General features: G+C 37.7%; 7 protein-coding genes and 1 long non-coding RNA gene across 18 annotated transcripts; 6 read left to right on the plus strand and 2 right to left on the minus strand.

The window, feature by feature from the left end:
* Window positions 1–1,473: 1,473 nt before the first annotated feature.
* Window positions 1,474–27,196, minus strand: bcl11ab (BAF chromatin remodeling complex subunit BCL11A b). Its single transcript, XM_048200249.1, has 3 exons — window positions 26,781–27,196; window positions 24,124–24,459; window positions 1,474–5,889 (listed from the first exon to the last, which is right to left on the minus strand). The coding sequence occupies exons 1-3, from the start codon at window positions 26,833–26,835 to the stop codon at window positions 3,938–3,940; spliced, it is 2,343 nt and encodes a 780-aa protein (XP_048056206.1). The 5' UTR covers window positions 26,836–27,196; the 3' UTR covers window positions 1,474–3,937.
* A 3,230-nt stretch (window positions 27,197–30,426) lies between these two features.
* On the plus strand, window positions 30,427–49,203 carry cep170ab (centrosomal protein 170Ab). Of its 3 annotated transcripts, none has more exons than XM_048200250.1 (19): window positions 30,427–30,532; window positions 36,470–36,625; window positions 37,250–37,339; window positions 37,437–37,515; window positions 37,713–37,771; window positions 38,020–38,173; window positions 38,253–38,393; window positions 38,473–38,949; window positions 40,481–40,866; window positions 41,008–41,136; window positions 41,339–41,474; window positions 41,575–42,960; window positions 43,054–43,297; window positions 44,474–44,579; window positions 44,914–45,051; window positions 45,263–45,351; window positions 45,680–45,773; window positions 47,191–47,242; window positions 48,773–49,203. In XM_048200250.1, the coding sequence occupies exons 2-19, from the start codon at window positions 36,521–36,523 to the stop codon at window positions 49,009–49,011; spliced, it is 4,104 nt and encodes a 1,367-aa protein (XP_048056207.1). In that variant the 5' UTR covers window positions 30,427–30,532; window positions 36,470–36,520; the 3' UTR covers window positions 49,012–49,203. The 3 variants fall into 3 exon arrangements, with proteins under 3 accessions (XP_048056207.1, XP_048056209.1, XP_048056208.1); XM_048200252.1 differs by having other exon boundaries at window positions 44,474–44,549; XM_048200251.1 differs by having other exon boundaries at window positions 38,256–38,393.
* A 160-nt stretch (window positions 49,204–49,363) lies between these two features.
* Window positions 49,364–52,053, plus strand: LOC125274128. The gene is made up of 2 exons (XR_007186186.1): window positions 49,364–50,307; window positions 51,925–52,053. It is a non-coding gene; the product is annotated as an uncharacterized LOC125274128 (long non-coding RNA).
* An 8,318-nt stretch (window positions 52,054–60,371) lies between these two features.
* Window positions 60,372–102,053, plus strand: pld5 (phospholipase D family, member 5). Of its 3 annotated transcripts, none has more exons than XM_048200253.1 (10): window positions 60,372–61,077; window positions 84,258–84,394; window positions 88,065–88,242; window positions 88,737–88,845; window positions 89,157–89,284; window positions 89,469–89,666; window positions 93,023–93,174; window positions 98,961–99,126; window positions 99,245–99,335; window positions 101,329–102,053. In XM_048200253.1, the coding sequence occupies exons 1-10, from the start codon at window positions 60,910–60,912 to the stop codon at window positions 101,577–101,579; spliced, it is 1,578 nt and encodes a 525-aa protein (XP_048056210.1). In that variant the 5' UTR covers window positions 60,372–60,909; the 3' UTR covers window positions 101,580–102,053. The 3 variants fall into 3 exon arrangements, with proteins under 3 accessions (XP_048056210.1, XP_048056211.1, XP_048056212.1); XM_048200254.1 differs by lacking the exon at window positions 60,372–61,077 and adding an exon at window positions 75,818–76,186; XM_048200255.1 differs by lacking the exon at window positions 60,372–61,077 and adding an exon at window positions 83,838–83,894.
* Window positions 102,054–109,620: 7,567 nt separating this feature from the next.
* Window positions 109,621–149,768, plus strand: ccdc88aa (coiled-coil domain containing 88Aa). 5 transcript variants are annotated; one of them, XM_048200256.1, is made up of 27 exons: window positions 109,621–110,257; window positions 112,436–112,536; window positions 115,744–115,849; window positions 118,467–118,536; window positions 122,085–122,143; window positions 122,322–122,405; window positions 122,762–122,902; window positions 123,114–123,280; window positions 126,798–126,879; window positions 130,561–130,719; window positions 131,060–131,206; window positions 131,335–131,482; window positions 131,724–132,301; window positions 132,388–132,515; window positions 132,643–132,784; window positions 133,996–134,148; window positions 135,608–135,769; window positions 136,300–136,577; window positions 138,140–138,283; window positions 139,000–139,186; window positions 140,412–140,557; window positions 143,453–143,545; window positions 143,657–143,874; window positions 145,027–145,110; window positions 145,381–145,560; window positions 147,469–147,534; window positions 147,622–149,768. In XM_048200256.1, exons 1-27 carry the CDS (start codon window positions 110,198–110,200, stop codon window positions 148,311–148,313), a joined length of 4,575 nt encoding a protein of 1,524 aa, XP_048056213.1. In that variant the 5' UTR covers window positions 109,621–110,197; the 3' UTR covers window positions 148,314–149,768. The 5 variants fall into 5 exon arrangements, with proteins under 5 accessions (XP_048056213.1, XP_048056215.1, XP_048056216.1 ...); XM_048200258.1 differs by lacking the exon at window positions 145,027–145,110; XM_048200259.1 differs by lacking the exon at window positions 145,381–145,560 and having other exon boundaries at window positions 109,622–110,257.
* Window positions 149,769–150,585: 817 nt separating this feature from the next.
* mtif2 (mitochondrial translational initiation factor 2) lies at window positions 150,586–166,119 on the plus strand. The gene is made up of 14 exons (XM_048200262.1): window positions 150,586–150,746; window positions 153,080–153,230; window positions 153,400–153,532; window positions 154,873–155,044; window positions 155,148–155,308; window positions 155,641–155,817; window positions 156,040–156,179; window positions 158,306–158,430; window positions 159,254–159,458; window positions 160,468–160,720; window positions 160,877–161,017; window positions 162,956–163,120; window positions 165,466–165,606; window positions 165,727–166,119. Exons 2-14 carry the CDS (start codon window positions 153,090–153,092, stop codon window positions 165,897–165,899), a joined length of 2,127 nt encoding a protein of 708 aa, XP_048056219.1. The 5' UTR covers window positions 150,586–150,746; window positions 153,080–153,089; the 3' UTR covers window positions 165,900–166,119.
* Window positions 166,120–167,166: 1,047 nt separating this feature from the next.
* On the minus strand, window positions 167,167–170,444 carry rps27a (ribosomal protein S27a). The gene is made up of 6 exons (XM_048200266.1): window positions 170,365–170,444; window positions 170,199–170,263; window positions 167,934–167,988; window positions 167,758–167,843; window positions 167,493–167,624; window positions 167,167–167,408 (listed from the first exon to the last, which is right to left on the minus strand). Exons 2-6 carry the CDS (start codon window positions 170,244–170,246, stop codon window positions 167,259–167,261), a joined length of 471 nt encoding a protein of 156 aa, XP_048056223.1. The 5' UTR covers window positions 170,247–170,263; window positions 170,365–170,444; the 3' UTR covers window positions 167,167–167,258.
* A 6,663-nt stretch (window positions 170,445–177,107) lies between these two features.
* On the plus strand, window positions 177,108–194,331 carry rtn4a (reticulon 4a). Of its 3 annotated transcripts, none has more exons than XM_048200263.1 (7): window positions 177,108–177,712; window positions 185,361–185,568; window positions 187,591–187,729; window positions 191,323–191,392; window positions 191,504–191,550; window positions 191,711–191,769; window positions 193,323–194,331. In XM_048200263.1, the coding sequence occupies exons 1-7, from the start codon at window positions 177,307–177,309 to the stop codon at window positions 193,363–193,365; spliced, it is 972 nt and encodes a 323-aa protein (XP_048056220.1). In that variant the 5' UTR covers window positions 177,108–177,306; the 3' UTR covers window positions 193,366–194,331. The 3 variants fall into 3 exon arrangements, with proteins under 3 accessions (XP_048056220.1, XP_048056221.1, XP_048056222.1); XM_048200264.1 differs by lacking the exon at window positions 177,108–177,712 and adding an exon at window positions 180,087–180,259; XM_048200265.1 differs by lacking the exon at window positions 177,108–177,712 and adding an exon at window positions 182,238–182,389.
* The last annotated feature ends 94,027 nt before the right edge of the window (window positions 194,332–288,358 follow it).

The raw sequence follows: 288,358 nt of genomic DNA on the forward strand, positions 1-288,358 counted from the left end.
AGCAATTCTTTTATGAGACAGATCTTCCCTGAGAGCCTGAAAATATATTCTTTAGGGAGGGAAAGAGGCAGAGAGCAGAGGTCAGGACCTGCTATGGGAAAAGTATGCAGGCTATGCACGCTCTGTTTGGGTCCAGGATCCCTGTGACCTGCCATTGTTCACCCTTTGACATTGAACTTGGGAGAGGGGAGCAGAAAGCAGACTCGGCTCTTAAGCCCCGTAAAACACATACACACAAACATGCCACAACCCATACTGCCCATCCCCAAGTCTTAAGGGCTTTTATCTCAACTGTCAACAGTTTAAAAAGCTGGATCCTTTTCTAAGGCTGGACTTTAATCACCCTTAGGTCAGTAAACATAAAGAGCTGAAGCAAGGGCAGAGAGATAGATAAAGAGACAGAGAGAGAGAGAGAGATTACTTTGTCACGTTGGTGTCAGTCCACAAAGGAAAAGCAAAGAGTGCAAAAAATGAAAGAAAAAAAGATGCTGTTAAAGTTATAAAACAGACACCCAAATGACCACACAAAGCCTGAGACAAAAGATAAAGCAGCCAACTTCCGTCTTTTCGTCTGGGTTTTCCAAAGCAAACACACCTGGTGTTAATACTCATGTGTACACATCCACACACATGTGGGCAGCGGCGTAGAATAAAGGCACTAGCGATTCTCAATTAAATACAAAAAGCAGTTTGTATAGTAACTGGAAGTAACTTGAAGAATGTTTCCTTTTATGTGTTTATTCACACTTTTAAAAGTTAATCTAGATCAGTGTTATGTGAATGTCTTAATGGTTGATAGTGTTGTTATTGTTAACTAAAACTATTAAAATAATTTCAGCAATTGAAATAAAATGATCTAAAATATTAGAACAATAAACTCTTTTTTTTTTCAAGAAAAAAAAAACCTATTAGAAATGTTGGCTTAAGTTCTGAAGTTGAAGTTCCAAAATACATATGACAAAACACATAACAAAATTATTAAAACCTAAACTAAAAATATAAAAAATAAAAGCTGATTATCAAAATATCCAAATATGAATAAATACTATAATCGTATATAAATAATACTAAAATAACACTGACGGTCAATAACCACTTAAATAAAAAATGATAAGAAAATGAATCAAATTAGACATTTATGTAGCTGAACGTAAGCTGAACCATAGTTAAAAGGAAAAGAATAACTAATAACTGATTTTTTTTTTTTAATTTTCTGCACTGATTTTTTGGGGAAGATTTTGCAAAATTGATTTAAATTTGGTCAAATGTGTTAAACGGAGCTGAGGGAACTACACACTTATATTGGTAGCAAAAAGCATAATCAAATTAGGTGAAATATTTAATAAAGAAACGTGCATTGGGAAGGTGTAGAACATTACATATGACAGACAATCCAACTTTGTGGAAGTTCTGTGGCCGTAGATTCTAGGTGGGTCTGGACATTAATAAAACAAACCAAGACAAACTGTACAGTTGTATTTTCAAAATGCATTTTAAATGTATTTATTGACTCTTGATTCATTGCATAAGACATCCATTCTTTCAAAGATGACTGGAATGTTTCAGGTTGTGGGGGAGACAGGGACAGTTCAAAATAAAGAGGAAAACCCACTAACAATGAAACTTTACTGCATATCCAAAGGCCAGAGATCATAAAAGCACCTGTTCCTCATCAGTGTGTTATTTCAAAGAGGATTGCGTCAACAGACCATTGTATAGCCTTTTATCTGTGTAACCCCCACATAGCTTTTTTTTCTTAGAAACTCATTTTCAAGATCCATACATTAAAACGATTCACACTATATTATCCTGCCAAGTTAAGGAGAAAAGAAAAATGGTGGCAGCATGCTGAGCTCAACTACAGGTATTTTTGTACCTTTAAAGTGAACACGGAACAGTCTGGAATTCTAGTCTCTATATAAATACTATCTTGACTACTCTTGATGAACAATTAAATCCAGATCCTCTATACACATTGACATGGCAAACTGAAGTGTGTCACAATAGCTTTTGACAGACCATAAGTCAGCCCTATAAAATGTCAAACATACTCCTACAATCTCATTATAATGCATCCTGAAGAACTGTGTATGCCAAAGCGAAAAAAAGAAAAGAAAAAAAGAAAAAGAAATTCACATAACATTTAGTATTTACATAGTACATTGTAACCCACCAAGAAATGAAGATGAGCGGCAAAAAAATGAAACACTTTAAATTAATTTCCTGTTAAAAACACCAAAGTATTATAAAAAGAAACCCCCGAAACATTTAATCATTAATTCATTTTAAAACATATGATAAAAAATGGCTGTTGAAGCAGCGGGTTTGGAGTATATTCACTGAGATAAACATACTTACACTGTTCCAGTTTAAAGTCTAGCTTCTAAATGAACAGTCTTCTTTTTAATTGTTTCCTTTTTAAGCTTCTTTTAAGTCCTTTTCGCTGACCAAGATTTCTAATCTAACTCTATTTCACATAATATGTTGACACCTCATTAAGTTGTTCATATGAGAGGAAATATCTCTTGAGTGTCTCTTGTAAACAGGAAAAAAAATTGAACAGTGCAGGTTTTTGTGCCATTGGAGAGCAGTTTTGTTTTATACTCAACCACCTGCCCGTAGATTAGCAGGACAGATACAGAGTTTTAGGCTGAGTGGCAAGTGCTATTCATAAAATTCACTATGGGATAATGTAGAGAATAAAAAGTCTGAATGTCAACTCGACGGGCACAAAATATGTGAACGTGGCTAAGTGCTTTACTAATAAACAGGGGTATATACAGTACATAGCTTTAGAAACTGAAGAGTGTTGGATAAACGAAAACATCGTGGAAGTACTGGCAAGCAAGTTAACTAAAGTATTCAGACTTTCATCCAATAATGTGTAAATGTCCTGAAATACGCTCCTGCATTGCTCCATCATAGCTGGTCTTGGTAAACTACTTCTATTTCTAGCCAATCTGAGCTTAATTCAAAATTCAAAGGATTTTCAATCCCGCCAACTCTTTAACAGCTTATTCAGGGACTGTACGTTAAGTTTTCATGAATGACCCTGTCAAGAAATTAATTTTTATAAAAATGGACATATTTACATAATAACTTTTTGTTCCATGCACCAAATAGAAATGTATCAGTATAGTCCAATAAACTGGCTATCTACTGAGTAAAACACATTTTCAGGGCTACTTTCTAAAAAACCTTCATAGAAACCCCAAAGAAACATTGAGACCCTATGTTAAAAGAAAACTTACTATTATACCTGTCTGTTTGATACCAAAACACAAGATAAAATCTCACCAAGCCAAAAGGCATAAAGATGCCAACAAAAAAATCATACTTAAAGGAACACAACATGTTATACTAGTAAATGATATACACAAGAACATATGCTGGATTCCTGCATTTAGCAAATTCACAATAGGTACTTGATGCAAGACCTAATTTTGCATTGAACAATATCCCCAGGCTTATGGCAAATGGCAGAAACCACAGATGCTTAAAACACCCAAGGCACTCTTTTTTCACAAGCAACAATAAAAATTCTAACTTTTTTAGTATTTTAGTAAAATGTTACCGCTCAGACTTTCGTTGGTAACCCTACAGTTTGTCTATACCCCTAGTGAACAGTGTAAACCCCAGTGTGAATGTAGGTAGTCAAAAGATTACAGGCTTAAATGACAAAATACAGCTAGGTATGATATGTAAAAATTAATTGTTTGCAGCATGAAATGTCCTGTTTGATAAAAGACAGTAACAACAGCAACACAGCTAATCCTTATCAATCAAGCTAACACACGAAACATGCCAACCAGTAAGAAAAGAAGTACAAAACATTAAGTTATTGCACATTAGAGAGGCTCAGAGTCTTGCGTCATTTTAACAAATTCTCAGCTGTGCTTTAAATATTTTTCTAGGACTGCGAAAGACATCATAAAATTTACTCTGTTTTAATTTCAATGCTTAAGGGCTGATCGTTGTGCCATTTTTTCATGTGCTTCTCCAGAGTGCTGTAGACGCTAAAAGGCATGTGGCATATCTCACATTTGTAAACGTCCTTGCCTGTCTGTCCATGCGTCTTCATGTGCCGTGTTAGCTTGCTGCTCTGAGCACAGGCATAGCTACAAAGCTCACACTTGTATGGCCTCTCGCCAGTGTGGCTGCGGCGATGCACTGTCAAGTTGCTGCAGTTTTTGAAGACCTTGCCACAAAACTCACATGTGTCACTACGCCGACCATCCTTGGAGCTGGGTCGACCAGTTTGAAGGTGGGGTGTACTGGCCCTACTTCCAGTGCCACTGCGCCCAGAGGCCGTCCCTCCATCCAACTCTCCAGGGGGAGTGGAGAACCTGAGACTTCCATTCTCCGAGGAGTGCTCTGAAGAGGTGGCGAAAGGTGATTGTCTTGAGTCCCCAAAGTTGAGGAGAGGATCCTTGAGCTGGCGTGATGCAGCATATCCAGCCAGCCACTGTGAGTACACGTTTTCTGAGTTGGGTATTGTAGGAGTTGGAAGATCAAGGTCTTTTTCCACTTTGATGCGTTTGTAGAGAGGGCTGTCAGATCCTGGACTTCTGGCAAGAAGTTTTCTCGAGAGGTCATCGTTTGGGTAGGCTGTTCCATTTACAATGGGTCCAAATCCCTCGTTGACTTGATCAGACTCTTTTGGGGAATCGTCACAACCTGTCTCACTAGCTGATCTGTGGTCCCCTCGTTTGTAAAGTTTTAGGGCATCTCGATAGTCCTGAATTCCCTCCACACTTTTGTTGTGTCGCTGTCTATTGTTCTCATGGTGACGTGCACCTTCTAGGCTCAAGCTAAATTTTATATCATTCCTCTCACCGATCTCACTCTCATTCTCCTCCTCCTCCTCCTCCTCTTCCTCCTCCTCCTCCTCTTCCTCCCCTTCTTCATCCTCCTCCTCCTCCTCCTCCTCCTCTTCCTCTTCATCTTCGTCATCTTCCTCCTGTCCATTTTCTGGGATTATACCATTGTTCTCACTTTTAAACTTTGCCACCACAGATTTGAGAGCATTGGTGGCACTGCTTAGCAAATCACTTGTGCCTGGCTCAGGTGAACTGGCAGTTGAAAGGCCATCATCAGATTTGGAGGTAGTGGAGGAGGATTTGTGCCGATGAGTCTTCATGTGGCGTTTCAACTTGCTGGCCTGAGTGCAGGCATGGTTGCAGAGGTGGCACTTGTAAGGTTTCTCTCCAGTATGACTGCGCCTATGGACAATTAAGTTGCTCTGGAACTTAAAAGACTTTCCACAAAACTCACAAGACTTTGCCTTCACAGTTGGCATGGTTGGTGTTTGTTGAGTGGGTGTTGAATGAGGTCCAGAAGGAGAATGAGATGCCCCTGGCTGGAATGGCTGCAGCAGCCTTTGCATAGGGCTAGGCCTGTTGGGCGACATGGGTGGAGAGGAGCCAGCAGAGTTGCCTGCAAGTTCCCGTAGTCGTCTCGAGAAGTCCATAGATGGGGAGTCCAAGGGTACTGAATTAAGACGCAGTACCCTGTCAAAGGCGCTTGGGTGGTGGGGGGCCAAAGCCAGATCATCTGGGCTCATGTGATGCCGTGGTGGGGGACTAAAGAGTGGAGGTGTCCTGGGATATCGGCCTTCCCTAGGAACCGAGGACCCATCTCTGTTGGCTATCCTCATCAGGCTATAGGGACTGCTGTCTGCAAGGTGGGCTGCATGCAGCGGTGGCTGTGAGGCACAGTCACCACCCATGCCTGGAGCAGAGGCCACTCGTGGAGTTAACGGACTTCCAGGTTCGCTCTCCAGATATATTCGGAAACCATGAGTATTCTGGGCATGCTGTAGTAGGAACCAAGCAGTGCTGAAGGGCTGCTTACAAGTTGTGCAAGTGTAGCTGCTGGGCTCATCTTTTTCTGCAAGACAAAAGCAGATGGAAAAAGTCAGTTGTCCATTTAGGAAATGTTCCTCTTCCATAACAAAGGCTCAGTAAGAATTCACCATAGAAAGGCAGCAAGAAAGTACAAATTGATCAGACACATTTACCAGCACACTTATTTCAAGGACAATCCCTTTGAAGCAATCAGTGTCTAGGTACCTTTCTCAGGGGCACAATAGTGACAGCTCATGGCTTGTTTCTTGTGGAGCTCAAACCAGTGAACTTTCACTTTATAACCTAGAGCTTTAGCCACTACCTCCATCATCCAAATGCATGCTGCTTAACAGGTCATAATATGATTAATGTTTTCAGAAATGTTTTACATTGTTATTATTTATACAATTATGTTCTTGCCTTAACATTTTGACATGATAAATCACAACTGTAAAACTCAACCTGCTGAAAATGGAAGGGAGTTCAGTTTATGCTCGAACATCATTTCAAATATCAACTGCCTCGCCTGTCTCTGAGATATCTGACACAAAGGCCAGAGAGAACAAAAAACCTGTACCCAATCAAAACACTTTTTATTGCATAAGAGATGCAAGAAGAGGCTGGTAAATTATGGATCATTACAATCTGCAAAAATTGCAGTTAATTGCTGCCACCTGTGTGGGGTTTGACCTCCTCTGGATATTTTCCATCATAAAAAGGATACTACTTGCCTGCTTATTCTCATGCTTACTCCACTTAAATCAAATATCATTATCACATGAATCATATGAGAAGGCCAATGCTTATTTGAATATTTAAAAATACATATGTTTCACATCATCAGCACTGTAGATTTCTTACAAAATTACACAATATCTATATGCTAATTCCTGTCTTTTAACAGCTTGCTCAAGGGAACTTTTGGCAGAGATCCAAGCTCATTCCATCTTAGATGTAAGTTAGTTTGGTTTGTTGATGTAAAAAAAAAAAAAGGTTTCAACTCAGGTGTGTACCACCCAAATCCACTTCAAAAGATGATCTGTGGAACAATGAACTACTAATCTTGCAATGCATTTTCAGCAGATGAAAATAAAAAGCCTTTTCATTCTGTGTAAGGTTAGTGGTAAATCCAACAAGACAAATACAGTGGTGCCCCAAAATACAATGTGAAAGAAGTGCAGGGCAGGGGGGAAGGTAGCGGAAATCAAGTTCTCAAGTTCGGACCAAGCAATCAAACCAAGTGTGAAAACAGCCTAAAATAAGGGAAGTGTTCTCCTTAGACATATAATCATCCTGCGTCGCTGACATTTAAAACACCCACCTCACCAAGAGCAGCTATTACTTGGTGGCCTTGTCTGAGAGGGCGACTTATTGATTACTTTCAACCTTGTTCCTCTCAGCACATAGCCGACAATCCCATTTTCTTAGTGATATGCTAAAAGGTGAGGGGAGGTATGACAGAACGGTTTTGTAGGCATTTGAGATTTTAAGAAAAGGATAGAAAATAACTGTCTGCTTGAAACATCTTCTAGGACAAATCAAAGATGTCTAGGCATTTTTATGTTATTTTTAGTATTATATAATTCCATTCATATCAAACAACAAGCTTGGAGCAACTTTGTCTCTTGGTTATTCTCTCTTTGTCCTGGTCAGACTCATTGTGTTGCACTGAGCGCCTGACCACAGACAAAAACCTATTTGACCAATACAAACACTTCAAGGACAGAGTGGCGTGCAGGACATTTTTATTACTCTACAAGTCTTATTTGGAGAGCAATCATACTTCTAACTTTTTTTTCCTTTTGAGTAACATAAGACTTTGACAAACGCCTATCGGTTTGAATTTTGTAGTCTTTTTAAGTTTTTAATCTTTTTAGTTGTTTACACATTTTTTGTACAAGGCTTATTTTCTATATGATACCTATGAGCTGTGTTTGAACTGATCAGAGCAAATGACCAACATTCAATATATTATCCAATATCTGTTTGAAGATCTGACATGTGTAATGAGTTGCACTTTAGGTTACATCAGATATGCCTGAATCCCAGAGTACCACATGCAAGTAATAGCCCATATACTCAGACCCTTTAATATACAGTCCTTTTCCTGAATACACACAGATAAGCATCAATGTGAAACCAAAGACTTGAACTTTGTACTTAAAGGGCCCAGATCAGAACATCTGACATCGTGAAAACACATTCAAGATTTACTATTTAAGGATCACAGAGGCGATGAGGCTACAATTACGCATAATTTGCCAGAAAATAATTACACTTCACTCAAGCATCTGTGCCCTCACACCTGACCCTAGTTTAATCTAGACATGATTATTCTCATATTCAAATCAATGTAATGAAATGCTCCAAACACCATATGGATACTCCAGGGACAAGGTGAGAAAACCATATTTGGCCACAAGAAAGAATGCGCTCATCAGACAGCTGGTATATTCTTGTCAGTGCCCATAAACATGTGTTGGCCCAAGTGTTTAATTTCCAGTGTTCTCAATACCAGCACTGGTCACACACCCTACCCCCCACTGCAGCGTCTGAGAGGGTTGAGGAGGGTAGCCATCTTGGAATGGGGCCTCTCTTAGAGCGACAAGCAATGGGTCAGCAGTCACCTTAGCAACGCACATTAAAGAGGCAGACAGACAAAAAGGAGTTGACCAGACGGAGAGGTGAAGGGGATAGCGGTTTAAAGCCCACAGAGGGGTGGAGGGTTCGACTGGGGGAGGTGAAAGTCTGAGAAAAAGAAAGAGGATGCCATTGGGAAAGATGAACTGGACTAGTCTGCACAGGGCAGAGGTGGAAGGTTTGTTAGCACAAAAGACTGTCCCACAGACAGAGCAAACACTGAAGATAGAAGACCAGAGAAGAAAGGAAAGTGAGGTTGAGACAGTTTGACTCTGACTCCAGCAACCATCTACAAGCAATAATCTAGTGGAAAATGGTTAGCTCTGACTTTAAAATCTGACTGATTGAGCCACGTTCAAAGCTGCTGTAAAATAGTAAATGAAATTTCCTGTTTTAAGAACCATGAAAGTTTTTTTATTGTGCCATTATTCCCATGACTTTCACATTTTTCTTTCAGTTGAAAGAAAAGTATTTATACATCAACATAATAGTAAAATTTGCTGTAACGCCCTTAAATTTATGCTTTACATTTTAAAAATTATTGTATTACAGATTATTTTCAATCACCACTGAGAAATAGTTTTGCTAAAACTGTAACCAGCAAGTGCATCCCAACCAGGCATAGCATGATAAAGCAGTGAAGAAGTTCTGAGTTTTTGTCTAATCAGGACGACCATAGGACCTTTTTGTCGATTGCATTGTGCTGAGTATCTCTGTCCATTATGAAATGTCATTGGTCCAAAATCCTGTTCCACACAACTGTATACATTAAGAATTAAATATCTGCTGTTGTCGTTGACACTAACTTTGAGTGGGTTTATTTAGAACTGTTGCTGTAAAGAGTTCCAGAAATTCCATTAACACAGCTGGCCTTCTGCACTGATGAATAGTGTACAATGAGGGGTCCAGTATAGCTCCAAACCTTACCACCATGCCAACATTTCCACACTGCTCAACAAAGATTATTTCAAGTCATCCTGTCTCTTCTCTGTTCCTTTCTTTGCATTCTCCTGATCCATGAGAGGACTACAAGCTTAAATGGGCATGTGATAGTCAGGCCTAGTCAGAGGGCTCATTCAGGAAGCACCCCTCAGGCAGAGCTCTGGTACTGGGACCAGTACAAAAAGACCAGTGTTCCCAATTCACATTACAGCCACGGGGTCAATATTTAAGGCTTCCCATCTGGCGCATCTTGGGCACAAGTGATGTAGTAAGTCAAGCTAGAATTAAATAGTTTGATTTCTGTTATTCCGACTTAATTTACAAAAACAACTATGGAAGTCACTTATAGTTTGATTCCTCCAAATTGCTATTGCATTTTGCTATCTCAACCACTAGTGTGAGTTTGAGATTGTTAGTCTACCTATTTGTCCACCCAATGGGTGACGGATGAAGTTTTATTCTTGCAGTGCCATTTGCTGATGCTAGCGGCACACCTCATTTATAAGCTAAAGGTTAAGCTGAAGCTGAAGTTAACAGGTTAAGCCAAAAAGCCATGTTAATGTAACTGATTTTGACATTAGCTACAGGAGGTGACGTTTGAGAAAGAGGGGCTATGAAAGCCAAAAGCAGCTGTTGCACTCAAGCAGACATGGTATTACTACCTTTCCAAACATCAACTCAAATACAATGGTGCTAACACATGCTGAACAACCTGAAACATAACATTTACCATTAATAAGCGTACATAAGATGGATGCACCGATCACTTGGCTAAGACAGGCCACACTCACCCCAATTCTTCATCTGTCTGACATCAAGCTGGATTCCAGCTCTCTGCTTTGCTACTTAATTGGATACATATGTTCTGATCTGCATCGCGGTATGATAGCAGATGGGAGAGTTCTGCAAAACGCCACTGCTTTCTGAGCATCAATGAGGAGCCTGGTAAAAAATAGCCAGTAAATTCTGAAACAAATGCCTTGTCCCAACCAGGTGCAACATGGGGTTTCCTACGACAAGTAATTCAACTGTCCTCACTTTTTCAAAAAGAGAACTGCAGAGCAATATGAAACAATTATAGCTTAATGTGGTCATGGCTGGTTATGACCAACCTGATCTCATGAGAAAACTATTTTATGAGATGGCGATTCTGTATAAATTCGTACAATGTAATTTGTACGGAAACTTGCATTTTTTACCAAAAAGCATGCATGAAAGTCCACCCTAACTGGAGCGTAAGAAGATCATACGAAAATGTACGAATGAGATTGTACAAATTCATTTGAATTAGCCACCGAAAATACAAGGGTTACAAGTTAATCAAAATGCTTTGTGGATGGACGTTGTTTGAGCGAAACTGCTTATAAGAATGATTTTTAATCATCTACAATGTTGCAGCTTGGTGTTGTCATGAAAGACTGAGGCAGATGGCAGAAGAATCGTATCTGTCAGGGCTATCACATTTCAATCGCAACGACAGAAAATTAATTAACCTAGCAACAGATAAATCACCTTTTTAACAACCTACAGCTCAGGAATTTCGAACGGAGTTGGAATGTTACCTGTGTGCTCTTGCCAGAAACCTGTCTGGAGCCTTGTAGATCACAGCTCTTATACAGTACATACTTTCGAGAGACTGTAGCAGGTCAGAGGTTGCAGAGAGGGGGCTGTTTTCACCAGGTCTTCTAGCTGATGTAAACGGATGTCAACAACATTTTTTTAACCTCATGAAGTACAGGGTGAACCAGTTGTCTGCTTTTTCCAGTTTAAGAGTAGGAGTGTTTCATCTGTGTGTGTGGTCACGTACAACGCTTTCGGCGGCCGTGAATGAGCTCTGAAGACGTTAAATCAAAGGCACAAAAGCTTCCTTATTCACCACAGAGCAGGAGGCACAGATTTCTGTTTTGAGACACTTGTGCGGTTAACTAAAGTAGTGTGACTGAGTGAAAAGTGGAAGAGAGTGATAGAAACAACAAGCAAAAGAAGGGGAGAGCTTTGGCCTTCTGGTGACAGCAGGATTTATACTCAGGCAGCTGTAGGACAGCACACCATCTCTAGCTACGCACTAGAAGAGTCCTTAAATTCAGACATTCCAGGGAGGCGCTGGCAAGACCGTACACATACACGGCCCCGCTGAGGTCAAGGGTCACAACTCAGTGAGTGGTGGAGCCAAGCGGAAGAGTATTTGACAGAGCGGCACAACAGACATTCATCAGCTTGTTGGCTAGCACGTATTTTAAGGGAAAATACATACAGCGCTTAAAGACCTCATGAAATCATAATTGGAATTTTGTTGTATTAAGTCCATGTGTGTTAGCTTTGAAGTCATTATTATGCGAACGTGCTCCAAAAAGTTGACAAACTAAGGAGTTATATGCATTTAAAATCTCTCTTGTCTTTTGGACCACAAATATTGATGACTCATCTTGCTAAAAATGCAAAATTTTTGTCATATCAAAGGTACTCTAGAATGAGAATATCCTTTCTGCTACATTTTAGATTTTAGCATTTAGCAGATGCTTTTATTCAAAGCGACTTACATTGCCTTTAAGGTTTATTGGTTCATGCATTCCCTTGGAGTCGAACCCATGTCCTTGAAGTCGCTAGCGGCATGCTGTTTGAGTTATATGACTAGCAATAACAAGGAGCAAATCATAATTCACAGATGTAAGCCCCGTTTCCACCGCAGGAACTTTCCCCAGGAACTAGGGACTCTGGGGTGGTACTCGGTGTGTTTCGACCGCAGGGACCGTGGTCTAAATGAAGTTCCCGGTAAAAATGTATCCCTCAGAAAGTCCCTGCACGCTTTTCAAAGTTCAGGATCTTTCGGGGGTGGGACTTGGGCGCTGAACATGCTGATTGATTGAGTTCACGCAGCATTTTGATTGGTTGACTCCACGCAGCATTTTATTTATGCAGTGCGTCCATTAAGAGATGTTTGCTATTTGAATCAACAATGGAGTTTAAAAAAATATGACAGATGGACTGACGACGAGATTCAGGATTTATTAAGCTTATATGCGGAGGACGAAATCCAGCGGGAACTGGAAAGTCGCGCGCAGTCCTACGACTAATTTGCAGAATCTTCATGGTACTTTAGACCATGATGGAAACACAGACAGCAACAGGTCTAGGGGGAAAAAGTTCCTGGAACAATTGTTCAGGGTAATTTCGGTGGAAATGCGGCTTTAATGTAAACTAAAAGCCACTGGAGTATTATTTTAAAAGTGGGACTTCTGTGTTTTGTCCCAACTTTCTGTTTCAATAGGAAATGTCAACACATGTGCTTGTAAAGACATTTCAAGGGCTCTTTAAACATGGTGCACATGGATTTAGATATATAGATGTTAATTTCAGCTTCTAATATGGCATTTATAGCTTAATTTACCTTAGATACAGTAGATTATGGTATTACCGTGGTTCTGTGGGCATGGTATTCTTGGAAGTCCCTTGAAGCAGTGGTTTTCAACCTTTTTGACTCAAAAGCCCCCAGTTGTCCAACACAAGATTTGAAGGCTCCCCAATATAAGCTATTTCCAGTATTTCTGCTGTAATTATGACAAAGCTGACTGTTTTCAAACTTTTTTATTATAAGTATTACTATTATATTTACCACAGTTCATTTTGTGTCTTCAGAAGTTTCAAGAATTGTCAATTAAATGTTATGTTCAATTAAAAACAACAGTTATTGGGGGGTTGTATTTTTATATATAGACTATGCTTGTATTATTTTATTATAATTATTATATTATAATGTTATATAATACATTTCATCAAGTTTTTTTAAATTTTAAGTTTGATTCTTTTCATATATTCATGATAATTTCAAATTTAAATACTTTTTTAGTTTGAGGTTCCTTTGGAAGAGGCCAAATATCAAAGCACTATGGCCTAACCATCTGAAACTATCAGTATACTAACATAGTTTTGTTGGGGAGATTGTTCCAGGACAAAGTAAAATAGACAAAAAAAAAAAAAAAAAAAAAAGAATTGCCAAAACGAGGCCCTCAAAATTTTAGTTGCTAGAATTTTCTTTTACAATTGATTTTCTTTGCAAAGCGTCTTTTCCACATGTGTACTCACATGAAGTCTTCTGCCTCTTAATACATGACAGGAAAATCCTGAGAAGGCTCAACACCACAACGAGGGCATCTGTCCTCTCAGTGTGATGGGCCTCTGGGTTTATATGTGTCTTTGTGCATGTGACAGTGTCTCTGTGTGTGTCTGTCTGCGATAGTTCACTCTGACAGGCTTGGAGGGCAGGGGTTCACGGAGCAGGGCAGGGGACAGAGGAGATGATCCATTCTCATCCATGATAATGACATGACAGGACCAATGGGCGCACGGGGGATCAGAGTTTAGATTTGGACAGATTTTGGATTTTTAAATGCACCAACCCTTCTGAATGGCTCTTAAGACATTGTCTGGTTACTGCACTGAAAGGTTCTTTCCCAGATGATAGGCACAAGCACAGCTACAAGAGACTACATGTAGGCACACAAACATCGCATGCCAAATAAAGTGAACCGATATACGAATGACAACAACACATTTATACTATACCGTTAAATGATTTGACAGATTTTCCCCATGATGAAAGCGTGTAACACTGTCCGTCTGTTTTTCACACACATGCATTGTTTCAACCTTCTCATCAAAACCGCTTTCTTGCCATAAACTTCAGTAGACATGCTTTCACATGCAAACTGAACACGCCACTTAAACTGTCATGGGCCTTTATGTTCAGTCAGTAAGACGCTGAATGGAAGCTTTGTGACTGTTTCATGCCTGCATTCTACAAGTGCTCAATTTGTTACAGCCGTAATGTCACCACGGTGTGTTGTTCAAATGCAAGAGAGGCAAACAAACAACAGAAAGAGGGACGAGAAGACAGTGAAAAGAAAGAGACTATAAGACAAGGGGTCTAAGATGGGATAGTATGAGAGGTATAATGAAAGAAAGGGAGAGAAGAGCAAACAGTCAAAAGAATGAAAGACTGGTGTGAGAAGAGTAGAAGAGGCTGATATAGAGAGAAATACATCGATGGACAGATAAGTGCTAAAGCAAATTAACCTCTTTAATTGGACCGGCGCTCTCTCTCAGCTCAAAGATTGTTTCAGGCCGCTGACAGCTGACGGGGTGAGACGCTTCAGGCCCACGATGGGACATCTGCTCCCTGGCTAGACAGATAGCTCTTCTGGACACTGTATTTCATGTTTGTCAGAGCTAACGAATGAAAGGAAGGGATGTCAAAGGCAAATAAGAAAGAAGGGCATTAAACCATGGACTAAACGTAAGTAAAGAATTATAAAACGCAAAATGAGATGTTTTAATGAATGTTCATGCTGCTATTTTCTATATAGTGAAAGGTACAGTTAGTGAGCAGCCGATATAGATTTTTTGATGGCCGATGCTGATATCATGCTTTTTAAAGATAGTAAATAACACAAGCACACCAATTGTTGCAATTGATATAATATTTGAAAAACAACATTAACTAAAATAATTAGACAATAATTTGAAAATGAATTAATTTGAAAACAAAAAAAAAGAACTGTAAAATAAACTGTCAAGTATATTTAGACAGCAACTTCTTGATTCAATAATCCAATTTAATAATCAATAATTCAATTTATTTATTAACAATAATTTAATAATAAACTAAGATAGGCATTTTCAAAAAAGCTCTCTGTGCTGCCAAAAATGAAAATCCCGCTTATGACATTTAATGGCCAAGCATAAAAATGTGTCTGCCGATAATTAAAAAAAAGAAAAAATTAAACTTAAATTAATGTCATTGTTTCATTTTTTCTTAAAAAAAAATATATATATATGTATATATATATATATATATATATATATATATATAATTATAGTGTCCAAAAAATCGACCGTTAAGTCCATTCATGCATTATTCCAAGTCTTCTGAAGTAAATGATAATTTAGTGCGATAGACCAAAATTTAAGTCTGTTCACTGATAACATTTCCTTCTGATAACTCTGAAATCTCATTTGACCTGCATATATATATATGCAGAATTGTTCAGTTGAACACAGTAATTATTCTGTTTTTATGATGCTTGCTTTTTGGATTTGGTCACTGTACTGTATGCTTTTGTTGTAGAGAAAGAGTGTGAACTCTCAGTGTGAACATTCTTCCTAACTTCTAACTTAGTGTTTAATAAAGAAAAAGTCATTTGACTTTGGAACAACATGACAGTGACAAGATTTTGTGAACTGTTCCTTTAACATAAGGCCATGACATCTCAGCTGAATGCCAAGATTGTATGTATGTGCTTCAACAGGAAAACTCAAGGAACTTTTTCAATTTTTGTCTCAATGATTTCAGAAAAGTAATTCCATAGTTGCAGTTCTGTCAGGGATCAGCAGTAACAGTGAAAGGTCAAACTATTTCCCCAGCATAGTGGCTGTTTCCTGAGCTCTTTAGAATTGAGGAAGAAGTCAATGGACAAGGAGAACACATCTGAGTGACCTCCATCTTGATATGGATGGCCTTGGCTAGTTTAACCCACACTTTTGCAAAAATATATCACGTCTGAAAGAAACAGAGATGTGGAAAAACTAAAACTATGCATAAATGGCTGTAAAAAGAGAACATTGTGAATATAGCCAGTCTCTCCACATTCAGAGGGGATATTGATAGGCCGTCCACAGCTCAAGTATTCACTTACCAAACAAAGCTACAGAACACCATCTGGAAGTTGCGGCCCACTTTGAGAAGTCAAAAATGCAGTATGGCACACATATACACACACATAATGAAATAGAGAACGTGTAAAAAGAGACATCAACAGAAAGATCGAGAAAACAGATAGATTGAGAAAACAGACCGACATACTCTAGCGCATTTACACACACACACATAGACATACCCAACAGAACCAAACACAAAGACGCACAAATTCACACTGAGAAACCGTGACACTTGGAGACCCCTGCTGTGTGTGAGAGCCCCCTCAAAAATCTGCATAAATACATATGCAAATGTGCGGGTCAACTGATAGACAAGTGAAGAGCATGCAAAGAAACATATTTATCCATCTCTATGCGAAACAGATATTTTCACAAATGTGTGATTTTCACACTTCAAATGAACTTGTCCGTGTTGCATTTATCATGTTTCGCCTCCATACACAAATGAGCGGTTTCATGACACCCATCATATTCAATTCACAATGTATATCTCTCAACTATCCTGCTTTTCATTGTCCTGCACTCTCAAAAGAGCTTCATTCAGGTATTCTTTCTTCTGTGTACGCATGTGTTTTGTGAATTGTCTTGAACACAGGCACGCAAGTGAAGACAAGGCCAGCCAACCGGTTTGAACCAGTCTAAAAGTCAGCACCTCTTTTTGCTGTCGGCCCAGAAAAAAAACAAAAACAAACCAATGGCATTTGATATACAGACAGCAGGTATGAGGGCTGCATATGTGTGTGCGCATGACGTCTTGTCAGATTTAAAAGACCTGGAGCTCAGCCAAGTTGATCTAGAAATGGACAGCCACCATCAGGGTGAGAGGACGGCCCTTCCCCCTCCAGCAGTTCTCGACTTGACCCTGCGTTAACCTAAAGAACACATGCTCAGCTAGCAGTGCTCTCCTTCAGCCACTTTCTTTTCCTTTATCTCATTCCTTCTCTCTATCTGTCACTTTTTTAGAGCAATAGTTCATCTAAAGATACAAACAAAACCTCCATGACTTTAGTTTTTCATAGAACATAAAAGGAGATATTTATTGCAGATTGTTCAAGCTGTAATAAACAACGAACATGCGATAGAATAGTGAATGGTGACCGTGGTTGTGAGGACAACATTTTTAGTAGCCTAAATAACTTCAATTTTGGTCTGTTCCTCATCATATTAATGATTCATATGGACTATTTTTATGATACTTGTATTGTGCTTTTTTATTTTGAGTATAGGTCACCATTAACTTTCAAAGTATGGAAGAGAGCAGCGTGAACGAATTCATCAGAACGTCTATATTTGTGTTTCATGGAAGAAATTCAGTCAGACGGGTTTGGTACATGCAGAAAGTTATCATATGGATTATTCGTATGGACAATTTTTATGCTTTTTTGTTTTGGTCACCATCCACTGTACGTATGGAAGAGAGTAGCATAAATATTCATCTATAAAAACGTCTATATTTTAGTTTCATGGAAGAAAATCAGTCGGACTTGCAGGTGAGTAAATGACTGAATTTCTCTTTCTGTCTCTCTGGTTTCCTGAGTTCTTTTGGTCACTTATTTGTGGATGTTTCTCTTCGTTCCTGTCTCCTTCCCTCTAAAGCTCTTCAGCTAGTGAGACATAGATCATTCCGGCATCTTCCCCCCTGCTCTATTCAGGATAAACAAAGTGCCTCAAGTTCAGGCCCCACCCCGGGACCCTTAAACAAAGCCATCTATCATGCTGTCTGGCCGGACCTGTTTGGCCACAGCCAGGGCTGCCTCAGCCTCCGAGCCCCCGCCCTGAGCACAATCCCCCCATTGTGTCCACGTCGGCCTCCCTGCCGGCCTCTTCTCACACCCCATGACATAGACACAGGGTTAAGTCAGGCTCAGGAGGAGAGCCAGCACCTGTGATGGGGCAGATAAAGGTAGCGCCAGCTGCAGTGAAAATACATGAAAATTAAACACAGGTGCTGATTTCTTAAATGTACTGTGAGTGCCAAAATAACCCTTACACTGGGGTAACAGTGAAGGAATGAACTTAAAGGTATATTCCTGAAATACTTCACGCAAGTATACGAATTCAAGTGTTTCGGCAGCATAATTAATGTATACTTAATGTCTCCTTGCATTACTGTGACCTCCACAACTCAAGGGGGCGATAGAGTTAACTTCAAATGTCTGTGGCATTCAGACATGTTATTCTTCATGTAGCTAGCTACAAATTTTAATATTTTGAATATTTTTTCAGCGGTCAGAACAGAAGTTGATCCAAAAGAATCGTAAATTGCGCTATTGACATATTTCGCAGTGCAACATGGAATTGAAGTAGCATAGTTAAAGGGTTAGTTCACCCAAAAACTAAAATTCTGTCATTAATTACTCACCCTCATGTCGTTCCAAACCCTTAAGTCCTTCGTTCATCTTCGGAACACAAATTTACTTTTTATGCGCAAAAACAAAACAAAAATAATGACTTCATTCAACAATTTCATCTCTCCCCTGTCAGTCTCCTATGCTGTTTACATTATATAGACAGTGCAGGCTTCCGTGTACTACGTCAGAACGCTGACTCAGTATTGGCCAACGCTGTTCACGTGAGCAGGCAGGAGCCTGCCAATACTGAGTCGGCGTTCTGACGTATAACCGGGAAGCCTGCACTGTCTATACAACGTAAACAGCATAGGAGACTGACGGAGGAGAGATGAAATTGTTGAATAAAGTCGTTATTTTTGTTTTGTTTTTGCGCACAAAAAGTATTCTTGTCATTTTATAACATTAAGGTTGAACCACTGTAGTCACGTTGGCTATTTTAAAGACGTCTTTACTACTTTTCTGGACCTTGAATGTGGTAATTACATTGCTTTCTATGGGGGATAAAAAAAACCCCTCTCAGATTTCATCAAAAATATATTAATTTGTGTTTCAAAGATGAACGAAGGTCTTACAGATGTGGAACAACATGAGGGTGACTAATTAATGACAGAAATTTCATTTTTTTGGGTGAACTAACCCTGTAAGAGCATTTACGCTCAAATTCCAATTCAAATATTGTAGTTGTGCATTCAACTCAAATTAATTTATCATGGTGAACTTGGAATCATGACCAAATGTATAAATGAAAGATTCATCATAGCACACATTGAATTAAATTACATCAACAAGCTACCTCAATCTCCTTTCGGTTGCTAATGTTTTAGAAACACTAAATAATCCATTATGAGGCATCATGTAGCACTAATCCAACTACATTCTGTTTGGAGTGATCAATCATTTATGACTTTGGCTCATGACTGCTACATGGGAATCCAGTAGATGTTTGTTTACATTTTATGCAATGTTCATTGTTATATAAAAATACTGTTTTAAACCGTGAGACTTGGAATAAAAGACTCTAAAAGTCATTTAATGGTGCACAGCTCTGTTCTGATCTGTTTATTTCTCTAGCGACTCAGTCCGTCTTCGCCTGACGCATATCAACTGAATGAACTCATAATGGGCTAATCAAATATGCAAAATAATTGGCAATTACCTAGAGGGACTAATGGTCATTAGAATTTACAACAAGGTAATGAACTAAAGTCTGCATGTACCATGCATATTCATAAAGCAATCAAGGCTTTGAAGATTAAAGAAGTGCTTCAAATTCAAATGAGCCACAGAATATTATCAGTGAGATTCAGAGAGAGAGAGAGAGAAAGAGGGAGAGAGAGAATGTTTCCCAAGATAAAAGACTAAACATTTTGTTACATTCCACTTCAGTGCTTCTATTGCAATAAAAGAGCAAAATTAAATACTCAAGAATTAAAAGAATTAATCGGCCTCTTTACAGAACTACTTGCATTGTGCTTTACACAGCTGATGTCTTTACATATAAATGATTAAATGATTACTTTCCCTCCTATTCATTGTCTGTATCCATTTCCAAAGTCCAACGCTCAAAGACAGAAGAGCAGAGTCTTAAGTGTCTTTACAGATGTGTATAAATGTTGATTTCCCTCATGCATCGAAATTTGTTTCATTTCAGTGTAGCAAAACTAGATGTCGTTCAACTCCAATGCAACCAAGTGACCCGAAAGAAATTGAGTTTGCATGCAAAAGCATGAATAAAGAAGTAAAAATAAAATGTAGATGGAGAAAGACACCAAGAGAGAGAGCGAGAGACTTTCAGGGAACCATGACCCTAGACACAGACAGTGAGGGGCCTCTTGGGTCTTTATCTCATTCTATAGAACACAGATAAGACACACCAGCTGCAGACCACACACACACACACACACACACACACACACACACACACACACACACACACACACACGCATATACATATATAAATCTACTCCATAAGTAAAAAATCTTTTCCTAAAGAGGATATAATTGTCAAATAGATGATTAGAAGAACTCATTTACCCATTTCTTATAACTAGTTTACAAATTTGTACTGCTTTATACCCATGTTTGATGAGTTTTGTGAAAAATAAAGCTTGTACAGTACAAAACCTGTACTATATATTTTATATTACCAATAATATTTCAACACAGAGCTGCAGGCAGTTTTGTATTCCCCAGGTAAACACTAAATAGAAGTGTCTACAGCTCAGCTGGCTGGCCACACTCACACACAAACGCATCTGTACGCACACACACACACACACACACACACACAGGTGAGTCAAAATACCACATGATTCTGACAGATCTGATGATTGCATAGCTTCATGCTGAAAGGGGTTTGTGTCACAACACAGTCAGTACACATCATGGAGATATGTGTATGTGTGTCCACAATAAATGTGTTTTCATGTGCTCTGCAAGCTCTGCTATGCAAACAAAATTTGTATCAATGCACTGTATATTTTTATTAATATAACGCAAAGTATTTTACATGCTTTAACCATCTCCATTCCATCAATTGGAGGAAATAAATGGGAAGCAAATTGTCATCTAGTGGAAACGTTTGGTACTGCACCCAAACAAAATCTTACTGAAAGCAAATTTTTTGAGATATCAACCTCAAATTTGGAACTCAACTTGTTTAGATCTGTGGCTTTGATTTTCTCGCAGTTTTAGAGTAAAACAAACTTTTTTAAGTTCACTTTTAATTTTTTTTTCCCACTTGCAATAATCTGCCAAGTGAACAAAAAAAGTGAACAAATGGATTATAACTACTGCATAAATATAATTTAGTACCATATAATCCCCTAAAAATACAAAATATTAAATAAAAAAAAACATTATCGAATTAAAATATACTACATTCATTTCATTGAAATAAAAAACAAATTGGCCATTTTTGACCACCACGCAAGGAGCACCAGAGGGTTAAATAGTCGTGTGTTGTGAATTTTTAAAAGTACTAATTTTCCATGTATATTCCATGTAGTCCCTCAATTAATGAGGTCATAAACCTGCAAGCAAAATAATAATAATGTAAAATAGTATGCATGTCACACTGCAGGACACTGCTGTTATTGCTTGAAATGCCATGTCAGCAAACAAATATATAAACTTCACCACAATACACATTCCCGTCTGCTCTGTGCCAATGTCCTGCCATATGCCCACTGAAAGGGAACCCTTGGCAGCGTTTGCCAAGTCAAACGCGCTGTCATGTTGTGTCGAGACAGACTCAGCCAACCACACACAAACACACATGCTTTTGCTCAGATCAGCCACTTTTTCTACGACATTAATATAAGAAATATCACCTCTCCTCTGTGTAGCATCAAACTACTTTATTGCTCAAAAAGATCATTTTTGACAAACAAAGAGTACACAGCTATGAGTGCAGTTTGAGACATTGTCAAAATCTTGTCTAAAACAGTAATGTTGACAAATGTGCATGAGATTACTAGGGTCTTTTTCTCAGGAGAAAAGTAGAAGCCTTCAATATAAGTTTTTATATCTTCTCCATTTATTCTCTTTGCTGTCTAGGAGAAAAAAAAAACTGAGATTTTAAAATCTTTTCTGAGAAGCCTGTAAAGTTCCTCAGTGATGGTGCCCTATTGGAGGATCCCCAAACTTCCTGTCTCCCGTTCCACTTGCTCTGTTCCAGCTAATGATCCATAACTCTCCCCGGTAAGAGAATAGTGGATCAGTGCCAATGACATCAAGACACCAAGGCCAAGAACACCAGCAGACACCAGATAACATAACAGAAAGAGTCCATTTCATCGCAATTTAGTAGTTACACGCAGTTAACGTGCAATGTAAATATGATCTGCGCAATAAAATATTGGAGTTAAATCATCATCAAAGTTCTTCTCCTTGTGTTTACATTATGAAGAGCGGCTTCTAGAGTCTGTGGGGACCAGGAGACGGTACAGCGCTTATTAAACAACAATACGAGACGGGATCACCTATATCAGCCTCAGAGAAAATGACTTCACATGGATGTACTTACGAAAATAACCCCAGAGAGATAGCAGATAAGGGGGCTGGGGGAGGGAGGTCTGCAGAAAGGGGTTATTGCCTGAACTCATCGTCTGGCCGCTCGGGGGCATTCAGACTTGAATAAAATGGGGGTGTGATGGGGTGTTGTTAAGGGGGGTATTAAAAGCTGGTGTGTCCACATGCATATCTTAAATTGTTTATCATGCAAATTTCTCCAAGCGTGAACCTTTAACGGATTCACCATTTACAGCCGATACAGAATTCCATCTGTTGTGACGGACATCTGCTTGCACGACGCGACGGATCACGCATGTGCTTTACATGTAACGGCGAAAGCGTGTGACCTGTCTGGACCGGGACGGGCTAACACTGAACGTCCTGAGAGATAGTACAAGGCATACATTGAAAAAATACTTTTTTTTTAGATTGTCCTTGTTACAGTGTTACCATACAATTAAGTAAATAACAGTAATATTAATGAACATGTTCTTACTATAGGGTTAGGGTTTGGTTTAGGGTTAGTTGTATGTAATTATGCATAATTTACTGTTATTACTATACATATAACATGTAACAAGGACACTGTAAAATATTTTCTAATGCAATCAAATGTAGAAAGATGGGTACACAGTAAAATCCCCAGAGTTAAATCAACTCTGCTCAGAGTACATATGGTCCCTCTCTAAATAGTGTTAAAATAACACTGAAGCAGAGTTAAACTTAATGAGATAATTAATCAATTAATAAGGCTGTGGCTGGAAGTCAGTTTCTCTTTTCTTCAGTGATTCTGCTTGTTAACAGCAGGTGTTCATCACTAATGCACAATCATCACATAATTAACTGTTTAATTATCTCATAAACTTTAACTCTGATTCAGTGTTATTTTAACACTATTTAGAGAGGGACCATATGTACTCTGAGCAGAATTGATTTAACTCTGGAGATTTTGCTGTGTAGATGTTTTAATAAACCTCTTAATCGCAATGTGACCTCATAATTTAAACAGAAAAGTTTGTCTGGCACAAGCCGAGCTGATAGCAGCGTTCTATTTTAAAGTGGAAGCCTTAAAAATGAATTTGTATTTGCAATTTGCGTACTTTCAATGTATCACTGCAACATAATATCAAGATATATGCTGCATGTTTTTCTTCTTTCTGGATATGCTGTGGCTAACACAAAGGGAAACGCTCTCTCGTAAGTATGAAAATTACTAGAATCAGTAACAATCTGTGTCAGATCTCCTCTCGGACAGCTGAAAATGATTTTCTTTTCTTTTTTATCAGTATGAATGTACCACTCTGCAGCTATACATTTACTGGAGTAGGATATGACCTTATGAAAACCACACTAAACACAGTAACATCTGCGAAAGCCACATCAGAGAACTGAGAGAATGTCCATTCATACTGACAGCAAGGACACTATTTTCGTCCACTACACAGTCAAGTTCCTTTTTTTCTGAAAATAAAAGGACCAATCATAAACGGAAAGTGGAAGGCTGTAAAACCACAAGCTATTAGAAACATGGTATTCATCAAGGCCTTCCGATTAGAAGTTTCGACTTTGCGAACGCTCTCATAGGTTCGCTTCAACGCAAACATCTGTTACTCTACCTGTTAAATTCTCCTGCTTGGGCCGTAATCCATGCGGTGTGGAGGCTAAATGCTCCTCTCCATGGGGTGAAACTTGAACTGCCACCTCCACAGGGACGCAGGCTCGCCGCAGGCCTGCGGGTGGAGGCGACGGTGGAAGGTCTGAACATTTGTCCATGCATAGGCGTCCTTGACACTGCCTGCGTTTGTGTTCGATGAACACCAGGATGTCAGCCAAAGGAAACCTGGAGCGGCACTGACCACAGGTGAGGAGGTCCTGATCCCCTTTAGGGGTGGATGGTTCCGATCTGGGGTGGCTTTCCCCGTCCTCTGGGATATCTGCCGTCACAGGCTCGGCTACGGTAGGAGAAACGCAGAAAGGGAGGTGTGAGAGATGGCGGAATAACGTCCTGTAATATCCAAAGCGAAACTTGATAATGACTTGATAAGTGCTAATTATATATATACCGTAAGTGATAATTATATTCATTTCCTTATAAATGGAAGAGGTGTTGAAATCTGCAGTAGTGTTAGAGGTGTTATATGTCATATGTAGTCAGGTGTCATAGGGATGTAGAATAAATAAATGCTGATTTAGACACAATGATATTCATACTCGTGAAGTTTTCCAATGCTACAATGCATCAGTATAGTATTTGCACCAGGAGACATTAATATCTATCCATTATTGAAATGCTGACACTTCTATCAGAGGAATACTGACAGTCAATGAAAGGCAGATGCAGAGAAGATGAGAAACCAAAGACGGAGAGAAAAACAGTGGTTGCCCAGTAAAGAGGAGGGGGTTGTTCACTTTAGTTGCATGACCCTGTTCATTATCCTGCCAATCTCACGTCTTAATGAACCCAACACCTCAGAGAATCAAAAAATAGATTCTAATTTGACTGCAAGATGATTGGAACCCATTTAGTTAAAAGTGCTGGAATCCTCTGAACTGAGGTTAGCTATTGAGGGGAGTATGTGGGGTAGTTCCCAGAAGGACAGCCAGAACATATGAAAGAGCAATCAAAACCACATCATGCGTCTGAACTGGGCTGAGGGAGATTGTTGCCATCGGTGGTAGGTTAACCCTAATTCTGTGTCAGGTCACGTGGGACAAAAGGTGGGGGCGACAATATATGAGTTTCTGACGAAGACTAAAAACATGCTCCAATATTTTAATCGATCCTCTTTTTTTTTTTTCTTCCAAAGCACGCTTAAGATACTCAAAGCCTCAGATCGGATCATGCGTTGGACAAACAGGTGTAATTCAAACCTCTTGTGAAACATCAGGAGAGTTTCCAAACAACACAATGCACTAACACTTTTAAACCATCCTCCATTTTTTGAGAATATTTCATCTGATTTAACATTGTATACATTGTATATACATGATAAATGCAATGACTTAAATGAAAACACATGGGTCAATAACGTGGTGTTTTTTTGTTTTGTTTTTTGGTCGGGATATATTAAATTACTCCAAAATTCTATACCCTTGAGTATTCAAGGTGCAAGGAATATTTTAGTAGCATTTTATAGCAATGAAAACCAATTTTTTTTGAGAAATTGATTTTTAACTAGAACTTTAAAAAAAAAAAAAAAAAAAGTACTAAATCATCATGAATAAAAAGATAATATTTCTACGGCACATGTAGATCTTTAACAGATTTCCTTTTTATCATTTTGGACATCCTTTGCCATTGACCCGCAAGAACTTAAAGTAATGTTTATATAATAAAAAACTGTAAATGTATAGAACAGTAGGACCGATTGAAGGATGGGCTGAATAAGACCAAGTTCAAGTTCACCTAGTACTGTCTCATCTTGAATGGACCTTCATTTGTTCATTTTCTGCCCCCTAGCGGCAACTCGTTTCACACGATGCAGTATCAGACAACACGTTCAAACGCAAATTAAATACAGGTAAAAAAATCAAGCCTTACTAGATCATGGGTAAAATTCACTTTCACATGGAGTTCATGTACATTTTATAATTTATAATGGTATGTGTTTGTAAGGTTTTGACACGCAACACTTGAGGTGCTTTGATCGCCTCGCCGGGGGGTTTTAACAGGTTTGACATGATAGATACATAAAAACAGGTTTGTATACCATTCAATGTTTAACGAACCTTCTTTCTCTAAATAATAATAATAAAATAAAACGTAGTTATCTATATTCCCGTTTCAATTCTCTAAAATCGTTTTTCAAGAACCGAAGGAGGAAGTTGAGGGGAAAAACACTTTCTGAGACGTAGATGCTCTTGTTTAGTTTTTGTAAACAAACGTTACACGGTTTCTATAATAAGTGTATACACATCACAAATGTATTAATTTAAAGCCTAAAATTAGTAAAAATTAGTTTGGGCTTTTAAAAGATCCAAAGGGAATGTGAACTCAGAGGTGAATTTTCCTAACTGATTTTTTTAAATTATTAAAAAGCTACGTTTAATTTACTTATATACACTCATATACACACATACATAGGCTATATGCACATAAATATGTAGCCTAACCTTAACGTTACTTTCACCTTCAAGCGTTGACAATCATAGCGAAGCGCAACACATCAACACGCGCTTCGTTCCATCATCTTCATGAACTCAGTTTAAAACTTAGCCTATATGAAACATATTTGAGCTATCAAGAAAGAAAAAGAACTCCCTGTAAACTTACGCGAAAACTCCCGTTTGCTTAAGTGCTGGGGTTTGCCCTGCTTGCGGCGAGACATGTTGGACACGGTCTCAGCTGGGCTCACATTGGGAAGAGCCAGAGTCTTCAGAGAGTCCAGAGCAAAAATCTTCTTCAGCGATGCATCGGGTATCCCACATGAATTATAGAGAATAGTACAGAAGAGACGCGTGTAGTGGCAAGACGCTTGCGTTGGGCTTCATGGCTTCTCGGAGAAGAACACAAGACAGGAATGGAAAAGTAAGCGAAGCCCCCTGAGCTGCTGCAAGTTCAAGTGCGGACGTGACGTGCCAGCGAACTTGACCGTCCAGAGGTAGATGATGGACATGGATCTGCTAAACACAGAGGAGGACGGCTGAGAGTGGGAGGGGGTGAGACTCGTAAAAACCAATGATGGGCTGCATGTGAACCATAGACCTCAACAGCCAATGGGCAGTGAGTGAGTGAGAGAGAGAGAGAGAGAGAGAGAGAGAGAGAGAGAGGGAGGTCTGAATGCGGGAACCAAAAAAAAAAAAAAAAACATGCATAAAATTACCCTTTCTGTATTCATTAGCTTTCTTCAAATAAAATGTCACATGTTTTTTTATTTTTATTTATGGCATAATGAAATATAATATAATAATAAATAGTATACATTAAAGCGTTAGTTCACCCAAAAATGAAAATAATGTCATTTATTACTCACCCTCATGTCGTTCTACAGCCGTAAGACCTTTGTTCATCTTCGGAACACAAATTAAGATATTGTTGATGAAATCCGATGGCTCAGTGAGGCCTCTTTTGAGAGCAAAGCCATTCAAACTCTCACAGTCCATAAAGGTACTAAAACATATTTATAAAGCGACAAGAATACTTTTTTGCACCAAAAAAAACGAAATAAAGACTTTTCAAAAAATATTTATATGGGCTGATTTTAAAACACTGCTTCGGAGCTTTACGAATCGAATCAGTGAATCGGAGCACCAAAGTCACATGATTTCAGCAGTTTAGCCGTTTGATAGTAGATCCGAATCACTTTAAATCACTCGAAACAAAACATTCAGTGTTTTGAAATCAACCATCACTAAATATTGTTGAAAAGTCATTATTTCATTTTTTTGGTGCACAAAAAACTTTCTCGTCGCTTTATAATATTAAGATAGAAGCACTGAACTCACATGAACTGTTTCAAATATGTTTTTAGCAGCTTTATGGATCTTGAGAGTTTGAATGGTATTGCTGTCTATGGAGGCCTCACTGAGCCATTGGATTTCATCAACAGTATCTCAATTTGTGTTCCGAAGGTGAATGAAAGTCTTACAGGTGTAGACTTGAGGGTGAGTACGACATGAGGGTGAGTAATTAATTACATTATTTTCATTTTTGGGTGAACTAACCCTTTAATAATAGTCTACATCACAGGTGTTTGAAAAATATAAGCACATCTCTAAAAAGTGTCCATCTTTCTGTTCATTTTTTTTTATAATGAGAACAGTACCATTCGTTTTTAAATATTTCTATGTTCAACTTTTAGATTAATAATCCTAAACAAAAGTTTAGCTTTCCACGCTGCTTTCCACGCCATTTCGCAAGTTCTTGGCATTATCTTAATCAGTGTCATGACATGCATCTGTCTGGAAGAGGAAGAGGATTTTCATTTACTCTTCACTCCATATGCACTTCTATTCTAATTCTAATTGTAAGAGACCTGATGAAGTAATTGAATTACTTTTTATAAAATAAAAAATAAATAAAATAAATAAATAAAAAACAGTAAATCATAAGTTTAGGACAAAATGTTGTAGCAAATAAATTAACCTCAATTATCAAAATTTACAAAAATCATAAAGTTTACATCCATGAAATTAAAATAAATAAATTAGCCTAAATTAAAGGTGCAATATGTAATATTTTCTGTCCGCTAAAAGTCGTTTGAGGCCTATTTAAAACAAAGGTGTAGCTTGATGACGCCAAGTTTGAGCGTGGAGTCTTGGGACATGTGGTCTTCACCTCAATGGCCAGTGGAAAATAATTGGGATAGGACTCGGGTTGAAACCATGTTCATGGATGCGATTATTAACGTTACTGTATGAAGCAGAGCAGGGCCGAGTGTTGTGGGAGCTGAATGAGGCCGCTGGAGCGATTGCACAACACATGCCTCACGAGCAGCGGAACTTTTATTATGCCACAGTCGCCGGCGCCGCTTCCGCTATTCCAGTCATGAGTATGAGGTAACGCAGCTCTGTTTAACATATTAGATACATTTGAGTGTGTTGAAAATGTTATAACATTACTCTGAGCGTTCGCTTGGCGGCTGCTGTATGACATTTGTTGCACATTGCAGTAAGCTACATCGATTTTAGAATATCATATTAAATGCTGGATGGCTTGTGTTGATAAATGGCATGCAATTAATTTTAAAATGTATTAAATGATGAAGAAAATGCTGTGTTACTGTTACTAAAAATAAAGCTGCATCTGATTATGCTATGCTATGTTATATACTTGACAAAATAGTGTTTTGGTAAAGCAAATAGTGCATGATAAAGCATCGTACTCACAAAAAAAAAAAAAAAGACTAAATGTGTTGAGCTATATAACAATATTTAGTTTTCTGTCTATAAATATGTCAAAACAGTTGTTCCCTTGTCTATTAAAACATGAAATATATTAAAGCGTCATTGGTGTTTCCATGGTTTCTACAAATTAAATTGCAATTTTCTCACGATTTACAAATAGTTGCAAACATTTGGGATGTTGTAAGTATTCAAGTGAACAAAATATATAACACTGACCTAGTGGTTTTTGGATATTTTACTGCAAAATTCTTACATATTGCACCTTTAAATGTTTTTGATGACAAAAAGTATATACTGCTAATTTTTTATTCATTTCATATGACTTAAAATTTATTTTAAAAGTTTTTTTCTGAACATATATTCAAGAACACAGACACACACACACACACACACACACACACACACACACACACACACACACACACACACACACACACACACATGTTGGGTTTCCATGTTTCTAGGGGACATTCCATATTGTACAAACTATTTATTCTAATCTATCCCCTAACCCTACCCATCACAGAAAACTTTCTGCAGTTTTACTTTTCCAACAACCATCACCTGTTTTTCCTGATAGGGACCAAAAATGTCTCCACTAAGGAAAACTAAGGAAAATCATCCCGACTGTCATGTACAATTTCGCCATCTAGTGTTCGGTGACTGAACAAACGATAGCCTATTAATTTCTTATCTATTTTGTCTATCAGTGGCGAATATTTGAAGTTGACAGGAATCAGAATGAACTATTAATACATATTTAAAGCTTAAAAACCAATAAACATAGCCACTACTCTTCTGTTTTATTCTGTAGGCTATTTGTTTAATTTTAAATATTTTCTTTTGGTGTCATTTTTATTCAAGTCTCCATAGCCTGTTTGTTATATATTGTTATATATTATTATTATTATATATTGGGATTTTTTTAAAATAAAAAAGTTGCTTATATTTCAGCCCATAATTCCACATTAATTTCTCATGTCTGAAAATATACGCAAAAGCACAAATATATGCTGACCACAGGGAGCGCTTGTCGTCTTGTTCTTTCTTGACACCGCAGCGCCATCGTGCGTCAAGACGAGCAACTGCACCTCAGACTGGGATGGGCAGAGCAGCGCTTCTCCGCGCACAAGAGCAGACGGATGTCATTTATGGAATAAATATATTGGGATGTACTAGGTAAGTGTTGCGCTGTGTTTTATATACTAATCACATTTTTTATGAACATATCCGTTTTAAATTTTAAGAGCAAATATTTCGCTTTATGGAAAGGAGTAATTGGCTGCCATGAGCTCTAGAGGCGACAGATCTGGCCTATTACCGACTGGAGGTCTCTAACGGCGTCTGATACGTGATGAAAACAGTAGCACACTTATTTAAAAATATTTAGGCCTATGCATGCGTCGATTTGTATGCTACTTCTCCTCACGAGCGTCATATCTGCGCAACATTACGTATTTAATAACTATGTATTAAAATATGCGCTGGGTGTATATAGTGAGCGACTGTCTCTTAGAATAAACATCATATCTGTCATTACCGGTGCAGAACAAGGCCAATGCTTGAAGGCAGAGGCGGAGACTGATGCTCCGCACACGATGCTCTGCTTCTCAAGATGAGGATGCATGTATGCATATTAGCTGATTTCATCTAAATATTTCCGCTCAAAATCTAAAAACACACGCTGCAGTACATTCTTCATGATAATGAAAGTTCTTTTTATCGCATTATAGAAATGAGGCATTTTTTGCATTACAGAAATGAGAATGGAACTTATCCCATGACAGCAACGGGAACTGGCCAGATGGAACTGGCATGATGAACACGTATTGCTAATTGGTCTCATTTTTCTGATGCATCATGTTCTTGACAGGATCCCTTATAGTTTCTATACAGACCATATCACTTTCCACTGTCCCAGGACTGAAGAACTGGCCCCCTTTGGAATCATGAATTGGAATGTGAATTGAATTGACTTCATCCAACAGGAAGTAGAATTCAAATTCTGTTGCAAGTACAGATCCCATCCCCCAAAATTAAATGTTCCTCCACCCTGATTTACAAAAGTTAATAATTACATAGGCTATAATGAAATAATTATCTTATAGTTTTTTTTTTTTTTTAACAAACATTCAACATGGTATCAGTCAGATGGCAATACAATGGCATTAAATGATTACCATAGGCTACTTAGGGTACAATAAATAAATAACATGATGATGCCATATTATGTTTCATGTAGGCCTACTGTTAGTGTTTTGATACTAAAATGTCTTTATCTGCAGTATAAAGTATTTCACAAGCTGCAAAGATCTTCTTCATTACTGGAAACCGATATAGCTTTAGCAGTCTGTTTTTATTGATTGTAGGAAGCCTAAATATCCACTTAATCCATTGCTCTTTTGTTCTAAAAGTAGCCTGTCGTGTTTGAAACAGCAATCAGAAAGCGATTCAAATGATTCAGTGTTTGAGTAAACTGTCCAAATAATTCAATTCATCCAAATTTGCTCAACCGTTTGATCAATCCATGGAAAATAACCCATTCAAAATAGAGCTGGAAAGTCTGATTCCTTTCAAACCAGTTATTTCCCAGTCTATCAGTTATTTTTACATCATTATGTAATTCCGACATCTTGGTTGTTGTGTGCTCAAATATTAAAACCAGTTAACTGCTGCAATCAGATCTGATTTGCAAAGTGGTTTGAGCGGTTAATGGCAAAGAAGATATAGCAAAAACAGATATCATGGGTTTTAGTACCATATTATTTCCTTTCAAATTGGAGAGTCGGACACATTTGATTATACTGATTGAGTGGCTTGTGAATCATTGTTGACTCAAGGCACAAAATGTCAAAAGATTCAGTTCAATTTGATAAAATGGTTCAAATGATACACTGAAATGATCTAGATCAAAAGAACTCATTCATAAACAGGACATCACGAATCGGGCCTTTTGATTCTGAACAAACAAAACGCGATTGCTTAAAGGGTTAGTTCACCCAAAAATGACATTTCTGTCATTAAGTATTCACCTTCATGTCATCCCAAACCCTTAAGACCTTCGTTCATCTTCGGAACACAAATTAAGATATTTTTGATGAAATCCGATGGCTCAGTAAGGCCTGCATTGCCAGCAATAACACTTCCTTTTTCAATGCCCAGAAAGCTACTAAAAACATATTTAAAGCAGTTCATGTGACTACAGTGGTTCAACCTAATATTATAAAGCGACTAGAATACAGGTGCTGGTCATATAATTAGAATATCATCAAAAAGTTGATTTATTTCACCAATTCCATTCAAAAAGTGAAACTTGTATATTATATTCATTCATTACACACAGCCTGATATATTTCAAATGTTTATTTCTTTAGGTTAATTTTGATGATTATAACTGACAACTAAGGAAAATCCCAAATTCAGTATCTCAGAAAATTAGAATATTACTTAAGACCAATACAAAGAAAGGATTTTTAGAAATCTTGGCCAACTGAAAAGTATGAACATGAAAAGTATGAGCATATACAGCACTCAATACTTAGTTGGGGCTCCTTTTGCCTGAATTACTTGTGGCTTGGCATGGAGTCAATCAGTCTGTGGCACTGCTCAGGTGTTATGAGAGCCCAGGTTGCTCTGATAGTGGTCTTCAGCTCTTCTGCATTGTTGGGTCTGGCATATCACATCTTCCTCTTCACAATACCCCATAGATTTTCTATGGGGTTAAGGTCAGGCGAGTTTGCTGGCCAATTAAGAACAGGGATACCATGGTCTTTAAACCAGGTACTGGTAGCTTTGGCACTGTGTGCAGGTGCCAAGTCCTGTTGGAAAATGAAATCTGCTTCTCCATAAAGTTGGTCAACAGCAGGAAGCATGAAGTGCTCTAAAACTTCCTGGTATACGGCTGTGTTGACCTTGGACCTCAGAAAACACAGTGGACCAACATCAGCAGATGACATGGCACCCCTAACCATCACTGACTGTGGAAACTTTACACTGGACCTCAAGCAACGTGGATTGTGTGCCTTTCCTCTCTTCCTCCAGACTCTGGGACCCTGATTTCCAAAGGAAATGCAAAATTTACTTTCATCAGAGAACATAACTTTGGACCACTCAGCAGCAGTCCAGTCCTTTTTGTCTTTAGACGCTTCTGACGCTGTCTGTTGTTCAAGAGTGGCTTGACACAAGGAATGTGACAGCTGAAACCCATGTCTTGCATACGTCTGTGCGTAGTGGTTCTTGAAGCACTGACTCCAGCTGCAGTCCACTCTTTGTGAATCTCCCCCACATTTTTGAATGGGTTTTGTTTCACAATCCTCTCCAGGGTGCGGTTATCCCTATTGCTTGTACACTTTTTTCTACCACATCTTTTCCTTCCCTTCGCCTCTCTATTAATGTGCTTGGACACAGAGCTCTATGAACAGCCAACCTCTTTTGCAATGACCTTTTATGTCTTGCCCTCCTTGTGCAAGGTGTCAATGGTCGTCTTTTGGACAACTGTCAAGTCAGCAGTTTTCCCCATGATTGTGTAGCCTACAGAACTAGACTGAGAGACCATTTAAAGGCCTTTGCAGGTGTTTTGAGTTAATTAGCTGATTAGAGTGTGGCACCAGGTGTCTTCAATATTGAACCATTTCACAATATTCTCATTTTCTGAGATACTGAATTTGGGATTTTCCTTAGTTGTCAGTTATAATCATCAAAATGAAAAGAAATAAACATTTGAAATATATCAGTCTGTGTGTAATGAATGAATTTAATATACAAGTTTCACTTTTTGAATGGAATTAGTGAAATAAATCAACTTTTTGATATTCTAATTATATGACCAGCACCTGTACTTTTTGTGCACCAAAAATAACAAAATAGCAAATTTATTCCACAATATCTAGTGATGCACGATTTCAAAACACTGCTTCATGAAGCGTTGAATCTTAATGAATCATTTGTTTCGAATCAGTGGTTCAGAGCGTTTATCAAACTGCCAGAGTCACGCGAACTATTGAAGTTTCAAAACACTTTGTCAGGCTTTTGGAAGGAGCGAGGACTCAATATGCAGGGAAGAGGGCTTTTATTAATAATAAAATGAAACAAAACAACAAAAACTACCCCGAGGGGGAAAACAGACTAGACAAAAAAAACTTGACTTGGACTTGACTTAACTGACTTGACTTGGAGGAAAAACATGAGGGAATAAACGATGACGAACCAGCACAGGACTGCAAACACAATGAGAATAAATAGGAGAGCAAACAAGGCAGGTAACAAGGGAGGACAGGTGGGGCAAATCAACCAATAATCAGGTAACAAGATGGGCGGGGTCAAGACAATAGACATGAGAGCACATGGCACAAAGAAACACATGACAAGCCATGTGCTCACACCAAACAAAACAAAGACACAAGCACATGGCCAATGAAGACAAATCACAAGCCATGTGCTTACACAAGACGAGACACGAACACGTGACTATGAAAACTCATAAGCCACGTGTTCACACAAAACAAGACAACATGAGAGCACGCAGCCCGTGAAACACAGACTGCGTGCTACACAACACAAGACAAAAACACAACATGAAAGCACGCGGCAGGTGGAAATAACTGCGTGCTACACAAAACATGAGACGAGTGCACGGCAAGTGAAAGTACACACAAACCGTGCGCTCACAATAAAGACAGGACTGGGAGCGCGAGTGTCCGAATCCCGACACGAACCGAAACCAAACTAGACACGAGTGCCGGGATCCGAACGCCACGCTCCCAACATGAAACAAGGCACGCAGACAAGAGAGCGCACAGCCCCGAGAACACTCGAGACTGTACGCTCACACAAAAACACAACAAGAACGGGAGTGTCAGAGCTCTGTCACAAAACCAAGAAATAAACTAGACCGAAGTGACAGAACCCTGACACACTTATGACATAACGAAGCCTCGTTTACTGAAATCATGGGATTTTGGCGCTCTGAACCACTGATTCGAAACAAAAGATTTGTAAAGCTTCAAAGCTTCATGAATCAGTGTTTTGAAATCGCCCATCACTAGATATTGTGGAATAAAGTCACTATTTTTTTATTTTTGGCACATAAAAAGTATTCTCTTCGCTTTATAATATTAAGGTTGAACCACTGTAGTCACATGAACTGTTTTAAATATGTTTTTAGTAGCTTTATGGGCATTGAAAAAGGGAGTGTTATTGCTGGCGATGCAGGCCTTACTGAGCCAATGGATTTTATCAAAAATATCTTAATTTATGCTCCGAAGATGAATGAAGGTCATACGGGTGTGGAACGACACGAGGGTGAGTAATTAATGACATAATTATCATTTTTGGGTGAACTAACTCTTTAAATTGACAAAATGCTTCGTAATTTTTTATTTTTATTATTATTTTTACTTTTTTGTTTTTAATACTATCAAAAGTAGTGCCATAATGTTTGTTTAATTTCTTGTATAAAAAGTTCACAATTTGTCTTAGCTTTAGCCCATTTCTTCACATTAATGTGATATTTTCCAAGTAAAATAAAAAGTTGTATGAAAAACTTTTGAAATCAATGGTATATATATATATATATATATATATATATATATATATATATATATATATATATATATATATATATATATAAAGAGAGAGAGAGAGAGAGACTTGACTGTTTTTTGTTGGTATAGGTCAGCATAGCTTATTTTAGTTTAGTTTAAAGTCTTAAAGAAGAGACTCTGATTTCACCCTTTTTAGAAGAGAAAGAGTTTAAGTTGTTAGAGAAGTCAGCTGCTTGTCTGGTGCTTAGCAATAAATTATCCAATTTCATTAGGAATGGAGGAATTTGCTTCCACCGGGTATATTTAGCCTCATGGGCTGCACTTTAAATAATACAAACCTATATTATGGAAAGTATTGCTCAAGCTGTATAGCTCCATTGTCATATTGTGAGACTAGGCTCTATCAACATACTGTATATATTTGTTTGTTGATAGTGAATAATGTTTGTCAATCAGTATACAGTAGATACATTACTTTATTTCCTCCATATTCACATAATACAAGTTGAGTTGAGCTTATCTAATTCATTTACCAGTCACTGCTGGTAATAGCTCTTCTCTGACCTTTCAACAGAATGTCCTAGAGAGAGCTCAGGAGGAAAAGAGGAGGCCTGGTTAAGTCAAGATGAGTTTGACATCCTGGTTCTTAGTGAGCGGTGGGGGAATAAGACACCGCCTTCCCCGGGAAATGATCTTCGTGGGACGGGATGACTGTGAGCTTATGCTACAGGTAACTCGATCACTGTTACTCATACACAAGCAGGAGAACGCCATTGTCCCTTCAAGTGTACAGTCCGCTCTCCCTGGATCCATAACTGTGCATATTGTAGGCCTATATAGTACTTTACACAACTTTGTTTCATTTAGTGTGTTGTGTTAAGAGCTTTTAGATATGTAAGATTATCTAACATTAAAATTAACATACCATGAAAGCAGACAAACTAATTAAATATCTGTCGTCATGCTCGCCCCATTCAACCTTGTTAACAAAATATTTTTTCTTTAATTTATGGGAAAGTTGGTGCCAAATGAGCCTAGTGATTGCTTGTATTTTTATTGTATCCTGTATTTTAGATGTATTATTTATTTTTGACAATCTTTATTGCTAGAATGTAAAAAAAAGCTAATTTTGAAGTATATTTCATAATTTTAGTAACTCCTTTTAATCACCATATACTGCATTTAAGAGTTTCTGGCCATATTTTGTACTCTATTTGTGTGAAGTGCGATGCAGAATATTTCAAAGAATTCAAAGATAATTTCCTCCAGCCCACCTTCACTTAGAACCAAGCATCCACTAATCTATAGCATATTCTTTATTCCCATAATCCATTCACTTCTCTTTATATTCCAGTCTCGTAGTGTTGACAAACAGCACGCTGTCATCAATTACGAAGTAGCTACAGATGAACATAAAGTTAAAGACCTGGGCAGCCTGAATGGGGTGAGGAATGTGCCTGTTTGTAATAGATATTAATTTTGTCTTCACTGATATGATGAAAAGCATATGGTGACAGCTAACCTCCTTTTCTCTCCTGTAGACCTTTGTCAATGATGTTCGTATACAGGAACAGCAATATATTACTTTGAAAATGGGTGACAAGCTACGGTTTGGCTATGATATCCTTTTAGCACAAAATAAATTTCAATTTGATGGTTTGGTTTGATTTGTTCCACTGTAGTTAGTTTGTACAATCACAATTTAACAAATTGTCTACATTTAAAATTCTAAGTATATACTATGTAATTACAATTGGTCCAAGTATGCTATGCATTTACATTTCTATATATATTGTTTTCTCCTTAACCCATCTTACATACCAACCTATTTACCGTAGTACGTGGAGAGTTACATGTTCCAGAGGAAGCGCTGAAGGTAATACAAATGCTGTAATACACAATCATTCAAAGATTTGTTTTATGAAAGAAATCAATACTTTTATTCAGCAAGGATGCATTATATTGATCAAATGTGACAGTAAAGACATTTATAATGTTACGTAGATTTCTATTTCAGATAAATGCTTCTGAATGTCCTATTATCAAATCAAATATCAATCAGATTTACAGCACAACATATCTAGTATTGTGTCATGACTTTCTTACATTCACCTTTATTGACAGCATGAAAAGTTCACCAGTCAGCTTCAGCTAAACAAGAAGCCTTCACCATCAGGGGAAACCACTGAAAGTCCAGAGGTCAAAGGGGCAGAGGGAGGAAAAGATGCTGAGGTTAGACCTTCAGAATCAGCATCAAAGACAGAAGAGAAAATGTCAGGTGAGTAGAAGATGGGTGGTTTGTGAGTTTACAAGAGTTACATTTAGCTTACCAAACTCAAAGTATCTCAAACTTTCAGCAGGAGACATAGCTGTGCTCCACAGAGGAACCCCTCTTTATGGACAGCCATCTTGGTGGGGTGACGGGGACGCAGATGATGAAAATTCTGCAACGCACGATGCAAAGGCCTCTGAGCAAAAACAAGTTAGATGTGAAACAGGTACGATTGTTGTCATTGTTGTCGTGTTCAATTAACTGACTTCATGAATGCCACCCGCTCATGTTATGTGTTCATGCAGGCCATAAAGACACTGCAGCAAAGCAGGAGATGGGGCCAGTAGTCACAACACAGAATTTGGGGACCCAGGAACCAAGCTACTTTGAGATCCCCTGTAAGGAGACTCCTTTAGTCGGAGGTGACACAGGAGAAAGCATCCCTACCAGCAGCTTAGAGGCAGTTGCGTCAGCTTCCACAATCCCTGCGTCGGAGGGTGGAGCACATGGACATGCCTCCTTCACTATTGAGTTTGACACAGTGGCTTCAGGGAAGGGCAAAGAGCGAGCCTCAAAGGGTACCCAAGATCATCGACAGCGGCCGAAAAGAGGGGCAGGAGAGGAACTGAGTGCCTTGCAGGCTGCTATGGTGGCAGCGGAGGTAAAGGTGGCGGACTGGCTGGCACAGAATGAGCTGCCACTGGCCCGCTCTGAATCTGTTGCTGAGGATGATGGAGACAGCGTGAAGAGTGATGTGCCAGTTCAGCTGAGGAGCCTAAGAGGTAAGGTGAAGAAAGTTACTGATGGCTCTATTTGTGTAATGGTGCTCAAAGAGACACATATAAGGGTCAAAGATATATGAATGTCCATGCAAAATATCAGTATTCAGAAAGATAATATTTGTATTCATGCAGATATGTTAAAGGGGACATATCATGAAAATCTGACTTTTTCCATGTTTAAGTGCTATAATCGGGTCCCTGGTGCATTTATCAACTCAGAAAACGTTAAAAAGGACAACCCAGTAACTTTGTTTTGGCAAGCCTTTCTCTGCAATCATGTGAAAAAACAAACTGCTCAGATTTTGCTCCCCTAGTGACGTAGGAAGGGGATCTTATTATAATATTACCGCCCCTTAATCTGCACGTTTCCACCCACAGCTCTGTCATTTTGTTTTCGCAAGTGAAAACGGTGTACCAGTTCTAAGGCCATGGCAAAAGTTCAAGCAAAGCATGCTAACTGTTCTGCTGTTGGCTGCACAGACACAGACACTTTTTAGAGTCTCGTTAGATTGGATAGCCTGCAACTTGACCCTGGCAAGCTCGATTGCAAAAAAAGAAGCGTTTCTGTCCAAGGGATATTTTGGAAAAAATATTAGACCATTCACAGCATTTGATAGCAATCATAAACATTAGCCTGGTGTATATGGCTCTGTTTGGCAAACAGGTACATTATGTATAGTGGGCATCCATACAGGTTTTGCACAAAGGATTAACATGATGGCACATGCTAGTCGAGGAGTTGAATCAACTCCACAGCAACTACATAAATTTATCCACTTAACCATTCAGAAATGTCCAGTTGCATTCTAAAAGTTGTAACTTCTTCGTGAGTCTCGCCATCAGTGTCCGACTCCGATTTGAACAATGTAAGACTGAATACCTTTACTGACAATCATCATTTTGGCTGCGTGGGATTCTCCAGCTTTGTTGTTGTTGAGCAACCGAAGCGCGAGCTGTTAAAGCTCCGCCTTCTTTTGAAATTTCATGTGGTGTAACAATCAAGTAAAAAGTGAAATTTTTTAAGTAAAATCTTTTGAATACATGTACTCACCTTATTATTTTTAAAATAAATTTTTCAAGGTAAATTGTTTTTTTGTTGTTGTTGTTTTACAGATATGACAAATTACTTTTTGCAACCTGAACTAACCTTGTCTTGTCATGAAGTCATATAATCTGATACTTTAAGAGACTTACCGACCTTAACACACAGTCATGAGGGTCTGGAGGGGTCTTCTGTACAGTAGTAAGTGGTCTAGGGGGTTGCAAAGAGGTAGCATGGGGTTTCGTGTGATTTTTTTTATTTTTCAACATGTGTATAAAATACTCGCACCACATAAGAACTGTTGGTCTAGGAGTTTGGTAAAAAAAAAAAAAAAAACATTTAAATAAATAGATGCAGACAAAAAATTGAGTGGCAATTCTTTGACCCATAAATGACGAAATGCCTTCTGGTTGCCATTGGCTGCAGTCACAAGCGATTGGTCATGTGTTTTGCTCCATACTTCTTTATGTTTCGCCCCTTCTTTTTCAGGCAGTAAACATGAAGATGGCACACAGAGTGACTCAGAGAATGCACTGGGAGAGCAGCTCAGTAACCGGAGGGCATTCCTGCAGGAGCGTTATAGAGGAAGGCAGGGTGTGCAGAAGACAGAAGGCCTTTTCTGTGGGAGGGAAGATCTCTTCCAGCACAAACCATCATCTGTAGCTAAAAAGATGGAACCAGTAGGAGGTGAAGTTGGCAAAAGAACTAACCGTTCTTCCCCACAGAAAACCAACGTGCCCAGAGAGCAAAGCACTGGGTCTCAAGAGACTCCAAGTAGGGGACATATAGATGACCAAAGCGACAGAGGGACCTACACCATTGAACTGGAAAATGGCAATGCTGAGGAGGAAGAGGCCAGGCGTATGATTGATAAGGTAGACCTGCAGAAGCATAGAAGTTATGTTTTCTTGTATGGTTGAAGATGTCAAAACCAATAGACTTGGAGTCCTTTTTAAAATCGCAACAGGTCTCAGATACTGATACGCAATGATGGTGCAGAATGTGTTACGTTTTAGGTTTTTGGGGTGGAGGACAACCAAGCCCTGACTAAACTGCGTTTTCCAAAACACCAGAAAGATAGAGGAACTATCTGTCCAAGATCTGGATCCATGGAAAACAGACAAACTGGTTATGTGGGTGCAGAGGTATATCAATAATATTTGCCACACTTTTTTGAAGACATTTTAGTATCCTTGAAGATATTCAGTAAAGAACATTGATATCAGTTTCAAAAGAAACTATATAGATTTCTTGGAACCACAAAGTTCCTTTTCTAATTTTTCCTAATCATTTATTTTTCAAATAAGTAAAACACCTAAATTTACTGTCCATTTTCCTCTTTAAAAGGTGCTACCAGATGACTTGGTTGTAGTAGGTGGTCCAAGGTGGGTCTCACAGTGGGCTAGCCTAGCTGCAAGTCATATACGGACCGATCCTGAGGGATCTGGGGCTGAACCCACCATGTTTTCCACAGATGAAAAAGGTTCAAGGCTGTCAAACATATATATATATATAAAAAACTTTTTTGTAAAACGTTTTGTATTACGATTCAATTTTGACAGATTTTCTTTTTGTTTCAACAGCTGATATCAATGCGTCTGAACGTAAGAGAAGAACCCTCCCGCACCTCCCTTCTGAAGACTCTGCTATGGATCCACTGGCTCCTGAGGGCACACAGTGCCAATTCAGACGACCAGTCCCTTCATCAGAGAAACAAGATCTAGAACTTCAGGAGAAAGTAGATAAGCTCAATAGAATCTCTAAAACTGGACAAAGAGTTTCAGGAATGGCCACAGCTGTCATGGATGTAGATCGGTCCAAAGTGAACAAGCCAACTCCACCCAGAATCCAGAATAAAGTTGGGCAACAGGGAACTCATGCTAGACAAATCGAGAAGAAACAAGAAGATGGGAGACGAAAGAAGAGTGATGAGGACCGAGAGAAGACAGGGAAGCCGTTACTGAGGCAAGAGAGCTTTACAGTGGAACGGCCAAGTGCTAATGTTCCCCTAGAGCTTATACCTTGCATCGATGGGCCGGGTGCCTCAACCCAGCACAAGGAAATGGCTGTCATCAATGAGGGCATTGATGCTGCCACCATGCTAAAAGACTCAGAGGCTGTGGCTGCTTTTCTGGAAACCACTTTATCAGACCTTGCAGATCCACCGAGCTACTCCCTGGAGGGGTCTGTCTCACCTGAATCTGACATTGATACAACAAGCACAGTCAGCCAGGCTGGGGGAGAAGGAGGGCGTAAAACAGCCCAAAGGAAACGTTCAGCTGGAGGTCCAGGCCGTGAAACAGCCACTAAGAACACCAGCGGCATAGAAAGGAAAGGCAAAACTCAGCCCTCTGGCTCAGCTGGCTCCAGGGCTTGGACATCTCTCGATCTGACAGATGATGACTTAAGCTCTTCACTTGCCCAGGACGCTACTTTGGTAAAACGACCTCAGGGCCGGGGTCAAAATATCAGCTCTAAGACAGAGCTGACAAGTGGCAAGACCAAAGGAGCAAAGACGACTGTAGCTCCTGCACCAGCCACCTCTAAACCATCAACCCTTCCCCGGCCCAGACCCACACGATCTTCCCTTCTTCGCCGTGCACGACTGGGTGAAGCTTCTGACACAGACCTCGCTGATGTCGATCGTATGTCTGTTGCTTCAGAGGCCTCTACCGCCAGTTCTGCATCGAGACCTTCGGCTGGACGCAGGACCCTCTCTCGGATTGAAGCACTTGCTCAGCCACGAAGGCCAAGAGTGTGCTCTCCTTCAGCTCGAAGTGACTCGGAAGCTACATCAGGCAAGATCAGGGGCTTTGCCCCACGCCCTGCCCCAGAGAGTGCTCTACGACTCGGTCTCCGCTCTACAGCAGCCTCATCCTCTGTGGTCGTCCCCAGAGCGAGAGCTAACAGCGCTTCCAAACTGCCTGATAAGTGTCCTGGTGCTCCCAATGTTCAAAATACACCTGCAGGTCAGACCTTTGGGGAAAATATACTAGAATGGATAATTGGCCAAAATTGTTCCAACTAAAACACTCTTCTTCTGTTATATGTCTTCCTTATAGCTGGTGGAAGGTGGCGCCGGGTACCTATCGAATATGCTTCTACCTCAGAGGATGAGTATGGCTCCAACCGTCACTCCACTCAGCACGGTCGTCTGCGTCCAATGGCTCCACGGGTAACCCAGCTAGGGGGTTCAGCCCCTGCAACACCCAGCCCTGGAGGCATCCCCATGCTACGACACCAGTCTAGCAGAGAGCAGGATGATTACATGAGAGACTGGACTGCCCACAGTGAGGAGATTGCCAGGTAATAAATAGCGGCCTGTGTTGGGCAAGCTACTCAAAGGTTTAATGAAGCTACACAAATTTGCTAAGCTAAGGTGAAACTAGCTTTTAAAGCTAGTTACTACACAAGCATAGAAAAAGTAGTGTGCTACATTGAAGCAACATTATAATATTTAAAAATGTGATTTGTTCAATTGACTGTTAAAAACACATCCCCAAAAGAGGTATAAAATATTATATTGGCATTTGTTGTTCATGGCTGTTTGTTGAGGTAATAATTAATAATAATGTGTAATAATTACATCACATCCTACTATCAGGCCAAAACACTTTAATAGACACAAAGCATAAAATTCTATTTTAAAGAGTATTTATAGGATGTCTGTGTGTATTGTATTCACACAAGTCACATTAAGAAATTTACAATACTGTTCAAAAGTTTTGGGTAGGTACGATTTTTTAAAATGTTTAAATGAAAGAATGCTTATGCTCACCAAGGCTGCCTTTATTTGGTCAGTAATACAGTAAAACAGAAGTACTGTGAATATAAAATATTATACAATACATTGTTTTCTGTTTGAATTTACTTTAAAATGTATATTTTGCGATGGCAAAGCTGAATTTTCAGCATCATTACTCCAGTCTTTAGTGTCGCATGATTCTTCAGAAATCATATTAATATGCTGATTTGGTGCTCAAATAAGATTTCTTATTATTAACAATAATGAAAATGGTTGTGCTGCTTAATATTTTTGTGTTAACAGCGAGTGATCCATTTTTTGATGAATAAAAATTTCTAAAGAACCGCATTTATTTGAAATAGATATCGTTTTTAACATTTTAAATGTTTTTACTGTCACTTTTTTGATCAATGTTATGCATCCTTGCTATTAATTTCAAAAAGATATTACTGCACATTAGTGTATGTTGGAAAAACTCAAATCAAACACAAACTAATAACTGTTGTCAGACCTATATCCTTGTGGCCAGCGCTGCGACATGTGGTATAGCAGCATTGCAGGTCCTTTTTTCGATCCTGTTCTCTCGATTGCTACTGCCCACTGCTTACGCCTTAAAACGTCTCATCAGCTACCTTTGTATGATAAATAAAATGTACTTTTACTCATAATACAAATAATTGTTGACCTAGTAAATGGTTGACTTATACTTCATCATACTTTGCATTCCTTTGTTCCAGAATCAGTCAAGACCTGGCTAAGGATCTGGCCATGTTAGCACGTGAGATTCATGACGTTGCCGGAGAGATTGACTCTGTTAGTCCTTCCTCTGCTCCCTCAGCTTCAGTGAGAAGACAACTACATCATTACCAGAACCATGGGCATCTTTTATATTTATATGGATCATTTAATTCTTTGGTGCCTGCAGAGATGAATATCAATACATCTCGACAAGTCTGTTAAGGACTTTGGTTTTGCATACTGTGCATTGTTAACAAAATTAATTCAGTATTTAATTAAATGCGTACTGGCATATTGATTGTTTAAGAGATTATGGTTCAAAACATTTTTAAACACTGCATTTTTAGATATATATTGGAAGATTTTTAATATAGAAAATAACAATACTGCTGCATTGTGTAATCAGTGATGTAAGCACTTATCTTTCTACTTCTCTCAGGTTGAGGATCGTGTGTTTGAGGATGTTCTAGGCAGTGCTCCAGAGATCAGTGGCAGAGGTGTGGAACTAAGACCTCGCGGTGCAATCAGCAGTCAAGATTCTCGCGCCATCCGCCGTAGGACCTGGAGCAGAGATGAGGTGAATCTGCTGAATCTCAAAAATCTTACAGCCTGAACTCTGTTAGTCAGCGTATAAACATACATACATACTACATATTACTAGAAGTTCCGATTTAGACGGTGCTGGAGTTTTTTTTTTTTTGTCATAACAGAAAGCAGGATCTTGACACGTGTCTCTGAATCCATCTTATTTCTTACAGTGACAGCTTATGCTTATTCTGCATTCACAGGGTGTGCTGGACAGTTTGCTGTTGGCATCAGTCTCTCAGCTCTCAGCAAAAATCAAACAGGCCATGGAGAAAACAGCCAACAAAATCAGGTACACTGCTACTAAAAAAAAAAGTACATAGCTTTAATTTTTAATAAAGCCTGTGATTTTAACGTTAATTTAGTAACATTAATCATTCAAATTAGTTATTGTGTAAAGAATGTATTCAAAATTTTTAAACTATTTTTATTTAATTCTTTACATTTTATGTCATGTTTGTTAAAATTGTCTTCACAGAATATTTGTTATGAGAATGATCCTTGTGCACCTCTGACCATGATTTGATAGCCTTGAATTATTAAAAATTATTAAAACATGCAGTTTTAGTTCTGAACGGTCTTTTGGAAGGCCACATTTTGAATTATTACTGTTCATACAGGATTTTATTCAAAGACAAGGACCGAAAGTGGGAAGAGATTGAAAGCAGACTGCAGGCAGAGAATGAGGTGCCTCTCCTCAAGACCTCTAATCAGGTGAGAGGGGAGTATTTTTTGATCAGAACACACTGATCATCAATCTCAGGATTATATTATATTATATTATATTATATTATATTATATTATATTATATTATATTATATTATATTATATTATATATATATTATATTATATTATATTATATTATATTATATTATATTATATTATATATATATTATATTATATTATATTATATTATATTATATTATATAGGGTAGAGTGGGGGAAAACGCCCCCTTGGGGTAAAATGCTCCCTTACTGTTTTTTCCCAAAATAACCAGTAGATATATTTTTGTTGTTGCTATGGACTAAGTTAACAAGAGTGATGTAGAAGTATTCACTTTGAAGCTTACATTGGTGACATAACTGAGAGAAAATGGTTTTCATAGAAAATTATCTAATTTTCAGCAGTAAGAAAAATAGTGTTTAAAGCTTGTTGTTTTGTAGAACATAACATGATATAAGAGTAGTAAGGCCTGTAGTTAGGGAGTACATGGTATGTATGGAAAATATAATTATATTTTCAGAATGACAATTTTTTTCAAACTTCCAGCCACTTGGGGTAAAACGCCCCCAGGGGGCATCACTTCCCACTATCATAAATTCTGAACATCACATCCTTTGTTTTTCCATCAAATGTAATCTCACTAGGTAGTTGAATAAAAATATTTGGACTTTATATTTAAAAATTACCTCAAGTTAGCATCATCTAGCTATTTAGCTAGCCAGTTAGCATCAGCTAACAATGTTTTTAAAATAGGCTGATTTTCAGCATGGTTCTTTAATAAATATTCTTATTAATCTACTGTTATTTTTTAATTTTAAGCTAAAACTGTTTGTACTCTGATTTTGCTGTAAATGTATAAAGCAAATTGCTTTGTCAGAGTGGGGACATTTTTTGTTTTTTAACGGGGATTATTCATCCAATGATGCTGAAGTTGTCGTGATGTTTTGGTAGATTTCAGAGTTCATACATCACAGGCACCTCAGCTGAAGATCTCTCAGTTTAATTGGACTGAGTTTTTGACTCATGGTTTGTCACCGCTCAGATTAGGCCCGAGGCGTACCAACTCTGCTCAATGACAGGGCAGTAAATCTAACTCTGTAATGCAGGCTGACCTAAACTGAACTCTTAGAACTTCTGAAATGAAGAAGCTGTTGAGCAGTGGAGGAGCACAAACGACCGAGCGCTGACAGAAAATAAACTGCTATAATATTTACATAATGTGTTTACCCACAACCATATCAGTGTTACGAATCTGAAATTTCAGCTTCATTATTTTAAAAAAGTCATTGCAGTTTACTCAAAGCATCAGAATTCTCTGTTCAGTTTGCTGTAAAGTTTTGATTATATCTAAGATCTGGCAGCTTATGAGGGTTTTCTATTTAGTCTTTTTTATTTTTTCATCCTCAGGAGATTTCTTCCATACTCCAGAATCTGAAAAGAGTGGAACGACAGTTGCTAGGTAAGCAGTACTGAGGTGTTCTTGTACATACTTTTAATGTCTGCCTTGCAATATCCTCCTGAGACCCACAAAACGTTTTTGGTATTTAGTGTTTTTTTTTCTGTCATTATATTGTGTGTACATACAGGCCTACACTCAAAAAAATAACTCTTTGAACGAACATAAAAAAATCATGGAAAGGATTTCCACATGATTAAGTTGCTTTATTTCAGCATTACGCAATTCTGTTATTCCAATTTAATGTACTTACATTGGGTCAACTTAATTTATTAAGGTTGATTCAACTTATTTACTATGGTTGGGCACAGCTTAATTTAATAGCGTCAGCCCAACTAATTTGCAATGTTTTGGAAAATACATAAAAAGCAATAAATAAAAAATAAATTGTTTTCATATACATTGATTTTTACAATTAATTCTTCTTGTTTAATTTTGTGATTTATATAACTTTTGTGATGTTCTGTGTTAGAAATCTAGATGTGATACTGGATTCATCCTAAATTGCCTTAACCAAAAACATTGTAAAGCTTAAATTGGTCAGAAGTCCATGGCAATGGTTTTACAATCAACATAGGCTTACAATGCTTTTGGGAAATGCAACCCAGAGCACTATCACAGTGATTACTGTCTCATTAAAATAATTTGAAAGTTTGTTAGCAGGTCCTCAACCCAAACACAAGTGCAACAATTCACCACAATGGTAACCCTAAAACTATTAATTAACAGAAACTTTTAAATACCAAAATAATAGAACAGTAAACATTAAAAAGTCTTTCCATTTTCTCATCTTCCTAAAAACTGCTTAAAATAACACTTTATTTCAACATTTACACTCCTAATTCAGCCCCTTTGCAAAGCATGATGGGTTTACTTGATTTAAACATGTTATTCCAATACGAAAACATCAAGTTAAGTCAAAGAGTAATCGTTTCAAGTCAATTTAACATGAATCAATCACATTTAAACCAGAAACCTGATACAATGGTGTTGAATCAAAATAAATTGTTTAAATAAACTGAACAGCATCAAAAAATCTTTTTTTTTTTTTTGAGTGTATAGTATGTAACTTTGTATACTAGTATGGTGTGAAAATGTGTATTTGTTAATTTATTAAAATGTCATTTTTATTTTTAGACTGTTTACTTAGAAGTCTGGTAGTGTGTGATCCTCAGTTCTTTTTTTAATGTACGATGCCCAGTTTTTCTCTGTAATCATTTACAAAGTCTGCAAGATGCCTAGTGTTTTAAAATCTGTTCAGATTTTATGCAGTCATGCAGTTTATTCCAGCCTTTAGAGCAGCTTTATTAGGCATCATTACCAAACCACTACGTTTTTGACCATTTTAAAACATTTTATAGTGTTGTTTTGTTTCATTTTATACACTAGCATTCAAAAGTTTTGGGTGGTACGATTATTCAATGTGTCATATGTTAACTGACTGAATGATTTATTGTCCTTAGTTGCATTGGTGAAAGACTATATAACAGAATAACTCAATAAATGTATTTTTCTCGAACTTTAAATCACTAGTAATTGATATCATGGTGGACCCTGATGGTACGTTGGATGCTCTGAGCAGTCTGGGTCTGACCAGTCCACTTATGGCTGAGAACAGAGTTAGTCCTGGCTCACAAGATCCACCTGGCAACCAGGCTGCGGAAATATCAGCCAGTTCGACCGCACTGCCCTCTGCCTATTCAGAGGTTGCAGAACGAGATCTCGGCCTGCAGGAGAGGAGCAAAGAGCAGAACATTGCCAAACAAAACTGAATTACTCTGAACGGTTTACACAGAGATCCTGCGCTGGTTTTCAAAGGCCAGGTCATCAGGACTTTTATGTGAATAATGTGAGGTATGCTGTAAAACTTCCTATATGGCATTGCATTTAAAAGTTTGCTTCATGAATTCTATATATCCATGGACGTATTTTCAAAAATTAAAGAAAATATTTTGAAATATCAATCAACTGTAACACCCTGTAGTTAGTGTACACAAGCATTAAAGTTGCCCCTATTATGCTTTTTCAAAAGTTCCTAATTTTGTTTTGGAGGTCTCCTACTGTAATTTTACATGCATCCAAGGTCAAAAAACACTTTCATTTTCTCATAATATACGTTGCACATCACCTCTTTTCTCACAGTGTCTGAAACGGTTTGATCAAGGATTCGGTCTCTCTAAACCCCTCCTTTCTGACAGCCTACTTGATTGGTCAGATGGCCCAGTCTGTTGTGATTGGTCTACCGCTTACAGCGTGTGCCAAAAACCAAATGCCTATTACCATATCTGAATTTCAGCTTGATACAGAGTGATACAAACAGTAACAATGGAATTGATTCTTTCTTTTGTTAGACAGTAACTCCATTTATTGTGCACTTTTAGCTTTTACATTCACAAACAGCCATATTACACACTGCATGAAAGGGAATATGCGAAAAAGCATAATAGGGGCATTTTAATTATATTGTCAATGTTTGTCTTTATAATCGGCAGTACTGTAGATGTGTCCAGGAAGATATTGAGCACATGACTGGAAGTGAAATGTGAAAGACATAAGATGCGATTTACGCAAAACTGACTTCATGTTGTGTATTGTCAAGTGTTTAGCCACACAGGGTTCAAAATTAACACTCTCTGAGACCAAATTGCCCAAGACAACGTAATAAGTGATTCAAATCAAACCATGTACTGAAGAAAACATATGTCTGACAACTTTTACCTCAGTAGAGAATTTTCCATCATAGGTTTATCTAGGATGCATCGAGTTTTTTCCCCCATAACTTCATGTGGAGACAAGTATGTGGAATATTTCTCATATTAAAGGGATAGTTCACCCAAAAATGAAAATTCTGTTAAAACAGTTATTATGAGTTTCTGTCTTCTGTTGAACACAAAAGAAGATATTTTGAAGAATGTTAATAACCAGACATTTGACAGTATTGACTTGCATACTATTTCTTTTTTCCTACTATGGAAGTATATGGCTGTTTGATTACCAACATTCTTCAAAATATCTTCTTTTGTGTTCAACAGAAGAAGAAACTCATACTGGTTTGGAACAACTTGAGGGTGAGTAAATGATGACAGAACTTTATTTTTTTGGTGAACTATCCCTTTAAGGCACCAAAACTAATATGAGGAGCAAAATGACACAATGACATACAATGTTTTTTCACAAATATGCAAGGAAGAAATAGCTAAATAATCCCATTGTCATGAGGTCAATATATGTATGTATCTGTGACCCTGGACCATAAAACCAGTTATAAGGGTCATTTTTTTTTTAAATTGAGATTTATACATCATCTGAAAGATTTATACATCATTTATACATAATCTAAATAAGCTTTCCATTTATGTATGATTTGTTGGGATAGGACAATATTTGGCTGAGATACAACTATTTGAAAATCTGGAATCTAAGGGTGCAAAATATCAAAATATTGAGAAAATCACTTTTAAAGTTGTCCAAATGAAATCTTTAGCAGTGCATATCCACTCACAATTTTTTTTATATATATATTTACGGTAGAAAATTTACAAAATATCTTCATGGAACATGATCTTTACTTAATATCCTAATGATTTTTGGCATAAAATCAATACAATGTATTGTTGGCTATTGCTACAAATATACCTGTGCGACTTATACCCGTCTCTTATGCTCTCTTTTTCATTAAATTTATCAAAAATACAGTGAAAACAGTAATACTGTGAAATGTTATTACAATTTAAAATAACTTTTCTATTTTAATATATTTTAAAATTTAATTCTTGCTAAATAAAAGTATTAATTTCTTTAAAAAAACTCTAACTGACCCCAAAGTTTTGAACAGTGTAGTCTATATTTGAATAAAAATAATGCAAACAGTTTAATGGCTGGTAATATTACAGTTTACATTTTTTATTTTTTTTTATCATTGGTGTGATCAAAATTTTATTTTGGACCCTGTTTACACAGCAGTGAACATATTTTAGTAAAGCCAGTATCTGCCAAATATTGAATTTGCCTACTGTGTAACTAAATCTTTAGACATTAGGGTTTACTAACTGAAAATGATTATCTAAAAAAACAATATCACAGTAGTTTTGCTGCAGTGAATTTGTGATTTATGAGAAGTCTTATATGTCAAGACAAAGCTAAACTGTGTATTGCACTGACCTTTATATTAAACAAACATTTGTTTAATGTTCCTTCTTTGGCTCTTAGAAATAACCCAGTAGAATATGTGAAGTGTAAGAATCAAGCATTGTTTTTTGACCCAGTCCTTCAATTTGATCTGTAGCACTTTGATCATATTTTGTAAATTTATTGTAAAACATTCCTCTGCAAGTACCTTACATTACCTAAGATTATAATATTGCTGTGTACCTGTAGTTCTATAGCAGTTGCCATGTTCCAACAATACCCTTTTCATATATGGGATTATATAATAACAAATTTGAAATATTCAAGTTGTCTCTGCCATGTGATAGCCAATAGAAGGGCCAGGATTTACCAAAATGTTTATCAAGCTTGTTCTGTCACAAAGTGCCCATTATCAAGGTCATTATCTGATGATGTAGACATTAAGCATCATGTTATTTTGCACATGCCAATGTATCAAGCTGTTCGAATGAGTGTTGTGAACTAGGTACATATGACAGATTGAAAAATGGCTCATTTTATGTAAATTGTCTTTGCAGGCCATCTGGTTAGGTAGGTAGCATGGTCAATTTTCTCTCCTCTTATCTTCCGTCTGCCTCATACCAGTGGTGTTTACACATGAATGTAAAACTAATACTGATTTAATAAAGAACTTTCATATCCCTGGACGCTTGATGTCATAATCAATTTATGTAATACGTAATAATAAATCATCATGCACACTCACACTGTTATTTGTCATGGGGTCTGACATATTGACATATTGAGCTCTTAACATTACTATTCACTGCTATTGGACAATTTCACATATTTGAATCATGGCGAGATACAAATAGAGCATTTCAGCAATGGCTTTGGGGACTGAAAACATTTATTTTTGTGTGATGCTGAATCCATGTGTCTATATTATAAAAAATATATATTGCATCATATTTTGATATATATATATTTTTTTTACAAAAAACTGTAAGAGACATAACCATTTAAACTAAATTGTTACACCTTTTGCGTTTGGGTCCATTTTGACCCAAAAGTGAACAGTAGGGGTGTGACGAGACATGAGAATGAGACAAGATTTTTTACACAGTATTTTTAAGAAATCCTCAGTGATGAAATACATGACTAGAAAAATAGTCTGCAGGAACATCTGAAATGCTTTAACTAATCACCTTGTAATGATGTAATTTCAGTTCTACTTTCTGAGTATGAATTATATGCAGTAAAAGACAACAATACTCAAGCACTGCAAAAGGTTTTGCCACAAACTAAACTCACTGGCTTCTCTCCTGTATGATTTCACATGAGTCTCTTCAGACCTTAGAACTGTACATGATTTATGAGCTTCTACACTGTCAGAAATAGGGGTACAGTAGGAGTCCATTTCTGTCCCCCAAGGTAAATCTACACTAACGTACCCCATAGGGCTTATTATTGGACCTCAAGGTACATGTTTGTATCTTTTTGAGGGTCAAAAAGGTACATATATGTTCCCAAGCATTAAAAGGTACATATATGTACTGTTTCATTTAAAGGTTAAGGTACAATATCAAGAGACAGCCTACAGCCATTGTTTTTTTTTTTTTTTTTTTTTTTTTTGTAAAAGTCGTTGTTTAAAGATTTTAATGATATATAAATGATATATATCATTAAAGATTTTAATGATATATAAAGTTGTTGTTTAAAGATTTTAATGATATATCATTAAAATCTTTAAACAACAACTTTTACAAAAAAAAAAAAAAAAAAAAGGCTTAGCAGAGGCTGTCCATCTTGCCGGGTGTTAAAAAAATAACACTGAAGCAGTGTTAAAGTTAATTGATTGATGATTGAGTGATGATTGACAATTAGTGGTGACACCTGATGTTAATAAGCAGAATCATTGAAAGAAAGAGAGAAAAAAGGTGTTAATTAATGTTTTATGGAATGTTTCATTTCAAGTTACCATGAAAGAGGTCAGCGTTTGCTTTAGTTGGGCTCTTGACTCTTTACCTTTTATTGTTAATTTTTTTCTGGCTGCTCCAACTTTGTGTTTGTAAAGCACTTTTGTAATGGTAAAAGATGATATGATCAGGTCACAATATAATTTGATGATGATTCTATCAGCATGACAGATTTTTTTTTTTTTTTAAATAATACATTATGCACTGAAGCTTCAGAGTTTAAACACACACAGACATCAAGAATCAGCATATGATTCTCAAGAACGGTGATGATAAATAAATACAAAATACTGACAAACAGATCAACTCTGAACATCACAAAACAAGCCACTGTCACAACAAAACAACAGAAAAATAAAAGCAAACATGAACAATCTATGAAAATTACAGGACAATTCAGCTGCATAATTTATTCATGCAGCAATGCATTATGGGAGCCATGGATGAGTTTTCATTGGTGGCTCCCATCATGCATTGCAACATGAAGCACTTTGTTTGATTGTTACCATTGTTGAGGGTCATATGCTGATTCTTGATGTCTGTGTGTGTTTCAAAAAAAAAAAAAAAAAAAAACCTTCAGATTATAAAAGCTCTGCTGGATCTCAAGCGGTAACAGAGATTTACTATAAAGAAATAATATAACATCTATATCACCAGTTAATACTAGATATCACCAATGAATCTGACCATTTCACAATGATAAAACACAACCATTATGCCTGTACTTCCCAAAGCATTGTAAACCTAAATTGATTAACTCTGGCTCACAGCACTTTTGGGAAACACAGTTCAGATCATAGTTTCTCTAATCATAACAAATGTGCTCTACAAACACAAAGTTGGAGCAGCCAGAGATAAATTAATGTTAACAAATAGAGTCAAGAGCCCAACTGAAGGAAATGCTTTTCACCATCATGGTGACTTCAAACTAAACTTTCATTAAAACATTAACATCTAAACATCTGTTAATTCTCAATAAGAACTTTTGTTGATGTATGACAGAAATAAAATCAAACTGGTTAATAATAAGTGTAATAATGTTTAATGGCTGGAAGTCAGTTGTAGTTGTTGTGTCTCTCTCTTTTTCTCTTGTTGTTGCCTCAGCGATTCTGCTTATTAACATCAGGTGTCACTACTAATTGTCAATCATCACTCAATCATCAATCAATTATCTCATTAACTTTAACACTGCTTCAGTGTTAATTTTTAAAGGGATAGTTCACCCAAAAATGAAAATTTGATGTTTATCTGCTTACCCCCAGCGCATCCAAGATGTAGGTGACTTTGTTTCTTCAGTAGAACACAAATGATGATTTTTAACTCCAACCGCTGCCGTCTGTCAGTCAAATAATGCAAGTGAATGGGTACTCTATCAATAAGAGTCGAAAAAACGTGCATAGACAAATCCAAATTAAACCCTGCGGCTCGTGACATCACTTTGATGTCCTAAGACACGAAACGATTGGTTTGTGCGAGAAACCGAACAGTATTTATATTAATTTTTACCTCTAAAACACCACTATGTCCAACTGCCCTGCACATCCGGTTAGTGAGGATCGCGCTCTGTCAACGGAAGTGATGTCTCGCGCGTATACTTCAATGAGAGCTAGACATCACTTCCGCTGTCAGAGCGCAATCAGACCTCACTAAGCGAGTGCTGAACGCAGTTGGACATAGTGGTGTTTTAGAGGTAAAAAATGATATAAATACTGTTCGGTTTCTCGCACAAACTGATCGTTTCGTGTCTTAGGACATCAATGTGTCGTCACGAGCCGCAGGGTTTAATTTGGATTTGTCTATGCAAGGTTTTTCGACTCTTATTGATCTAAGTTCCTATTCACTTCCATTATTTGACTGACAGACGGCAGCGGTTGGAGTTAAAAATCATCATTTGTGTTCTACTGAAGAAACAAAGTCATCTACATCTTGGATGCGCTGGGGGTAAGCAGATAAACATCAAATTTTCATTTTTGGGTGAACTATCCCTTTAACACCCGGCAAGATGGACTCATATGGAATGTTTAAAAATGTGTTTAAAATGAAATTGTAAAATGTGAAAATGAAAAGGATTTAATAAATTCTGATTTTAATTCAGCGCGTGTGTGTGTAAAATATATATATATCTCATTATAGTCAACGATTGTACGCTGTCAAAGCCAATTTTGTACCCTTTTTGAAGGGTTAATTTTTGTACTGTTAAATAAAGGTACAAAATTGTCACCAAAGGTACAAAACTGGTCTTTTAAGTTACAAATCACAAGGGTACAAATTTGTACCCTTGAGGGTACAGCCCCAGTGACAAGCCACTGTACCCCTAAAGGTACAATTATGTACTTTATTTTCTGAGAGTGTACAACTTTTGGCCTTCTAACTGAACTCCTTTCCACGATTTGATCATAGAAAGAAAAATGGTATAAATAAAAATGAATAACAATTTTCTCTTAGTCTCTCAGTATTCAAAGTACAAATAGACCAAATTTTTCTTCAAGCATGATAGATGAGAGCTGAGAGATGGTTACAACTACACAGCCCAGCCTAATGCCGAGTTCACACTGCACGATTTTCAAAGTCGTCCAATCATTGTTCTTTTCACACTGCACGATTATCGCGGGTCACATTCAGTCGCTGCTGTCTGCACATTGCACGAAGTATCAGCAACGGGGGTTTCACATTGCATGACTTTACAAGAATCGCCGACACCTCTGTCTGGTCTGCAAACTACGTTTCACAAAAAAAAAAAAAAAAAAAAACACACACGAGAAGTGATAAGGAAGTAACGCAAGATCATGCGTGAAACCGGAGATCTCAAAATACAGGGTATTTAAAATCGCGTTTGAATGTGTGCTCGCATTTTACTTTCGCTTTCGCGATCGTGCGCACTCTGTGAATAGGGAGTGGCGGTGCTGAGCATGTATTCTATAAGATAAGACATTTGTCAGATGCTTAGGCTCTGTTGTGCAACAAATCCTCCGCCATGGTCTTGTCAGTCATCTCGTCACTTACTCTTGTCACGTGATCAGTGAACTCTGATTCCTGCTGCACAACGTATAAAAAACATTTATTCAGTTGGATAATGGTCCATCCAACACGAGCTGCAGACACTGCAGCTCGTGTTGGATGGACCATTATCCAACTGAATAAATGTTTTTTATTTCTATAAAAGAAATCTCATCGCATTTTAATCTCGTGAAATCTCGTGGCACAAGATCTTTTCACACCCTTATAGCGAACAGTGAAAATCTAGGAGAAGAAAAATCCAGATTTTACTTTGCTGCCATCTATTGATCAACCATTGCAGCATGAAAAGGAGATTCAGGCTATTTATCATCATAATTTTTTTTATATGAAAGTAAAAGTTTATGCAATTAAAATTAATATATTTAGTTTGAAAACATTTCTGAGTAATATTTATGTTGTTTTGTTTTTCATAATTTTCATAAATTCATTAAAGGTTTCATGAATTTAGACTGATTTGAGCAGCCATGAGTTAAAGGTGCCATAGAACGTCTTTTTAAAAGATGTAATATAAGTCTAAGGTGTCCCCTGAATGTGTCTGTGAAGTTTCAGCTCAAAATACCCCATAGATTTTTTTTTATTCAGTTTTTTAACTGCCTATTTTGGAGCATCATTAAATATGCGCCAATTCAGGCTGCGGCCCCTTTAAATCTCGTGCTCCCCGCCCACGGAGTTCGCGCTTGCCTTAAACAGCATAAACAAAGTTCACACAGCTAATATAACCCTCAAAATGGATCTTTACAAAGTGTTCGTCATGCAGCATGTCTAATCGGGTAAGTATGGTATTTATTTGGATGTTTACATTTGATTCTGAATGAGTTTGATAGTGCTCTGTGGCTAAAGCTAACATTACACACTATTGGAGAGATTTATAAAGTATGAAGTTGTGTTTATGCATTATACAGACTGCAAGTGTTTAAAAAATAAAAATGACGACTGTCTCTGTAAATACAGTAAGAAACGATGGTAACTTTAACCACATTTAACAGTACATTAGCAACATGTTAACGAAACATTTAGAAAGACAATTTACAAATATCACTAAAAATATCATGTATCATGGATCATGTCAGTTATTATTGCTCCATCTGCCATTTTTCGCTATTGTTCTTGCTTGCTTACCTAGTCTGATGATTCAGCTGTGCACATCCAGACGTCCTGCCCTTGTCTAATGCTTTGAACATGGGCTGGCATATGCAAATATTGGGGTCATACATATTAATGATCCCGACTGTTACATAACAGTCGGTGTTATGTTGAGATTCGCCTGTTTTTCGGAGGTCTTTTAAACAAATGAGATTTATATAAGAAGGAGGAAACAATGGTATTTGAGACTCACTGTATGTCATTTCCATGTACTGAACTCTTGTTATTTAACTATGCCGAGGTAAATTCAATTTTTTAATTCTAGGGCACCTTTAAATGAATTTCATTAAATCAATTGAAGTCAATGGACTGGTAATTCTCATTTTATATGTTCTGATAAACTTCATCTAATATTATATCCAAATAAAATTTCTAATAAATATTGATAAAAATATATCTTTTCTTGCATCCCACTGGCTCTTGCTGTAGTGCTTGAAAAACTAAATAACATTTGAATAAGATAAGTAACCACAAATAAAGCTGTTCTTTATTCCTATACACTTTAACACACGTACACTTCAAGGATGTGGCAAGACTGATTTGCAAATCATGCTCTATGAAGGCTATTAAAATAAATTAAGTTTAAAATCCCATGAGGCTTTAGTTCAGGTAAAGCATTCCTGATATTTAGCACTCCTTAATCCTCTCTTTTGTTCTATACTAGCCCTGCATTAAAGAGGAAAGTGCTGGAGCAAAAAAATACTTTTTTTTTGACTAATTTCACAGCAAATCATTATTCTTTATATTGTAGCTCCTAGCCTTACTGTATATAAAGAGAGAGGAATGTGTGTGGAAATGGACTGTGCAGAGTATGTTTTTTTGTTTGTTACATAACAGCTTTTCCGCAGTGTTTGATAATCGCAACCAATCAATCAGTCAAACGGCTGCTCAGGAAGACACATGTCTTCCCGGAGGATTTTGGTAACACAGGGGACAGCACATTTACATATTCTGTACATGTGGTCGATGTGCAGTTATTGCTGAGGGTCTGATTGTGTTTCAGGAGAACAGAGTGTGGAAAAAACTGCTGAGTCATTGGTTTAATTATGCTAACAGACCGATGGAGGAGGAATTAGTATTCGTGGTAGAGCATGTGGGAAAGACCACAGTCTGGAGAAATTAAAGTATAAAGCCTAGATCACAGAAAACATACTCCAGAATAAGCTCTGATCTTTTCTTTTAAGTAAACGTGAAATGAAAATTGGACTGCTATTTATTTGATAACATTTTACAATTTTGCTGCAAACCTTAACATGAACTAACAACGAAAAATACCGTACTTCTAAAGCATTTATGAAACTTAGTTAATGTTAATTGCATTATTAAAATCAAAAGTTGGACTTGAGCTAACATTAACAATGAATAGTAATATTTTTATTCATTATAGTCAACAAAGATGAACAAATAAAGTAACAAATGTATTTCTCATAGTTAGTTAATGTTAATGCATCATCTGATGAGACCTTATTATAAAGTATTACCATTTATTTTCTAATAAACATCTTATTCTGCCACCATACTTATTTTCTTGTTGAATTTCCCATTTTACACAGAAATTCACCACCTTACAGAAGTAAAATAGGTTGCAAATACAGCTTAAAGGGTTAGTTCACACAAAAATGAAAATTATGTCATTAATGACTCACCCTCATGTCGTTCCAAACCCGTAAGACCTTCGTTCATCTTCGGAACACAGTTTAAGATATTTTAGATTTAGTCCGAGAGCTTTCTGTCCCTCCATTGAAAATGTATGTACGGTATACTGTCCATGTCCAGAAAGGTAATAAAAACATCATCAAAGTAGTCCATGTGACATCAGTGGGTTAGTTAGAAGTTTTTGAAGCATCAAAAATACATTTTGGTCCAAAAATAACAAAAACTATGACTTTATTCAGCATTGTATTCTCTTCCGGAATCCTTTCCATTGAATTGATTCCATTGAATTGATTCCATTGAATTGATTCCATTGAATTGATTCCATTGAATTGATTCCATTGAATCCTTTCATCTGTCGGCGTTGATAAAGCACTTTTACGTCGTTGTTTTTGGCAATTAGGACATCCGCGACATGCACACTTACGCACCATTTTAAAAAATATAGCAATTTCCCATATACAAACAATGTAGAATAGTTTGAATTCTGTGTGCGTCTCCCTCAGCCTGTAAACGAAGCTCGGGCGCACCGGATAACACGTCAGCAGCGTCTTACATCAGCAGCGTCACTGCGGAGTCGTGAACCCGGATTGACAACAGACCTGGAAGAGAATACAATGCTGAATAAAGTCGTAGTTTTTGTTATTTTTGGACCAAAATGTATTTTCGATGCTTCAAAAACTTCTAACTATGTCACATGGACTACTTTGATGATGTTTTTATTACCTTTCTGGACATGGACAGTATACCGTACATACATTTTCAATGGAGGGACAGAAAGCTCTCGGACTAAATCTAAAATATCTTAATTTGTGATCCGAAGATGAACGGAGGTCTTACGGGTTTGGAACGACATGAGGGTGAGTCATTAATGACATAATTTTCATTTTTTGGGTGAACTAACCCTTTAATGTTGACTTTAAAGTGTGAAATGAGAAGTCTCATGTTTTTATGTTATGCTTCAAGGGACAAGAAATCTTGGTTGTTTCTGAGTCTTCCAACAGACTGGTGATCTAGTTCATCTGTTTATATTGAAAGACTTATGGTTTATGACAACATGTCTCCTGCTTATGTTATGAGATTCATCAGTATTGCATTGACATATTGCTTATCTCCAGGATCATAATAGATTGAAGTACTTCAGAACGGCACGATGCGGCACGATGCGGCACGATGCAAACGAGGAAATGTGAGGCAATCAAAAGCAATCACAACTGCTTCCTCTGATGTAGAGTTTTATTACAAAATCATTTCCTCTCATCGCCCAATAATACAGATGGGTATTTGTTTTTGAAAGAGTGTGCTGCGTGCAGGCAGACGGCTGTGAACTTCTGGGTGATGTCAAATGAATACTTTATTGAGTTTGCCTGCAGCACTTCTGAGTTAATATGCACTGATGCCTATGTGTGTGTGAGTGTGTTGGCAGTCATGCATCAGAACACCACGAACACACTCAGCGGAGGGGAGGGTACCAGGTGCAGGATGTGGGGTCTATGCATCCACTCCCACACACTTTCTTAGTCACTGTGCCCACTCAGACTTTGCCAGCCCCTCCCAGCAGAGCAGGGAGACCCCTTTCTGCCAGTGTGTGGATGAAATCCAAAGAAATCAGGCACTCTGCAAGACACGGCTCAGTCTAGCACAGACTCAAACAGTGCTTGCTGCTGGGACTGGCTTAGAGGCTTTCCCTCGGGGACTGAACTGTGACGAGCTACCTGTGGGTGAACATCTCTTGGAGATAGAGTATTGGATACTGGATGCGTTGGAAAAATGCAAGATAGGAGGTTTGTTTCTGAGGGTCCAGGGCTGAAGCCTCCGCCCGAATCTGGGTTCTTCTCTGCACCTCTCGCCAGGCCGGGTAGCAACATCTTCAGCGCCGTCCAGCAGCAGGACTACTCCGCCATGATCTGGCTCAAAAGAAGGGATAGAATGGAACGGGTAAGGCTGACCTTTAACGACTGACCGCTAATATTGACAGTAACTGCTGACCGCTGCCCTTTTCCCCTCAGCACAGATACCATCCACCTGTAACCATGAAGGCACAGCACACACTGTCCTGAATAGGGTGGAGTGGGCAGGTCTGTGTGTCTGTGTGCTGACTGTAATTTATTTATTTATTTATTTATTTTGATTAACAGAAGCAGTTTTAAGTTTCTAATTGAAGATGAGCTGAGAGAACATGTTCATGTTCAGACTGTAGTGATGCAGCCTGTAACATGAGTGATCAATCTCACTAAACTCTCTAGAATCTGAAGAACACACACACGGTGAACTCAGGTTTATATTACATTGTGGGTCCCCACAATGTAATATAAACAAGTACACACACACACACACACACACACACACACACACACACACACACACATATATATATATATATATATATATATATATATATATATATATATATATATATATATATACTTTTCTAAATGTGTAATAATTGTAAATTTATTGTAAATTATTGTAAAAAAAAAAAAAAAAATATATTTTGACCGTTTAGTCAGTTTAGTTTGACAAATCAAACAAGAAAAAAAAACTTTCAAAAGAAACAGATCTGAAAAATAAAATCATGAAAGATCTGAAAGATGATCATGGCAATTCAGAATGAATGATTCCACTCATTTGACAGGTAATGAAGAATAATGAAAATGTCTGAAGTATAATCTAACTCATGGCAATTATGAACTGTGTTAATTATAAAATTATTAATACTTATACCTGCAAACATGCAAAACAATATGCCAATGATGATTTCTTTTAAATGAAAACAATATTTTTTGTGCTAAAATTTAATGAATAGAAAACTTTATACACTAACATACAAACGTTTGGGGTCAGTAAGAATTTTTTATTTATTTATTTATTTATTGGAAAGAAATTAAAGAAATGAATACTTTTATTTGCTTTGAGTTGATCAAAAATAACAGGAAAGACATTTATAATGTTACAAAAGCTGGAAAAAAATGTACACAACTGTTTTCAACAAATAATAATAAATGTTTCATAAGCATCAAATCAGCATATTAGAATGATTTCTGAAGGATCATGTGACACTGAAGACTGGAGTAATGATGCTGAAAATTCAGCTTTGCATCACAGAAATAAATTACATTTTAAATATATATTCAAAGAGAAAACAGTTATTTTAAATTGTTAAAAATATTTCACAATATTACTGTTTTTGCTGTATTTTGGATCAAATAAATGCAGCCCTGGTAAGCAGAAAAGAAAAATATTACTGATCTAAAACATACATTTGCAAGAAAAAGTATGTGAACCACTTGCAGAATCTATGAAAATGTGCAAAATTTTAACAAAATAAGAGAGATCAAACAAAATGCATGTTATTTTTTTATTTAGTACTGTGAGTAAGATATTTTACATAAAAGATGTTTACATATAATTTATAAGACAAAAGAAATAGCTGAATTTATTAAAATGACCCAGTTCAAAAGTTTGTGAACCATTGATTCTTAATACTGTGTGTGGTTACCTTGATGATCTACGACTGTTTGTTTGTTTTGTGATGGTTGTTCATGAGTCCGTTGTTTGTTCTGAGCAGTTAAACTGAGCTCTGTTCTTCAGAAAAATCCTCCAGGTCTTGTAGATTCTTCAGTTTTCAAGCATTTTTTTGCATATTTGAACCCTTTCCAAGCAGTTACTGAATGATTTTGAGATCTGTCTTTTCACACTGAGGACAACTGAGGGACTCAAACACAAGGTTCAAACATTCACCGATGCTCCAAAAGGAAACATGATGCACTAGGAGTTGGGGGGTGAAAACTTTTGAACAGGATGAAGATGTCCAAATTGTTCTTATTTTACTGAAATATCATTGCTTTTCATTTAGTACTGCCCTCCGGAAGCAACAGAAGATACTTGCATGTTTCCCGGAAGAAAAAATAAGTACAATTTACCTTGATATGCAAATTCAAAAGTTTTCACCCCCCAACTCTTAATGCATCGTGTTTCCTTTTGGAGCATTGGTGAATGTTTGAACCTTGTGTTTGAGTCCCTCAGTTGTCCTCAGTGTGAAAAGACAGATCTCAAAATCATACAGTCACTGCTGGAAAGGGTTCAAATATGCAAAAAAATGCTTGAAAACTGAAGAATCTGCAGGACCTGGAGGATTTTTCTGAAGAACAGAGCTCAGTTTAACTGCTCAGAACAAACAAGGGACTCATGAACCACATCACACAACAGAAAAACAGTAGATCATCCAGGTAACCACATACAGTATTAAGAATCAATGGTTCACATACTTTTGAATGGGGCCATTTAAATAAATTCAGCTTTTTTTTTCTTGTGGACTTTTATGTAAAATATCTTACTCAGGACAGTACTAAACAAAAAATAACATGCATTTTGTATGATCTTTCTTATTTTGTTAAAATTTTTCACATTTTCACAGATTCTTGCAACTGTATATATACAGTATAACAATTTGTATTAATTATTTATTAATTCTGACCATTTAACATCAATACTGTTCAGTTAGAACAAATGTCATACATTTTGATGTATAGATGAAACAGCTATTCAATCAATGTGCTGAAATGAGATTTAGTGCCATCTGTGGTCAAAATGAAAATGGTTTGGGTACATCTGTGCCATTTTGGTATCGTCATTTTACTCAGATTTATCTCAAATTTAAAATGTCAAAACATTATACTATTTTCTGATCTTCTAAACAAAGTAATTACATATATTTTATTTAAATTGTAAAATATGCAGAAAAAAGGGAAAAAATAAAACATTAATTAGGATACTGAGAATTAGCTGAGAATTAAAAAAAAAAAAAAAAAATCTGAATGGTCCTAAAAATAGACTCTTTTTTTTTTACTTTTGAATTTGGGGTGAAATTTGGCCTGTACACATTTTTGTGAATTTGACATATATTTAGATGATGCTCCCAGCCTGCAGAAAGCCAGTATTTCTTCTTTGTTCTCTGTTAACTGTGTACTGTAGCAGCTAGTCTCATTTGGCTTGCTGGGTCTCTCTCTAACACTCTATGTCTTTCTCTTTCTTGTTGAAATGAGCCACTCGGGAGTTTTGGGGAGGGAGGTGTGCTGTGCTCTGCCTTACCCGATAAGAATTGATTACCTTCTCTGTTCTGCCACTGTCCCTGTGTTTCTCTCATATAAATATAAATCATGCTCTATTTGCCAAATCTTTAACTTCTCCTTCAACCTTAAAATCCAATTACATAACCAGGCCACTATACCTGTGAATTAAGCACTTATGCCTGTTGTAAAAGTGTAGTGCTTGATCAAAGCAGTGGTTTCATTCCTGGCTCTAGATCTTCCTGTTTAAATGAGCTCTGTTTAGCCTTTGGGTTCAGACTGAAATCTTTGAGATAAAGCTTTGGATGTTTTAAGTATTCTGCTCAGGAGGGACATCTTGTCCTTACACAGCCTGATCGCTCTCTCTCTCTCTCTCTCTCTCTCTCTCTCTCTCACACACACACACACACACACACATACACACACACAGGTTTGTTTTGCTATTAAAGTGAGGACATTCCTTAGGCGTAATGGTTTTTATACTGTACAAACTGTCCATTCTATCCCCCTACACTACCCCTACTCCTAAACCTACCCATCACGGAAAACATTCAGCATTTTTACATTTTTAATAAAACATTGTTTAGTATGTTTTTAAAGCTATTTTAACTCATGAAATGTCCTCATATTTCATGTTTACGTCGTAATACCAGTGTAATACCCATGTCATTATACAAATTTATGTCCTCATAAATCACAAAAATGTGCACACACACACACACACACACATACACGCACACACAAACACTTTGAACATAGTGGCTATAATCTAAGATAAATCTCTTATAATGTAGTAGTATAATGTCTTATAAAGAATTCATTACTTTTGGTTTTCCGCATCGGACATTGCAAACAAAGTAGAAACTATATCTATAGAATCTGTATCTATAGAAATCTATAGGTGTACCAAATGATTAATTGATTAACCATTGCGTTTAGTTGGATTAAATAATAGACAAATGTATTAAACTGAAAGAAAAGATATGCAAATGAAAAGTTTGATAGTAATAGCATTATGAAATGTAGTTACTGTGAATGAAACATTTTGTGTAGTGAAAAGGATACTTTGTGATTTTGTGTATTGTACTAACACAATTGAAAATATGCTGAAATGTCTGAAAAAGTGCACTTTTGATGATCTGTTGTGATATTAGTACTAAGAATGTAGCAATTGCTTGTGAAAATTGTGCCAAAGCAATTAAAAACACTATAAAATGCTCCGATACCAATAACTGATACACAGCGTGTACAGTATAGTGCTTGCGACAAAAAAAGTTTTCTGTGATATGTAGGATTAGGGGTAGGGTTAGTGAAGTGGGGTAGAATATACAGTTTGTACTGTATGAAAACCATTATGCCTATGGAGAGTCCCCATAAACCACAAATTCAAGCGTGCGTGCGTGTGTGTGTGTGTGTGTGTATATGTGTGTGGTCATGGTATTCCCCACGTTATGGGGACTAAATGTCCTCATTTAAAATATAAGAAAGTTTTCTGAGTTTTGAAAATGTAACACTTGCTTGTGCAATTTGCTCTAACAAACTGTAATAGTGCTGGGTAGATTACTTACAAATTGTAGTCAGTTACTGATTGCAAATTACATGATGAAACTTTTATTTAGATAGATAATATATGCCAAATATATTCCTTTGTAAGGTTCTTAAAAAAGCAAAATCATGATCCAGTAAAAAAGAAAAAGAAAATAATAGATCTTTCAGCCTGAGATGCAATAAATGTACTTGCTTCCCCTCTCCAAATAACCCAAGAAAAGGTTCCAGCTGTTTTTTTTTTTTTTATATATATATATATATATATATATATAAAAATAATGAGACCTTGTTCAGCTGGGCCTTTTTCGTCAATACAGGCACAGTAATTTTATGAGTCTCTCATGTGGAACCCCCCATTTATATCAATTTTTGCTCATTCTAGATCTTCCTGTGCAACTTACTGGGTGAATTCTGCCCTTTCATCAAAGTCAGCCTGACTGTGTGCTGTTCGCCAGGGTTTAAAGTGCGATATCCTGCAGACAGAAGCACAGCATACACACTAAACACTGATGTGGCCCTCAGTATGTGTGACGCCCACACACATTCACTGACCTTAAAGCACACAGATGCACAGCGGGAGTGAATGAGTCAGGAATATGAACAGGAGTGTTTCTGACACCCAAAAATGGCCCTTATGAAAATCACAGCCAATGTACATATCGATTAATAATGCATGGAAACATGTGTTGTTGTAGTTTCTGAACACTGAGTAGCCTATCATGCAGTGGGAGCTCTCATCTCACAGTGGACAGAGAGGTCAGTCACTGGAGCAGGTAAAATCCTAATGAGTCTTAAGGGAGAAAGATTGTCTCAGTTCGGTCCCCTAATGATGCTCTTTTGCCAGAGGTGTTGCTGTGGATTATATACTTCAGTTTCAAGATTTTGTCCTGGATAAATTCTAAGGATGCTGAGGATGTGAGAGCTGTTTTCATTGGGAAAGGTGGTGTTATCTTAGAAATGGTCTCTGTTGAGGAAACTAGATAATGGTGCGATAGTGGTTACAGCTCAGGGCTGCTAATTGGATTGTTGCTTAATGCAAGGTTACTTCAGGTGGACTATCCCTGTAATCAGGCACAGACAGACTCTTGTCACAGTTTCAGTTCAGTTTGGACTTTAGGGGCTTTGCACCAAATAGTTCTATGAACTCAATTATAGGAACTAGCCACTAGTAGTTCCTCGAGAACTAATTTCTCCCCCGGGCCATGTTCCTGGTTCCATTCGCACAGGCAATATGAAGTCTTTCGGAAGTCTGAAGAGACAGACAGCGGTGTCTTTAAGCGCGAAATTTACAAATTCTAAAAACTGATGGATGGAGGATGTTTGTGTTCGCGGCATTCCCGTCTGTGTTAGTCACTATGATTACTGATTTGATTTGCCATCACGTTCAGCTGTGTCACCTTGTTTGCCTGTGTATTTAAGTTCCTGTGATTTCAGTTCAAGTTGTCCAGTCTCATCTGTTACACTGAAGCTACCCTGTGTTTGAATCGCTTGTGTGTTGAATTAAAGACTTTTGGATCCTCCTCTTTGTTTGTTTATATATAGCGAATTGTGAAAATGCTGTAGAAACATATACAAAGTTTTGTCATGAAACTCTAGAAGGCACAGGCTGATAGGTCCTTAACTTAATCATTCTGTATAGGGCACAGCTGATTGCTTCCTGCCGTATCAGTAGCCAATGAGCTCGCTTGCTAAACCTTCAAATACTTAGTTAGCATTTGCCTTAGCAGTGCAGCCAACTTTCAGAAACCTTTCACCTTCCACAGCTCCAACTGTATAGATCTGCTACGGGTAATTCATGTGTGCTGTATTGTAAAGCGGCAGCATGTCTAGCTCACCGCAGTGTATTGTGTATGTATTGGCTGTAGTAAGTCCTGTTCTGCAGCAGCAGCAATAACCAACAGATCTATTCTGCCAAGACCAAACATATCAACATTGTCATATTGCCATGACAATTTTTCCAGTAACTCTTTATGCAAGTTTCACCAGTAGGTGGCACCAAGTGATTGGACCCTATTTTAACAACCTAAGCACATGGTCTAAAGCGCACGGCGCAAGTGCACTTAGGGTGTGTCCGAATCCACTTTTGCTAAAGCCGAGTTCAGTTCAGTTTTGAGAAATCGCCGACAAATGCCTGAAATCACAGGCAAATCGGTGCTCGTTCACGCGAGTGACAATCACGCAGTGTGAATGAGCAAAGACGCGATCTGACAGAATCGCCGACGAGTTGCCGACGCTCGTGAGATATTTGGCATGCTAAATATCTGGACCTGTCGGCGATTCAAAATCCTGCTGTGTGAAAAGTGTTCTGACTGAAAACTACATCGGCGATGACTGACAGCCAATGAGAGAGCAAGATACAGAGCAGCGGGGAGTTCGGGCAGGAGTTATAGACCACTCTCTTTGCAGAACACACAATCCTTATTCCTCGCTTCTCCCCAACCATTTCCTCCTCCATATTCTTCTCCTCTTGTTTTCGCTGCAAATCAGCGCACAGGCAATTCGTATTGCAAGCTTCTTGCGGGCTACCATTTTTAATAATAATCCAGTCTCACGTGAGAACTCGCGTTGTTTCCTTGTCACATCTCGCGTGTGTTTGGTTGTGAAAAGTAGTTTGCGTGCCAGACAGAGTTGTCGGCGATTCTTCCTATTGTAAAGTCATGCAGTGTGAAACCTTCTGTCGCCGATTCATCATGCAGTTTGAACACAGCAGCGACTGAATGCTGGCCAAGATAGTCATGCAGTGTGAAGAGAACAGTGACCCGACTACTTTGAAAATCGTGCAGTCTGAACTCGGCATAAGTTTTTAACGACGGAAAAAAGGTCTTAAAGGGTTGTCCCTATTCTCTTAATGAGTAATGGGTGTGTTTTTGGCGTAACGTGCAATAAACCAATCAGAGTCTCATCTCCCATTCCCTTCCCTTCCCGGTTGCGCTCGCGCCATGGCGGATTCACTATTTACAAAAACTGAATGCTTCTCTAGCGAGAAAACGGATCTGCTCGTGCACAAGGTTAAAGCGTGTGAGCAGAACATTTACTGGACAAGCCAGATTCCACCAAAGCATTTTTATCTTTATGCACACAATAATAATCTTTTACATTGTAATCCTTTTATTTTTTAATAATTTGCATGTTTGTGTGCTGCTGCGCATCCCTGTGTGTGTAATAAGCAGAGTGTATGCACGTTGTGCACCCGCCTATACACTCTAAAAAAAGCTGGGTTAAAAACAACCTAAGTTGGGTTAAATATGGACAAACCCAGCAGGTTGGGTTAAAGGTCACCTATTATGCCCTCTTTCACAAGATGTAATATAAGTCTCTGGTCTGGTCAAATTTCAGCTTAAAATACCCCACAAATTTGCCCCTATTTGGGGGTGAGCAAAAACATGCCTTTTACTATATTACTATATTGCTGGCTAAAAAAATAGATCCAAAATTGGTTGAAAAAAATGGCTGGGTGAAAACAACCCAATCCCTGGGTTTGTCCATATTTAACCCAGCATTTTTAGAGTGTAGGCGCATATTACTAACACGCTTTTTAAATAACAACAAAAATATTGCGCCAATGAATTTAGACCAGATTTCAGTTGGTCAATGGCGCAGTCTATTTCAGTTCCTCCTCGTTTTCAGACCAGCACAGATGGGCGCAAATGCATTTGCTATTTAAACAACGTGGTGCTGGATGTGAAAATGATAACAGTGTTGGGCTGAAACTAGCAAAAAACACTTCTGTCAAGCCTGGCACCACATTGTGCTGGGTGTATGATAGGGCCCATTGTCTTGATGAGTGAGACTGAATCATCCATTCAAACGATTCATTCAAAAGAGCTGATTCTTTCAGGAACTGAACAAGTGAAATTGAATCATTCACTCAACACTGAGTGTGTTATTTTAAGATGCGCAACGGTTCTGCTACAACTTTGTTGTAGTATTTGTGTTTTGCATGAATTACCACCTTCTTCTTCTTGCGAGTAAGTATCAGATTCATGTTTTGAATTCAGAGCAGACACAGCTGCTACTACAGGCAAAACATCTCTCCAAAACACACTTACCTCACTTATTGGAATTTATAAGCCAGAAACAACTACATAGAATGCAAGGCGTTGCGTAACTGTGTTAAAGTGAATTTAGTTTTTTACTCATCTTCCACAATGTTGGAATGCCTTCAAATTATCTCTAGACTATTTGGGGGCTTTTCTCAGAAAATATCGATAAATTTGATTCATTGCATTTAATTAAATTAATTTGATTACAATTTTGACAGATCTTCAGAAATGTGTGGGTCTTTCTGCTAGGTTAAAAAACTATTAGAGAAAGAGTAGATTGTTTTTGTGTAGTATATCATACAATGCCAAGTCCTAAAATAAGTTTTCCTCCTGGCCATAAGGGTCCTCTGTCAGAGAAGGACAGTCAAGTTTCTCTTATATATTACATCCTGTCTGCGCCACCACTCCCTGGAGAAATGACTCACCTAGCATTGTCTGGGCCATCAGCCTCCTTTTTTTTCTCTCTCACTTTTCAATTCAGTACATTTTATTTAAGTATTTACAGGACTCAAAAAAGTTATAAAATATATTTTTACATTTTCTTAAGACATTGAGTGCTATTAGCCTGTGTAAAACGCTTCACCACAATACAAAAGTGTTGGTGCTGGTTGCCAGGCTTGTGCTATGCAGTTGCTAAGGTGTTCTGGGTGGTTGTTGTGGAGTTGTTAAGTGGTTGCTTAATGTTCCAAGTCAAAAAGGTCCTAATGTCTATGAATTTCAGGTCCTTAGATGGGCCTTGGCCATCAGTATATGAGTTTTTTTTTTTTTTTTTTATCATTTGTGTCCATTTCATAAATGGTGCAGGACGTGAATGTAATTTTAATATTTAGGGTAGAAGGTTTATTGAAATCTGTAACACTAAGTACACTCTTAAAAATAAAGGTTCCAAAAGGGGTTTTCTCAGCAATGCCATAGGAGAACCATTTTCAGTTCCTCAAAGAACGTTTTGCAGTGAGTAAGAACCTTTTTTCTTAGTAAGAACATTTTGATAACCTAAAGAACCTTTTTTGAACCTTTTTGTGGAATGGAAAGGTTCCACTGATTAAAAGGTTCTTTATGGAGCCACAGATGCCAATAAAGAACCTTTATTTTTAATAGTGTATAAGCTATAGTAATAGAGATGCAAACACTTTCCCTTTCTTTTCCCCTCTCCTTTCCATTTGACCTTCTTTTGCACCCCATCAGCAGCACTTAACACTTCTACAAAATGCCTAACTCTCCCCTTTTAATATTAATTAATAATTCATCATCCATATCATCTTATTGTATAATAATTAAAACTCACTTTTACATAACAAAAACATAACAAACTCTGTACTTCTGTGCTCTACTGTATGTAAGTTCAGCTGCTGTGCAGTGATGGAGTGCTTGGGGTTTTGAGGTGAGGGGCTCAGCTGTAACTAATGGACGTCATGCTGACAGTGACCTCTATTCCAACTTATATGGGCAGGTTCACTCCCATTTCGTTTCGCTCTCTTTTTCCTTCACTGAAAAGTTATGCAACGGATGTCCCAAAACACAGTTACATATATCTCATGTCCAACTTCCTGCCAGTTCTCCTCAATGTATCAACTGCTGTAAGTGCGATCAAGTCTTGTGGTCTGTCAATATCGCGCTTATTCAGAAGGCTTTTGCTGACTCTAAAGTGGTCAAGAAGGGGAATTTGTTGCTTTTAAATACGCTTACTCCACAAACTCCACTCTGTAATCACAGAACTGAGAAGAATCTCATTAAGCAATGATACAAATCCCAGTGAAGGAGGTCGTCTGTATCTCATGAGTATAGACAGTAATTAACAGAGCATAAGTGAGGTGAGATTCAGCAGGAGTCTCCCGCTGTATGCAGCATATGCTCCATTCCATGGCTATAGTGTGCCAGGAACATCTACTGAGTGATTCCAGAGAAAACTTGAAGTACTTATTACTTCAAGCACTTGCCCTTTTTGCATCCCACATCACGTGAGACAACCAGCTAATTACCCTATTGAAAAATCCAGCAAAACCTAGTATGAATACCATGTTGGTCCAGAATACCATGTTGCTGGTTTATGCTAGTTAAAACTGGTACTGGTATATGCCGTTTTGTCGCTCTTTGATGTGGCATGACACCACTATACAGGCACCTCATTGCAAGTGGCAGCGCGGAGAGCGAGTGAACGAGATCATCTCTTCCTCTTTAATACTAATTACAGACTAAACTTAAATGAACATCTGAAGGTATGTTGAAAGATACAGTACAACTTACTGAAACATATCTTGTGTAATCGTTCAATGAATGTTTCAACCACGGAAAGACATCAGTGAAACAGCTTGTAAACAATTATGTCACGTAGCATTATTTACTCAGAAATGCCATTCAGCACAGCTTGTTAGTTCGCTAGAGAAATTAACTCTTTCGCTACATATATGCACTATATTAGCCTATTTATTCATTATATTTTACTTAACCTTTCTTTATTATTTAATGTATATGTTAAATGTATGTTTAAATACAAACCCGATTCCAAAAAAGTTGGGACACTGTACAAATTGTGAATAAAAAAGGAATGCAATAATTTACAAATCTCATCAACTTATATTTTATTCACAATAGAATATAGATAACATATCAAATGTTGAAAGTGAGACATTTTGAAATGTCATGCCAAATATTGGCTTATTTTGGATTTCATGAGAGCTACACATTCCAAAAAAGTTGGGACAGGTAGCAATAAGAGGCCGGAAAAGTTAAATGTACATATAAGGAACAGCTGGAGGACCAATTTGCAACTTATTAGGTCAATTGGCAACATGATTGGGTATAAAAAGAGCCTCTCAGAATGGCAGTGTCTCTTAGAAGTCAAGATGGGCAGAGCATCAACAATTCCCCCAATGCTGCGATGAAAAATAGTGGAGCAATATCAGAAAGGAGTTTCTCAGAGAAAAATTGCAAAGAGTTTGAAGTTATCATCATCTACAGTGCATAGTATCATGCAAAGATTCAGAGAATCTGGAACAATCTCTGTGCGTAAGGGTCAAGGCCGGAAAAACATACTGGATGCCCGTGATCTTCGGGCTCTTATATGGCACTGTATCACATACTACTGTAATGGAAATCACAACATGGGCTCAGGAATACTTCCATAAAACATTGTCGGTGAACACAATCCGCCGTGCCATTCGCCGTTGCCAGCTAAAACTCTATACGTCAAAAAAGAAGCCTATCTAACCTGTGGCAAAGTGGAAAACTGTTCTGTGGTCAGACGAATCAAAATTTTAAGTTCTTTTTGGAAAACTGGGACGCCATGTCATCCAGACTAAAGAGGACAAGGACAACCCAAGTTGTTATCAGCACTCAGTTCAGAAGCCTGCATCTCTGATGGTATGGGGTTGCATGAGTGCATGTGACATGGGCAGCTTACACATCTGGAAAGGCACCATCAATGCTGAAAGGTATATCCAAGTTCTAGAACAACATATGCTCCCATCCAGACGTCGTCTCTTTCAGGGAAGACCTTGCATTTTCCAACATGACAATGCCAGACCACATACTGCATCAATTACAACATCATGGCTGCGTAAAAGAAGGATCCGGGTACTGAAATGGCCAGCCTGCAGTCCAGATCTTTCACCCATAGAAAACATTTGGCACATCACAAAGAGGAAGATGCGACAAAGAAGACCTAAGACAGTTGAGCAACTAGAATCCTGTATTAGACAAGAATGGGACAACATTCCTATTCCTAAACTTGAGCAACTTGTCTCCTCAGTCCCCAGACATTTGCACACTGTTATAAAAAGAAGAGGGGATGCCACACAGTGGTAAACAAGGCCTTGTCCCAACTTTTTTGAGATGTGTTGAAATTTTAAATCAACTTATTTTTCCCTTAAAATGATACATTTTCTCAGTTTAAACATTTGATATGTCATCTATGTTGTATTCTGAATAAAATATTGAAATTTGAAACTTCCACATCATTGCATTTGTTTTTATTCACAATTTGTACAGTGTCCCAACTTTTTTGGAATCGGGTTTGTAAATCTGTCATGAAAACAAGTTATGACAGCCACTGTGTAGGCCTAAATTAATATATTTTAACATTGAATTGGACTGGAGTAGTAACAGATTTAGAAGTTAATGCAAAAACTGCCTTATATGCAATTTAAATGTTTGCATACCATTTTTATGTGTGTTGATTATTATATCTAAAAATAAATAGCAACTTAATTTAAGAATTTGGGCTCTGTTATTAATTGTAACCTTTAATATTATAATAATATGCAAGAAAGTGCTCCCTATATGTAGTTCACAGCATTAGCAGAGATAGATTTTTTATCCTCAAGAAAATTTTAATTATAATTAAATTTATTTAAAGACAAGACACAATTGGTCCCACTTTATATTAAGTGGCCTTAACTACTATGTACTTACATAAAAAATAAGTACAATGTACTTATTGGGATCATATTGAATTGCAAATTGAATTGAATTGCACTATTGCCGCTATTGAGGTGGGACACGGGTAAGGTTAGGGAAAGCTTTGGTGGTATGGGTAAGTTTAAGGGTAGGGGTGAGGTGTAAGGGAAAGAAAGAAAAAAGCAATTTTATGTTTGTTTTCTCCCTCCTGCTGTACCGAATCCATACTGAATCGTGACTAAAATACCGGTATGTACTGAACCGTAATTTTTTGTGTACCGTTACACCCCTAATAGTAATAGTAAAATAACACTTTCTCAAACATTTTCTACTAAATGAGACAATTTTTGAAATAGAGTAAGAGTACTTTGAAGTAGAGTAAGAGTAGAGATACAATTATTGTGAATAACATAGTTCAGATAATATGGTCTGACTTTTGGGGCAGTTGTGGCCTAATGGTTAGAGAGTCGGACTTGTAACCCAAAGGTCATGGGTTCGCATCTCAGTACCAGCAAGAAAATGTATGTGGGGGGAGTGAATGAACAGCACTTCCTTCCACTCTCATTACCCACAACTGAGGTGTCCTTGAACAAAACACCTAACCCCCAATCACTCCTCAGACGCAGCAGCGAAAAATGGCTGCCTACTGCTCTGGAGTGTGTGTGTTCAATACTCACTGCTGTGTGTGTGTGTGTGCACACTTGTATGGGTAAAAAAAGAGCACAAATTCCAAGTATGGGATACAAAACTTGGCTACACGTCATGTCATCTTCACTTGATCTCAGTAAATCTGAACACAGTTTGAGACATTCTTGAGATCTCTTCTGAAAGTAAAGCAGAGTCTTTTCAGATCAGTAGAAAACATACTCAAATTGTTCTAATTTTCTGTTTCTAAGATTTTCTGTTTCTATTTTCTGTTGCATTCCGGTGAATCTCATATAGCCTAGTTTCATTTGATTGATTAGTTCAAAAGCTTGCCAGGCATTAGACACAAATGAGACATTACAGCATGAGTATAGAGCTATAAAATGAAAGCAGACTCTGGATAGTTGGTCTTTAATGAGAAATATGTGAGTTCAAATGTGCTTTGGCAAATCTAAGCACAGTTTGAGGACAATTCTGGAGACTTGTGAGATCACTGGGATCTTTTTCCCATGAGAACAATCTGAGAAGCAGGAGACTTAAGCAAAAGTCTCCATTTGCTTTCCATTTAATGTAATTTGCTGTCTGAGAGAAGACAGATATTAAAGAGATCTCCTATGGGGTTTTTCTTTCCTAAGGGAAGGTTATTCAGATTCTCAGATTGCCTGAGTCGCATACCGGTGACTCTAATAAACAACTTACTTGATAGATTAGTTTACGATCCGACCAGCCAGTTGCAACGATGCTGAATTATTTATAGGGAACGTGTCAAGCTCGTTTATGCTTGCGCTGAACTTCCCCTCTGCCGTGCTGGAAGGAAAGGAGATAATACCTTAGAGATACTTGGAGTCAGAAGGTTGTGTTTTATAACATGTCTTTTTTTCCCCGTGGTCTTTCTTCTGCTGATGCCAAATCCATTTGCACTCTGCCAGGAGAGTTTTGCTTCACAGGGCAGGTGAGAAAGATGCAGAGGGGAGGGGGATTGTTCTGTGTTAGCCCAGCATTGGATGTTTCGAGAGAGGGAGTGGACCATGTCTTTCTCTCTCCTCCTCTCTCTTTTCTCTGTCTCCATCACTATGGAGTTTAGGCGAGGAAACCACATAGCCAGTGGAAGCATGCATGAGCTCAGGGTGCTAAAACAAAAGGCACAATCTATCACCCACTATATCATTCCGGGGACCTGCACTTCCATTACAGTGATGAGCGTAAGAGAGAGGCTGAGCGGGACACGTTACCAAGGAGACTACAATGATGAAATGCACTAGCGTCTCGTTTTCCATGTTTCCTGAAGTCTGAAGGAACTTAAATGCTGTTATGCCAGGCTCTGCCACTCAGGAGAACATCATGAAGGTGAGGGTTAACTTTCTCTTCAGTCTCTTAACACCCCATCAGAATTTTCCCATAGAAAGTGTCTGCGTTTTAAATTGAAATTAAATGATATTTTATATAGATCTATATATATATATAAATATATATCAATTGCCAAACAAAATAATGCCGAAAAAAATTCTTATTATAATCTGCTAATCTTACTACGTATCTGGTAATTATGAGTAATAACAATTCTCACTAATAAATGTCCAGTATATATATATATATATATATATATATATATATATATATATATATATATACACAGTGCATATATGTACAAGAACACACACACACACACACACACACATACACAATGACATATTTGTGTTAATGGCAATGGCAATTTTTTGGGATAATATGCTTAATTTTATGAAAATAATTTCAAAATGCAGAACTGTAAAACTGCTAATATAATATAATATAATATAATATAATATAATATAATATAATATAATATAATATAATATAATATAATATAATATAATATAATATAATAATATATTTGTGAGAATTACCCAATAACTCATAATTACCAGATACATAGAAAGATTAGCAGATAATTATATATATATATATATATATATATAAAATATATATATTCAAAAGATAGCTGAAAACTCATCTCTTCCGTGAGCACTTAACCTTATCATAAAAAAAAAATCCTGTGCTTTCACTTTCCCTTAATCCCTCTATATTCCAGCTTATGCTACTCTAAACAATGTCTGAAACTTTGTATCATGAGCACTTCTTGTGTTTATTTGCCTCTTTATGAAATACTTTTGCTTACAATACAAATTGCTTGCTGTATTTGGATAAAAGCATCTACAAAATAAATAAATGTAAATACATATTTTTACCACCATCAGTGATGGCAATTGATTGCATGCATTTTTTAAAAAAACATGCAAATGCATTGTGTTGAATTTTGTGAGAAAATGTTTTGTAAAAATTAATTTTCCTCTCACACATTGATTCGCAACAGCATGGTTTACAGTAGTCTGACTAAGCTGCATGTCAGGCATTTTTGATTGTATGTCAGAACGCTTAACTCGGCAAGACTGAACTCTGAAAAGTAGTAGATAAGGTTGGAAGGAGCAGCAGTACACCGTCATGTCAATCAAATCGTCAGCACAGACAGCTCAGTGCAAACACAGCAGTAATTTGACAGGATTTCCCTTCAAGCAGAGAAAGACTGTTTACAGACAACTTTAATCCTTCCATTGCCACTGGTAAGACACAGATTTCATTTTTATTACAGTGGCAGAAATCTTACATATCTTTTGATTACTGCAGCATATGCTCTTAGCCATCTAAATACTGTAACACTAATTGACTCCTGATTGATTTAATTTCAAAATATCACGTTCTCTTGTGGTCTGAGAGACCCCAAGACCTTTTGAATGGCTCAAGAAAACATTAACATATTAAACACTTTAGTGTAGGTGAATGTGATTTCACCAAGTACAACATTCCAGTCAACCAATCAGATCTGAGGAACAAGTTTACAGTTTATGTCAAGTTTACGCTTTGTTATTCAATCATTTCATTGTGGTTAGGCTTAGGTTTAGGCGTAGGGATATGGTTAGGACTAAATTTTCGGAGAGGAATTTTGGCATGTCTTACCTGGAAAAATCATGTTACATGTTTTTCCCAGTGTTTCTGATCTGATTTTAAACCACTTGATATTCAAACTTGATATTCAAACTCTTGAGAAAAAAGGATACAACTTCAATAACATCTTAAATGTCAGTTTTATTTATTTATTTCCTCCAACATTTGGTCTGTGGGAATCCAAACATACAGTAAAGTCAATCGTGGCTGTACATGAGTGTGTAAGGGTAAAAAAGGGACACTAATTGACTAAATCCACTTTGAGGGCAAGAAGGCAAATATTTGCGGCGTACTCTCTGCTCTTTAATTAAACTTCACTTTGCATGTCTCTTTCAGAGGAAAATGATATGTATATGTCACTCAGCAGATAGCTGTAAAACCGGTACTCTGATGGAGGCCAACAGATGGGAAGGGAGACAATCTCTCTCAGGGAAGAAATGTTCAGGGAAGTGCTGCGCTAAGCAAAAATCTAGTGTGCACTAGTGTGGAGGGAAAATGAAAAGTTCTGTGTTCATTACAGCAGTTGTTCTCAAATAGTATTTCATCAGGATCCATATTTTACAACATAGTTACAACAAAAATGTCCTTAATATACAATATTGAGATGTAATTATATTTCTGAATATAAAATGTCCATATAACTAATTATGACTTAGAATAGTCAACCTGTTTTTATAGGTTCTGTATTTGTGTAGTGTAGGTCATATTTTCTATTAAGTTGCATTGTTTCTGAGTATGAGGATAAGCTCAAGAATAATTTCTTATTATCAATGTTGTGAACAGTTGTGCTGCTTAAAGGGGTCATGACATGAGAAATTAAAAAAAAAAATACCTTGATATTAAACAATATAAGAGGCCTTTGTTAAAACAACCTGCAAGTTTCATAGCTTAAAGGTCCCGTTTTTCGTGTTTTTTTGAAGCTTTGATTGTGTTTATAGTGTGCAATTTAACATGTGTTCATGTTTCGCGTGTAAAAAAACACAGTATTTTTCACATAATTTACTTATCTGTATACCGCTGTTTCCACTGTCATAAAAACGGGCTGATGACTTCCTTGTTCTATGAAGTCCCTCCTTCAGAAATACGTAACGAGTTCTGATTGTGCCAGCGGTTCCTGTGTTGTGATTCGACAGCAGCTTAGCGCTCCTTGCCCGGAAAGGTCACGCCTCTTACCATAACGTGGAGATGCACGCGCTCAGTGTTATTGTAAACATGTCTTTAATTTTACCCTATCAATTTGAGCCGGAATCAGACCCGGTGATTGGACTGCGTGATGAAAATAACAGTGTTTCGACGACATGGCGACAAACACACTCTACAAACGCAACTCTTGTGTATTCCTGTGGGCGGAGGTTAGTCAAAAAACTGTTTTAGTGACGTCATTAAAGAAGGAAGTAGAGGGATGTAGTCCAAACTGGCCGTTCGATGTAGGCAACTTCTGTTAAATAAAATATCTCGCTTGGCATTGAACTTTGAGCTTTAAAATTTTACAGATTTTATTTATACTCTAACAACAACATTACACACTAACTAAAGTTTGAAACATGGGATCAGGAAGAACGGGACCTTTAAAGCGTCCTCCTCATTACAAACAAAGCATTTATTTAATCAAGCTCCAAAAATGACTCTTGGATACTGGGGGACTTGTGACGTCACACAGATAAATGTATTTGCACGTGCCTACCTCCGGAGCAAGACATCGATGAATAGTTTTACATCATCACACCATAGGCCCCGCCCACTAGCATTCAGATGCCATACTATCGCAAGCCGTTTCATATAAAACTTTGGTTTGACCATCCATAAATATATTTTAGATGGGTAGGCCTACGATTGTATTTCGGTGAGTCATAATTATAATTTGACTAGTCAGAATGATAATTAAAGATATCTGCAATTATAATTGCACTAGTAAGAAACTCAATTTGAGATATGTCTAAATACTTTGATTATCATTTAAATTTAATTATCACTAGTAAAATTGTAATTTGAGATATCTCTAATTTGAATTATGCCTAGTACAAGATCAATTATAGATATCTTACAATTTCTCCTAGTCAAAACTCATTTGTAGATATCAGAAAATATTTTCTAGAAGTGAATGGAAGAATATGATTAGTCAAAATAACATTGTAGATATCTTAATTCCAATTACGACAAGTCAAAATTGCAGAATAGATGTCTGGAATTGGAATTTTGAATATTCAAAACTAAATTATGACTAGTACAGCCAGGGGTATTTGAGGCTAAAACGGCTTGCCATACTTAAAGGGTTAGTTCACCCAAAAATGAAAATTATCCCATGATTTAATCACCCTCAAGCCATCCTAGGTGTATATGACTATCTTCTTAGACGAACACAATCAGAGATATATTTAAAAAAAATCCTTAGTCCTCCAAGGTTTATAATGGTTGTGAATGGGGGGCAGCATTTTGAAGACAAAAACAATGCATCCATCCATAAAAATAAAAAAAAAATCCATATGACACAAGTGAGTTAATAAAGGCCTTCTGAAGCAAAGCGAAGCATTTTTGTAAGAAAAATATCCATATTTAAAACTTTATAAATTTAAATAACTAGCTTCCGGTGGCGGCCATGCGCAGAAGGCGCAAGTCGACTTGCGCCAAATGAGTAATCCTCTGACGCAATGTTTGATGCAGGATGTATTGTAAGCTTAGACGCCTCTCGCGGTTCAAACAAATAAGGCTGTGCAACAAATTTAAGCTCCTCTTTTCTCATAGCGAAATCCGCTAACATTTCTCTTTAAAAATGATCATTTTATCCATGACCAGTGTTTTGTTTTGCTCTATCCTCTGCGCCTCCGCGTTCATCATTACTTTGTGTGTCAGGTCAAAGGACGCTCTTCCGCCGCAAATCGACTAGATATTTGAATTTATAAAGTTTTAAATATGAATATTTTTCTTACAAAAACGCATTGCTTCACTTAAGAAAACCTTTTTAACCCACTGGAGTCGTATTGATTACTTTTGTTTTTTATGGATGGATGCATTATTTTTGTCTTCAAAACATCTGATCAAAACATCACAACCATTATAAACCTTGGAGGACTAAGAATATTTTTAAATATATCTCTGATTGTGTTTATCTAAAAGAAGATAGTCATATACAACAAGGATGGCTTGAGGGTGAGGAGCAAATAGATGCATAAAGGAACGTTCGCTTTGATGCGTCCTGTTTAAACAACTCGTTTGCTCATTTCTTTGGAGACTTCAGATGGATACAAGCATCAGGAACAAGTGGTTTATTTTTAATGTCCTGGATCATGTCGGTGGATTATATGTTTGTTGAGAGAATTTGACTGCAGATTGTTTTGTAAATGAGTAATGGAGAGTTTGCAAAGAAACTTTTGTTGACAAATGAAACAGTTAGCTGTCTTGGACCTGACAGCAGCTGCTTCACAAAACCATAAGTAAATGATTTTATAATGCTTTGTCTGCAAATTTTATATGGATAACATTTTCAAAACACTTAACAAAAAGCGAGTGGGTGTTAATACTGTTTCCCAAGTAATGACTTTAGCCAATCATTAAAGCAGACATTTTTCTGACATATACATTTGTTTTGTTTTTGTGCAAAACTTTATTAACATTATAAGTTAACCTCAATGAACATATTAAAAAAATCCATGTCATGACTCCTTTAATATTTTGGTGAAAACAGTGACTCTTTTCAATGATTCTTTGATGAATAGAAAGTTCAAAAGAACAGCATTTATTTGAAACAGACATCTTCTGTAACATTATAAATGATTTTACTGTCATGTTTGATCAATTTAATGTGCCTTTGCTGAAAAAAGTATTCATTTCTTTCAAATAAAAATATTTTTGTTCTATCCCTGCTGTCCATAACCATCAGCAACCCACCAGATGAGAACTACTGCCTTACAGCACACCACGTTATCCACTGACCACATCAATATTTATAGACACTTTCCTCGGTTTCATGCTGATGCTTGTTTACAGCAGTGGTTTGGAGAGAATGCTGCATAGAGAGGACACTCACGAACATTTATACCTTAATACCTTAGAAAAATCCACCAAGCATGCAAGGAAAGCTCTCTTAAAAAAAGCCATCCTTCTGTATAATAGAATTCAGGTGGAAATTTTGACAGAGATGCTCTATCATTCTCTCAGTCATAAAATATTATAACTGGGAACAGATTCCAGAGCAGAAAAGTAGAATTTTAAATAACATAAATCTTGACCCTGCAAATTTGAACTGTCACTATCTGAAATCAGAATAACTTAAGTCAAGACAAAGTTACCCTAACAGAGTGTCTTTTTACACCAAGTGCAGATAGCCCACTTTGACGGCAGAGGATATTTACACTAACTCTGTCCACCAATGCCTGGTTGAGCTAGACAAAATTACAAAAGAAATCCATCTGAAAACAGTAGCAGTGGTGTAAAGAATAAGGTAGGCGGAATTAGCTTTTGACACGACCAACCTAAGTTCGAATCCGCCTTTTTCCAAACTGTTTCTTCTCTCATCAGCTCTTCTCTCGCATATCAGCTCGGAAAGGCATTTATTTTAAATAAAAATGAAGAAAATATTCGAAAAGTGGAAATAAAGTGACTAGCAGGTATAGAAATAGTGGGAATAAAGTGTTTAATGGCTATGGTTAGGGGTGGGCTTTAGGAACAGGGACAAGTAATGTCTCAATAAGGCGGCATTTATTTATGATTTTAAAGGTGCCCTAGAATGCTTTTTCACAAGATGTAATATAAGTCTAAGGTGTCCCCTGAATGTGTCTGTGAAGTTTCAGCTCAAAATACCCCATAGATTTTTTTTTAATTCATTTTTTTAACTGCCTATTTTGGGGCATCATTAAATATGCGCCGATTCAGCTTGCTTCCCCTTTAAATGCTTGCGCTCCCCGCCCCCAAGCTCATGACTCTATAATACATTGAATAAACAAAGTTCACACAGCTAATATAACCCTCAAAATGGATCTTTACAAAGTGTTCGTCACGCAGCATACCCGATTATGTAAGTATGGTATTTATTTGGATGTTTACATTTGATTCTGAATGAGTTTGATAGTGCTCCGTGGCTAACGGGCTAAAGCTAACATTACACACTGTTGGAGAGATTTATAAAGAATGAAGTTGTGTTTATGAATTATACAGACTGCAAGTGTTTAATAATGAAAATAACGACATGACTCTGCAAAATGCTAACGAAACATTTAGAAAGACAATTTACAAATATCACTAAAAATATCATGATATCATGGATCATGTCAGTATTTATTGCCCCATCTGCCATTTTTCGCTATTGTCCTTGCTTGCTTACCTAGTCTGATGATTCAGCTGTGCACAGATCCAGACGTTAATACTGGCTTGTCTATGCTTTGAACATGGGCTGGCATATGCAAAATTTGGGGGCGTACATATTAATGATCCCGACTGTTGCGTAACAATCAAATGAGATTTACATAAGAAGGAGGAAACAATGGTGTTTGAGACTCACTGTATGTCATTTCCATGTATGAACTCTTGTTATTCAACTATTTCAAGGTAGATTCAATTTTCAATTATATGGCACCTTTAATAAATGTAATCATATACATGGAATATGTTGTCATTATAGAGTGCCCCAGGGATGACGCGTTTTTGTAGGCAAAACCCGGAAGCGAGTTAGCATTTTAGGACTTCCGGTTCCAACGCCATAAAGTCTATGGTTTTTTTGAATGGGTTTTTGCTAAATCGCCTGAAATAAGGTCTGTGGTAAACAAAGCCTCTAAATACTTTCACGTTTTGATCTATGACATAAAACACACCAGTTATAACCCACTTGTGATTTTTTTAACTTTTACAGTGTCTTAAATTCGGCGGTTGTTAACAAATTGCTAAAAGGGACTACTTCCTTTGGCGGGGACTTTAGACGCATCATGACAAACAGGACATTTGGACAGCATTTCTCATGAAAAAGTGGATAAGTATTCATACACAGCGCAGATCATAATCAGTGAACATGTTTTTAAATAGAGTTGTTTTTTAAATAAAGTTTGAGGACGCTTGGCGGTGACGACGTTGATCCGCGACCATGGTGTGCTGTAGTCCGTTTATAGCCTACTGTTAGCCTTTTATATCTGACGACTTTATTTAGGCTTCAAAATCTATAAATGTTGTGTTAACTTGTAAAGATTATCTTGATAGACAAAACGTGTAAGTGTCATAACCCTTTGTTAAACACAGAGCTTATTTTCAGCGATTTTCCAAAAGTCTATGGGAAAAATGAATAGGCTTTCAGTCTGCTATTTACACTAAATGAAAAAAAGCAGTATTTTCTTTGCACTAAGTATAAAATGTTGTTAGATGCTATTTATACTCCAAATAGCCTCTACCTTATCATAAACCTTATATCTGAAAGATGTGACTGACAAACCTTCTCTCTGTATGTCTTCTGCAGTCCCAGCAGAAGTGTATTGCTGTGTTTGCACTGGTTTGCTGCTTTGCTGTCCTGGTGGCTCTAATTTTCTCTGCTGTGGATGTCTGGGGAGAGGATGAGGATGGTGTCACTGAGGAGAACTGCAGCAAAAATTGTCGGTAAGAAGCAGTCTTCACAGATCATACCCTGATGATGTTATTTGCTACAGTATTAAAAAGACCCAAAAAGTACAGCATATTCATCTCTGTGCTTTGGATCTTCAGCCAACATGAGCTAGTTAATTGCATCTTGGCAGTGTATCTTCTTCATTTGGAACGGTTTTAAACTTTACAGCTGACTTAAAAGTATAGTTCACACAAAATTCTGTCATCATTTACTCACCCTCATGTTGATCCAAACCCATATGACTTTTTTATTCCATAGAACAAAAGAAATTCTGCATAACGTACTGTAGGCCAACACCACGCTTTTTGATGCAGGTGCAAAAAAATGTCGACCGGAGGGACACAACAGTTTCATAAAATGATCATACAAGTAAAAATATATGACTTGTATGCTACTGTAGCTTTGTGTGAGGAACAGACTGAAATTTAATTCAAGTTCCTTCGAGCAATTTTATTTTACTTTTTATTTTATTTTTATTATAGTTTTATTCATATTTTGGGTTAGCTTTTATTTTAATATTTTTAGTTTTCATGTTAATTTTACTTGAATTTTTTAGAAATTTAATTCTGTGCTTTCATCAATTTATTATTATAATTATTATTTAGTAATGCTATTTAGGTTTCATTTATTTTTATTTCAGTTTTTGCTTAGTTTTAGTTTTTAATTATTTCCAGTTAATGATTTTAGTGCTTCAACTTAAACTTATTTCAGTTTAGTTTTAGGCAACGGTAATAACCTTGCCCTCCAGTGAGCTGTTAACCATAATTAAATCATTTAGACCATTGTGAACTGAATTGATCGAATGAAAGAAAAGAAGTAATCATTTTTTAATGAATCGGCCATCACTGCTTCCCTCATGAACATCCCAATGACAGATTTTTGTTAAATATCAAGTTCAGTTTTCCTCACACAGTACTTGAAATATTGTGTATGAGTTGTGAGGACTAGCTTTATGATGTTTTTATGTAATTTTGGAACTCAACAGCCCCATTCCTCATTGATTTTCTATTATGAATATTAAAAAGAGTTGCTAGAATCCACCTTTTTCATGGTAGAAAGGAATTCAAATGGATTTAAAACTGCTAAATGAATGATTGTAATGTAATATAAATTAGTAAATCATCATACTTTTTCATTCCTTCAAGACTTAAATGGATAGTTCACCCCAAAATTAAAATTATTCCATGATTTACTTACCCTCAAGCCATCCTAGGTGTGTATATGACTATCTTCTTTCAGACGAACACAATCAGAGATACAGTTGTGGTCAGAATTATTGGCACCCTTGGTAAATATGATCAAATTTTTTATCCTTTTGATCTTTATTCATAAAATTAGCAAAAATTTAACCTTTCATTGAAGGAAAACAGTTGAAAGTGGGGGGAAACTCACATTATGAAATAAATGTTTTTCTCCAAAACATGTTGGCCACAATTATTGACACCCCTACAATTTTTTATGAGTAAAATATCTCTGAAGTATATTCCCATTCATATTTACATTTTATTTAGCACACCAGGGTGATCATGAACATGAAATTTTTCAGCCATGACTTCCTGTACCACAGGAGTATAAACATGAGGAAACACAAAGGCCAAATTTCCTTAATCATTCATCACAATAAGTAAAACCAAAGAATATAGTTCTGATGTGCAGCAAAAGATTGTTGTACTTCATAAAATAGAAAATGGCTGTAAGAAAATAGCTAAAGCATTGAAAATCCCCATTTCCACCATCAGGGCAATAATTAAGAAGTTCCAATCAACTAAAGATGTTACAAATGTGCCTGGAAGAGGACGTGTGTCTAAATCATCCTAATGTGAAGTGAGGAAGAAAGTTTGAGTGGCCAAAGACTCTCCAAGGATCACAGCTGGAGAATTGCAGAGATTAGTTGAGTCTTGAGTATCAGAAAGCCTAAAAAAATTATCAAATAGCACCTACATCCCCACAACTTGTTCAGGAGGGTTTCAAGAAAAATCCTCTGCTCTCATCCAGAAACAATCTCCAACATATTCAGTTGTCAGACAAGAATGGAACTTCAAACTGGACCGGCTTCTATGGCCAGATGAAACTAAAAAAAGAGCTTTTTGGCAGCAAACCCACCAGATGGGTTTGGTGCACACATGGATAAAAAGTACCCCACGTCCACAGTTAAATATACTGCTGGATCTTTAATGTTGTGGGCCTATTTTTCTTCTGGAGGTCCTGGACATCTTGTTCAGATACATGGCATCATGGATTCTATCAATTACCAACAGATAATAAATCAAAACCTGATTGCTTCTGAGAAATCCAATAATGTGTCGTGGTTGGATCTTCCATCAGGACAATGATCCAAAGCAAACATCAAAACCAACACAAAAATTGTCACTGAGCACAAAATGCAGCTTCTGCCATGGCCATCCCAGTCCCACGACCTGAACCCTAAAGAAAATGAGTGGAGTGAACTGAAGAGAAGAAGCACCAACATGCAGCTGGGAATCTGAAGGATCTATAGAGACTCTGTATGAAGGAATGGTCTCTGATCTCTTGTCAGGTGTTCTCCAAACTCATCAGGCATTATAGAAGAAGACTCAGAGCTGTTATCTTGGATAAAGCAGGTTGCAAAAAGTATTGAATAAAAGGGTGCCAATAATTGTGGCCAATGTGTTTTGGAGAAAAACATTTATTTCATAATGTGATTTTCCACCCACTTTAAATTCTTTTCCTTCAATGAAAGGTTATATTTTTGCAAATTTTATGAATTAAAGTACAAAAGGATAAACAATGCAGATTTATTTTTACAGTCATATTTGATCATATTTACCAAGGGTGCCAATAATTCTGACCACAACTGTATGTTTAAAAAAATATGCTTAGTCCTCCAAGGTTTATAATGGTTGTGAATGGCAGCCCAAATTTTGAAGACAAAAAAAAAAAAAAAATGCATCCATCCATCCATTAAAAAAAAATAAATAAATAAATAATCCATATGACTCCAGGGGGTTAATGAAGGCCATCTGAAGCAAATCATTGCATTTGTTTAAGACAAATATCCTTATTTAAATATTTCTAAACTAAAATAACGAGCTTCCGGTGGGACAGCCCACATTCGACGTACAGTACGACCAAAAAGCATTAACTCCCGCGACGTAGTACACAATGACATGACATACTAACGTAGTACGTCATGGCACAGTGTAGAACATGCCATTGTGTATTACATCACAGAAGTTCACTTTTTGGAAGTACATCGAATGCGTATGGCTGTCCTGTCCCGCCGGAAGCTCATTATTTTACTTTATAAAGTTTTAAATAAGGATATTTGTCTTACACTAACGCATTGATTCGCTTCAGAAGGCCTTTATTTACCCCCCAGAGTCATATGGATTAATTTTTTTATGGATGGATGCATTTTTTTTTTTTTCATCTTCAAAATTTGGGCTGCCATTCACAACCATTATAAACCTTGGAGGACTAAGGATATTTTTTAAATATATCTCAGATTCTGTTCGTCTGTAAACATCCTGCTGCTTTGAAGATAGTCATATACACCTAGGATGGCTTGTCATTTTTGGGTGAACAAACCCTTTAACTGCTTGCCCAACAGTTATATAACAGTTATATAATAAAACTATGAATATATCCAGCAAACTAACATCTCTTACATCAATGTGCTTTTAGCATTGTCCTTGTGGAGAACATCCCAGGGGAGCTGTCATTCAATAGTTCAACCCATGTCCCTCTCTCTGTGGGTCTCAACCACCTTTTGGACCAAGCAAAACTGTCAGTTGAGATAGTGTCCCCATACTGGGCTCTGACCTCCGCCGATCAGGGGTCACGACTTTATTCTGCCTATCAGGTTAGTTAGCCTGCATTTATGGAGTCCAAAAAAGGACATGGTGATGGTAAAAAAAAAGAGATGGGAGGAAAAAAATATATTTCAATGCTTTTGCTAATTTTTCAGGGAAGTGCAATAATTTTGCAAGAGAGCTTTTGTGAGTAAATACAAAGTTTCTCTGGGAATGCAAAACATTTCTCAAGGGAATGCAACAATTATGCGAAAGAATGGAAAGGGGAATGTAATACTTTTGTGAGCGAATGCAAAAACATTGAAATTATTATTTTTTTTCTGTCATCTCATAATTTTTACCATCATACCTGAGGAAATAAGTATGCACAAAATATCAGAATTAAAATAATAAAAATAATATTGTCCAATAACCAATGTAGTACAGATATATTGTGCATATGCTTCCAACTTATGATCATGTACTGGTAAATTCTACAGATTTATTGTCATTGGCATTTATTGCGTATGGTACTAATATTATAAAATCTTTTCCTTTTTTCCAGGGTCAGTATTTGTTTCAGAGATTATTAAACCTGAAGTCTCGAGGTGTCAAATTAAAGATTGTCAGTGATCAGCCCAACTCCATTGAGATAAAAAGCATGTCTGACCGCTGTAAGTGAACTCAAATCTCTCTTATGTTTAGTGATGCATTGATTTCTGTCTGCTGAAGTGCTGAATAAAGTACTAAAGCAGTTCTCTCGAGGCAAATGCTGTAAGATCACACACACAGGCATCCGTCTGTCATAACCTGGCATAGCTCCTTGAGCTTTTCTCAGCTCCAGTCCCCCAAGGCGACGCACAAGGTCAAAACATCACGAATGTGCAATATTGTTTATGCAGAGTTGAATGACAGACAGACAGATCTCTCGTCAAGGTTGAGCGCTTAACTGTTCCCCAACAATTGCCCTATCTGTCTCTCCCAGATGCAGAAGTCCGCTATGTCAACATGACAGCCCTCACCAGAGGTAGACTGCTTTCCTGCTTTTGGGTAGTAGACAGGAAGCACATTTACATTGGCAGTGCTGGCATGAACTGGAAGGCGCTGTCCAAGGTAAAGAATTTCGATTTACTGTGGCCTCGAAAAGCACTTGGATGATGTATGAATGTTATTGAAAAATATATGAAACCTACGAGCATTTAGTTTGAAGAAACAGCACCAGCACACATTACAAGTAGAACATTTCACATTTCATGTAGAGATATTGTGATTCTTGTTCCTGTTTTGTTTGTTTCAGCTGAAGGGGCTTGGGGTGATAGTGTACGACTGTAGTTGTCTGGCTCTGGACCTGCACAGGATCTTTTCTTTCTACTGGCAGCTGCAGTACAGAGACTACATCCCTTCAATCTGGTCCAAGAGAGTCACGGCCGTGTTCAGCAGAGACCAGCCACTCCAGCTCAGGCTCAACAATACAGATGCTTCTGCCTATGTGTCGGTGAGATCAATAAATATCTCTCTGCTTTGTCTGACTCTGTGATCTGCCAGTGTACATCTATTTTTAAAGTACAAAGGGAAGAAGGGGCTAGTTGCCATGCATTTTACTCTGTTATCTTCAGTATCCTGAAACTCATTTTTTGTCATGACAGCTGTCGGAGTGTTTGGCATCAATGGCATGGTAATGGATATGACAGTGTTGATATATTTGAACTTGGCGGAACAGATTTGCTACATTGCTGCTGCTGCTGCAGAGCAAGTTTGGGACTTGTACTGCCAATGTGAGCAAGTAAGACATGCTGTTGCTGTACAAAATAGCATACAGATCTATACAGGTGGAGCTGGGGAAGGTGGAGGGAAGGTGCGCACTGCAACTGCTACAGCAAGTGCTGACCAAGCTTTTGAAGTTTGAGCAGCGAACTTCCCTGTGGTAAACACAACATCAGAGGGCGTTCATGTGCAATTTTTACCTAGGAAACTCGTATTTATGATTATTCTGAGAGCATGTGAAGGCAGCATTATACACAGAGATAACAAGGTACCTAATTAGACAACAGGTAAAAGTAATCATTAACTCATGAGAAACCAAGGAATCTAACAAGGGAGAGGTTAAGTCTAAACTGAAAGGATATACAGGAAACCAAAACACATGAACAAAAACACAATGAAACTAAACATAACACCGACATAGGGTTACTTATAGTATTTAAAGGTGCCCTCAAATGAAAAATTGAATTTATCTTGGCATAGTTAAATAACAAGAGTTCAGTACATGGAAATGACATACAGTGAGTCTCAAACTCCATTGTTTCCTCCTTCTTATATAAATATCATTTGTTTAAAAGACCTCCGAAGAACAGGCGAATCTCAACATAACACCGACTGTTACGTAACAGTCGGGGTGTACGCCCCCAATATTTGCATATGCCAGCCCACGTTTCCAACATTATAAAAGGCATTAGACAAGGGCAGCCAGTATTAAAGCTGCTGTAGGTAACTTTTGTAAAAAAAGTTTTTTTACATATTTGTTAAACCTGACATTATGTCCTGACAGTAGACTATGAGACAGATAATCTGTGAAAAAAATCAAGCTCCTCTGGCTCCTCCCAGTGGTCCTATTGCCATTTGCAGAAATGCACCGCTCCCGGTAAGAAACAACCAATCAGAGCCAGGAGGAGTGTCTTAGCAGTGTCAATCAATCAAGCTCGCGTGCGCGCTGATCACACCCCTCCCATACACAGCGCCAGCGCATACAGGCTACAAGATTACCGGTGTGCCGCAGCTTTGCTTATGGCGGAAAAACAATCCAAACTGCCAATTCCTCGAGTGGCACCTGCTCACAAAATAAAGACGGGTAAACGGAAAAAGACAGATGACGATGATAAAAAAGCCAAAAAGAAAGAATTAGATAGAGCCCGAAATAAAACGAGGGTAAATATCGGAGCGGCTTTTCCGAGGTGGAGGGAGCTATGTATCCTGAACGGATTAAAAACCGATGCAGAGTCAGCCACATTTCTGCTTGACAAGTAAGTATCCCTGCTTGATTTGTTTAATTTTTTAAGAACTACACAACTAAGATAATTTCAAAACAGGACTGACAAATTATGTATGGCATGGTTTCTTGTAGATTTCAGGGTGGTCCTTTGCATATAACATCGTTTTATTTCGCCATAAACAAAGCTGCGGCACACCGGTAATCTTGAATTTGACGCCTGTACACTGTGCATGACAGGAGTGTGATCAGCGCGCACGCGAGCTTGATTGATTGACACTGCTAAGACACTCCTCCTGGCTCTGATTGGTTGTTTCTTAACGGGAGCGGTGTATTTCTGCAAATGGCAATAGGACCACTGGGAGGAGCTAGAGGAGCTTGATTTTTTCACAGATTATCTGTCTCATATTCTACTGTCAGGACATAATGTCAGGTTTAACAAATATGTAAAAAATATTTTTTTACAAAAGTTACCTACAGCAGCTTGAACGTCTGGATGTGCACAACCAAATCATCAGACTAGGTAAGCAAGCAAGAACAATAGCGAAAAATGGCAAATGGAGCAATAATAACTGACATGATCCATGATAACATGATATTTTTAGTGATATTTGTAAACTGTCTTTCTAAATGTTTCGTTAGCAATAGCATATTGCTAATGTACTGTTAAATGTGGTTAAAGTTACCATCGGTTATTACTGTATTCACGGAGACAAGAGAGCCGTCGCTATTTTCATTTTTAAACACTTGCAGTCTGTATAATGCATAAAACACAACTCCATTCTTTATAAATCTCTCCAACAGTGTAGCATTACCCGTTAGCCACGGAGCACTATCAAACTCATTCAAAATCAGAAGTAAACAATATAACAGTATACAATACTCACATAATCCGACGTATGCATGCTGCATGCATGACGAACACTTTGTAAAGATCGATTTTGAGGGTTATATTAGCTGTGTAAACTTTGTTAAGGCACTGTTTAAGGCAAGCGCGAGCTCTGTGGGCGGAGAGCACGGGATTTAAAGGGGCCACAGCATAAATCGGCGCTTTTATAATGATGCCCCAAAATAGGCAGTTAAAAAAAATAATTAAAAAAAATCTATGGGGTATTTTGAGCTGAAACTTCACAGACACATTCAGGGGACACCTTAGACTTATATTACATCTTTTAAAAACATAATCTAGGGCACCTTTAAAACTAGCTCCATAAAAAGCAGTAGAAGTCTATGTAATGTCCCCATTTATATAGCTAAGTAAACACGTGTGTGTCTGTGTGGTAGGTAAACCCTACATTATGCAGACAAAATGTCCCCACAAAGATGGTAATATCCAAAATATCCATTTGATATTTTACTGCACAAACATGTCATGATCAATTCCCCAGTTCCATGCAGTTTGTAATTTGTTTTCGTCTATGTCCATTCTAATTACAAAGATTTTCGTGTAAACTGCTCTTTCATTGGTTTCACTGTATATTATCTGATTAAGGAAAGATCACTCACTCTGCAGGTAATTTATCCCACACCCAGCTGCGTCACATGTGAGGACACTGGTCATCAGATTCTAATTTGAGTGTAATGAATCTTGACTCCCTTCCAGCAACAGGATGTTTACTCGATACGTTTGAGAAATCCATCATCCCATTCAAATGAATAGTGCTATAATGTTATAGGCTGTAGGGAGACACTTCTAGCTCAGTGATACAATTCTCCTGACAATGATGTATGTACACAGACGGCCATCTCATTATCTTGCTCTGGGGTGCCGGCCAGATGAATTCAAGTTGAAAACATTTTTTTTAAAAGAAAACTGCTGTTTTCTCCCCCCCCCCCCCCTCCCCCCCCCCCACTTTTCTTCATAGACGTCTCCAGATCTCTTTTGCCCCAAGGGTCGAAGCAGAGATATAGATGCTATACGACATGTGATTCGAGAAGCAAAGAGATTCATCTACATCTCTGTAACCGATTACCTGCCCTTAGTCAACCGCAGCTTCAGAGGATCACCAATCATAAGGTAATGCTGGTCATTTTTACATTTCAGCACTAACAACAGCTGTTAAAAAGGACATGTGACTCAGTGGGTAGCACTGTTGCTTCACAGCAAGTAGGTCCTCAGTTCAAGGAGTTTGCACGTTCCCCATGTGTCAGCGTGGGTTTCCTCAGGGTGCTCTGGTTTCCTCCACACAGTCCATAGACATGCACGTTAGGTGGACTGGGTATGCCAAATTGGCTGTAGGAGTTTGTGTGAGTGTGGGAAGGGCATCCGGTGTAAAACCTTTGCCAAATCCAATGTGCGTGTGCGGATGATTCTGATGTAGCGGACCCTGCAAATGAGCGGGACTAACGCTAGGAAAATATAATGTATATTGATAAAACAAGTTACAAAAACCTGCCATTTGAAAACCCATTTCTTAAAGGGGAGCAAAATTCACCTTTATATTGTTTTTGAACAAAATTATGTGTCTGCAGTGTGTGTACACAACCACCCCATTTACTCTATTTGTTATTTTCCCCATAAGTATGAAACAGTGGCCATTTCTCAATATGCTTTCTTAAGCGGTCTTGCGTCCTTGTGTTCTCGTACTACAACATCATCAACCATTGAAGTACAATTCCAATACTCAAGAACAGTGTTGGGGAAAGTTACTTTTAAAAGTAATGCATTACAATATTGCGTTACCCCTTTAAAAAGTAACTAATTGCGTTACTTAGTTACTTGTTGTTACTTTTAGTTACTTTTTATGAAATGTAATGCGTTATATTACTTTTGCGTTACTTTTCTCACCTGGGCTGGGCTTGCTTGTTTTTTAATAACAACAAAAAAGTTCTATTTTTGGCAAATGTTAAGGTCCTTAAGGAAATTCTGAGATTGAATTTCTCTGTTTTTATTAATTTTGGGGAATACTGAATGTTTTCGTGCAAGTGAGATGAGTAAATGCATGTTCACATTTAGTCTAGAACTACAATAATCATAATGTTCACACAGCACCTCTGCACTTTATTTCTCTCAATATGGGAACAGGAGAGCTGTCAGTCAATAAATGTGAAAAAGTAACTTGTGTTACTTATTTGAAATAGTAACTTAGATATTTTGTTAAATTGAAAAAGTAATGTGTTACTTTACTAGTTACTTGAAAAAGTAATCTGATTACTTAACTCAAGTTACTTGTAATGCGTTACCCCTAACACTGCTCAAGAACGCATGAGAACGCATACAAGTACCCGGATGTATGTTCTTGCAGTCTTGGAATTAAGAAACTATCTGTGTCTCAAAATGAGCCATTCAGGAATGTACTCTAATGTGACATCACATTGGAACAGGCCCCGCCCACAACTGGCAACGGAATCTGCCCTATTACACCATGTCCTAACCAGACGCGATGTGATAAGATTCCAGCGATGAGCAATTTGACTGTCTACACTAGACACGACGCGAAAATGAGAAGCGATAAAATCAATCAAAAACCACAGCCAAACAGAAGAGAGTGTGGGCGGGCTCTCTCGGCGAGAGCACAGCAGCCACAATGAAATGGGCATGTAGTAAAATTCATAAATATTACAGCATTTAAACATTATTTAAAGTACATACGGAGTGACTGAACCAATCTTTGTTATAGAATACACTTGTTTGTTCGCATTGAGTTGACAGTTTGAACGTTCTTGTGCCCATTTATTTATTTTCAAGATCTGAGGTGAATTAGCCAGTGTTGTTTTCATTACAGCTAAAAAGCTGGGAACACAGAATGATACTCAAACTCACATTAGACGCTTTTAACATTAAATAAAGCACATAAACTGTACCTGATATCATTGCCATACTTTGTGTTGCTGTTTCAGCCATGACGTTGTGGAGAAATAGAAACCGTTTTTAAAATAGAATATTCGCGTGTCGCCGTCGTGGCTGGTTAGGACAAAAACTGTGATTAAAATGGAAAAGATACCTTTTATCGCGTGTCGCGTCTGGTTAGGACATGGTGTTAGCTTAGCTCCTCCACTGAGTGAGCTGTACACAGCCCGCCATGTTTATCTCCTCACCAGCATTTAACAGCAGCATTCAAGTAAGAAATGTATTCTTATTAAAGCTACGAAAATTATTAAATCAAGAGCAGTTAGTGATTTTCTGTTTTTCTTTTGTTTGATTCATATTAACAGCATATGCAGCAGTAGGTACTGTATATTATGCTGCTGTCACTTTTTTGTACACAGATATCTAATATACACATGCAATTTCTTTCCCTGCAGTTTACGTTCACAGGTATAACCGACTGTTTGTGAACTTTGTGTTTTTGACATAACCTTGTGTGTATTTGATAGTTTAAGTGCAATAAGATGTGAAAGAGAAATGAGTTTAATACTCACGTAATGCGCCATCTGACAGCCAGCTTTCTGTGTGCGTGCTTCGGTTGTGTGCGCTCAGAAAACCATATATCAGAGATTTAAACTGATATGGCTTTAAAACGCATGCAAATAATAAACTTTCATGATGGCAAAGGACTGCAATGTCATGTGAGTGTGACCACAATAGAGATGATAATCAAAACCAAACAGATGTTTTGTTAGTAAGAGCTGTAAAGGCACAGTGCTATTCTTGGAAGGGGGGTGGGGAGCAGCAGCTCATTTGCATTTAAAGATACATGCACAAAAAAAAAAAAAAAATTACAACTGGCATTTACAACATGGTATAATAAATGATCTCTGGGGTATTTTGAGCAGAAACTTCACAGACACATTCTTTGGACACCTGAGACTTGTATTACAATTTGTAAAAACGGGCTTAATATTTAAGACAATACACATTTCAAAATAAAGACACTGAAATTATTTAGAAAATCTCTGAAAGGTTTAACTTTTGTGTGTGTGTGTGTGTGTGTGTGTGTGTGTGTGTAGTTAAGCTAAGATATTCATGCTATATTTTATGCTTTTAATTTTTTACTTTAGTACTTTTTAGTATTTTTACTTATAAATTTATATTAAAGGTGCCCTAGATTCAAAAATTGAATTTACCTTGGCATAGTTGAATAACAAGAGTTCAGTACATGGAAATGACATACAGTGAGTCTCAAACTCCATTGTTTCCTCCTTCTTATATAAATCTCATTTGTTTAAAAGACCTCTGAAGAACAGGCGAATCTCAACATAACACCGACTGTTACGTAACAGTCGGGGTGTACGCCCCAATTTGCGTATGCCAGCCCATGATGTTCCCAACATTATAAAAGGAATTAGACAAGGGCAGCCAGTAAACGTCTGAGCTGCACACAGCCGAATCATCAGACTAGGTAAGCAAGAACAACAGCGAAAAATGGCAGATGGAGCAATAATAACTGACATAATCCATGATAGCATGATGTTTTTACTGATATTTGTGAATTGTCTTTCTAAATGTTTCGTTAGCATGTTGCTAATGTACTGTTAAATGTGGTTAAAGTTACCATCGTTTCTTACTGTATTCACGGAGACAAGAGCCGTCGCTATTTTCATTTTTTTAAACACTTGCAGTCTGTATAATTCATAAACACAACTTCATTCTTTATAAATCTCTCCAACAGTGTAGCAATAGCAGTTAGCCACGGAGGACAGCCTCAAATTCACTCAGAATAAAACTTTAACATCCAAATAAATACTTTACTCACATAATTCGAAGCATGCATGCAGCATGCATGACGAACATCTTGTAAAGATCCATTTGAGGGTTATATTAGCTGTGTGAACTTTGTAGTGATGTGTCGTTCTTGAACGATTCGTTCATTTTGAACGAATCTTTAATGTGACTCGGGAAGAACGAGTCGTCTCGGGGGGTGATTCGTTCAGTCGCGCATGTGCAATATTCTACAGGTTCTGTACTGCTAGTAGTAGTTCACCTGATGATTCAATTGATTAGTTCATTTCATGAGTCTTTCGGGTTTTGAGTCGTTCCTTAATCACGTGACAGACCCATACACTAAGCCAATGCATTCTGAGCCGGAAAGAGAATTGATTAGTTCTTTTTATGAGTCTTTCGGGTTTTTGAGTCGTTCCTTAATCACGTGACATACCCATACACTATGCTGTGTGACCCAAGCACATTATATTTATTAGTAAATAACGTTAACTCTCCAGTTTTGTTTGAGTTTGTGTTACAACTGTTAAAGCTGAAGTTATCATAACCTTGATGTTTTAAACTAACATTAATAATTCAAATTCAAAATGTTATTTGCTTTTAATTTATGTCATTATGTCCTTTTTGAGCAATCTTCTTATACATATATTAGACCAATATGTCAAGTCTGCCTAGGAAAAGCAATTATTATAACAGCAAACTCAAAATTGGAGTAAAAATGAACAAACTAGGCTATAAATACTTTGTATTGTAGGCTTGGATTATTATATTATTATATAGCCTAGTGTTTATTTACAGATAGACAGTCAAAAAGATAAATTAATCAATATTTTATTTATAACAGAGCTTTATTTATTTATAATAACACACCACAGATCCTCAAGAAACAGTAACAAAAACAGTGACAGAAATGTGAGAAATAGCGTATGGGTCTGTTACGTGATTAAGGAACGACTCAAAACCCGAAAGACTCATGAAGAGAACTAATCAATTCTCTTTCCGGCTCAGAATGCATTGGCTTAGTGTATGGGTCTGTCACGTGTTTAAGGAACGACTCAAAAACCCGAAAGACTCATGAAATGAACTAATCAATTCTCTTTGCGGCTCGGACTGCATTGGTTTAGCATGGGACTGCCTGTCACGTCATTAAGGAATGACTTAAACCCGAAGACTTGTCAGACAAGAGGTGAGGTGAGCTTAATCAGCTTGTCATAAACTGAAGACCCAGGTCATGAATTAATCATTTCTGAATCTTATAGCATTGTAGTTTTGTATTGTTTGTAGTGGGATCAACGTTTGCATAAGTAGATGTGTTGGGGAAGTAACACGTAATATTTTAATTACATTTTGCTAAAATGAACGAAATGAACGAAATGACTCGAAAAAAGATTCGTTCATTTTGTTGAACGAGACTCAAAAGTCCGAGTCAGTAAAATGATCCGAACTTCCCATCACTAGTCGACAGCTCGTGTGGCAGGAAGCTCGCGTCTTAAAGGGGCGGCGCCGAGTGTAAATCAGTGCATAGTTAATGGTGCCCCAAAATAGGCAGTTAAAAAAAATTATTTAAAAAATCTATGGGGTATTTTGAGCTGAAACTTCACAGACACATTCAGGAGACACCTTAGACTTATATTACATCTTGTGAAAGAACGTTCTTGGGCACCTTTAATCAACTTGATTTATTTATTTTTAAAATTTAAAATCAGCATGAAGATGAGCAACATGTTTATTGTAATTATGTCTGTCTTTTTGCCATTTTAAGAAAATTGATCAGTCAATTTGATATTCAATGTGAAATTTTAATCAAACGTACACAAATCAAGTCTTGCTCTATTTTTTTTAATAATATGAATTATTATAAAAAAATAATTCATATTATGAATTATTCATAATTCCCCCCCCCCCCCCCCCCTTCAGAAAAAAAAGAAATACAATTGAGATAACACCGAAAAAAAAAATTATTGTGAAGTTTATGTATCTAAATAATAAAGATTTTATCAAGAAAGGTATAATTTATCTCAAGAAAGGTTCTTTTTGCTTCTCAGGTGAATTTGTCTTGAAATATGCTTAGGTATTTACACTGGAAAACAAGACAAGGATACTAAGAATATACTTTTTGAAGTGTAACTCTTCAGAGCTATTTATAAATGGACAAAAATGTTCTTTTGAAAATTTATGACTTTTATTATTTTTTGGTTCAGATACTGGTCGCCAATAGATGAGATGCTCCGGGAGGCTGTGGTACTGAGAGAGGTCAAAGTTCGTCTCTTAATCAGTCTCTGGACACGTACACATCCGCTGACCTTTAACTTTATTACATCAATGCAGGCTCTTTGCACAGGACTGCCAGTCTGTTCTATAGAGGTGGTGAGGAAAGAATCTACTTTATTGATCTGTTTATATACATGCGCACACACCCAAACATATATTTAAATCTATTTTACAATAGGCTGTATTTTATATATGCGTGTTTGTTTTGATTCAGAGATTTTACAGAGGCAAGGAGCAGATGGGAGGATTTCCGCATAGAATAAATGAGAATAAATTTATGGTGACAGACAACGCAGGATACATTGGTAAGACTCTCTCTCTCTTTCTCTCTCTCATACACACACACACACACACACACACACACTACATTTAGAGTGGTTTACTGGCATGACATAAACTGACAGATATTGTACATTGCAGAAGCAGTTCAAAATAAGTAAAATAAAATGACTATCTCCCAGTTTCACAGACAAGGCTTAAGATAGTCCCAGACTAAAATGCATGTTTGAGCTGTTTTAACTGAAAGCAACTTATACTGACATATATTAAAATATGTTAGTGCCACTGTTTTGTCTCAAGATGTACACCAGGAATGTTTTTTTTCTAGTGTAAGTTTATAAAAGATTCTTATATCCTAATTGAACTAGGGCCTGATCATGTTTGAGGCTAAGCCCCGTCTGTGAAACCAGGCCTGTAAGTATTAATAAGTAAAATAACAAAGGTGCAAAAGGGGTTAAAAAAAAAGACATATTAACAAATAAACAGTAACACTTTACAGTAAGGTGTCATTTGTTAACATTAGTTAATACATTCCCTACTTCTTAGAAATATACTTAAAATTGCATTTAAGTATACTTGACTTATACTTACAGAAAAGTCTAAGAGAAAATTTAGTATACTTGCAGTATAAAGCTACTAAACTAGTTGTTTACTGAGACTATAAATCAGTGTACTTTCATAAACTAAAAAAATTGATACCAGTATACCTATAAATTCACTTGTAGTATAGTTAAATGAAAAACTTAGTTGTAAACTAGTTGTGTACTCAAAGTTTATACTGTTACAATTAAAGTATACTAAAAGTATATGTTTATACACTAAAAAGTGTATAATATTTAGTCCAAGTAGTATTGAAACAGTACACTTTCAAGTATACTTCTAGTACATTGATATTATTTACTACATGAAGTATACTTAAATATATACTTGAACTTTACTCAAGTATACTTTGATCAAATGAACTTGAAATATACTTATTTTTGTAAGAGTTAGCTAACATGAACTATGAGTTTTACTGCATCTATTAATCTTTGTTAATGCTAGCTAATAAAAACACTCTTCATTGTCTGTTCATGTTAGTTCACAGTGCATTAAAGAATATTAACAGATACAACAAATAAACATTAACAAAGATTATTAAACGCTGTAGAAGTATTGTTCATTGTTAGTGCATGTTAACTAATTGTTAACAAATTAAACCTTATTGTGTTACCAAAAAGTAAAGTGTTACCAAATAACCTTTATGAAATGTTCAATTTATTTAGTTTGTATTTTTTTTAATTAAATGTAATATTAAAAGTGATAGTAGTAAAATGAAAAGCGTGCAAATAATTATCTTATATTCTTATATAACTATTTTGTTGTCAACTGTATCATATTAAAGTTTTTTTTTTTTTTTTTTTTACATTTTCAGTTTTCTTTAGTGTGTAATGTTGGTTTTTGAGGATGAAAAAGGTCTGCAAAGTCCCTCCAAAGGGAGTTATTCTCTATATCAGTGCACACTGTTTCTGAACTCCCTGAAATGCCTCAATTGTATAGTCTTGAGTTTTCTTCCAGGAACGAACACGTCACAATATTCCTCATTTAAATAATTCCTGCCAAAGCATATGCAAATTAAAGGGGTGGGGCCTGGTTGAGTTGCGTTAGTGGTGTGTTGTCGCCATGTCCAAGACATGCTGTTTTTTCCACCCCGGAAAACATGGTTGTGGTAAAGGGCGTGACATTTCCGAAACACACACAAAATGGTTGACCAATCACAGCACACTGATCCCATCCGTCCAATCAGAGCACATTGCGCTTTTCAGAAGGAGGGGCTTCATAGAAACAGGAACTAAACAGAGCGTTACTGACAGACTGGGAAGAGTGGAGCTGCAACAATGTACAGTGTTTTTTGAACATTCAAGCATGAATACTTATTCTAGTAGAAATCAAGACATTGTAAAAGGGCATAATAGGTCCTCTTTGCTTTATATACAATTTAGCGTATTCACATTAATATTCAATCTTTCTTTAAAAAAGGGAATCTGGACTGGGTTGGCAGTGAGTTTTCCTTCAACGCAGGAGCCGGGCTGGTGATTCAGGAATCAGAGGACCAGCGGAAAGGGCAGGACTCAATTGTAGAGCAGCTGACTGCTGCTTTTGAAAGAGACTGGTTTTCACCCTACACAATAAGCCTGCTATCTGGCAGCACAACCCTTCAGGAGAGCCAACATGGGAGGCAGAAACTGCAATCTCTGAAGACAAAAGCAGAGAGCAGAGAGCATGAGTGAGCGGCGGGAATTTCTCTCTGAAGCGGGACCAATAAGCCAAGGACTTTGTGCCTCAGAACATCTGCGCCATGACTCTTAACATTTGAGTTTTCAAATGCTGTCAATGGAACTGAATTATAATCTCTGAAGGACTTCTGTGAAGGAAAAGATTTTTGAGTGCTTTCTTTTTAACATTATACAGTACAGCACTTTCAGTGAAAAACATTACTCTTTCACTAAATCTTTATATAATGCATGCCTATTTAGATGAGCAGAACTGTTGAAATTATTTACTCCAATATTCAGACTTTTCTTATTTTAAACCAAAATATTCTGAGGCCCATGGAAAACTGTCAAGAAAGGACATTAACAAAATTTTGTAATTGTGATTTTCTCAAGCTGTTCATCAGCCATCTTTTTTTTTAAAAACAAGCACATTTTTAGTAAAAGAAATTTTGAAAAAATCTGCATATATGCCAACACATGTGCTGATTACATACGCGGCCTCATACTGTCATTGCTTTCTGGTCCACTAGATACTATGGCACATCTTACACTGTGTATATATATATAAAATGTTTACATGATGCAGCATGCACAGCCTTGAAGTAATGTACAATCGTACGCACAAGAAGAGACTGTTTTTCTTATTGAATACTAAGTTAAGCTTACACCCTTTAAATGTAGCTTTATAGAGTAGCTTTTATATGTAGCTTTATATACTGTATTATCCTTTAATTGATTGTTTAATGGAACAGTAATGTTTTTATTAAACAGTCATGATTGTTGATCTTATAATACAGGCCATATATGTTGCATTGATTTCTCAGTAGTTTGTGGCCTGATGCTTTAGCATGTTTTGCCTTATATATGCTGCCATAAACTGTAGCTGCTGTTGCTTTCTGGATGACTACCTCTTATGATGCATCTTATGATATACTGTATACATATAGACATATATAATAAAACTGCTTGCTGCAGCATGGGTCATATATTGAAATAAATTATAGTCCCATGTGCATAAGATACTGTTTTTTTTTACATGGAATGAACAATTTATGATGTGATTAAATGTATAGCACCTTAACTGACTGTTATAATTAAATATTGAAGAGCTCATTAAAAATTGACTGCCAGTCGTAAATAGGCAACATATGTCCCATTGATTTCTCACTGTGTTGATGTTTAGTAATTTGTGTCAGATTGTCAGCAAACCTTTCTCAGAACCAAATCAATTTAAAGCCTCTCTCGGGGGAGCAATTTGTTTGGCACAGCCACAGCAGTAACAGATTGTTTGAATTCATTCATACTTCTCATATTGTACATCTCATTGCACACATGAAAACTCACAGACAAATGTTCACGCCCTTCTTAAACATAATCTGAATACAATTCATACACATTTTTAATGAGAAACGGGATGTCAATTACAAAAGCAAATTTTTTTTTCCCAAATTGATCTCAATTTTGCAATATAATTAATGCTGACGATGAAAAAAAAAAGAGATTGATCTGGTAGAGCTGAAAATGCTGAAAGCTATTATGTGATACAATATGTTGTTTTAATGCAATGAAAATTCAATACGCCTATATAACAAATAATTAAGACATTTTTATGGAATTGTAGAAAATCGGGTAACACTTTACTTGAAGGGGTGTGCATAAGACTGACATGACTCATAATCTTGACATGACACATGTCATGAATATGAAGGAGGTTTTATGAATGTTTATGACAACTGTCGTTAAGTGTCATTCGCTCAATTATGCCATTTTTAATGCAAAGATGACATTGTTTGAGATGTCTTTGTTACGACAACTTGACATAAACCAACACATCATAACCTGTCAGTGTCTTTGTCATGACAACTTGACATTAGCAAAACATCATAACCTGTCATAAACATGACATAGCAGATTAATTATCAAACTTAAAAAACTACTTAGCTTTATGGGTTAACATTACATTACATTATTTTGGTAACACTTCAGTATAGGGAACACATATATAAACGATTAACTATGACTTTTCCCTCAATAAACTCTTAATTTACTGCTTATTGTAGTTAATTGTTAAGTTTAGGTATTAAATGAATGAATGAATGAATGAGGCATTTATATAGCGCTTTCAAATGTACTACTGTACACCCAAAGCGCTTTACAATCATATCCGGGGTCTCTCCTCATCCACCACCAGTGTGCAGCATCCACTTGGATGATGCGACGGCAGCCACAGTACAACGGCGCCAGTGCGCTCACCACACACCAGCTGTATGTGGAGAGGAGAGAGAGTGAAAGAGCCAATTCAATGGATGGGGATTATTAGGAGGCCGTGATTGGTAAGGGCCTATGGAGGGAATTTGGCCAGGACACCGGGGTTACACCCCTACTCTTTACGAGTGTTACAACAGAGACACGGAGACTGAAGTAGAAGCAATCCAGTTAAGTATTTATTCATACGTAGTTGAGCACAGAGTGATAACAAGCAGATATAGCGTGATGAGAGATGAATGGGATATAATACTGTCCTTTTAAACTTGCAGATGCTGGATGAGAGATGCAATGGAGGGAGACGATGGAGACACTCACACACACAGGTAGGTTGCACACGGGGAGACCAGGAGACGAAGGAGATGAAGGAGATCACTGGAGCAGGTAGGTAAGTCGTTTGGGAGTCCTTAAGGTAAGCATACATATGTCGTAGTGCGAACGAGACCGGACAGTGAGTGTGTGTGAGTGTGGTGGCTTTATGGTGCTGGTGATTGCAGAGTTAATGACGTGCAGGTGGCGGTGATTAGAAGGCTGGTGATTGAGTGCGTGGGTACTGCAGTGAGGTGGAACCTGACGTGTCTGTGACAACGAGAAGTGCCATGGGATTTTTTTTTAATGACCACAGAGAGTCAGGACCTCGGTTTAACGTCTCATCCGAAGGACGGTGCTTGTTACAGTACAGTGTCCCCGTCACTATACTGGGGTGTTAGGACCCACACAGACCACAGGGTGAGCACCCCCTGCTGGCCTTACCAACACCTCTTCCAGCAGCTACCTGGTTTTCCCAGGAGGGGAAGGATTGGGTATTGGGTAGGATTAAGAATGTAAAATATGGTCACGCAGAATAAGGCATTAATATGTGCTTCATAAGTACTAATAAATAGCCAATATTTTAGCCATATGAATGCTAATAGTAATAAGCAACTAGTTAAAAGACCCTAAAATAAAGTGTTACCATTATTTTATAACAGTGTCATATAAAATTATTTGTCAGAGTATTGTCACTTAATGACATTTTAATGACAAGTTCAATTTGTACCACTGTACTTGAGCTCAAGATACATATTCATGACACTATTATAATGGCCTCATGACAGCCATTGTCAAAACCAACCACATGACAGTTTAATGTAATGTTAACCCATAAAGCTAAATGATGTCAAGTTGTCATGACAAAGACACTGACAGGTTATGATGTATTGGTTTATGTCAAGTTGTCATAACTCGGACATCTCAAACAATGTCATCTTTGCATTAAAAATGACATAATTGAGCGAATGACACTTAATGACAGTTGTCATAAACATTCATAAAACCTCCTTCATATTCATGACATGTGTCATGTCATGATTATGAAGGTGTCATGTCAGTCTTATGCACACCCCTTCAAGTAAAGTGTTACCGAAAATCGTCCTGCTTTCTGAAAGATTTCACTGAAATATCCGTCATTGTGATACATCAGGCTGAACACTGAACATCCTGAAAAGAGAGACGCCATTTTACCAGTAGCCCCTCACTGCAGAACAGTCGAGATCCAGGGGGTGAAGACTGGTAGGTTAAGGGATATGTAAAGTGGGAGGAGTTGGATCCAGATCCAGGGGGTGGAGATGGGTAGGTTTAGATATATGTAAAATGTTAGGAGTTGGATCTAGATCCAACCCCACCCCCTGGATCTTGTGTTCTGCAGTGAGGACCATCTCGTCAATATAAGGGAAACCAAAAGCTTAGAGCAGGATGAGCTAGGTGCGTTTAGACTGTGTGAAATCACTGATTCTTGAGATAAGAGACAAAACTATACACAAAAGCCCTCTTTATGTTAAAAATAAATAAATTAATTAAAATAAAAATACTTAAAAAGTTACATCTAAAGGAATTCTGGATACTCGGGACATTCATTGCTTTTATTTTTTAATCATTTTGTTAGTATTATTTTAAATACATGCTCTATACTTGGAAAATACATGTAATTTAGTCCTCAGCATAAGGTCACACTGTAAAATTGCCAAATAAAGTGTTTAAAAATGCAACAAATTCAAAAAAATATACATTTAAATTGAAAGGCAGAGAACTGTAATACATCAGACATTACAAAAATTAAGCCTTGAATTATAGTTTCCATATAAAAAAAATGCCTATCAAAGTTGTGTCCTCACTTTGAGTCAACTCTGTCAGAATTTTTTATAATTCTGAATAAATCAGGCAATGTCATGGTCATCTTCAACTCTGAGGACCCCTTTCCTTTTTGCTGCTCATTGTGGATCTCACAGTAGGACACATAGTCCTGGAAGTTTTATATTTTACACAAACAATGAAACAATGTCTCTGAGGTCACAGCTTTAACATGTCAACTCCGTCATCCCGGTTTCTGTAAATAGTTGTGGGATAAATCTTGGCATTTTTGATATGTTTATTAAGGCAGCTACAACTGAGAACAAAATTGCTCCACTGTACAACACGTGTATTCAGTTAAAAAATATTCAGTTTTGTCAACTCCGTCAGGTTTTATGTCTGATGGTTGGCAAGTGCTCTCAAAAAGTCTAATGTGATTTAATGTTTTTTTGCATATGGGAAATTCTTCTAATGTTGTTTCAATTCTATTTACATACTGTATATCTGGCCCCAGCTGGACCTTTGTCAGCACCGTCAGTATTTGTCAAATCCATCAGTATTTAACATGGTCAGGTGAAGGTTTTTGTTGATTTTGAAAGAAATGTCTTATTCTTTTTTTTTTCAATTTATTGTGTTAAAATATTAAAACATCAACTGAACTACATGATATCATGTCTGATTAGAACATTGGTTACATGTGTTTAATATTAAAGGTGCTCTAAGTGATGTCACGCGTTTTTAGGCCAAAACATTTTTTGTCACATACAGCAAACATCTCCTCACTATCCGCTAGCTGCCTGTCCCCTGAACACACTGTAAAAAAACGTGGTCTCTGTAGTCGCCACAAGCTCCGAAAACGGCAATAAAAACAAACTGGTGCAGCCTGGACCACTTAACATAATAAACATGCTCCAGCCAATAACCGACAAGAATGATTTTAAATGCGCGTTCATGACTGTTTCAGGAAGCACGGAGGGGAGGGGGAGGAGGAGGAGGAGGGAGGGTCTAGCTAGCCTCTGTTTTGTTTGACAACACTTCGAACGTCAACTGGAAGTTACTCCACCCAGGATCGCTTAGAGCACCTTTAAGATGGAGGGTAGAGAATTTAGGAATTTAGGAACTGGATTGTTCATAATACCCTAACCCAAGAAACATTTTTAGAGAATTTATTTTTTCACTTAGCTCCTTCACTGAACACCATTATTACGTAATTGAAGACTTTACAATGTTGTTGGATTGATCAAATTAAAATAGCATTTAAGTTATGAAATGAATAAATGTCCATTTTTAGGGGGGGGGGGGGGGGGGGGACATTTTCAGAAAAACCAGTTCATGGTTCATTAGCTGAGACCTTTATCTACAAATATATCAGTTTAAAAATAATGTATTATTAAATAATAAAAACTAACTCCTAAAACAAGTTTTGTCTCTTATAAGAATTAGTGAAATTTTCATTGTTTTTATCTGTCAACGTTTTACGCAGCCAAACGGCCTAAAAAGAATAAGACAGAGGATAATAAGGAGGAGAATAAATAGACTATAGCGAGAGGACCAAAAAGAAGCAAGGCGAAAAATCGCTAATGTCTTTCATCAAAGCGATTGAAACAGATGCGATCTTGCTTTGCTTTTGCCAAAGTTAAAGGGTTAGTTCACCCAAAAATTAAAATAATGTAATCACCCTCACGTCATTCTACATCTGCAAGACCTTCAATCATCTTTGGAACACAAATTAATATATTTGTTGATGAAATCCGTTTAGTGATTCAGATCTCCTATCAAACGGCTAAACTGCTGAAATCACGTGACTTTGGCGCTCCGATTTACTGATTCAGTTCGTAAAGATCTGAAGCAGTGTTTTGAAATCGCCCATCACTAGATATTGTTGAAAAGTCTTTATTATTATTATTATTTAATTATTATTATTATTTATTTATTTATTTTTAATATTTAGATAGAACCACTGAACTCACATGAACAGTTTCAAATATGTTTTAATGGACCTTGAGAGTTTGAATGGCTTTGCTCTCAAAAGTGGCCTCATATTGAGCCATCAGATTTCATCAACAATATCTTAATTTGTATTCGGAAGATAAACAAAGGTCTTACGGCTGTAGAACGATATGAGGGTGAGTAATAAATGACATTATTTTCATTTTTGAGTGAACTAACCCTTTAAGTTACCGTGATTATGCCAAAACCCCTCGAGGTTATAGAAAGAGGAGGCGTGTGTAGGCCTAATACGGTGGCTAAAGTCTAGCGGAAATTTTAGAACAGTTAACTTAAAGGTGCCATTGAACAGTTTTTTACAAGATGTAATATAAGTCTAATGTGTCCCCTGAATGTGTCTGTGAAGTTTCAGCTCAAAATACCCCATAGATTTTTTTTAATTAATTTTTTTAACTGCCCATTTTGGGGCATCATTAAATATGAGCCGATTTATGCTGCTGCCCCTTTAATTCTCGTGCTCTCCGCCCACGGAGCTCGCGCTTGCCTTAAACAGTCCATAAACAAAGTTTAAACAGCTAATATAACCCTCAAATGGATCTTTACAAAGTGTTCGTCGTGCATGCGGCATGCATGCGTCGGATTATGTGAGTATTGTATACTGTTATATTGTTTACATTTGATTCTGAATGAATTTGAGGCTGTGCTCCGTGGCTAACGGCTAATGCTACACTGTTGGAGAGATTTATAAAGAATGAAGTTGTGTTTATGAATTATACAGACTGCAAGTGTTTATAAATGAAAATAGCGATGGCTCTTGTCTCCGTGAATACAGTAAGAAACAATGGTAACTTTAACCACATTTAACAGTACATTAGCAACATGCTAACGAAACATTTAGAAAGACAGTTTACAAATATCACTAAAAATATCATGATATCATGGATCATGTCAGTTATTATTGCTCCATCTGCCATTTTTCGCTATTGTTCTTGCTTGCTTACCTAGTCTGATGATTCGGCTGTGCTGCTCCAGACGTTAATGCCTGCCCTTGTCTTTCACAATGTTGGGAACATGGGCTGGCATATGCAAATATTGGGGGCGTACACCCCGACTGTTACGTAACAGTCGGTGTTATTTTGAGATTCGCCTGTTCTTCAGAGGTCTTTTAAACAAATGAGATTTATATAAGAAGGAGGAAACAATGGAGTTTGAGACTCTCTGTATGTCATTTCCATGTACTGAACTCTTCTTATTTTACTATGCCAAGATAAATTCAATTTTTAATTCGAGGGCACCTTTAACTTAACGGCCTACTTTACAGCACCTCTTTAGTGCAAGTGGAGCCGCTGATTTAGTCAAGAATCTGCAGTGTGCAGTCTAAAGTGGAATTCTCAACTCTTCCGCAAGATGGCGCCAAAACCTTACATTACATAATTTAATGAGTATTGCCCTGTAAAGTGGTTTCACATTCATATTATGAGATATTGACTCAGACTAACTAAATATATTGAAATGAACCTTACCTTTCCAGGTAATTAAAATAGCTCTCCGCAGAACTTGTTAAAGTGGTCATTATAGCCATTTTATGCTTCATAATGACGAGTTCAAGCACAGACCAAGAGAGATTACACCCAAATAAGCCTGTTATGATATTTTAACTGGTGGTGATTGGGGGTTGACGGCTGTTGTTATGGTAACAGATTAAGGTCAGAGATGTACTAAACCACTGTTGCCATGGAATTACTGCTGTCCAGATCAGACTGATGCTACTGGGACGGAAAATAACATAAACACCCACTAAAACTTTTTCACTTAGACCTGCTTGGTTTTTTGTTTTACTTTGATAAAGGAAGCTCTGGATGTCTCACCGTTAATTTAGTTATTAAAACCCTGTGTTATTTGGATTCTAATTGCTGGTGGTCTTTACTTTATAACTTCACATGCACTAGTGCTAGACCTCCAGCAGTCAACACCCCTCACGCGCACTGCAGTTTCGGCTTGATGTCTGAGTGGGTCCGGAAGATGCTGCAGTCCTGATGGAACGTTTAAACGGCAACATTATGCGTTTATTTTTAATCTAGTAACAGATAGCAGTTTGTTGACGAGGAATGAGCGACATGAATATGAAGTCGTGCGTCGCAGCCGTGTGAATTGCAGATTTTTTTTTTCTCCTGTTCAATGATGTAGCTACATTTCCTCCGCTCAGCTGCCTATGGAGTGGGTTAAACCATCCCTGCTGGATTTATATTGCTTTATATGTGTCTTCCAAGTGTTTTCTGACTAGTAAATCTCTCTGATCGTGTAATATTAATATGGAGGGTGACATTCCAGTCATATTAGAGCAGTTCATGAGCAGCTCTCTTGTCACTTGGGTAAGTTGCAGTTTTTTTCTGTTTGTTACGTGCAAAACATAGCAAACAATGTATTAGATTATCAGAGCATCTGAGTAATAACAATTAGCTCTGTGGAAGATCAGCTGTATGTTTGTCATTATGACAACTGACAAACTCTGATAGACTGACAAAAAATGGACGTGAACTAACAACAATATTTTGTGTAGCTGTAGCTTGTATTATAAATGTTTACAATATATGGGTAAAAGACGTCATTTTTTGTCCAAAGGCCTTAATAATATAGAACACAAAGATATGTAAGGTAGTACAATTATAGATCTCTTTATTGAATCCAAAAGGTTTTAATTCTATTTTGCTACATATAAAGGTATTTTAAAGATTTTGAAGTGTCAAAATATCATTGGCTTAACCGTCCAAAGGCCAATACAGCCATTTCATTTGTGATTAAAATATCTTAAAATGTAATAAATGTATACATAGCCTATATATATATATATATATATATATATATATATATATATATATATATATATATATATATATATATATATTCTGGCATGATTTTAAAACATCATTAATAACATAGTGCAAAATGGTATCAAAATTATGTGTAGAAGCTTGCTTTTTTATGAGAAAGAATGTCCGGAAAAATGAATTTCATTTATGTCATTTGGAGTAACCAATATAAAGGGACCATTTTGGACCAAGTCATGGGGTCAAGTATCATGTAACAGGTTGTGACATCATTCATACACCTGCAAAGTACCACATGGTCGTAAAGCAAAGTAGGGCCTAACTAACTCTCTTTTAACTATTTGAAAAATTAATTTTTTAACTTGCTCATACATATGTCCTGAAACATCAGGTCATTCAGTAAAACATGAATAATGTTGTCATTTTTTTGAAAACTTGTACTAAATATAAAATGTTTGATTGTCCTTTTGTTAGCTAGCTAGATATCAGCCTGTTACCATAGCTTGAAAATATTGTCATTCGGTAAAACTGAAATTTTGCTTCAACTGAATGACTTTTTAGGTGACAGATGTTGTCCATCTTGTAAAAAATAACAAAAGCAGTGTTAATTGATTATAAAAACCACATAATCTCATTGTTAACACTTAATAAAACTTCAAAATTATATCTCCTTTATGTTTTTTTTACACTTTTAAAAAACGTATTCGTCAATGACCCATATATGTGTGTGTGTGTGTGTGTGTGTGTGTGTGTGTGTGTGTGTGTGTGCCTAATGCCTATATATTGGTATTTTGTTCTATCTATTTGTTTTGATATGTATTTTTATAAGTGTATATCTTTCTAAATGTTCTATGTTTACATTTTTGTGGTTTAATTAATTGCTTTGTCTTTCATAATTATTTTTAAATGTATCTAAAAAGGCAATAGTAGTCTGTTCAGTGGAAGGTTCCATTGTGACAACTTACCCAATATACTGTAACAACTTCCTCCTATATGGAGGAAGTTGTTACAGTATGTGGTCACAAAAAGTGAATACTATATAATGATGGGCATTTTTATGTAGCAAAGACTTTAAAGGGATAGTTCACCCAAAAATGAAAATTTTGTCATCATTTACTCATCCTCATGTTGTTCCAAACCTGTATGAGTTTCTTTCTTGTGTTGAACACAAAAATATGATATTTTGAAGAATGTTGGTAACCAAACATTTGACGGTAGCCATTGACTTCCATACTATTTTTTTTTTCCTACTATGGAAGTCAATGGCTACCGTCAACTGTTTGATTACCAACATTCTTCAAAATATCTTATTTTGTGCTCAACAGAAAAAAGAAACTCATACAGGTTTGGAAGAACTTGAGGGTGAGTAAGTGATGACAAAATTTTCATTTTTTGGTGAACTAACCATGTGTCTGTACCACTGGTCTTTTCGTTATAGATCATAAACATGCTCTGAGAAATATTCACTGGAGTTAAGTATAACAACAAGCCATGGGTTTCACTGATTGTTGTATTTTTGCAGTTTGCTTAAATTGCCCTGGCCTGCAGTCTGACTAATGTGTGTTTAAAAGTACAAATATACCATGTAATTTCTCAATTCGAATGCTAAAAAACTGCATGTATAATTAGATAATTGTCATTTATAGAGAATGTCTCTCTTCAGGACACTGCTGTCATTTCATGACGTCACTTTAACTACCCATTTATGTCTGTGTTTCAAAGGTTAAGACATTTGGTCAACTAGGTGACAAAGAGGGGAACATGCTCTCTGAATACACTGAATTAGTGGATGGAATATTCTTGAACAAGGTCATGAATCAAATGTAAGTATGTGTATGTCATAATAAATATGCACACAGTTATATTATCTGAGCACTTAACTCATTTTCATAAAATCTTATTTAAAAAAGATGTCAAAAGTTGGGGTCAATAAATATTTTTTTTAAAAGAAATGAATACGTTTATTCAGAAAGGATGAATTTAATTGATCAAAAGTATCTATTTTTATCAAATAGAAAACATATTCTAAATAAATATTTGACAATATTACTGTTTTTACTGTACTTTTGAACAAATAAATGCAGCCTTGGTGAGTATAAGAGATTTCGGTAACACTTTACAATTAAAAGGTTTCATTAGTTAATAAAAGTTAGTGTATTAAATAACATGAACTAACAATGAAAATATCTTGAAAAATCTTGCTGACCCAAAACCTTTATACAATAGAGTGTGTACATCAAAGGAAACTTTTAGCACACATTCAATCAGCTATTGAGTCTAAATTATTCATCCAAAGCAATTAAACACTTAGTTAAGTGCTTTGCTTAAAGGCATATTGTTGAAAGGGGTGTGTCAGTGACTTTTCACTTCACAGGTTGTCTGTACATGTGATCAAATTCGTGCTCCCATTCCAGACGTGAAGTTACCACCACCCTTTGGTGTTGTTTGCGTGTAATATATCGGGCATTTATTGCAGACGGCATGTGTTTCAGCTTTTAAATGACTCATTCCATGCAGGAGACCTAAAACACTGTATGCTTTGTCATGGCAATGAAGGAACACTTTGTAGTCAGTCGTTCAGACTGTTCAGCTGGACAGAATTTGGATGGGTGCATATGGGTGTTGTTTTTGCCCCAAATTCTATTTTCATCTCTCAGACAAAAACCCATAGCTGTATTTAAATGTTTAAAACCCATCCATGCCATTGTAGGGTAACGTGCATATCTCATTGCTATTTAAAGGATAGTTAAAGGGTTTGTTTACACAAAAAATGAAAATTCTGTTATTTATTACTCACCCTCATGTCGTTTTACACCCGTAAGACCTTCGTTCATCTTTGGAACACAAATTAAGATATTTTTGATGAGGTAAATGAGAGAGGTATATGACTTGTCCATAGACAGCAATATAATCAACACTTTCAAGGTCCAGTAAGGTACTAAAGAAAGCAATCGACGTGACTGAAGTGGTTCAATTTTATGAAGCAAAGAGAATATTTTTTGTGTGCAAAGACAAAACAAAAATAACGACTTTATTCAACAATCTCTTCTTTTCTCTGTCATTATCCTTATGCAGGTGACGCAGTAAGCACAGTGAAGACTTCCATGTTTATGTCCAAATGCCGGCTCAGAATTGGCCAAAGCTGATCATGTGATCAGCACGACACACGCGTGTGATGCTGACACAGGAGACGGCCAGTAATGAGTCGATGTTCTGAACATAATGCATGAGAATGACACAGAAGAGAAGATATTGTTGAATAAAGTTGTTATTTTTTGTTTTATTTTTGTGCACAAAAAGAATTCTCATCGCTTCATAAAATTAAGGTTGAACCACTGTAGTCACGTCGACTGTTTTAACGGTCTTTAGTACCTTTCTGGACCTTGAAAGTGTTAATTATATTGCTGTCTATGGACGAGTCATATACCTCTCAGATTTCATCAGAAATATCTTAATTTGTGTTCTGAAAGGTCTTACGGGTGTGGAACGACATGAGAGTGAGTAATTAAAGGTGCCCTCGAATGAAAAATTGAATTTATCTTGGCATAGTCTAATAACAAGAGTTCAGTACATGGAAATGACATACAGTGAGTCTCAAACACAGCTGTTTCCTCCTTCTTATACAAATCTCATTTGTTTAAAAGACCTCCGAAGAACAGGCGAATCTCAACATAACACAGACTGTTACGTAACAGTCGGGGTGTACGCCCCCCAATATTTGCATATGCCAGCCCATGTTCCCAATATTATGAAAGGCATTAGACAAGGGCAGCCAGTATTAACGTCTGGATCTGTGCACAGCTGAATCAACAGACTAGGTAAGCAAGCAAGAAGAACAGCGAAAAATGGCAGATGGAGCAATAATAACTGACATGATCCATGATATCATGATATTTTTTAGTGATATTTGTAAATTGTCTTTCTAAATGTTTCGTGAGCATGTTGCTAATGTACTGTTAAATGTGGTTAAAGTTACCATCGTTTCTTACTGTATTCACGGAGACAAGAGCCGTCACTATTTTCATTTTTAAACACTTGCAGTCTGTATAATTCATAAACACAACTTCATTCTTTACAAATCTCTCCAACAGTGTAGCATTAGCCGTTAACCACGGCGCACAGCCTCAAATTCATTCAGAATCAATGTTAACAATATAACAGTATACAGTACTCACATAATCCGACGCATGCATGACGAACACTTTGTAAAGACCCATTTGAGGGTTATATTAGCTGTGTAAACTTTGTTTATGCACTGTTCAAGGCAAGCGCGAGCTCCGTGGGCGTGGAGCACGAGAATTAAAGGGCCAGTAGCCCTGAATCAGCTCATTTATAATGATGCCCCAAAATAGGCAGTTAAAAAAATTAAAAAATCTGTGGGGTATTTTGAGCTGAAACTTCACAGACACATTCAGGGGACACCTTAGACTTATATTACATCTTTTTTTAAAAAGTTCTAGGGCACCTTTAATGACAGAATTTTCTATTTTGGGTGAACTAACCCTTTAATTCAAAGACCTTGTATTTTCAAAAGCAAACTAATCTATAAAGATGCTGTGGTAGTAAACAGTACAGTATGAAACTGAAAACTAATCCCACGGATTCAGGGAGGATGATGGATTAAAGCTTGATTGTGTTTTTTTTGATGGTGGCGGCATGGACCACATCCCAGACAGAAGTGCATCATGGCAGCAGCGTTTCAGGTCACTGTGTCAGTACTCAAACCTTGAGCTGCTGAAATTAGAGAGTTAAAGTCTCAGTCAAGACTTGACCTGAAATGAAGTCTGCTGCTCTTTGGCTCTGTTTGTGTCTGCTTTAATGCTGGCTAGTTGAGGAATGAAGTCATGTGGAAAAAAAACAGAAGAAAAAAAAAAACAGAATGAATGAACGGATTGTGTGTCGTTGCTATTATTACTCTCAGTCTAGGTTAATATACTAAACAGGTCCTCTTCAGAAACATGATGTTTCAGATGCTTCTTGCCTGAGTTGATTTTATATTACAGGAATAAATTTGTCTTTTTTCCCCGCAGAAATCCCAAAGGGACTGTTCAAGTTTTAAACAAAGTGTACAATGATGTCGGCCAGAGAGCTCAAAACCTGTCTGTTCTCATTTACCACATCAAATCATACTACCAGGTAAGGCACAGAGAAAAATGAAGGTATCTTTTGGAGTAAAAACAGACCCCAACAGTGTGTTTTCAGAAGTAAAAATCACATTAATTTTCCCTATGGATAAATTACATTTTGCTGATAATGCACAAACAGATTAATTTAATAGAAATATAAAGATAATAAAAGTTTAGAAAAAATAAATTATTAAATGGTGCCCTAGAATCAAAAATTGAATTTACCTCGGCATAGTTGAATAACAAGAGTTCCGTACATGTTGATAATGTATTGTTAAATGTGGTTAAAGTTACCATCGTTTATTACTGTATTCACGGAGACAAGAGCCATCGCTATTTTCATTTTTAAACACTTGCAGTCTGTATAATTCATAAACACATCTTCATTCTTTATAAATCTCTCCAACAGTGTGTAATGTTAGCTTTAGCCACGGAGCACCATCAAATTAATTCAGAATCAAATGTAAACATCCAAATAAATACTATACTCACATGATCCGAAGCATGCATGCAGAATGCATGACGAACATTTTGTAAAGATTCATTTTAGGGTTATATTAGCTGTGTGAACTTTGTTTATGCACTGTTTTATAGTCGAGAGCTTGGGGGGGCAGGGAGCGCGAGATTTAAAGGGGCAGCAGCCTGAATCGGTGCATAGTTATTGATGCCCCAAAATAGGCAGTTAAAAAAAATTATAAAAAAAAATCTATGGGGTATTTTGAGCTGAAACTTCACAGACACATTCAGGAGACACCTTAGACTTATATTACATCCTGTGAAAGAACGTTCTAGGGCACCTTTAAAAATTAAAATATCTTTGGTATTGCTGAATCCCTAGTCAAGAACTACATATTAACCATAATCACTGAAGATAAATCAGATAGGTTGCCATTACAATGAAAAATAGGTTATGTTTTATTTGTTTGAATATTTTGCAATAAACATCAAACATATTGTATTGTATACTTGCAATCATTGAATACAGCCATTAAAAGAGATAAAATCACTGTCAGATAATACACAGCCTTCTACCTTTTTTCCAAATACATTTTTTGCTTGGAATCTCTGAGCTGGTTGGATTTGTTACAGGCTATATATTTAAAAATTATTGGATTTCTTTTGAGAAAATGAATGAGCGAAACACTACCCAAACCAAGGCCATTCCCCATGCCCAAACCTATGCCCATTATCTGCCTTGTCTTCTTTGAAAAAGTTAATATATAACCGAAGTCCTTATATCACATATGTTTCCTGCTGCATGCATACGTTCAATGTTAAGTTCCTCTTTACTGGATTCCGCATATTCTCAAACTGAGGCCCTTTGGGTGGAAGGGCAAGATTTGAAGTCATACCCTAAAGTTCCTGCTACCCCCTTCCCCTCACAGAGAGCCCACCCTTCATCCTGCACATCTGTCCGTGTGGAAATAGTCTCGCCACCAGACCTACAAGCTCCTCTCAAAGAGACTGGCCTAGATATCAGCATGCCAAGCCAACATCTGTGTAATCAGTAGCTAGGAAACAGCAGTGGCCTGGAGCAAAGCTGGAAAATGACCCATTTTACATCCCATGAGACCTGTCTCTCATGGTGCCGGGTAAAGCGGTCAAAGTAATGAAAGTACCCTGAAATGTAGACAAGCCAAATAACGCAATTATTTCCTGTTGCTTAATTGTCACTGGTTTTCAATTGGTCAGTGAAATTATGGCTTTATAAAACCATGTGTTGTCTTAAGTTGTCACACTTTCAGTGCTCAAGAAATGAGAATCTAAATGCAAAGCATAGCTGAGAAAATAAATGTGCATAGCGCATTTAAAATAGTGTGACATGTAGCAGAGCTGTTCGTACTCAGCAGCATTCATGAAAAGCACTCTGGAATCATTGGGATTGACTTCATTGACTTCCCTTAAGTTTTGCTAGCCTGAGGAAATTCAGAGCATTTAATCACTGATCTAGCTTATTCAGCGAAACTAGTGAAACGATCTTGCCCAAGTAGAATCTGCATTACCAATTCCCATATGGAAAGGTGACAAGCCCAACCATACCTTTGTTGATTTGTGTTGTCACATCGAAAAGTCCTGTATATTCTTGGGTATCTGCTGGCTATAACGAGATATTATTAGATAAAGCTGTTTAATAATTAATAATACATATTGTTATGCTGATTTAAGTTGAAATGCTTTGTAGTGAATGGTCCCCCCGGTTGTGTGGCTTTTTAAGGAGGCCTAATAAGTCTTTTAGTGAGTACTGTGCAACCTAACTTCTAGAATTACCTCTGCATTAGTCCTCTAATGTGTTTTTTTTTTTGACATAAATAAAAATGCAGAGAAGAGTGACCACAACATTCAAGTTCATCTGAAGCACCACATCAAAGTTTAATAATTGTCTTGATTTAAACCATCCCCCATGGGCCTGCACACGAGTTTCCTGAACTCTTTGAGACGTCTCTGAACAATTACCCCAGTCCTGCCTGTAATTTACAGCTTAAAACGGTTGAATGCAATGAAACTAATAGCAGCTGGGTCTGTTTTTGCTCCTTAATGAAACTGAAAGCTGCTGATTTTTGAACAAGATTCTGTGTATCGCATCTCTCCTGTCTCCTGTTTCTGATTTTGCATCCTATTTACTGTAGGAGACTCTGCAACAGTTGATTATGATGTCTCCTCCCAATGTGCTGCTGCTGGGCAAGAACCCGCTCTGTGGTACGTCAGCTGTTGAACAACAGATTCTGAAAATGTGCTGAATAGTTCCAGAGGCTTGAATCTAATGACGCACACACGAACAATACATCAGGAACTCTTACATAAATCATAAAGCTACTGTGTGTAATTTTAGTTTTACTTTCTCCTTTCCAGTACTGCCTTCATGTCCCCCTGTTCACACTTATAGTTTCAGAAGTTGTTATTATAATATAATATGTTGATCCATGATATCTTTGTTCAGAATAATATGTGTACATAGTGGATAGAAGAAGGCATTCATTTTGATTGACAATATTTCCCTTATCTAAGTACACTACCTTTCAAAAGTTTGGGGTCAGTAATATTGTTTTTTATTCCAGAAAGAAATGTATAGTTTTATCCAGCAAAGTGGCATTACATTTATCAAAAGTAACAGTACAAACATTTATAATACTACAAAAGATTTCTATTTCAAATAAATGCATTTCTTTTGAACTTTTTCATCAAAGACAAATGCAAAAAATGTATCAAAATTTCCCAAAAAAATATTAAGCAGCACAACTGTTTTCAGCATGATAATAATAAATGTTTCTTGAGCAGCATATCAGCATATTAGAATGATTAAAGGATCATATGACACTTAAGACTGGAGTAATGATGCTGAAAATACAGCTTTGCCATCACAGAAGTCAGTTACACTCTTGATACATATCCTTAAAGGGATAGTTCACCTAAAAATGAAAATCATCCCATGATTTACTCACCCTCAAGCCATCCTAGGTGTATATGACTATCTTCTTTCAGATGAATACGGTCAGAGATATATTTGAAAATATCCTGGCTCTCCAGAGGATAGAGCAAAACAAAACACCGGTCACGAATTAGAAGTCTAAACGTCTAAATGTCGGAGGATTTTGATATAAGAGAAGAGGAGCTTCAGTTTGTTGCACAGCCCTATTTGTTTGAACCGCGAGAGGCGTCTATGCTTACAATACTCCTACATCCTACATCATACATCGCGTCATGGGTTACTCATTTGGCGCAAGTCGACTTGCACAGCATGTGTACGGTCGTCTGTTGGAAGCTAGTTATTTTAGATTATAAAGTTTTAAATATTGATATTTTTCTTACAAAAACCCATCACCTCTCTTCAGAAGTCCTTTCTGGAGCTGTATGGATTATATTTATGATGGGTGGATTTATAATGGTGGTGAATGGGGGGCCTGTTTTGAAGCTAAAAATAATTAACAGGCCCCCCATTATAAATCTTTGGAGAGCAAGAATATACAGGTGCTGGTCATATAATTAGAATATCGTGAAAAAGTTAATTTTTTTATTCTAAATTATTTTAAAAAATGAAACTTTCATTTATACTAGATTCCCTACATGTAAAGTAAAACATTTCAAAAGTTTTTTTTTTGTTTGTTTTTTTTAATTTGTTGATTAGAGCGTACAGCTAATGAAAGTCCAAAATCCAGTATCTCAAAATATTAGAATATTTACATTTGAGTTTCATTAAATGACCATCCCTACAGTATAAATTGCAATGGTCCAGGAGACAATCATTGACACCCTCCACAAAGAGCGTAAGTCACAGATGGTCATTACTGAATGTGGTGGCTGTTTACAGAGTGATGTATCAAAGCATATTAAATGCAAAGTTGACTAGAAGGAAGAAATTGGGTAGGCAAAGGTGCACAAGCAACAGGGATGACCACAAGCTTGAGAATACTGTCAAGTAAAGCTGATTCAAACACTTGGGAGAGCTTCACAATGAGTCAAATGAAGCCGGAGTCAGCGCATCAAGAGTCACCACACTCAGACATCTTCAGGAAAAGGACTACCAAGCCACTTCTGAAACAGAAACAGCGTCAGAAGCATCTTACCTGGGCTAAGGAGAAAAAGAACTGGACAGTGAACAGTGGTCGAAAGTCCTCTTTTCAGATAAAAGTAAATTTTGCATTTCATGTTGAAATCATGGTCCCAGAGTCTGAAGGAAGACTGGAGAAGCACAGAATCCAAGCTGCTTGAAGTCTAGTGGGAAGTTTCTGAAGTCAGTAATGATTTGGGGGGCCGTGACATCTGCTGGTGTTGGTCCATTGTGTTTTATCAAGTGCAAAGTCAATGCAGCCATCTTCCAGGAGATTTTGGAGCACTTTATGCTTCCATCTGCTGACAAGCTTTATGGAGATGCTGATTTCCTTTTCCAGCAGGACTTTAGCACCTGCCCACAGTGCAAAAAACACTTCCAAGTGTTTTGCTGACTATGATATTACTGTGTTTTATTGGCCAGCCAACATGCCTGACCCCTGAATCTATGGGATATTTTCAAGAGAAAGATGAGAAACAGTCGATCCAACAATATACAAATGATCTGAAGGCTCAATAGTGCCTCAGCAGTGCCACAGGCTGATCACTCCCATGCCACACTTCACTGATGCTGTAATTTGTGCTAGGAGCAAGTCATTTGCTGTAATATGTGCTGCCGACCAAGTATTGAGTGTACAAATGAACATACTTTAAAGAACTTGACCTTTTCTGTTTTGAAAATCCATTTTTTGATTGATCTTAGGAAATATTCAAAAAAAAAAAAAAAAACTTTTGAAATGTTTTACTTTACATGTAGGGAATCTAGAATATATGAAAGTTTCATTTTTAAAAATAATTTACAATAAAAAAAAATGAACTTTTTCACGATATTCTAATTATATGACCAGCACCTGTATTTGAATATATCTTCTATTGTGTTCATCTGAAATTTTCATTTTTGGGTGAACTATCCCTTTAAGACTAGAGTTTAACCCTTTCATTGCTGTGTGCTTTTGCCTGCATTAAAGGAAAATAAATCTATTAGGCCTTTTCTATAAGTTTAAATGGCAAAATAAAGGCAAGAGCTAGTTCATTTGTAGTGCACTGACAACATAGTTTTATATAATTAGTTTAATTTTAAGGTAATAATAAGGTTAATGAAAATATAAAAATAAACATAAGGACTTTTGAGCTGCAAATGATAACTTCTCACTCATTTGAAAGTGACCTATAACATCCAATGACATGATATTGATCTAAATTTAAATGATCTCATGAATGTGGCTGTTGTGGTTCTTGGTCATAGTGGCACCAGCTGGCTGCAGTAAAAGTGGCATATTCAAACGATTTTGATTTTTACTGATGATTTTTACTTGACTTTTGTTATTTTACTTTATTACAGTTATTTACAGGTATTTTGATCTAATGAATGCAGCCTTAGTGATTATAAGTGAATCAAAAACATTTGGAATGGTAGTGTACATCGTGGAGTACACGAGATTCAGGCTCATTTGCATTCCACTGTAAAGCACTTACAGTAATTGTTTTAAATCAGGGGTGTCAAACTCAGTTCCTGGAGAGCCATAGTCCTGCAGAGTTTAGTTCCAACCTACATACACTGTAGTTATCAAATGAGCCTGAAGGACTTGATTAGCTGGATCAAGTGCGTTTAATTAAGGTTGAAGCTAAACTCTCCAGGCTGGTGGCCCTCCAGGAACTTTGATACTCCTGTTTTAAATGAAACCTTTTTTTTTTTCCAGAGGAAGGTCTAGAAGAGATCAGGAAGTTGCTGCTGCTGTTGCTTGGCTGTGCTGTGCAGGTAATAAGTAACTGTGTGCACTACATAGATTATATTAAACCAAGCACTTGAATATTCAGTTAACTTTTCATTGTACAAACTGGCTGTCAAATTGACCATCATTTTAATCAAAATAAAGTATTTCATAATCAAAATGAAGCTTTACTTAGACCTAAAACTGTCTGTTGCTCTTTTACAGTGCGAAAGAAAAGAGGAGTATATCGAGAAGATACAATGTCTTGATTTTGACACAAAAGCAACAATCGCAGCTCATATCCAAGAGGTACTGGAATATACTACATGAGACACTATTGCTTGGCAAATATGGCACATATAGCTGATTATCTGTATAGTTATGTAGTAATTATATTCAATTAGACTTCTCAGGAAGAACTAATTTAAATCATCTCTGCCTGAAATAAGCCACCTACAGGCACAATGTGTGTCTTAATATCTTAAGAAGATAAGAACCCCTTTTGTTTTCATATTGTGAATGACATGCAACTTCTGTTATCTATTATGCACCTTCTTGCCAGAAGGGTGTTTTGAATTAAGCAGTAGGTAAATGCTACAAAATATATGTTATAATGTTATAAGACTCTACAAAATGACTGAGACATTTTTTTTGTTGCACTCCAGGTGACTCATTGTCAGGAGAATGTGTTTGATCTGCATTGGTTGGAGATGGAGGATGTATGTCCAGATGAATGGGAAAATCTCTGCAGAAGTATGAACATTAATCTCAAAATGTTAGTGGACCAGCGAGACCGGCAATTTGAGGTATCTTCCAAAGTCATTTAGAAATGACCAAATTCATTCCCCTCCCCACCTGTCTGGAAGATAATAGTTCAATTTAAAGAGGTTTATTGTGCTTGTTGGCTGCAGCAAGAAGGAAAATAACTTAACCAGCCAATGCATGTGACTTTCGTGAAGCCAGCGCAGTTTAGTTGGTTAACTAGTTCTCAATTGACCCCTCTCATCTTGCTGGTAGGTCATCGTGGAGCTGATGCAGGGGAAAGAGACGATGAAGTCTGTAGTGTTTGGTGATGACTCCTCCCTCACAGAGTCCGCTAACAGCCAGCTCCCTTTATCCCAGCAGCATCTGGCACTAGAGCTGACGGATGCTAAAGCCAAGACCAAACGCCTCAGACAGGAGCTGTAAGCATATGCACACACACAAAACTGACCTACACATGCACAGACATGACAAATTATCAAACATGATGACTGAAACAAATCCAGAGTGACTTGTATGTTTATGGGGAGTGTATCATTGTAATCATTTTAGCAAGTAGAAATCATGGTTCATGGCTGTCACTTCCTATTTCAATAGGAAATATGTCAACACATAAAAAGAACCTGTGCTTATCAAGCCATTTGCTGGGGTCTAGTGATAGCAATATATCGGCACCCATATTTGCATTGGTCAACATTTTTTTATTATTTTATTGTTTATTTTTGTGTATTTTTATTTGGATTTGGAGTTTATTTTATATTTTAAATATATTTAAAAAATTTCAAGTAATATTGAAAGCCTATATTATTAGTTGTCCACAACAATATAACTTTATTTCTTATATATAGATCTTTTAAAGGTCACGTTCTTCGTGATCCCATGTTTCAAACTTTAGTTAGTGTGTAATGTTGTTGTTAGAGTATAAATAAAATCTGTAAAATTTTAAAGCTCAAAGTTCAATGCCAAGCGAGATATTTTATTTAACAGAAGTCGCCTACATCGAACGGCCAGTTTGGACTACATCCCTCTACTTCCTTCTTTAATGACATCACTAAAACAGTTTTTTGACTAACCTCCGCCCACAGGAATACACAAGAGTTGCGTTTGTAGAGTGTGTTTGTCGCCATGTCGTCGAAACACTGTTATTTTCATCCCGCAGTCCAATCACCGGGTCTGATTCCGGCTCAAATTGATAGGGTAAAATTAAAGACATGTTTACAATAACACTGAGCGCGTGCATCTCCACGTTATGGTAAGAGGCATGACCTTTCCGGGCACGGTGCGCTCAGAGCTGTCGAATCACAACACAGGAACTGCTGGCACAATCAGAACTCGTTACATATTTCTGAAGGAGGGACTTCATAGAATAAGGAAGTCATCAGCCCGTTTTTATGACAGTGGAAACAGCGGTGTACAGATAAGTAAATTATGTGAAAAATACTGTGTTTGTTTACACGCGAAACATGAACACATGTTATATTGCACACTATAAACACAATCAAAGCTTCAAAAAACCACGAAAAACGGGACCTTTAATGTAATTATGCATCATTTGCACTATCCCAAAGTTCCAATCCTGCATATTATGTTTTATCATTCACTTATGTGATAGTAAAGGTCTGCTGATTAATCTATAGTAACTGGTTCTGTGGTTATGGTAAGATGTCTGTAGGAAGCTTGCCGCAGATTAAAAATACCCTGGCACAGTGCAGGGTCCGTCCTTATTCTGCTGACCCACTTTGATCCTCTTAGTGTAATGCTACAGACAGTCAACCCCCCTCATTTCCACCCATCCGTCCTTCTATCCATCAATTTTTTCCATCCATCCACAAACCCAGTGTACAATACTGCTGTATTCTTAAGCTTCTATTTAGGAGTATATCCTGGAGCAGCACTTGAGTGTTAATGTCTGAAAAAAAGCAGCACAGCTTTAACATTTAACGTTAGATGTAAGATGTCTCTCACTGTCTGTTAGGGGTGTAACAAAATATTGTGTCTAAATATATCACAATACAAAAATGGATAGTGACAATCTGTTTTGTGTATAGTTCACCCAAAATTAAAATGACTGTGTGAGAAAAAATTCAAGTTTACAGAGTTTTAGTGTCAGTACTACATTAAACTACTATAATGTTGAATATAATGTATAATAATGCAATGGGAGAATATTTGTGGGTCCTGATAAAGCCAAATGTCACCAGTAAAAAGTACTTACATTATTTTAAATATATCTAGTCAGTGACAGAGTGCAAACATATACATCTAAAATAAATCTGTTTCAGCATTAGAATCATGAATATTTTTATTCTGGTGTCACCATTATCCTGTGCATTGGGTTACCAGCACTAAGTCCAAGCCTATTCATTTTGACCTCCAATGTAATACCAAATTTAGCATTTTAATCAACAGTACATTTTTCAGTACACTGTCTGTAAAATGTATGGCACAGACAAATGCATGCACATAGTCTGTTCAAGAGTGGGAAATGCTATTTATTAATGAACCAGTATTCATGAGGGCTATATTTTATTGGGGAAATGCACATGCATATGGGCAATAAGCATTTTCAGTATCACATTGTGCTGCTTTTCATCTTAATTTTTGTTACTGTGTTTCTTAAAGTAGCAAATAAACACACATACACACACTTACTGGCCACTTTATTAGGTACACCTTGCTAGTACTGGGTCGGGCGCCCTTTTGCCTTCAGACCTGCTTTAATTTTTTGTGGCATAGATTCAACAAGGCGCTGGAAACATTCTTCAAAGATTTTGGTCCATATTGTCATAATAGCATCATGCAGTTGCTGCAGATTTGTTGGCTGCACATCATTGATGCTAATCTCCTGTTCCACTGCATCCCAGGTACTCTGTTGTATTGAGATCTGGCATCTGTGGAGGCCGTTTTAGTTTAATGAACTCATTGTTATGTTCAAGAAACCAGTTTGAGATGATTTGAGCTTTGTGACATGCCACGTTATCCTGCTGGAAGTAGCCATCAGAAGATTGGTACACTGTGGTCATGAAGGGATAGATATGGTCAGCATCAATATTCAGGTATATACGCTGTGGCATTTAAACGATGCTCAGTAGGTACTAAGGGGCCTAAAGTGTGCTAAGAAAATATCACTACTTAAACCATTCATACAAGGCAGGATGGATCCATGTTTTCATGTAGTTTATTTCAAATTCTGACTCTATCATCTGAATGTTGCAGCAGAAATCGAGACCCATCAGACTAGGCAACATTTTTCCAATCTTCTATTGTGCGATTTTGGTGAGCCTGTGCAAATTGTAGCCTCAGTTTCCTGTTCTTAGCTGACAGGAGTGGCACACAGTGTGTCTTCTGCTGTTGTAGCCCATCTGCTTCAAGGTTGGATATGTTGTCTTCTGACATCAACAAGGCATTTTTGCCTACAAAACTGCTGCTCACTGGATATTTTCTCTTTTTCTGACCATTCTCTGTATACTCTAGAGATGATTGTGCAAATCATCCAGTAGATCAGCAGTTTCTGAAATACACCAGCCCATCTGGCATCAACAGCCATGCCATTAATGAGCAGTTGTACCTAATAAAGTGGCCAGTGAGTGTGTGTGCATATATATGTGTGTATATACTGTATGTATGTATATATATATATATATATATATATATATATATATATATATATATATATATATATATATATATATATATATATATCATAGGATGGCTGTGCCTCTTTGTTGGCTGAGATGTACTTGTTGTAGATGTGCATTTGTGTACACACTTGCATGTGGTTATATTTGCAAGAGTACTTATGCTTTTGTGCGCACATATTTGGTTGTGTGCATCCTTGTTCTTCTCTGATTAAGTTATTGCATGTTAATCACTCTTCTGAACCTGTATGAGTATTGAATCTTTAAATCTCTCAAACATCTGTTTCCTGTGTCCCAACAGAGAGGAGAAAAGTGAACAGCTCTTAGACTGCAGGCAGGACCTGGACAGTGTGGAGGCGGAGCTTAAAAGACTCCAGCAAGAGGTATTGAAAAGAAAATGATCTCAGGCTCCTATTAGGAACTTTCATGGCAATTTATATTTTGCTTCATATTTATTTATTATTTAGTCCTGATTACATATGCTCATGGTTTATTGACATGACAACTTATGAATAATACCATGTCTTCCTAGTAGTAGTAGTTTATTGTCATTCCAACACATGTGGTAGATAATAGGAACAAAATTATGAACTCAGGTCCCAGCAATAAATAAACATAGCAATAAGTAAATCAGCAATATAAAACATAAATAACACTACTAATCCATCAGACACACAAGTAAGTCCATGTACACACTCTATATTAAAATAAGCCTAAAAATTAAGGCAAGTCAATTTTATTTATATAGCACATTTCATACACAATGGTAATTCAAAGTGCTTAAAAAATAACAAAATAAAATGGAATGCGTAAGAAATACAAATAACAATAAAAACAGAGAATACCCCTGTCTGAAACTCCCTGACTCTTCCATCCAGTCAGAATATTTGTCAGGTAGCTGTGTGTTTAAACAGTACCCTTGCAGACAAATCTTCCTGGACTAACTTAGTCCAGAGCTCCATCCAGGGATAACAAATCCTTACTTCCTAATTCTCCCAGCTCTTTCAACAAGACAGCAAGATTTAAAATGCATTTAACAGCCAGAAACAAAAAGAGGATGCATAAAAGTTTGATATAAAATGCATTAAAAATTCAATAAAAATAAGAAAAAGAATTTAAAAGAATAAAAAAGGTGATACATATAAAATAAAGTGCAGTCAGTTTGGACATAGCACAGTGCTCAATTGGATTTGATTGTGACTACTGTTGGAGCACATCTGATCTCTTCAGGAAGCTGGCCTGGAAAGTACTTGAAAACAAATATTGGTCCTTGGAAGTGCTTGAATTAAATTTGAAATAAATTTTGTGAAAATGTATTATCAGATGCCCCTCTTAGTCCTAGTATTTTTGTTTTGGAATATTATTTTACAATCAGTTTCCAAGTGTTTTCCATTGCAGTACTTCCCCTTGCTTGTTATTAGGCGGCGTTTGGACATTTGAGCTGTGACACTTGCTGTGTCCGAAATGAACATTCTTATAGGTGTGTGCGATTTTGATCGTTGACAATTAAAAGGTCTCCACGATCTGCTTTTGAGAAAATATTGTTGTATTGTGCTATAGTGCTTTCTGTCAGTTGCAGTCCTGGCGCCTCTCTCTCAACATACTGTGTAGTACAAAGCGACATACATTCACATCACATGTTAACACAGCGGTAGAGTTATACTCATGGAACACTGCAGTTATTCACAATCACAAAAGTTTATTATTTGCATGAGTTTTAAAGCCTTGCTGCTTAAACATTTATCTGCGTGCTGGTCTGACACGTGATTTTCTGAGCAACGGCCAAAGCGCGCACTCTCTAAAAGCCTGTCAAATTCTGCATTTGCTGGACAGAGTTATCATTTGCATCTTATTCTGCAAATACTGTCAATACACACAAGGTTTACACCATCGGTTAAGTGTAAAGTTAAAGTAAACAGATGAGAGAAAATCGAATGCGTGTCAATATATTAAATGTGCGCAAGAGCCTTAAAGGGACAGACAACAAATGCTGCGACTTTTCTGTCTTTATTTACTCACTCTAAAGTTGTTCCAAACCTGTATTACTTTTTGTTTTGTGCTGAACACAAAAGAACATATTTCAAAGAACGTGGGTAACCAAACATTTGCTAGTACCCATTGACATCCACAGTATTTTCTTTCCTACTATGGAACTCACTGGGGACCAGCAAATATTTGGTTACCCACATTCTTCAAAAAAAAACAGTAGTCGTTAGGTGATAGGGCTTTGGTAAATCTGGGTGTCATCTGCATAGCTGTGATATGCAATTTGGTTCTTTCTCATTATTTGGCTCAGTGGCAGCATATATAGGTTGAACAGGAGTGGTGCAAGAATTGAGCCTTGAGGGACTCCGCATGTCATGGATGTCCACTCAGACTTATGATCACCGATACTGACATAATAACTTCTATCTTCTAAGTATGACCTTTTGAAGAAAAATGTGGGAAGTGAAGTTTTAAGGTGCTGTACTGTTTCTTCCAAAATTGTACCATCAATTGCTTCGAAATCAGACATAATAGCTACTTTCTGAGTTTGTGATCTGTTTGACCCTAATGCAGCTCAAGGATGTGCTGATCGCCTGTCTGATATTATTGATTTTCTCAGAGAAGAAGGAAGCCAACTTACTGCATTTGCTGTCTGAGAGCATTTCACTGGGAATCTGACTTGGGCGGTTTGTTTGTCTCTCTACAGTAGCAAATTGAATGCGGGTGTTGTTTAAGTTGCTGTTTATAGTATTTGAGAATAAGATCTCTCTAGCTTTGCCTAGTTCCACATTGAAAGCATGAAGGCTATCTTCATAGATGTTATAGTGGATTTCAAGTTTTGTCTTTCGTCACATGTGCCCAGCTTTTCTGTATTGACTTTTCATATTTTACACTGCTGTTGAGTTTCTCCAAGTCGTTTTTTGACTGCCACTCTTTTTGACTTTCACAGAAGCAATGTCATCAATAACATTCTTGACTTTTGAGTTAAAAGAATCAAGGAGAAAATCAGAGTCTGCAGATATGCTTGGTGTTGAAGATATAGCTTTCATAAACAGCACACTAATGTTCTCATTTAAGCATTGCTTTTTGACCAAGATAGATCTCTAGCCTCACCAGTAGGAGAGATCAATATATCATAGAAAATACAGAAATGATCAGATAGAGATACATCCTTAATAATAATGGATGATATGTTTAGACCCTTACTGAGTGAATCTAGAGTGTGTCCACAATTGCGTGGGTCCATGTACATGCCGAGTCAGATCAAAAGAGTTATGATTTCTTTTGCCATATTGATTTCTGCATTATCTATGTGGATATTAAAGTCCCCAGTAATAGCAAAACAGTCAAACTCTGAGGAAATTGTTTATAACAGTTCTGTAAAGTCCTCAACAAAGGCTGGAGAGTATTTTCAAGGCCTGTAAATAGCTATAAGTACAATGCGTGGAGCACCTTTTAACGCAATACTCAGATATTCGAAAGAAAAGTAATCGCCAAATGACACTTGCTTGCATTGATAGACATCTTTAAAGAGAGCAGCTAAAGCAGTAAGACTAAAAGACTAAAGACTGAAATCAATTCATCACTGTAACAGTGTACAAATAACATTTATTTATAATATCGTCATCACACAATAGAGTACAGCTATTTCTATTTTAAATGCAGCATTATGGTGTAGACTAGAGTACATCAGTCTCACCACCTCTGGAAAGAAACTGTTTCTTAGCCTGGTGGTTCCAGCCCTAATGCTGCACAACCTTGTTCCTGAAGGGAGAGTGGCAAACAGACCATTTTCTGGTTGGGCAAGGTCCCTCATAATACAGATTGCCTTCCTTCTGCATCTGGTGATGTAAATGTCACTTACAGTTGGTAAACTATAATTGATAATAATTCTCTAGGCAGACTCTAGTACACCAAACTCTTATTTCAAAAGATAAAAAAATGTCCAATTTAGTTGTGCTATATTTGTTTAAATATTGCTAAGGTCATTATTTTAATGTTAGTTTTTTCTTCCTTCCTTTAATGTTACTTAGTTCTTCCTTGCTGCCTCTATCCTGTCTACTTTTGTTCTGTGACAGAATATGCAGCTGTTAACAGATGCACGAGCAGCCAGGATGTACCGTGATGAGCTAGATGCGATGAAAGAGAGAGCCATCAGAGCAGACAAACTGGAAAGTGAAGTGGCTCGCTACAAAGATAAACTTCACAACATGAACTTTTACAAAACCAAACTGGAGGTGTGTATAGAAGAAGGGTGCATTTATTTGATCAAAAATACATTGAAAACAGTAATATTGTGAAAATAACTTGTTTTTTTTATTATTTGAATATCTTTAAAAATTGTATTTATTTTTATGGCAAAGCTGAATAGCATTCATTTCAGCATGAATTTCAGCAGTCATTACTCCAGTCTTCAGTGTCAGTGATTCAGAAATCATTCTAACATGCTGATTTGGTGTTCAAAACACATAAATTATTATGAATGATTTTCCAGGATTCTTTGATGAATGTTAAGATCAAAAGAACACCATTTATTTAAAATCTTACTGAAAAAATCGTACTTTTTGGCAATGACAGGAGCTAAAGGAGGATAATCAGGTGTTGATGGAAAGTAAGGCCATGCTGGAGGAACAGCTACAGAGCATCAAATTACGATCTGACAAACTGCACCATCTGGAGAAACACAACCTCCTACTAGAGGCAAAACTTCATGACATGGAAGAGGTGAGGAAAAGTAAATGGTACCCATTAAAAGGATCTGCTACAATATTACTACCATTGAACCATTTTCTCTTTTTGCCACTCCAAATTGTTTTATTATCTGCTTGACTTGGCTGTCTTATCTGTTTTAGGAAAGAACTGTGGACAGGAGACAAATAGAGGAGCTGCTGGAAAAGAACATCATATTGGAGCTCTCTCAGAAAAGTAGTATGGAGGAATCACAGCGCTTGGGCTGGGAGCTAGAACTCGCCAAGAACCCTCAACAGAATTCAGGAACAGGTATATATTAACACTGCAATTTAACATGTCATGGCATATTAAAATGTGATGCTCGTGGACCATTGTTCCATTGAATAAGACACCCTAAGTTACTCCAGGCTTTGCTTTGAAACCAACATCTTGATAGAAACATAGACACATATGGTAGAAAAAATGGATTTCACTACCATCTCATTGATCATTTGACAGGTAATAAATAAACTTAAACATGAATAAACCTAAAATGTGTTTATGGTTTTAGAGCTGAAGTCTTTGGGCCAGGAGGTAACTGAAAAGACATGGAGCAGGTTGCTGAAACTGGAGAAGGAGAACCAGAGGTTGTTGAAGTCCCTGGAAGAACTTCAAGGAACCAGTCACCCACTGGATGAGTTTATTTCTAAATCTAAAAATATTGAGGAAAATGGGAGGACCAACAATCAGTCCCTTGACACAGAACATCTACATGCATCCTTGGAAAATACTAACGGCAATCTTCATTGTCTTGAAGTAGAGCTCCATGAATTCAATTTAAACCAAAACCAAGGTCAAGTAGATATAGAAAACAAAGGTCTAGTGCATGAAAATGGACATCTGGAGCAAGATAGGAGTTGTCTGGAGAAGGAGAATCGGAGATTGCAGCAGCAAGTGAAGATCCAGGAGGCCTCGTTGAATAGTAGCAGTTTGAAGTTGGCAGTTCTAGAGAAGGAGAACCGTACCCTGGTTAAAAAGACTACCTATCTTAGTGAGGCCTGTGCCAAGAACAAAGAACTGGAGAAGGAAAACCAGGAGCTGATTCAACAGGCTGGAGTAGACAAGAGGACGCTGATGACTTTAAGAGAGGTCATCACTGCAATGAATGCTTTGTTGATTATTATGCTTTGTCAATGTTTTCTTATTTTTCTTCATTTTTCTATTTTCTGCTTTAGGAACTGCTGGACCAGAGGCTGAAATTGCAACAGAAAGAATCTGATGTTGAGAAATTGAATTATGAGCTGGAGAGGATGAAGTTAAACCAGGAGAAACGAATGGGAGATCACGAGGCAGTAGACCAGGGGTATCCAGACATTCACTTATATATTCAGTCAAGCCCAAGGTAATACTTTTAAATGTCAGATTCCTTTTCAGACATGTCTAATGGCCAACTTTGTCTTTGTCTCCATCACTCTCTCTTCCACTCTCAGTAAGTGTAAGCAGTTGGAGTCAGAGCTGGAGTCTTCTCTAATGAAATCCCTGAAGATTAAAAAAGAGAGAATGGCTGCCCTGGAGGCCCGTCTGCAGGAATCGGCCAAGATAAACCAGCAACTACGACAGGATCTCAAAACTGTGAGTCGAAGCCAAGTCCAAAGCAAGACAGTTTACTTGGTAGCCATTTTACTAACATGCTTGAAAGGGGAACTTCAACTTGAAAGGGGAGCTAAAAGGCAATGATTTCAGAACTTTGACTAACGTTCTGGCAATGTTATTTCAAAGTAATCAACAAACATTCTTCCAGTAGTGTTTATAAAACATTTGTTCAAAGTTATCTGGTCTTATTATAATGTTCTCAAAATGTTAGCACAAAAACATTATCTATACATCATTAACAAAACTTCTTTTTCCTGAAACATTTTAGTTTTTAGTAGACATCTAACATTTTTAAATGTTACTGCTTGATTCAGAATGTTCAGGGAACATTCAACAGTAACATCCCCATAATGTTTGCAAAATGTTCCCTTATTATATACATAACCAAGAATTTTTTTTTTTTTTCAAAACATTTAAAAACTGGATGTTTTGAAAGTTTCAGAGAACATTCAGCAATAATGTTTTCATAAATTAGCAAAATTAGCAAAGCATTCTTAGAACATATTTGTGTTAGCTGAGAAAGTCCAAAACTTAAACTCTTAAATCGGCTAAAATTTTTATTTTTTTCAAGTTGGTCCAATATGGTCATTGGCTGTTCATTTTTGTCCAAAGCGTTACATTGCATTAAACGAATATATTAGTATTGCAGCATGTCAGAGCATAGGCCCTAACTGTTAAGCTATGACTCCAACTAAAAACTGCCATGTTGAGCTCATGCATTTTTGTATGATTGATCTGTCTCTAAAGTTGTGGTCACATTCACTGTTGTTAAGCAAATTTTTAGTAATTTTTATAGGAATTCATGTGATTGGTAATTTCCAGACGCATATTTCACAACTAGTTCAAGTTGGTCACACACACATTTTGCGATTTTCGCACCTTTAAGGGATAGTTCACCCAAAAATGAAAATTTGCAGTTCATTTACTCACCCTCAGGCCATCCAAGATGTAGGTGTCTTTTTTCTTCAGTAGAAATGTAAAAAATATTTTAAGCTAAAACTGTGGGCCTGCGGTTTCAGCTAAAAACCTTCTTTACTGTTCTACTGAAGAAAAAAAAGACACCTACGTCTTGGATGGCCTGAGGGTGAGTAAATTAACAGCAAATTTTCATTTTTGGGTGAACTATCCCTTCCCTACCCCTGAATATTCTCTCTCCACTAATATGATTTGTGAATGATGAACTGTTGCAGGTCAAACAGAACTATGAGGCATTGCTTCAGAGGGAGGAGGAGGAAAAGGCAGGACAATGCTCTCCACCAGAGAGGGCATGGCACAGAGACAGTCAGGAGGCCACGTGGGCATTGCTTAAGGTCAAAGATCGACTCATTGAGGTGGAGAGAAATGTGAGTCTCATGAAGAAGGCAGTGTCCACCTAACCAAACTCAGACCCACAGTCAACCTGTTTAAATACTTGAGGGGGGATTTTAGCATGAAATACAACCCGAATTCCAGAAATGTTGGGACGTTTTTTAAATTTGAATAAAATGAAAAATAAAAGACTTTCAAATCATATGAGCCAATATTTTATTCACAATAGAACATAAATAACATTACAAATGTTTAAACTTTTACAATGTTATGTACAAAATTCAGCACCAGGACTCTTCTACGACAAAGCCATGCTGTTGTAATAGCTGCAGCATGTGGTTTTGTATTGTCCTGCTGAAATAGATGTCGTCTGGAGGGGAGCATATGTTGCCCTAAAACCTTAATATACCTTTCAGCATTCATAGTGCCTTCCAAAACATGCAAGCTGCCCATACTGTATGCACTTATGCACCCCCATACCATCAGAGATGCTGGCTTTTGAACTGAACGCTGATAACATGCTGGAAGGTCTCCCTCCTCTTTAGCCCGGAGGACATGGCGTCCGTGATTTCCAACAAGAATGTCAAATTTGGACTCGTCTGACCATAGAACACTTTTCCACTTTGAAACAGTCCATTGGAAACAGTCTTGGCCCACAGGACACGACAGCACTTCTGGACCATGTTCACATATGGCTTCCTTTTTGCATGATAGAGCTCTAGTTGGCATCTGCAGATGGCACGGCGGATTGTGTTTGCTGACAGTGGTTTCTGAAAGTATTCCTGGGCCCATTTAGTAATGTCATTGACACAATCATGCTGATGAGTGATGCAGTGTCGTCTGAGGGCCTGAAGACCACGGGCATCCAATAAAGGTCTTCAGCCTTGTCCCTTATGCACAGAGATTTCTCCAGTTTTTCTTCCAGTTTTTCGCACTCTTTCACAGATTGGAGAGCCTCTGTCCATCTTTACTTCTGAGAAACTCTGCCTCTCTAAGACATCCCTTTTATAGCTATGATGTTACAGACCTGATATCAATTAACTTAATTAGTTGCTAGATGTTCTCTCAGCTGAATTTTTTCAAAATTTCTTGCTTTTTTCAGCCATTTGGTGCCCCCGTGCCAACTTTTTTTGAGACCTGTAGCAAGCATCAAATTTGAAATGAGCTCATTTAGTGGATAAAAGTGTAACATTTCTCCCTTTAAACATTTGTTATGTTATCTATGTTCTCTTGTGAATAAATTTGCGATTTGAAAGTCTTTTAGTTTTCTTTTTATTCAAATTTAAAAAACGTCCCAACATTTCCGGAATTCGGGTTGTAATATTTAATTACTAAAGTATCTTTATAACTTTACAGCGCATTCAACATATAATTTTTTTGTCTGTACATGTGTTCTTTGGGAATCAAACATACAATATTGCTGTTGTAAGCATCAGACTACACTGGGTAAGTTAAAGGCACTGGACACATGTTCCCTTGGTTTGTCTTGTACAGAATGCAACATTACAGGCTGAGAAACAGGCACTGCAAACACAACTGCAGACCTTGCAGGCACTGTCAGATGGGTTGCAGGCACAAATAATTGCATTGCAACACCAGACGGCTTCCTTGCAGGAGAACAACACAGCACTGCAGACACACAATGCACAACTGCAGGTAAGTCACATTAAATTAGGAATCCTGCCTTAAATGCAATATAGGTATTATACAACTTTCTATTCATCAAAGAATGCTGAAAAATGTATCACTGTTTCCACAAAAATATTATTTTTTGTTTTCAGCATAAATAAGAAATGTAATAAGAATAATAAGAAATGTTTCTTGGTCACCAAATCAGCATACAAGAAGGATTTCTAAAGGATCGTGTGACACTGAAGACTGGAGTAATGATGCTGAAAATACAGCTTTGCCATCACAGGAATAAATTACATTTTAAAATAGAAAACAGTTATTTTAAATTGTAATAAGAGTTCAAAATATTACTGTCTTTATTGTATATTTGATCAAATAAATGCAGCCTCAGTGGGCATAAAGAGACTTCTTTCAAAAACATTTAAAAATCTTACAGAGCCCAAACTTTTGAATAGTAATGTATATGCTATAATAAAATATTAAAGGTTTAAGTGGAAACCATTTTAGATCTAATCAGTCATTGGCCTATCTTTGACCTCCTCAATCTCTCCTAGGTAGAGAAGTCCACTTTATCTTCCCAGAATTCCTCTCTGATGGCCCATAATGAACGGCTACAGCGGGAACGGCAGAGTTCTGAGGCTGAGAGGGAGGGTGCACTACGGGAGAGAGAAGATCTGCGCACCGTTAATGAACTTCTTCTCCGGGACCACGAGAGATTGAGCGTCCTGCATGAGAGACAGTCAGCAGAGTTGGAGGTGCTCTCCCACAGGTACTCAACAATGGAGAACAGTCACCGAACACTGGAGATAGAGCACAGATCACTGGAGGACAGGTTAGTACACATACCATAAGATGTCTTTACAGTGCCAGGTTGTGATACTGATTCAAAATTCTGCATAAAGGTAACTTGAATGTGCGAGGTTTTCAGTGTCAACTGCAGTCCATTATGCTGCTTGATATTATTGTAGCCATATCCCTCTGTAGCCCAAGACTGAATGCCCACTGAAGCTAAGCAGGAATGAGTCTGGTCAGTACCTGGAAGGGAGACTACTTGGGAAAGCTACAGTAGATTGCTGCTGGAATAGATGTTAGTGAGGCTAGCATGGGGTGCTTGTGGTCTGTGTGGTTCATTTATTGCAAACTGGTATTGGTTGTCATCATATTATTTCAATTTATTATCGTAATCAAACACACTGGTTTGTAGCGCAAATAGCTTTACTAGCTTTACTGCACTTTGTTATTCTTAAATTTATTTACCCTGGAACAGGAAACATACTCAGAACTTTGGCTAACGTTCTGGCAAGGTTATGGCAAACTTCCAGTAATGTTATGAGAACGCTCGTTCAAAGTTATCTGGTCTTTAATAACATTAGCCGCTATATGTTATTGCGTAACCGTTCCATTCCATGGCGATCCGGGCCAGCTGGTACGGTTTCATTTTCCACTGTAGGGCTGATAACGGCCGCTCTTTGGAATGTAATACAAAAGCGTCAGTCGTTGCCTTGGTAACGTAACGGTTTACTGATGAAATGAGTTGTAAATAATGACCACGTTATTGAGGATGATCGGATATATATTTTTTTTAATTTTATTATTAATTTGTGTTTACATTGCTCAAATAGAGCGCTTAGCCAGCTAGAGAGAAACTGGTAGCCAGGTAACAGATCAGTGACCAATCCTGTGTGCCAACGTCAGTTGAGTTCACGCATTCTACCAGCACGATTCAGCACGGTTAGATAACCGAGAACGAGCCGTACCAGGCCTTAGTGGAAACACAACTGGTACCGTTTGTAAGATCCGTTCGGCCCCACGATCGAAAAGCGCTTATTCTTAAAACGTTAGCACAAAAACATTATTGTTCATGGAACTTTTTTTTTTTCATGTTTTAGATAGACGTTCATCATATTTAAATTGTACTACTTGTTTAAGAATGTTTAGAGAACATTTAAAAGTAACGTTCCCATAATTTTTGTAAAAATGATCAAATGAAATGTTCCCTTAACGTTTGCAATAACCAAGAAAAGAAATTGTTTTCAAAACAATTTAAAAACGTGATATTTTGAATGTTCAAAGAAGAACATTGAGGAATAATGTTTTCATAACTTAATGGGTTGCTGCTATTGAATCAAAAGTCTCTTCTAGTTCTGTGTTGTAAAGTAAGGTGGATAATGACACAAAAGCATTAAATACAATTATTATTGCCTCTGTGCTGCATTAAACTTTTAACTTTTGTACATGACAAACCCTTTTTGTGGTATATATATATATATATATATATATATATATATATATATATATATATATATATATATATATATATATATATATATATATATATGCTTTAGATAAGCAAGTCCCAGTCACCATCAAATTATGACACATTTACATTTACAGGTACAACACGCTACTTCAACAGCGCGCTCAGCTGGAGGGGTTAGAGAGAGCTCTCAGAGAAGAACAGCAGAAGATGCAGAATGAAATATGCACAAACAGGAACACAACAACAGAGTGCCAAAGACTCAGAGATGAGAAAGACTGGTCAGTGCTGTGTGTGTGTGTGTGTGTTTCCTTGGTGTACACCAAATTCAGAAAAAAGCTGTCACAATAAATGTAAAATGGCAAATATTATATTTTAGTAGATTAGTGTTAATCTACAGTAATAAAATTAGCTTAAATGTATGTTAATATATATATATACACAGTCAAACCAAAATTTATTCAGACAGCTTGAACATTTCATTCATTATTACATTTTATTCACTATAGTTTAAGAAAATGGTAATAAAATATGACAGGATCTCAAACTGACAGTTAAACTGTGTCAGAAAAAAATAATCTTAATTCAGATAACACTTAAGCAAAACATGGTCAGGTCAAAGTGTCTGAATAATTTTTGGTTCCAAATTTTTATCAATTTTACTGGTAGTCCACTGAATGAAGAATTTTTTTAGGTATAATATGTCACAGTTTACTTTATTTTGCTATCCTCAAATGAACTATAGTGTCTTGCACCCACTAGTAAAAATAAATAAATAAATAAATAAAAAAGTAAGTAAGCCAAAAGTATTGGGACACCCCTCCAAATCATTGGATTCAGGTGTTCCATATGTTCCAAACCATATGAAAACGTGACAATGGTGACATGGCTTTATCATTTTGGAAAACTCCTCCAGCCCTGGTTGTGTAGTTATAAATAAAGATTCATGTCTTCTTTTATTATTTGGACCAAACATTGTGCTTTGTCCTCTACCCAGGCTGAATCAGATCTACCAGAAGCTGTTGGCAGAGAATGAGGGACTTCAGGTTGAGCACAAGAGCATAAAGAGCCAGTTGAACTCCAGCAAACTGGAGCAGACACAGCTGGAGTCAGAGCTGTCCAAACTCAAAGAGCAGAACCAGCAGCTGGAGATCACTACTATTAAACTGACCAACCAGTGTGAGGTATATAACACCCATTAGGCATGGTCATTCAAACAGAGCACAGTGTTCTTAGAAGATTTTACTTCCATCTTTTTTACATACCTGCAGAGCATATCATTGTCCAGGCTGGTTTATGCTGGTTAGTGCCGGTAGCAACTGGACAGTCTTGCCATCACCCTAACTTTGTTGCTTCTTAAAGGTGCCATAGAATTGAAAATTGAATTTACCTTGGCATAGTTGAATAACAAGAGTTCGGTATATGGAAATGACATACAGTGAGTCTCAAACACCATTGTTTCCTCCTTCTTATGTAAATCTCATTTGTTTAAAAGACCTCAGAAGAACAGGCGAATCTCAACATAACGCGAGCTCGGGGACGGGGAGCACAAGGAATTAAAGGGGCAGCAGCCTGAATTGGCGCATTTATAATGATGCCCCAAAATAGGCAGTTAAAAAAATTAATTAAAAAAAATCTATGGGGTATTTTGAGCTGAAACTTGTAACGATCAGCCAAATTGGTTGAGTCACATGATTTAAAATGGGGTCAGATTTTACTGTGTGAGTTTGTTAGTGGTTAAAAGAATTAGACATAAAACGGTGATAAAGTTAAATAAGAATTGTGTATTTACAATATTCACAGGAACTTTAAAACAACACAATAAAACCAGGAAAACTCAGTCTGTTAAAAGCATACAGTCCCAAATACCATACCCTAAAACAGTCCAAGAATCCTAGTGTGCTGATAAAAGTCCCAATGTGAGTGTCCACCAGTGTATATACAAATGTCCAAGTAGTGATAGTCCAAAAGTTGTGTCTGGAGAGGTAAGTCCGCAAATGGTAACTCCACAATCCAGTTAAGATGACTGTTAGTGAGTCTCTGTTTGTTGCCATGCTGCTCTCTTTATACAGATATTTTTCCTGCTTCCTGTCATGTGACTGGTCACATGACAGGCCAACCATTCATCTCTTAAAGACATACACACTTAAAATGTTAAGAGGAATAAAATGGACTAAAACACATGTAAACCAATTAAAACTCCATTATACATAAAATCATTGTAATAAATAGAGCGGTAAAACATGCATTTTGTGTGACAGTGTCACAAACTTCACAGACACTTTCAGGGGACACCTTAGACTTATATTACATCTTGTGAAAACACGTTCTAGGGCACCTTTAAACAAAGCTACTTATTAAATATTTTCAAGTCCATGATGAATCACCTCCTTTTGTGTATCTGTTCAGTTGCTGACCCAGCTGAAGGGGAACTTGGAGGAAGAGAACCGCCACTTGCTGGACCAGATCCAGAGCCTGATGCTGCAGAACCGGACCCTACTAGATCAGACTATGGAGAGCAAGGATCTGTTCCATGTGGAACAGAGACAATATATGTGAGAAACATTTATTTGGTAATAGAGTAAAAGACAAAACTGTGTTAAAGACAGTTTATTTATATACTGGTAAATCTGCAAATCAGTGGTTCTCAAATGACCAAAGTTATTTATGCTTAGGATAACCCTATAATTTTTTTAATGGGAAGACAAAAGAATTCCCATATTTTTATTGTTGACATAAAAGTCTTGTGCATAGGTGCACAATTCGTCTGTCGTGTGGTTGAAGACAAATTACGCATATGCCAATATGGGAAGGCTGTTCGGCATTCCCTCATTATAGAAAACCATAAACAAAAATATGCAAGGTCAAATACAACCCAGACAACAATAAATATGGGTTGACTTGCAGATAAACATGGTTTGTGATGACCACTATATGTTTTGTGCAGTGAATTACCAAGAGCATGAACCCATCGAAATTCAAGAGACATATAGCAACCAGTATTGTAAATATTCCTATTCAGCATATGCCATGTTGATGGTTCATGGTTCGTGTTTTAAGGACTTCTGATTATTCTTTATCAATAAACAACATAAATGTAAAATCTGAGAATTTAAGAAAAACCCATTAGGAACCATCACTTTAGAGCAGTGGGGACTGGGGCCCATTAGAGGGCTCAAGATGACTTAAATATTAACAAAACAAGCATTAAAATAAGCTAAAACAACTAAAAATCAAGATATTTCTTATTTTAATGTATCCATCAACAGCTGGCTAACCAGGGTAAATAATAATAATAACCAGGGTAAATAATAATAATATTAATAAACTTTAACTGAAATAAAACTCATTTTATTTCAGATAGTTGCCAAGGGAACATTTCTCATTTTCATTTAGTTTGTTGATGTAATAAAATGACTAAAACTGAAATAAAAAATTAATGAAAACTATGTAGACATATTCTTTAAAAAAAAGCTAATAAAAATGACAAAACAACAAAATTACTAAAACATACAAATTTTTTTAATTTAAATGTAAACAAAACATAAAAATAAAAACTAATACAAAAATATGAATGAAAATATAATAGTGTCTAATAAATATAATAGTATAATAGTAATACTAAAATAACACTTATTCTCACATTAATGGACAACCTGTATATGTATATGAGCAAGCCCATTTTTAAAAGTGTGATTTCTAGACCTTGGATAGTCATGTAAATTAATCAAATCTGGAAAATTCACAGGGCCATTGCATATTGTTGTGGACAATTGGTGTCAAAAGTCAAAAAGGTTAAGAAGAACTGCTTTAGAGCACAGTAGATAACTTTATGGCATGTAAGTGCTGCACAACCCGAATTCTGGAAATGTTGGGACGTTTTTTTAAATTTGAATAAAATGAAAACTAAAAGACTTTAAAATCACATAAGCCAATATTTTATTCACAGTAGAAACATAGATAACATAAATGTTTAAAGGGAGAAATTTGACACTTTTATGCACTAAATGAGCCCATTTCAAATTTGATGCCTGCTACAGGTCTCAAAAAAGTTGGCACGGGGGCAACAAATGGCTGAAAAAGCAAGACATTTTGAAAAGATTCAGCTGGAAGAACATCTAGCAACTAATTAAGTTAATTGATATCAGGCAGGTCTGTAACATGATTAGCTATAAAAGGGATGTCTTAGAGAGGCAGAGTCTCTTTTAGAAGTAAAGATGGGCAGAGCTGTGAAAGAGTGCATAAAGAGATTTTGGAATACTTTAAAAACAATTTTCCTCAATGTCAAATTGCCAAGGCTTTGCAAATCTCATCATCTACAATGCATAACATCATCAAAAGATTCAGAGAAACTGGAGAAATCTCTGTGTGTAAGGGACAAGGTCGAATACCTTTATTGGATGCCCGTGGTCTTCGAGCCCTCAGACGACATGATTGTGTCAGTGACATTACTAAATGGGCCCAGGAATACTTCCAGAAACCACTGTCGGCAAACACAATCCGCTGTGCCATCTGCAGATGCCAACTAAAGCTCTATCATGCAAAAAGGAAGCCATATGTGAACATGGTCCAGAAGCGACGTCGTGTCCTATGGGCCAAGGCTCATTTAAAACGGACTGTTTCGAAGTGGAAAAGTATTATATAGTTAGACGAGTCCAAATTTGACATTCTTGTTTGAAATCACAGACGCCATGTCCTCTGGGCAAAAGAGAAGGGAAGCCTTCCAGCATGTTATCAGCGTTTAGTTCAAAAGCCAGCATCTCTGATGGTATGGGGGTGCATAAGTGCATACAGTATGGGCAGCTTGCATGTTTTGGAAGGCACTATGAATGCTGAAAGGTATATAAAGGTTTTAGAGCAATATATGCTCCCCTCCAGACGACGTCTATTTCAGGGAAGGCCTTGTGTATTTCAGCAGGACAATGCAAAACCACATACTGCAGCTATTACAACAGCATGGCTTCGTCGTAGAAGAGTCTGGGTGCTGAATTGGCCTGCCTGCAGTCCAGATCTTTCACCTATAGAAAACATTTGGTGCATCATTAAACAAAAAATACGTCAAAGACAACCACAAACTCTTCAGCAGCTGGAAACCTATATCAGGAAAGAATGGGACACAATTCCAACACCAAAACTCCAGAAACGCATAACCTCGATGTCCAGACATCTTCAAACTGTTTTGAAAAGAAGAGGAGATGCTGCACCATGGTAAACATGCCCCCGTCCCAACTATTTAGAGACCTGTAGCAGGCATCAAATTTGAAATGAGCTCATTTTGTGCATAAAATTATAAAATTTCTCAGTTTAAACATTTGTTAAGATATCTATGTTCTATTGTGAATAAAATATTGGCTCATGTAATTTGAAAGTCTTTTAGTTTATTCAAATTTAAAAAATGTAGGGACATTTCCGGAATTCGGGTTGTACTAACTGTACTGTATTTTTGACAGAGACAAACTGAATGAACTCAAAAGGCAGAAGGAAAAGCTGGAAGAGAAAATCATGGATCAGTACAAGTTCTATGACCCATCGCCTCCACGCAGGTACTGTCTAATGTGATGTTAAGAGAGGCTTCTTGTATATATTAAAAACAGCAAGATTATGTTTTTATTTATCATGTTTTCTGTCTTTCCTCAAACGGTTACTCAATGAAGACGAGGCAACTGGATAACGCTGAAGATGAGGAAGTTGATGAAGACGAGGGCTCGTGATCAGGAGCACGTCCATTCTCCAACTCTCCGGTCCGAGTCATGCGAGGGTCTGGATGACCTGCGCTGCCATGACAACGGCTCCTTCGTGGGTTCTCAGGGCTCAGAGGAATCTGCTCCCAACTCCCTTAATGGTGACACCGTGTCCCCCAAGCGGAGCAGCAGTGAGTATCACCTCAGTTACATGAAACTGTCAGAGTCCAATCATTCCAGCCAGGAACAACCAGAAACAAGCCATTTAATAAACCGCAAACCCTTCATCCCAACATCCCCAGGTCAGGAGAGTGAGAACAGAATAGCATGGAGCAGCCAAATAAAGGGTAGTAACTCACCCCAGAATCCGCTGATTAGAAAACTCATCAACTTCTGCTCCCCAAGCCCTTGGCGCCACAGAGCACTTCAAGAGGAGTTCAGCTACTCTAATTAAATATTTATGCAGTTATTTGATGTATGTTTGCTGATTTATTTCAAGTCTGTGGGTCACATCTTTGGTCCTCCATCTTTTCCACACTGTTCAACACAAATATTTATGTAACACTTTACAATAATGTCTCATTTATTAACATTAGCTAATGCACTAATATGAACTAACAATGATGAGTTACAGCATTTATTAACCTTTATTATGTTAGTTAATACAAATTTAGTTTACAGTGCACTAATGTTAACTCGTACAATTTTAGATCTTGTAATGTAGTTAAGCACTGTTAATAAATAAAACCTTATTGTACAGTGTTACCAATATTTCTTGTGTTTTTAAAGGGGTCATATCATGAGGAATTAAATGTTGCTTGAGATAAAAGAGAGAGAACATATTGTACTTTAATTTTCAGAACTCAAAATTCTGACGTCAGAATCTGAATCATTAGGGATGTTTCCAGGGATAAAATTCTGTCATTAACTCACTCTCACGTTGTTCTAAAAACTGTATGAGTTTCTTTCTTCTGTACAGAAATGAAGATGTTTTGAGAAGTGTTTTTGTCCAAACAATGCAAGTCAATAAGCTCCAATTAAAAAACTAATTTCATAAGTGGAAATATTGTATAATAAAATGTTTTAATATTGAAATGACCTCTTTAAAACAAGAAAGAAAGAAAACATTTCGTAAAATCATAAAATCACAGAGTATTTAACAAAATGTCTTAACATTCCTAGTAGGTAGTAAAAAAAAAGATGTATGTATCTGTGGTTATGTGATTTTTCACGTTCTTTCAAATAATTTCCTTCTTTCCTATGAAAGCATTCACAAACATTTGTATTGTCATGTTTTTCCTCCCTCGGTTTTTGTCTTTATGTTTCCCGTTGTGGTGATCAAGTCTGCGCCCTGAAAATGTTTCATGTTAAGCGTAACAAACCAAAGGATAAAGACAAAGTCAACTCTATCTTCCGCCGATCTCTGTGTAAGACCTCACATCCTGTCTTTCCTGTAATGGCTGTGCCTTCCCTGTCATTGCTTTTTTTTTTTTATATACATGACACTTTCTTTGCAACATAATAGCTTTCCTATGAAGCCTTTTAAAAGTAAATCAAGGCCTTTTATTCTTCAAAGAATGAGAAAAGGATAATGCAAGATAAATGCTTTGACTCCCTTTAAGACAAATTCTGCCTTGAATTCAGCCCCATAAACGTCATCTCATGTCATCTTCATCTCTTGTCATGTTTCATCTCAGCAATGAATGACCTGCTGCAGTCACAGGGATGTTTGGATGAGGACTCCGGGCAGCAGGAAGATCAGCTAGAAGAGCAAATAATGCAGCATACCATTGCCATTTCAAAAAAACACTCCACATCTTCATCATCATTTCCACCCTACTCTTCCATAGACAATCATACAACAATTTGTAATCAAGGTACTAAGTCAAAACTGTACATATCACAGATATTTGCAGTTCATCTGTCATTAATGGTGTTTGTAACAAGCATCACTATTACTATTGCTATACTCAAACCATTTTCTCACGCGGTGAAAAAATATCACGGAGCAAAGAGGACTGGCAATGCGCCAACAGACTAGACAGAGCAGGTTACTTTTGATATGAAACAAAGTCTCAGCTTTCAAATCCTGTAAATTTTATTTTAAACAAATATCGTTTTGGCGTTCTTCAGTGTGGCGTGACCGTCCGATCGCTGTAGCGCCTCAGTTCAAGCGGCACATGAACTGATCTGTGTTCCTCTTTATTACTAGTTATAGCACCAAATAAACATGAATGAACATAAGGTATGTTGAAAGATACAGTACAGCTTACATAATTGTATAATGTCCTATGTAATTGTTAAATGATTGTTTCAACTGCGGAAAGACGTGAATAAAACAGCTTGTGAACAGTATGTCACGTAAAGCCACTCAAAGACCATGTTAGCTAGAAAAATGAACTCTAGAGAGGAGCATTTTACTAAATATATGCACTTTATTACATATGTATAATAGTTTTACTCTTCTGTCATTCAAAAAATGTTATAACATTATTATAAAAACAGCATTATATTAATTGTAATATAAAAATGAGTTGTTAATTTTAACCTTTAATAATAATACCAGCTGACAGGTTTCCCTTTATGTTTACAGCATTAGTTGAGAGAGATTTGTTTCCTTGGGAAAAATTAACATGTAAGTCCTACTGTGCCTGATATTTAGCCAAATGAATATTGAATCAAGATCAGAATTGAATGGCAAGCTTATCCATAACTCTCACTAAACTCAAAAGATGGCAGTCATTTTAAAAACCATTCAGAACAGCTTAACAAAAGCATAGCTATACCTTGGCAGACCAGAACACCATACACTTTGAACACTTTAGAAATGGCACACATAGCAACATAAAAAAAAACCCCACTAAGAACACCATAGTAACTGCAAAGCAACATCTTGGCAAGCCAGAAAACCATGTCAACATGCAAAAAACACTCAGAACTTCTTACGCTGCATTCACACGGGACGTCGACGTTAACGCTTCTCATTTACTTTGAATGGGTGACGTCATGCGTTGCTGAACTGAATTGTGGGTTCTGTCGCATCGCTTCACTCGCGTTGCTCATGGCAGAAGTTGAAGATTTCTCAACTTTTCAGGCATCAGCCAATCAGATCACAGACGCTAGCCAATTGCGTTCATGCAACACCGGAAAGTAATGTGATTGGCTGTTGCCCTCCGTCAAGCGTTGATGCCGACGTCCCGTATGAATGCAGGGTTTGCAATTGCATATCACCACTTTGGCAACCCAGAACACCATAGCAACCCCAAAGCAACATGCTTCAACTTAGAACACTTTAGCAACTGTACAACAACACCCTGGCAACCCAGAACAATGCTTAAATTCAGAACACCTTAGCAACTCCATAGTAATGCCCTGGTAACCACCAAAACACTCTAGCAATATCCTAAAACCATTCACCTTAGCAAGTGCATAGCAATGAACTAGCAATCACCCAAACACCGTAGCAGCCACATTGCAACATGCTAAAAAACACTTAGGACATTTTAGAAATTGCCAACCACCCAAAACACCTAGTACCACATAGCAACATGCTAAAACCACTCAAAACACCATAGCAACTGCATATTAACACATTGGGAACCCAGAACATCATAGCATCTACATAGCAACATGCTAAAAACCACTGCATAGCAATACCCTGGCAACATTTTGGCAACCAATAATACCTGAGCACCATTTCACTGCTTTGGTGCTTCACTGTTTTGCAAAATAAAAGTCACTTTTCAACTTGGACTCTAAATGTGTTCACACATTTGTCCCTTCAGGTAACGATTTTCAAGGAGACACAATTCCACCAAGTCTTGCAATTGGCGCAGAAGGCCAAAACCATGGTAAGAATATATCGGTAGACCAAATATAACTTTCTGAGAGTTTCATAATCTTGTTGAACTATAACCTCCTCTAATTGACATGTTCAGCTGGCCTGAATGGCAAATCGAGTCGTGCCCCCAGTGCGAGCAGTGGTGAGTTCAGCGTGAGCCTGGAGAACGAGGCCTGGTCCAGTGATGGCAGCCCCCTTCCAGATCCATTCCCGTCCAACCGGCACCAATTCAGTAACTCCCCTTCACCAGCACGACCCAACCACGAGGAGCTCAGGCAGGGTTACTGCTCCTCAGGGAGTGCAGTACGGAGGTCTAGCAGTGGGAGATCCACTGGAGATCGTTTAGCACAAAAGCTGGACAAAGCAAGCATTGGACTGTATAAAACTCAGAGCGTGCAAAGTACAGAGTCTGATCCTAAACCTGCTCTCGAGACACAAGGAAAGTCCTCCTCTGTATCAGGGTGTTTGAATTGCTTTGCTACTCCGATGCGAAGCCCCAAAACAGGCCAGGCTCTGTCCACTTTACCCCGCGCCAGCTGTGTCATCTCCACGTCAGAGGGCAACAGTCGCCGTGCCAGTGTCCATAGCACTATGTCAGTGAAGTCAGTGGGGTCGGCGTCAAATAAGAACGGCGCTGATCCTCATATGACTCATCCTGACCACAGTGACGAGGTTTTAAAAGGAAGCCCTGTCTTGGAAGAGGATAACCGCAAACCGGAACACCTTTTTGATTCAGCATTCACCATAGATTCAGTCTTTACAAACACAATTTTCAGTGAGTCAAGTTAAGGTGATACAAAAATATGTTCTAAGAAGGTTTTGCCAATGTTTATATTAAGTTCTGAAAACATTATTTATCTGAATGTTCAAAACGTCCAGTTTTTTAAACATTTGTTTCTGGATTTCTGAACATTCTGAAACAAGTAGTAACATTAAAATAAATGTTAGATGAGCATCCAATTAAAATGTTTCAGAAAAAAATGTTCCATGAATGATGTATAGGCCTTATATGTAGCTCCGCCCCTTTTCAGCACTGCGCTCCTTGTGTTCTGTCTTTCCGATTTATATTTCTACAGCATGAAGGTAAGATCTTACAGATTTATGAATAAACCGCCAGTTTTAAAATCTTCCCGTCTACTGACATTTGTTATGACATCCACTTCAAACATCACAATGCTCATGATAACGTTCGACAACTCTACACTAAGTAAATCCACTTCACCAGCTAATTGCTCTTCGACAGTGATGTCATTGAAACATGCAGAGCTTCCGCAAAAATTGAAGTTCAAACACAAAATTCTTAAGATGGCTGCGCGCTTGTTTCTCTGGGACACAAGGTTTATAAATAATGTTTTTGTGCTAACATTTTGAGAATGTTATTAAAGACCATATAACTTTGAGCGAACATTCTATTAACTTCATTGGAATAAAAGTTTGTTTATAACTTTGAGAGAACATTGCCAGAATGTTAGCCAAAGTTCTGAGAATATGCCCTTTTAGCTGGAAGTTAGAAAAGGTTTTACAGTATGCAAACACCTCTGATGAAATCAGTTGTGACTTATTTATGCCAGAATCATATAAATAATATGAACATGTGAAAGCCAATTTATGCACTATGATTATGCCATCTGAGGTGTATTCAGGCATAATCAGTCAGGAAGCAGCCAAGAAACAATCCTTGTCTTTGAACAATACTTATCTACGACCCTTAGTTTATCTTGACGTGTTGGTTTGGTTGACATATTTATTTTTTTTCTTTATCACTCCTTGTTTTGTTTTTGTTCTTTTTTAATGTATTTTGTATTGTTTGTATTTCATGTGTTAAATGTTCTTTTTTTTTTTTAAATTACAAAAAAAAAAAAAAAAAAGTGTCCCTCTGTGCATGTAGCATCAATACTGCTGTGGTTCATTTGTTCTGATTGCTGTATATTACAGTCATTTTCCCTTTTTGCAGAATAGAAGAGCAGAGAGTGTTTTTTGTTGTCTATTTTTAGCTGAAATGCACCCTGTATTTGTTAAAACCAGTAAATATCTCAGAGTACTTGTGTATCTTGCTTTTTATCTAATTTTAAAATGTTTTCCTTCTAACTTAAGAAAACTGCAGCTTTGTTTGCTCATATTGTGATGCTTTGTGCTTATGTTTCCTACATCTGTTAGCAGAAGTGGTTTGAAACATACATAATAGAAAAGATTGTACGCTTTTTTGATGAAATAATAAAAATAACTTTACTATGAGACAAAATGTGGTTTGGTGGCTCAGAAATCCTCATTTAAATGTCAGTACGTCATACTGGACACATTTTGTTCGTAACTGAAGTACAAACAAATCCACATTTGCAATCAAAAATGTTTTTTCTTCAATAATCCCACAAGACTGTGATTGGTTCGTTCAGAGCAGCGCTGAGAAAAGTAACAAGTACTTGCTTATTCGAGATTCAAGTATGATTTTTGGCATGGTAGAAGGCTTTACATTGGCAAAGCACTGGTAACATTAAATTAGAGAATTTAGAGAGAAAATAATAAAAAAAAGTATACAACGGTTTCAGAATGAAAATGAGACTGATTGCCAAGTATGCTAACACACAAGAAAATTGTCTTGTTGAAGCGTCCAGTACACAGGAAAACAACAACATATAGACAAATAACATGTAGATGTATTTACACTATAGAGAAGATATTAAATGTACAAAATGTGTATGTACAAAAATAGGTTTCAGTGCAGGGCAGGCAGGAAATGAGGGGGGAGTGAATGAACAGCGCTCTCTTCCACTCTCATTAACCACAACTGAGGAGCCCTTGAGCAAGGCACCTAACCCCCAATCGTTCCCCGGGCGCCGCAGCAAAAATGCCTGTCCACTGCCCCGGGTGTGTGTTGACGGTGAGTGTGTGTTCAATACTTACTCTGTGTGTGTGCACATGGATGGGTGAAATGCAGAGCACAAGTTCCGAGCATGAGACCATACTTGGCTACACGTCACGTCACTTTTTATCATGCTTTTTATTTAATTTCTATATGACTGTGTTTTGGACTTTGTGAATTTTGTCGCCACCGCGTGTTTGTGTGTTTGAACTGCAGTCTGCGCAATACATTGTGGGATATACTGTCATGGCGGCGCCCACACAGCAGAAATGACATATGACTTCAGATATTATTTGCTTTTAAAAGCTGGTTTTTTCTTCACGCCTCTGCTTTTAAAGTCTGTATACTGAATGAATTCAGCGGTGAGTGTATTTTCTCTTGTTTACTACGTCATTTTTTCACATGCAGGGAAGTAATCATGCTGGTAATCTGCCTTGAACCACTGTGATATAATGTCAGCTTTATAGATATGTGTAGATACAAAAAGTGCCTTGGTATTACTATGTGTTGGTGTGTTATGATGATAAAAATTTACACGGTAGTACTATTTTATTTGAACATATACTGTGCTTTATGTCTTTTGCCATTTACCATGGTAATACCATGGTGTTCTTTTAATTGGCTCAATTGCCATGTAATGGCAAATGAATATAATAATCATGCATACCATTGCATTTATCAAACTACCATGGTATTATAGCATCAGTGTACCTTTTTATCAAAGTACAAAGGTAGTAATCAACTTTAATACAAGATTCATTTGTGTTTGTTATCATAATATTTGCTTAAAACAAGGTATTTAAAAAAATACTGCTATTCATGATACATCTCTTTTATGATTTTAAAAGCGTTTTGTCTTCTAAGATGTAATGCAACAGTATATCTGTCTGACCTTGTCCTGGATTAAAGGTGCAAAAGAGGATGTTTTGTTTTATACATTTTTGCAATATTACTTGAAACTGTCTTTACTAACTGATAAAAGACTATTTATTAGGTGCACTGAAAGGAAATTTTTTTTATTTATTTTATTTTTTAATTAAATTTTCAAGTAACAACAATTAACATTCAAACAAACAACACATAATAAATTTGAATTGAACAATTAAAAAACAAATGACTTGGTACGAGGGACATAAAGTATTGACAAAGTAAACAGATAATACATAAAAATAAAAAAAAAACTTTACTTTTGTTATGACTCAAGTGGGGGGGATAGAAAGATCTCATCTAAACATTGTATCTCTATTCACAGGTGACTTTATAATCTTATTTAATATCTGGAGTGTTTTAATTGCCTTTTTGTTTCTTTTACATTTACATAGGCAATCTGCAAAACTTTTTAATTCAGAGCAAAATACAATAAAGTTTGGTTTCGAAGCTGTAAATTTAGACTTGTGGATATGACCTTTACCAAGCATGCGGAGGATTTTGATTGCATGATCTAAAGGAACAGAACCAGTATTAGAAAGCAGAAATAAGACCATTTCTTCTGTAATATCAAAAAGGATATTAAAGGAAGTAAAATCAAAACTGAAATCTCTGTCCAAAATGATATTGTAATGGGACATCTAAAAAACAAATGAAGCACAGATTCATTTTCAGATCCACAAAAAGAACATTCTGGTTGAATATCCATAAACTTAGATAAAAACAACTTACAGGGGTAAAAATTGTGAAGGATTTTAAAGTGAATCTTATTTGGTATTACAAAGTTTTTATGAGCAGACCATATATTACCCAAACATAAGGAATGATAAACCTGTTTACATAAAGCAACTGCTTTAGGAGCAATAGTACTTGTAGAGATTAATGTTTTTCTTATATGAATATTATTACATTTTTTATCTAACAAATCATCTCCACCTATCATTAAACAAGGAGTTTTTTCCTTTAATGTAGTGTAATGTAAGGATGATTTAATAAGATGTAAAAGTTTAGGTGATATACCATTAATTATCCTCTATACGAGTAATATTAATATTGTTTTCCTTGATTAATTTTTCATAACTAATCAGATTTCCGCAGGTCTCTATGAATTTAGAAATAAAGATTATATTCTTTTCAAAACATTCTTTGTTAAATATGGTCCTATTTTTATACAAAACATATTGATTATTCCATACAATACATTTATGCGGTGAAAAATTATGCTTAAAAGCCAATTTCCATGAATCCAGTGGTGCACTGAAAGGAATAATATTAATATACATCATCTGTGCATGAGGTAGGGTCTTAAAAACATCAGCCAATTGCGTAAACGATTGGCCCTCTGGCTTGTCAATCACTGCCGTGACATTCCTTGTGAGAGACGTGCGCGGATTGGCCCTCTGGCTGCGTGCTCCAGTAACTTTCCACACTCCACAGGCGCCGCATGCAATGTTTTTGTCAGGAGACAGGAGTAACAACTGCAGATTATGAGTTACCTGCGGTGAGTCCGACATAATGAATCCACTAACACGACACAGCGAATGCCGGTGGTAAACACTCGTGTTCCAATACTTGTGCACGAGTTTTGGGAGGCGTTCCCTCAAAATGAGCTGTGAAGGAGGGGCGTTGTTCTTACGCATGCGCTCATTTCAAAAACTCACTAACAGTCTTTGGTTTCTCAGTCGACGAAAAGATCCTCTTTAGCACCTTTAATGCTATAATTTTATATTCATTGTCTGTATATGAACTGTTAAGCTTTTTTTATTAGATAATCTACAATGAAGCGGATAGCAGCCCTGATTGGCAGGACTGCATTGTCCTGTTGGCATCATGGGAGCCCACATCTTCCCCCTCCACCTGCCTGGGCCCCTGGACCTCCATCCACCTGTCTTCAGGTCCGACACCTGGCTGCAAAACAGGTCAGTCTCAAAATGTTGAATCCTTCTCTAATGCTTATCAGAAGGGTCACAACACTCCAATGCAGATCACAAGTTTAATTCAAAATTCCAGATTACAGTACAAACCATATTGTTTGGATGCCTTGTATGCATGTGGTGAGCAGAACGTGTTGTGTTTGTCCTGCTGTAGAATAAGGGCCATTTCAAAGGTGAGAAGTTCAAATCGAAACCAGTGAATCTAGAGAAACAACAGAAGCAGGAGGTGGAGATCAAACAGAGGATGACCGTGTCTGAACTCGCCAAGGCCATGAATAAAGACATTGGTGAGTGTTGATCTCAATGAGATGAGCTTATGATGGAGTTTCTGTATCTTATGGCTATATATATATATATTTATATTTAAATATTTATATATTTATTTTGCTATCCTCACTTACATAAATGAACTATAGTGTCCTGCACCTACTAGTAAAAATATAAAAAAATTACATCTAATGTCTAAATAATAATTTTTGGTTTGACTGTACATCATGACAACATTTTTTTGTGAAATATTATTACAATTTATAAGAGCTGCTTTCTATTTAAATACACTGGAGGTCAAAAGATCTGAATAATCACCAAGGCTGCATTTATTTGAATAAATAAAAATATTGTAATAACAGTAATATTCTGAAATATTGTTACAATTTAAAATGACGGTTGAATATATTTTAAAATTATTTTTTTTCCTGTGATGCAAAGCTAAAATTTCAGCATTGTTACTCCAGAAATCATACTAAATTATTATCAGTTTTGAAAACAGTTGTGCTGCTTAATATTTTTGTGGAAACCATGATGCATTTTTTCAAGACTCTTTGAAGACTAGGAAGTTCAAAAGAAAAGCATTTTAAAAAGAACTTTTTTTAACAATGTAAAAGTCTTTACTATTACTTTTGATCAATTTAGTGCACCCTCGCTGAATAAAAGTATTAAAGTCAGCATGAAACAGAAGTCGTGATAGTCTTTTCTTCCCTATTGTGACATAATATCCGAGTGAAATAGCTTCTGGGAAAAAAAGGTGCGTTCATGAAATGTCATAATTACTGTAATTATGAGATTTATTTTTTCCTCATAGATCTCATAATTGCACTTGTAAGCTGGGAATTTTCTGTGACCTTCAACTTGTACCACATGACCGCTTTGATAGTGCTGCCATAGAAATGCATAATTCCCAGTCTGAGAAACAGCTCAGAGTAGAACGTCACGTGTTGTCATCATAAAATTACAGTAATTGAAACATGACATGAATGCAGCACAAGAAAAAATTAGGATGGGGCTTGATTTTGTCCATGGGGAATTGATTGGATGGTTGGATGTTTGTGGTTTGCTATTGGTGGATTTCATTTGAGTGACAGGTTGTCCTACCCTCATGCCAGTAAACATGTCATCAGAGAAGAGATGTCACTGCAAGAGGGAGGGGAAGATATTTTTATTAAAGATTATGAGAGCACATGAAAAAAAAAAATGATGTGAACATTCCATAAACGTTCCATGTAATATTCCATTAAAAATAAGAATTGTCAATTTTGATTTCAAGGTGACTTTAATTTCTTTCAAAAAAAAGAAATGTCCCCAAATGGTGATCACGGTAATGTATATCTGTATTGTTCCCCTTCTATAGATCATGTCTATGAGGCCCTGCTCAACACAGATGTTGATCTGGACGAGTTGGAGCCCGACACAGTGCTGGAGGAGAAATGGATAAAAGAGGCAGTAAAGAGATCGGGAATGAAACACAAATGGGCCAAACTGGTGGAAACCAAAGTCAGAGAAAACAAAGATATCCAGAAACAGTGAGGACGATTTTAATAATTCAGCTGTCTGACTTTTGTATAATTTTCTACATGTATGATTTTGTCCATTTCTGTAATTCATAAAACATGTTTGAATCGTCAGACCTCCCCCAGATCCCGCTCAGTTAGTCCCTCGAGCTCCAGTGGTGACCATCATGGGTCATGTAGACCATGGAAAGACCACCCTGCTGGACAGTCTGAGGAAGAGTCAGATCGCTGCTCAGGAGGCGGGGGGCATCACGCAACACATCGGAGCGTTCCGGGGTACTGAACTCCTTAACATTCCAGTGCCATTTACGATTTTTTGATTATCCTCAGAGTCCCAGCGTAGCACAATTGTAATGTTTGTAAAAAGCAATGAAATAATACATAATTTTCACTAAATAGAGATGGAAGGCGGTCTGGCGGAAGCTAGTTATTTTACTTTACAACGTGTTTAAATATGGATATTTTTCTTACACGAATGCATCGCTTCACTTCAGAAGGCCTTTATTAACCCCACGGAGCCGTGTGGAGTACGTTTATGTTGAGCTTCAAACAGGTGGATTGCCATTATAAAGGACTTTTGTGATCAAATTTGTCTGTCTCCTGTTCAGTTCAGCTGCCCTCAGGTGAAAAGATCACTTTTCTGGACACACCTGGCCATGCAGCGTTCTCTGCTATGCGGGCGCGTGGAGCCATGGTCACTGATATCGTCATTCTGGTGGTTGCAGCTGATGATGGTGTGATGAAACAGACAATTGAGTCCATACAGCATGCCAAAAAAGCCAAAGGTAGTCGACAGTTTAAAAATGATGAATGAGATGAAAATTTGAATTAGAATAAATGCAATCAGATTTTTATATTAATGCTTTTATATTTATATTACTCAATACATTCTTACTATACTGTATATACACGCATTTTTATATATTATTATTATTATAATTTTGAGATCCAGGTAGAGTTGTTTTGTTCATTGTGTGTCATTAAGGTTCTCTGTTTTTTATCTGCAGTGCCGATTGTTGTTGCTGTGAATAAATGTGATAAACCTCAGGCTGACCCCCACCGTGTGAAAGAGGAGCTTGTATGCCATGATGTAGTCTGTGAGGAGTTTGGTGGGGAAATACAGGCCATCCATGTGTCTGCGTTAAAGGTACAGTAGTTCTGCCCTCTTATGCCACAAATATTTAAAGGGTTAGTTCACCCAAAAATGAAAATAATGTTATTTATTACTCACTCTCATGCCGCTCCATACCCGTAAGATCTTCGTTAATCTTCAGAATGCAAATTAAGATATTTTTGTTGAAATCCGATGGCTCAGTGAGGCCTGCATAGCCAGCAATGACATTTCCTCTCTCAAGATCCATTAATGTACTAAAAACATATTTAAATCAGTTCATGTGTGTACAGTGGTTCAAAATAACGACTTATACAGTGATGGCCGATTTCAAAAAACTGCTTCATGAAGCTTCTGAGCATTATGAATCTTTTGTGTCGAATCATGATTCAGATCGCGTGTCAAACCTTCAAACTGCTGAAATCACGTGACTTTGGCGCTTTGAACCGCTGATTCGACACACTGATTCATAACACTCCGATGCTTCCTGAAGCAGTGTTTTGAAATCGACCATCACTAAATAAGTCATTATTTTGTTTTTTAGGCATACCAAAAATATTCTTGTCGCTTTATAATATTAATATTGAACCACTGTACTCACATGAACTGATTTAAATATGTTTTTAGTACATTAATAGATCTTGAGAGAGGAAATGTCATCGCTGGCTATGCAGGCCTCACTGAGCCATCGAATTTCAACAAAAATATCTTAATTTGCGTTCTGAAGATTAACAAAGATCTTACGGGTGTGGAACGGCCTGAGGGTGAGTAATAAATGACATTATTTTCATTTTTCGGTGAACTAATCCTTTAATGTCACTGACTAAAAAGTCTCATAATATCAAAATATCAAACCAAGCAGCATCTTAAAGGGATAGTTCACCCAAAAATGAAAATTTGATGTTTATCTGCTTACCCCCAGTACATCCAAGATGTAGGTGAATTTGTTTCTTCAGTCGAACGCAAATTATGATTTTTAACTGCAACCGCTGCCGTCTGTCAGTCAAATAATAGCAGTGGATAGGAACTTCAACTATAACAGTAAATAAAACTTGCTTAGACAAATCCAAATTAAACCCTGCGGCTCGTGACGGCACATTAATGTCCTAAGACATGAAACGATCGGTTTGTGTGAGAAACCGAACAGTATTTATATCATTTTTTACCTCTAATACACCACTATGTCCAACTCCGTTCAGCTTCCGGTGAGTGAGGTCTGATCGCGCTCTGACAACGGAAGTGATGTCTCGCGCTCATTGAAGTATATGGGCGAGACATCACTTCCGTCATCAGAACGCGTTTTTTGACCCCACTAACAGGAAGCTGAACGAAGTTGGACATAGTGGTGTATTAGAGGTAAAAAAATGATATAAATACTGTTCGGTTTCTCACACAAACCGATCGTTTCATGTCTTAGGACATTAATGTGCCGTCACGAGCCGCAGGGTTTAATTTGGATTTGTCTAAGCAAGTTTTATTTACTGTTATAGTTGAAGTTCCTATCCACTGCTATTATTTGACTGACAGACGGCAGCGGTTGCAGTTAAAAATCATAATTTGCGTTCGACTGAAGAAACAAATTCACCTACATCTTGGATGTACTGGGGGTAAGCAGATAAACATCAAATTTTCATTTTTGGGTGAACTATCCCTTTAAGCAAATGCTGTAAAATCTTTTCTCAGAATTATTTTCTCCTTTTTTAGCCATTTGTGAAATGACAGTTAACTAACTGTCAAGTTGATTGTTAGTAAATGCATAAGTTAGTTCTAGCAAAGTAATCACAGGTGAAGTTCATAATTAATTACCAGAAAGTGTCCCAAAATTTGTCTTCATTTTGAACAGTTTACATTTTTTTTTTTTTTTTTTTTTTTTATCACGTAAAAACCAAAAAACATCTTGCATGAAACTTATGCTTGTGCTTTATTTATTTTAAAATAAATACCACTTTTGTATATTTTAGCATCTAATGCAAAAACATTTATACTTTTTTGGTGAGGCTTAGGTGTCTATAAATATTTTTGGGGTGTCCAGGGATTTGTCAGGTTTTATATTTGCTCACTCTTTAGTCCGTATGTAGTTTTGTGACAGCAGTACCTCACCACATGATAATGGAATAATTATATATGTAAATGGAAGCAATTAGAGTGTAATTTCTCTGCAGGGGGACAATTTATTAGAGCTAGCCGAAGCCACGGTGGCACTGGCAGAGGTCCTGGAGCTGAAGGGTGACCCCACAGGTCTGGTAGAAGGGACGGTCATAGAGAGCCGGACAGACAAAGGCAAAGGGTGAGTGTAAACCGTACATATCCTTAAAGGGATAGTTCACCCAAAATTGAAAATTACCCCATGATTTACTCAACTTCAAGCCATCCTAGGTGTATATGATGTGTACGGTCATCTGCTAAATATGGATATTTTCCTTACAAAACCCATCAGAAGGCCGTTATTGACCCTCTGGAGCCATATGGATTATTTTTATGATGGGTAGATGGATGCATTTTTTGGGCTTCAAAATCACGTCCCACCCCCCCATTCACTACCATTATGAAGTTTGGAAGAGCCAGGATATTTTTAAATATATCTCCGATTGTGTTTGTCTGAAAGAAGATAGTCATATACACTTAGGATGGCTTGAGGGTGGGTAAATCATGGCATAATTTTCATTTTTGGGGACCCTTTAAGGCCCCTTCACACCAAGGACAATAACTATAAAGGTAACTATAATGATAACTATATTAGTGTCCACACCAGCAGACGCTATCGGCCTGTTTATTCTTCTGTGCGCGCTGCAGTTTTGTCATTTGCCGCTTTAAATCCATCAAGCTCTGAAAGTAGGATGGATTCTGATTGGCTGTCAATGTTTTTATCGTTCATCAGGTGGAAAAAACTGATTCTAATGATATCGTTTCTCTGTGCCGTTATTGTTATAGTTGTTGTGTTGATTCTGCTATTCTATTGTATTTAGAACAATTTTTAGAACTATATCTTTAACAATAATGATATAGTTATCATCCTTGGTGTGAACAGTCCTTTACAGTGTCAGAAATTAATAAGAACTATATTTTATATTATATATTGGATGATAAGAGTCACATGTTGTGTTTCACAGGCCTGTTACTACGGCCATCATCCAGCGTGGCACTCTGAGGAAGGGCTGCACACTGGTGGCAGGAAAATGCTGGGCTAAAGTGCGCTTCATGTTTGATGAGCACGATCAGGCTGTGAGTGAGGCCGGGCCCAGCATCGCTGTGGAGATCGTGGGTTGGAAAGATCTTCCCTCTGCTGGTGAGGAGATCCTGGAGGTGGAATCAGAGGTATCCTTAAGCTTATGTTTTTAAAGAGAGATATTCTACGTTTTTGTAGCATTTTTTGTTATACACTACTGGAATCATTAAGATTTTTTGATGTTTTGGAAATTATGCTCACTAAAGCTACATTTATTTGATCAAAAATATATTAAAAACAGTAATATTGTGAAATAATATTACAATTTAGAACTGTTTTCTATTTTAATATACTGCATTTTAAAATTTAATATATAACTGTTGTGTCAAAGCTGAATTTTCAGCATCATTCTTTCAGCACCAGTCTTCATTGTGTCACATGATCCTTCAGAAATCATTCTAATATGCTGATTTGCTGCTTGAGAAACAATTTTTTAGCATTTTTTTTTATCAATATTTGCTGCTTGAGAAACAGTTTTTTTGTCATTTTTTATCAATATTTTTGAAGAAACTGTGATACACTACCATTCAAAGTTGGTGTAAGAAAAAAAATTATTAATAATAATCATAATAATACTTGTATTCAGCAACAATGCATTAAACTAATAAAAAATGACAGTAAAGGCATCTTTTTGATACAAAAGATTTCCATTTCAAAAAATGCTGTTCTTCTGAACTTTCTATTAATCAAATAATCCTGAAAAAATGTATCAAGGTTTCCACAAAAATATTAAGCAGCACAACTGTTTTCAACACTGATAATAATGTTTCTTGAGCACTAAATCAGCATATGAGAATGATTTCTGTAGGATCATGTGACACTGAAGACTGGAGTAATGATGCTGAAAATTCAGCTTTGCCATCACAGAAATAAATAACATTTTAAAACATTAAAATAGAAAACAGCTATTATAAATTGTAATATTTCACAATATTACTGTTTCACTGTATTTTTAATCAAATAATGCAGCTATGGCAAGACTCTCCTTTCAAAAACATAAAAAAATCTTAATGATTCCAAAATTTTGATTGGTATTGTAAATGATATATTACTGGCTAACCTCCATGCTGCCATAGTTCACATAGTTATTTCTTTTAGCAAAGGGCCCGTGAGGTGGTGGAGTGGCGCAGCTACATGGAAGAGCAGGACAAGCTGAAAGAAGACCAGCAGGCCATCGAAGCCAAGCAGAAGCAGCATCAGGACAGCTACAAGAAAGAGCGGGAAAGCACGGCCCATCTCTCCTGGAGACAGAGGAGGGCGGCCATGTACCGGGCCAACAAACACAAACTCATCCACAGGGCCAGTGAGAAAACTGAGATGGAGGAACTTACGCTGCCCGTGATCATCAAAGGTGAGATGACGCCTCCTTCATTTCACCAGGACTGCTGACAATAAGAGATTGAGCTTTTTTAGTCTCATGTAAATTCAAGTCAAAAATATATGGGAATGGGACATTAGAATGCTAAGAAAATAGTGTGTGACCAGCTGCACTTTTCTCATTATTTAGGTGATGTTGACGGCTCAGTGGAGGCTATTTTGAACATCCTGGAAAGTTATGATGCTGATGACCAGTGTCAGTTGGATGTGGTACATTTTGGTGTGGGCGACATCTCAGAAAGAGACATTAACTTGGCAGAGACGTTCTCAGGTAGGAATCCACATCAGCCATTGGAAAGGAATAAAAAATGGCCGCTAAACTGTCATTAATTTAGAATAGTGTCCCAAATGACGCACTATGCTATATGCGCTATGTACTCAACCATTTAGTGTATAAATTTTATAAGGTTATTTTGTCATTCAACACTGGAGTCTGATAGCCCCTCCCCCTCAGCTATGTAATTAAAGCTGCAACAGTTGAGTGCATGAAGTGTCCAACATTCCACACTTAGTTTTTTTTTTGTGGTTAATTTAGTGCATCATCCAGGTATTTAAAGTGGACTTTTTCTTTTTGGACTTTTCAGTGTGAACACACTACTCGCACAAAACGTCATGGAAGTGCATGAATTTGGATGCATCTAGTGATTCTCAACCAGGGACCCACTAGACTTTAAAATAAGCTAAAACAGTTAAATCAAGATATGAGTTGGCATAATATTTCTTATTTTAATTCATTCCCTCAACAACTGTATTTTTATTAATGATCTAAGGTTCCCACAATCTGGAAAACCTGGATATATGACGGAATTTTAAAGGTGCCATCGAACGTTTTTTTACAAGATGTAATATAAGTCTAAGGTGTCCCCTGAATGTGTCTGTGAAGTTTCAGTTCAAAATACCCCATAGATTTTTTTTAATTAATTTTTTTAACTGCCTATTTTGGGGCATCATTAACTATGCACCGATTCAGGCTGCTGCCCCTTTAATTCCTCACGTGCCCCGCCCCCGGAGTTCGCGCTTGCCTTAAAAGTTCACACAGCTAATATAACCCTCAAAATGGATCTTTACAAAGTGTTCGTCATGCATCAGATCGTGTGAGTATAGTATTTATTTGGATGTTTACATTTGATTCTGAATGAGTTTGAGGCTGTGCTCCGTGGCTAAAGCTAACATCACACACTGTTGGAGAGATTTATAAAGAATGAAGTTGTGTTTATGCATTATACAGACTGCAAGTGTTTAAAAATGAAAATAGCGACGGTTCTTGTCTCTGTGAATACAGTAATAACCGATGGTAACTTTAACCACATTTAACAGTACATTAGCAACATGCTAACGAAACATTTAGAAAGACAATTTACAAATATCACTAAAAATATCATGATATCATGGATCATGTCAGTTATTATTGCTTCATCTGCCATTTTTCGCTATTGTTCTTGCTTGCTTACCTAGTCTGATTATTCAGCTGTGCACATCCAGACGTTAATACTGCCTGCCCTTGTGTAATGCCTTGATGCATATGCAAATATTGGGGGCGTACATATTAATGATCCTGACTGTTACGCAACAGTCAGTGTTATGTTGAGATTCGCCTGTTCTTCGGAGGTCTTTTAAACAAATGAGATTTATATAAGAAGGAGGAAACAATGGAGTTTGAGACTCACTGTATGTCATTTACATGTACAGAACTCTTGTTATTCAACAATGCCGAGGTAAATTCAATTTTCAATTCTATGGCACCTTTAAAAGAGTGATTTTAAGACTTGGAAAAGTAATGGAAATTAGTATTATGAATGTAAGTTTTTCGAGTTGTCAAGCTCTAAAATATTTTATTGGGTAGAAATTGCTGTTTGTGAGTTAAAAAAAAATAAAATAAATAAAAATCACAAATGACTAGAAAAGTCATAAATGACACTTTTCAAACGCCTGAACTTATAGATTTTAATTATTTATAATTATTTTAATTTATTTATTTATTTATTTTAAATATTGCCACATAAAATTTCTGTAAATATTACAATATGAAAATTAGCAGCTTTTACCAGAAATCTTTACCAGATCATTTACAAGAAATATATTGCCTTTGGTGGGCCTTGAAGTATAAAAGGTTGAGAACCACAAATTTAAAGCATTTTTTTTTTGCCCTGTCAAAGTGTCAGACTTGGTCATTTTCTTGCATTCTCTCTTTATCTCCATCATTGGTCAGGCATCATATATGGGTTCAATGTTGATGCAAATAAATCGATTCAGCAGATGGCTGCTAAGAAGGACATTCCCTTAAGATTACACAGAGTCATCTACAAACTCATAGATGAACTCAAAGAAGACTTGAGCAGCAAACTGTCCCCAACCACAGAAGAAAATATAATTGGTGAGTTTAACTTTAATATCACACATGTTGATTTTAAACTCTTTGTTCTATTAAACCCTTGTGCTGTGCTGAAAATCATTTACTTAATTTGATGTACCGGGTACATCAAAAATTACCTGCCCTTTAAATTGCTTGTAAATCTCTCATTAGGATACTATTATCACCAAATGCTGGATTTAATCTTTTTGTCAACTTGTTTTCTTTTGAGACATGTTTTGTATTTCCTTTTGGAACTAACTGAACATATGCCTCATTGATCTGAGCTTATGCACCTCAGTGTTTGAGTTTATAAGTTATCATTAAAAATTTGTTTCCCTATGGAGAAAATTAATAGAATTTTTACTTCCGGAACCTGACTGTTGCACTGTTATAGTCAAGTCACCTTTATTTATACACTAATGAGCCAAAACATTATGACCACCTGCCAAATATGCTGTTGGACCACCACATTTGCCAAAAAAGCACCGACCCGCCGTGGAATGCACTCTACAAGACCCCTGCTGGTGTCCTGTGGTATCTGACACCCCAAGACATTAGCAACAGATCCTTCATGTCCAACGTGGAGCTGCAGTAGAGTGGTGCGGTGCAGGTATGATGTCAGAACTCGGAAGTCTAATTCACCACTGGTTCCTTCAAGACTTTCCTATGGAGTTTTATTATAAGGTTCTTCAATTTATGTGTACAATAAAGCTTGGGGTAAACATAACTTGGCTAAACTTTGACGTTTTGTTCTACAATGTAAATTACACACACTTTTGGCGAAAATGCAAATTTTGAAGCAGTTATTTTCATTTTTGAAAGCGTACATTTTGATAAGACAGCTAGGGGTCTGAGTGTTTGCAGTTTACGTTGTAGAACAAAATGTCAAAGTATAGTCAAGTTATGTTTACCACAGGCTTCATTTTACTCATAAATCGAAAAACCCCATTATAAAACCCCATAGGAAAATCTTGAAGGAACCAGCGGTGAACTTTCGCATTCTGCCGTCACACCTGCACCACTCTATGAATTAGATTTGTTTGTCCAGTACATCCCACATGTTCAATCAGATTGAGATCTGAGGAATTTGGAAGCCAGGGCAACACCTTGAACTCTTCATCGTGTTCCTCTAAGCATTCCTGAACAATGTGTGCAGTGTGGCAGGGTTCATTGTCCTGCTGAAAGAGGCCACTGCCATCAGGCAATACCACTGTCATAGGGTGGACCTGGTCTGCAACAATGTTTAGGTTGGTAGCATGTCAAATTGATGTTCACATGGACCCAGACTTTCCCAGCAGAACACTGCCCAGAGCATCAAACTCCCTCCACTGGCTTGTCATCGACCCACAGTGCATCCTGGTGCCATCACTTCCCCAAGTACACAGCACACACTTACACAGCCATCCATGTGATGTAAAAGAAAATGGGTCTCATCGAATCAGGCGACCTTCCTCCATTGCCTCAAGGTCCAGCTCCGATGCTCACGGATTGTAGGAGCCTTTGACGGTGGACAGGGGTCATCATAGTCACTCTGATAGGTCTGAGGCAACGCAGCCCCATACGCAGCAGAGTGCGATGCATTGTTTGTTGTGACACATTCCTCCCGTAACCATCATTAAAGTTTTGAAGGCCTTGTGCCACAGAAGGCCTTCTGTCAGTTTGGTCCAGATGGGATTGCCTTCGTTGCCCTTGGGAGCCCATTGACCTGACCGGTTTGTGGTTTGTCCCTCCTCGGATCACTGTCGGTTAATTCTCACCACTGCTGACCGGAAGCAACCCACAAGCCTTGCCATTTCAGAGATACTCTGACCCAGTCGTCTGACCATAAAAATGTGGCCCTTGTCACTCAGGTCTTTACTCCTGCCCAATTGTCCTGCATCCAACATGTTTTCTAGAAGATATGATTGTTTGCTTACCATCTAAGCTACCCAGACCTTGACTTGTGGCCTTGTTATACAATACAGATTGTTTCAACACTCTTATACACTGTGTCAGTCGAGTCCGTAAGTTTTAGTCCAATGAGATAACATATCTGTCTGGGTCAAAATGACCAAGCCAACATTTGTGGGTTGAACTTTCCCTGATGCCCAGGCTCAGATATAATCTAGAGATTTTCTTGCACTGATTTTGATCTGTAAAATGAGATTAAAAAATCGTAAAATACGTTAAACGTAGATGCAAGTGCTACAAACGCATTGGTAACCGAAAGCATGAAAAATTAGGATTCAAAATACTGCAGGTGGAGACTCCATGTGGGTCTGCTGACGAGTCATTGACTAAAACATAAACTAGTGCTTTGTATATGAAAAAATTAGGTTGTTTGTCTTTCTTGCCCTTGAATGTTACTTTCCCCCCTCATTCTTCAGGTGAGGCCTCAGTTCTGGCCACATTTGATGTGACAGTCGGGAAAAAGAAGATTCCAGTGGCTGGTTGTAGAGTTCAAAAGGGCCTACTGGACAAAAAGCTGAAATTTAGACTTATTCGAGGGAGAGACATTCTCTGGGAAGGTAAACCAATGCATCAGTACTGATAAATGCTATGCTATGGCATTTAATGCTTGGGTGTTTGACATGTTAAATGCATGTTTGTTTGAATTTTTATTTTATTTTATTTGTTTCCTCCTTCAGGATCCGTGACAACACTGAAACATCTGAAGGATGATGTTCAGACAGTAAAGACAGGCATGGAATGTGGCCTTTCTTTAGATAATGAGGAACTACAGTACAAACCCGGGGATGAAATAGTTTGTTACAGTGAATCTGAGATGAAACAGAAAATATCTTGGGATCCAGGATTTTAAAGGACTGCGATTGACGCATCAGTATACTATGCTATGTAGTATACGTACGAATGCAAAAGCTGTAACAAAATTTCCAAAGCAATCCTACACTATCACCAAAAGATAATAAAAAACAGTAAAGTTTGATTGTCTTTATTTTGACTCTCCAGATCAGGACTAAGTGTACATAATGTATTTTAAATTGTAAATAAAAATGAAGAAGAGTCATGTTTTCAAAAAATTATTCTTTGAAAGGTATCATGATTTTCATGGTGTTTTTTTCTTTACAATGAATATATTTTAACCTTTATCTCATAATAGAGCTTCCATTATACATTAAACAGTACCTTAATCCAGTAAATATATACTGAAAAAGGATCAAATCAAGATGGAAATAAAAATGTATACACAATCCAGGTCAAAAGTAATGAAATAATTAAAATTATTTAAGTTTAATTTAAATAATTAAACTTAGGCTAATATAAAATGAATTCAGATTTAGTGAATATAAGACTTAAAAAAAAAAAAAAAACTTATTCAAAACTTTTGACAAGTACATATTTAATGTAGGCAAGGAAGATTAGGTGTTTTTAACTACTATGTACTTCCATCAAAAAATAAGTACAATGTGTGTTCATATTGTATTGCAAAAAACTTTTGCTATTAAGGTTGGATATGGATAAGGTTATGGACAGGTTTGGTGGTATGGGTAGGTGTAAGGGAAGAGTCAACAGTGTAATTATAGATGTAATTATATGCAGTTTAAAAAAAAAAAAAAAAAAAAATTATATATATATAAAGTGCATTGTATCAAACGATTAATTTAAATGTTAGTAGTTAAACCACCGGTTTCACAGAGGCTTAAGGTCCTAGACTAAAATGCATGTTTGAGCTTTTTTTTTTTAACTGAAAGTTACTTGCATTGACATTTTTAAATATGTCAGAGCCATTGTTTTGTCTCAAGATGCACACCAGTAATGTTTTTTTTCCTAGGAGTATGTTTATAAAAGCTAATTAAATACCCTAATTGAACTAAGGCCTAATCCTGGCTTAGTTTAAGCCCTGTCTGTGAAACCAGGCCAAAGACACCTAATATAAAATAGGACTGAAAATTACAATGCAAAATGAAGATAACCCCGCTAAAATATACTTTGTTACTAAAGTATTCTGTATGTCCTGTTACCAAGTTTTATTTATTCATGATCATTTACCAATAATAATTTTAGCCAACTTGTCAGTATAATAGGTCAAAACCCCCAAAAAGTGATGTTAATCAGGACACAAGAGATTCATTTTTAAATGTGGCAAACCACAACTTTATTTACAAAGTACAATCTCAAGAACAGAATGCTACACAGAGCATGTCGTCAGGAGCGTACTTCACTTGTCCTCTGGTTTGTTGAAGCAGTAAGTCAGGCAGCACTTCCCGCAGTAATGACGGTCGAAGTGGCTGGCCATGAACACCCCGGCTCCACACTCATCTGCGGGACACTCGCGGCGCAGCCGGTGAATCTTGCCGTTCTCATCAACCTGAGGATCAAGATGGGCAACTTAAAGATCATACTGACAACTCCCGAAGCCGAACGCAGAATACATGCCTGACAGGTAACCTACCTTGTAATATTTAAGCACAGCGAGCTTGACCTTCTTTCTCTTGTGCTTGTTCTTCTTGGGGGTGGTGTAGGACTTCTTCTTCCTCTTCTTAGCACCACCACGCAGTCTCAGCACGAGATGCAGTGTGGACTCCTGGATGAATGAGCGCAGCGTTAATTTGAATGCTTTGGAGACTATTACATTATTGGAAAACTTGTGCGGTGCAATATGATTAAACAACCTTCAAATCTGTATGATCATTCAGCTTGAATCATTATCTACTGACCTTCTGAATGTTGTAGTCAGACAGGGTGCGTCCATCCTCCAGCTGTTTACCAGCAAAGATCAATCTCTGCTGATCGGGAGGGATTCCTGCATTCAAGACATTTTAGCAGTCAGTCTTTTATCTTAATGGTTTTTGTTTTTGTTTTTGTAGTTCACAGCATTGCACACACAACTTACCTTCCTTGTCTTGAATCTTTGCCTTGACATTTTCAATGGTATCAGAGGGCTCAACCTATAAAACATTGATTCCAATTGAAATTACTTAATAAACTGCACTTAAAGCAACAGCTATTCAAATCTGTTCAAATGAAAAGGAGTCCAACAACAATTGTAACTTTTTTTCAAGTCACAGACAAACTGATTTTGAGGTCTAAGGTTGTTTTCAGACTGCAGGCAAATTGGATTTTTTCCTCAAATCAGATCTTCTCAGGCAGACTGTCTGCACTATTAATTACACGTGATTAAATAAGATGTGTGTCCAGACATAACCAACCCCTCTGTATGGGTTGCTTTGGCAACGACGTAGGTGTACCAGCTGTACCCACGTATGTGACGAATCTTTCAAAACAGATGCAGGAAAAATCTCTCTCTAAATAAGCAACCTGTCGAGCTGCGGTGCAGAACTCCTCCATTGCACAAGAAAAACTCTATATATTGGGATGTTCTGTGCTGTAGTCACTGCCAGCTTCGCTGTGCAGCGTTTCCGTCATCGGTTTTAACTTTATCGCTGTGTGTCGCATTAAAAGTGATGCAAAGACAATTTGAAATCCAGATTTGAGCAGCCAGAGCGTCCAAACTGAGACGCATCTGCACAAATCTGATTTGAATCACATTTCAAACCACCTCCAAACATGGTTTGTTTGAATTAGATTTAAAAAAAAAAAAAAAAAAAAAAAAAATTCATGTTTTGTTTTTTTGTTTGTTTTCCAGACTTTCAAAAACCCATCTGGATATGCAAAAAAAAAAAAAAAAAAAAAAAAAAGGATTTTTGCTGGCAGTCTGAACATGGCCTAAGTCTGGCATTTTTTTTCTTTTGTTGAAAACTCTTTGAATTTTAAGGATTAGTCCACTTTCAAATAAAATTTTCCTGATAATTTACTCACCCTCATGTCATCCAAGATGTTCATGTCTTTCTTTAGTCGAAAAGAAATTAAGGTTTTTGATGAAAACATTCCTTACAGTGGACTCCACTGTTGAAGGTCAAAATTAGTTTCACTGCAGCTTCAAAGGGCTTTAAACGATACCAGACGTGGAATAAGGGTCTTATCTAAATTGGTCATTTTCTAAAAAAAATAAAAATAAATAATATATACGATTTATAAAGACAAATGATCACCTTGCACGTGCTTCCGCCTTCCATATTCTTCAAAAAGCTTATGCTGTATGTCCTACGCCTTCCCTATTCAACTTACAGAACGAGCGCGGTGCCAGTTTTTTTTTTTTTTTTTTTCGTAGGTTGAATAGGGAAGGTGTAGGACATACAGTGTTGGCTTTTTGAAGAATATGGAAGGCGGAAGGACATGCACGGCAATCATTTGTGCTTATAAAGCATATACAGAAAATGACAGATTGTTTCACTAGATAAGACCCTTATTCCTCGTCTGGTATTGTTTAAAGCCCTTTGAAGCTGCACTGAAACTGTAATTTTGACCTTCAACCGTTTGGAGTCCACTGAAGTCCACTATAAGGAGAATAATCCTGGAGCGTTTTCATCAAAAACCTTAATTTCTTTTTGACTGAAGAAAGAAAGACATGGACATCTTGGATGACATGGGGGTGAGTAAATTATCAGGAAATTTTCCTTCAGAAGTGAACTAATCCTTTAATTCGATAACATTAACAATGAGCAGCATGTTCTTACAGAATTTGTTAATTTTAGTAAAAAAATTTCATGTTCGTTCACAATGCATTAATATTAACAGATACAACTTTTGACAAATGTTCAGATTATCATTAACTAAGATCAATAAATGCTGTCTGATTGATTAATAAAAGTATTGTTCACTGGCAGTTCATTTTAAATAATGAAGTTAACTAATGTTAATAAATGAAAACTTACAATAAAGTGTTACCTATACATTGGTGTTGTGGCTGTAAATTTGGGAAATTGCAGTTAAGTAAAAAAAAAGTAAAAAACTGCATAACTGAATTTAAATATTCCTAATATTATTATTTCCTCAAATTGTAGACACATTTTAGACAGTTTATATTCGTTTCCAGTCTCCTCACTGTACGAATGCAGCTGAGCCACATGACATAGCATTAGCATCATTTAGGGCTTCAAAAAAATTGCCTTTGCTTAAGTTATTACAGTACCTATACTATACTATTATATTTAAAGGTTCCTCCAATGCCAGAAAATTAGCATCATATAGTCAAACGCTGCAATAAACTCAAATAATAAAGTATGGAACTGTCTCGGGCGGCTCATCTGCGCCTCACCTCGAGGGTAATGGTTTTCCCCGTTAAGGTTTTCACGAAAATCTGCATCTTGACGTTCAATCCACCTGTGTATAAAACATATGAATGTTTCTGGGTAAAGTTAAAGCACATATATAAACGAATATCATATTTATTTCGTTATTATTCGTTCGTAACAGTAACTCACCACCAGCTCGTAGATGGCGGAAATCGAAAAGGGTCCTTCAAACGGTAAAACGTGCTCTTCAGCGCTGTAAGGCTGCCCGACAAACTGCCTGACGGTTAAATGTCCACAAAACATTTTAAAGTTGTATAGACGCCGTTAATTTAACTATTAAGATATAATTATGAACTATAACATATTGAGTTTTCATTTTATTGAGCTGTTAAAATCGATTATTTTACAGTGTCTGCAGATACAAACATAAATGATTATTTCTCTTGCTGAAACGTCACATCACTGTTTACTCAGGTTTGCCTCCTAGATTAATTTAAAAAAACTCACGATTTTTTAATGAATTGTATTTTTATTATAAATGGAAAACTTTGCTATTTACTGCTTAAGCGCTATTTTAGAATTTATATTGTGAACGTGAGTGTATGTGGGAGAAATGTATGTACACCACCAGGGGCGCTATAACAAGTTTTGGCACTACATTTTGAAAGAAGAGGATTTGAGAGTTGCTCACCAGAATTGAAAATGGATTCAGTTCAATCAGGGTTGTACTAACTTGATGCATTTGGTGGGCTCAAAGGACTTTCACATGCATGCAATGTCCAACAAAGTCCTCCTTATGTCAGATCTGACAAGCATGCAAATTTTTCTACCTCTTTGTTGTATTACATAATACATCCTTTCCAGCCCTTGTTTGAGCAAATAGTCGTTGGCCAATTTACCCAGTTAACGACATGCTCACTGCTCTGTCAGTACTTTTGTGAATATTGTGCAATCTTGTTTTTGTAACCACAGGCAACAGCCTGTGCATAACATGGCTCTTACTTCATCTCTCATTGCCAAAAATCTAATATTTTCTCTGCTGAAGCAGAATGAGGAAATGGAACTCTTTGTATTTGTGCACTTAGATCTGAGTGGTCTGTTTCTGAACAGCATGTTCTCATATATTCGTCAGCACAACATTTAAAAGAATGTATCACATTAATACTCCTTTTACAAACAAACATGCAACAGCTATTAGACGCGAGACAAATGACCCAGCAGGCATAAGTGATTACTGTTGACACCTGTTGCATGATGTTATAGAGTTGCGCCATGAAGAAAGCAGCGTGTAAACCATGCTACGACACGTATAGTTCCAAAAAACAGGACTGTCTCCGCCTGTGATAAATGCTCAGGGGGACGGAGCAAGTAGATTCAGAACACAGCTGTAGCAAGATCTAAACAGCAGATTTGACATGAGAGAGCAGACGGCATGCACTATGCAGCCTTCATGAGATCAGGTATCTCTGCTTGTGTGAATAGTCAAAGGATAATGCAAGATAAAAGTTACAGTGAGCAAGATGAAATGCACTGCATACTTTCAGTGTAGATAAAAATGTACAAACTATGCTCAAATGGCACTGAAACAGATGACGAGGCATGCGTATGGGGTGAAAAAATAACTTTGGGAAAGAATTTGGTAGCACTTTATTTTACAGTCCTATTCCCCATGTACTTACTATGTACTTATGATAGTAATTGTAATAACTGGGTAATAACTAGGTACTAACCCTGAACCAGTGGCGTGCAGTGGTGTACTGAAATGAGGAGGCACATTTTTATTTATTTATGAATCTGTAAATTCATGCATTACTCTTAACGTTGACACATCTTCCTTGTTAAATGAACATTACTTTACATTGCATCAAAAAAGAAACTAAATACAATTCTATTTTGTTATTTTACATTAAAAATGTAATGTTCTATTTATCAAAACCAAGTCAGTCTCATCAAGTTAGTGTTTTAAGCAGTTCTACATTCATTCCAAAATAATAACTAAAGGCAATAATAATTTAAACAATATATTTTATTTGAGTATTGAAGTTTTTCTTTTTAATAGTCAACTTAAGCTATTTTGGATCATCAGTCATGCTCCGTAAACACCGTCTGTCACAGACAGGAATTGTATTTTTAATTTCACCAAGCTGATTGCACTAAAAACCTCTGCAGACATCATGTTTTCAGTCCATTTCAAGTTTGATTTTGACGTGACATAAAGCGGTGATATCTAACTGGGTGATCTGTTTACTTTTCAATTAGTCTTTCCAATGACGCCATCATTTGTTCATTCAAACTGACGCGCGGAACGTGCACGTAAACAAGAGGCGGGATTTATTGCACAAACCAATCATATCCAATCATAACCATTACATCCAATCATAGCGCGATGGAGACATTGCCTCCTCTCACGTGACTTTCCCCCATTCATTCTCAATTACCCCCTACAAAACCCACCGCACACCGGGGGTCTGATGGTTTTCAGTGGTTTCCTATGAGAGCAAAGGGAGGCATGCCTCCTGCTGTAACTTTACCTGCGGGTGTCGCTGTTGGGCAGTGTTCCTTAAGAAATACGAGTGACTTGTGCTCTTTTTAATGTCAATTTGTAATATTTGTGTTGTTTTATATGTAATATGGATTATTTTCTCATCCTATTTTTTTGAGGAGGCACTGCCTCCCTTGCCTCCTCGGAGGAAACGCCCATGCCCTGAACCTAAACCTAACCTTAACCCATGTACTTACCTTATATTACCCAGTACTTTCTTGTAGGTAAGTAAACTGTAAGTACATGTAAGTGCACATACTGTAAAATAAAGTGCAACCAAGAATTTGAGTATTTAACCACTTTAAAAGAATAGTTTGCCAAAAGAAAAAAAGAAAATGCTGCCATTATTTATTCAACCTAATGTTGTTCGAAACACGTGCTGTCATTTTTTACATAGCCTACGACACAAAATCTTTAAAAAAAAATTTTTTAGGGCTGTTTACATGACGCCATTTTCAACTAAAAATGGAAAACTTTTCATGCTTTTTTTAGAAAATGGGTTTTAAACTGCAAGTTTTTGAAAATGATACTGTTAACATTTCCATGTAAACTACAATAATGTGAATTTGTGAAAATTGTGACGTCATGCGCATGTATATTATGCGCTCGGTCTATAGTCAAGTAGTGTTTCTTTACAAAGTGACATCGCCAACTACTGGCATGGCAGCATAATGCCGCATTTTTAGTAATTTTTATATATATTTCTATTTAGTTTTTCATGTAATATTTATATAATTTATTTGATTTCAGCTTTATTTCAGTTTTAAAAAAATGATTTTAATCATTTCAGTTAACAATAAGAACACTGCAAAAGGGTAATTAATAGCAGGAGCAGGAGGTGTGTTTTCTATTTAATTAAATTTTTCCCCTTTTAAAACTCTTTACTTTTCACTGTGAAAGTTTATTCTCTTTATTTTTATGATATGATGCATGAACATTTCATGCTGTCTGCAGTAACATCTCAGCAATTATAATGAGTCTGATCAAACCAGTTACTGGAGAAATCCCCTAAGCCATTACAAATGTTATGATTGGATTGTTTGTACTCTTAATTAGGTTGAAATAGTTGAAGAAGTTTAAAAGATAAGCTTGTGCAGTGTGATATCAAGAGATTGTTTTCATTGCCAAGTGAAGCCACACCCCAGCTGTGAGTGAGTGACTGAGAGTTTAATGCTGTGATGATCACAGTTCATTGACCTGCAAAACTCACTATTAAATACCAGCCAGATTCTTCTTCCAAATTTGGAATGGCAAACCCACAAAACACACTGAACAGAAGAAGACTAATTTTACTCCCAAAGAAACCTGAAATATCTTGACAGAGAGAGGGTGCAACTATTGAACTGAGCAGATTTCTATGAGTGGGACATCTCCTCCTCCCTAAATTATCTTTGACGTAATTTACATTTAAGTAAACATGACATTTAATAGATTTGCATAATAAAAGAATGTTTTCATGGAAATTTTTGTAATTAATATTTTTATTATCTAATCACCAATGTATAGGCTGTTGCTATATTGTAAATGGAAACATATAGCTTGAGTGCCTTTAGGTGACCATGATTGCTTAAATAAGAACATACACAAATTTGAACACACAAATTATATATAAATTATAAACCTTAGTTTATCAAAGATAATGTTGATGACTGGGAGACTCCCTTTCCCCCATATGACTAAGATGATAGAGCTCTGTGTTCTGGGAAATAAGTACACTGACTCATCGTTACAAAAGATTTCAAGATAACTGTTATGAATCAACAACATGAGTGAGATGATTAAAGCTAATCTTTTTAGTGTAAAATGTTTTTAATCCAAGACCTAAAAATATATTCCTGCTTCCTTTTACAGAAGTTAAGATGGATTATGGCTTGTCTTTTGGCACAAACCAAAGAACCCAGATTAGAAGATGTGCATCAAACATCCCTGATTAATCGATCGATAGAGGCAAAGGCAGTCAGCCCACACTGGCATGACTCCAATGCAGCACAAAGACCCTGCAGAACCAGTTTGGTACTTTGCTTCCCCACTGGCATCTGGACGACAATGGAGACTGCAGTATCTGGAGAGGACAAACTATTCCTCAAATCTGCCTTTGTCTCCTTTTCACACAGAGGACAGACAATGACATCTGCCCAGCAGACATGCACTGACTCACCAGAATCTGCAGGAAGACCTAAAAGATCAAATTATTGTGCTAAAAACAGCTGATGATCAAATTGTGCAACTTTTAGTAGTGGTGCTTGCAAAGGCTTACATCACTATTCCTGTTGCTTTTGCTTAGGGAGTTTTAAGTGCACAAATTTTTATGTAATCAGACGTACAGTTTTCACTAAAGGGAGACTAAGACTAATCTAGGATCAGGATAACATAGAGACACGAAGGTTGCAAGTAATTCTTGTCGTTTTATTAGCTGTCACAGTTCACAGTATCTGGATCCACCTGGATTCCTTTGTTGATCGATCATTTGACTGTCACAAAGATAACATTTACATTCCATATGTAGGCCTAGTCGTGTTCCAAGTACACAATGTTCAGACTTCTCGTAGCATAACAGAACAGATAAAAATACCCCATAAATCCTATAAAAATGAACATATGAAATAATAGTCAGATATTTCTTTCTTTCTTTCTTTCTTTTTTTCTTGTAATGGAACGGTTTATCAAACCTTTAGATAAAAAATATGGTAATATAATATCAGGCTTTTATGCTTAATATGAAAATATGGAACTCATACTCAAGGAAGAAACAATCTCAGAAATTGCAAACATGCAATTTGGTGCAGTTGCTGATATTTTTATGACGAAACAGTAAGATGAAATTCTCATAGCTTGTAACGTAATTCAAAGATATCTTTATAACAGTTTAGCTGACTAGGCCTACCTAATTTGCAAATAAATTGTTGTCTCTCTATTCCCCAATAATATGTCTTAGATGATTTTTAAATGGTTAGTTTTATGATCAAAGTTCATTTAGTTTTTATGAAGAGCAAAACAACTATAATGCAATACAATAGGCTAACTGAAAGATGTACAAATAAACGTTCTTCTTATGTTTAGGCTAATTTATAAAAATCATTACAGATTTCACGGCAAAAAGATACAACCTGAAGGTGTAAGCTTTTATAAGTATACTAAAGGAGTAAGAGATAGCTAGATACCGTGTTATATTGATTAAAGGATTAGTCCACTTTTAAATAAAATTTTCCTGACAATTTACTCACCCCCCATGTCATCTAAGATGTCCATGTCTTTCTTTCTTTGGTCGAAAAGAAATTAAGGTTTTTGATGAAAACATGACAGGATTATTCTCCTTATAGTGGAGATAAATGGAGATCAATGGAGCCCAAACAGTTGAAGGTCAAAATTACAGTTTTATTGCAGCTTCAAAGGGCTTTAAACGATACCAGATGAGGAATAAGTGTCTTATCTAGCAAAACGATAGGCCATTTTAGAAAAAAATACAACTGTATATGCTTTATAAACACATATTATCACCTTGCACATGCTTCCACTTTCCACATTCTTCAAAACGCTTACGCTGTATATCCTACGCCTTCCCTATTCATCTTACAGAACGAGCGCGGCACCAGTTTCATTTTTTTCCCGTAAGTAGAATAGGGAAGGCGTAGGACATACGGTGTAAGCTTTTTGAATAATGCGGAAAGCGGAAGCACGTGCAAGGCGATAATATGTGTTTATAAAGCATATACAGTTGTATTTTTTTCAAAAACGGCCAATCATTTCACTAGATAAGACCCTTATTCCTCGTCTGGTATCATTTAAAGCCCTTTGAAGCTGCACCGAAACTGTAATTTTGACCTTCAACCGTTTGGAGGCCATTGAAGTCCACTATAAGGAGAATAATCCTGTCATGTTTTCATCAAAAACCTTAATTTCTTTTTGATCGAAGAAAGAAAGACATGGACATCTTGGATGACATGGGGTGAGTAAATTATCAGGAAAATTTTATTTAAAAGTGGACTAATCCTTTAAGATATAAGATTATTGCTTAAGCATGGCATCAAATGTTTCACTTATTTTATTAAACAATTGCTACATCGTACAGAAACTGAGAACATATATTTACCTATAATTTACATAAATAACATACATCCAGAATATTTTCAAAAAAAAGTGAATTTTCAAGCTGTTTGAAATGCATCACTCGGCCATTTTACACATACTTTTCTGTTCAGGAAGGAAGACAAGCACGGGCGCGGCTATATCGCTACTTTCGCCGCTCACCCAATAAAATACCCGCAAACATGCATACTCCGCCCCTAATTAACAGCGTAGTATCACACATAATGAGGTGTTTGGGCGTCACCGAACCGCCCCTTTTCACTGTTCAGCCAATAAAAGAATTTGCCAAATTTGCATACACTTCCTCTAACTAAGCTTTTCCTCTTGCTCTAGTCAAACAGTTGCCCCGTTTTGCGTTTTAGGCCCGGGTTGAACCTGACGCACTCTCATCGGTGTGCCGAAGAAGTTTTGAAAAGACATTTTCTTAAATCAAAAGAACTTGCGCAAGTACTCTTTTTTTGAAAAGTTACTTTTTTTATAGCGGTGTAAAATTATTGTTAGCAATGGATGATCAAATAAGCTCCACGACACCTTCATATGGCTTTCAGCATGATGAAGAAGACGAACACCACCGAGCAGACAAACACGTGAACTCGCTGCAGGATGAAGCAGCTGATTTCTCGATTAGAGAGGCAGTGGCTGATGTTCCAGAGGAGGATGAAATTCTAGATCTGGCCGGAGGAGCGAAAGATGCGCTCGAGAGGCACAGATCCACACTGCCACGTACCGAAGAGCCACTGCTGGACTTTGCAGAACCAGAACCATCATCCATCTCTAAACCAGAGCCAGAAGCTGCAAAGCCAGCACTGATCAGTGCATTTGGAGATGCAACAACAAAACCGACAAAATCAGAAGAAAAAGAAGAGAAAACAACAGTTACCCCATCTAAATCTAAATCTTCATGTTCATGTAAGTACATTATGCATTTGGATTTGATTTTCAACCAGGCATCTAAGTGTTATCGCTAACTAAAAAATGTAATCAACTTTTAAGCCAAGTTATCCACCCAACATGTTACACCAGGAACAAGTGACATGACGTCAGATCCGTTTAAATAATTCAGGTTACATGTATTAATCATGACTGAGTGACTTTTTACCTATTTTGTCTATTGCACTAACACAGTTTGAGGTCAAATTTAAGTCTCCGATTTATATTATTTGCCACAAGTGTATGTAAACTGATGCATATACAACCAAAGGTTTTATGAACGGGTTATCATAGAATTATCATAGAATACAGACTTACCTAATGTGATTAAAATAGCTTTTTACATACTTTACTGCGTGCGTGTATGAACCGTGTGAACAGTATTACCATACTGTGAACATTGAGAAATTTTTCAACGTCATCTTGATTGCATCCCTTTACTGCCATCTTGTGGATTATTTATGTAAGTGAAACACAGCGACAGTTCGTGTCTATTGATCTATTTCTATTAAAATAAAATGTATTAAAATGAATTTATATTCTATTATAAGGTCTATGTAAAAATACGAAACAAAAACTACATATTGTAAGTAAAAAGCACATACTTAATGTTCACCTCCCCTATTGTAAACAGCAGACTGGGCAAAAGTCGTTTAGTTCGGTGACCGAGTTTACTCAGAAGTGTCACTGACTTTGAGAAAAACGCAATGACCCATAGTCACAACGGGCTGCATAAATCATCCATTATACATTGGTGCTTTAATGAAATCTTGTCATAAACCTTAGAGTCTAAAGGACAGATTGTGTCTGAATAACAATTTGTTACCTATAACAGTGAAAATACCAACTTTTCTACATTAATGTCATGACTAATTCAAGACTCTCTTGAGCCCATAACAGATTATTGCACACGCCAGCTTCATTATTTTATTGCATTGTCATTATGAAAATGCGCCTTTTCCAGTTTTATTAGGTTTTTTGTCATTTAATTTAAGTTTGAACTATTTAATCAGATAAATATTGTGTTAAAGGTGCCCTAGAATTGAAAATTGAATTTACCTGGGCATAGTTAAATAATTAGAGTTCTGTACATGGAAATTACATACAGTGAGTCTCAAACACCATTGTTTCCTCCTCCTTCTGTAAATTTGATTTGTGCAAAAGACCTCTCAAGAACAGGCGAATCTCAACATGACGCAACAGTTGGGATCATTAATATGTATGCCCCCAAATTTTGCATATGCCAGCCCATGTTCAAGGCATTAGACAAGCCAGTGTTAACGTTAGCAATAATAACTGACATGATCCATGATAACATGATATTTTTAGTGATATTTGTAATTTCACGAGCTTGGGGGAGGGGAGCGCGAGGATTTAAAGGGGACGCGCGCTGAATCGGCGCATTTATAATTATGCCCCGAAATAGGCAGTTAAAAAAACAATTAAAAAAAAAAATCTATGGGGTATTTTGAGCTGATACTTCACAGACACATTCAGGGGACACCTTAGACTTATATTACATCTTGTGAAAAAGCGTTCTATGGCTCCTTTGTGCCAATGTTGGGACAAATTATGTCATCCAGGTCATGAAACTAAAAGGTGCTTCTTATAGTTTTAATAATATTTTGAATTGGCTTTTATTTTTATGTTCTCTGTCTTCGTTTTAATTTTTAGCAATTTTGTTAATGTGCCTTTGTCATATTTAATTTTTTTTTTTTTTTTTTTTTACATTTACTATTTTTAGGATTATTATTTTAGTTTTATTTATTTATTTTCATAGCTGGATAGTTAGCTAGAAAAACGAACACTACAGAAGAGCATAAATATATGCACTATATTAAATATTTATTATACTTATACTTAACCTGTACCTTAGTATTTAATGTATGTTAAAATAAATCCATCATAAAAACAAGTGTTCATGACAGCCACTGTTTAAATGTTTACTTTTTTTTTTTAAATGCAGAGAAACATAATTGTCATATGCATAATGCAATAACTCTGTTATTTGCAATTTAAACATTTTTATACACATTGGTTGACAGTTGTTAATTTTACAGATTTTTTTTTTTTTCTTGAAAAATTTACATACTGCACCTGATATGCACAAATGAATATCAATATCGAATCTCAAAATTTGTGTCAATGCCCAAAAGTTTGGATGTCATTTTCTGATGTATATTTGTGAACCCAAATGGCGGCCATTTTGTATGATCCAGCTGATGTTGTGCTAAAACCTCATGTTACTAGTACACCGCGTTCAACACCTTTGAATGTGGTCAGCTGACCTTAGCAGTGCTGGCCTTTGCAGAACGTGATCAGGCAGCTCTGCTAGGAGAGCCGTAGCATCTCTCTCTACCCTTCAGTCCTGTCCTGCCCCAGCCAGAGACTCGTACCTCCTTCCTCACCCCCGACCACCTCTTCTGCAGACCCTTGACTGGAATGTATGAGTGATGCACACCAATTCAGATAACACGAACTCTATGACAACCTTGGGGATGGAGATAAAGCACTGGAAAGAACAGGGTATATGCTTGTTTTGCCTTAATCGGCCTGAAAATGAACTAAAGAGATCACTTTTTTATTTTTATTTTTTATGCTTGCCTTGTCCATAAATGTTTTTAGGTAAAGCTGTAAGTTTTGCTTGGTTTTGTGGTCTTGCTCGCAAAGGTGCTTGTGGGAGAGAATGTTCTAGTTGCGCTGAGTAAATGGCCTGGGATGTCTTGATTACAAAGCATATTGCAACGGCAAGCATTTATCCCTCTGCCAGAGAGTGCTATTGGCAAACTGCCTGTTTGCTGCACAAAATGTTATACTGACTGCATATTCTGAATTCAGTGCGTTTCGAAAGAAGTTGAAGAATAAATGAGCCGTTTGCCACAACATGAGAAGCGTGTCACTGCTGCTTTGAGCAACAATTGATTAGTTTTATTTATAATTTTAGTGTGTTGGCATCATTTGTCATTGCGTTCTAGCTGTTCTCATGTTCGGGAGGGCCTGCAGTGCTATTTAAATTGTTTATGCAAGTTGGCACAGATTGTGACAATGAAATCAAGCTGGGAACATGTAATGAAGACTGACTTCTGATCTAAACTTTTGCGAACCTTGTGAATGTTGGCTTGTGGATGGGTTTCCTGGATAGATACGTTGTGTCTGACTTCAGGGCCTGTGAAATATGGTGACAGGATATACGATTGGGCCATTTTGAAACAAGATTTGTCATTCTGTCTTATGTCAGTTACATTGCACATTTTGTTTCAAAATCACTTTTTAGTGAATTTTGAGGAACAATGAAAACCAGTTATTTATCACTGGTTCTCAACCATTTTGTCTTCTAGATATTTCAGCTGTAATGACATTTAAGGATAAACATGTAATATACATTACTGTTAAAAAAATAAATTGGGTCATAAGATTAAAAGGGTTAGTTCACACAAAAATAAAAATTCTGTCAATAATTACTCCCTCATGTCATTCCAAACACGAAGATGAACGAAGGTCTTATGGATCTTCACTCAGTATTGGCCGACGCTGGATGTGAGCATGATGCTGACACACGAGCTGGTCAATAACGAGTCGGCATTCTGACGTAGAACACGGAAGCACTGTACTGCGTTCACTACGTCAACTGCGTAGGAGACTGACATGGAAGAGAAGAGATTGTTGAATAAAGTCGTTATTTATTTATTTTTATTTTTTTTGCGCACAAACTATTCTCATCGTTTCATAAAATTAAGGTTGAACCACTGCAGTCACATGGACTATTTTAACGATGTCTTTAGTACCTATCTGGGCCTTGACAGTGGTAATTAAATTGCTGTCTAAGGAGGAGTCAGAGAGTTCTCGGATTTCATCAAAAATATCTTAATTTGTGTTCCGAAGATGAACGAAGAACTTACAGATTTGGAACGACATGAGGGTTAGTACTTAATGACAGAAACTTCATTTTTGGGTGAACTAACCCTTTAAATTGATCAAAAGTGAGAGTAAAGACATTTTATAATGTTACAAAAGATTTCAATTTCATATAAATGCTGTTCTTTTGAACCTTCCATTCATCAAAAAATAAAAGTATCATTCTTTCTAGAAAATTATTTCACAGCACAACTGTTTTCAGCATTGGTGATAATGAGAAATGTTTGTTGAGCAGCAAATCAGCTTATTAGAATGATTTCTGAAGGATCATGTGACACTGAAGACTAGAGTAATGATGCTGAAAATTCAGCTTTGATTACAGGAATAAATTAAAAAAAAATATTCAAATAGAAAATTAAATTTTAATTGTGATATTTCACAAGTTTCATAAGTTTTTTTTTTTTTTGATCAAATAAATGCAGCCAACATTTAAAAAAAAATGTACCGAAAAGTAAATAAGATTTAAAAAAGGTAAACTTTTATGAAGGCAGCTTTGTCACACACGTTTGTTTCCTGATAAATACACTGATTCACTGATATTTTTTGTTTTTGTTTATTTGAGCCAACAATGCGTATGACTCAGATTTGGTGGACTTTTATTTACTGGATTACTGAGGGACTTTTGTTTTGAAATCATCCCGTTCCACCGGAACTACCATTTGTCATTGGAGTTGCGTGCTTCTCGTGTGTTCTTGGCCCTGTCTGTCTGATCGCAGATGAGCGAGATGGATTCCAAACAAGGTTAGTTAGTGAGTTAGACTGTTAAACGGTCTGTAATTGCGTCCCTCCTCCACGTGTCACTGTTGATATATGTGCATTTATATTGCAATGAGTGTTTAGAAGCACTGTCGATATTTAGAATGAAATAATGATGATAAAATGCAGGTTTTATTCTGGGGGGTCTTGATAAGGCCGCACGACTTACTGTTTTTCAGGCATGCATTATAATAGTACACATTAATATTAATATTTGTGAGCAGATATGCATGCATTGTGTTGAGCTTCGAAAATGTGGCACTTTAATACTTTGTGAACTGTTCAGTTTTGATAAGCTTATGCAACGGTCTGTTGGCAAGAGTACAAGAGGAAGGGCAGCATGTTCTGCTGAACTAACCCAAGTGCTTCTGAGTTATTGATTAAATACTTTGGCTTTTTTGGGTGGGTGATGTTTGTCTTTAGAAAAGCAGTGAGAGAAGATGGCGCGTGCATGCTGGTTTGTCATGAACTCTGATCAGATATGTTGGCACATATTGTAGATTAGGTTTAATTATTGAAGGGTCCTTGACTGACTGTGAGGTTTCTGTCCTATTTTTATCTTCCCTCTAGCACAGACACACTAGGTTTGCTGTAAAGTCAGAATTGAACGTGATCACGCCATGAAACAGGCCATGGTGTCCTTGAGTGTTTTTTCTGTTTCTGTATTGAGTTTTGATGTTAAAGTGGTCATTTCATTTGTATATTAAAATGATTTGTTCCACATGCTCCTCTGCAAAGCCACCATCAGCAGATTTCCCATTTAATGATCCCATTTCCTGTTCAACTTCTCAAACACTGGCCATTTTCACATGCACATTTCTGATTATGATTCATTTTACTGATTATGACCAGTTTAATCAACTTTAAATCAACCTATAAGCCAAATAATCTACAGTTTTAATTACTGATAGAGCTTTATTTTGGTGTGTTAATTGATCAATATTTGAATAAAAGATTTAAAGGGATAGTTCACCCCAAAATGAAAATTCTGTCATTAAAGGAACACTCCACTTTTTTTGAAAATAGGCTAATTTTCCAACTCCCCTAGAGTTAAACAGTTGAGTTTTACCGTTTTCGAATCCATTTAGCCGATCTTCGGGTCTGGCAGTACCACTTTTAGCATAGCTTAGCATAGTTCATTGAATCTGATTAGACCGTTAGCATCTCGCTCAAAAATGACCAAAGAGTTTTGATATTTTTCCTATTTTAAACTTAACTCTTCCGTAGTTTCATGTACTAAGACTGACAGAAAATGAAAAGTTGTGATTTTCTAGGCTGATATGGCTAGGAACTATACTCTCATTGTGGCGTAATACTCAAGGAACTTTGCTGCCGTACCATGGGTGCTGGAGGTGCAATGATATTACGCAGCGCCTCTCACAAATGTCTCCATGGTTGCAAGTCACGCTCCCTGTGCGAGCAGGGGGTCACCGGCGCTGCATAATATCATTGCGCCTGCTGCACCCATGGTACGGCAGTAAAGTTCCTTGATTATTATGCCAGAATGAGAGTATAATCGCAACTTTTCATTTTCTGTCGGTCTTAGTACACGATGTAACTACAGAAGAGTCAAGTTTTAAATAGAAAAAATATCAAAACTCTTTGGTCATTTTTGAGCGAGATGCTAACGGTCTCATCAGATTCAATGAACTATGCTAAGCTATGCTAAAAGTGGTACCGCCAGACCCGGAGATCAGCTGAATGGATTCGAAAACTGTAAAACTCAACTGTTTAACTCTAGGGGAGTTGGAAAATGAGCCCATTTTCAAAAAAAAGTGGAGTGTTCCTTTAAGTACTCACTCTCATGTCATTCCAAACCCGTAATACTTTCGTTCATATTCGGAACACAAATGAAGATCTTTTTGATGAAATCTGAGAGATGTCAGTTCCTCCATTGACTGCCTTTGCAACTAGAACTTTGACGCTTCAAAAAGTTCATAAAGAGATCGTAAAACTAATCCATATGAATCAAGCGGTTTAGTCCAAATTTTTATAAAGTGGCTTATGAACAGATTTTATTAAGGCTTTTACTCACATCACCTTGATCAGTGAGAATACACAGAAGCTCAACCGAACTTGAATGACGCACGAGAACAAACCTCTTCCGGAAGCTCAAACGTGCTGCGTAACCAATGAGGTTCATTCTCGTGTGGAAGAGGTTTGTTCTTGTGTGTCATTCAAGTTTGGTTGAGCTTCTGTGTATGTTTGCTGATCAATGTTTTTGGGAGTAAAAGCCTAAATTCAGTCTGTTCATCATATAAAGCATTCAAGTCTCTTCAGAAAATTTGGACTCAACTTGTATGGATTAGTTTTACGATCTCTTTATTAACTTTTTGAAGCGTCAAAGTGGTAGTTGCATAGGCTGTCAATGGAGAACACAGAACTGAAAAAAATAAAATAAATAAATCTTCATTTATGTTCCGAAGATGAACGAAAGTCTTAAAGGTTTGGAATGACATGAGGGTGAGTAATTAATAACAGAATTTTAAATTTTGAACTATCCCTTTAACTACATTAGTTAACATGAACTAATGATAAACTTCTAAAGCATTTCTTAATCTCGGTGAAAGTTGATTTCAACATTTACCCTTTTATTATTTAAATCAAAAGTCGTATCTGTTAATATTTAATGAACCTACACTAACATGAACTAACAATGAACAGTTGTATTTTATCGACTAACGTTAAAGGTTAGTAAATAATGTAATGTATGGCTCATTGTTATTTAATGCTTTCACTAACAAGACCTTATTGTAAACCCATTTGTTTTTTGTGCTCCTTAATTCTCATTCACATGCTTTCACGATCTAAAAAATGAAGGTCATGAGACAATTTCTTGGTTTAACGTGTTTATAAGAACGTGCTTGTAAAAGTGTTCATTCCCTTTTGTATTAAACCAGAAAGTTGCATCATCTGGCAGTTGAGAGTTGACGTAACTCTTCCTTTCTGTCGGCAGTGGTGGACCTGCTGTATTGGCGAGATCTGCAGAGGACGGGGGTGGTATTTGGAGCCAGTCTGTTCCTGCTGCTGTCCCTCAGCGTGTGCAGTATTATCAGCGTGCTCTCCTACGTGGCCCTTGCCCTGCTGTCTGTCACCATCTCCTTCAGGATATACAAAGGCATTTTACAGGCTGTTCAGAAGTCAGAGGATGGGCACCCCTTCAAGTGAGAATGCACACATGTTGCATGCATATTGTGACTGCATCAGGCTCACGTGTTTTGTTCACTTTGCATCGCCTGAGTGTAAAACTGTTAGGATAATCCTGCTTTGATCAGTTTGTGTTCTAGTTTATGTAAGGAGGCAGATCTGTGGAGCTTAGCTTCTGGGCTTACATGAGGTGTTACACGCTGTTGATTTTGACTCCCTGCCAAAATTTTTAAGCCTCGGCTGTAAAATTGAAGTGGAACGACAAAAATCGGGGCACTTAAAAGATTCTTGAAGTTGTTTTGGAAGTGAAGTGGTTGCAATATCTGTGTGTGTGTGTGTGTGTGTATCAGAAAGTTTGTTTGATTTTCATCTACTTCATTTCTATCAAACTGCTAGGCTCTGTTCCAAAACCTAGTGAGATGCTTTGCTGTTTGTTTACTGAATGGTCATCTACTTTCAAAGGCAACATTATAATCCTAAGTGGTAGATCTCTCACTCTGTCAAACTCGCACTCTCTCTCATCTATCTAGATTTTTCTCTAAATTATAAATATAATTTATAGTTCTCACATTCATTGCAGAAATGTAACATAATAAACTGCTTAACATAATAAATGGCATAATACATTTCTTTTTAAATGTTTAAAATGGTACATTTAGTTGTTTGATTTTAAACCTGATTCAGTTTGAATTGATTCATGGAAACAAATTGAACAGTGTTTTCTACTTGAGCTAAAGTCAACATGAAATCAAAATTGACAATTCTTATTTTATGAAATTTCAGTATTTATTACAAAAGATTTAAACTGTGCACGTCATTCAAACTCATGTGCCCTCGTAAACTTGTCAAAATAACTCTTCTCTCTTCTCTTCTCTTCTCTTCTCTTCTCTTCTCTTCTCTTCTCTTCTCTTCTCTTCTCTTCTCTTCTCTTCTCTTCTCTTCTCTTCTCTTCTCTTCTCTTCTCTTCTCTTCTCTTCTCTTCTCTTCTCTTCTCTTCTCTTCTCTTCTCTGATGTAATTACTGGCTCAAGGGCGGGGCAACATGTCACTCACATGAGATCAACCAATAGTAAACCATAACCATCTAATTAAATACCCATGGACAAAATAAAGTCCTGCCCTAAATTTTTTTTTTCTTGTTCGAGAAGCCGTTTCACTTGGATATACATCACAATAGGCAAGAAAAGACACTCAATTTCCATTTCATGCTGACTTTAAGTTGTGTATATGCTTTTAAAACCTCTTTACACTCATACCCATAAGTAGAGCTGCTAAGATTCTCCTACGATTCTGAATGGACAATTAAAAAATGTCCATTAAAAATTTGTAATTTGAATTAATAATAAAAAAAAAAAAATCGGTTTGAATGAATGATTCAATGACTTACTCATGAAGACTTCACTTCCATTACACCTACTGAATGAATAACTTTTGAACACATCTCTTGAATGAATGATTCAGTGACAATTTTTATTTTTTTTTAAGTAACTTGTCTCCACCTACTGGCATAACGATGTAACTGATACAATTTTTACTTGAAGCATCAAGTTTCAAAAGGTGATTTGCTCTATTATGATCGCAACCGTAGACGTCAGTGTTTATATCCGAACTATAAACTTTTATCTTAGCACTTCTGTGGTAATGTCAATTATTTAGTTTTATACCTATGCATGACAACTGATCTCTCTGGGCAGCACCAATGCAGATTTGAATCTTCCGATGTGATTGTACTTTTAAAAGGTTTAATAGGCATAGCTGAATCGTTGATATTTAGGAATAAGATTGCGTGGGTATTTGAATTAAGATCGCAAACTTTAGCTTAATCGTACAGCTCTACCCGTAAAACAGAGAAGCATTGTAAAACTACTTAAATGTCATGGTCTTCAGAAGTTGATGGCTAATCATAATCATAAATCTAATCATAAATCATAAATGTCATGATAATTTGTGTTATATCATGAAATTTTCAATGTCTTGCTAGCTCACTAGGTTCATGGAACGGAGCTTTAGTCTCACGGTAAACCCTCTCTCTCTGTACAGGATGTATCTGGATAAGGATATCGCAATCCCTACGGAGATGGTTCATAAGTACAGTGACACGGCTCTGGTGCACATCAACACTGTCATTAAAGAGCTGCGACGACTCTTCCTGGTGGAGGATCTGGTGGACTCACTCAAGGTTTGTTCTAGAAAATGAAATCCTGATCGTGCTTTCTCAGCTTTGTGCTCTTTTATTTGATTTGGGGCTCCATAACTGCTCTCAGGGTGAAGATTGGAAAATAAATCTTGTTGTCTTGATATCAAAAAAAAAAATTAGCTAGAAATGGGCCTTTAGGGTCAAAAAGAACAAACACAACACAACTCTGCTCTGCTCTGCTTCTGTGTCTAAGGCAGGAACACACCAAGCCGACGGTTGGCTGTCTGGCAGTTTTTGTTTGTCGGCCAAATAAGCTTTCTCAGTGTGTACTGCACCGTCAGCTTGAAGTTGGTCTGCGGTGGCTTTTTTTTCGGCCGATTCGAAATGCTGAATCGGCGTCGGAGCTCGTCGGTCCGTTGGGCCATTTTATCATTCTGATTGGTTGTTCAGATACTGCCACCTGCTGGTTAGGAAAGGCACTTCGTCTCACGCAGGCGCATTACTGATGTGCTACTTGGCCGTCGGCTGTCTAGTGTTGGTTTGGTGTGTCATGGCAACTTTGGACACAGACGCTGCCGACGTGAGCTAACCCCACAGTCTGTTTTCGTCGCCACTAGTTCGTCGGCGTTGGCTTGGTGTGTTCCGGCCTTTAATCTAATCCACACATTTATATTATAGTCTGGCCAGTATTTGGATATTTTGAGTTTAGAAAGCTTGCATGTCAGTTTCAAAACCTGCTTAATTCTATTTTCATGAGCGAATTGAATTGAATTGTGAGTATGTACACTACAGTTCAAGTCTAGGGTCAGTAGGGTTTATTTATTTTTATTTTATTTTTGTTTTACTATTACTTTTTTTGATAAACGGAATTTATACTTCTGTTTCGCAAGGATGCAATTGACCGTAAAGACATTTACAATATTACAAAGATTTCTATTTCTAATAAATGCTGTTTTTTTTTTTAACTTTCTATTTATCAAATAATTCAAAAAAAAATTAAGCAGTACTGTTTTCAACATTGATAAGAATTGTTTCTTAAACACCAAATCAACCATATTAGAATGATTTCTGAAGGATCATGTGACACTGAAGACTGGAGTAATGATGCTGAAAATTCAGCTTTGCCATCACAGAAATAAGACATTTTAAAATGTGTTCAAAAAGAATATGGTTATTTTAAATGACAACATTATATCTCAATATTACGGTTTTAACTGTATTCTTGATTAAATAAATGCAGCCTTGGTGAGTATGAGAAATTTTTAAAAAAAGATACTGTGTACATATCATTAGCTAACATTAATTCATATCATTAACTGTATCCTCTCCCATTCTGCAACCTTTATACATTGAGTAAGAGACATTTGTTTTTAATAGAGAGGGTTGGTGGTCGGGTCTGGGGTGTATGGTCATGTTTTGCAGGAGAGGGTCATGAACGGCTCCACAAAGCCGCCTTTGTTGATCAGGCTGGGGGATTTGGACTGAGCTCTGATGGGATAGAAATGGTGCCAAAGAGACCAACCTGTCTCTCTTTACAGCCAGCAACTCTTTTTATTAGGAGGGGGAGGGGGGTTAAAGCATCAGCTGTGATGTAGCATTGAGGAATGCCAGTCTTTAGTCATGTGATGCTCCGTTTTAGATGACTGTCACGTGACAAGGTTAGCTGCAGGGCTGAATTATATTGAATAGCTGGAGTACACTTCACTTTCTTACACGTTGTTGCTCCAGTGCCCGCGTTGCCATGTTGAGAGCATTGTAGTTCTAACGAGTGGGCCATTCAGTATGTGCTCCAAATGCATTTTGTGTATGTAGTTCAGCTATTGTGGCGTATGAAGTCTAGTGATATACCGAAATGTCTGAAACCTGAAATTGATTACAATAATATGACGGTATAATTTTAATTTTGTGTGTTAACTTTTTTTATTTTTTATTAATTAATTAAATAGGTGATTATTAAAATAATTAGTGCTGCACTGAAATATAAATTCTGGGCGGAAAAAAAAAATTCAATTTTTGCAATGCAATTTTTTTTTTTTTTTACTTATTTTAATAGTAGACTCTTCAATTAATTATTTTCCTTGTTAATCTTTGCTTTATTTTTTGCGAAGCATTATTTTGCTTTGCTTCAGCTATGATCAGGAGACATCCACTCTTGCATTGCATGTTTGTGCATTTTGGGGGCGGAGCAATGAAGGAAGGGGTGTGTTTGTTTGGGTTGGTTTCAAATATCAACATCAGAAATCTCTTACTGCACCTTTTAAAGATCACGATTTCTGTCAATGATTTCAGCCCTTCAAAACCATTTTGGCCCAAAAATTCCAGGAGCCTAAATTTCGGTGCGTCCCTATGAATAATAAATTAAATGATTAAATAATTGAAAATATTAATATTACTTCTAAAATCAGGGTAGCAGAAATTCCTTTTATTTCTAAATTATGACAATTTTGGATTTAAAATGCATACTAACATTATAAGTGCACCCCAGGAAACATTATAAAACAATAAAACTACACAGTTCATGACCCCTTTAATCTTATGTGAAATTTATGTGGCATTTTAAGGTGACGCCCCGTTCTAAGCAAAGTTTGTGGCGTAATGGAAAAGAACCACTAACGTTAATGTTAAATCAGCACCTCATGGCTTTTCTTGGCGCTGCATTTGCCCACGTCTCAAACGCAGGGTAGCCCAGTGGATGGAAGCGTCCGTGTAAGGAGATTTACTGCCCTGTGAAGGGGTGGTGGTTATGGTCTATGGATAGAGTTACAGTCAGACCCCTCTGCCCTTTCAGAGCTCTGGAGGTCTTCTACAGCTGGGCGGATAGATTCCGTCCCAGCATTCAGTCTCTCTGTGGTCAGACGGCTATATTGAGTGATGTGTCCAGTTACGAGCGACAGTTTATGTGCCGGTGGCTTTTGAACAGTTTGAAGGGTCAACATGCTTTTATTCTGATTTCAAGTGAAGTGCATTTGATGTTTATAATGTCAGTTTATGAAAATGGTCAGTTATTTTTGGTCAGCATTTTTCATTCTCTTTTTTTGACTCCAAGAGTTAAAGTTCACCCAAACATAAAAATTACAAGTCTGCTCACCAAGGCTGTTTATGTGAAGAAAAAAGGTTGTGCTGCTTAGTATTTTTTTTTTTGTGGCAACCATGCTTTTTTGTATTTTTTGATAAATAGAAAGTATCAAAGAACAGTTTATTCTTTGCATTTTTGTAACAGTGGAAAAGCCTGTACTGCCACTTTTGATCCAATTGCATGGATAAATCATGTATCCGTTTTGAATAAAAGTATTCATTTTTCACACACAAATGCTGACTTAGCTTATTAATACTCTTATGTAAATGCTCTTTAATATGAAATTAGTAAAAATGTCATTGTGTTAGTGTTTTCTTACTTTTTGGCATCAGACATCACACTATTTTGTTACTAGCTGTTTTTATATTTTAGGCTCAGGAAGAAGTTTGAGTTCTGAAACCTTCAGTATGTCTACATATTACATTAAACTCTTCAAAAGATGAACGAAGCTCACATTTTTAAATATGAGCCCTAACATTTCTCACATGTGACAAGCGTTTCCTCTGACCTGTTGTACTCTGGTTGTATGTTGACATGTGGTCTACTCTTCTCTTCTCAGTTTGCAGTTCTCATGTGGATCTTGACCTATGTTGGTGCCTTGTTCAATGGTCTCACCCTTCTTATTTTGGGTATGTCTATTTTGGAATGTAGTCCTATTTTTAAATTGCGTAGTAATTTGTTGCAGTCAATTGTCACTTGTCAGAATATGGCATGATGTTCAAAATGTGCTCTTTCTTTAGGTCTCATAGGTGCTTTCAGTTGGCCAGTGATCTATGAAAAGCATCAGGTATGTCTATTTGGCATGTATATGCAATGATAACTTCTGGTTCAGGCAGCTGTCGTTGTATATTAAGTGTTTATTGGAGACTTCAGTGTCAATAAACACCATAATAAATCTATAATGTATACCTGAACGCTGTAATTATTCTTCCTTATTCCTAATACAGGCACAAATTGACCATTACTATGGACTGGTGAACAAGCAAATCAAAGATGTTGTGGGAAAGTAAGTCTGTTTACATGGTGAAATATGTGACGGTGCTTTACTCAGTGAACCAGCCAACAGTGTTTTATGATCATTTTGTTTTGAACACAATTGTAGACCAATTGCTGTTAATATAGTATCATTAAAGGATTAGTTCACTTTCAAATTAATTTTCTCACCCCCATGTCATCCAAGATGTTCATGTCTTTCTTTCTTCAGTCGAAAAGAAATTAAGGTTTTTGATGAAAACATTCCAGGATTTTTCTCCATATAGTGGATTTCAGTGGACACCAAACGGTTGAAGGTCAAAATTACAGATTACAGCGATCCCAGATGAGAAATAAGGGTCTTATCTAGAGAAACCAATGCTCATTTTCTAATATTTTTTTTTTTTTTTTTTTTTTTTTAATTTTAGACGTTTTAACCATAAATGCTCATCTTGAACTAGCTCTCTTCTTCTTCTTCTCTATTTGAATTCCAGCAGTGTAGACGCTGCTAAGTGTATTACTGCCCTCCACAGGTCAAAATTTGAACTAAATTGTCATATACAATATGCTAGTGCAAGTATATAACAGTTAGTTCAAACTTTGACCTGTGGAGGGCAGTAATACACTTAGCAGTGTCTACACTGCTGGAATTCAAATAAAGAAGAGAGCTAGTTCAAGATGAGCATTTATTGTTAAAACTTACATATACTACTTTTTTTTTTTTTTTTTTTTTTTTTTTAAATGAGTGATGGTTTCTCTAGATAAGACCCTTTTTCCTCGTCTGGGATCGTGTAGAACGTTTTGAAGCTGCAATGAAACTGTAATTGTGACCTTCAACCGTTTGGGCTCCATTGAAGTCCACTTTAAGGAGAAAAATCCTGGAATGGTTTTTATCAAACTTAATTTCTTTTCGACTGAAGAAAGAAAGACATGAACATCTTAGATGACATTGGGGGTGAGTAAATTATCAGGAAATTTTAATTTGAAAGTGGACTAATCCTTTAAGTTATTCAGTAAATTTTTTTTTATTCGTTTTTTTATCGTCTGTATAGTTTTCTTTACTTAGTGTTTTTATTAATTTTTAAAAATGTATTTATGTAAAAAAACACTAAATGAATGTTTTCTTGGCAACAAGCTGAAATAAAACAAGTTTTTCTTTTTCTTCTTATTTATTTATTTTTTTTTTATAGTGCAAGTTTTAGTTAAGCTATAATAACCCTGACTATCAAATGTTCCCATCTGAACATTTACAGATTTATAATACAGCATTGCTAGTTTAAGAATAAAATAAAAATTAGACACTTATTGCTTTTTATGACATCTATATTTTGGTGTATTACTAAAAGTAAATTCCAAAAAAAATTCTTCAGATACTCGCATTGTATTTTTTTTTGTCCATTTAAGGTCATTCAAAAGTATGTGTTCAGATTTTTTTTTTTTTTTTTTTTTTCTCATATTGTAGACATTTCACTCGCACACAGTGTGAAATAGACTTTTTATGACTTGTTTCAATAATTTAGTATAAACATGGTTTTCGTGTTCCTTATGGGCCATAGTCATATCCTTTTGTTTATGTGTCATTAACAGGATCCAGGCCAAGATTCCCGGAGCAAAGCCAAAGACTGAGTGAAGCAAGTTAGATTGTGTGTTAATTCTGTGCACGAGAAGTGATGATGGAACAAGAATCGGAACAAGACGGACAGAATCGTGTTTGGTTTGGGAAAAAGGCCTTAGACGATGCAATGTAAACTTTATTCCCCCCTCCCCCAGTGTTTGAAATGTTAGTGTAACTGAGAATGAAACCTTTTTAAACCTCCCATCAGTTTCTCTCACAAGAGTCGTCATCACTGTCTTTCAGAGTAGATCTATGTTTAAACGCAGCTACATAACACCATTACAGAATGTAGTCCGAGGAACTCATGTCAGCGAAGGCAGGAATCGATGAGATTTTTTTAGTTTACTATTCGGTCAGTGACGCGTTAACCTCTTGAAGGCCATTTTGATTCATTTCAGTATGATAAAGGGAGTGAATTGTTTTGGTTACGAAGTTCCTTCACAAGTGTTTTGATTTTAGCTATTTTTTTTTTTTTTTTCCTATTTCGTTCGTACTTGGCGTGATAGAACACAGCGGTGTTGTGGCGTAACTGTGTTAAAGTTGATGAAATTAGATTGTGTTAGAGGTGAAAAGGCTTCTAGTCTTCTGTAGCAGAGTTTAAGAGCAGTTTTATTTCGCACTTGTCTTCAAAGGGATCTGTTACGGCATATTGCACCCAACTATTCATAGTTTTTAGCGAAAGTGAAAAAGTAAAAAAAAAAATTAAAAAAATAGTGAACTAGAACATATGCTGTCAGCCTGTCACCTTCCTGTCATGTCAAAAATCACCAACATGTTTGCAGAATTCGCCGTCTCCGTCGTGGATCGAATACCTGAAACGGCACACGCTATGAAAAACTTGCAAACATCAAGCACTGTTTCTTCATGCAGGTCATTTGTAAAAGATAATTCAGTTTTGATGAAAATATGCTGAAGACTGTCTGTGGAATGCTTTGTGAAAAATAAGCCAATAAAGTACCAATAAAGCTTGTAGACAAACTATTTGCTTTTGTGCTTAATTTGATGGTTTGTTTGTGATATTTACAATACAGTTTGTTGCATGGACTTTGACGCCATCCAGTGGTGCTGTAAGGAAGTGTGGAATTTTTTTTCTAATTTTGTCATTTTGAGCATCAGTCTTATTCCTGACATTAACAAAAATGTTTGTATTTCAAGTATCAAATATACTGTAAATGATAAAATATCAATAATAGTAAAACGACTGTAAGCTGATAATGTTTAGGGGAAATGGAAGTTATTCCATGTGATATGCAAAAACATGTTGTGGCTTGCATAAAAAGTAGATTTGATAGACTTGATGTGCATGAAAAAAAATATCCTGAGAACAAAATGTTTTTTTTTTTTTTTATACCCTCATGATAGTGCAACAGATTCTGTAAGTAAAAATCTCATTAAATTACTTGGGATTTTATTTTATTAATATAAATTAAATGTTACATGTGCTGGTTTATTTTCTAAATATTTTAAATAAGATTTCTGATATTTTGTCCCTGTTAGCAGATTAATTTTCTTTCTTGTAATTGTAATTATCCATTCTTTTGTCTCTTTTTGTGCTTTTTATGTTGATAATACCACTGACAATAACAGAATTATGTGGTTAAGTTGAATTAAGATATTAGTAGTCAAGGACCAAATTTGTTTATATGCTGCCATTCAAAAATTTGGGGGGGCATTTTTTTTCTTTTTAATGTTTTTGAAAGGAGTCCCTCATGCTCACAAAGGCAGCATTTATCTGATCAGGAATGTAGTAAAATAGTGTGAAATATTTTTACAATTTAAAGTGTTCTTTTTAAATATATTGTAAAATGTTTATTCCTGTGATCAAAGCTGACTTTTCAGCATCATTACTCCAGTCTTCAGAAATCATTCTAATATGCTGATTTACTGCTCAAGAAACGTTTAGGTAACACTTTTTTTTTTAAATGTGATGTTTACATGTTATTACATTTACTTACTATAGTAATAACAAATTATGCAAAATTAATAATTTACAACTCAAATTCCAGAAATGTTGGGACGTTTTTTAAAATTTGAATAAAACTAAAACTAAAAGACTTTCAAATCACTTGAGCCAATTTTTTATTTACAAAAGAACATGGATAACAAATGTTTAAACTGAGAAATTTTACAATTTTATGCACAAAATGAGCTCGTTTCAAATTTGATGCCTGCTACAGGTCTCAAAATAGTTGGGACGGGGGCATGTTTACCATGGTGTAGCATCTCCTCTTATTTTCAAAACAGTTTGAAGATGTCTGGCCATTGAGGTTATAAGTTTCTGGAGTTTTGGTGTTGGTCCCATTCTTGCTGATAGAGGTTTCCAGCTGTTGAAGAGTTTGTGGTCATCTTTCATTTAATGTTGCGCCAAATGTTCTCCATAGGTGAAAGATCTGGACGGCAGGCAGGTCAATTCAGCACCCGGACTCTTCTACAACAAAACCATGTTGTAATAGCTGCAGTATGTGGTTTTGCATTGTCCTGCTGAAATACACAAGGCCTTCCCTGAAATAGACGTCTTCTGGAGGGGAGCATATGTTGCTCTAAAACCTTTATATACCTTTCAGCATTCATAGTGCCTTCCAAAACATGCAAGCTGCCCATACCATCAGAGATGGTGGCTTTTGAACTGAACGCTGATAACACACTGGAAGGTCTCCCTCCTCTTTAGCCCGAAGGACATGGCATCCTTCATTTCCAACAAGAATGTCAAATTTGGACTCGTCTGACTATAGAACACTTTTCCACTTTGAAACAGTCCATTTTAAATGAGCTTTGGCCCACAGGACACGACAGCGCTTCTGGACCATGTTCACACTTGCCTTTTTGCATGATAGAGCTTTAGTTGGCATCTGCAGATGGCACAGCGGATTGTGTTTGCCGACAGTGGTTTCTGGAAGTATTCCTGGGCCCATTTAGTAATGTCATTGGTACAGTCCTGCCAATGAGTGATGCAGTGTCGTCGGAGGGCTTGAAGACCAAGGGCATCCAATAAAGGTCTTCGGCCATGTCCTTTACACAATCTTTTGATGATGTTATGCACTGTGGATGATGAGATTTGCAAAGCCTTTGCAATTTGACGTTGAGGAACATTGTTTTTAAAGTATTCCACAATCTTTTTATGCACTCTTTCACAGCTCTGCCCATCTTTACTTATGAGAGTCTCTGCCTCTCTAAGACATCCCTTTTATAGCTAATCATGTTCCAGACCTGATATCAATTAACTTAAATAGTCACTAGATGTTCTCCCAGCTGAATCTTTTCAAACTTTCTTGCTTTTTCAGCCATTGCCCCCGTGCCAACTTTTTGAGACCTGTAGCAGGCATCAAATTTGAAATGAGCTCATTTATTGGATAAAAGTGTAAAATTTATCTGTTTAAACATTTATGTTATCTATGTTCCATTGTGAATAAAATATTAGCTCATGTTTTTTAGTTCTCATTTTATTCAAATTTAAAAAACGTCCCAACATTTCCGGAATTCGGGTTGTATATTAATTTAATGCGTCGCACACTGTGTGTGTCATATATTAGACATGATGCGTTTAAAATTACCTTTCTTTTAAGATTGTATGGTATGTTATGGTTCTCACAACAAAAAAATAAAACATGGGATTTCATTTAATACCTGACAAAATTTCTACCAGTTTGTGGGAACTGTAAGATATAACCATCAGTTTAAGCAATGATAAACAGCAAAGGCCTTTTTTATATAAATAACCACTATTTTCTAACTCTAAAATCAAGCCATTCATGTTCACTTAAACTGCTTCTAACTCACTCTGATCAGTTTTCCTCTGGCCCATCACTGTGAGTGCATTGGAGAGAAAGAGTGATAAAGTATTGTCCGTGTTACTCAGTGATTCATTTGAATGAAGATTAGGTCATCCTGTTGTGCTGGAAAGATCATTAGGGACAGGTGCGTGTGCAGCCAAACAGATTACCAGACTGCCTTTCTGAAATGAACTTTCTATTGATTGCTGGGCTTTTTTAGGGAGCAGGAGAGGAGAGGTGAGCCTTGTTTTTCTCTCGTCTCGGCTGAGCACAGATGCTTCCGTGCTGGGAAGATAATTTGCTGCATGGAGGGCCGCTTTCCTCTCATTGGCACACGCCTCATGCCTGCTCTTCATTCCATTCGCATTACGATTGCTATTTACTCAGGGATAAATTAGAAAGTTACATCAAATGAAAAATACCAGGGGGGCTAAAGGAGAACATTCATATGGCACTAATAAAAATGGGGCATAATCTTGTATTCTGGCTTTTCTAGTGTTTTTCCTGAGATGTTTTTTTATGACCTGAGGCAAGAAATAATAATGGAAATAAAGCAAAAGAAAAACAGGATGCAAAGCAATGTGCTGTCAAAGTTGATTTTGACAGAGAATTGTCAAAATGATGTTGAATAATTCTTCCATAGTGCTTTTCTAAATATGTGACCTTACCGACCCCTTGTATGTGGCCCTGTCAGAGCCGGTTAGCGTCTCTCCAAATATGATAAAACGAATACAGACAGCAGCCAACTCACCCTGCATCCCCCCAAAAACAAACAAACACACTCTCACTGTGTACAATTGCAAAACCATGGGATTTTTACACAGGCACTGAAGATTTCATAGTAGAGTCACCCCACTAACTGATAATTCTTGTAATAACATTGTCTCTATAAATATACTAGTAACGTCAAGACATAAATTAAATGAATTTGTGTCACTGGCTTCAGAATCCAAGACCCCCAGATTTTACTACTTCTTTTGGTGTTGGCTCACACTTGCAAAAAGGTTGCTTCATGTAATAAGCGCAGAACAGAAACATCACATCACCGCTTTCTGGATGTGTGGGTTTCAGAAAGACATGGAGAGAGGAGTAGATTAAGGCTGTGCATTTGGAGCGGAAATTGGGTTCTTTTAATTTCCCTGTGACAATGCTGACAGATAATTGAAAATGACGCTAAGGTAATAGACTCACACACACATACATACACTTTGTGTCATGTTGAACCTCTGCTCTCAAGAAAAAGGGATGTCACACTTGAGTGTTTTTTTTTTTATTTATTATTATTTAGAAATAACATACTAGCATACTACTTACTATTTCTGCAATAGGCCTACAATATACGTACACTGTGCACAAGTAGCCTATGACATTTTACTGTATGCATGGACTATCGAGATGACTGTGTTTCCAATTTTTTATGCCCTTCCCTCGCTAACTTCCCTCCGTCTGGTTCATTCGGATGTACATCATCATTGCTTACGTTGCACGAGTGCTCACTACTGGTGGAACCTTGCAATGGGTTTACGCCCCATTTACATTAGTGCATTTTCGTTTCAAAATGGCGTTTTAAAATGAAAATGATCATCATCTACACAAGTGTTTCCACAGCATTTCAGAATCTATCTCCGTCTATACTACTACATGACCAAAAATGCATGTCACATCTGTTCATGCACACTGGGCATGCGCGTACAAGTGTAAACAGTTGTCTCTTGTGCATGTAGGTAGCTGCAGTATTAAAAAAAGGAAGAGTTTAACTGCACAATGGCTGCTTAAAATGACAACAAAGCCAGCAAAGTTTGCAGTTCAGTCTTCATGTTATTGTTTACATGGTCGTCAAGGATACGCAGAGTGAATGTGGGCAGCCACACCATCGTTTTCCAAAGTCTTCGTTTTTGTCCGTTTATACTGAAACGCAACCCTGGCGGTTTCAAACTAAAACGGGTTCTGCAGCGTTTTCAAAAGTCTCCATTTTCGAATTTCGAAAATGCCGGCGTAGTGGAAACGACAGGAGTAACCGTAGCAAAACTTATGCGTTTTAATGCGTATGAGTTGATGCGTATGAGTATACTTATGCGTATGAGTTGATTTTTTAATTTACAGTTTTGTTCCTTATGAATTTGTTTTATGCACCATTCTATAGGCCTATATGTATGCTTGGGCCATCTGTTGGAGGAAATATAAAAATTACGCATGATAATACAATAAACTCTAACAGTCAGCTTAAGGTAGCTACAAATATTATGCGGTTAAATGTCAAAATAACTCCAATATCATACACTAAAATTTGTGTGGGGTGGGGGTAAATTAAGCGCGATCTGTTGAGATGTCACAATCATGTTGCATTGTGGTCTATGAATCTGCCTTAAGCATAGGCTACATAGTGGGTGTTTCTCATTACTTATTTGTGCATACTCGTTTCTTTGCCTCACAGCTTAGCTCCACCCCCTTAGAATGCGAGGGAAAGATACACCTGTGTATCCTCGCTCATGACTCCTCAGGAAGCTTCCTCACGGTGCATTCACATGGGTGTCCGCATTAACGCTTCTCATTTACGTTGAATAGGTGATGTCAAGCATAGCCGAACTGAATTGTGGGTCTGTTGCGTCATGTCATTGCTTGTGGCAGAAGTTGAAAAATGTTCAACTTTTCAAGTGCCAATGCAGGTGTCAGACAATCAGACTGCCTTATGCAAATACTAGCGTAGACGCTAGCCAATTGCGTTCACGTGTTCAAAATAGAGGAACATCAAAATGGAGGAAAAGCTTATCTTTGCGGTGGGTAATCACCCGATTCTTTACAATCAGTCTTTATATACTTACTGGGACTCATACCGGAGGGACCAAGCCTGGAAGGAGGTGGCAGAGGCAGTTGGTGAATCTGGTGTGTATTGTGCTTATATTGTGTCAGTGTACTCTATTTATCATTGAATGACAGCTAGCATAGCATAGCATATAAGTAAGCTGGAAGTAATGTGATTGGCTGGTGTCACTATGCTTCACGCCCTTGGTCAAGCGTCGACGCCGACATCCCATGTGAATGCAGTGTCACTCCTTGTTCCTCACCTGCTCGCTGTGCAATTAGAAAATTGAGATGTCCTTCAAGATGACTGAATTCGATCGGTTTCCAGGTCATGGGCTTGAGGATGTAGGAGCGAGGAAACGAGGAAGCATCAGTTTGAGTATTGAAAAGCAACCATTGAATAGACTTGCTCCCTCTGTCAAATTGAAGGGTCAAGGGTCTGTCCAAATACACTTCCCTTGCCCACTTGACGAAGTTGAACATACTTAAAAATGGCGGCAAGGATTCCCCCGAGAAATTCTCTAATGTATGTCTAAAAGTGGGGTAAACACAGCAAAGTCTGGCTGGTTAGCAGTTAGCTTCTGGTAGTAGACGCTGCTGTCGGTAGAAAGTATGTTTCTCCATTGATGGCTATTCAAAAGCAGCTCTAATCGCATGGCATTTACAGTTCAAGAACAATTTCACCAGTTTTTGCCAGCAGAGAGACAACTGTCATCAAGATAAATGCTAACAAGGTAGCTCTCTCCATATATATTATTATATTATAGATCCCCTTGGACCTATTCGCATGTGCAGTTTATACAACACAGAATAGAGTAGTGGAACTATGATGCATTTTTGTAGGCCAAAACCTGGAAGCTAGTTAGCATTTTAGCACCTCCAGTTCCATCTTCCCAAAGTCAATGGGTTTTTTGAATGGGTTTTTGGTTAAATGGCTGAAATAAGGTCCATGGTTAACACAAGCTCAAGATACTTTCATGTTTCTTTCTGTGACGTAAAATACATCAGTATTAACCTACTCTTGATTTTTTTAAGCTGTTACATGTCTTGAAAATGACAGTTGTTGACAAGTGGCTAAATCGGAGTACACAGGCTGTCGGCGACATTAAACGTCGTCACACCAAACAGGTAAGCTCAGTCCGCTTTTACAGCCTCGTTATTTTGTCGTCACGAGCTGTATCATTTTGATTAGCCGTCATACCTACAATGTTTGTACTCTGTGTGAACAATGAGTGATGTATACGCGTGAGAGATCACTTCCGGCACTTGTGTAAACTAGAGGGCGTACACACCTCACGCACCGGATGCCATGCACGCGCTCAAGGCAGTTGGACATAGTGGTGTATTAGAGGTAAAAAATTATATAAATACTGTTCGGTTTCTCACACAAACCGATCGTTTTGTGTCTTAGGACATCAACGTGTTGTCAAGAGCTGCAGGGTTTAATTTGGATTTGTCTGTGCATGTTTTTTACTCTCATAGATTTTGTTACCATTGTCATGCATTATACGACTAACAGACTGCAACGTTTGGAGTTAAAATTATCATTTGTGTTCTACTGAAGAAACAAAGTCACCTACATCTTGGATGCCCTGTGGGTAAGCAGATAAATGTCAAATTATCATTTTTGGGTGAACTATCCCTTTAAGTTTTTTTATAATTTTCTCAAGGTATCTTTACAATGATACCTTATACAACACTGGTTATACTGCACAGTATTCAGCAGCTTTCTGAACATATGCTGTGTTTATCTGTATGTGCATGCAGTGCATGACTGTCTTTATATCCAGGGCTGTAATCTCATTCCTGCTAACCCTTCACAGATGCTGTCTGGATGTGTGGCAGACTCTCATATCCAGCAGTGAATATTACCCCCTCCACCTCTGCCCCGGGGTGTTAACTACCCTTCAATTCCAAACACCTGTACTGACAGACACCAAACTTTACCAAGCCTTTTCTGTTCACCATTATATGAGCTATGCACTAGAATAAATAAAAGTTATATTGTTACATTAATTATTTGACCACGTGATCCAACGCATAACAAAACTTCATGAACATTTATTTATTTATTTTATTGTTTTATTTTTTGAGCATGTTTTTTTTTTTTTTTTGACATTTTCCCATCCCCATGTTTCCAATGTCACCCCTGTTACCATAATTTCATATAGTAAACAATTGACAGTTGAAAATGGGATATTTGTAGAAATAACAATATTTAATTCTCTAAGAAACACTAGTTTGTAGAACACAATTTTTGAGCCTTTAATGTTAAATTAAACTCTAAAACTCAACCCTGTTACCAGTGATGCTATTTTTTTTTAAATGCAACTCTCCAGCAGGTGGCACCATAGGCTGTCTGAATGGCAGTTGGCTTGACTCCCTCAGGAATGGACCTCAGGTGAAAACCTCACTTCACCGCACCGGGCTAAAGAGAGCGTGTCTGCTTCATCGCTCTGGTCCACCCTGTCATTTCAGATCTGTGCAGTGGTGAGAGGACAGACAAAAGAAAAAGGAAAATACAGTCTGGTACGCTGACGGATGAGAGTATTATTTGTAGTGATTTTACTCTTATTTGAACAGAGAATGGAAATGGTGGGAGAAATAGGAAGGACTTAGTTCACAAACAGCTGTCCCTTACAAAAAATGGCCGAGGTAAACATAATTTCCACTAAAACGTCATTATTGCTACAGTGAAATTAGTAAAGTATCAAAGTATCAAAATCTAGAATTGTAAACTATACCATGGTACCATTTTTATACCATTTTTGTAAGGGGCGAGAGCAATTTATATCGACTTCACATCACCTAAATGAAACAAGGCTGTATCTCTGATAACACTATTGTGTTATCACAGTAATGACATTTTATTTCTTGACTTTTATTTTATCACATATTTCACCAGCCTGTCTGATGTTTGTTTGCATCTCACTAAATAACCAATCCCCACAGTGTCCGAGTCATTTTCTCATTTATTAAAAATAGACATGATGTTTTCCCCCCTTCCATTCTGTCTTTTTTTTTTTTGTTAGCCTCGCCTTCCTTGGGAAATTAAAATGTGGATCAAAGGTTGACTTTGTAATCCAGGGGAGACTTGTAGGAAGTGTCACTTGGCAGGAGTTAATTAGGAGACCACCTCTGGGGTACAGTTACTAATACCACCCTGCAATGTAATAACAGACAGGGAATTCATTCGTACTCTCTTCCTGTCACAGATTCCCAACAAGAGTGAAGTCTTTTACTGTCTCTGTGGCGTCACAGAGGTTAAATTTATTCGTAAATAGCATTTCAAAACTTGTAATGCTTGTAAATATCCAGAAATTACCTAGTGGAAGGTTTGTTTGATAAAAAGGATATTGAGATTGCAGATGGTACTTCATGTAAAGAGATTGGGAGATTGATGAGAACAGAAATAGAGCAAAGAGCATGAATGGAGACTAACTTGAACAGTATTTTAAACTCAATTATCCTGTTAGAATACAATGAAAGAGATCATTGATTTGTTCAAAATTGGCACTGTTTACTTTCTTTATACACATGCCTGGTTTTATTGTGAACGATTCAATAACAATAATTTGCTCTACCTCTGAAAAGACTTTCCTTTTTGGCTGATGTCACAGAGCCTTCATACTGTAGTTTTCAACCCAACCACTTTTCCTCATTGAATACTAGGGGTGTAACAATATATCGTGTCACAATATATCGCAATACAAAAATGCAACAATATGTATTGTGGATAGTGACAATCTGTATTGTATATAGTTCAACCAAAATTAAAATTACAATGTAAGGGAAAAAATTCAAGTTTACAGACAGAGTTTTAGTGTCAGTACTACATTAAACTACTATAAATAATGTTGAGTGTAATGTATAATAATGTAATGGGTGAATATCTGTGGGTCCTGATAACGCCAGATGTCGTATGTTACCAGTAATCATATTGAAATTGGTTGTGAACATTTTAATTTAGTTACTAGTTGTTTTGACTAAAATACAGCACACAGACAAGGTCCTTCTCCATCTCAGAAGAAGGGATGTTTCTGATGATGATAGGAGGTGCTTCTACCTCAGAAACATTTCAAATTAAGATGGTGGAAAAATTTTTTTTTTCCAGTATCAAATTATTAAAAACTACAAAGCAGAAGATACTTGACGAGTACCTCAACATGACCATGCTTTTTTAGTTATTTTTTTAAAGAAAATGAGGGATGAGTCAAAGCTATTGTTATTTGCGTTTGAACCTAGGTCATTCCTTTAAAAGCTCTTCTCTTCTCTTCTCTTCTCTTCTCTTCTCTTCTCTTCTCTTCTCTTCTCTTCTCTTCTCTTCTCTTCTCTTCTCTTCTCTTCTCTTCTCTTCTCTTCTCTTCTCTTCTCTTCTCTTCAGACATATAGAGATAAGACTATACTCTCCAGCTTTAACCTTATGTGTAAGATTGTTTATCGGTCACAATTGCAGTTAAGTCCTCTCAGGGCTGTCCATTAATGTTAGAACTGCCTGCCTGTGTTTATGAATGTGTGTGTGTAAGTTTTTGTTGATCCCATATATGTGGTCTGAATGTATTCCCATCACAGCATCTGAGTGGGTCTCATGTATGACACATTTCTCATCTACTCCGACGTGTCTGTTCTCCTCTACTGCAGTCCAGGGAGTGACTGGCTCTCTCTGGTATATAAGCAACTCTCGTCTGTGTGACCTTTCTGAGTCCATCCAGTGTGGAGCAAGGAGAACAGAGCGGATAAATGGAGAGAGACAGAGTCAAGCCAGCACTACACTGACACCGCTAAGAGGACAGGACAGAGGGGACATTGGCACAACAATGGAAAGAGAGAGACTGAGTGTGCTCTGAACAAGTAAGAGGTAAAGGGAGGGTCTCTCCCTCCCTCACTGTGTCTAGTCCATCTGAAATACGATACTAATTACATTTATTGCCTCCACAAACTCCATCTGAAATTACAGAGCAGGAAAGGGGAGGGGGGTGACAGAGGAAGATCATGGAAGAAGAGAGCGAAGGAGGAAGAAAGGTCAACGGGACCGGGTCTAAATTTGAAGGCGAGGCTTCCATTAAAAAGGCATAAAACAAAATCCATACTTCTAAAACCCTGAAATTAAAACGCAGCGACGCCTGTCAAAACAAGGTCAATGCATGTCTTTTGAGAAATACACTAACCCATTCAAGGTCGTGCCTTTCTTTTCTCCTTTTCTCTCCCAAATGCATTTTGAAGATGTTTTCCTCTCTTCTGGTTTAGTTAAGAGATGATTCATCTGCTTTTCCCACAAGGAGGAGAAAAGGAGAGAATTAATTGCTTGAGACAAGTAAGAGGACATAAACTCCAAAACTTTAAGCTTTTGTTTAGTCAAGCCTTTAAAACAGGATAAAGGCTGAAATGAAACTCAGGATGAATAGTAATCTATAAGTCTTCTGACCTTGTCCCATCTCTTTGTCTCATTTAGTTTAGTTTCTTTCAGTCCTTTCTTTTCCTTATGTCATATGTGCTGTTTTCTTCCCCATCTCTTATTTTTCTCATTTTCTGCATCTTCTCGTCTTGTCTAATCCTTTTGTCTCCTCTCTTCCTTTCTCGTCTTCATCTCATCATCCCTTCTCTTCTATAATTTCCTTTCCATTCCTCATCTCATCTCCTTTCTTTACTTCTCTTCATCTCTTCCTGTCTTCTCATCTTGACTTGTCCCATCCCTTTGTCTCATTTCCTCTAGTTTCTTTCTACCCTTTCTTTTCCTTCTCTATATCTAATTTCCTCTAGTTTCTTTCTACCCTTTCTCTTCCTTCTCTATATCTAATTTCCTCTAGTTTCTTTTGGCCCTTTCTCTTCCTTATCTTTTTCTTTATTTTTTCATTTTGTCTTTTCTGATCTTTCCTTGCGTATCATCCCTTCTATCATCACTTCCTCTGAATCGACTCATCTTGTCTCATCCTTTCATCACATTAAGTCTATTCCCTTCATTTACCCCCTTCCCTTCCCTTCCCTTCCCTTCCCTTCCCTTCCCTTCCCTTCCCTTCCCTTCCCTTCCCTTCCCTTCCCTTCCCTTCCCTTCCCTTCCCTTCCCTTCCCTTCCCTTCCCTTCCCTTCCCTTCTTCCTGTCTTCTTGCCTTTTCCTTTTCCTCTTTTTTCTCATCTCATCTCTTCTGATCTTCCTTTCATAACATCCCTTCCATCATGTCTTCCTCTGCATATTCTCATCCTGTCTCATCCTGTCTCATCCTTTCACACCATTTTGCCTTTTCCTTTCTCTTCTTCATCTTGCCATCTCTTCTTTTTTGCTTCTCTGCATCTCTTCCTTTGTCTGCTCATCCTGTTCCATCCCTTTGTCTCATTTTGTCTAGTTTCTTTCAATCCTTTCACTTTCTCCTCTCAATTTTCCTTTGCTCTTCCTAAACTTTTTCTTGTCTCGTCTCTTCTGATCTTCCTTTTATAGTGACCTATACATCCTCTCAATTTCTTCTCATTTCGTCTCCTCCTCATCTCTTCTCTTCAACATTTTCACTTACTTCCTTGTCTCATCCTGTCTCTTCTTCTCTTTAAAACTCTTATCTCCCTTTTAAATGTATAACTCGCCAGGAAATTATGCTTTCATTTTATGGTCTTTGAAATACGGCTTCACAGAAGATTAACCGAGCTTGATTTACACAGATACAGCGAGCGTGATTACTCATATGACTTTATTTGGTGTGAGGCCTAACCTTTTGGGATCGCCTGTTGAAGGTCGCTTTTGATCAAATTACCGCGGACCCTCACTGAGAGAGAGAGAGAGTGTGTGTGTGCTTGTGTTAAATAAAAAACACTGTCCCTCATGTGGCTGGCATACCAAGCAGTGTGAGTGTCACGTTAAGATGCATCCTGCATCTCTCCAACCTCCCCTAATGACCTAGCTTCTCTCTCCTCCTCTCCTGTTGCACCAGAAGGATGATTAACTGAGTGTGTGCATGCACCCTCTTAGTGTAAAGTCATGAGAAGCCCTGTTTGATTGAAGGATTTTTCTATAAAATGTGCAAGAGGAGGCCTTGAGCCACGGTGCCTCAAGAACTTTGCAGAACCCTTTGCAGAACTTCAAAAACGAAGCGATCTTGTAACTTTGTTTTAAAGGATGCCCGAGGCCTTTCGTGTTGGGTTCCTGTTTGCTTTTATGTGAAGTGATGCATTTATTTAGCCTTGTGGCATTTCAGTGCTACCTATTCTGTCAAGAGAGAAAGGACCCATTAACATAACATGTCTCAGACAGAGCCTCTTTTACTCTGAAATTCATACAGGTTCTACTCAGAATGGAATAGTAGTGTATACAGCATATGACAGAGTATGTACTGTTGTATACTATTGGTTACAAATAGTGTGTGAAACAGAATGTAGAATACACTACTATAAACATTTAAAACTTTTGTGTTCCCCCATGAAATTTTGCATTTGATTGCAAACATTTGTGTTTCAACTGGTGATCGAAATAGTGTGAGGTGGGAGAAAAAACTATTTTTATGCTTTTGCGAGCAAACGCAAAGTGGGGAACACAGTACTTTTGCAAGAGAACATTGAAATTTTGCGAGAAAATGCAAAAGCATTGAAATATAATTGTTCCTTAAATCTCATATCTTTTTCCATCAGTATTTCTGCACTTCATCTTGACATCATATTTGTGAGAGCAAAGGAGATTTGAAAGCTACTGCAGAGAAGAACATCAGTGAATAACGACTTCAATTTTCTGTTCCTCGCACAAAGCTGTACATGACCTCTGAGGAATTTGCTTTCACTGTATAGAAGAAATGACCATGGAAGTCAATGGGGCCTATCAACTGTTTGGTTACCCACATTCTTCAAAATATCGTCTTTTGTCTTCAGCAGAAGAAATTCATACAGGTTTGGAACAACTTGAGGGTGAGTAAATGACAGAATTTTCATTTTTGGGTGAACTATCCCTTTAAATTGGAAATGGAAGGTCAAGTGCACACTTGCATTGTGGGATAATAGTGTGTAGTGCTCACATTTTGCGTGGTATTACACATACTGTTCACAGTATACATAAGGCATACTACTTTCTTACAAATATAGCAGGTAAGTAGGATTTATGCATTTGCTGTACAGCTATTAGTGTTCTAGATTTTCTGCATCACTTGGTCTCAGTGTTGGTTCATATTTATGTATAGTGTGTGCTTTAGTATCAGCGCCTGCCTGTTTGCCCACTCCAGAAACAGTTTATCTTTGTTTGAGGGCTCCCTTTTTGCCCATGAGAGGTGTGTGTGTGTATGTGTGTGTGTTTGAACACCCTAACTCATTCTTTCACAGGTACGGCTCATTACTGTCTGCATGTGCAGAGCTTGATGCATCAGCTGAAGAAGCATACAAAGAGTTATGAGCTTTAACTCCATCTTGTCTCCTCCTCTTGGCTGTCTTTATTTCCCATCATTACCGTTACACCCGCAGAGAGTGTGTGTCTGTTTTAGTGGGCGTATATGTGTGTGTATGTGTGCGTCTCAAGCCGCACCTGACAAGTGGGCCATCCAGTCCCCTGGGTGTGCAGCACTGCTGTCACTGTGCCTGTATGCTTTTTCTTTATCTTCTATGACCTTCAGAAGTTCACAGCTGCCGGACAGGCGGCGTCTCGCTCCAAACCCTGCCTCATGCCCTTTGCATTCACCTGACCGGTGGTGATCTGAACTGTTCAGTCCTTATATAATCAATACAAATGAACTGAACACAGAGCATTCATAAACATAAGCTTGAGATATAAAACCAGACCTCATCTATATGACTGTCTGTGTGTGTAGCAGTGACCTTTGGGTTCTTGATTGAATCCAAAGCAATCAACAGACCCCTCCGGCCTTATCTAATATTTTGTTGTGGTTGTCAGGGGATGAAACCAGTGCTCAAAGTGGGCCGGTACGCACCGGTACGCAGTACTGGCACTTCCATATTTTAATCTGCAGCGTACCCTCACTTTTTCTTGCGTACCGGCACTTCTCACATGTTGCCAGTACTCTGACCGCCCCGCCCCCGGAATGCGATTTCAACCGTCAGGCTTACCATGTTATGCCAAATTTCGACCCCTGCCAAATAGAGTATACCTCAGGGATGACGCATTTTTGTAGGCTAAACCCAGAAGCGAGTTAGCATTTTAGGGCTTCCGGTTCCAACGCCGTAAAGTCTATGGGTTTTTTGAATGGGTTTTTGCTAAATCGCCTGAAATAAGGTCTGTGGTTAACAAAGCCTCTAAATATTTTTCAGTTATAACCCGCTTGTGATTTTTTTAAACCTTTACTGTGTATTAAAAACGGCGGTTGCTAACAAATTGCTAAAAGGGACTACTTCCTTTGGCGGGGACTAGACGTCATCATGATAAACAGGACATTTGGACAGCATTTCTCGTGAAAAAGTGTATAAGTATTCATACACAGCACAGATCATAATCAGTGAACATGTTTTTAAATAACGTTGTTTTTTAAATACAGTTTGAGGAAGCTTGGTGTTGACGACCATGGTGTGCTGTAGTCCGTTTATAGCCTGCTGTTAGCCTTTTATATCTGACGACTTTATTTAGGCTTCAAAATGTACTTATGTTGTTTTAACTTGTAAAGATTATCTTGATAGACAAAACGTGTAAGTGTCATAACCCTTTGTTAAATACAGAGCTTATTTTCTGCAATTTTCCAAAAGTCTATGGGAAAAATGCATAGGCTTTCAACCGAGGGAACCCGTGCGCCGCTAACTTCCGGGTTGGCCTACAAAAAAGGCGTCATCCCTGAGGTACTCTATTACCCATCGTTGAAGTTGCTACCTGATTACCTAATCTTAACCCCTCCCCCTCACCTACTCCTAAACCTACCAATACCAGGGGGGTAATAATCTGGCAGGGGGTCAAAATTCAGCACAACTCCGGCACTTCTTCATTTTCACTTCGAGCACTGGATGAAACCATTAAATAGTCAACCCTGTTACCATTTATAGACAACTGATCATTGAGAAGAGGATCTTGATAGAAATATCAGCTTTAAATTTTCTTTCTAAAAACACCATTTAGTGTCATGGGTTTGTAATGTCAAATTAAACTGTATATTCAACCTTGTTACTTTTTTAAAGTCACTTATAGATCAAGATGGAACAATGCAATTTCTTCTAAGGGCTGCACAATTTGGTGAAAAAAAAAAAAAAAAAAAATCTGATAAAAATTGCATGTGCATTTTAAAATTGAATTAATTTTTATGATTGTTTTTTAAAATCTGTGATTATTATAAAAAATATTAAACGAAATATTACTTATATGAAAAACTAATATTTCAGTGTAAAAAAAGAGTTAAAAATTATAATAATTACAACTGTAAAAATACTAACTTATGGCTGTCTTCATTTCGGCTGGAAACCACACATTTATTTAGCGCACCTTGATTAATCATCTGATAAAATATTAAAATTCTACATAGACATTCATTAATTATTAAAAAAGGCATTTATTTACTTTTTTAAATAAATCACCTTTTCAAAAAAGTACATCTTTCCATATGTCATGAAACTGCCCCAAGACACGAAGGTTGAGGACCCAAACGCAGTATTTATTAGAAGGGTAATCCACAACCGCAATCCACAAAACAGGCAAAGGTCTAAACACAGGCAAAACGTCCAAACAATAACAGAGCCCAGGGCAGAGGCAGAACAGAGAAATCCAGGAGAACAGGCAGAGAATCCAAAAAAAAAACCCCAAGAGACATGAATCCAGGGAGAATGCTGAGAAATGCAGTACAGACACATACAAGACTTAGCAATGACAGCCAGAGTGAACATGGTTGGGACTAACAAGTTAATGATACACAGCTGTAGACAATCAGTGATGATGAGACCAGGTAGAGGATTATGGGGGATGTAGTCCATGTGTGAATGGCAATAATCAAGAGGGACCCCTGGTGGACAACCAGGGCACTCCAGCTGTTCTCAAACTCCAGTGTTCTCAAACCTGGGGACCCCCAACCACTGCACATTTTGCATGTCTACCCCAACTAACACGCCTGATTCAAGTCATCAGCTAATTAGTAGAGACTGCTAGAGTTGAAATGGGTGTGTCTGATGAGGCAAACATACAAAATGTGCAGTGGTGGGGGGTCCCCAGGACAGGTTTGAGAACCACTGCCATAGAATATCCTTTAAGTTAATTACAGTATAGACATAATTATAGTTAAGGTAAAAGTTAAGGAACCAACAAAACATTGCCAGAATAATTTACATCTAAAATAGGCAAAACCTTTGAATTTATTTTTTTTAATTAAAGAGTTATTTTTTTTAATTAAAGAGTAAACTTGAAATTGTTAATACTGTAAAACAAAAATATAACAAGACTTATATAAGAAATCTTTTACGAAGAGATCTATTTTTCTTCCTATCTATCAATTCAAATTATGACTTTTTGCACTTCTCTTTTTTACATACTCTGTTGCTGTTTGCATTTTCAGCACAATCAAATTTAATTATTTTAATTGTCTAATTATATTGCAGTTAGTTGTTACATTACATGTCAGATACTACTGTTTCAGTGTGCAATAATAACAATCCTGACTCTATCGACTATATTATATTTTTAATTTCTCTGCATTCTGTTGTCTTGTATTGTGCTGTTTAATGCAACAGTATGAATGCATGTTTTGCGACTGTCTGCTCCATTGCTTCTCAGCGTATTTCTGGCCTCTGCTAATTTACTCAGTCTCTTCCTTTTAAACTCTCTCTAAGTCTTTCTTTCAACCATCCTTTCTTCTTTCTCTCCAGCTGCTGAAACCACCTGTCTCATTATAACTGTGACACCTCGTCTTTTATTTTTCGCTTACATTAATTTACATTCAGTCCCTTGGGTACAAGCAGCCAGTTTCTCCAGTATCCCTCTCTCTCTCCATGTGATTGCATGTTGAATGTGTGCTATCGTCATTTTGGTCTGGGATGTAATAGCCTGTGTTAAACACTCATAATCGGTCTCACTTACGAGGCGCTGAAGCGGCTCTGCAAAGGGTCATGCTCTGATTTCTACCTCTCAGGACCACACACACATATAGAGTCTGTGCCACACACACATTTTGTTGGAATTCACCGAAGTGTACGTTATACACTGTAGGCTGCAGTGGGCCTTGGGTGTTGCTTTAGCAACCTGTCATTGCTGATTTATTGAGATGGGAACGCACAGCTGGAAGTCACGATTGCTTGGGTGCAAAACAGAAATTAGATCAGGAGTCTGTATAAACCTCTACAAGACAGCTGTCCGATACATAATGTGTGTGTTTTCTTTACATGTTCACCTGTTTTGAGCATGATGAAGTCCTAAAATATGAGACGTGCATGCAGAGGTTGTGGTTGTGGTTATCCTGATTATCCTGATACAGTCATATATATATATATATATATATATATATATATATATATATATATATATATATATATATATATATATATATAGTCTCATATATAGTCTCATATATATATATATATATAACACACTGATGAGCCAAAACATCAACAACCATCCACCTAACATGCTGTTGGTACTTTTTTTTTTGGTGATTAATTACACATTAAAAAAAAAAAAAATTATAAAAAAAAACAATATATTTCTTACCAAATTCTTCCTAGACCAAATTATCTGAGCCTATACTATCCATATTAATTTCACAGTGCTGTATTCTTACTGTATGTAAACAATTATGTAAGTTTTATTTCTTCTAATGAATTTTAGGGGAAACATTTGAGCATGAAAACTTGCCTTTAGGAGTGCATGCCTTGCTAACTTCCACCAGCAGTACAGTTTATGAACACAGGGTGGCACTGTTGCTCTTTAAAAGTCCCGCTCCCTGAACTCACATCACCGGACCATGAAGTCTCCTCGTATTATCAGTAGTTGTCTGTTATCTACTCTGGATCCCTCCTATTGTACTACTTTAAGATAAAGGCGGCATGTGTCGGACGGCTATCATTCTCTACCATCTCTCAGATATGCCCAGGGTTTGACAGCGTGAAGGCTGTTAGCACGAAGAGAGAGTGAGAGAAAAACAGAGGAAGAGGAGGAAAGATTAACAGATGGCTCCATAGCTGAGATGTAATTGACCGGTGGCAACAAACCACCACGGCTCTCCTTCTTTTCTCGGCAGGTAGCCTCTCGTTCACACTCCAGCCATCTCTGTTACTCTGTGCATAGATACGTCGACGTGGTTTAGTGTCGAAAATTCGACAGTCTGTGATGACCCCTTATCCAATGGCACTATGGTCAGCTTGTCAGAAACATTTGCCTTTGTATTAGGTAACTTTGTTGTGTTTCCTTTGTGTATTTTGTTAGATGAGAGGGTGTCATAAACACTTTGGTTTCATCACAGTTTTTAAAGCAGTAGAGGCACAAATCCCATGTTCTGAAAGATATTTGTTATGTTAGATAAACTAATGTCTAATGTGGCATGAAAAGTATCTAATTTTAACTAGGTCTGTACCTTCTTCCGTTAAACCCAGCATGAAATGGAAGTTGTTATAGTCTTTTCTTCCCTATTGTGACATATATCCGAGTGAAAAAGGTTCTTAAACAAGAAAAATTGTTGGCCGGGGCTTGATTTTGTCCATGGGGAATTGATTGGATGGTTGGCTATTGATGGATCTCATGTGATTGACAGGTTGTCCTGCCCTCACGTCAGTAAACACATCATCAGAGAAGAGAAGAAATGTCGCTTTAAGAAGGAGGGTAAGTTATTTTGATTAAAGATTACCAGGCACATGAATTAAAAAAAAATAAAATAAAGATAAATATTTATATTAATTCCCTGATAATTTACTCACCCCCATGTCTTCCAAGATGTTTATGTCTTTCTTTCTTCAGTCGAAAAGAAATTAAGGTTTTTGAGGAAAACATTCCAGAATTTTTGTCCATATAGTGGACTTCAATGGCCTCCGAATGGTTGAAGGTCAGAATTACAGTTTGAGTGCAGCTTCAGAGGGCTTTAAACGATACAAGACGAGGAATAAGGGTCTTATCTAGAGAAACCATCGCTCATTTTCTAAAAAAAAAATTAAAAATTATATACGTTTTAACCATAAATGCTCATCTTGAACTAGCTCTCTTCTTCTTCTTCTTCTTCTCTATTAGAATTCCAGCAGTGTAGATGCTGCTAAGTGTATTACTGCCCTCCACAGGTCAAAGTTTGAACTAATTGTTATATACTTGCACTAGCATATTTTATATGACAATTTAGTTCAAACTTTGACCTGTGGAGGGCAGTAATACACTTAGCAGCATCTACACTGCTGGAATTCAAATAGAGAAGAAGAAGAGAGCTAGTTCAAGATGAGTGTTTATGGTTAAAACGTATAAAATTATTATTATTTTTTTTTAGAAATTGAGGGATGGTTTCTCTAGATAGGACCCTTATTTCTCATCTGGGACCACGTAGAAAGCTTTGAAGCTGCACTGAAACTAATTTTGACCTTCAACCGTTTGGTGTCCATTGAAGTCCACTATATGGAGAATAATCCTGGAATGTTTTCATTAAAAACCTTAATTTCTTTTCGACTGAAGAAAGAAAGACATGAACAACTTGGAAGACATGGGGGTGAGTAAATTATCAGGAAATTTTAATTTGAAAGTGAACTAATCCTTTAATACTGCAATATTCAATAAAAAAATAAGTATTGTCCATTTTGATTTAATGGTGACTTTGGTAAGACATATCGAACAGCTCCTCCCCCTTTTTAAAATAGCCAATAGTGTTTAATTTAGTTCACAGCTCGGCCAGAGCCATTGAGCTCGGTAAAGTCACGGTTTACTCCATATCGCTTTAAAACATAGTATTCTATGCAGAATTCAAGTGGATCTGATAAGTTTTCTGGTATGCACCGGCTCACACATATCCGCTCTGTGCTTTCCTGTGTCTGGACCATTTTGCGGCCGTTTGCGTGACACTAACGTGAAACCAGACTTCATTCGCCCCAATGGAAAGCATATTTATACTGTCTGAATCGTTCCCTACCCCCTATATAGTGCACTATGTGCCACTCACCATGTAGAAAATAGTAAATGTGTGAACATTTGATTGATTTTAGCCACAGCTTCAGCATCTATTTATAATGAAGGGGGCGGGATGCTTTAGACTCTAGAGAGCATATGATTGGACAGAAAATCTGATGAAAAGCTGAAGTGCACAGTGATGTCATCAAAATCATTGATCCATATTGGTGGAAATGAGAGACAGTAAGTTTTGAATGCTTCTATATCTTCTAAATTAGAATTATGTCATTGTTTTGGAGCACACTAGCTTATAGATAACAGTTAGGCTAACATACTGTATTCATACTAAAAGCCAAAAGACTTCAATTTTGATTTCATCTGGATATTAAGCGTGCAAACATGTAGCGTCTTTCACAGTATTGACTGTATCTAACAACTGACATAACACAATGTAATTTTAACATAACCTGTACACATATTCAGTTAATTGTAATAAAAATACTATTTTAGTTCATTTTAGTAACCCATCACAAAACAATGTAATTTTTCTTCAGGTGTGTGGAGCTAAAGAAATGCTTAAACAAGAACAGATTTTTAAAATTTAAAGGTTTATTAAAGGCGCTCTAAGCGATTCTGAGCGGAGTAACTTCCTGTTGACGTTCGAAGTGTTGTCAAACAAAACAGAGGCTAGCTAGACCCTCCCTCCTACTCCTCCTGGTCCTCCCCTCCGTGCTTCCTGAAACAGTCATGAACACGCATTTAAAATGTAAGTAGCTTGCGTATTGACGCTGCTTTTCGTTATTGGCTGGAGCATGTTTATTATGTTAAGTGGTCCAGGCTGCACCAGTTTGTTTTTATTGCAGTTTTCGGAGCTTGTGGCGACTACAGAGACCGCGTTTTTTTACAGTGTGTTCAGGGGACAGGCAGCTAGCGCATAGTGAGGAGATGTTTGCGGTATGTGACAAAAAAAAATTGGGCCTAAAAACGCGTCAAATCGCTTAGAGCGCCTTTAAAATTGTCATTATTTTTGGCCTTTTCTACAGCGTGACAGGATGACAAGTTACTGTTCTCATTACATTTTTACACATTGTTACACAAATTTTAGTGTTAATTCAACTAGGAACACACAGGAGATCACAGATATAATAATCATAAAACACAACCACATAAATATAGACAACACTGAACGATGAACAGAAGGAACTAGGGGCTTAAATACAAAAGTAAATAATCAACAGAACAAGAAAAAGGTGCAAAACTCAAATCAGAAACCATGGCAACTCGGGCAAACAGAAACAGGGAAAAGAATGAAAATGAAACCAAATTATAAGGAGACAATTACAGTAACTCCCCCCCTCCCAGAAGAAGACACATCCTTGCTCCATAATGAGTCCAAATGAGGAGGGAGGGGGTTTCAGAGGAGGACATAGAGCTGGAGAGGGACATGACGAGGAGGGGCTGGTAGAGGGAAACACAATGGATGAGACTGAGAAAGGATCCAGATGAACACCTGGAGCACAGTCAGGACAAAAGGCCCACTATGGAACCGATGGAGGGAGGGGCCAGGATTGAACCAGCAACCCGACCGACAGCGGTGGAGCCGGTAGAGATGGAGACCCAGGTGAAGCGGTGACAAAGAGACTGGGCGACACCGAAGGATCTGGATGAACTGGATGGCTTAGGCTGAGGAGGCAGGAGAAGGAGGCTGGGTGGGACTCTCAGCAATGAAGGAGACTTGAAACTAAACAAAACCATCAGCGACAAAGGAGACTTGGAGCTGGATGGAACTAGCAGCGATGGGAGACTTTGGGGAATAATCCTTTCCAATTCCCTAAATAATTGTATGGGTACTGGGCACAGCACACCCTCAGTGGCAGGAGTTTTGGCAGGGCTCCACTCTCATACCCTCATACTCCACGAGAACACCCACAGAATTGCATGGTGTTGCTGGCTCTTGCACCTGGTCAGACTTCCTGTTGGGCTCCGAGACGAAGTTGGTCTCAGGTGTCGGATCTGGCACTGGCTTCATGGAGGGCTCGGGCTCTGAGTCTGCAATGGGCTCTGGCTACTGGTCCTGGGCTCTAGGTCCGATGTGGGGCTGGCAGTGTCTTTCTCCTTGGGGCAGATGGTGTAGATGGATCCACATCTCACCAACAAACGCACGACGATGGAGATACAACACGAACACTTTTATTTACAATTCAACTAGGAACACGCAGGAGATCACAGGAGTAATAAATCATAAAATACAACCACATAAATGTAGATGACACTGAACAATGACACTAAGGGCTTAAATACACACAGGTAAATAATCAACAGAACAAGAAACAGGTGCATAACTCAAATCAGAAACCATGGCAACAAATGATGACACGAGAACTCAGACAACTAGGAAAAGGGAAAAGAATGACAACAAAACCAAAACAGAACAAGACCATTTCACTGTTAAGCTCAACCATTCAACCCTGTTTATTCAAGCAAATTTATTGTAAGAAATAGTATTTTATTTCAATTAAAGCACAATCAATAATTACAAACTAAAATGACAAAATCACAAGGTTTCAAACTATATCTTGACATTTCCCACATTTTTGGGTTAAAAAACAGGGTTAAAAAATTGCAAACTTTATGCAAAATAATTTGAAAGTTTTGCAAATCAACATTTTCTGAAGGTTAAGCACCTTATGTGGCCATATGTTGAAAAAAGAAAAAAAAAAAATGTAAAGAGTTTGTACCTTAAGTTTGTAGCCTATTCATGGAAATTGTTCATAATTCATAAAGGAAAAGCAGGGCCATTCTATGACACCCACGCACACGTTCAGTGCCAACCAAGGCGAAATCCATCAACAGACTTTGCCCTTCGCTTAACATTGCTGCTGGCCAAGAAAAAGGGCAGGTAAAATATTTGTTTGTAGATTAGGACTTGAATCAATAACCTTTAGGACTCAGAGCTTGACTGCTGTAATGGAAACTGACAGCATGGGAATTAGAATTTGATAATGACAACCTGATATTTCCTCCATCGGTGGAGGAGCCCCCATGCCAGATGTGTGTGTGTGTGTGTGTGTGGCTTTCCCCCTCAGCTTCCCCCAGGCGTTTCTTGCTTTCTGTAAATCTCACCATATACTCAAAAAAGATTCTCTGAAAGCCTCCAGGCCGTGAGAGGTGTAAAGCTCAAACCACAACAGCAAATAAAGTAAAATTCATCTGTTCATAAAGCCCTTTACATGGCCCTCTATGAAGATGTGCTAAAGACTCAGACAGAGCACTTGTGATGCATGGATCAGTGGTTTGAAGTGCACAGTTCAGGTTCTGCATTCTACTGTCTATACGGTAGTGGATCTTAAACAATTGTCTATGACAATATTTGAAGGCCCCCTTCACTCACAATTTCTACCTGATAAAATATTTTACAGCTCGGCGTAACTAGAAAGATGTATATGTGTTATAAAAATAACCAAATAATTAAATGATGTACACCTACATGAATTCTTAACCCAAAAAATGAAAATTCTGCCATTTACCCACCTTTGTGTATAGCTTAAAACCTACATGAGGAACATAAAAGATGCAGACGGAACATTCATGCTGCTCTTTTCCATGCAGTGAAAGTGAAGGAGCACAAGGCTGCGAGGGTCTAAAAAACACTATAAATGTATCATTAAAATAGCCCCTATGATTCTCTTCTTCTGAAGCAACACGATATTGAACCAAAATTGTTTGATTTCATTCACATCAAGCCTGATATGAAATTGGTTTTTAAGGCAAGATGCAGCTTATTTCAAATTAAATTTCTTGAAAAAATATTGTGTAATATTATATAAAGTCTCTATTTTTTTCCTCCATAATGTGATGCATTTCCGAGCGAAACATTATATTCAAGCTGTTCCAAAGTGGTGCAAATTACATTTTTATGAAATATTACAAAGATAGTCTTTTTTTTCCCTTCTAAATAATGAGCACCACTAAAGCATACATTGAGACTAGAAATTGTATTAAAACAGAAAAATCAATTGTGACTTCATATTGTAAACTTATAATGTATATGCACTACTTTAAAATGTTTTGCTAAGAATGTATCTGAAAACACAAAGACTAGTGTCATGCCCAATACGAGATGATGAACAGGTTTCATGCAACCGTTTTTGGACCATTTGTGTGGTTTGATTTGAGTGTTTATAATACATCTTGATCTCTAGATTTTGAGATTCATGACAGTATCCTTCTCACTCCTGTCAGATGTGATCCCATAATGCCTCTGACATCACCATGGAATCATTGCATTCCCAAGTCTCCATGGTTACCATGTGTTAACTAGATGGCCACCATCAAATCGCCAAACTGAGATGTCCATCCACACATTTCCACCTCAATGGAGTACACAATACTCTCTCTCTCTCTTTCTGCTATATTCCCTGTCCATCTTTCCCCCACAAGCCCCACACCTTTCTATGTCTATCCCCCCGCCACACCTGCTTTTATACATTTATTTTCTCATCTCTCTGAGGTGCATCTAGATTCCCCTTTGGGCCACATGCTTCACCAAAGGTCAACGCTGGTGAGGGCAATAAAATATCTGAAGATACTTCTCTAGCGACTGTTAGAATGGGCCCATCAGACAGGGGAAGGATTTATGGGCCTGTGAGAGAGGATAAGCCTGGGACTCAGGTAATTACCCACCCCCGACCGCGGCTGCCAGCCTGGGGCACAGAAATTGAGAGCTATAGCTGGAGTGCAGTGGTCAGGAGAAACATATCTGTATTGGGAAAGAGATGTAGAGTTTGACAGGTGTGTGCGCACATGTCCATTGTGAATGGAATGCATGAGAGCAATATATATATATATATATATATATATATATATATATATATATATATATATATATATAATATAATATGTGACCCTGGACCACAAAACCAGTCATAAATCACACGGGTATATTTGTAGCAATAGCCAACAATACATTGTATGGGTCAAAATTATTGATTTTTTTTATGCCAAAAATCATTACGATATTCGGTAAAGATCATGTTCCATGAAGATATTTTGTAAATTTCCTACCGTAAATATATCAAAAATGTATTTTTTGTGAGTGGATATGCATTGCTAAGGACTTCATTTGGACAACTTTAAAGGTGATTTTCTCAATATTTTGATTTTTTTGCACCCTCAGATTCCAGATTTTCAAATAGTTGTATCAGCCAAATATTGCCCTATCCTAATAAACCATACACTAATGGAAAGCTTATATATTCAGGATGATGTATAAATCTCAATTCCAAAAAATGACTGGTTTTGTGGTCCAGGGGCCGGTTACACCAGCTCTGCGTAAGTTACAACATAGTCTAGTTTTGGCGTAAATGGGCACTAAGTTACAACTTACGCACTACTAAATATTTTTGTGTTGCATCATTAAACTTAGTTGAAGCGTAACTCTACATATACGCTAAAAATTTACGGAAATAGCAGACTGACTGAACTGCATCAATAAGCTCTTGTTTTACCTGACAGACTTCAGACATATAACGTTATGATGCTGCTGACATTTACACTCGCTTACATTTTAAGACAGAGAACATTATGTGGAAAGATTATTTTGTTAGCCACTCTTCAACACGAACCCCTCCTAAACAGTGCGCCGCTGTGTGCATTGGTCCCATCACTCCGTGTTGTACATGTCAAATAAAATCAGTCATAATCAATAATGTCATTTCTTATGTCTTTTTTGTATCAGTATTTATTTATTGATCCTTATTAATTTATTTACATATAAAAACATATTCATGATTAAGTAGTAGGCTATTGTATTTAATAGAAACTTATTTTTACCATTAGCTACGTGAGGCAAAATAAGTCAGAATGAAGGATAAACTGAAATTCACGGCATTTCAACAACTTCTGCTCACGTATTTGAAGGTCATATTATGCGACTACGCATTACTTTACGGAGACCTTACGAGCTACTAGCTATGTTCTGCCTCAAGAACAAATGGTCCAACCCTTCTCAGGGACATATACAGTGCCCTCCACAATTATTGGCACCCTTAGTAATTATGAGCAAAGGCGACTGTGAAAATAAATCTGCATTGTTTATCCTTTTGATCTTTCATTAAAAAAATCACAAAATTCTAACCTTTCATTGAAGGAAAACAGTTGAAAGTGGGGGGAAACTCACATTATGAAATACATGTTTTTCTCCAATACATGTTGGCCACAATCATTGGCACCCCTAGAAAATCTTATGAGTAAAATATCTCTGAAGTATATTCCCATTCATATTTACATTTTTTAGCACACCAGGGTGATCATGAACATAAAATTGTCCAGCCATGACTTCCTGTTCCACAGGAGAATAAACATGAGGAAACACAAAGGCCAAATTCCTGTAATCATTCATCACAATAAGTAAAACCAAAGAATATAGTTCTGATGTGCAGCAAAAGATTGTTGAGCTTCACAAAATAGAAAGTGGCTGTAAGAAAATAGCTAAAGCATTGAAAATCCCCATTTCCACAATCAGGGCAATAATTAAGAAGTTCCAATCAACTAAAGATGTTACAAATGTGCCTGGAAGAGGACATGTGTCTAAATTGTCCTAATGTGAAGTGAGGAAGAAAGTTTGAGTGGCCAAAGACTCTCTAAGGATCACAGCTGGAGAATCGCAGAGATTAGTTGAGTCTTGAGTCTCAGAAAGCCTAAAAAAAATATCAAACAGCACCTACATCCCCACAAGTTGTTCAGGAGGGTTTCAAGAAAAATCCTCTGCTCTCATCCAGAAACAATCTCCAGCACATTCAGTTATCAGACACGACTGGAACTTCAAACTGGACCGGCTTCTATGGTCAGATGAAACTAAAAAAAGAGCTTTTTGGGAGCAAACCCACCAGATGGGTTTGGTGCACACATGGATAAAAAGTACCCCATGCCCACGGTTAAATATACTGCTGGATCTTTAATGTTGTGGGCCTATTTTTCTGCTGGAGGTCCTGGACATCTTGTTCAGATACATGGTATCATGGATTCTATCAAATACCAACAGATAAAAAATCAAAACCTGACCGCTTCTGCTAGAAATCCAATAATGGGCTGTGGTTGGATCTTCCATCAGGACAATGATCCAAAACAAACATCAAAACCAACACAAAAATGGGTCACTGAACACAAAATGAAGCTTCTGCCATGGCCGTCCCAGTCCCCTGACCTGAACCCTAAAGAAAATGAGTGGAGTGAACTGAAGAGAAGAAGCACCATCATGGAGCTGGGAATCCGAAGGATCTGGAGAGATTCTGCATGAAGGAATGGTCTCTGATCTCTTGTCAGGTGTTCACCAGGGTGCCAATAATTGTGGCCAACGTGTTTTGGAAAAAAACATTTATTTCATATTGTGAGTTTCCCCCCACTTTCAATTATTTTCCTTAAATGAAAGGTTATAATTTTGTGAATTTTTTGAATGAAAGATCAAAAGGATAAACAATTTATTTTCACAGCTGCTTTTGCTCATAATTACTAAGGGTGCCAATAATTGTGGAGGGCACTGTATATAATATATATATATATATATATATATATATATATATATATATATATATATATATATATATATATATATATATATATATATATATACACAATTTTTTTTCCACTTCTTTGTTATCTGTAAGGAGTTTAGACATCTGAAAAGAAGCACAACACAGGAACAAAACACAGGTAGCTTAAAGCAGTGGTTCTCAACCAGGGGCCGAGGCCCACTAGGGGGCTTTAGCAAACCTCCAAGGGGCCTTAAGATGACTTTAAAATGAGATTTAAAATGAGCCCAAAATCTTATCTTTGAAATACCACAAATCCCACTTTCTAAATGAGGTAGCCTAAATTGGAAAAGTCATGTAAATGAATAAAATCTTTTAACTTCATGCCCATTTTTATAACAAATATATTTTTACATTTATTTCTCTAGTTAGGCCAAGCTCTGGGTTTCCATATTTTATGGGGGCTTTCCATAGAGATTTAGATTTTTATACTGTAGATACAAACTGTAGATTGTATCCCCTATCCCTAACCCTACCCCTAAATACAACCCTCAAAGAAAACTTTCTGCATTTTTACTTTTTAATATCAAATATTTCCGGTATTACTTTTTTTGTGGGGAAATAATGTCCCCATAACGTAGGGTTTACCAGGACCACACACACAGCAATAATAATAATAATAATAATTTGAGGAATGTTGGGGTGCAAAGAAAATTAGACCCCAATGACACTGAATTGTAATGAATTTTTAAAATACTCGTTCAGGAATACTTTCGAACAACATGAGTGTGAGTAAATGATGATTCCTGATAAGATTCAAGATTGGGTTTTACACTTTGATGGAATAATAAATCCTTATTTAATGTTAATCAATAATGTGGCCATATTTAATATATGAAAAAACAGTGCAAAGGGCAACATTTATTATGTAATTTTTATATGTAGACCATAGCTTTACTCAAGCTGTCAAAAAGACAAACTTCATAAACTTTTGATAAACTTAATAAATTCCTTGATAACAGTTTTTGTTTTGTTTTGGTTCATATTTAATGGAAAACTATGTAAGTTTATCGGATGAATTTTGAGCCCCCTCAAGGTTGTTCAGTGTTAAAATAAAAATGTATTTTTGTCATATTTTACAGTTTAAATATCTAAAAATCCTTCAACCAGTTTCACTAGTTTAGCTAAACTAGTTAAAACAAAGTGGAACATCCCATTAAAAAAAAAAAAGTTAAACAGTAAGCTTAGTTTGTAAGGGCTTTTTTCCACTGGGGAGGAAATTTGCATTCTGAAACTTACAGTACGTTTTCATAATATGAACTGTTTATTCTCAAAAGATCAAGGAAAATTTGCATCCTCATCTTTGACTCAATCTTTCAATGCCACTACACACACAGTCTTCCCTCTTTGGGGCGGTTCTTGCACCATGACCCCCCTCTGTGTGTTTTGTGAGTTTGTGTCATTTACGTGTTGTGTTTACTCCCCACCTGCCACATCGAAACCCTCCCCCCCAAGGAGAGACGCCACCTCTGCCCAAAATACCAGTCGCTTCTCACTGCTCATCAAAACTGTGCCCCACCTCCTCACCACGCTGACCTGCCTCTGAACTGTTTACATCTCTGCATGTCTCCTCTCTACACACCAGCTCTCTCTCTTGTTCTCCGGTGAGTCTCTTTATCCCCGTCTGGTCCTCCCACGCAGCTCTAAACTCGCCATGGTCATCCATTCTCTCTTTGTTTGGTTCATTACCTAACGAATAACTGCCCTCACATCACAGTGATCATCTAAAGCATGCATTAACAGGCTCTAATGACATGTAAGAAGTTTTCTTAGTCCATAAATACAGGAGCACTGCTATCAAAGCTTTAAAGAGCAGAGGTATCACTCTTTTCACTGTCTGCTGCTGAATGTATCATTATGGAGACTATTAAATTAGCATTGATGTGGCGAGGTAAGAGGTTCATTTTGCAGTCCTTTCAAAGCATATAAATTACACAACTAATATTTTAAAAAATATTGGATTCCAAAAATTGTTATTAATGGTATCTAACTCATAATTAAGCTTAGAGATTTGAAAAAAATTGGAGTTAACTTAAAGATTCTGAGTGATGCTTCTAATTGTGTAGATTATCGAGGGTTGGTGTGCTTACCCTTAAAGTTTTTTAAATAAGTCTCTTATTCTCACCAAGGCTGCATTTATTGATTAAAAATACAGTATTAACAGTAATACTGAGAAATATTATTACAATTTAAAATAACTGTTTTAAATGTTATTAATTCATGATGGCAAAGCTGAATTTTCAGCATCATTACTCCAGTCTTCAGTTTCACATGATCCTTCAGAAATCATTCTAATATGCTGATTTCATGCTCAAAAAACGTTTCTGATTATTATCAGAGTTGAAAACAGTTGTGCTGCTTAATATTTTTGAAACCTTTTTCAGCATTTCTTGATCTATAGAAACTCAAAAGAACAGCATTTATTTAAAATGGATTTTTGTTTTTGTAGACATTGTTTTTAACAATATAAAAATCTTTACTTTCAATTTAATTAATTCGTTAACACTTTACAATAAGGTTCATTAGTTAACTACATTAGTTAACATGAACTAATAATGAACTGCACTTATACAGCATTTATTAAAACTTTGTTAATGTTAATTTCAACATTTACTAATATATTATTAAAATCTTGTTAATGCACTGTGAACTAACATGAACAAACAATGAACAGCTGGATTTTCATTAACTAACATTAATGAAGATTAGTACAGTAACAAATGTATTGCTCATGGTTAGTTCATGTAAGTTATACATTAACTAATGTTTAACTAATGAACCTTATTGTAAAGTGTTACCATTACTTCTTGCTGAATAAACATATTAGCGGCCCATTGTTATGGTACAGAAGGGGACGGAGACACAGATGGAATAGTTAATAACTTTATTGAACAACCAGGAATGGCAGGCAGAGTGCAGGTGAGTGGCAGCAGGTGGGTAAGTTGACAGATGTGATCGTAGAACTGATACTTGTCTTGTATTTGCAGGAATGGTGAATCGCTGGCAGACTTGATGCAGATCAGACACAGAGTAACTCAAAGGAGACGAGGAGAACACAAGGAGACAGGTGAGTATCTTCGTTGGAGTCCTTAAGGTAAGCAGACAGGTAACTGTATGCATTAACGAGACCGGACAGTGACTGAGTGTGAGCTTGTGTCTTTTATGGTGCTGTTGATGAGGGTGCTGATTGATGACAGGTGTGCGTGGTTAGTACTCCGGTGATGACGTGCGCTGTGTCTGTGTGAGGATAGAGCCTGGCGTGTCTGTGACACCCATCAACTGCTTGGTTACCCATTCAAAATATCTTCTTTTGTGTTCAGCAGAAGAAATAAGTTCATACAGGTTTGGAACAACTTGAGGGTGAGTAAATGATGATAGAATTTTCATTTTTGGGTGAACTATCCCTTTAAGAAATCTTATTGTCCTCAAACTTTTGAACGGTAGTGTACAATTTGACATTCACTGTTTGCCAAAACGTGGAAAAATTCCTTACAGTTAGATTTAAGAGGCCATATATACTGTATTTATCACAACATTATAGATATTTGGTTATGGATTCTTTGGACAGTAAGTGCCCACCTAGCAACCATCCTTAGCTTCAATGGCTGTGTTTAACTCCACTTTTAGACATACAATTGTGAATTTCCCTAATCCCCTCCGCCATTTTGAAGTGCGTTCCAGAGGTGTAAAGAGTACCTGAAAACCATACTTGAGTAAAAGTAACCAATTCCAATACGAATTGAGTAAAAGTCTTTAAAGGATTAGTTCACTTTCAAAAAATTTTTTCCTGATAATTTACTCACCCCCATGTCATCCAAGATGACCGATCGTTTGGCTAGATAGTAAAAAGTACATTTACTTGTTCAGAAATGTAGTCAAGTAGAGAGTAAAAGTTGCTAATGTATTTGATACTCAGTACAACTACAAAGTAGCCAAAAAGATATTTAAGTAAAGTAATTAATTACATTTACTCAAATACTTTACACCTCTGGTGCGTTCTTAGTCAAGTGGTCGAAGGAAGCTTATTTAGACAGACCCTTGGCCCCTTGATTTTAACCAAATGGGCAAGTCTACATGTGTACATTTCAGGCAGATCCACAGACCACAATGCAACACGATTTTGATTAACAGCAACTCGCATGGTGGGCTCAATAGCAGATTCATAGCAATAAAGGGCTAAGGACGTTCCATTTAAACCCATTGCAAGGGTTCTGCCAGTAGTGGGCATTCATGCAATGTAACCAATGATGTACATCCGAGTGAATGAGACGGAGTGAAGTTAGGGAAGGGCATAAAAAAGTGGACTAAAACGCAGCCAATGCCTTATTTTCCCACACCAGCTCTGTTATTTTGACCCCCTCCTCTAGAGGGCACTATTGATGGAGGTTCTTTATTGATTGATTGTTTGTCTTTTGTGCTGCCCACTCAGGGATATCTCTTTCCAACCCACTCTCTGTCTCCAACACCAAGCAGATGTCTCAACAGACCTCATGGTTCCAGCCGTGCAAACTATGCATGTAGTTGCTGAATGTTTGAAAAGAGAATGAAAAATCTTCCCATCTCTTACAACTGTAACTGTTGTGGGTGAAGAGCACAGAGGTGCAATAAAGAGCCACCACAAAAATAGTTTTACAGATCATCTGATGCATATTGCACTAAAATGACAAGAGCTTTCTCAAAACGGCAAGCTCCAATCTTATTAAGTAGCAAGGAAACACAATATCTGTGAGCACAACTGTCTATTCCTGTTTAATTTGTGTTTTTTTTTTTTTTTTTTTTGCAATATTATTTAAATGATATAATTTAGCATTTTAAACTTAGTATAAAAATTGGGTTACACTTTATTTTAGGGTGTCTGTGTTACAGTGTAATTATACATTTAATTATGGAGTAATAATAATTAACTACATGTACTTAAAATAGGTTTAGGGTTAGGAATAGGGGTAGGTTTAGGGTAGGTTGCATGTAATTATTCATAATTTATAGTTATTATTACAGTAACTACATGTAACATGTGTAACAAGGACACTGTAATATAAAGTGTTACCTAAAATTGTATTATCATTGTGCATTTCTTTGCAAGTTAAATACACTGTAAAGCCTAATTAGTTAAGAATACTCAAATGATTTGAGGAAACTTATTCCCTCAATTTAACTGAGTAATGGTGCCTAACAAAACTTGTTTTTATCAAGTTCACCTAATGTGGTCTTTCCATTGAATTAACTTAAATACCTAAGTACAGATAACTTAAAAGGCAAGCAGACTTAAAGGTGCCCTATAACCAGTTTTTACAAGATGTAATATAAGTCTAAGGTGTCTGTGAAGTTTCAGCTCATTTTTTTAAATTAATTTTTTTAACTGCCTATTTTGGGGCATCATTAACTATGCACCGATTCAGCGCACGGCCCCTTTAAATCGCGCACTCCCTGCCCCCGAGCTCTCGACTATAATACATTGCATTTACAAAGTTCACACAGCTAATATAACCCTCAAATGGATCTTTACAAGATGTTCGTCATGCATACTGCATGCATGCATCGGATCATGTGAGTATAGTATTTATTTGGATGTTTACATTTGATTCTGAATGAGTTTGATAGTGCTCCGTGGCTAAAGCTAACATTACACACTGTTGCAGAGATTTATAAAGAATGAAGTTGTGTTTATGAATTATACAGACTGCAAGTGTTTAAAAATGAAAATAGCGACGGCTCTCTTGTCTCTTTGAATACAGTAAGAAACGATGGTAACTTTAACCACATTTAACAGTACATTAGCAACATGCTAACTAAACATTTAGAAAGACAATTCACAAATATCACTAAAAATATCATGTAATCATGGATCATGTCAGTTATTATCGCTCCATCTGCCATTTTTCGCTATTGTCCTTGCTTGCTTACCTAGTCTGATGATTCAGCTGTGCACAGATCCAGACGTTAATACTGCCTGCCCTAGTGTAATGCCTTGAAGATGGGCTGGCATATGCAAATATTGGGGTCATACATATTAATGATCCCGACTGTTACGTAACAGTCGGTGTTATGTTGAGATTCGCCTGTTTTTCGGAGGTCTTTTAAACAAATGAGATTTACATAAGAAAGAGGAAGCAATGGAGTTTGAAAGTCAATGTATGTCTTTTCCATGTACTGGAACTCTTGTTATTCAACTATGCCAAGGTAAATTAAATTTTTGACTCTAGGGCACCTTTAATTAAAAATTTCCTGTTTGTATATTGCATTTACTTACTTTAAACAAGCAATAAATCATTAAAACATTTTATTTGTTCACATTAACAGCTTTTAGGTTTGATCCCTTTTATTTCATAGCTGAACAATAAAACATAGTGATTTAACAGCATATTAACCATATTTCTGAAGTTTCTGATGCTGACAACAAAGGTCTGTGTACAATTTTTGTATGTGAAAAATTAAACTTTACTTCCATTTAAAATGGTTTTCTATTTTAAAATATTTTAAATTTATTCATAATTTATTTTTGTGAAGTATGTTTTTTTTTTCTTTTTTTCCCAGGATGGTTTGATGAATAGAAATCTTTAGGTTACACTTTATTTCAATAGTCCACTTTAGACATACTACTAACTTTGCAACTCTTGTATGTGAAAAAAGGGGCCGTTTACACAGCAAAGTTTTTAACCAAAAACTGAAAACTTTTTATGCATTTTGACTGTTCTATTAAACAACAACACCATTTTGTGTGCTTGAAAATGGGTTTCAAAGTGCAAGTTTTTGAAAACGATACTGTTATTGTCTCAGTGTAAACTACAAAACGCGAATTTGTGAAAATGGTAACATCATACGTATTACATGTTCAGTCTGAAGGCACGTAATGTTTCTTTACAAAGTGACATTGTCAACTACTGGCCTGGCATGAATAATACAGCATTTTTATCGTTTTTGTGGATCCGTGTGAACAGGGATCATTTTCACAATGTTGTCGTCTGTACGCGAAAAACAATGTTTGGTACATCGTTGTCATATGAACATACCCTAACTCTCATTAATTTGCAATTATATATCAACTAACTCTCAGTAGAGTATTAGTAGACTGTTAGGTTCGGGTTAGTAAAAGTTATCATGTACTAGCAAGGTTACTTATAGTCAGTAGAATGTCTGTTGGGGACCATCAAAATGAAGTATTAGCAGATATTAAGCAGACAGTCTACTAATACTTTAACGACTGACATGTAGTTGCAATGTTACTTATAGTTAGCAGAATGTCTAAAGCGGACTATCGAAATAAAATGTTACCGTGAATCATGCTGACTTTTTCCATATTTCATGCTGTTGACTGTTCGCTGTTAGAGTTCAAGCTAAGTTTGTTTAACTTGCATTGTGAGACAGGCCTATGTGGTTTCATCCTTGACATGAAGCTTTGATACTTCTATGAAGTGTTTATATATCTTTATATCTTTATTTTTATATGTCTTTCAGTGTTTGTGTCCAAAGACAACCTGCAGATCAGTTAGTAGAAAAGAAAGATACAAATGTTACTGCGAGTACATTTCACCAGAAATTGAGCATCAATCCCTGTAGCCTGACTGTATCACCTCTGAGTGTTCATGCTGCCCTCACTCTCAATGCAAACTCAAGGTCAGAGCTTTAGGATTGGCTGATAACAAAATGTTCATACACACCATGATCACGCTCTAGATAAAGAAGTGGTGGCTGGCTGCATCTCTTCTTTTGTCTGATATGGGTATTTGTCCTCCAAAGGTGCGGGGCCACAGTCAGCAGTCGCTGGGTGAAGGCAGATATTTACTGTGATAAAAAGGGGAGGTGAATCTGTAGCAACTGCCATAATACTGAGCAGGAGAGTGTAGAGGATAATTCAGTCACACGGCCCTTGAAATGACAGGCTGATGAGTGAGTGGGAAAGGGGAATTGCAGTTTGATGACACCCTCTTAACCAAAGAAGGAGATTAGAGCAAAAATGCGAAAATCACGACTTCATTCCTTTGGCTGAAGAGGAAAATGTGAATTTACAATGTTGATTATGTTGCTGAAAAATCTTTTTATTAAAAGTAATCCATGTCTGCATTATAAAAACTGAATACAAGATCACCCCAAAAAAATTGTCGTTCATTTTTTACCTTCAGAATGAGATCAAAATGAGATCTTAGGCAAAAGCTTCTGTTTTCCATACGTGAAACGTGGAAACAACAGTACTTTGATGATTTAAGACTTTGATTTCCCTCATGTACATTCAAATCTGAATGGTTGTAAAACACTGGTCATAATGGCTTTCCTGGATTCTGTACAACTCATGGCAGGCCATGAGTTGGTGATGATGTGCCATAAAGTCTTAAATATACCACAAAAGAACATTTAACAAAAAACCCTAAACTTTTATATTGTTTTTACTGGTACACTACTAGGGGTTTCTTGCACATTACTAAAGCAATAAGCCCCAAGAAGCCGTGGTTTACAGTGAATTTATAACAGCTAAGGGGCATTGTTAGGCACGACGCAGAGCGGAGTAACCCCTTAGCTGTTATAAATTCACTGTAAACCATGGCATCACGGGATGTATTGCTTTTATAAAACAGTTACCACACAATACAAATATTAAAGCCAAAAAATATGTATCAATGCAACTTTCATGAAGTAAAATCATTAAAAGGCTTCCTTCCGCTGGAGAAAATAGTTCCTGACCGTGAACTCGCGTTATGAGCAAGTCACTCAGTCGCAAAGACTTTTATATTGAAACTTGTTGTGAACATGCAACAAGACGCAATTGACAAATGCTTTGACTACTGCTGTCAGTGTCAGCAGGGCACGGGAAAACCCATTAAATGTTAAAAGGGCAAGATTGCAGCGGACATTCAAACAGATTTTTTTATTATGAACAAAAGACTGACCTGAAGGAAAATGCAAAAATTAAATGCAGATAATATATTTGTTCGCTCGATATCTCTCTCACTATACTCTTCTACATAATGCAGTAAGCTTCAATGAACAAAATCAATAGAGAACAAACATATGTTTATGTTGCTAAGAGTGGTTGCTAAGACAGACGCAGCAACATACACATTCAGTGGCGCAGCGATACTTATGTAATGTGGAGAGCTGTATGTTTTCGGGAATTTTACAACGGCTTCGAACGTGGCTCAACCAATCAAAATCAAGGGCCAGAACCATTTTATAATATAATATTAAAGGTTGCTATTTATTTTTAGATATTATAATCAACACTAACAACAACAACAAAAAAAGCACATAAGCATTAGCATTAACTTCTAAATCTAATTATAAAATTATTACTCCAATTCATTTCTGAAATATAATCATCTGTTCTACACAATTACTGTCATAACTTGTTTTCATGAGTAATTTATTTAAACCTATTGAATAATTAAGACATCACTAACATGTAAAGTAAATATATTGAATATATAAGCTAATATAGTGCATATATTTAGTGAAATGCTCTCCCCTAGAGTTCATTTCTCTAGTGAACTAACATGATGTGGACACTAAATGACTTGCTTGAGGTAAATGTAATGATACATGAGATGTTATTCTCAAGCTGATTTACCTGTTGTCTTTCCACAGTTGAACATATCTATGCATGTATTGTCTGTCTTGTTCTGCGCTTTTTTCTGTTGTGGCGGTTAGCAAACAGCGTTGCATTATTGCGCGCGCCCCCTTCTGGATTGGAGTGTGGATTTCCTGTGACTGACTGTATTCATCATCTGACTGTATCCACAGTACTGTGACGCCTGCACAGTGACGGTTTGGGACGAATATATGTACCGTTACACCTCCATACACTACCGTTCAAAAGTTTGGGGTCTGTAAGATGTTTTAATGTTTTTTTTTTTTTTTGTCTCTTATGCTCACCAAGGCTGCATTTATTTTATAAAAAAATACAGTAACTATAATATTGTAAAATATTATTAGAATTTAGAGGTGTCGTTGCAAGGGGTAGGGGAAAGTTAATGTTTTGCATTAAAGATTGCAAGAGCATATGGAATTAATAAATAATAAGCACTGATAAATCATTTATATACACTGCAATATTCTATAAAAATTAAGAACTGTAAGATCTTTTTTAACCAGTGATGGGGGAAATGTGTGGCTCTCTGCTGACCACAAGAGATTGCAGGAATCATTGCATTTTTAAAAAAATTTTCTTATTGCATAGGTTATAACAGACAAGACTCATCCACCTCATCAGGACATACAATAAACCCTATAAAAAAACTCTTAAATCATATGTTTACAGTCTGATCTCAAATATGAAATTTGCTGGGGGGAACCAAAAATGTTCAACACAGCCCTGGCTCAACACATGCACCCTTTTGGCACCCTTTATAAAACTCCAAAAAGCCTTTATGTCCTTTTCACCTCAGTGTTTCATTTGTCAAAAGTGTTTTCAGTTAACAAGAAAGCAAACCACCACCAACAACAAAAATGTAGAATGAGTCTGTCCATCTGGCTGTAATTAGCATTTAGTTCAAAATGCCATTTTAATGAATATTAATGTTCCTAAATGGTTATAAGCTAATTAAATTTTTCGGAGCCTCTCAGAAATGGCGATATAGAGTGTCTGGTGGGCACTGAAAAGCTCTGGAGAATGCCAAAACAGAGTACCACTCAAATGCTCAAATACACCTCACCAATGCATACAGAGCTCACAAAGGGAAGTGCAGGAAGTTGTTTGTTTTCTGTCTTACTGTCATGTGTCTCTCATTTCCTCTCTCTCTAACCAGCATCCAATGCACAAGTGTGTTTCTTAAGGACTGAGTTTGAATTCATACAGTATCTGTCACAGAGGTGGAGATGGTTCAAATCTTTTCATCATTTCATATCACAGACAGCATTATTACAGCATTACAGTTAGAGCAACTCTTCCATTTGAGAAGTATTAATTACTGGCTCACTGCAATTATTTATGAGTCATTAAAATCTGTGCGGAGGTTTGGATTGTTTTGCCTACACTATGAAAATGCTTTGTCAGGTAACCTGAAAAATGTGCTCAATGTGGAAGCATCTAAATTAACTGGCTTTACTTAAGTCAAATATATTATTTAAATGTAACTTTTTTTTTCTCCCTGACTTTTTAAATGTGGATATGGTAGAAATAGCTTACAATTGTAAATAAATTACAATGTAAAAATATATTTATTTATTGTGTGTCCCTTTAAATGCAAATGAGCTACTGCTCCCGGCCCCCTTTCCGGAAGAGGGAGGAGCTTTAACAGCTCGCGCTTCAGTTGCGCAACAAAAAAAAAAAGGCTGGAGAATCTCACGCAGCCAAAATGATGATTGTCAGTAACGATGTTCAGCCTTACATTGTTCAAACCGCAGTCAGATACTGATAGAGAGACTCGGGAATAAGTTACAACTTTTAGAATGCATCTGGACATTTCTGAATGGTTAGTGGATAAATGCGTGTAATTGCTGTGGAGTTGATTCAACTCATCGACTAGCATGTGCCATCAGGTTAATCTTTTGTGCAAATCCAGTATTGAATTGACCCTCGTTTGTGAAGCAGTCCGGCGTAAAATGACAGCATGGCAACAACACTCTACTACAACAACTCTTCCTCTTCTCTAAAGCAGCCCAACATAGCCTCTTTGTTGTGTGTTCTCAGGGGCAGGGTTTATGTAAGTTTTGGGGTTCATGATGTCACCAACCCAGGAAGAAGCTCCACCATTTGTTCCAGCCATTTGTTGTAGTCCTTAAAAAGTGATTTCTGTAAAAGAAAATATCTCCCTTTGCATTGAACTTTTAGCGTCGTAACTTTGCAGATGTTGTTTATGCTCAAACAGCAACATTACACACTAACTAAAGTTAAAAATGTGAAATCATAATCAAGGACCACTTTAATATAATGGAAGTCATTATATTATTTAAATGAAGAAATTGTATATTCAGATTAAATGCCTGATGCTAAGGGCATGGTGTTAAATTTTACTGATTATACCCCAAAATTTTGATCAGAACATACTGTATCACTAATTAATATTTGTCATCATGCCCGTTTAAACTAGACTAAATAATACAAAAACACAGTCAACATGTCCTCGCTACAGAAGACATCTGGTTACTTAGCAAGGGATGATCTGATGAACAGATTTGTAGTAAATCAGAGATAAAGATGGCCAGAGAGACAAAAATAGGACAGATAAGGAAAGAGAAACCGTATACAGAGAGAACGTGAGTTAAATGGTGAGAGCACAGAAATGCTGTTTGACAGAAAGGCTACAATAACTGAAAGGCGAAAGAAAGAAAAAGAAAGAAAGAAAGAAAGAAAGAAGGGGGTAGATTAAGAAGTGACAGAGGGTGTCTTTTTGAGGAGGACAAAGCTTGAAACATTAATCAAGAGCCGTTTTCACACAACACAGAATGAAACTGTCAAAATGCTACTGACTTTGACAGAATTCCCTGCAGTGGAGAAGATATGTACTTAGGATTTGTTGCCAGGTTTATTGTTACAAAGTTCCAAAATATAGGCAAAGCCAGATGAAACTAGTTAATGGTGACCTGTTATGTCCTTTTTCAAAGTTTTGTTTTGTTTTTGAGTTCTACTAGAATAGGTTTTCATGCTTGAATGTTCAAAAAGCACATTATTTTTCACATATTTATTGCAGAACCTCTCTTCCCAGTCTGTCAGTATCACTCTGTTTACTGTATCTATGAAGCCTCCTTCCAAAAAGCACAATATGCTCTGATTGGTCAGCTGGACCAGTGTGTTGTGATTGGTCAACCGCTTTGAGCATGTTATGATGTTTTATTAACAAAATTTGGGAGGAGCAAGTTCAGATAATTAACCTAATTAGCACAGGTGGAGAGCATTCAGTTAATCAACTCAACCAATGTCAAAAGGTATAAATTCAGCAGACTGACTTCTGTTCATCTGAGAGTTTATCAGCATTCCTCCTCCACCCCATCTCCTCACTTATAGTTCTATCTACTTTTACCACACCGGGGGGAGTACTCTGGGTTCGGGCCAAAATTCCGAGCTCGGAGCCCTCTCCCTGGACAGCACGCCAAATACGCATAACTTTACTCCATTTAATTATATGGATATGTGAACTCGTGAATGGAAATGTAACAACGCCTCGTATCATAACAGATGAACAGATTCAACACGCTACTAACGAGACGTCACTAGGCCTCGCCCCTTTTTTGCATATGCCTTGGGCGGGAATTATTTAAATGAGAAATATTGTGACGTGCATTCCTGGAAGAAAACTCGAGACTAAAATAGAGGCGTTTCAGGGAGTTCAGAAACAATGCTTACTGAAATAGCGAATAACTCCCTTTGGAGTGACTTTGTGCTTTGTAACTTTGCAGACCTTTTTCATGCTCAAACAGCAACATTACACACTAAAGAAAGTTGAAAATGTAAAAAAGCATAATAGGATCCCTTTAAAATGCTTCATCTGATGCACTTAAAAACATCTGCTGCTGTGTCACTCCATATTCGTCTTCATAACTTCCAGTGGGAAATGCAGTTTTATGTATTAACATAGTCTTTTATTTCCATCTGTTATCTTTGTTCTCTGATGTTGTGAAATAAAGGCGATCGTTTATCAGGGGTTTTTGGAGGGAATGACTCACAGCTCACGACGATGGTGTAAAATCTTTAATAAGCTTACTGTAACGGCTGAGTGAATGGGCCAGCCTCCTCCCCACTCTTTAAATGTCACCTCCACCCCAAGCTTGTAATTAATAGCTTGCATTAGCCCCAGTGACTTAAACCTCGGATATGCCATCTGACAAGTGCATAGACATCAGATTGTATGCTTGTGGATGCATGTTGGTGTCTGCATGTGTCCTTGCCAACTTTGATGATACTTAGAGATTAATTGAATCTTCTGTTCTTATTGTCATGGTTGGACTTCTTAAGTCTTATTCTGTCCCTTGAAATGAGAAAATTACAGTTTATCAAACTCAAAGCAAGATATTATTACTTTTTTTTTTGTTGCACTATAACTAAAAATATATCCCAGCTAAACATCACAAATAACATGGATCAGCTTAAAATTAATATGAAAACATCCACAATGGTACATTTTATAAGTGAAACAGGATATTCAACAAAAAACAAAAACAACAAAAAAAAACATTTATATTGACTTTACTGTTACACTACCATTCAAAAATTTTTGTTCTTAATACGATTTTTAAAAAGTTTTTATTTTAAAAAGCCTCTTATGCTCATCAAGGCTGCATTTATTTGATCAAGAATACAGTAACAGTAATATTATAAAATATGATTACAATTTAAAGTAACTTTTCTATTTCAATATATTTTAAAATAAATACATACATACATACATACAATACATATATACATACATACATTTAATTTATTCCTGTGATGGAAACATTTTCAGTCTTCAGTGCCACGATATCATCAATAACTGAATCATTCACCACTGAAATCATTCTAATATTTGCTGCTCCAGAGACATTTCTTATTATTACATTTGCATTTCTAATATGTGACCCTGGACCACAAAACCAGTCATAAGTCGCACGGGTATGTTTGTAGCAATAGCCAACAATACATTGTATGGGTTAAAATTATAGATTTTTGTTTTATGCCAAACATCATTAGGTTAATGAAAGTAAAGATCATGTTCCATGAAGATATTTTGTTAATTTCCTACCGTAAATATATTGTAAGGAACCCCCCGTCGGCCCAAAAAAGGATTCCGACAGCCTGGGTGAAGGTATAATGCGTGTATGTCTTTTCAGCGCCCCTGTGAAGTTAACTCAATTTTTAGAATTTAGTTTAAATTTTACTTTAGCTGCTCGTTTAATCTGACATTTTTTCAAATGATTATTACTCTTAGATAGTGTTTCTAATTAGAAATTAATCATTGGTCATGTATTAAATTAGATATTTGATTATTCTGGGTATCCCATACATTCAATTATTCGTTCATTATGGACTCGGTATCGCACAGGAAGTTACATCGGCCGAATATGTACTTCCACGATCACAAACACGCCAGATCTGATTCTTAGACAGAGTATGCAGGGTAAATATCTACCTTTAAGTCTGTTGCGCTCTGCTCACTCGTAACAAAAAGCATAGTTTTGTATATTTACGAAAACTGCGACTTACTAAGTCAGTGATAGACAGAAATCGAAAAGCCTTCCTGTATGACCTATCCTGGACACTGATTTGTGGTAATACCAAACTCACGATAATCTACTAGAAATAATGATTTAAGAATAATGCAGAATAAATCAAGAATAGCATTTATTTGTCAGGTAAAAATGTATCATGCCAATTACATAGTTAGATAATTAGAAGACAATTCAAATAATAAACACATAACATTAATTGCTCAAAGATGACTCTAAGAGTAAGAAATGCATCACACAGTGGTGTGTGAGTGTCTTCAGACAATCACCCATCACTGCATGGGTTTCTGTCTACAGAAGATCCCACATGACTGCTTTGCACTTTCCCTTAAATACCCCAACCAGAACAAAAGGATTGTAAATATTTATACTACACCAACACCTGTTTTGGGGGGAGAGGAGTGGGTTATCAGATAGACCACACCTACAAAGGAGAACATAATTCTCATAAGTTTTCGATCTTTTTCATAACTCAAGTGACTGCTGTGAAATTGAGACCATTTTACCAATCGCACTGAGACATTTAAAATGATACCAAACATGAAAGTGAGATACACAAGATACATCATACATAGAATATGCATTCTTTGAGAACTTTTAGTGACTTCAATTAAAGGGAAAAGAAGGGAGTAGGAGTAGGAATGGGGAGGGGGGAGGGGGGATGCATACATGAGTAAAGAGAGTTTGGGCAAGGCGGTGTCCTATTTCTTTGAGATCTTCTCCTCAGATGAGTTTTATTGCTTTTTTTGCGGGGTGCTTGATCTCAGCTTTTTTCTTAACAGGAAAATCAAGTCTTACAATATAAATTATTATATTATAAATTATTTTTTATTTTTTAAGTATTATGTGTTGCTAAGGACTTCATTTGGTCAACTTTAAAGGCGATTTTCTCAATATTTAGATTTTTTTGCACCCTCAGATTCCAGATGTTCAAATAGCTGTATCTCGGCCAAATATTGTCCTATCATAACAAACCATATGTAAATGGAAAGCTTATTCATTCAGTTTTGATATTTGATCATTTTTGAATTTTCAAAAAATTGACCCTTATGACTGATTTTGTGGTCCTGGGTCACATATTTTTGTTGAAAACATTATACATTTTAGGGCCAGTATAGGCAGTAGATTTGCATTTCTGTTTGAATCTGGTGGCACAGTTCACCATTAAGACAAATGTTCTTCACGGTCTAGTGAAAAAGAAAAAAAATGCTGCTATCATGGCCTTGCTTTTTTATACTATTCATTTGCTTCCTTGTGCATGTCTGAGCTCATGAACCAATCTAGACTGAAAGACAAAATACCTTGAAGAGCCTTGCCTCTAAAGCCTTTTCATTCACTGGCTTTCTGAATGCTTGTCCATGGCTCTCTTTAGAGCTACACCACTGCTTTGGCATTCAATGACACAACGGTACAATAGCTAGATATTTCTGTTTTTGAGAACTTTGAGAGTAGAGTGTAGTGGATTTGTAAAAGTGCAGATGAAGAACTAGAGGTAAATTGTAAGAGGCTCAAACAGTCTCTACTGACTGAAGTTGATTTTGACCACCCTGGTGTACAGGTGGGTGCGTGTGCTCTCTGACTGACACAGATCTGTGTGTGAAAATCATATCCTTGAATGTCTGCATTCCTCTGTACTAGCCCGGTAAATTTTCCTCCCAAATTAGCGTGCTAGAACTGTAGAGATGCAGAGTGTGATCTGCTTTATTCGCTTGCATTCAGAATAGAGGGAATTGACTGATGAAAGATTCATGTGTTTTGGTGGAGTGATGAGGCCTGGAAACACACAAACAAACCTCCATAGAGTTCTCTCCAGCCCCCCGTGTCTCTCTCCCTCTCTCTGCCTCTCTTAACCCTGTGTGTATTTGATTGCATATGAGGTAGCGTGGTAATAATCACTTTGTTAGTTTACACATTAGAGCTTTGGCGCAAATCCGAATGTGTTTGACGTCAGAGTTCTGTTCATTTGATTGATATGAAATATATTTTCTGAATGTGGGTATGCAAGGAACCACAGTTCTCTTGCAAAATAAGTAGAAAATCTACACTTTCGGAAAAAAATGTACCTTTAGGTGTACAACAGCTTATCACTGGGGCAGTATACCCAAAAAGGACAACCGTCTACCTTATGTGCATAATATGTGCATATTACCTTAGAGTAGTAATTTGTATGCTTTAGCTACTACTATGGACCTGCTAGGTGCCAATAAAGTGTAAAGATGTCCCTTTGAGGGTCCTGTAAGCTGTTAAGGTAGAAATTTTGCAATTTTTTTCAGACAGTAGAGAGGGCTGAATCGTCATCACTCAGTACATGGCATGCTCTTTAAAATTTGTCTTTTAAATGCTACAGTTGGGTTTTAAAACAATTTATATTAAGTAATATTGTCGATTAAACTGCAATGATAGATGAGAACAACATTTGAATGTAATTGATCTGATAATGACACTAACTTTTCTACATCCACACAGTTGTTTAACTGAATTGAATTAACACTGAACTGACTTTAGTTAAATAATGACACCATTGCCTTCTCAGCTTATAGCCAAATTGAACTTGTTTCATAATTGATGAAGATTGCAAAAGTGACACAGTTATTGAACTGAAATGAAACAACATTTAACTCTATTGACCTGACACTATTATCTTGTAGAGCTGAAACTTATTAGCTTCATAACCCTCTACCGCATAGTGTTGCCATATGGCAACATACTCTTTGTGTTAATTTCCTTGCCACTGTCTCTTTAAGATAACATTCTCGTTTTTTGTGTTGGTAAGAGAAGACCTTAGTTTAGCCAATGATGTGCTTTGGTTAAGTCACATGACATGCAATTTTTTTTTTTTTTCTGTGGCGCGATTTCTGACAGACTGCCGTCTATTGTCAGTAGTTGCTGAAAACAAATGGACCCGCCCATGTCACATTCACAAAAAAATTGGAAACATCATCTCAGGTAAGTTATGATGACATATTCACCACTCAAAAAAGTTTTTATGAAATTAGTTTTTGGTAAATCGATAAAATGTCTGTGTTGCCATATGGCAACACTGCGCAATAATGGAATGACGTTATTATAATAGGTTAGCTCGCTAGCAAAGGCCAGCTGCAGTCTGTTAAGCTGTAACAATAAAAGTTAGTCATATGTTAAGGTCTGCCATGGCATTTGTATTATGGATTAAATCAACATCAGAAACCTGCCACCACAGTCAGTACTACTGGCCCAGGTGTAGGTGGTGTCTCAAAAAAGCAGGTGCAAGTGGCTGTAAGTGTATTGTTAGGGTGAAGTGCACCAAATGTGATGTGTACCTGTGCCTCACATCTAAAAAAAAATGCTTTGTGAAGTTTCGTACAGAAAAAATGGTGAGGTTTCAAGGATTATGGGGGATTCATGTTCATAACCTTCCTCTCATAAGATTGCATAATGTTGAATTTTTGTTTATATTTACTGCTAAAGCTAATAATAGCACCAATTGATTCAATACAAACAACATTTCTGAGGAAAAATATTAACTATATACACTTACACTTATTCTAAGTTATTTCCACTATTGTACGTTGTTGCCATATGGCAACATATATGTTTTTTAGAGCACTTCAAGTTAAGCCATTCTAAGAAAAGAAAAAGAGTCAAATATATATTTTTTATAGATTTATCATAATCCGTGCGGTAAAGGGATAATTTATGAATTTTTCAATGAAACAATTTGTATTGTATAAATCATTATATAAATAAATGTGACTTGACTGAAATTGTCTATCTTTTTGAAGTTGGACAACGGACCAGGATATTTTGTAGCTCGGCTTCGCCCAGCATGTTTGTGTTTATTGGACTGCAATTGGCTTTGTGTGCATACTTCGAAAGTCACTATCATTTTCATTTGATAATGTGACTCTGTCACACAGGAGGACACATGTTTTAATCCACTCAATATGCATTATGATGGTTTTATACTTGAGTTTTATGGATTTACATGATGTCTTAGCGATTGTATTCCTCTTTTCTAATTTTTATGCGTGTATGTCTTTAAATGATCATGGGTCTGCCTGATTGCTCACATGACAGGAAACAGGAAATAGACAGAATAAAGGAGGCAGCATGCCAAACAATGGGTGCTTCTCAATTCTTATTTGTGCATCCTCGTTTCCTTTCCTTGCTTCCTTTCCTCGCGTCTTAGCTCCACCCCTCCAGGATGCGAGGGAAGGACGCAAGGAAAAGACGAGAGGACGGAGGAATTGAATCAAGTGAAATGATAAATCCTCGCTCCCTTTAGCGTCACTTCAAAGCGTCATCAGCTGCGCTCGAGAGATCTACCCACATGTTGTCAAAGTTTGGTCATTTAAAAAAATATAATAAATATTAATAAAGCAAGATGCCTAGTTGAAATATATGAGATATAAAGTTTATTTAATCTGTAAAAGTAAAGCATACATTTAAATTATTGTGACAGATAAGAAGGGGGAGGAGAATTTATGCGTGCGTCACGTTTCTCAATGAGAAAGACTTCCGCAAAGGATGCCCCTGTGTATCCTCGCTCATAACTCCTCAGGAAGCCTCCTCACTCCTCGTTCCTCGCCCCTCGCGGTGCAATTAGAGAATTGAGATGTCCTTCAAGATGGCTGAGCTCGATTGTTTTCCGGGTCATAGGATGGAGGACAGAGGAGCGAGGAGACGAGGAGGGATATTGAGAAGCACCCAATGGGGGTCATTGCTCACACTACAACCGTATGGTGATCACCAGCATACTGGACTGTGGAGTTACTTTTGTGGACTTACCTTTCCAGCACAATTTGGATTATTACTTCCATGGAATTTTTTATATACACCTTATTTCTGTTGTCTGTCTCATCTTTCTTAATTACTCTCATCCTCACACAGCATAATCTGACCTCTTTTTAATTAATGTAACATCTACCAATAAGGCAGAACGTTACAATAACATACAGATGCTATGATCAATATAATGTAAAATTCTTTCTGCTGACAGTAATAGACAAATAGGACTGAGCTTTGTGAATAAGGTGCAATTTATAATGAGCTAAATTAAAATAGAAGGAGTTGTGTTTGGATGTGAAAGAATGAATAGTTACTTAATCTAAAATTGACATGAATTGGCAGTTCACCCTATCTATATTCTAAATGCATGTTATTGATCTTATTGTGACCGATTAATGTTGCCTTCACATGCTACATGCTGAAATTTCTGAAAATAATTCTGAAATACTTCCCTCTACTGATGTCGTGATTATGAGCTCTCATTTCGGCAATCTTTTAGATAATTGCTACTTACTTTGCATTGAAACTTCTCACAGTGCAACATTATTTCAGAAAAAAAAAAAAAAAAAAATTATAGTGCAGCATTATATCATTTTAGTGGTGATATATCATTATATCATTTTTAGTCCCAAAGTGGTGCAAAATGTATATTATGTTTGATGCAAGATTTGTTTTGTGAATTCACGCTATTCTGTTTGGCCATCTTAGGAAACATATAGTGCCATATTATCCCCTTGTAAAATTTGTCTTAAAGGTGCCCTAGATTCAAAAATTGAATTTATCTCGGCATAGTTAAATAACAAGAGTTCAGTACATGGAAATGAAATACAGTGAGTCTCAAACTCCATTGTTTCCTCCTTCTTATATAAATATCATTTGTTTAAAAGACCTCCGAAGAACAGGCGAATCTCAACATAACACCGACTGTTACGTAACAGTCGGGGTGTACGCCCCCAATATTTGCATATGCCAGCCCATGATCGAGGCATTACACAAGGGCAGGCAGTATTAGCAGAGCTGAATCAACAGACTAGGTAAGCAAGCAAGAACAATAGCAAAAAATGGCAGATGGAGCAATAATAACTGACATGATTCATGATAACATGATATTTTTTGTGATATTTGTAAACTGTCTTTCTAAATGTTTTGTTAGCATGTTGCTAATGTACTGTTAAATGTGGTTAAAGTTACCATCGTTTCTTACTGTATTCACGGAGACAAGAGCCATTGCTATTTTCATTTTTAGACACTTGCAGTCTGTATAATGCATAAACACAACTTCATTCTTTATAAATCTCTCCAACAGTGTAGCATTAGCCGTTAGCCACGGAGCATAGTCTCAAACTCATTCAGAATCAAATGTAAACATCAAAATAAACGTCTCGGTTACGTATGTAACCCTCGTTCCCTGAAGGAGGGAACGGAGACGTACGTCAGTAGTGACCGACGAATTGGGATATCGCTTAGAGAGCCCTATCATCTTCGTGTAAACTAAAACAAGCCAATGGAATTGGCGTGCGATATTTGCATAATGCGCACCGCCCCCGACAGGTGTATATAAATAGGAAGCGGATGCAATCGCACTCTGTTTTTCGCTGAGGAGACAACTGGTGTCCGCACTACAGCGAGGGTACAGAAACTGTGGCGACGGGACGTACGTCTCCGTTCCCTCCTTCAGGGAACGAGGGTTACATACGTAACCGAGACGTTCCCTTTCAGTCGGTCACGTTCGACGTACGTCAGTAGTGACCGACGAATTGGGATCCCAACTAAAACGCCACAGTTACGAAACCCCTTCCAGTGCCCAGCGCAAGCTCAGCCGCCCATAGCACCGGCTGACGGTGAAGGGGGCGAGCTTACACCGAGAGAGTCTACTGCTGTCTAACCAATACCCACTAAGTAAACTAGACTACACTGGGGAAGCGAACCCGTGAGGGACGCTGCGGAGACCACTACCTACCCAATGGGGGAGGAGTTTACATGGGAATACACATATGGACTGGCCCGGGGGGCAGTACGCATATGGAGTCCCTGGGATGGCTCCACCTGGTTAGGGGGAGACTCATCTGACAGGTGACAGCAGAGCTGGCTCTGCTAAGGGAAAGAAACGGACTCGGCCCGCAGGGAGTTTTAAACCGTGGAAAATACACATATGGGACCGCTCACGTAGAGGGGTCACGACATATGGGCCCCAGCCAACAGACAGCGTCAGCGACGGATGTAGGCCTGGCATCAGACACTCCGCAATGTCCGAGCCGAAGGGGGAGGCGGAGGAGCTCGACAGGGTTCGCCAAGCGGGGAACACGACTGGAGAGAAGTATGCACGTATCCGGCCAGTGGCGGGAATGGCATTGCAAGCCGACACTTAGAGTGGGTACAACACGTCTACCGACTAGTGGATGCGAGTACACGTGAAGATACCGGCTCTACACGTAGGCTATAAAACCTAGCGAACGTGTTGGGTGTCGCCCAGCCCGCAGCTCTACAAATATCTGTCAGCGAGGCGCCATGAGCCAGCGCCCAGGAAGAGGCCACCCCTCTGGTGGAGTGGGCTCTCAACCCGAGCGGGCAAGGCACGCCCTGGGATTCATACGCCAAGGCGATGGCATCCACTATCCAGTGGGCCATCCTCTGCTTGGAGACAGCCTTTCCCTTCTGCTGGCCTCCGTAACAGATGAAGAGCTGATCTGAGGTCCTGAAGCTTCGCGTTCTATCCACGTAAACGCGCAGAGCGCGGACGGGACAGAGCAAAGCTAGGGCTGGGTCTGCCTCCTCCGAGGGCAGCGCTTGCAGGTTCACTACCTGATCTCTGAAGGGAGTGGTAGGAACCTTGGGCACGTATCCAGGCCGGGGTCTCAGGATGACGTGAGAATCACCGGGCCCGAATTCTAGGCACGTTTCGTCGACCGAAAATGCATGCAGATCCCCTACCCTCTTCAGGGAAGCCAATGCAACCAGAAGAACCGTCTTAAGAGACATTAGTTTCAGATCGACTGATTGCAAAGGCTCAAAGGGATGACCCTGGAGAGCTGTGAGAACCAGGGTCAAATCCCAAGAGGGTACGGAGGAAGGGCGAGGAGGATTGAGTCTCCTGGCCCCCCTCAGGAATCTGACGATCAGATCGTGTCTCCCCAGGGACTTACCCTCAACTGCATGGTGATGTGCGGCAATAGCGGCAACATACACCTTCAGGGTGGAGGGAGACAGCCTTCGCTCCAACCCATCTTGCAGAAAGGAAAGCACGGATCCGACCGAACATGATCGGGGGTCCTCTCGGCGAGAGGCGCACCATTCGACGAACAGGTTCCACTTCAACGCATAGAGACTCCTAGTGGAAGGAGCTCTAGCGGAAGTGATGGTGTCTACAACCGCTTGCGGGAGATCACTCAGAACCTCCGCATCCCGTCCAGGGACCACACGTGGAGGTTCCATAGATCGGGACGCGGGTGCCACAGGGTGCCCCGTCTCTGAGTCAGGGGGTCCTTCCTCAGAGGAATCGGCCAGGGAGATGCTGTCGCGAGGAGAATGAGGTCTGAGAACCAGGTCCGAGTGGGCCAGTACGGAGCCACTAACAGAACCTGCTCCCCGTCCTCCCTGACCTTGCACATGAGTTGTGCAAGAAGGCTCACTGGGGGAGACGCATGTTTGCGCAGACCCGGGGGCCAGCTGAGTGCCAGGGCAACCGTGCCGAGCGTGCCGCCGGACAGGGAATAAAACCACTGGCAGAGGGCAGTTTCCGGGGAGGCAAACAGGACTACCTGGGCCTCGCCGAAACGCTGCCAAATCAGCTGGACCGCCTGGGGGTGGAGCCGCCACTCGCCCGCAAGTAGATGCTGCCGTGACAGCTCGTCGGCTGCACGGTTGAGCACACCTGAGACACGAGTGGCCCGAAGGGACCTCAGATCCTTCTGACTCCACAACAAGAGATGGCGGGCGAGTTGCGACATGCGACGGAAGCGTAGACCACCTTGACGGTCGATGTACGCAACGGCCGCAGTGCTGTGTGAGCGGACTAGAACGTGCTTGCCTGACAACAGCTTCTTGAAGCGGGCCAGCGCAAGACGAACCGCTAGCAACTCGAGGCAATTGATATGCCAATGCAGCTGAGGCCCCGTCCAAAGACCTGTCACTGCATGCCCGTTGTACGTGGCCCCCTATCCCGTGGCAGAGGCATCTGTGGAGACCACAGCGTGCCTGGACACTTGTTCCAGGGGTACTCCGGCCCGCAGGAACGAAGGGTCCGACCACCGGACAAGGGTGCGACGGCAGCTCGGTGTCACGGGGACACGGAGCATGCCGCACTGCCACGCCCATCTCGGGACCCGGCCGCGGAGCCAGTGTTGAAGCGGTCTCATATGAAGCAATCCGAGCGGCGTTACCGCGGCTGCAGATGCCATATGCCCCAGGAGCCTCTGAAAATCTTTCAGTGGAGCCGCTGTCCTGCACTTGAGCGAGCTCAGGCAGTTCAACACCGACTGGACGCGCGCCTCTGTGAGACGCGCAGTCCGTGCGACCGAGTCTAGCTCGAGACCGAGACAAGAGATCCTCTACCCGGGGGCGAGTTTGCTCTTGTCCCAGTTGACCTGAAGACCCAACCGGCTGGGAGCTACAACCATGTCGGGTAGGACTTTGTACTGACATGCCCGACCCTCGAACGCAGACCGACCTAGGAAGGGTCTGTGTCGAGGCAGAATCGAGGCATGAAAGCACGCGTCCCTCAGGTCCATTGCTGCAAACCAATCCTGGGGACGGTCCAGGATTGGCCGTAGCCCACCGCCCTTTCTCGGTACAATGAAGCAGGGGCTGTAGAACCCCGACTTCATATCGGCTGGAGGGACCGGCTCGATTGTATCCTTCGCCAGGAGGACAGCAATCTCCGCCCGGAGAACAGGTGCATTGTCCAACGACACCTGAGTGAAGTGGACAGCCCTGAAGACCGGGGGACGCCGGGCGAACTAAATCGCATAGCCGAGTCTGATAGTACGAATGAGCCAACTGGACAGGCTGGGGAGCGTGATCCACGCTTCCAGACACTGAGCCAGCGGGACCAAAGGCACCACAGACGCACCGGGGGTGGGGCAGCAAGGCAGAGAGGGACCCGACCCGGACGGCTTGGGGGCGGCCCGGAGTGGGGTCGGACTCTGCGAGGCAGCAGTGTGCATGGGAGACAGCGCACGGGGCACGGTCTGCACCAACACACTGCCACCTGCTGGCGAATGGGGAGGGAGCTGTCAGCGGCGAGGCGGAGCCTAGCACACTGGCAGACACCCCTTGTTGTGACCTGGAGTTTGAGGAAACTGCTCTTTTTGTGAAAAAGTGGGTACCGCTGGACTCCGGAGAGCCAGCGGCGGTGGACAGACAAACACAAATTCCCCCCGGCCCTCCTCCGGGGGTGGGAGAGATGGTGGAAAACTCTCCCGAAGAGCAAGATCCTTCCCCTCCAGGTTGCCCGTCTCAGTGCCGTGTCTTGCTCTTACGTTTACCACCGGGCTTAGCGGAGACGGGCTGGGCACCACGCCCGCGACCGGCACCCTGCTGTCTGGCTGGTGTAGGCTGCTGCTTTGCCGTCTTAGCAGGGGCGGAGGACGATGCAGGCGGGCGCCCTCGGCGACGAGCGGGCTGAGGCTGAGCCACGGGCGGCTGGGTGGAGGCAGCAGCGGACCGCCGTGGCATGACGTGACTGATAGCCTCAGCCTGCTTCTGTGCAGCGGAGAACTGTTGGGCGAAGCTCTCCACCGCGTCGCCGAATAGGCCGACCGGGGACACGGGGGAGTTCAGGAACCGCTGCTTGTCGGCATCCCGCATGTCCGCGAGGGTCAGCCAGAGGTGGCGCTGCTGGACTACCAAGGTAGACATCGCGTGACCAACAGCGCGTGCTGTCACCTTCGTTGCCCGGAGGGCAAGGTCAGTGGCAGCGCGCAGCTCCCCCAGCAGCTGTTGGTCAGGACCTTCCTGGGGCATCTCCGACAGCGCCTTTGCTTGGTGAACCTGCAAGAGGGCCATCGCGTGCAGGGCGGAGGCAGCCTGCCCACAGGAACTGTAAGCTTTCTCAGTCAGACCGGCTGAGAACTTACAGGCCCGGGACGGGAGACGCGGCTCACCACGCCAGCCGGTGGCTGTTGGACACAACTGCATCGCAACCGAGCGCTCGACTGGCGGGATCCTCGCGTACCCCCTGGCTACCCCGCCGTCCAGGGAGGTGAAGGCGGACGGGGGGCCAGGCCTGGTACGGGCACTATACGGTGTCTGCCAAGACCTGGTCACCTCATCATGCACCTCCGGGAAGAAAGGCATTGGGGCGGGACGCTGGGGCTGCCCAGCGCGACCCCCCCCCAAGTACCAATCATCCAGCCGAGATGGGCCGGGACAGGGTGGAGGGTTCCACTCGAGCCCGACGCACAAGGCTGCCCGAGAGAGCACAGCCGAGAGTTCGGGATCCGACTCGGCCACCGCTACCGTCCCGGAGGGCGGCAGCGCGTCCGGATCTTCCTCTCCCGAATTCTCAAACTCGCCTTCCGACGCAGCGACCGACATCTGATCCTCCGCCGGCGCACCAAAGGTAACGGCTGGACAGTCCGAAGAGGGCCCAGCGGAAACCAACGGGCGAAAGATGGGTTGCGGTGCTGGCGAGGGGGCAGGGGCCCGAGGAGCGTTTCCGCTCGGCGGGGGAGCCCTGACCGTTATCCTCAGGCCGCCCTCCCTATACAGCGCCGTACCGTCCTTCCGGTTCCCACCGGAAAAAACGGTCGTACGCGGCATAGGAGAGGGGACTCCCGCTTCCTGAGACTTCAGGAAGGAGAGCCTCGACCTCAGCACCGCGATGGTCATGTTCCCGCAATGGGAACATGAACCATCCACAAAAGCTGCCTCAGCGTGCTGAACGCCCAAACACGAGATGCAGCGATTGTGCCCATCAGCAGGGACCAGGGAACGACCGCACCCAGTAACGCACAGACGAAATGACATACTGTCAGGGTTCGTCTGTAAAGCTCTTTTAGAAGGGGAAGTCAACTCACTCGTGCTGAAGCACCCAGGGAGCGACGCGATGTGTCAGGTACACCACTCCCTGACACACCGAGGAACCGGCCCAAATCGCTCACACACACACTCTTTGTGTTGCCGTGAAAACAGCAGTTTTAGAGCTTATAGCTCAGCTCCTCGGACACTCGCGACCTCGCTGAACGTGCCCTCTTCACCAGCACTGAAGCTCGCTGTAATCCTCTTCTTGAGGCAATGTTTTAATTCAGAAAACAACGAAGAAGGAGTCTTCAAACAGGACACCAGTAAATGGCTCCGAAGCGAAAGACAGAGTGCGATTGCATCCGCTTCCTATTTATATACACCTGTCGGGGGCGGTGCGCATTATGCAAATATCGCACGCCAATTCCATTGGCTTGTTTTAGTTTACACGAAGATGATAGGGCTCTCTAAGCGATATCCCAATTCGTCGGTCACTACTGACGTACGTCGAACGTGACCGACTGAAAGGGAACACTGTACTTACGCGATTAGACATGCTGCATGACGAACACTTTGCAAAGATCCATTTTGAGGGTTATATTAGCTGTGTGAACTTTGTTTATGTTGTTCAAGGCAAGCGCAAGCTCTTGGGGCGTGGAGCACAAGAATTAAAGGGCCACACACCCTGAATCGGCTCATTTCTAATTATGCCCCAAAATAGGCAGTTAAAAAAATGAATTAAAAAAAAATCTAGGGGGTATTTTGAGCTGAAACTTCACAGACACATTCAGGGGACACCTTAGACTTATATTACATCTTTTAAAAAAAAGTTCTAGGGCACCTTTAAACACTTAAAAAAGGCATACCCAAAGTAAATTGCATGCTGTTCTTGAACCATTTGGAATATATGCATGGTTGAAATTTATGTGTACCGCGGGCAGAACAGTGGAACGGCAACAGGTTATCTGCTGTGGGTTGTGATGGGACAGTGTAGTAGTTCCCCTGGGGCTGCGATTTGGTGGATGAAGTGGTCCACTTTGCCATGACTCTACCAAAGCTGATCCTGCTAAGCAGGCAGCTCTGCAGCGGGCAGGCTGAGCACACAGAGCTCCTCGATGCTGCTGAGCCTGGTTTATCCCCTGCTACGGTTTCTTCCTTCCCTCCACATGGTCTGTCAAGGGTTTCTGGGGCAAGGCGAGTGTGTGCAAGCAATTCATGTATGTTTGAAGTGGGAATTTGATCTAAACATGATTTTGTTGCCACTATAGCAGACAAGATATCATTAACAGGTGCTTCTTTTCTCATGGCCTGGGGCCCTTTTAGAGATGGATAGGATGGAGGTGAAGGGGCAGATAGTGATGAGAAGGAGTAAGCGAAGGGGTTGGAAGTAGGGCTGCAACGATTAATTGCGATTAATCATTTGCAAAATAAAAGTCTGTGTTTACGTAATATGTATGTGTGTGTTCTGTGTATAATAATTATGTATATATAAATACACACACATTCATGTATATATTTAAGAAAAATGTTATATTTATCTATAAAATATTTGTTTATATGTAATATAAATATATATATATATATATATATATATATATATATATATTTATAATACATGCATATATTTCTAAACTTTATACCTGTATGTGTGTATTTATATATACATAATTATTATACACAGAACACACATATACATATTACGTAAACACAGACTTTTATTTTGCAAACGATTAATCGCAATTAATCGTTGCAGCCCTAGTTGGAAGTGTGTAGAGAATGCATGTTGGAATAAAGCAACATGTTTAATTTGACCAAGACCTGGATATGAACATGTGACTGCATTTCAAAATCCCCACAAGACTGCATTGAATATTTCATGCTAGTGAAATATTTCTACCTGAAATTCTGATTAACCTGTGATCCCCAGTCCTTGACATTCAAAAACTAAAATAAGTCTAGCAATAGTACATTTCAGTATTTCATTTTTTTCTAATCATGCAGCCTTTGCAGTAACGATTTTGTTGCATTTGCTTCCTGTCTCTCAGCAGGTGGGTTTTAACAGCTCCAGCCACTGAACTCCTTACTGAGTTAATGGCCTTGCTGACTCTAGTCATTTTAACTAGTCTAAAATAATCAAAGGCAGTCTCTGGGATGCCCTTGACCAATGAATGAACTTTTCTTACTGATGAACTTACAAGTCCTGCTCGAGTCTGATTCAAACTTTCATTTCCTAAATGATGTGCGACACACCTCAATCATAAGAGGACTGGATTTCAGCAAGAAAGGTGAAATGGGACATAAACTAATTTCTGGCAAGTGGGATGGTTTTAGAGATTTCCAATTGTGCAGGGGTGTCCAAACCTACTCCTGCAGGGCCAACGTCCTGTAGATTCTGGCACCAACTTGACCCAACACATGCCTGGAAGTTTCTAGTAGCCTTAAGACATTGATTAGTTGGTTCAGGTGTGTTGAATTGGGGTTAGAGACAAACTCTACAGGACAGAGGTCATCCAGTAGCAGGATTGGACACGCTTGCGATTGTGAAATATAAGCGGGAGTAGCTTAATTTTGATAAAATTATGGAATTTGTGCCTCCAAAAGTGGCAGTCTTTCAGAGAAAGTAAGATAAGCTGAACCTTCTCAATAAATTAACATACCAACTAATTTGATTAAATTTACTGTTGTTTTAAATATTAATCTACTAATATGCATGTGCATATAATGTAAAAAGTGTTTTTGGTCCCACTTTATATTAGGTGGCCTTAACTACTATATACTTACATTTAAATTAACCAATTGATAAAATACACTTATTGTGTACATGTTTTTACATTGTACTTATATTTAAAAAATACCTGCATGTAATTACATCTGTAATTAATTTCTGTAATTACATTTATAATTACACCTTAACCCACCCTTAAACCTACCCATACCACCTAACCTGTCCCTAACCTTACCTGTATCCCACCTTAATAGCAGCAAGTGTTTTGCAATGCAATATAAACACAATAAGTACATATTTTTTTATTTAAGTACATGGTAGTTAAGGCCACTTAATATAAAGTGGGACAGTGTTTTTTTCATGTAGAACAATCAGAAAAGATATTCAAATGACACAAAGTGATTTATTTCCTTCAAAAAAAATCTGCAGATTGGCCGCAGATGCAATAGCATCTATGTAGATAATGATGTGATCACTATCAAATGAGTTAGGACTTATCAGCCTACACCATCTAGAGCATGCAACGTCAACTGGCGGCCCGCGGGCCAAATCTGGCCCGCCAGAGATTTCCATCCGGCCCCCAGAATAATACTGAATTCAGGAATAGCCTTGTAAGAGGAAAAAAGTTTAGGGCTGGTCCGAATACCATTTTTTGAGCTTCGAAGCTTCGGTAGTAATGAACATCGACTCTTCGGAGAGAGGGGCTGAACATATTTTTCTCTCTAATAAAGGCAGGAATCTGTGTCTGTATGTCCGTTTGCATTTTTATTATTTCGAGAACCGTTCATCCAATCGACTTCACAAGGCAGTGCAGTGTCGCATTTGGTGCAATATAGATGGACACGCGAGACGCGACACATTCAGAATTAATAAACTTTTAGTAAACTACAGTCAGAACAGCGCGAGCGGGAAGCGGCTTATGCTCCGAGAACGGACACTGCACTAGTGATATAAAACGCACACACACAGGTCTGTTAAATTAAGCAATACTTTTAAGGTAGTCTAATATTTTTCTGACTAACAAATTGGCACAGTAAGGGTAGATTTAAATAAAGAAAAACGAAATTTAAAAGAAAAACGAAATTTAAATAAAGAAAAAGGAAATTTAAATAAAGAAAAACGAAATTAAGTTAAATTAAAAACGAGATTAATTTAGATTGATAATAACGGGTAAAAATGCTAATACATTTTGTTTCTATTATTGTATTTTCCACAGTGTCAAAGCAACAAAACACAAGCTCAGACATGCACTTCGGTCCATACAAACTCCGCTGTTCTGAACACTCCCGTTGCTGGAACACGCGTCGGTTCTATTTCTAGCATGCACGCGTTTTCCGAGCGCGCCTGTGTCTCAGTGTGCAAACTCCAACCTGTTAAATATGGGAGCCGAAATAAAAACGGACACGCCACGCAGCTGAGACGCTCACGCAGCCAGTGTGTCGCCGGCCTTATTCAAGGGGGAATGAGAATCGTTTCGCGGGGGATCCCAGGTGTGCAAAAAATAAAAAATAAAAAAAAATATTCAAATGTCAAATTTTCAAATCGAATACCAACCCACCGAACGAATATTTGAATATTCGGGTCCGTTCCATATTTATTTATTTTTAAATCTAACGAAAAAAAAAAAAAAAAACTTCTGAAAAGTAGCTTGTGCCATAGCCTGCCTTCAGTCAAGAATGACGATAAACGCGTTCTCTCATTGAACATCTTTTATTGTTTCACGTGCTCATTTTTTCACAAATGTCAAAATTTTCCTTGCCTGGGATTAGCGCACAATTGCGTGACAGTGATGGACAGCTTGACAGCCTCACAAATATGAAGCATAAAATATCGCTATCGCCCCCTGGTGGCTTGCTGCAGTACAGGTAATATGTAAAAAATAAAATACATTTGGAATTAGAATTAGTATATCAAATAATAACATATTAGGATACAATTCGAATTTTATTTTATATTACGAGTATCTGGCCCTTACAGTGTCTGCAGAGAAAAATTCTGGCCCTTGGACAAATATAGTTGATGACCCCTGATCTAGAGCTTCATGCCAGAACTAGGTATTTATTCTGTTTCAAATAAATTCAGACAAATAAAGACCACATTTGTGAGGTTATATTAGTGTTTACTCCCTTCTTTGGAATCTATCAGCAGCACCAATCAAAACCACCCTTAGTAGCCCAATCTGGTGTCCATTTGTTTTTCCAGAAAAATACCTCCTTTTGTTTTTTGTAGATAGGTGGCTTTTTGCTACACTGGCCTTGTGTGTAAAGCTGAAAACCTTTCACTGTATGAGGACGCCATAGCCAAAGTCCTCCATTTTCTATTTGCCTCCTTTGTGTCACGATTCCCCTTTGTTCATTAACTTTTTTTTTGATATTCTTTTGCCTATTATTGCCTTTGTTGCCATAGTTATTCATTGTTTCATTGATTACCTGCTCTTCATCCTCCTGTATTTATAGCCTCAGTTATCTCCTGTTCTTTGTTTTGTGTTAACGTTTCGTACTGGTGTTTCTCTGTATGATTCCTAGTGGTTATTTAATGTGAGTTTATCATCCTTCTGCGTCATGCATCTTTGTTGTGGATTATCAAGTCAACCCAGTGCATGACACTTTTGACAGAGGGAGTGAGTCAAAGCCGTGTTTATAGCACGAGCAAAACAGGCCACCTTCTATGGAGAGAAAGAGAAATGAGAAAGAAAACCATTTAAAGTGGTAAAGGATCAGAGTTTTTCTTTATATTGTGTTTAGTGGATAATGAAGAGTGATCACAATAATCATTTCAAGCTGCTGTTTGCTTTGTGCATGTACATCATCTTTGAAGAATGACTTCTTATTCTTTAAAAATCTGCCAGTTCTTTGTGTAAAAATCCATAACAGTGCACCATTAAGTCACAAGGACACTTTTTTTTTTTTGTCTGAATCTAAACTAAAAGTAAAACATTTTTTGTTAAAGTAAAATAAATATCTCCCTCAAACTTTGCAGTATTCTTTACCAGTGAAAGTGCTGATTTGAGTTTGTTATTTTGACTATTTGGAATAATTGGAATCGAACGTGTGCTAAGGTAACTGTCTATGGAACAAGCGTGTGTGGAAGTCAGGGGAAATTGAAAGCCAGCAACCAAAAACTGTAGCCACTCCTCTGAAATGACTTATTGAACAGGCCACTCTGATGTTCTGGACAGCCATTAACTAAGGCTTTATAGGAATGAGAAAACAAGGCATGGCTGATTTTCTCCCTGGGTAATTCTCTGCACTCGAAAACAAGGATGATATTAAAAATCCCAGGCACACCTCAGACGCAAAAGACATGAAAGATGGTATTAAGCAAACAAAGAGATACAACTCTAGTTCTAGTAAAAGAGTCTCTTTGATAAATTTGGTCTTAGCTGAGGCTTGATGGATGGATGGATGAAAATGTGAAATGAGAGATGTATTATGGATGCAAAGAGGTGCCATTAGATGGATTATAGATGGATAGATTTATTATGCATGGTGAACAGGATTTCTGTTTCAGGTTATCCAGACTGTTATGGTGTTTGCTGGGCATCCTTAGTGGACTTTAGGAATACAGAATCTATTTTCATGAGAAGAGACCTAAAGATCTGTAGCCATATGTTAGTAAAGTTATATCAAAACTTTGTAAACTTTGCCTACAATTTTTTATCAAGTGCACTATATGCCGCTGTGAAATGATACCGACGGTGCATTAGTAAATCTGTAAATAACTCCTGCAGGTGCTGTTACTCGCTGCAAGCACTCTTCATCTCTTATTTATCAAAAACATGAGAAAAACATGCAGCTCCCTTCAGGTCTGCAAAAAGCACAAAATTCTACCCCGATTCCTTAGCAGAAGAGACTAAAAGTCTGTATGTAAAAGTGGTTTTGATACAGATACATTTCATACTACATCTCTAAAAACACTGATACAATATCTACATATTAACAGCATCTTAAGTGTAAACACTTGAGGGTCGTAGATAAACTCTGCAGGAAAGTTTCCCTCCAGGAATGAGTTTGCTCACATGAAATCCAAAATGAGCCAATATTTGGCATGAGACATTTCAAAATGTCTCACTTTCAACATTTGATATGTTATGAGATTTGTAAAATTATTGCATTCCTTTTTTATTCACAATTTGTACAGTATCCCAACTTTTTTGGAGTCGGGTTTGTACACAATACTAACATTTAAACTTGTTCAACAAACATTTTAGAATCAAAAGTGAAAGCATTTCAAAGCAATTCAAGAGTAATCAACCGACCTCTGATAATCCCGTTTCCATAGGGCAGGGGTGCTGGATCTCGTGTGGGAACTGGGCTCGTGTTCGGCGGGGAAACTGCTAACTTCAGACTGCCGCCGTGTGTTTTACTCATTGTCGAAAGATGCTGTGACTGACTCCATAACCTGCCCATAAACAAACAAAGCTCTGCAACAACACAAAAACTACCCTACACTGAAAAAATAACCCAAACATGACTCAACAGCCTCATCCCAGCATTTGGGTAAATAAAATATTTTATATCTGTGGTTAGATGGATAGTTAAGGCAAGACAGTGGGGGTTGGGTTCCTTTCCGAAACTGATTTCTTACAGAACATTCGCACAAAGTAGTTATTTACTGTAATGACTGAGGCAAATCAGACACAATTATTGGTTAGTTAACCAATAGTTTTAAGCTCACTCTGGAGTCTGTCCCCATCCCCTGGGAAGTTTTCAGTTACAAGTTTATTGCGCAGAGGAATGCGGTTGCCGCATGGAGAACAGAGTAGAGACACAGAAAATCTGCATCTTCCCTGCATTTTCCACACAGAACACAGACTCTATGGCATTAATGTATAGACAGACTGTGCTATAAATGAATCCTTCTCAGGAAATGGTATCCATTATTACTGATGTTGTATTGTACTCATTGTATTTACATGTTTGATGATTGTTAAATGTTATGACCTGCACGGTAACTTCAATCATGCCATGTTTAGTGTCTATACGTTCGTAGCGGGAAGATTTAAATGCTTGTGTATGCGGTACATCCATACATGTGCAACACATCAGTATTAAAAGAATCTTTAATAGTTCTGATTCAAGAACTCAGCTTGTTAATCTTTCTGGGTTGTAAAAGCCCTGACAGGAGGGGTGTTGCCACCCAGAATTACAACATCTTCATTGGTCCGGTCAACAACGGAGAGGTGTGACTTTGACCAGAGGTTAAAAACCAGCGAACAGTGCCACTCCCCCTCTTTTTCTCCTTGCTTCTGAACGACCGAATCGATCTCCTTGCGGCCGGCCTAGGCCAGGCCTGCAAGGCCTGTAGGCCTCGGCCTACAAACGAGCCATGTGCTCCTCATCCCACATGGAAAAGACTGGCAACAACTTCGGACTGAATCACCCAAGATCTCTCCTCAGATGGCAGAGCCGATGCTCCTCAGCCTAAGGGCATCTTGCAAGTATTGTACATTTTAACACTAAACAGCAAGTTAGTATTAATTTGTAAGACTTACCTTGCTATTGCTGAAGAAACTGATGATTCCTTTCCAGATTGCCTTTGACATTTCATGTAGCTCTAGTAACAGCATCTCTTCCGGTTCAACACTATCATTACTCATTCTGACTTGCGTGTGTGTGTGTGTGTGTGTGTGTGTGTGTGTGTGTGTGTGTGACCCTTTATGTATGTTATGTTATGTGTTTGTTAGTTTAGTTATGTGTTTGTGAGTTAGTTAATAAAGATTGTGCACAATACACGTTTGGTTCTGACTCCGTCTGCTAATGAACTGCCTCTTAAGTGATAGATCCGGACTACGTGCTCTGAGTAGTACAGTGCAATAAGGAATATTATTTTTCCATAACTTGGAAATTGACATTTCTTAGAATTAATAAACAATCAACACTGAGCGTTCACTGGATGAACAGGTTAACTGATTGTAATGTTAATTTTAATGTAGCTACGTCCAGTTAATCTGATTAACGGATTTGCATATTCATAATTAATCATAATTAATAATCATAATGAGTTATGAATAATTATTAATATTTCCCCTTTGAGTTAATTTTCGCTACATTACTGTACAAGCAAACACTTCTGAACAATTTGTACTAACAATTTTTGAGTCTTTTTGGCAGTGCAGCATATTATGCAGCATATAAATGCATATTTAATTTCTATAATAATAATAGTAAGTGGTGAACTGTGACAAAGTAATACAAAGTAGTTGTAATTTTACTCAAGTAATTCTGAAAATGAATAATTTTATTATATTTCTTGAACATTAATTAGTAGATAATTAATAGTAGTTCTTCAGGTGATATGACAGAATTCATTAGTTATTGATTAGCTAACTGTTACTTAACAAAATCATAAAATTTTATTACATACTGATTAGTTAACACATCTTCCTTTGTAGTTAACAGTAGTGACTTAAGTGTTAATGAAGAATTACCTAGTAGTTCTTCAGTAATTCCTTATTAGTTATGCAGTAAGTAAGAAACAGTATTATAAAGTGTTACTGTTTGTTTTGCTATCAAAGAGAGGACATTCCATAGGCGTAATGGTTTTTATACTGTACAAACTGTCCATTCTATCCCCCTACATTACCCTTACCCCTAAACCTACCCATCACAGAAAACATTCAGCATTTTTACATTTTAATAAAACATTTAGTATGTTTTTAAAGCTATTTTAAATATGAGGACTCCAGTACGAAACGTTAACACAAAAAAAAGAACAGGAGATAACTGAGGCTATAAATACAGGAGGATGAAGAGCAGGTAATCAATGAAACAATGAATAACTATGGCACGAGGACTTACGTCGTAATACCAGTGTAATACCCATGTCATTATACAAATTTTTGTCCTCATAAATCACTAAAACACGCACACACACATGCACACACGCACACACAAATACACACACACAGTGCTCATTAGAAAAAACTCACCTGTGTCAACATTTTTGCAAAACGCAAAATACGTTGCACTGTGCACATTGGTGCAGCGTATACCTACACTAAACCCTAAACCTACCCGATAGTGTTAACAAAAGCAAATGTGACATAAAAACGCAACTGTAACCATGCATTTTAACTTGTTTTTGAACTCGTCTTTGAGCTCTTTTACTGTGACTCATCATTCACGGGATTCGTACCCGAGCTCTTCGCATCGCAAGCACAATTCTGTACCAGCTGAGCTACCGAGCAAGCATATTACATCAGTAAAACTGAATGGAGCTGGGTAAGTGATGCAAACTCCAAAATATATTCGTTTACAAATCATGCACTATGGTAAAACGTGTTTTGAGGTCATAACATAATTGTGGAAGGAGCCGGGTGAAAACAATTCTTAATTAATCCATAATCTGGCCCTGTAATCATAATTGTGTGTGAAAACGATTAAAAGTATTTGCGGTTTTATTGCCTCTAGTGTTCATTTCTGTTAGAAACTGCAGTGATATGCACGTATTGGTACGTATTTTGCGTTTTGCAAAAATGTTGACACAGGTATGTTTTTCCAATGAGCCTGTGTTGATTTATTTATAAATTTGCCATTAAAATATTCCTTGGACAGTGTTTCTCCTCATTTACGGATAAACGAGAGTCCCGCTATGAGATTGTGTCTATTGTGAGTATTTGCAGTGGTTCTGGCAATTTCAGTACCACTGAATCAGAATCCAGTGTAGACAGCTTTGTTGATCACAACTGCAGACATTATCCTGGCTGCGACCTCTGTTGTTAGCAGTTTCAAGGTCAAGACCAGCAGATTTTGGAGCTGGGTGTGGGCTGATAGTTTGTTTTGTTCTGTCATGACAACTCGGAGTGTTTGGTATGGTCACCCTGGTTATGTATAGTTGTGAATTTTTGTAATCAGATCAATTAGGTAAAGGCTAAGAGTTTGCAATAATGACAAATGCCAGAAAAGGGAGTGCAGAAAAACAAAACATGGACACAGAGTGAAGTAATGGCTAAAGGCAAAAAGAGACAGAGAAAGAGACAAAGAATGTGCGACACAGAGAAAGAGAGATACTGGGACGCCATATGGCTGGAGAAACATCTGGTCACCCTGGGGGCATTAGAGACTGATGGAGCCGCATTACTGCAAAAGGAAAATGTATTATTACGATTGAATAAATAAATAAAGTTTGAAGTCATTTAAAGTCATCTGATGCACTAAAAGGTTTGGGAGGCTGGCGAGCACATCTGTCCTCGCAAACGGCCCCAGTTTTGGGCGAGTAGGTGGCGGGAAACTGATTGGATAATTGTGGATAATGGAGAAGGAGCATTTAGGATGTGAAATGGAAGGGAAAAAAGCAACAAAAACACTGCGGTTCTGCAGAACAGCCCAGCCGGCTTCTAAATTAACGCTTCTCTCTCTTTTTTTCAAAGGAGAATATTCTGAATTGACATTTAAATGATGTTATATCCTGGTATTTGTGTGATCATGTATGCAAATCAAGCTTTTACTAAACAGAAGCAACTATGAATTCACTTATTTGCTGTTGTCTCCACATTTGAATAATTACAAATAGTCTTTAGCCTGTTAACTTCTATTACTCAGATAATGGAAGGTAGGGTGAAAAGGCAGTGACGTTACTGCCACCACATAATGATGGCGTTATGTATCCAAAGAGGCTTTTTCAGCCTCCTCTGATTTCCTATACAAACCTTTCTCTGGGTTATCGGTTTTGTGTCAGTTTGAAGGCCATGTCTTTGTCACTGTGCAGGTGAGCCCTTTTAGGAATAGACCTCATGTCATTTCAAACCTGTTTGACTTTCTGTTAATTTTATATTTTGAAAAATCCTCACACAGCTTTTTTCCATACAACTAAAGTTGAAAACAACCATAACTATGAAGTAATGTGCTATGTGGTATGAAGTTATAATATTGTTTTTTGTGTGGAACAGAATCAACCTCGAGGACTGCTGCAAATGAAGTTGGTGAGCTAATTCATGAATGAAGCGGTCTGTTTTGTGATTTAGGCCCTGTCCACTCAGAAACACGTTTAGATGCATACGCAAAAATTTTGATTCGTATAGGCATTTCGTCCAGACGGATCTGGTGTTTTCGGAGCCTGAAACCGCTATTTTTTGAAAACAGGTGGATAAATCTGAAAACGACACCCTTGCATTTGCGTGTGTACAGCCAATCCGTATATTTTGTGAAACGATGATGTCATCATCCCACGTGTCGACCCTAGTCAGACATCGCTACATCACGTAACGCAAGCAACAACAACAACAGCTGACTACATGCTTGTGTTCGTGCCTCAGAAGTTACTGAGCCTATTAGTTACTAAAATAAGGCTTTATTTCTAAGCTTTACTAAAGTTTGTATACAGCGTGCAAGGTTTATGCGCATGCTCCAAGTCTTATTTTTTGTTTTTAGTGTATCTCTGTGGCAGAATTACAGCATCACATACTGATTTGGAATGTTTACGTTTTGAGTCGGTTTCAGTGGTTTCGTGTGTACGCAGATATTTTTTGAGACGAGGGAAAAAAAAAAGATTGGAGAGGGAAAGCTATGGCCTTGTGTGGATGTAGCCTAAATCATTTGTGAACCAGATCAACTGGGTTAGTTGAAAAGAACCAACTCAAATTAAAGCTGCAAGCAGCGATGAAAGGACCCTCGCACCCAGACTCACCGCCACCCGTTGACCTTAGGAAAACAGTGAACAGTTGGCGACATGCATGTAAAAGAGAAAATACAAGGGAAATATGGCAAAGTCATTTCAAAGTGCCATACTTTCTGCTGCCAACAGGTGGGGCTTTGACTGAAACTGAATATTTAAATAAAATAAAACGTGAACTTTGGGGCAGATCGGATATTGTATGCCCTAGTTACAACAACTTCCTGTTTCATAGTGAAACATAACATTTTTTCAGGCCGCCACGGACACGCCCTTCAGCGAAAACTCAAGATCTTCGCAATTTAACATCACTAAGGCCTTTAGAGTAGATTGACCAAATATGGCCTTGATCTGATTAAAGCTCTGGAAAGTAGCTTTAATCATTGTACATTGTTAAAGTACAATGTCTGGAAATGGCAAAAATTGCACAAATTTTCCAAAGTTAATACAAAATGACTTCCTGTCTGTTTTCAGATTTTGCTCCAATAATTTTTGTAGGTATTGGGCTGTTAGATGTGTGTACCGAATTTCATACAGGAAACATAGTGTCAGGGGCACTTTGTTGAAATTTTGTAGGTGGCGCTATTGAGCCATTTTGCCACACCGAATTCTGAAACCCATATCAGACGTAAATTTTCACCACTTCTGATGCGTGTGCAAAAGTTTCATGAGTTTTCGAGCATGGTTAGGCCCTGAAAAATGATTTCCCTTTCATGGTGAAACATCAGACTTTTTCAGTCACCACGGACACGCCCTTCAACGAAAACTCAAGATCTTTGCAATTTAACATCGCGAAGACCTTAAGATTAGACTGACCATATATGATGTGGTTCTGGTTAAATCTCTATGAGGAGTTAATCACAGTGTAAAACATGACATTTCCTGTTGCCCACAGGTGGCGCTTTGACTGTAACTGAATATTGCCATGTAGATGTCTTCAGGTCAGGACTGTAATAAAACACGTGAAGTTTGGGGCAGATCGGACATTGTATGCCCGAGTTACAACAACTTCCTGTTTCATGGCGAAACATCAAACTTTGTCAGGCCGCCACGGACACGCCCTTCAGCGAAAACTCAAGATCTTTGCAATTTAATGTTGCAAAGACCTTTAGATTAGACTGACCAAATATGATGTTGATCTGATTAAAGCTCTGGGTTACTGGGTTTACAGATTTTGCACCCAGGGGCTTTTTTTGTAGGTATTGGGCTGTTTCATCTGTCTACCAAATTTCATACTTGAAACATAGCACGAAGGGCGCTTGATTGAAGTTGTAGGTGGCGCTATCAAGCCATTTTTGCCACACCTAATTCTGAAACCCATATCAGATGTAAATTTTCACCACTTCTGACGCGTGTGCAAAGTTTCATGAGTTTTCAAGCATGTTTAGGCCCTCAAAAATGCAATTCATTTCGGAGAAGAAGAATAATTGGCCGAGCAATTACAATAGGGTCCTCACAGCATCAGTGCTCGGGCCCTAATGAACGATTCATTCCCTGATTCTGACTGAGACTAATGAAATTCGTTCACTTTTTATACCTGGTCTTGCACCATTTATTTGCAGATACCACTTCCTTTGATATTGTTTTTGGAGCCCAAAGTTCTTCAAAATATCTTCTTTTATGTTTTACAGAAGAAAAGTACGTACAGGTTTGAAAACGATGATGGCAGAATTTGCATTCTTGGGTGAACTGTCCCTTTAATATTTAATAATATTATTCGGGAAAAGACAATTTCGGGCTGTGTTCCATTTCCTCTTCATAGCTGTTTAATGTAGGCTTCCTTTGCTTTCTCACTTGCATGCACATACCAAAAAAGCACTGATTTCCATACAGCAGACCTGTAGATAGAGCCTAACCCTCCAGATCCTCAATAGTAGATTGTGAGGAGTTTTCAGAGGGGAGCATATTTTATCGAGTAGCTTGGGTTAGAAAAGAGTAATTTATACTCTAGTGGTTTTAGCCAGATAAACACAATGTAAGAGGACAGCGGCGAGCAGTGGATTCTGCCACTCACATACACTCGCCAAGACCCAGCTGCGCTCTGTTTCCTTATGATAAAACACACAACAAAGACGCAACAAAACAACAAACAATAGAGAGGAATTCAGGCTTCGGAGATAACGGAATAGTAGTGTTCCTATCAGCACGGGGAGAGCTGTATGGTGTTTGTAGCTGAGAGACGGCGAGAGTCACATTTGTGTTTTTATGTGGTTCACGAGATAACTTAAAGCTTTGCACTTGCTAATAGAATGAGGAAACAAAAAGATAAATTGCACGGTGTTAGCACAGGTTAGTGTGCGTTCAAAAATCACAGAATTTTCTTTTGTGGTGAACTATTCCTTTAAGCCAGAAAATTTTCTGTTATTCGAGAGGGAACATTTACGTAGAAGGAAATCTCCTTTCAGCTCTCCAACCTCATAAATGAGCTTCGTGTCTCCTACCGAGAACATCAAGTCGTACAATAAGCAACAAAACGGTGAAAGGCAACGGATACAAAACATGTTTTGCTGCAAAACTTTTATTTCATATAGCTAATTCAAAAAAGTAGGTAATGAGGGTTGGGTATCTTGTTAGCTGTGTTTTCATTGAGCATGCTTCAGCATGGAGCACAGAAAGCCAATGCAGATATTTTAATTAAGCAGCAGAAAAACAGGAAGCCTTTCTTAGGTCCAAATTTGTGACAGCAAAACAAGTTATTTTTGCAAAGTTTTCAAAGATCAAGACAAGACCCCAACCCCTCCTTCTCAAGCAGCCGCAGTTAGTATTAGCTGAATCTTGTTCTTCTATGCATATGTATAGATTGAAGTTGTTTGAATTTTCCAATGTGTTTATTTTTAAATCTTTTTTATCTTTAATCATGATTGTGTGTTACTCCACAGTAGATTGTCTTGATGTTCCAAATTATAATGAGATTTATGTTTCTAGGACACCATCAGAAATGAGGCTGTATTCTCTGTGGGATACTCCAAAGTATTTCCTCCCTGTTTTTCTTTTTTTTGTTTTTTCCTTCTCTCTTTCTCTACTTGTTTTAAATTCAATAACAAGGCAGTGAATGACAGACAGAAGGCAGAGAAACAAAAGGAGCAGAGAGAGGCCCCATCAGTTTAGTTACACATCCTAACGAGTGAGTCAGATGACTCGTACTCCAACTGCGAGCGGAGCGCACAACACCAAACAAGCCCTGGTGGGCTCCACACACAACATGCCCTCCGTTGTTTAGAGAACGTGATCAGAGGAACATTAACTCTGTGTTGGGTGTTTTCCTATCTGGTATAATACGAAAAAACAAAGACTTTGGATTAGAATATGCAATAATTCACCCAAAATGATTTACTCTTTTCCATACGTCTGTTTGTAGTGAATACATCTGTGAAGCTCCAGAAAATGCAAAATCCATATAAAACTTGAAGTCCATATTCATTGTTAATGTTATATAGCACCATCTGTGGCCTATAATATGAGAAATGAAAGGGCAGAAATAATAATAAAAAAAAACAAAACAATAATATTCCTTTGTGGAAAATAGCATACTTTTTAAAGAGCACTTATAATATGCTTTAAAAGAGCATAATCAAGTTTGAACTGCATGTAATGTTTTTGGAACAATTAATAGCATATTAATCACAATTAAATAAAAATTTAGGCCTATCAGTGCTTCCCACAGGTTTGAAATATACTTGCGGTGGTAGCCGGGTGAAAAATCCTCCTATTACCCACGGCACAAAAATGGTCTACTACATGTGACAAACAAACAATGTGTGATTTTTAACAGTATTTTTATTTATTGAAGTTAATTTTAATTAAATAATATATACATTTAATTACATACTAACATTATGCATTGTTATGCATTGTAAATTATGCAAAATTACAGCATTTAAATGGTTCACATTTTCCTATGTTCTCCTTGCTGTCATATAATGTCTCTCTCAGTGAATAGGACACAGATTTTACTAGTAAAATTTATAAAATGAATAATATATGTGTCAAATAATGTTCTTAGTCTTTTCTTCCTGTGGGGGAGACTACAATAATTTACTATGAATTAAATATCAAATTAAATACAATTTATTGTGTAACCAAAATACCAATAATGCCCAAAAGAAAAAGAAAAAACTTAGCGTGTGACTTTTAATTATAAACAAGCCCGGAATACACAGTGTGACGAGCAGGGCGGGCGAGAGCCGTGAGGGAACGGCGCGAGGCCGGTGACGTGAGTGATAATGAGCATCACCTGCATCACCTCACGGAGGAGCGCCGGAGGCATAAAAGGAGGAGCGACATCAGTGAAGGACGAGAGAGGACCAGGCCTGGACTTTATTTTATGTTTTATTATGTTTGTGTGGCTGGCAGACGTCCGCGAGGGTCTGCCGGCATTACTTTCGTTTTGTTCTTTGTTTATTTTGAATTAAAGTTACGTTGAATGTTCGCCGGTTCCCGCCTCCTTCTTCCCACATCTATGAACCGTGTTACATTGGTGCCGAAACCCGGGAGGAAGGAGGGACATGCTGTCGGAGAGCCCTCGCTGCTGAGGGGGATCGCGGTGCTGAGGAGTTCGGGCAGCGCGGGAGTGTGAAGACCGCGAGAGGCTGCCCGAGGCGGTGGTGCTGGAGCCTTGTGAAAGGTGGGACGGAGACCCAGATGCCATGCTCCTGGGACGAGGTGGGGTGGCTACCGTCCTGGACCTGGAGGGAGCGGAGGAGTCGCCGCCATCCGCCGTGGGCCGGAGCCTGCTGCCGTCCGCCATGAAGGGGAGGAGCAGGGGACGGGGGACTCGCTGCCGGCTGCCCTCAGTCGGAGGAGCCATCGCCGGCCGCCAGGAGGCGGTCGAGGATCGGGCCGTCCACCGAGCGTCCAGTGCCACCGCATGGCACCGCGAGAAAGAGCCTCTTGGCAGGCTGAGGACCGAGCGGCAGTGTGTCGGGGAACCGGACCAAGAATTTTTTTTTTTCTCTTTTTCCTCTCTCCCCTCTCTCGTCCTGTCGCTCCCCTTGCTTCCGTCTCCTTTCTCTCGTCTCGTCTGTCCTTACCCCCAGGTGCTGCGGCCGCCGAGACAGGCCCCGGGGGGGAGTAGAGCGCAGTCTCGGGAGTACCCCCCGGCCTGCGAGGGGCGATGGGGGTATGTGACGAGCAGGGCGGGCGAGAGCCGTGAGGAAACGGCGCGAGGCCGGTGACGCGAGTGATAATGAGCGTCACCTGCGAGGCGTGCCGGCCTCGAGTCTCTCACGGAGGAGCTCCGGAGGCATAAAAGGAGGAGCGACATCAGTGAAGGACGAGAGAGGACCAGGCCTGGACTTTATGTTATGTTTTATTATGTTTGTGTGGCCGGCAGACGTCCGCGAGGGTCTGCCGGCATTACTTTCGTTTTGTTCTTTGTTTATTTTGAATTAAAGTTACGTTGAATGTTCGCCGGTTCCCGCCTCCTTCTTCCCACATCTATGAACCGTGTTACATTGGTGCCGAAACCCGGGAGGAAGGAGGGACATGCTGTCGGAGAGCCCTCGCTGCTGAGGGGGATCGCGGTGCTGAGGAGTTCGGGCAGCGCGGGAGTGTGAAGACCGCGAGAAGCTGCCCGAGGCGGTGGTGCTGGAGCCTAGTGACAGGTGGGACGGAGAGCTCGAGGCCGTGCCCCTGGGACGAGGTGGGGTGGCTGCCGTCCAAGAGGGAGCGGAGGAGTCGCCGCCGTTCGCCGTGGGCCGGAGCCTGCTGCCGTCCGCCATAAAGGGGAGGAGCAGGGAACGGGGGACTCGCTGCCGGCTGCCCTCAGTCCGGAGGAGCCATCGCCTCCTGGCGGCCGAGGATCGGGCCGTCCACCGTGCGTCCAGTGCCACCGCATGGCACCGCGAGGAAGAGCCTCCCAGCTGGCTGAGGACCGAGCGGCAGTGTATCTGGGAACCGGACCAAGAATTTTTTTTTTCTCTCTTTTTCCTCTCTCCCCTCTCTCGTTCTGTCGCTCCCCTTGCTTCCGTCTCCTTTCTCTCGTCTCGTCTGTCCTTACCCCCAGGTGCTGTGTCCGCCGAGACAGGCCCCGGGGGGGAGTAGAGCGCAGTCTCGGGAGTACCCCCCGGCCTGCGGGGGGCGATGGGGGTGTAAGGACTTAGCCTATTTATTAGCTCAATTGAATTGTTACAGGGAATAAGAATTGAATCAACTGTAAATGATTCACTGTAAATGATTCAGAATTAATATTTAACACTTCATCAATTATTCGTCCAGCGAAAATTGAGGTTAGAGTATTTTACCAATTCTGGATAAAATATTATTCTGCGGCCAACAGTAACAATATTTTATTATGATTATTGTTATTTTTGTAATTATTATATTATAAGCAAGAGGTAACTTGATCTTTTACGTTTAAGGCAGTAATTTGACACACAGCACAAGAAACTCGTATATATGAAAATCAAAACAAGATTTATTGACTACTTCTAATGATTACAGGAAACTAAGGCTAAACACACACACACACACACATACATACATGCACACACATTCGCGGAGTTGATGAGTTATGAAAAGTCCCAAGTTCAGTGCTAACTTAACTCATAACCTGAGGAAAATCACAAAAGCAGAGCTTTGGCTTGATTCTTTAGGTTTAAAGGAGTTCCACCAGTTTCCAGCAAGAGAGAGAGAAGTTTGCTTGTACCTGCGTTTGCTGTGACAGCTGAGGTAATCGGGTTGTTCCGTGACTCGTGTACAGCGGAATCCCGTTCTGGATTGGCTGTCTTTCAGGTGACATCTTCTCGGGAAAGCCCTGTGGGTTGCGCGGAAGCTTTGAAGGATGCTGCTGGCTGGTGTGGTGCACTGTTCTGAGCGTCTGGCTTGAGCGGCTCTCTTCTTGGGAGACTTTGGTCAGATATTTCACAGAGGGTTGCGGAGTCTGGATGTGACGGCTGTTGAATGATCAGCGGCGCAGCTCGTGGTTGAAGGCGGGTGTTAGATGAAAAATCAGCCCCGGTCAATCAGTTATCAAGGACCCATGCGACTTTTCCGCCGTGGTCAAAGTAGCGGTGCTTCGGCTACTGGGCTTCAACGACTGTGCTTCAGTCCGACTTCTGACCGACCTTTGACTTCCAGCTTCTGACTTCCAGCTTCTTCGGACAGCATAGTTTTAAGGGAGCGATCCTCCAATGAGACGTTGCTACGGAGATTAGACACGCCTCGTCTATTGTCTATTGATCACATCGCGTGATATCTGCAGAACATTCTCCTGTTTTATTAACAACTTTATAAAGTTTCTTAATATTTTCCTGATACTGAATTTCAATGTTTAATTCACACAGAATTACAGAGAACTATAAATTCTGCATTTAGAACTCAAACATGACACACTTCTTACACACATATTACTAGACTGACCTAATTAAAACAATGATTACAATAATGCATTTGAAGAAAACCCACATATTGAATACATTGAATAGACATGTTAGTAATTACATCATGGCATGTATTATTCTGTATATAGTTAATACTTTAAGTAATCGACAATTGTCCCTTTTGAGATTCAAGATTGAGTCCTTAAGCATAGTTTAAACTTTGACCGGAGTCACGAGTGACCGGGTCACGATGGACGGTCAACACAAGGGAGGTATTGATAGGACAGATTCGTCTTTAAATCCGTTGATGGGTATTTTCCTGTTCCGTCCGATAATACAAGAGGGTTTTGTGAGAGAATCAATAGATTTAATGTGATCAAATCCATGTGATGGGTTCTGATTAGTTTATTGCTGATGAGCTAAGAAGTCCTTTAGACAGAGTCCTTTGTTAAAAGAAGTCACGTCATCACTTCTGTTAAGGCTAGGCGTTTCCTGTCAGGAAATGGATCTTTTGGACCAAATGAAGCTTTGTTCAATCATGTTGTTCATTGATAAAGTCATTGGTAAGTTCTGTCGAGCAATGCCCTACAGGGGTATGTGACGAGCAGGGCGGGCTACTGGGAGAGAGCCGTGAGGGAACGGCGCGAGGCCGGTGACGTGAGTGATAATGAGCATCACCTGCGAGGCGTGCCGGCCTCGAGTCTCTCACGGAGGAGCTCCGGAGGCATAAAAGGAGGAGCGACATCAGCGAAGGACGAGAGAGGACCAGGCCTGGACTTTATTTTATGTTTTATTATGTTTGTGTGGCCGGCAGACGTCCGCGAGGGTCTGCCGGCATTACTATCGTTTTGTTCTTTGTTTATTTTGAATTAAACTTTTGTTGAACGTTCGCCGGTTCCCGCCTCCTTCTTCCCACATCTATGAACCGTGTTACACACAGGTACTCTTATTTTGAAATGTCTGTACTATTGCAGGCTGATCTTACAATCGTCTAAACCATTTTATATAAAAGCCATAAAATAGACATTGTAATAATTCATCAACTTGAGTTCATTAGCAATCACTTGGCATAAATCTGCACTTTTCATTGATTGAGAATCACTTTGAAGCAGTCTGAAGCGCTGTTGCGCGAACCTGTAGAACGCGCAACAGCGCCCCCTTGTGACTTTGCAAAATGCAGCGCCTGTGGGAATGTCAGCGGGAGTAAACAGTTCTGACGCACACATAACGAGCAGGTACGAAATGACTAGTTAATCGATCGCGGATGGTTTCATTATCTTGCGCGGATATAAAAGTATAAGAGGATAAAAATAATAAAAGCAAAAATGTGTCTCTGAAATGTGCCCGCCCAAGTAAAGTCTATGTGTGGGAAGCACTGGGCCTATTATAGATTAAATGGTAACACTTTACAATATGGGTGCACTAATATGCATTAATTCATGCTCAACTAATGATAATAATAATAATAATAATAATAATAATAATTTGTTACATTTATATAGTGCTTTTCTGGGTACTCAAAGTGCTTTACATCTGAGTGATGATAACAGTCAGTATATATGGGGATGATTAGGAGGCCATGGTGATCGGACAGAGGACGATGGGCAAATTTGGCCAGGGTGCCGAGGTTACACCCCTACACTTTTTCGAATGACTTGATTGATGATTTTTAATGACCACGGAGAGTCAGGAAGGATAGTGCTTTTTTGACAGTATAGTGTCTCCATCACTATACTGGGGTGCTAGGACCCACACAGACAGAAGGGTGAGCACCCCCTGCTGGCCTCATTAACACCTCTTCCAGCAGCAAACTAGTTTCTCCCAGGAGGTCTCCCATCCAGGTACTGACCAGGCTCAACCCTGCTTAGCTTCAGTGGGCAACCAGTCTATACAGGGTGATAGCTGCCGGCTATAATGCACAGATAATCATGAGATATTGTATGACGCATGAAGAACTAAACCATTCATTAATGATTACGGCATCAGAAACTTATAAAGAGTCTATCAGAATAGATTAAGTAATATATGAATTGCTATTAATTGTGTCATTATGCATTAAATCCTTAATTCTTCATGAGTCATACATTAACTAATTTTACTAATTATCTGTACAGTAGTTAAGCATGGATTAATGCATATTAGTGCACCCGTATTGTAAAGTCTTACCGATTAAATGTGGCTAGTTGTTCATTTTTCACCCTCATGTCATTCAACACCCATAAGACCTTCGTTCATCTTTGGAACACAAATTAAGACATTTTTGATACAATCTGATGGCTTAGTGAGACCTGCATCGCCAGCAATAACACTCCCTTTTTTAATTCCCAGAAAGCTACTAAAAACATATTTAAAACAGTTCATGTGACTACAGTGGATCAACCTTAATATTATAAAGTGACGAGAATACTTTTTGTGCACCAAAAATAACAAAATAGCGACTTTATTCCACAATATGATGGGCGACTTCAAAACACTGATTCATGAGGCTTCGAAGCTTAACGAATCATTTGTTTCGAATCAGTGGTTCAGAGTGCAAAAATCACATGATTTCAGTAAACGAGGCTTCGTTGCGTCATAAGTGTTTTTAAACTTCAATAGTTCACGTGGCTTTGGCAGTTTGATATGCGCTCCGAACCACTGAATCGAATGAATAATAATAAGGTTGAACCACTGAAGTCACATGAACTGTTTTAAATATGATTTTAGTAGCTTTCTTGGCATTGAAAATTTATTGAAAAAAAAAACAAAAAAACCCTTCCCTTACCTTTTAACCCACCCTTAACCTACCCATTCCACCAAACCTGTCTCTAACCTTACCCGTATCCCACCTCAATAGCAGCAAAACTGTTTTGCAATACAATATGAACACAATAAGTACATTGTACTTATTTTTTGATGTAAGTACATAGTAGTTTGGCCACCTAATATAAAGTGGGACCCAAAACCTTAATTTTTGAGTGAACTATTCCTTTAAATCTCAGCACTACCCCAACATCATCTGTCAAGCAATCATGATCCAGACCTTATTTAAACAACCCCATCTATCCAACCTAGATCTTCTCCACGGGGAGACTTTTATCCTTGGCCCGAAGGTGTACCATATAGCGGGTTAATAAAGAATGCATCTTAGACTAAATTATGCAGTGGTAAAGGCTCAAAATGAATTCAGCAGGAGGAAGAGAGAGTTGAAATGGGAATTTATGCTTTGCAACATCAGATTTTGTGAACCTCTGCATGAAGACTTTGATTAAAGCTTGATGTATGTTGAATTTCAATGTCAAACATACAAGGGCATATATGGACACAATGGACCCCTGCTATTTCTATGAAGCCTTTCAGTTATTATTCGATCAGTTTCTACTTTTCTCACCATCATCTGACATATTTCCTTTAGCTTATAAAACTATTTTGATAGTCCACTTTAGACTTTCCACTAACTCCAAGTAACTTTGCAGCTACATGACATACTACCAGTCATTAGAGCAGACTGTTTGCTTAATATCTGCTACCACTTTGCTTTGATGGTCCCCCAACTTTGCAAGTACATGTCAACTTGTTCTACTAACCCGAACCCTAACCCTTAACCTAACCTAACAGTCTACTAATACTCCAATAAGAGATAGTTGACATGTAGTTGTAAATTAATGAGAGTTAGTTAGTTGCAAAGTTATAGTTAGTAGAATGTCTAAAGTGGACTATTGAAATAAAGTGTTTCCCAAAAGGATTGTTATACTGTGTACTGGTACTAAAACATTTACCATTTATCAAAAATATTTATCATTTTCCAAATTTCATCATCTGACCCAAAAACAATGTGCTGCTATTCAGCACAGTTCAACATTTCATGCAGTGTGATTTAACACATAAAAGGCAAGGGACTTTTTTAAACACATTTTTTTTAAAACACATTTTTAACACATTTATCGACTTTTAGTTTCATTCTATAATTTATCTATAAATATCCATATGGCATAATTAAGAAAAGTCATTTGCACTCTTTGTGTGGCAGAATTTTAATGATTATCAAAGCTCAACAATCCTGAAATATCATGCAAGCACTAATGAGAAGACTATCAGATGATGGTAAAAATGTCTTTGTTACATACAGTATATAAGAAAGAAAAGTACAGTATTGTGAAAGTTATTTATTTATTTATATATATATATATATATATATACAGATATATATATATATATATATATATATATATATATATATATATATATATATATATATATATATAATATATATATATACAGATATATTTGTGCATGCTCGCACATTCAGTCCCACACAATGTTCTCACCTTTTTTCCCCCTTACCTGTTTGCATCCCTGTGTAAGGTTGAAAGACTGTGTTTGGGACAAACAATAAAATCTATACATAAAAGTCATGTTAATATGACCTTAATAATAAAAATAAACCCGTAGCCTTGCATATAAAAGTGCTAGTAGTTTAAGAAACGCCATACTTTTATAATTAAAAAAGAAAAGAAAAATAATAATCTTTATTAGTCATAAATTATTGACAACCCTAGCCTTATTTCTTCAGTCGTCCAAGGCTGTTTATTTGTTGCCTAATGTTTTGCTTTTGTATCGATAGCTACCAGAGGCTGGCAGAGGCAAAGACATACACTGTCTTTGCTGAGCATTTTAAAAGTTCTGCTATATTGATGCAGTTTACTATACATTACTGTCAATAAACAAAACTCTCTTTCAGTGAATGTCTGGGCTTTCTAGGGCCGTGCTGGATACTATTTTTATATATATCTAAAATCAATAAAAGTTACTTATTACCACTGCAAATCACCCCTCCCTGCAAATACTGTGTTGTTTTCCTCTTGAGAGAACATTCCTCTAATGGATGGCAGAAACAAAATGCAGCAACCTGGCTTTTATCAACAGCATAATCTTAGGGGAAAACCGACAGTCTCCCTCGAGAGAACAGGACTCTGGATTGGAGGGAGTCCAGGGGAAACGCTGAAATGCAGATACTGTATGTAGTATTTGTGAAACTAGAGATGATGTGCAGCAGCCGTTGTTGAGCTGAGTTTTGTACAGCTGTTCATTAACAAGCATTGTTTGAACATTGTCCATCAGCAAAGGATAGTTAGGGGTGCTAAGGCTTGTTATTGCTCATTTATATGGATTTAATTAAGACCCTAAACTTGACTCACAACTTGACCTTCATAGAAAGCCTTATGGACATAAATGATGCCTAAAATTCCATATATTTCCATATATTGGTGCATATAAATACAATAAATAGTCTTCCTAGTGTTCATTTAGTTACATGCAGTGTGGACAACATGCCTTGATTATTTTTAACTAGATTTGTATTGTGTTAAAGTTCTTAAATTCTTGGCATTCTTGAACCTACTTGGCATCAAAAGCTGTTTGGTCGGAATGGTTTGGTCTCTCAGATTCTCTGATAGAAAAAAGGACTAAAAACCCTGAGCCATTTCAGTGCAAAAACAGTACATAAATATTGAGATATTGAATCTCCAAAAGACTAAAAATATTCAATTTTTTTAGCCACATCGCCCATCTTGATAATGTTTTTTTTTGGGGGGATAACCTTTTAGAATTGCATTGAGAATTTCTTTTTCCCACAGCTGAGGGCAGACTATGAGCATGAAAGTTCAGGTCAGAGAAGAAATCATGAAGCTGAAGAGCAAGAGGGTATTTCCCATCACCGCATGCATTTAAGCAATCAAACGGAAGAATCCAGAGTGGCTACTTTATTCTGCCATTAATGACCTCTTGGCTCAGTACTAAAGTGGAGAAATGTATGGTGTTTCAGGCTTATATTTGACATAAGGGACCGGGCCGGCATTTACCTTTCTAAATTTATATTTTTAATATGTTCATCCCGCATTGTGGCCATTTTGAAGTTATTTATTCGTAACTTCTGGCTCTCATACAACGAATTGCGCTTCCACTATATTATTGTGCAATTAGGTGTTAAGTTAAATTAAATAAATACAGTGTCAATGGACTACTTTTAGGAGATGAATTAGTAACATTTTCTAAGTACCCATAGATCAGAACAAATAGTCAAACTTTACAATAAGGTTTCATTTGTTAACAGAACAATACTTAAGCATTTATTAATCTAGTTAATGTTTATTTTAACATTTACTACTAGTTGTATCTGTTAACGTTACACTGTGAGCCAACAATGAACAATTGTATTTTTATTAACTAACATTAACAAAGGTTCATAAATGCTGTCAAAATATATTGCCCATAGTTACAGTAGTTCATGTCAACTAGCATTAGCAAATGGGAACTTATTGTAAAGTGTTAATGAAAAAGTACACATGGAATCTCTTTAATATCTCAATTGTTTCTGCTAGACAGAAATGAGATTGAGTAGAGAGTAAATGGTGGTTTTCTACTATAAAGATTTGTCTCTTGAGAAAAACACTCCAGTTATCACCATCTTTATAGAGTTTCAGATCCTAACAAACTATGCTCAGATTTGCAAAGATTTAATATGACCTCAAATATTTCTCATAAAATTTAGTGCACTTGTGCTATAGTGCATAGGTTGTATGGACAATTTGGGTGTTTGCAAACAGCGATGATGTGTTTTGTTGGCGCAGCCAACTTGGTGGCAAAAAAGACAGTTCTGCAGAAGCAGTATATGGAAGCCATGGAATAAAAGAATAAAAAAAAAAAGGTCATTTTGAATTATTACTGCACAATTCTGACTTTTTTCTCACAATTCCAGTTTATATCTCACAATTCTGAGAATAAAAATCAGATTTTTGAGATTTAAACTCAATATTCTACCTTTTTTCTCAGAATTGCAAGTTTATATCCCACAGTTCTGTATTTTTTTCTCAGAAACTCCAAATTATACTCCAGTTATAAAGTCCAGTTTGGGAGATATCAACTCTCAGTTGCAGGAAAAAAGTCAGAATTGTAAGTTAAAAATGTTATAGGTTTAAATATTATTTCATGCTGTAACAGTAGGGCCAACAGTAGGGGGTATGAAATGCATATGTGAATATTATGTATACCCATTGTTTACATCAAATTCATGTTTTAATAGTAGAGTAATCGTTGCAGGTTTCATCAGTCCAATCAATCCATTCTAAGGCTTGCAACCGTAAACGTCTGCATTTCACTTCAAAGTGCATCTTTGATAAAGGTAATTTATAAAAATGAAGACTATCCTTTTTGCATTCCTATTCTGACAACCAAAGGCACAACGAGACATTTTTTCCCTTATTCAGTGGATCTTGCCCGTTTTACTCCAGTTGTTACCACTGTTTTTCTAGCGCCTGCAACTGCAGTGACATAACTGTGACGTCTTCTCCCAAATTACCATTTATGACTGTTTATATGATGCTTTTATGATACTTTTTAAAATCCTCCTTGGGATTATAAATAACCTTATTTTGTTGTATTGAAACCAGAATTTTGGAAATTCTGCTGAGAAATAAAAAAAACTAAATGCCTATGGAACAAAATGGTAATTTTTGAGTACTATTCTTTTAGATTTCCAGCACACAATAATCGTATGATAGAAATGCAACAGTACACAGTGTCCACTGACCTGATGGCAGCGCAATCTGGTCACATGGTTGCAAGATGTAGAAATCAGGCAAAGAAAGAATGCTTTCAATCTCACACGTTCTCCCAGGAGCAAATGTTACCTCAACCTGAATGGAATTGCTAATCGAAGTTGCTCAAATATTTCATCTCACGGAGTCCGCCGCTTGCCGCATTTTCATTTCCCATTGCAGACACGGCCTGCCATTTGCAGATGGTGCGAGCAAATGTTAATTCACCCCTGTGCACATCAGCGCCGACAGGGCGCCCGAGAGGCCGTGAGTTAACAGAGGAGGGCGGGGCGTTTGACTGGGGTGTTTACTTAAGGTAATGTAATTGAGTTGTGCCACAGGATCAAGCCTGTATGCACTGACAGCCCTGAGGGGGAATGGATGGCCAGCATAAAAGGGGGTCAGGGAAAGGGCTTTGTGCTGCAGAAAAGCTCTTGCCCCACTTTTTGGCAGGCCTTGTGCTTTAAGGAACCTGAGTTCCTGAAGTAGTTTAATCTCCCCCCTACCCCCTGCTGGATGAGTTGACAATTCACCTGCTTGGGCTTCTTCCATGTTACTGTAGCTCTCAATTCACTTCAGGGAATCATGGGAACTTTTCCATTTTCTCAAATTAGGACAGTCCATCTAGATACCAGAACTAGACCTCTCAATGCAGCCACAAGGAGAAAAACAAAATAAAAAAAAACATACCATGTAAAACCAAGCATGACAAATTTTAACTGTGAAAAAGAGGCTTTTTTGACTTGAATTCATCTACGGAATTAAGCAATGCAAATGTCTTTACTGAATTTAAAATGTCAAGTTGCTTTTACTTAAAATCTGCCATCAATATAATATTATCTATTAGCAATAGGTAACACTTTACAATACTATTAGTTAATGCATTAACTAAGGTTACACTTTATTTTGATGGCCCACTTTAGACATTCTACCAACTATAAGTAACTTTGAGACTACATGCCAACTAACTCTCATTCGAGTATTAGTAAACTCTAGTAGACCACTAGTACTACACTAGGTTAGTAGAAGTTTACATGTAGTTGCAAAGTTACGTACTTAATAGAAGGTCTGTTAGGGAGCATCAAAATAAAGTGTTAGCAGATATTAAGCAGACCGTCTACTAATATTCTAATGAATGGCAGTTGACATGTAGTTGCAAAGTTACTAATAGTTAGTAGTATGTCTAAAGTGGACCATTTAAATAAAGTGTTACCTTAACTAACAATGAACAATACATTTCTTACAGTATATGTTCACTTTAGTTAAAACAAATATAACTGTTAGTTCATTGTAATATTTTTCATTGTTACTTCATGTTAAATAATGTAAAAACAATGGAACGTTCTTGTAAAGTGTTACCGCTATATACCATCTTTAAATTTTATTATATTTTTTATTAGATTAGTTAAACTGCAAAAATGTAAATGTAACACAGTTCGTATGTATGGGAAGAAGGAGGCGGGAACCGAACGTTCAAACAATAATCTTTAATAAAATAAACAAAGAACAAAATGAAAGTAATGTTGGCAGACCCTCACGGACGTCTGCCGGCCACATGAACATAAAACATAAAATAACGTCCAGGCCTGGCCCTCTCTTGTCCTTCACTGTCGTCGCTCCTCCTTTTATGATCCTGGAGCTCCTCCATGAGAGACTCAAGGCTTTTGCGCCTCACAGGTGGAGCTCGTTAACTCTCGCGTCACTGGCCTCGCGCCGTTCCCTCACGGCTCTCGCCCGCCCTGCTCGCCACAGTAAATAAAAGAGGCAAAAGGTCAAAGAATGCAACCACATGAATATTTTGGTTCCCTCGCCCAGCATGCACTAGGAAACTATTTTTTTTTTCTGTTTAGAATTAAACAAAAACAATCACCTGCTTTGATTTCTGGTTTCGTCTTCTGAAAATCTTTGCTTTGCCTTCTGAAAAGCTGCACAGTGATGCATTACTTGTGTTCCTGAAAGTTTAAAAGCTAGCACTTTAGAAAGATAAGTAAACCACTGTAACTATAATAATCAACTGAATCTTTAGTTGTTTTTCAGCATGATTACTTGATCTAACAACCATTTTTACAGTGTATAGCTGCAGCCTGGAAGACAAAACTGATGTAATATGGATGTTTGGAGAGAGCTCGACTATGAACACACTTTGTCCTCTCATATCTTTCAGATGGATGTAACTGGTTATGTAATCCATAGCTGAATGTGTGCAAACCATGTTATAAAAGATCTCCCATGTCCGGTATTGAAGATTAGCACTCTGAGAACATAACAGATCTGCCAGCTCAATGGGTGCAGTCCACTATCTGCACTTAATCAGAGACTACAGCAGTGAAAGTGTCAGAGTTTTCAGTTTTGTTCCGAGAACAAACTAGGATGAACAATCCCTCTAAGCACACACATAGAGACCCCTACATTCTTAAACTCTTATCATCGAAATAACCCACCGAGTTGAGTGATTTGCTTCACAGCCGGAAGTAAAATGAAAGGGAATCTGAATCTCGCTTTTTGCACATTTTGGCAATCAAGTAACAATAGGAGGTGTGAGATAAAAGGTCACGTCAGCAGGGAAAGGGCAACATGAAGTTCAGTTACATTCGAGCAAAGCAAATTTCTGATCAAGATCAGAGAGTGAATGTGGAAACAGGTCGGCATCAAAAGCCAGACAATGAGAGAGGCATCAAACTTCTGCTCTCTGATGGAAACACTTAACCAATGGTTAGATTGTCCTAGACTGTTAATTATTTTTGCATGCATTTATTGTTGCACATTTCACTGTTAAAAAAAAAAGTCAGGTTATTTAAAAAAAAAAAAGTGGTCAAATTTATAGTAATTGGATTATTTTGAAAAAAAATAAATATTATACAATATGACTGAATCAACCTGAATGCATTGAAGTATTTTTAAAGGTCAGATTCAGGTATAAATAATACAGTTTGGACACAATGGGCCCTATTTTAATGATCTAAGCACATGGTCTAAAGCGCACGGTGTGTCCGAATTCACTTTTGCTAGTTTAACGACGGGAAAAGTGGTCAGCGCACTCGGCGCATGGTCTAAAAGGGTTGTACCTATTCTCTTAATGAGTAATGGGTATGTTTTGGGCATAATGTGCAATAAACCAATCAGAGTCTCATCTCCCATTCCCTTTAAAAGCCAGTTGCGCTCGTGCCATAGTGAATTCGCTATTTAGATGGTGGAATTTGCAAGCAGAAAAACTGAACGCATCTCTAGCAAGGAAACAGATCTGCTCGTGCGTGAGGTTAAAGCACACAAGCAGACCATCTACGGGAAAAGCCGGATTCCACCAAAGCATTTTTATCTTTATGCACACAATAATAATCTTTTACATTGTAATTCTTTTATTTTTAACATTTGGCATGTTTGTGTGCTGCTGAGTGTGTAATAAACAGAGTGTACACTCGTTGTGCACCCGCCTATAGGCGCATATAACAAAACAAATATTGTGCCATTGACTTTAGACCAGGTTTCAGTTGGTCAATGGCGCAGTCTATTTCAGTTGCCTCAAAATAGCAATGCGCCAACAATGCACCTGAACAGACTAGCAACATATGGGTGAAAACACATTTGCTATTTAGACAACGTGGTGCTGGATGTGAAAATGATAACTGCATCAGGCTGAATCTAGCAAAAAACACTTGCGTCTCGTATGGCTCCGCATTCCGCCAGGTGTATGATAGGGCCCATAAACGTATATTCTTATTATAATTTCTTTTTTTAATTTAAATAAATATTAATAGTTTTAAATAAAAATGCTTTTTTAAATTAAAATAAATTTTTTAGTGATCAAAATATGTTAAACACATCAAAACTATCTTATAGTGCTTTGCCTCTGTTTGTCCAGCTCCACTTTGGACAGATTTTTTACGAGGTGCATTCTGGGATGCATTTTAAATAGTATTTAAATACCACCTGTATCCTGGACCTTTCACTATCCATTTCAACTCACCCATTAAAATAGAAAAATAAAACAAAATAAAAATAAATGAAAACATAAAAATAATCATAATAAGTAAATCATATTAATAATTGACAGATAATGTACATACAAGTGTGTGTGTGTGTGTGTGTATATATCAATCATACTTTTACATGGGTGTTTAATTCATTCTAATCCATAGTTGTTTTATAATTGACTGTTTTTCAGTGTTAAAACAGTACACATGTCCTCAAATATGTATTAAAGCTCTTTTAAAGCAGGAATCAGGATTGTTTTTTTTTTATTATATTTTTTGGAGCCACTTGGTGGTGCTGGTGCATTGTGGGCCATGATCTCGTCTCATTCTCCCTCCCTCACACTCGCTCACCCTTGTAATATAATGTGAGATGAGGGGAACTGTTATGGCAAATTAAATGAAATTAAGAGGGAAAAACAGCTTCATTCACCTCTGTCGTGTGTGATTTCAGAGCTGTCTCTCTGATGGAGCTGCCCCGATGGCCTCCGAGTCTGGTGGTCGTGACAACCGGCTGCCCCAGGGCCTGATGGGAGCCCCATATCTGGGCCTCCTCTGTTTCATGGCAGTCTATCCCTGCGAGTCCCGGTACTCATCTTTTTTTCCTCTCTTTCTTTCTCAGTGCAGGGCTGATGGCCTTTCAATTATCACCCTCACTCAGAGCAGACAGATCTTGGCCCAGAGTTCCAAGGTGTGTGTGCATGGGATTCTTTTTTCATGTGCACATGGTGCATCGGGGTCCCTTCTTCTGTGCACATTGTGAGGCTTTCAATAGAGTCTTACACACTGTGTCACCACCAGTTGGGTATAATTTTTGAACTGGAACAAGGAACGGAAGAAAATGTCACAGAAGGATACGGATAAGGATACAGGAAGGGAGAAACACAGGGCTTTGCACCCCGAGTGCCTGCAGCACATACTGGAGTTATATCAAAGGCCTTCTTTCTTTGTGCACAGGGCTCGTTTTTTTCTGCCTTGGGTCCATCTGCCATTGGGAAGCAGTTGAAAGAGAAGGAAAGCTGGACCCAGCTGGAAGGACTGGCCACTTAGAAGCTCTCCACCTTAGGACAGTGCTGTGACGACTCTCTGACTGCCGTATCTCATTCAGAGGCACAATCCTGCAGAAACCCAGAGTGGCACAATTTACAGTACAAACATATTGACCCGCGAACACATCAGCAGTCCATTTGCTCGTAAACCTCTCTCATAAATCTCTCCGTTGTTGCACCATTGAAACCTAGTAAATGAATCACAGATAGATTAGCTAATCAACAGCCTCGTGACTGGCATGCTTATGAGAATAATATAATGGATTTAGTGTTAAATGTGAAAATAAGCTTAAATTTGTACTTGTGTCTTCACTTTTTTGCTTATTTCCTATCACAGGACTGATCGATATTTTCCCACTCTAGCTGGCTACAGTTTCTGTGCAGCTGGTAAATATATACTGCATACTGCAGACCGAGCTTTCACAGTATAGCGGGCCCTAAGCTGTGGAATAGCTTGCCACTACCAGTCAGAACTGCTTCTACGTCTGCCGAATTTAAATCTATGTTAAAAACACATATTTTTTTTCCTGTGCTTTTAATTCTTGGTAATTTGTACGTGTTCTTTTGTATTCATGTTCTTCTTTTTATTTTTAACTTTATGTACAGCACTTTGGCCAGCTCAGGTTCATTTTAAATATGCTTTATAAATAAAATTGAATTGAATAACAATACTCTTGATAAGGGCTGCCAGCTCTCACGCATTCAGTATGAGACTCATGCAATTGATACTGTTCTCACACTCTCACACACACATCCATTTTCTCACACAGTGAAAAAACATTGCGGAGCAAAGAGGACACTGACAACGCGCTGACAGACAACACAGAGCAGGTTACTTCTGATATGAAACAAAGTCTCAGCTTTCAAAATCTATCAATTTTATTATAAAATTCAAACCATAAATACCGTTTTGGCGCTCTTTAATGTGCCGTGACCGATCGCTGTAGCGCCTCAGTTCAAGCGGCACATGAACGGATCTGTTCCTCTTTATTACTAGTTACAGCACCGAATAAACATGAATGAACATCAGATGGTATGTTGAAAGATACAATATATATTTATCAGTATATAGTTATATTAATTGTAATATAAAAATGAGTTAAACTTTGATCATAATACCAGCATGTTTTTTATATAATTGATAGATTTGTTTCCTTGAAAAAAATGAACATGTAGGCCCTACTGTACCTGATATTTAGCATTTAGCAAAATGAATCGATACTGAATCAAGAAGTTGAATTGAATGACAAGCTTATGAATCGAATCATGCACTTCACGACAGTTTCACAGTGAAATGTCCAGTGAGTGGCGCTACAAGCGTGTTTAGTTTATTCCGGAACAGATGAGCGTTAATATGGCAACGTTTTTATTATGTTGGAGTTTGTACTTATCACCGCAGTTCTGAATTGAAATGTCTGGTGAGTGGCGCTAAAATGCTCCATCATGTTAATAATGTACACCTACAATAAACCCTAAACCTACCCAATAGCGTTAACAAAAGCAAATGTGACATAAAAATGCAGTCATAACTGTGGCATTTTAGCTCGTTTTTGAACTCATCTATGAGCTCTTTTACTGTGACTCGTTTTTCACGGGATTCGTAAGGCTACCCGAGCTCTTCCCATCATAAATACAATTCTGTACCAGCTGAGCTACCGAACAACCTTATTACCTCAGTAAAACTGAACATCTGGAGCTGGGTAGGTGATGCAAACTCCAAAATATATTTGTTTACAAATCATGCATATGGTAAAAAGTGTTTTGAGGTCATAAAATAATTGTGTAAGGAGCCGGGTGAAAGTCTTTATTAATCCATAATCTGGCCTTGTAATCATAGTTGTGTGTGAAAATGATTAAAAGTGCTTGCTGTTTTACTGCCTTTAGTGTTCATTTCTGTTAGAAACTGCAATGATGTACGTATTGGTACTTATTTTGTGACACAATTACATTTTTCCAATGAGCCTGTGTTGCAATATTTACAATCATACCTCAGTAACGGCACTGGTTTATCAATGTAATGCATAATTCAAAATACAGGTAAAACACCTTTGAAAAATAAATTCCTTCATATTAAAACTGCACATTGTGCCCTACTATTATGAATATATCAAACAGATCGTAACCTTGGAATTATAAGGTTCTATCTGACATTTTTGTCAAAATTGATTGATTGATTCACATATTCTTTGACAACTTATTGATGTTTTTATTTTAAGTTGTGTACATTTTGGGACTTTTTTTTTTTAAAGAAAACAAAAAGGTTCTATATACGAAGGAGTATGGAATGCAAAAAACTTTGAAGCTCAATATCTCAAAACAGCTCAGAATGCAGATAGAACCTTATAATTCCAAGGTGGCGAGATATATTTTCATAATATTGAATATAGTATAATTTGTGTTGCATATCTGCTGTAGAAATTGTCTATTAATTACGTGCCACATTTAGAGGTCTGGTCATTAGATGAGATAAATTAATACCGATTCAGTGCAGTCAGAGTTTGCAGGTCTGTAATTTCAAATTAGTTTTACGTTTCTTTTTCTAGGCTTTGTGTTAATGTTTGCTTCTACATCAGGGGTGTGCAGGCAGGTGTGTTGAAGCAAGTTGGAGCTAAACTCTCCAGGACAGTGGCCCTCCAGGACCGAGTTTGGACACCCCTGTTCTAGATGATTTATTAAAGTTTTCCAGCCAAGAGCAGTATTGCTGTTTGATTAATATTCTGTAGTAACCAATGATGTTTGTACACTAAAATTCAAAAGTTTAGCGTCATTAATTATTTAGCATTCAGACAGCTGTGAATTAGATCAACTGAATCATTAAAAAGAACATTTGTTCATTTATCACACATGGCACAGATGTCAAGATTTTCATTGAAAAGTAACTTGCATTTCAGTCTGTTCCTCGTACAAAGTCATATGGCTTCAAAAGACCTTTTAATATAGCGCTAATATAGTCACTACTTTTGTGGTAGTTTTTGTGTTCTACAGAAGAAACTCATATGAGTTTGGAATGATATGAGTGTGCATACATCTATCCTTTTATAACACATCACATATACAGGCTGAACGCCAAGTGTGTTTTCAGCCCAAAACACTGCAGCTATAGCACAGAGTTTTCCTGAGCCTCTGCACTCTCAGACTCTGATGCAGCTTGAGTGACTGTCCAGTGCGGCACAGCAAAATATCTCCCTCCTCCTCTCCCTCCCTCGCTCACTCTCTCTCATCTCTGTCCACAAGGAGCAAAATAACCTTGAGGAGAAGTGATCAGAGCAGCCTCCATCTTCCAAAGCCTACTAATGGGCTGTTTCTGTCCTTTACCTCAGACAAACCAGCAGCTTTCCTCTACTCTCTCTCTACTTCTTCCAGGATTCTGTGGTTAATGGGCTGCTGATAACTCTCTGCCTCAGACTAACCAGAGGCTGATATAATGTACTCTCTTATATTGTATGGCTAACACACACACACACACACACACACACACACACACACACTGGCCTGGCTGCGAATGCCCCACTTTGGCTCTTTTAAAAACTCAAACAGCCTTTCTGCGGCTCGTTTTGAAAATTTCCCCTGCAAACATTCTGTATCCTCCTCTTTAAGTGGTGCCCTTATTAGTTGAGAGGAGAGGACTTCCTAGTAGCTGTGTTTTTAAAGGCAGGGCATCTATTAGCATTACATATGCATGGCATAGTGGCCTTTAATGAAATGGGTTAAAGTACCACACGTTAAAAATGCAGCATGTTCAGGTTTGTGTGCATGTTCTGTTGTAAGTTCAGTGAGGCACTACAAGAAGGAAGGTTGTCACCCTCAACACATTTAAAGACTCAGATGAGAATTCAATGAGAATGTATCAACTGAAAATGTTGTTTATTAGCACATTTCAGCTCTGTATTCACAAATGGAATTATGCAGTTAAAGGAACGAACACAACTAAATATTAGTATTCAATGTCAATGCAATTTGCACAGTTCTGAGTGTCAATGCATTCATTGTCAATGCATTTTTTCTTTTTTTAACAACTCGTCACCTCGGAACTATGAGGTTCTGACATTTGAGTCAAAATTGAGTTGTTCACACATTCTTATACTGTGACAACTTATTTACACTACGTGATGTGTTTTTTTTTTTAAAGTTGTGTACATTTTTGGACATTTTATTTAGGAAACAAAAAGGTTCTCTCCACAAAGCCAAAGTCTATATTGGTTTTACTGTATAAGGTTCTTCTTTTAAAACTACTAAACTTAAAAACATTTGAAAAATGGCTTTCTGGCTAACTTTTCAATCCATGCTGATCTCTAGAAAAAAAAAAAAAAAAAAAAAAAAAAGCTATTTTACCTGCCTCCCTTTTCTGGTGAAAAATGTCCCAGTATTACAATAGATGCTTTCTGCCAAAAGGAACTTAAACTAATGGCTCCTGAACTACTAGTCATTAGAGTATTAGTAGGCTGTTAGGTTAGGGTTAGTAGAATAAGTTGATGTAGTTGCAGAGTTAGTCAGTAGAATGTCTGTTAGTAGTTAGTAAAATAAGTGTTGCATTGCGCATAACCTGATATTGCTGAGTTCAACATGATCCTGGGTCAACATTTTTGTTGATCCTGGAACAACATTCAAATCAACCAATCAGATTTGAGGGACAAGTTTACAGATTATGTCAAGTAGGATTAAAATCATGAATTGGTGCTTTTACATCAGTGTTATTCATCTATCTTTTCCCTCTGATTTTGGGGATAACTTATGGGTAGGGATAGGTTTAGGGGTAGGAATAGGGTTAAGACTAAATTTTCAGACTAGAATGTTGTTCCAGGATCAACAAAATATGTTGACCTAGGAACACATCTAACTCAGCAATATCAGGATGTGCGTTATATTAAGCAGACAGTCTAATACTCTAATAACTGGTAGCTGACATGTACAAACCCGATTCCAAAAAAGTTGGGACACTGTACAAATTGTGAATAAAAAAGCAATGCAATAATTTACAAATCTCATAAACTTATATTTTATTCACAATAGAATATAGATAACATATCAAATGTTGAAAGTGAGACATTTTGAAATGTCATGTCAAATATTGGCTCATTTTGGATTTCATGAGAGCTACACATTCCAAAAAAGTTGGGACAGGTAGCAATAAGAGGCTGGAAAAGTTAAATCTACATATAAAGAACAGCTGGAGGACCAATTTGCAACTTATTAGGTCAACTGGCAACATGATTGGGTATAATAAGAGCCTCTCAGAGTGGCAGTGTCTCTCAGAAGTCAAGATGGGCAGAGGATCACCAATTCCCCCAATTCTGTGGCGAAAAATAGTGTAGCAATATCAGAAAGGAGTTTCTCAGAGAAAAATTGCAGAGAGTTTGAAGTTATCATCATCTACAGTGCATAATATCATCCAAAGATTCAGAGAATCTGGAACAATCTCTGTGCGTAAGGGTCAAGGCCGGAAAAACATACTGGATGCCCGTGATCTTCGGGACTTTAGACGGCACTGCATCACATACAGGAATGCTACTGTAATGGAAATCACAACATGGGCTCAGGAATACTTCCAGAAAACATTTTTCGGTGAACACAATCCACCATGCCATTCGCCGTTGCCAGCTAAAACTCTATAGGTCAAAAAAGAAGCCATATCTAAACATGATCCAGAAGCGCAGGCGTTTTCTCTGGGCCAAGGCTCATTTAAAATGGACTGTGGCAAAGTGGAAAACTGTTCTGTGGTCAGACAAATCAAAATTTGAAGTTCTTTTTGGAAAACTGGGACGCCATGTCATTCGGACTAAAGAGGACAAGGACAACCTAAGTTGTTATCAGCGCTCAGTTCAGAAGCCTGAACCTCTGATGGTATGGGGTTGCATGAGTGCGTGTGGCATGGGCAGCTTACACATCTGGAAAGGCACCATCAATGCTGAAAGGTATATACAAGTTCTAGAACAACATATGCTCCCATCCAGACGTCGTCTCTTTCAGGGAAGACCTTGCATTTTCCAACATGACAATGCCAGACCACATACTGCATCAATTTCAACATCATGGCTGCGTAGATGAAGGATCCAAGTACTGAAATGGCCAGCCTGCAGTCCAGATCTTTCACCCATAGAAAACATTTGCCGCATCATAAAGAGGAAGATGCGACAAAGAAGACCTAAGACAGTTGAGCAACTAGAAGCCTGTATTAAACAAGAATGGGACAACATTCCTATTCCTAAACTTGAGCAACTTGTCTCCTCAGTCCCCAGACGTTTGCAGACTGTTATAAAAAGAAGAGGGGATGCCACACAGTGGTAAACATGGCCTTGTCCAAACTTTTTTGAGATGTGTTGATGCCATGAAATTTAATATCAACTTATTTTTCCCTTAAAATGATACATTTTCTCAGTTTAAACATTTGATATGTCATCTATGTTGTATTCTGAATAAAATATTGAAATTTGAAACTTCCACATCATTGCATTCTGTTTTTAATTGACAATTTGTACAGTGTCCCAACATTTTTGGAATCAGGTTTGGAGTTGCAAAGTTATTTATAGTTAGTAGAATTTCTAAAGTGAACTATCAAAATAAAGTGTTACCAATAAATATAGTATATGCTGTAGAGATAACCATTAAATAAACATTAAACATGTATATGTATGGCAACCGAGTTGCACAATTCATCTAAATTAAGCTCCAGTAGTTTGAGATCAAACGTAGTTACTGATAAATGTATGTTTCTTTTTCTAACTAAAAACGGTCTCTGCTTCTAATAAACCAGACGACGACTACTACTACTACTACTACTACTACTA

This window comes from Megalobrama amblycephala, linkage group LG8 (genome assembly GCF_018812025.1).
Source record: "Megalobrama amblycephala isolate DHTTF-2021 linkage group LG8, ASM1881202v1, whole genome shotgun sequence".
Classification (NCBI taxonomy): domain Eukaryota; kingdom Metazoa; phylum Chordata; class Actinopteri; order Cypriniformes; family Xenocyprididae; genus Megalobrama; species Megalobrama amblycephala.

Bases quoted from the DNA above. Each gene is read 5' to 3' on its own strand.
- rtn4a (XM_048200263.1), top strand. From the start codon at position 177,307: ATGGATGATCAAATAAGCTCCACGACACCTTCATATGGCTTTCAGCAT. The intron at 185,569-187,590 runs GTGAGAATGCAC...CTCTCTGTACAG, and splicing joins GAGGATGGGCACCCCTTCAA to GATGTATCTGGATAAGGATA. The intron at 191,393-191,503 runs GTATGTCTATTT...CTCTTTCTTTAG, and splicing joins TCTCACCCTTCTTATTTTGG to GTCTCATAGGTGCTTTCAGT.
- ccdc88aa (XM_048200256.1), top strand. From the start codon at position 110,198: ATGGAGGGTGACATTCCAGTCATATTAGAGCAGTTCATGAGCAGCTCT. The intron at 130,720-131,059 runs GTGTGTATAGAA...TGGCAATGACAG, and splicing joins TTTACAAAACCAAACTGGAG to GAGCTAAAGGAGGATAATCA. The intron at 145,111-145,380 runs GTAAGACCTCAC...GTTTCATCTCAG, and splicing joins TATCTTCCGCCGATCTCTGT to CAATGAATGACCTGCTGCAG.
- rps27a (XM_048200266.1), bottom strand. From the start codon at position 170,246: ATGCAGATTTTCGTGAAAACCTTAACGGGGAAAACCATTACCCTCGAG. The intron at 167,625-167,757 runs GTCAGTAGATAA...TCATTCATCCAG, and splicing joins CTGACTACAACATTCAGAAG to GAGTCCACACTGCATCTCGT. The intron at 167,409-167,492 runs GTAGGTTACCTG...CTTGATCCTCAG, and splicing joins CTGTGCTTAAATATTACAAG to GTTGATGAGAACGGCAAGAT.
- cep170ab (XM_048200250.1), top strand. From the start codon at position 36,521: ATGAGTTTGACATCCTGGTTCTTAGTGAGCGGTGGGGGAATAAGACAC. The intron at 38,174-38,252 runs GTGAGTAGAAGA...TCAAACTTTCAG, and splicing joins GACAGAAGAGAAAATGTCAG to CAGGAGACATAGCTGTGCTC. The intron at 45,352-45,679 runs GTACACTGCTAC...CTGTTCATACAG, and splicing joins AAAACAGCCAACAAAATCAG to GATTTTATTCAAAGACAAGG.
- pld5 (XM_048200253.1), top strand. From the start codon at position 60,910: ATGCAAGATAGGAGGTTTGTTTCTGAGGGTCCAGGGCTGAAGCCTCCG. The intron at 89,667-93,022 runs GTGAGATCAATA...TTTTCTTCATAG, and splicing joins ATGCTTCTGCCTATGTGTCG to ACGTCTCCAGATCTCTTTTG. The intron at 99,336-101,328 runs GTAAGACTCTCT...TCTTTAAAAAAG, and splicing joins AGACAACGCAGGATACATTG to GGAATCTGGACTGGGTTGGC.
- bcl11ab (XM_048200249.1), bottom strand. From the start codon at position 26,835: ATGTCTCGCCGCAAGCAGGGCAAACCCCAGCACTTAAGCAAACGGGAG. The intron at 24,460-26,780 runs GTAAGTTTACAG...CTCCTACCGTAG, and splicing joins AAGCAAACGGGAGTTTTCGC to CCGAGCCTGTGACGGCAGAT. The intron at 5,890-24,123 runs GTAGAGTAACAG...TTTGTCTTGCAG, and splicing joins CAAGCAGGAGAATTTAACAG to AAAAAGATGAGCCCAGCAGC.
- mtif2 (XM_048200262.1), top strand. From the start codon at position 153,090: ATGAAGCGGATAGCAGCCCTGATTGGCAGGACTGCATTGTCCTGTTGG. The intron at 155,818-156,039 runs GTAGTCGACAGT...TTTTATCTGCAG, and splicing joins GCATGCCAAAAAAGCCAAAG to TGCCGATTGTTGTTGCTGTG. The intron at 160,721-160,876 runs GTGAGATGACGC...CTCATTATTTAG, and splicing joins GCTGCCCGTGATCATCAAAG to GTGATGTTGACGGCTCAGTG.